At 50.4% G+C, this 213,087-nt stretch overlaps 1 protein-coding gene and 1 long non-coding RNA gene across 18 annotated transcripts; both read left to right on the top strand.

Annotated features, from left to right (window-relative positions):
- The first annotated feature begins 1,470 nt into the window (after window positions 1–1,470).
- On the top strand, window positions 1,471–138,695 carry Rgs3 (regulator of G protein signaling 3). Of its 17 annotated transcripts, none has more exons than XM_040757359.1 (26): window positions 1,471–1,510; window positions 7,514–7,565; window positions 8,583–8,763; window positions 19,182–19,361; window positions 40,795–40,845; window positions 43,597–43,655; window positions 44,581–44,675; window positions 45,606–45,674; window positions 53,489–53,549; window positions 54,585–54,675; window positions 55,180–55,235; window positions 61,991–62,072; window positions 63,736–63,841; window positions 64,358–64,709; window positions 65,051–65,090; window positions 69,155–69,351; window positions 71,498–71,581; window positions 76,617–76,728; window positions 82,421–82,464; window positions 88,473–88,595; window positions 124,023–125,291; window positions 132,594–132,652; window positions 135,676–135,777; window positions 135,980–136,041; window positions 136,661–136,827; window positions 137,742–138,695. In XM_040757359.1, the coding sequence occupies exons 4-26, from the start codon at window positions 19,259–19,261 to the stop codon at window positions 137,925–137,927; spliced, it is 3,570 nt and encodes a 1,189-aa protein (XP_040613293.1). In that variant the 5' UTR covers window positions 1,471–1,510; window positions 7,514–7,565; window positions 8,583–8,763; window positions 19,182–19,258; the 3' UTR covers window positions 137,928–138,695. The 17 variants fall into 17 exon arrangements, with proteins under 17 accessions (XP_040613293.1, XP_040613292.1, XP_040613298.1 ...); XM_040757358.1 differs by lacking the exon at window positions 1,471–1,510 and adding an exon at window positions 1,527–1,754; XM_040757357.1 differs by lacking the exons at window positions 1,471–1,510; window positions 7,514–7,565; window positions 8,583–8,763 and adding an exon at window positions 13,793–13,920 and having other exon boundaries at window positions 124,023–124,119; window positions 124,174–125,291.
- Window positions 138,696–197,310: 58,615 nt separating this feature from the next.
- On the top strand, window positions 197,311–205,381 carry LOC121144136. Its single transcript, XR_005881440.1, has 3 exons — window positions 197,311–197,430; window positions 203,966–204,114; window positions 204,973–205,381. It is a non-coding gene; the product is annotated as an uncharacterized LOC121144136 (long non-coding RNA).
- Window positions 205,382–213,087: the final 7,706 nt, after the last annotated feature.

The following is a 213,087-nucleotide window of genomic DNA, read 5'->3' as shown; positions in this document are numbered from 1 at the left end:
GACTCAGATCATCAGGCTGTACAGCAAGCGCTTTTTATCTGCTGAGCCATGTCCTGGCTCTAGAATGTTCCTTTCGGTCCTGTTGATGAGTGCATCGTGACATTTGAGTGAGGAGAGGCTTACTGGCTGAGCACTGGCCTTCGCCTTTCAGTAGGGCAAACGAGCTTGCAATCCGTTCCTCTCCTTTCATACCAAGTCCTCAAAGCTGGATAATCACAAGATGACCTTGGGAAATACAACCCATGTAGCCTGCTTGCTTTAATGGTGGGTAAACACCCTACACTCTCTCTGTCTGGGTGGTTCTATGGCCAATAGATAGATATGGGTTGTCTTCATTTTATAGACAAGACTCAGACTGCAGGGCTATGGAGAGGTGAAGGAAGCTTAAAATCAAAGGCCAGTAAGAAAAGGAGAGTGGGGTTTAGCTCTGAACTCTGTGTCCCTGTCCTCTATGTCTGGGCCCCTCTTTGACTCCCTCCTTTATAAAAATATATATTTTAAAAGACTTAGTACTTTAATTTTGAGTATGGGTGTTTGCCTGCATGTGTGTATATCACGTGCATGCCTGGCACCTATCGAGGCCTGAAGAACACATCAGATCTCCTGGAACTGGACTTAGACATGGTTGTGAGTCACTATGTGAGTGCTAGGAACTGAGCCCAGGCCCTCTGCAAGAGCAGCCAACGTCCTTAACCACTGAGCCATCTCTCCAGTTCTGGACTCCCTTTTAACTTCGTTCAAAAACTGACAATGTCGTATTTGTGTATAATACATTGTGGCAAACTGGCTTTCTTCCTAACCCCCCACAACTTCCTCTCTTACGAGTGTCACAGCAGAACTCTGGACTAGGCCTAAGAAATCTTTGAAGAGAAACTTTTCCTCATTGATTATTTCCTTATCCTAAGCATAGTTTGATTGGAAGGGCAGATTAAACATGGCCTCAAAACAGACCAAAGTTGAAAGCCAAACCTGACCCCTCCCTTTCTCCTATCAGCATTGCATGACTTGTGTCCCATGCAGGCAGTCACAGGTTTTCACAGCAATGGCCACATCTTACCAAGAAGGCGGTGGCCCCTCACTGTCCCCACAGTCCACTCATCCTCTCTTCCTGATGCTCCCTGGACCTTGGAGGGAGTACTGACAGTCTCTTTTTCTGAGTTTTGGGTGGTTATGAGCCGTACTTTGATCATCACTCACTGCTAAAAGAGGCTCCTCCCACCACGGCTGAGATTTTCACTCGCCTAGGGTATAAACATTTGTATGTGGGAGGCAATCAATTAATGTCTATTCTGCAAGACATCAGTAGTAGATTCCCCCACAGTTCCTGTGACATCTTGCTGGCCCTTTAATGTAAAGCAGACGGGAAGGATAAGGCTATTTATACAGAAACGACAAGGGGGCTGAGCCCTCTCAGACCCTCTGCCTCAGCCTGGCAGTGTTCCGACCGAGGACCACCCAGGTAACTGTCGCTAACTGCCACTTGCCATCACGGGGGCCCTGGGAAGCAGAAGTAAGACTTGGACTTGGAGATTAGCTTTCTATAATTTGACAGGGGAACTTGAAATTTAGTCTGTTGAAATATTGTCGTGGGAGGCTAATATTTCCCAGAAAGTAGTCATCTGTCCTCTTCTTTTGTCCTGTGTCACTTTATGATCCCTGCTGGCAACAGGCCACTGGATTTGGTTCACTTTATTTCTTGAGCATGCTTCCTGGGACACATGGTCCAGGCTTATCTGTGTGTAGAAGCTGTCATTGTAAGTACCTTTGGAATTCTATGTCCACACTGTCCGGGATGGGTGTTGTCCTGGCCACAGGGATCACAGAATCTGTTCTTCATTTTTGGATTATAGAAAAGTCCCTGAGTTTGGTGAGACAGGGTCAGAGTTTCACCAGTAACCCCTAAAAAAGCAGTGTATTCAAATATGCCTAACAAGAATTTCTTGCTAGATTAGGGACAAGAATATCTCTGGCCTTTAGATGGAAATGATTAGAGGCCCATTGGAGCCAAGAGGAATCTGAAAGAATTTGTTTATTTTTCTTTCTGTTGCCATAAAGTACCAGATTATGAAACTAATGTGTCCTTTTGTTATGCATTAAGAAGTGCTGATTTATCTGTTACATGTTAGAGCAGTGGTTCTCAATCTGTGGGGGGGTTCAAAACAGCCCTTTAACAGGGGTTGCCTAAGGCTACTGGAAAACAGACATGTATATTACGATTCATAACAGTAGTGAAATTACAGTTATGAAATAGTAATGAAAATAATTTTATGACTGGCAGTCACTACAACATGAAAGGGTCGCAGCCTTAGCTCCTACATTACCTTTTGTTGCTGTGAAACAGTGTCTTCCTCTGTAGCTTGGGTGGCTTCAAAATCATGACAGTTCTGCTACCTCAGCCTCTCAACTGCTGGGATTACAGACATTTGCAGGTAGCAGTCCCTCACCGAGGGAAGTCGGCAGTACTTTGGAGACTGGAACTGAAGCAGGGGCTGTGCGGGAGTGTAGCAAGTCACTGGCTTGCTTCTCCTGGCTTCCTCAGCTGACTTTCTTATACAACTCAGGACCACTCCTTTGTGGACTGGGCTGGGCCCTTCCACATCAGTCAGTCTGATGAAGGCATTTTCTCAATTGAGATGTGTCTTCCCAAATAACTTTAGCTTATGTCAAGTTGAAAAAAACCAACAAACACAACGACCCAGCTTTCTTACTGTCTAGAAAAAGAAAGGAAGGGTTCACGTGGTAGAAAGTTATTTCCTGGAAAATAGAGCTCTACAGGGAAAATCTCCTGATCAGAGCAATTGGGCTCACTGGTTGGGCCCACTAGGTGGCAGTATTATATTATGAAAACGACACTCTGCAGCCAGTGTCTATACAACAAAGACATCAAAGACATTTCTTTAGGAGCAAACTAAGGAAAATTTACATATGGGGTCTGATTTGACTGCTTGAAGGACTGGTAGCTCATTGAGGCTGTGCCTGTTGTCATGGTTATAACCCCAGATTACCAATGACAAATGGAAGGTAGTGGATAAATGACTGAAAATGGACATGACTCAGTAGTCTAGATATCACTCAGTAGTCTAGATTATCACTCAGTAGTCTAGATTATCACTCAGTAGTCTAGATTATCACTCAGTAGTCTAGATTATCACTCAGTAGTCTAGATTATCACTCAGTAGTCTAGATTATCACTATATATCACTCAATAGTCTAGATTATCACTCAATAGTCTAGATTATCACTCAGTAGTCTAGATTATCACTCAGTAGTCTATATTATCACTCAATAGTCTAGATTATCACTCAGTAGTCTAGATTATCACTCAGTAGTCTAGATTATCACTGAAAGCCCTGGTTCAAGAACTGTGGAATTCTGGAATCCAGAGGCCTTGGGTTTGGGAAAGTTGGGAGCTATTGATGACCTGACATCGTCAGCTTGACAGACTCAGGGAGATGAAAATACCAAAGGCAGCTGAAGGCACTAACCCTGTTTTGTGTTCCCACCCCACTGCAGCCCAGTGGGAGTGTATGGTCCGGGGTTGTTGTTTGCCTAACATTTATGAAGCTCAGGATTAAGTCCTAGCACCACAAGGAAGAAATGAAAAGAAAGAACCAAGTCCACGTGTATGTGTGAAATTCTTGACACTGCTTTGCACATAGCCTAGCCCAGTCTCTAGTTTGACATCCTTCTTGCCTCTGCTTCTCAAGGGCTAGGACTAGAGGTAGGTCTTGTTTAAATATAGGGACTGGGCTGGTCAGGTGGCTCAATGGGTAAAGGCACTTGCCACCCGCTTGATAACTTGAGTTTGATCTCCAGGATATACATGATGGAAGCAGAGAATTTATTTCTGTGGATTATCCTCTGACCTACACACACACACACACACACACACACACACACACACACACTGACAAATGTTTACCTACACAGAGACAAAACAGAAATACAGAGAGAGGGATTGGAGAGATGGCACTGGAGTTCAAAGCATTGGCTGCCCTTCCAGAGAGCCTGGCACCTACATGGTACTCACAACTGCTGTAACTCCAGTATCAGGGGATCTGGCGCTCTCCTCTGATTCCATGCCCCGCATGTACATACACACATGCCCATATGCAGGCCAAACACTCCTACACATAAGATAAAGTATATCTAAAACATAAACACAATGTAGTGTGGTGCACACCTTTAATCCCAGCACCCAGAAGTTGAAGACAGGGCAATAGCTAGCTTGAGGCCAGACTGAGCTACATAACAAGATCCTATCTCAAAACACTCTGATTTTTCTTCATCCGGGCAGTGGTGCCCCACGCCTTCAGTCCCAGCACTTGGGAAGTATTGGCAGGCCGATCTCTGATTTGAGGCCAACCTGGTCTACAGAGTGAGTTCCAGGACAGCCAGGGCTACACAGAGAGACCCCTGCCTCAAAAGCTCAAACAAAACAAAAAACACCCCCAAAACAAAACAATAAACCCCAAACAAACAAACATTCTGACTTCTTTCTTGAGTTTGTGCTGTGTATAAAGTACACAGTACTTGGAGGCGATTGCTAAAAGTTACCTATTAATTTTCTCTGCCTCTCATTCATTGGTTTGTTGTAAAGTCATTTGTGACAGAAATATTGTTTTAAAAGATTTACTGTGTGTGTGTGGGCATGCCTGTGAGTGCATGCACATGGGTGTGCACCATTGCACATGTGGGAGCAGGAAGAGGGTGTTGGGCCCCTCGGAGCTGTGGTTACAGGCGTCTGAGAGATGCCTGGCTTGTTCTGTGGGTGCTGTGAACTCCAGTGTTCACAGCCATGCAGCAATGCTCTCCCAGCCCCCATGGCACAAGCATTCGTTGAGCAGCTGCTATGGTTAGAGCAGTGGTGCAGGCTACGTGAGCATCTCTGATCTCATCATCTTTTTTGTCTTAGCCCGTGTCTCCTGGTTAGTGCCTCAGCCCTTGCTCCATGCTGCTGCCAATATTCTCCATATCACACCTTCCCCTAAAACCCAACCTGCAATTAATGTGGTCTCTTTTACTGGGCTTGCACACAGCACAGGGCAGGCCCATAACCTGGCTTGGCCTTACCCTCTTTGCCTGCTCCCACTTTATTCTGTATGCTCTTACCGTGATTGCTTTTATTTTGAGTTCTTCTAATGAGCCATGTCCTGTGCTATTTTCAGTCTTAAAATTTTTGGTACTTTCCATTCAACCTGGAACATTCTTTTTTTTCCCTTCTTGTTTGGCTATTTTCTATTCATTCTTTGGGGCTCAGCTTACATGTTCCTCAGTTCGGAAACAAGCCCTTTCCCAACCTGTAAAGATGTGGTTCCCCTTTTATTTTTCTTTCCACGGTCTCCGTGGTGTGTGTGTGTGTGTGTGTGTATGTGTGTGTGTGTTGTATGTGTGGTGTGTGTGGTGTATGTGTGTGGTGTGTGTGTGTGGTGTGTATGTGTGTGTGTGGTGTATGTGTGTGGTGTGTGTGTGTGGTGTGTGTGTACGTGTGTGGTATGTGTGTATGTGTGTGGTACGTGTGTGTATGTGTGTGTGTGGTGTATTGTGTGGTATATGTGTGTGTATGGTGTGTGTGTGTGGTGTGTGGTGTATGTGTGTGGTGTGTGTGTGCATGTGTGTGGTGTATGTGGTGTATGTGTGTGGTGTATGTGTGTGTGTGGTGTATGTGTGTGGTGTGTGTGTGGTGTATGTGTGTATGGTGTGTATGTGTGGTGTATGTGTGTGTATGTGTGGTGTATGTGTGTGTATGTGTGTGGTGTGTGTGTATGTGTGTGTATGTGTGGTGTATGTGTGTGTATGTGTGGTGTGTGTGGTGTATGTGTGTGGTGTATGTGTGTGGTGTATGTGTGTGGTGTGTGTGTGTATGTGTGTGGTGTGTGTGTATGTGTGTGGTGTGTGTGTATGTGTGTGGTGTGTGTGTATGTGTGTGTATGTGTGTGGTGTGTGTGTATGTGTGTGGTGTGTGTGTATGTGTGTGGTGTGTGTGTATGTGTGTGGTGTGTGTGTATGTGTGTGTATGTGTGTGGTGTGTGTGTATGTGTGTGTATGTGGTGTATTGTGTGGTGTATGTGTGTGTGTGGTGTATGTGTGTGGTGTGTGTGTGGTGTGTGGTGTATGTGTGTGGTATGTGTGTATGTGTGTGGTGTATGTGTGTGGTGTATGTGTGTGTGTGTGTGTGGTGTGTGTGGTATATGTGTGTGGTGTATGTGTGTGTGTGGTGTATTGTGTGGTGTATGTGTGTGTGTATGGTGTATGTGTGTGGTGTGTGTGTATATGTGTGGTGTGTGTGTGGTGTATGTGTGTGGTGTATGTGTGTGTGTGGTGTATGTGTGTGTATGTGTGTGGTGTATGTGTGTGTGTGGTGTGTGTGTGGTGTGTGTGTGGTGTGTGTGTGTGGTGTATGTGTGTGTGTGGTATATGTGTGTGTATGTGTGGTGTGTGTGCATGTGTGGAGTATGTGTGTGGTGTGTGGTGTGTGTGTGGTGTGTGTGTATGTGTGGTGTGTGTGTGGTGTGTGTATGTGTGGTGTGTGTGTATGTGTGGTGTGTGTGTATGTGTGGTGTGTGTGTATGTGTGGTGTGTGTGTGTATGTGTGGAGTATGTGTGTGTATGTGTGGAGTATGTGTGTGGTGTGTGTGTGGTATGTGTGTGTGTGGTGTGTGTGGTGTGTGTGTGGGGTGTGTGTGTGGTGTGTGTATGTGTGTGTGGTGTGTGTGTATGTGTGTGTGGTGTGTGTGTGTAAGTGTGTGTGTGTGACAGCTTGTTTGTTGACAGCCTCTACTGCCAGGCTGAGTTCTGAGAGTGTCACTGCATGTCTCCACTTTGAGAGCACCCAATAATGCATGCTGAGGGAGTGAATGAATGAAATGCATGTGTAGCATGCCCCCTTCCTTCTATCCTTCCTATTATTATTATTGATTTTTTTGAAGCAGAGTCTCACTATGTAGCTATGGCTGTCCTGGAACTCATTCTATAGAGCAGGCTGGTCTGCTACTCACAGAAATCTGCCTGCCTCTGACTCCCGACTGCTGGGACTAAAGCCGTGTGCCACCATGTCCAGCATTTAATGTAATCGGGCGCTTGCCTGCATGTACATCTGAGCACCACATGCGTTCCTGGTGACCATGGAGGCCAGAAGAAGCACTGGGACGGGAGTGACAAAGTGTGGTTCTGAGTCAGCATGTGGGTGCCGGGGCTCTGGAAGGACAGCAAGTGCTGGTGACCACTGACAGGCTCTTCAGTACACGCATCACCTAGCAGTGTGAGATACATCACTGAAGCATGGAGCCCCGTGGGGAGAAGAAAGGGCCAGTTGTGATGTCATCATTTGAAACTGGGTTTCCAGTTTCGTGGTGGTGGCATTTGAGGTGGAGGGCGGTGATATAAAAGGGACACATTTGGACAATAGGCAAGGAGCAGAATTCTGGGAGGCTGAAGATAGCTTGGGACTAGATTGTACAGAGCCTGGATGGCTCTCGAGGTAGGCAATGACAAAACTAAATTACTGTTTCAGTGTTGATCCGGTGGCCGTGTGAAACATGAATTGCTGAGGACCAGCGAGCCTGGTTAGAAGGTTTTCCTAGCGGCCAAGATGGGAGGTGGTTGGGGCCTGGAGCAGTGGGTGGGGGGCTGGAGGGAGTGCACGGGGAGTGAACAGTGAGCATGGAGAGAGATGTGGAAGAAGGAGAGGCCGCTGGCTTCAGCCTCATCCCACCATGTGCAGAAGGGGGGCAGCCGGCTGAGGGAGAGAGTCCACTCATCTAACCTTTACGTGGTGGTGTAAAGGCTGCGTTTCACGTGTGGAAACTCAATCAATGTGTGGAGTTAAAAAAAAAGCAAAGTGGGAGGAGGAAGCAACAGAGATAAACTAGCTAAGGGAAGCTGTCCCGGCTCTCCCACGCCACACGATACTTCCAAAGGGAGGGGGAAGGGAGTTTCACTATTCCCCCTTTCATTTGTGATTTTATGAGTGACATAAGGGATTATTTGAGGGCAACCTATGTCTTATATGTTGATTACAGAATTGAAATTCCTGGAAAGATGGAGACCCCGCCCCCACCCCGCCCAGTTCCTGGCAGGTGCTAAATGGGCAGTAGGCAGCTATGAGCCATCTCAGTCATCACACTCTGCATGCAAAAATGGGGGAGCAGACAAGCAGGGCTCGGGTGTAGGTGACAGTCAGAAAGCTGGGCACACAGAGGGAGACTGGAGCCAAGCATGTCACGGCCAGGGTGGCCTGGGTGCTGGGATTGGAGAGGAGTGTGGGGTCATCAGGACAGTAGAACAGCAGGGGTGTTCAACCTTGCAGAGGGAGAAGAAGCTGGGAGAGGGTGGGGGAGTGCAGAGTGAGCAGCACATTTTCCCTGGGAAGGTAGAAGAGTCAGTCATAACAGAAAGCAAGTGTTAGAGAAATGGGAAAACTCGGGCAAGGTGGAGACAGCCAAGAACAGACAAGCAGCTCTCACAAGGCAATTGCTGGTGACCGCCAAACCGACAGACGGTGTTAGCTGAAAGGTGGTGGCAGGGGAAGTGGCTGATGAAAATCTGGAGCAAAGGGAATACATGTCACTTCTCTGTTACAGCGCCAGTAAAACCAGCTTCCTTGGAGGATGCGCTCCTTGGGTACCACGGCCTCTTCCCTCTGTGACCTGCTGCCACCCATGGAACTGCACCTCGCCATCTCCTTGCCCTGAGGCGGAAGCAGGCTCTGCTCTACCTCAGTCTTGTGGTCCAGCTTGCGTGGGGCCCAGCTGAGCCACAGATGTAAGCAGTGGTGGTTGTGCTCTCTACTAATCGAATCTGCAGTATTTCCTATCATACATACAGCCAGATTCCCACACGGCTGTAAATACTAACCTGCTAGAGTTTCAGGGGAGCTTGCCTCTTGTGGTGACCTCATCAGAATCTATACAAGGCAGCATCCAACAGCGTGTTCCTGAATGCAGGGAACCCTGGGTGTATTCAGCAAAGGGTTCCTTATCCTGGCTACATTGTTCTTTTAAAAACGACTCAAATAACCTTTAATCCCAGCACTCGGGAGGCAGAGGCAGGCGGATCTCTGTGAGTTTGAGGCCAGGCTGGACCAACAGCCTCCAAAACAATGCAGAGAAACCCTGTCTCGTAAAATCCAAAAAACAAAAAACAAACAAACAAACAAAAAAAAACCCTACTCAGATAATAAGGAACCCCTCTTCTACACATGCCCATTTAGCATTTCCTGTGTTTTCTCTGTTCTTTTGAGCAGATGCAGATGGCAGTATGCCATTTTCTCTTGGCCTGAAGACCCTTAATAGCCCCTTGGTGTGCATGTAGATGTTACCTTTACTCAGCTTTTGCAAATCTGAGAAAATAATTTGTCTTCATTTCTTTGAAAGGTATTTTTGCTGAGTAGAGAATTCTGGTTTACATTTTATTTCTTTCAGGACTTGAAAGTAGTTCTCTCCAGAGCCAAGATGTAGTGGCACAGGCCTCCAATCCCAGCTTTTGGGAGGCAGAAGCAGGTAGATGCTTGTGAGGTCAAGGTCAGCCTGGTCTACATAGTGAGTTCTAGGCCAGCCAGGCCTATATAGTAAGACCCTGTCTCAAAACAGAACAAAAAAACCAAACAAACCCAAAGAACAAAAACAAAACCCAGAAGCTCCTACCCCTTTGGCACACCTGTCTGGTCTGTCTGATGCCATTCTCTTGAGACGACTGCTCTGTGATGCCCCCATCTCACTGACTTTGGCATTCTCATCATGACGCAGTGGTGTGAACCTCTCCATATTTCTTTGTTTAGAGGTTCATTAAGATTCTTGGATTTGTGGTGTCTTACAGTTTCTTCAAATTTGGAAAAATAAGTTCCATTGCCGCCCACTTCCTTCAGGGTTCCAATGACAACTGTGAGGTTGTGTGAAGTCGCCCTAAAGCTGCCTGATGATCCATTCTTTTTTTTAAAAAATCTGTGTGTATGTGTGTATGTTAATGTGTGGTGTATGTATGTGTGTGTATGTGTGGTGTGTGTATGGCGTGTGTGTGCATGGTGTGTGTGATGTGTGTGGTGTGTATGTATGTGTGTATGTGTGTGTGTATGTGCGGGGTATATGTGTGTATGTGTGGTATGTGTGTGTGTGTGCAATGTGTATGTGTGTGTGGGGTGTGTGTGGTGTGTGTATGTGTGGTGTGTGTGTGTGACTGCACATTTGCACATGGAGGCCTTCATGTGGAGGGCAGAGGTCACCTCCAGTGTAGTTTCTCAGGGGCTGACACCTTGGATTTTAAGGCAGGGAATTCACCCAAAAGGCTATAGAGGCTGATGCCCAGGAGCTCCAGCATTCACCAGTCTCCGCATCTCCCATGCGGGATCACAAGTGCACGGTACCACGTCCAGTTTTATGTGGGGTCCTGGGCTGGAACTCAACCCTCAGGCTTACAGCAAGCACATTACGACTGAGCCATTCCCCAGCCCTTGAGTCTATGTTTCAATCCTCAAGTTCACTAGTTTCACTGCCTAATGCTCTAAGCCCATTCTGTGTGATTCTTTTTCATCTCAGACATCATATTTCCCTGAAGTGTTTATCTAATTATTCTTTATCAATAAAAACTCGGAGTCTGATATTGGGATAAGCACCTGAATGATCAGTGAAGCAGCAGAAAAGTAACCAGCGACCTCCTATCTCTTTCGTTCCTCCGTCCAAAAGGGGCTGAGACCCCCTCAAACCCCGCCCTACTACTTCCTGTCTATCTATTCTCAGTCCTCCAAAACCTCTATGGTTAGTTTTGGTCAGTTATTAGCTAGCTCTGTCCTCTGATTCAAAGCAAACATCTTTGTCAAAATTTGATTAAAGTATCACACAACATTTTACCCCTTTAGATAGTCAATATTTCACTTATCTGTGTCTTTTTTTGTTGTTGTTGCTGTTGATGATGACACAAAATACCTGAGGAAATAACTTGTAAGGAATAAAGATTTATTTGGCTCATATATTTAGAGTTTCTGTGTGTGGTTGCTTGGTCTGTGTTTCTGGGCTTGTTTGGTGAGGTAAAGTATGTCTCGGTAGAAGGGAGTGGCAGAGTAAAGGTGGTCATTACATGCACACGCACATGTACACACACACACACAGAGAAGCAAAAGCAAGAGGTAACCTTCAAAGGTGTGCCCTCCATGGCTTACTTCCTCCAAGGCCCCACCTCCCAGTAGCTCGTTTGTCATGCGCTCATCAATGGATCAGCCCACTGATGGAGTTGGAGCCTTCATGATGGAGTCACCTCCAATAGCGCCACTGGCTAGGCACTGTGCCTTCAACACATAAGCCTTTGGGGCCATTACATATCCAAACACAACCTTGTTAAAGGGGTTCTCTAGCAAATCAAATGCAGTCATACAGACTATTTTATTGTCTTTGTCTACAACGTCTATCAGCTGTGTTCTTCCTCAGGTCTGTTGCTGTTGATTGATGCTCCTCCTTATTGTGGGTCATATTTCCTGCTTCCTTGCATGCCTGGAGGCTTTTTACTAGACTTCAGACATGACTTGTACCTTGCTGGGTCCTGGATATTTTTGTATTCCTATAAATAATCTTGAGCCTGTTCTGGGGTGTTGTTAAATGACAAAGAAACAGTTTGATCTTTTTGGGTCTTGCTGTTGAGCATTTTTAGATGGGGACTGAATTGTATTGAATCTAGGGCACAACAAATACAGCAAGACCCTTCTGGGTATGCTACTCAATGCCTCGTGAATGGGGGAGGGGTGGGGGGGTCTTCTCATTCTGCCTGAGGTAAGGAAAGGTTGTTCTTGGCTTCAAAGCCTGTTTTTTCTCTAATCCTTTCAGATAGTTCTTTTTCTTTTCTTTCTATTTTTTTGAGAGAGGGTTTCTCTGTGTAATAGCCCTGGATGTCCCTGAAACTTGCTTTGTAGACCAGTCTGGCCTCAGACTCCCAAAGATCCACCTGCCTTTTCCTCCCAAGTGCTGGGATTAAAGGCGTGTGCCACAATATCCAGATCAAGGTAGTTCTTTGTCATCTTTGGGGTATTTTCTTCACACCCAGGAGTTATTGGTATTAGCAGAGGTTGGGGTAGGACCCTTGGCAGATCTCTCTCTGGTGTTCTCTCTCTGTGTGGCCATCCATCTGTTATTGTCTCATAAACTCTAGCTACTGTGGCCTTCCTAATGTCTTAGCTTAGGGATTATAATTGCCCTTAGCCCTCTCTCCTTTTGGGAAACCTGCTATGGCAGCAGGCTGATCTGATGATCATAGGTCTTACCCTATCCTCTGTCTCTCAGGGCACATAAAAGCCTCTTGTCTTGTATCTTGAAAACTATAGTATTGTGTATCTTTTTTTTTAAAAGATTTTATTTATTATGCATACTGTGTTCTGTCTCCATGTGTCCCTGCAGGCCAGAAGAGGGCACCAGATCTCATTACAGATGTCTGAGCCACCATATGGTTGCTGGGAATTGAATTCATGCCCTCTGGAAGAGCAGTCAGTGCTCTTAACCTCTGAGCCACCTCTCCAGCCCAGTATTGCGTATCTTGAAAACTATTGTTCCATGTATTTTTTTCTGGCCATTTAGTTTCAAATGAAAGGGAAAATCCAGTCCATGATATTCCACTCTGGCTAGAAGCAGACATCTACACTGTTCTTTAAGTTTGGAACACTCAGGAATGCAAGACTATGGCAAGCCAAGTACTCTTTAATCAGGCCAGGAAAAGGGTGCTTCTCCAAGGGCTAAAAGGGCTTCCAACTCAAGTACAAGGATGCAGCAGTTTGAGGAACTAGAGAGTACTGTACTTTCTTCCTGAATCATTCAAGACTTTGACCCATTTTAGCTGCTTCGCTAACTGTTGGTATGGATTTAATCTTTTAATCTTTTTATATTGAAATTGAACCTCTTAGCTTACTCTTGAATCATCTTTTTTTTTTTTTTTTGGTGGTGGTGAGTGGCCTCGGTTTCCACTTAGATGCTGCTTAAGTATTTAGGTCACCAAAAACTTCTCCATTGCACTTACAGTGCCTAGCATCTGCCCCAAAGACACTGTGTTCCACTTTGGAGATGAAGTGCAGACACATTCTTAAAAAGCAGGTCCTCCATTTCAAGGGCAAACAAAACGCTACTTAACCAAGCATTCCGACTGGTTAAATTTAGGACGAGGGGGGAAAGAGTCCAGAATATTCTCTGGCATTGAGCCTGGGGTGTTTTTCCTTTTAGAGTGACTAGGGGACATCTTCGTTGATGTGGACCTGTTGCCTCTCGGCTTTATATTCTGGGTTGGGAGGTCAACAATGACTGCTTTGTTGCTAAGTCCAACGGACACTTCTCAGTTACTAACCTACTTGACCTCTCAACAGCATTTGATGTGGACAGTTCTCTTTAGCACATTCCCTGGCTTTCTCTCTCTCTTCCCTGGGCTTTCTATTTTTGTCCTTTCAGTTGGTATGTTGCCTGGTTAGATTTCTAGCCTTCCTCTCACATGGAACATTATCTTTGGGCTTTCTTATCCATGCCTGTGGCTTTCCTGAGAACTCTTAAACCAACATTTCTAGCCTAAATATTTCCTCTGAGCGTCACCCTGGAATGTCCAGCTGCTCACGTGCCGTCTTCACTTAGATACGACAGAGCTAGCTCACCCTGGGCAGCCTCGTCCTGGACAGTTTTATGTCAGCTTGGCATAAGCTGGAGTCTGAAAGGAGGGATCCTCAGCTGAGAACATGCCTCCCTAAGATCTACAGGGCACTTTCTTAGTTACTGACTGATGGGGTGTGACTCAGCCCACGGTGGGTGGTGCCATCCTGAGGCTGGTGGCCCTGGGTTCTGTAAGAAAGCAGGTTGAGCAAGCTGTGATGAGTGGACCAGTGAGCAGCATCCCTGCTTGGCCTCTGCCTCAGCTTCTGCCTCCAGATTCTGCAGTGATGGACTTTGATGTGGACTCATAAGCCATGTAAGCCAAGTTAACCCTTTCCTTCCCAATTGCTTTGATCATTTGTGTTTATGACAGTAAAAGAAACCCTCACTGGGACAAACCTCGTGGAAACCCATTCCCCTTGGTTCAGGTCTACCTCTCTGTGAAGGATATACCTGCCCATTTTAGTTCTAAAGCCAGAGTTCTTTGCATTCTGTCTTCCTTCTGGTTACCAAGCCCTGCCAGTGATACTCCCTCCACTCTTTTGGGAGCACTGCTGTGTTAGTCTGGTAGAGGCCGCCTTAGAGGTCCCATCCCCCAAGCCATCTCCTCCCATGGCTCCCTTCTGTCAGCTTTAGCCAGAAAGGCCTTTATGAAAAATGAGCAAAAGTTTGCAGGGTCCTGTTCAAATCTTCCAGTGACTACCCTATGCTCTTAGGGTATAAAGTGCTTACTCCTTTTGTTTCATTTCATGGAGCTGGAGAGCAGACCAGGGCTGCAAGTGCTACAGCCCCAGCCCTCTGTGCTCACTGCAGTCAAGTAAGGACCCTTGCGATCCGGTCCCTGCATAGCCTGTTAGGTGTCACCCCTCCTTTCCATCCTGAAGTCCCTTCTAGGCTTCCCGTTGTTTTCTCCCGCAATCTATGACGCTTCTGTTATTTTACGCCCTTTATAAGTCTTGCCCTTTGTCACCACTTTTGCTTGAATTAATCACCTTGCAGGTCACTTCCTTTGGGATTCTTCTCTGATTTCTTTATCAGTGTGGTCTGCCAAGAACAAGTGAGGCATTAGAGTTGGAGAAATGGCTCAGTGGTTAAGAGCACACTGGCTGTTCTCCCAGAGGTCCTGAGTTTAAACCACGCCCCCCCACCCCCACAACCACATGGTGGCTCACAACCATCTATAATGAGATCTGGTGCCCTCTTCTGGCATGCAGGCATATATGCAGACAGAACACTTTATCCATAATAAATAAATCTTTTTTTTTTTTAAAGAATAGGTAAGGTATCATTCTGTTTTCTGTGTAGTGACACCCATCTGCTACCCTATAATTTCTATTTTCCCAGGGTCCAGCTCAGTCCCGAAGATGAGCAGCAAACACCGGTTGCATTAAGTCTTTAAATAATTGTTTTTGTTTGGGTTTTATTTATTTATTTTGAGATATATTTTCACTACGTAGGCCAGGCTGCTTTTGACCTTGCAATCTCCCTGCCTTAGCCTCCAGAGTGCTGGAATTACAGGGTGACAGCTACCACACCCAGCTGCTGCTGCGTTGAAAATTGTTTGTTGAGACAGTCTTCTGTAGCCCAGGTGGGCCTTGAACTGTGTGACTGAGGATGACTTTGAGCTCCTGGTCTTTCTGCTTCTGTCTCCTTGAATTGAATTTGACTGTGCTAGCCGCCGTGTAGGTTGCGAACATACTTGTCTATTCTGGTTGAGCAAGGGAGCTTGGTGTGAAAGGTGGCTTTTGGAGTGGGTCTCTCTCTTGCTGGCAGCTGGCTTATTTCCTCACTGTTTATGTACTCTTTAGCAGCTGACTCAGGGGACAACCCTGCACCTTAGTCACTACACAGCAAGGCAGATGGTTGGACTTCCTAAAGGCAGATAGTGGGGCTAGAGATCTCTTTCCTTCTTTAGAACCTAGTGTTTTGTGTATTAATTATGTTTCTTACAAAATGGCATGTCACATTCTTTGGTGCCCTTGCCTCTTCATCTTTCCTGGTTTTTGTGGTTGCTAATAATCGCCATATATTTCATAATTTGTCATTTGTTTCAGCTTCCCCCTTTCACTCCGGATTGAGCCAGGCGAGCGCTCCGCCACTGACCTGCACCCCTCGTGCTTCCATCACTAATTTTTTTTTCAGTTAGAAGCGTTTATGCCTTTCTCAGTGGCAAGAGAAAAGTATTTGTTGATTCGCTTGAGATATTGTGTCACACTATGTAGCCCCAGCCTGGTCTCAGACACACAGTCCTCCTGCCTCAGCCTCCTGAGGTTGCAGAACCTGGGCTTGTACCACCAACCCAGAAAAGCTATTTATTTGCTTTTATTCTTACCCAGCCATTTGCAAATGTGCAATCCATTCTTAGTTCACCTGTTGTGCACAGGCTGGCTACCAGCCAGATTTGGCTTATTAGCTGTAGTTTGCCAAAGCCTGGATAATACATTCACTAAGTTTGAGCCATCCCTGGATTCCTGGAAGAAATACCATTTGACCATGAATAAACTGTTGGCTTTGGCTTGTGCATATTTAGGATTTTTCATTTACATATTTGTAAATCAGGTTGGTCTGTGCAGAGATTTGAACCAATGGTGTGGCACAGATGCATTCTATTTGGCCTATAGACTCTTTTTTTTTTTTTTTTTGAGAAAGGGTTTCTCTGTGGCTTTGGAGGCTGTCCTGGAACTAGCTCTTGTAGACCAGACTGGTCTCGAACTCACAGAGATCTGCCTGCCTCTGCCTCCTGAGTGCTGGGATTCAAGGGGTCCACCACTACCCGGCCTGCCCTATAGACTCTTTAAATGAGTTGGCAATATTAAGACAATGGGAAAAGAAGAAAAGTGGGAAATAGCACATTAAAATGGACTTTCTTTCTAAGGAATATATCAAAACTGGGAGCATTTTGGTTCGGCTTTACCCCCCTTATATATGTATCTTCTATATGGTATGTTTTCTATTTCATTAACTTCTATCTTTATTTTATTTTTAGCATTATTTATGTTATTTGTGGGTGTTTTCACTGCATGTATGTAAGTGTGCAATGTGCATGCCTGCTGCCAATGGAGGTCAGAAGAAAGCATCAGACCCCTGAGCCTGGAATTATGGCCAGTTGTGAGCCACACGAGGGAGCTGGGAATCAAATCCAGATCCTCTGGAAGAGCAGCCGGTACTCTTAACCACTGAGCCGCTTCTCCAGGCCTTATTCTTATCTTTATATTTTGTTGATAGCTTTCTGTTGCTAAGATTACTTGTCTTTTGTCTTTGTCTAGCCTCTTACTGGATACTGACAAGTCTTCCAGCTTTTTGTTTGTTTGTGGTTTTGTTTTCGGTTTTTGATTCTGAAACAGTTTAAATTACATTAGCATCCTCTGTTTCTTCAAGGTCTTATAAAATGGGCCTCTAAACTTTTTAGGCTTTCTAGAATTTTACAGGTAGAAGTTTGTTTTTGTTTCTCTCTGGCTGGTGACCTAGTGAACACTACAGAGCTGTATGTGAGCAGGGACATTCACTGTCAGAGATGTAGGTAGACACCTAGACTTTTCCCGCAGTCTTCTTTCCTAAAAGCCACCCATTTCCCCAGACTTTTGAATGTACAAATTTATATGCAAAGGTTATACTCAGGGCTGGAGAGATGGTTCAGTGGTTAAGAACACTTGCTGCTCTTAGAGGACCTTGGTTTGGGTGGATCACAACCATCAGTCACACTAGCTCTAGGGGATCCGACACTTTCTTCTGACTACTGTGGGCATGAGGCATATTCACGGTGCATATACACACATACAGGCAAACACATATCCACATAAAATAAAAATGAATAAATCCTTTAAAAAGGGTTTCACTGTCTCGTTTTTAAGAGGTAGGGTCTCATGCCTAGGTTGACCCTGAAATGAATATGTAGCTAGGGAAAGATAGCTTTGAACGTCTCATTGTCTTCAGTCTTCCAGAAGCTAGGATTACAGATTGTCATCATGGCATCCAGGTTCTACAGTGATGAGGGCTGAGCCTGGGCTTTGTACCTGCTAGGTGAGTCTCTGATAACTGAGCTATATCCCTAGACCGACTTTTTTTAAAATAAAAAGTTACTGTCATATCTTAGAATCTTTTTCTTGTTTATTTGTAGTTTTGCAGGGGGTTTCTGCTTTATTGATCTTTTTTAAAAAAACACTTTGGTTTCATTGTTTGAGTCTATTTTTTTCCTTTGAACTTTATCTGTTACTTCCTTTTAAAAATTTCATCTGATTTAGACTTACTCTTCTAATTGTTTGGATGACTCTCCTTTGTTGTTTTCTAAAGCATTTTGCCTTGGAATTCCGGTAATCCATTGGTGATTTGTCTTTTCCTTTTGTTGTTTTCTAAAGCATTTTGCCTTGGAATTCCGGTAATCCATTGGTGATTTGTCTATTCCTTTTGTTGTTTTCTAAAGCATTTTGCCTTGGAATTCCGGTAATCCATTGGTGATTTGTCTTTTCCTTTTGTTGTTTTCTAAAGCATTTTGCCTTGGAATTCCGGTAATCCATTGGTGATTTGTCTTTTCCTTTGTTGTTTTCTAAAGCATTTTGCCTTGGAATTCCGGTAATCCATTGGTGATTTGTCTTTTCCTTTTGTTGTTTTCTAAAGCATTTTGCCTTGGAATTCCGGTAATCCATTGGTGATTTGTCTTTTCCTTTGTTGTTTTCTAAAGCATTTTGCCTTGGAATTCCGGTAATCCATTGGTGATTTGTCTTTCCCTTTTGGCATGGCACTATTAAAATGCTATCTCACGTTTGGTAGTCCCTCTTAGTTTCTTTTCTGCTTACGGTGGTAAAATACTCTGACAAGGTCAAGAGAGGGGAGAAAGGGTTCTTTTCATTCACGGTTCCAGGTGACAGCCCATCACTGCAGGGTGTCTCAGTGTGGCAGAGACAGTGGGCCACATCACTCCTACAGTCACATAGCAGAAACCGACACTCACTGGTGCTTGGTCCCACTCCTGTTGCTCAGTCTAGGACCTGTTCAACAGAACAGCACTGCTCACTGTCAGAGCAGGTCTCCCCACCTCAATGAACCCGGTCAAGAAAACCCCTCACAGGACAGGCCAATCTAGACAGCCCCTCATGGAGACTCCTGTCCCAGGTGATCCCAATATGGTCAAGTTTACAGCTAAAATTAACCATCATGGCGTTATAAGCATCCTATTCTATTATTTTTTTTCAAAAATATTTTGGTATTGGGCAAGAAGATTTGCTACTCTGTAATAGTCAGTGTGAAAATGTTCCTAAATTAGTCTTATTAGCCCCTCCTTTTTAAACTCAAATACTTCTGATTCTTATGAAGCCAGGCTATAATCGATCTGGTATGGTATATGTAGATGGTATATTAAAATGTGTTTTGCATGTACTTGTATGGTATTTATATGTGTTCTTGTGTCTGTACATGAGGAACATGCATAGTGTATGTGTGTATATATGTGTGCATATGTGTTCACACATATGAGTATGTGTATATGTATGACTTATGTGTATACATGATGTAGCTCTCACTGGGACTGAACACCCCTTGCAGGGGGCGCATCTGACTTCTGTTTTGCTCTCGCCCCTTCAGGTCTGCAGCACTTTGGAACCCAGTTCCCTCTTTGCACCCATTATTTGAAGCTAGAGCTGTCCGTTTTCTTTGGCTGGATGGAGTGTCCACAGCGGCACACTTCCCTGTCCAGAAAAGATGCCTGCACCCAGACCTACCCACCTAGGAGGAGGATCCAGCGTGCCCAGGTCCAGGGTGCAGGTAAATGTTTGCCAGTGGGTCAGGACTAGGAGGGTGGACTGTCCCTGCTAAGGATAGTGTTAATGGCTTAGGGGTTGGGGGGAGGTGACCAACAGGACAGAGCTTCAGAAAACACCAGGGATCAAATAACCCACTGGCCTTTATGGCATGTGGCTCGTGTGTTTGCTAATCTCAGGCAGGCTTCTCTAGTTTCTGCTCCTTTTTCCTCACCCCAGCCAACACTCATGGCCACCTGAATTCATGACATCCATTGTCTTGTCATGAATGCAAGTCTGCTGCCCATACCTGCTCTTGGCCGTGCAGCACTGTGGAGGCTATGGAAGAACAAAGAGTAACGGTCTCTGGAGGCAGACAGGCTGGAGTTCAAATTTCAGTTCTGCAAATCTTGGGCAAGCTGCCTTCCCTTTCTGACTGAGGCTCAGATTTCTCCCTGGCAAGTTGGAGCTAATTCTTTTTAGGCTTACTGTGAGGCTCAGCTTGGCTCCTGGCAATACATACATACATACATACATACATACATACATACATACACATATACATACATTCCTTGCATTTCCCTGGTTGTGTCTTGAGTGGCTCACAGAACTACAAATATCCACCAGCAACAAACTCTTAACACTTCCCATTTTTAGGTTTACATGAGACCAACAGCTTTCTTCCCACAGTGGCAGCAGAGATTTGCAGAGCAGATGTCTTGGTGTGAAACTGATCCCTGGAGGTGTCTCATGAATGTTTGCAGACAAATCCATGCAAGGGTTGACCTTCCTTCTATCTGCCCTCCTGTGCCAGGGTGGGAAGATTGAAAGGCCCTACCCTGCACTGTGTCTGCAGATGGCAAGGCTTGCTCTGCTGTCTGATGTCGCCAGGCTGCAGATGGGAAGCCCTGAGGCTGGATGGAGCAAGCTGCTCCTCTCTGGACCTGTGCCATGTTGCTCTCACGCAAAAAGAGGCTCAAGAGAGTGATCCAGGCTGCAGTCTAGTGCAGTTTCATGTTCCCTGATCCCATGCCCTTATGGGCTACTCCGGAGGGCAGGCACTTCTTCCTTTGCTCTAGGTTGGCCTGGCGATTACAGGTCTGAGCTTCAAAGCCGGTTACAAACCTAGCTAATTGCAGCCTGAGGGAGCTGGGCGAGCAGGCCAAGCTTGCTCAAGTGGGCCAGCCGGGCGGAGGGGCCATATTTGGGTTGGCACCCGCAGTTTGAGATACGGGTGCTGGAGCTAGGTTTCCTGCGGGATCACCCGGGAAGGAGCCACCTCTGGTAGCTAGTGGCAGTCTCCCTCCGCCAGGAGCCCACGCCTCCCCCGAGCTGGCCCGCGTCAGCTAGGTCAGGTGGAAATCTCCCCATTCAAACCAGCGCGGGCCAATCAGTGGCTGGCGCGCCCGGCCGTTCCAACGCACGGTGCCGCCGGCCCGGATCCCGCCCGGCCGGGAGACGCCCGCGCGAAGTGGGGCGGCTGAGACTGCTGCCTGGCTTACCTGCAGCCGCACAGCCAGCGCCTGGGGACAGGCCCTCCTGGCCTGGTCGCAGCGGGGACGCCATGGAGCGCTCCCTGCACCGCGTCTCCCTCGGGAGCCGGCGCGCCCGCCCGAACTTGTCCTTCTATCTCTCCACCTTTGGTAAGTGCCTCCGGGCTGGGCTGCCAGTGGACTGGCGTCTTGGCAGTCCAGGCCAGAAAGGCAAGCGCCCACCACGGCAGGGAGGCTAGGAGCAGGTGCTCTTTCCGTTCAGACACCTTCTCTTGCCCTGTCCTCCAGGCTCAGCGAGTCAGTGGATACCACCTGCTGCAGGCCGCCGCTGCCAGCTGCGGTTGGTTCTGCCCCACTTGGCCCGAACAATCACACCGCGGTTGGTCTTTCAGAGGCCTGCCTTGTAACCACGGATCTCCACATTAGCCAGCTCTCAGGTTAAATCAGGGTCTAGTTACTGTGTCAGGTCAGCTCAGTCACCTGCTTCCTTTGGCTCATGGACTAGATGGCAAGAGTTAGGTCCAGGTGGCCTTGCTGTCTTGTGGGGGCTATTCCGGAGGCTGTAATCTAATTTCTCCCCATCGGATATCTAACTCACAGTTGGTGGAGACAGGAGCCATCTCTTCTCCAAGACAGACCTTAGGAGCTCATCAGTGCTAAGGTGAACAGAAAGGGACAGTAGGCCCTACAAGTCCCAAAGTTGAAGACTTTCTGTTCCTCCAGCTGGACAGCAGCTGTGCAAACCTGGACTGCACCCCTTCCATAGGTCACAGGCCTGCCGAGCTCCTCATTTACTCCGTGCTGCAAGGGCTTGTCCTCTGCAAACCGAGAGGAGGGGCTCTCTCTAGTCAGCGGTGGGCTTGAGAACCCGAGTGCAAGCTTTGCCACCGACGCTCATTTAACTTGTATACAGTGTCTTTATGGAGCTGGAGTGGTTACTGCAACAGAAGCAGGCTTTACCCAGCTTTCAAAGGCAGAGCACACAAGGAATTGGGCCCTCAAGGGGGTCCTTGGCTTCCCTGCTCTCCAGCTCATCACAGCACAACACACTTGTTTCTTCCAGTTTGCTGCCTCCCCTCCCCCCCCACGGGAGCAGAGAGGGTAGTGGAAAAGCAGGAGGTTGAATAGAGATGGGCTGCCGTCTGGCTGCCTGCACGCCACTGGTCCTGGTGCTGGAGGAATTTGCTAGCCATGCCTTTGTTGAGTACTCGCTTGGTGCATGACTCGTCCAAGTGGGTCACCTGAATTGCTCCATTTATGTCCCCAAACCCTACAAGCCAATCCTGTTGATCCCAGTGGGACATTTAGCTCTCCAAGACCAGGGAGAGTTCCAGCTCAGAGGGTCAGGGAGCTATAGTCTTTTTCAGGTCCCCATTCAAAAGTTAACATAACCACTTTAGCTTACATTCTCTAGGTATCTCCATCCGTTCCTCCCTAATTTTATCAAAATTGATGTCATTCTGTGTGTACAGTTTTGAAACACAGTCCCTTTCGCAGCTGGTGTGCTGCGACTACTTTTCTGCATTCACTCTGTGTTCTTTTGTTCAACCAATCTCTCTTCCAGACTGGGGCAGGGTGGATCTTCCAGCCTGGTCATGGCTTCCGGGGTAGGAACTTTGATGGCTGTCAAGTAGACAGGCTGCTTGGACCCGTGGCTGTCACCTGAGTGGGCAGGAGGTGGGCGGGAACTGGGGAGAAAGGGGAGCCACCTGCCTGTGTGACGGAGTTTCTTCTCGGGTCTTTTGGACACTTATTTGAATGCTTGGAAAATGTTTCCAGTGATAGTTCTGTTTCCTGGGTGCCATTTGCCACAGTGACCTTATTGTTGGGTTGCTAATTGTCTGGCACTGAATGATCTTTGCTAATGGGTTCATGGTGATTCCTGTTGGCGGTCACCAAACAAGACCAGAAGCATTTTTGTACTTAAGTGTTAAGAGAAGCTTTATCTTGCTAGCTGCTTTGGTATATCACCCGCCAGTCGCCTGGGCTCTGCCACATTATAGTCCCCAAATAACACACAAGATGCTGTATTAATTATGAAGCTGTTGGCCTTGCTTGTTTCTTACTGGCTAGCTCTGACTTAAGTAATTACCCCATAATTGTTAATCTAAGTATTTCTCTTACCGGAGAATAGTTCCGGGCTTCCTACCCCATGGCGGTTACATCTCGAACTCTCCTGTGTTTCTCCTTCCCAGAATCCTCCTGGATTCCTAGTCCCACCTATCTAGATTCCTATTGGCCAGACAGTGCTTTATTGACATATACACAGGACTTCCCCAACATCTCCTCTTTTCTGTTTAAACAAAAAGAAAGGTCTTAACTTTAACATAGTCAAATTGTATATGACAGAACAGTTATCAAGTAAGAACACAGTTACAACATTTTGTCTATTAACATTTAGCAAGATCTAAAGAAAATATCATCCATCCCATCCTTGTGAGTCCAAAGTCCTATATGTAGATTATCTTTTATCATAACTAAGGAAAACTATAATTATAACCATCTGTCTTCAACTCCATCAAAGACCACAGAAGGATAATATATAAACACTAGGATTGACAGAGGTATCTTACTGCCTGGACAGTCACCCGAAGTTCCTCTGTAACGTTGGGGCATCCATCTTCAGCCCATAGGCCACAATGTGTCTGGAACACTTCTCAGCAAAGCAGGAAATTTCAAACTGTCTATCTGCGCTGGCAGTCTGTCAGCCATTTTTCTTTGTCCTGTAGAAAGTCTCTTAGACTCTTTCATGAAGCAGGAACCCTGTAAGACTGAGTTCAGCAGTCACTTTCCTGTGGGTCCTGCATGTCCAGATTATACAACAACAGTCAAGCAGTACAGACAAGAGCAGTTTCTTGCCTAAATGGCTAATCTTGTCATGTTGAAAGCAAACTCCATAACAAGTTTCTTCGATGCCCATCTTCCTTTCAGACATAATTGGTGCTGCCAGGAGCAGACATTTCTCATTGTCAAGAAAAACCCTAAACCATTTTAAATGCCATTTTCTGAAGGTCTTTGAAAGGTTTGAAGACTATCTATCTCAAATACATCTCTATATATCTAGAAAACCTAACTTACCTAACTATAAATTCTATTATAAGTAACTCTCTATAATCTGTATTCAATTATGTATTATGTTTTAAAAGAACAGTATAAGCACAATACTTAATCAAGAGGAGAAATATAAGCATCACAAAATTGACCTTGATTTTGTCTCAATAAATGAAAAACAGTACCCATACCATAATTCCCCTTTTTACCATTAAAAAAGAGATCGGCTGTTATCATTAGCCAATTATAAACAACCCCATTTAAATGAAAACAAAGATTTATAAACAAGATGGGAATTAGGACGTCGCTCATTCCAAACTGCTTCCTGCTGGAAGGGGGCGCTGTTCACACCATGGGGACCATGATAAAACTCAGAAACCTGTATAAGTCCTTATTTTCATGGTCTGTAAAGCTCCATCATCTTAGCTGTCTCAATTGTTGAAACGCCTGGCCCACTGCTTCCGGGGGGTCTTGGTTCATCAAACCACAGAAGCCTGGAAGGAATCCTCAGCTTTTCATTTTCTGTGGAAACATAAACTAAAACTCCTTTTCTGAGTAACATATCCTTATACTTAAATTTTGAAGTCAAGGCATTTTCAAAAGATATAAGTTGAATTAATTCAGCAGCATTTATAATCAAGTGTACTTCAGTAGCTGTTCCTTCCTTAGCAATGAAAAAACTGAAAAACATAATAGCGTACAGTATCCAGACTCTCTGTGTATTTTCCATCTTTACATGGCTTATTTATTTATATATTATTACTTTATTTATTTTAATTTATTTTTCTCTGAGACAGGATTTCTCTTTGGAAATCCGCCTGCCTCTGCCTCTGGAGTAAATCCTACCGGCGTGTGCCACCACAACGCCGGCTTTTGTATTTATTTACCACTTTGCCGTTTCATTTTCTCTCTCAATCTCACGTATATTTTTAAACACACTGTAAACCTTTAGAGGTTTTTTTCATCCAAGTCTGACTTTACTGTAAATCTTTACGTTTTTCTGGCCATGTGTCTTATCTGTTAAAACCGCGGCTGTTTTAAACTGCTGCCTTCCAAGATGGCGGGCGTAAGCGTGATTTCAGCTTACCGCCTCAGTCCATGCTGACATCCAGCAAAAGCTGCCACTTCCAGCTGTACGCACACACCTTTTAATCGTTAGCAGAGTCTCTTAAAACAACCTTGTTTTTTTTTTTTCTTTTTTCTTTTTATGCCGAGTCAGGAAGACTCCGGTAAGCGAGCTGCGTGAGTCTCGGCTTGTGCTAGCAAAACAGAGCCCACCTGAGAAAATGCTGCTACTAAAAATCTGTGCTTCTCTCTGTTCTTCTGTTTCTAAAATTCCTTTAAATCTTTTGTTATTTTGCGTGGAAATTCAATCCCGCTCCTGACAACCATTCTGTTAAGAGAAGCTTTATCTTGCTAGCCACTTTGGTATATCACCCGCCAGTCGCCTGGGCTCTGCCACATTGCAGTTCCCAAATAACACACAAGACTCTGTATTAATTATGAAGCTGTTGGCCTTGCCTGTTTCTTATTGGCTAGCTCTGACTTAAGTAATTACCCCATAATTGTTAATCTAAGTATTTCTCTTACCGGAGAATAGTTCCGGGCTTCCTACCCCATGGCGGTTACATCTCGAGCTCTCCTGTGTTTCTCCTTCCCAGAATCCTCCTGGATTCCTAGCCCCACCTATCTAGATTCCTATTGGCCAGACAGTGCTTTATTGACATATACACAGGACTTCCCCAACACTTAAGGTTGTGGTGGTTCCAACAGTAGGCAAATTTTCTACCCCACCGGGCTCTGTCCCACCCCAGCACACAGACCTCCAGGATCCTCTCCCAAGAGTAGACTTTAATAACAAAGCATGTATCCTGAGAATCTAACCTTTGAAAACCTCAGTGATCCAGACTTGGAAACTATGATGTCAGATCAGTTTTTGTAGCCAATGTGGTAGCAAAGTGTCTTTGCTAAAGTGTCTTAGTTTCTTGGCCTCTCCCCAGCACACGTGGTAGCCGCTGGCCTTCAGCAGTAGGCTTTACCTTGGAGGAACCTGGTGATGTGTCAGCAAACACTTAAAGGAGTTGAGAGCATCTTTGGAAACACAAAGGGAAAAATATTTCAGTCAGAACTCCATACAGGAAGAGTGTCCCGTGTCGTCGCCCCCCCCGCACAGAGTGGGTATCATGAGTACACCGGCTGTCAGGTCAAGTAGCACTCACTGACTGCTTCGTTGCTTCTGAGAATTTAACCGGCTTCAAGGGAAGGTATACACAAGCTGAGGCCAGGAGCCAGCTAGTCCTTCTTTATTGTAATTAGGTGTAGTGTGAAGAAGTCATTGTAGGTAGTTGTGGTTGTGTCTTCCAGGGTCATCCCTCTTATTTTGAATAGCGTATTTGTTAATTCTTTGGCAAGAGTTCTCCTGAGATATAACTCATATGCACACAGTCCACTCTTGGATGTATACAACTTCATGGTTTTTGAGTATATTTGCAGAGTTGTGTAACTATTATTGTGATCAATTTTGAATGTTCCCATCACCCTAAAAAGAATGGGCCCTTTAGCTTATTATTTCCAATCCCTACTCCTTCCTCATCTCCAACCAGGTAGTCACTACTATATTTCAAGCTATGCTGTATTGTAAGCTCCAGTTCAGTGAGAGAGACTCTGTCTCAAGGGAACAAGACAGGAAGTGGTAAGGAGAGGAGCCTACATCCTCCTTTGGCCTTGGCATATACACATACAGGGCACACACATGTATATGCACAGTATGCATATACTCACAACAAACAAACATTTTTAAATGTTTTTTAAAGCAAGATTAGTTTTTTTATTGTTGGTTTTTTGTTTTGTTTTTTTGAAGTGCCACAGCTGTGTGGTTTTAGTTTTGGACCTTCTGACTTGTTTCTTTGGCACCACCCACAGAACACACTGACTTGATTATTGTTGTTTTGTAGTAAGTTTTGAACCTTCAAAGCACAAATCCTTCCATTTTCTTTTCTTTTTTTTTTTTTTTTTTTTTTTTGGTTTTTACGAGACAGGGTTTCTCTGTATTGTTTTGGAGGCTGTCGGTCCAGCCCAGCCTCGAACTCACAGAGATCCGCCTGCCTCTGCCTCCAGAGTGCTGGGATGCGCCACCACCGCCCGGCTCCTTTCATTTTCTTCTTCAGTGTTATTTTTGGTTGTTCTGGGTTCATGGGATTTCTGTATGATTTCTAGGCACAATTATTTTATATAGAAAAATCCAATTCATAAAACTGGTGGAAACTTACAGAAAATCTTCTTGAAAGGATGCTAAGTTTTCAGCTTGCCCAGTAAGCCTCATCACTGCCCTCCCTGGGGTCTCTGGCATCCTGGAAGTGACAAGCAGTCAGGAGAGAGCACAGAGTATCTCTTCTCCAGGGTGTCTGGGCTGGAAGAGGATGGGCAGTCAGGACTGTGTTCTGAGGGCTGAAGGTAGCTGTGGGCATGGATGATACTACCTATGGCTCTTTAGAAATGCCGTTCCCACTGACCCCGAAAGGTGACAGCTGTGAGGACAGCCCTGAGGTGGCTCAGCAGAGGGAAGCATGCTTCTGAAGGCGGAGAGGACTGAGGGATTGCACAATTTGCTGCCAGCTCTCTCTTTTCCCATGTTTGCTGTGGCAGTGGTATTAACTAGGGCCCTGCCTTCCTGTGTTCTGCCTCTTTTTTGAAGCCACAGAGAAAACGAATCTGTTTTTGTTCGGAGAATGATGCTTGGGACAGATGCCCGTCTGCTGCTCCCTGTGTTGGGCAGAGCAAGGTCAGGGCTCTGAACTGGAGGCCATTGACGTGTCCCTGCCAACTGCCATCAGCCCTTGTTTCTAGGCCTGTTGCCCCGAGCTTGGCAGACTCATTACACTTGGCTCAGGAAGCCCATCCGTTTCTCCAGAGCTCATAATTTGCTGGGCAGAGTCCTTAGTGTCTGTTTGTTTCCCTGTCATTTGTAGTCCGTCTGCTTGGGAGCATTGAGAAATTCCTCAGCGTTGCTGTCCATTTCTAGCTCCTTGTTCTTCCTCAGTCCTTCAGTCCGTTTCCAGCCTCCTTTAATATGGCATATGGCACTCATGCAGAAAAGCATCCCTGCATTAATATAAAGTACCTGTACACACGCACACTCACACGCACACGCTCAGGCAAGCATACGGCTTTCACATGGGTGATAGGGATCCAAGCCAAACTGTGGTCCTCACCCAGCACTGCTGCTGTCTTGAGACCTATCCCAGGTCCTGTTTGTATGAAGACAAGCTGCTGTTGCTACATTACATATATCAGGCAGGTCTCAAATTTACAATTCTGTCTCTGCCTTCTGGATGCTGGGATCACAGGCAGGTGCCACTGAGCATAGCTTTGGCAATGTTTTCATTGTTTAGTTTGTGTTCTGGTCAGAGACCATCCTCTGAGCCGTTGAGTTCTTTGCAGTTCACTGAGATTCGCTTGCTGGCCAGCAGACCACCCTATATTATAAGAGCCTGGGTGTCCTGGAAGAGAATCTTGCAGTCGGTGGGTGCAGTACTCTCTTAGTGTGTCAGCTCAGGTCCACTTGCTCGTCGTGTGTTGTCGCGGCATCTTGTTATTTTCTCTCTCTGTTTATTCTGTCAGTTATCAAGAGAAGGATGTTAGCATTCCTACTGTAGCTATAAACATGTCAGTCTCTTGTCACCATCATTGTCAGCCTTTCCTTTATACATCTGAGGTTATCAACATATGGGTTTATAATTATTCCTTTTCTGGGGAGTAGAAACTTTTATTGTGAAGCCTTCGGTTGTTACAAGTCTCCTCTATTTCTAGCAGAGCTACAGCCCTCATTTCCTAGCTCCTGAGGCCCAGCCCTTGCCTGGCCCGCCCATCCTTTGACTTCCCATTCTGTGTCTTCACTCTTTAGGTGTCAAGCCTACTGTAAAAGGTGTTATCTTTCCTCCTCATTCAGAGGTTACAAAAATGTCTCTTCTTTGGCTTGTCAGGTGCTAGACTCACTGGCAGCCCAGGGCTGCCTTTCTTTTTATAGACAGTGTCTCTCTATGTTGCCCACATTGCGTCTCAACTTGTTATACAGCCCAGGCTGAGCTTGAACTTATGACAGGGGCACATCCTTTGGGATCCCAATGAAAAGTTGGGGTTCAAAAGAACCTCATCTTTTATCCAGTGACTTCTGGTCTCCAACCCTATTTCTTGAGCCCTAAGCCCTAAGAAACCCTGTTCACCTCCTCATCACCAGAATCCAGAGACTGTAGAAAATTAGAGCTGTGTACTATGGCATGCAGGCATGCTCGTGCAGGTCAGAGGGTGGCTTGTGGGAGTCAGCTCTCTCCTACCATGAGGGTCTCACATATCTGCCTCTTGTGACTTTTCCTTTCATTTTACTATAATTATTTCTTATTCACACCCAAAAGTCATATCATTTTGGTCTGAAAATGTCTATTCACAAGTTTGTGAACTACTCAGGATCCTTGTCTGTCGCCACACACAACCTTCTTGTCCATAGTTATTCTACAACAACGGATATCTCTTACATACGCACTGACAGTTTATGACACACAAGGGAATTCCACATTCACTTTCATCCAGTGTTACACTCGCAGCATTTTGCAAAAGAGCACGTTCATGGCAGAAAGCAGCAGACAGGGGTGCGGAGCTATGAACAAAGCATGGGCTTTGGGGTCCGGAAGAGGCTCCACCAGTCTACGGTGGGAATTATCATAGTTACACACTTCCAATCCCCTGCAAAGCACCCAGTGTGCAGTGACACTACCACTGAAATGACAAGGGAGAGAGGGAAAAGAAAAAAGACAGGCAACATCTTGGGGGAGAGGACTGGAGGGACAGCTCACAACTTCCTGTAACTTTAGTTCCAAGGGATCCCACATTCGCTGTCTGGCCTCCACAAGCACATGCATGCACATGGTACACGTAACCACATTCAGGCACACACACATGCATAAAATAAATACACAACACTTTTTTTAAATCTCTGAAGCTGGGAAGGTGGCTCCGTGGGTACGGCATTTGCTGCCAAGGCTGAAGTATTGAGCAAATGTGTGGGTTGTTCCAGGTTAGAGTGGACAGTTCTGCATTCTAGTTCAAGCAAGAATAGTTACCATTGATCAACTTTTTTTTTGCATGTGTATAGTGTGTGCATGCGTGTGTGTGTGTGTGTGTGTGTGTGTGTGTGTGTACACCGGTTGTCTTCCTCAGTGGCTCTCCACTTCAGCAAGGTCTTTGGCTCATCTGAATGCTCACACAACTTGGCCAGTCTTGCCAGAGGATCTTCTGTCTTTGCCTCCCAAGTTCTGGGATTACAGGCAGTAACCAAGCCTGCCCGGCATTTCATGTAGGCTCTGGGGATCTGAACTATGGTTTTCATGTTTGGGCAACTGGAGGTTTATCCACAGGGTGTCTCCTCAGCCCCTCTATCAGCACTTTTTATTAAGAAAATCAAAGGCCTTAAAATACAAAAAGTCTTCTGTTCTTAGTTATAATAGTATCTTTTAACACTGTATTTTTTTCTTCAATTCTTAAAATCAAAATATTGCCTCAGAATTGAGATCAGACTTAATTGCCCTAATTGTGGAGGCAATTCATCCCTGTGTTTATTAGCTAAATTGAACAACTTGTATTTCACTGTTTGTAAGAGTCCTGAGTTTGGAAGTAGCTGAGAGGAATGGTTTTTCTCAGGGTTTCTCGAAGGGCTGGAAGCGAAGATGTAAGCCAGGGACTCTGTTATGTGAAGGTATTAAGCAGCTGGAGGTCCCTCCCAGAGAGGGTTTATTCATGTGACTCCTGGCAGGAGGCCTCCGTTCCCTGCTATCCATTGTTAGGAGACCTTTCTTCACTTTGTCCTCTTCACAGGGCTGTTTGGCTTTGCACAGGCTGCTGGCAACTGGCTTCTTCCTGAGCCAGCCATGCAAATGTGAAAGAGAGAACCCCAGAAAGGACAGAGGACCAGTTTAAAATGGACATGGGATTTTTTTGATAGTTTAAATATTAAAAAAATTTTTTTAATTATTATTGTGTGTGCATGTGTGAAATGTGTGTGAGGGGGGGAAGGGAAGAGAGAGAGGGAGGGAGGGAGAGAGAGAGAGGAAGAGAGAGAGAGAGAGAGGAAGAGAGAGAGAGAGAGAGAGAGAGAGAGAGAGAGAGAGAGAGAGAGAGAGAGAACACCTGTTTGCCACAGCGCGACAGTGGAACTCAGGACATTTTCAGGAGCAGGCTCTCTGCTTTCGCTGTGGGTTCTGGGAGCGACAAGCACTGGAACTGACTGAACCATGCTCATGGCCACTGATAGGCACATTTACTGTTTATTTACTTGCTCACTTGTGTCTTTTTCCTAAAGAGCCGCTTTTGAAGACAATGTTGTTTTGTTGGTCCTCTCCCTGCTTCCCTCTCTCCCTGTGTGTCTTTCCATCCCTAGTCACATGCTTTCCATTTCCTGCCGGCCCCCCATCTTTCTCCTTCACGGCTCTTGTTCCTGACCTGCCTCCACACACGTGCTCACATACGCATCCACACACATGCACACGCTCACGTACTCTCACACACACTGGAAGCCAGGGTCTGCACGTGAGGAAGAGCAAAGCTCTCTGAGTTTTAGTCGAAGTGCTCTGTAGAAAGATTGTTCTGAGCCATCCATTTTCTTGAAATTTTCATAAACTCGTTTTTCTTTCTGGTCCAGTACAGTTGTATTGTGTACACATAACATGTCTTCATTATCTATTCCTTTCTTGGTGAACATCTAGGCTGGTTTCATTTCCTTGCTTTGTGAACCAAGCAACAGAAACAGATGTGAGTGTCGGTGTGGTGGGAAGCAGAGTCCTCAGGGTGTACGCCTAGAAGTGGCGTCCTGGGCATGTGGTAGGTGTTTTTAATGTCAGAAACCTCCATGCTGGTCTCCACGGTGGATGCAGTACCCCCACCAGCAGCGAGTGAACGCTCCTCTCTCTTCACATCTCTGTCAGCGTTTGCTGTCCTTTGTTCTCTTTTTCTCTTGGCCAATCTCATCCACGTATATAATGGGTTCTGCTTACTCTCCCATCCCTCCTTTTTGTTTTGTTTGGTTTTTGAGGCAGGGTTTCTCTGTGTAACAGTCCTGGCTGTCCTGGAAGTTGCTTTGTAGATAGGCTGACCTTGAACTCACAGAGATCTGCTTGCCTCTGCCTCCAAGTGCTGGGATTAAAGGCGGGTGGGCCCCACTGCCTCCCAGCTTTTTTTAAATCTCCCTCCCACCTATCAATGCCACTCTACCATGCCTGCTCCTCTCCCGGGAGCATAACGTTTGGGTTTATGACTCATCTAGCCTAACCAGGGCCATCTGTCCGTTGGAACCTGGTGGGATCCCCAGTGGGCACAACTGAAGGCGAAGACTTCCCCTCTCCCTGAATCTGTCAGTAGCAAACAGTTCTTCAGTGAGTAGGGTCCCCTAAGCCTCACTTCCTTGAGGGGCCCATCTGTGTGGATCTGGTGCAGGCATCTGCAGACACTGCAGGTTCAGGACCCTCTGGGGCACACATGATGACCATTAGGGTCCTGAACCTGCAGTGTGCCTGTAGAAACCAGGAAAAGCAGGGGGTCCCCTGGGGTGAGTCCCATGTGACTGTGAGCTGCCCTGGAAACGGAACTCATATCCTCCGTAACAGCAGGGTGTGCTCTCAACCATGCAGCTGTCTCTCCAAACCTAGTCTCCACTTTCAGACAGGGGACCTTGTGAACAAACATTAAACCTGTCACGGCAGATGCCCTGGGTCTGATTGCTCACCTGCCAGCCATACTGCTTGTGTAGCCTAGATGGTCGACTTCTAGCCTTCACTTAAGTCACCTTAGTGAGGATTCAAAGTAGCAACTGTTCCGTGGCGTTTCCATGAGGAATAAAAGCAATGAGAAGTACCCAGTGACGTTCTGAGTACCTGTGAACATCTGGCCGGTGTTGCCTGCAGCTCTGAGCACTGGAGGATGTTGTGGCCTGTGGGATGTTGGATCTGAGCTCCGCAGGACTGATGGCTTTGCTAGTAGTGTGGTTCCGCCAAGTGTGGATGTCGATGGTGGTGGGTTAGAGATTGTAGTGCGCTGGCTTTCCAGGAAGAACTGGGTATCCCTTCTTGACAACTCACAGGAACTGAACTCCTCGGGAGACCTGAAAGCTAATTTATTAGTTTGTGCTGAGTAGGCTGGAAGGCTCCTCTGGTGAGGGCAGTGTTTCCAGAAAGAAAAGCAGCTTGGGACATCACATGAATGCCAGATTTCACAGGAAGCAGAGAGTCACGCAAAGCAGTTTTTATCTCCACTCAGCCCTTCTCAGAGAGGAGCTGGATGAACCTGAAGAAAACTCAAGGTTCTTCCTTTTCAATCCAGCAGACACTAGACTTCTCCAGGGTTAAGGACCAGGAGCTGTGTGGCTCCCAGGCCCCGACACCTGCCTATGGTTTATCAGAAAGTGGAGCTGGTTAACATGCCTCATTCTTTCTGAGTCTGGACCAGGGCTCCTGTGTAGATAAGGTGGCTGACACAGGCACGGAACTGACAACAGGCAAGGCTCCTTCTTACCATCCTCTTGCATGCAAACAGTTCTCACAACTGGAGGACAAATCTGTAAATGTCAGTAGCTGGTTGGGTTCTGTGGTGCCTGCGCCACAAGCAAGTCCAAGGTATCAGGAAAAGAAAGACAAGATGTCTAGCTGTTTGTATTAAGAGAAAGCATATGCTGCCTTTATTGCCAGAAGAGGGTGAGTGTGTGTGTGTGTGTCTTTATTGCAAGTACTGAGAGGTCTGTCTTTTGTAGGAGGGAACAGCCCTACATACAGGCTTACAGCACAGTGAAAAAACTCCAGGTGGAAGAGAGGGCGTTTTCCTCTTGCTAGATGTTGATGTCAGAGGGTCAAGGCCAGGGCAGTAAGCCAGGACTAGAAAACAGGAAGCACTTGGACTGGAAAACAGGTTGCAATTATAGGCTGACCAGCAAATCACAGAGACCCTGTGGGGCTGGGGCCCAACAGGGTTCCATGTACACCCAACCCCTGATGTACACTGAAATCATCCTCCCTGTGACTTTTAACATGTGATAGTTCTCACTCTCTCTCTGTATATGTATGTATGTATGTGATGTGGGATGTCCTTCCTTCATATGCTGCGTATGTGTTGCTTTTATTGGTTGATGAATAAAGCTGTTTTGGCCAGTGGCCAGGCAGAATATAGCTTGGTGGGAAATTCCAAACAGAGTTACGGAGAGAAAGAAGGCAGAGTCAGAAAGACGCCATGTAACTGCTGATGGAGTTAGATGCCAGAATATTACCAGTAAGCCATGGCCACATGGTAATACACAGATTAGTAAAAATGGGTTAATTTAATTGTGAGAGCTACTCAGTAATATGCCTGAGCCATTGGCCAAACAATTATAATTAACATTAAGCCTTAGAGCGGTTACTTGGGAACTGGCAGGAGGGACGATTATTTAATAAGTGGGTGTAGGGGCCAGCAGGCAAGAGAGAAATGTGTCCAGCAGGACCAGACAAACAGGGAAAAACTTCCAACTACATGTGGCTCCCCATGTTAGGCATCATATGGTGGAGAATCCACAAAAGTATAATGCCAGTTTACCAAGGGGTGCAAAGAAAAGACAAACTCACAGGCACAGAGCAAAGTGGGTGCCGCCGCTGATCCTGCTGCCTGCATCCAGCTCTTCTGCCCAGGGGTCAAGAGCTCTAGCCGTACCACGTCTCCACTGGTGGTCTCCAACCACACCTGGTGCACGTGAGAGCAAGAGAGCATCCCCCAGCTTGTCAGCTGTCATGTAGCAGGCAAGACCACGCCTTAGGGCTGCTACCCCAAGGCTATGTGCAGAATGAGCTCCCACGACATCTGTGCGTTACCTACCTATGTCTGTGCACTCGTGTGTGAGAGTGCACGTATGTGGGGAGACCAGTCCACACCAGGCATTGTCCTCTGTTGCCTTCCACATTATTACTATTGTTGCTGTTATTGTAGCTGCTGTTGTTATTTTGATCCTGGGTCTTTTATTAAACCTGAAGCTCAATGATTTGTCTAGGCTGGCCAGCAAGCACCAGGGATTTACCCATCTCTCTCTGGGACTCTGGTTACAGATGCATGCAGCCATGCCCACCTATTTTGTACCCTCTAAATCCTCCCCTCCGCACCCCAGGAGCTGAGTACCGAACCCAGGGCCTGTTGCCTCCTGGGAAAGAGTTAACCCCCCACTCCGGCTTTTTATGTGAGTGCTTGGGATCTAAACTCAGGTCCTCGTGCTTGTGTGACAAACTGACCCACTTCTCCAGTTCTGTATGACAGTTCTTAAGTGAGCAGTGGGCTGGGGGTAAATTTGATGATTTGTAACGGGAAAAAGAAAAAACCCAGAGACTGATGGATATGTGAATTCAAAACAGCCAGGCACTAGCTCTCACTCTGCCTCAGGCTGAAAGGCGATCCAGGCTCCACTAAACCTCAGACTGTTGCCGCTCCTCAGCTTGGCTGGGGAATCCTGGGACTTCCTATTCTCAGTGTGGTTGGAGAATAAATGATACTGACTCCTTGCTCCTGTCTTATACACCTCCCTAATGCTGGGATGAAAGGTGTGATCCCAGGTGCTAAGATCTTTGTGTGAGCCGTTTCTCTTTAGGACTGGATTAGTCTTGTGTAGATCTGGGTGGCCTTGGACTCACAGAGATCCGTCTGCCTCTTCAGTCCTAGGATTAAAGGTGTGTACCACCACCTCCTAGCTTCTGGCTCCTGGATTAAAGGTGTGTGCCTGGCTTCTATGACTTGTGGCTGACTTTGCTTTCTGAATCCTCAGGCAAGCTTTAATAAATCATAAATAATATATCACTATAAGGATTGTTGCTTTATATGAACCTTATAGATATATTCTTGACATACCCCAGAGTGGCATGGGCTTTCTTGCAGACATGTGTCTGCTGACCCTGGAGTCCGGTAAGAGGGTACATCCCACATCTTGCTGTTTTCTGAGCCAGTCTCCCTGAACTGTATCCTGAGTTTGTCTTGCCGTGGTTTTCTGGTGAGCAGTGCCTGCAGGACAGAATTTTTTTGGCTGCTTTCTTTGTGCGTGTACAGTGAGCCTGTGCCCCTCAGTCCTGTGTCTAGCAGAATTGTGTTTTGTTGCTCTCTCCAAACTTTTTAAGCTTGTTCCTTCGGCAGCATCCTTGGCCTGCGGAGGCCCTGTCTGTTTTTGCTTTGGCTCTGGGCTCTGGGTCCCTGGTACATCCTTACAGGCTCTCTGAGCACCCATTGCCAGGATCCTTCGCACACAGAAAAGATGTTCAGCCCTTTCCAACCCCTACCCCTGCATGTGCACACAGCCTGGGGTGAGGATGTCAGGTCCTCAGCCTCCATACTCTAAGGCACTGGCACTCTCCCAGGCCACACTCTTGAGTGTAGGGAGGAGCTAGGATTACTGCAAAGGACAAAATGAAGGTGGGGGCCTTATCTTGCTGGGTTTTTATTCAGATCAGCCAAAGACTTGGGGTTCACCCTGTCTTCTCTTCCCCAGTGGTTCATTTCTTTGGATTAGATGTCTCTTGGAACCTGCCATCTCCTTGGCACTTTTTTGGCTCCCTTTATTTTCGATAGATTTTTATGTATTAATATTGTTGCTGTGTGTGATGTGTGTGTGTGTGTGTGTGAGTGTGGGTGTGTGAATGCCATGGCGTGGGTATGGCAGTCAGAGGTCTACACGTGGGAGTTGATTCTTTCCTTTTACTGCAGGCTCTGGGTACCAGACTCTGGCTGTCATGCTTGTGCAGCCCATGCTTCTGCCTACTGACCCATCTAGCCAGCATTCTCTTGGCGTCTTATTTTTGTTTTGTTTTCTTTTTTTGAGGCAGGGTCTCTATAGGTACCTATGTCTGTCCTGGAACTCACTTTGTAGGCCAGGCTGGCTTCAAACTCAGAGATTCACCTGCCTCTGCCTTCTGAGTGCTGGGATTAAAGGTGTGCTCCACTACTCCTGTTCCCCTTCTCTTGGCTTCTTGAGTGAAGCTGTTGTACCTTGTCCAATGATGGAAGAGGAGGTGCCAGCTGGGGGTTCTAACAGAGTGCTGCACAGGAAGGATGGTGTGTTGGGCCAAGTTTTGGTCTCCAGTCCTGACTCTGGGGATCCTTTGGGTTCAAGTCACTGTCTGCGCCTGGTATATTAGCCACCAGGCAACATGACTTCAGGGTCCCTGAGTGTTGGACATTTGACAGAGGAGGCTAATGGGGAAGACAGAGGAGGCAGGTGTAGTCCATGCTTGATCTAATCCTCATTTATGAGCCTGGGGGGCCTGACCAGGAGCCTGGAGCCTGGCTGCGTGCCTAGGTCTCCCCTACTACATGGGAAAGGGCCCTCAGTCCCTCTTTGAGTAGACACACCCTTGGCAGATCTTATAGACTCATCAGAACTCTGAGCCGATCTTTGACCTAGACAGTGATTTTCAACATGTGGGTCATGACTCCCACAGCAAACCTCTATCTCCAAAAATATTTACCATTCTTAACAGTAGCAAAATTACAGCTATGAAATAGCAATGAAAATAATTTTATGGCTGGGGTCACCGCAACATGAGGAACTGTATTAAAAGGTCACAGCGTTAGGAAGGGTGAGAACCACTGTCCTAGGACCGTTCTCTACTTCAGCGCCACCTGTGGTCTGGCCTTACTTCTGCTACAGACAGAAACCTGTGTATTCAGATCTGCACCCTGTCCCTCACATTTGCCCAATGGAACCACTGGTTATTTGTGTCTGGGGATGTGTCCATTTCTGGGAAGGGCTGTTGTTAGGGATTATATGGTGTAGCAGTTCCAAGGACTTTTCAAACAGAACATGTTTGGGCCAGACCTGACTTTGCACTGGCAGTGGTTTCAAAACAAATAAATAACATTTCATGCTAAACCTAGATGCCACTGGGTTCGTGAGCTCTGACCCATGACTGCTGGCCACATCTGTTTCAAACCTTCCTCTCCCACCCCACCCTGGAGCAGGCAGGCACTGGGTCTGTAGCCGACTTCTCGGCACTAGGGAGCCTGAGAGTAGCAATTTCAAGGACCTTAAGATAATGGTCCTGTGGGTTCCCATGCATCCTTTCATCCCAGGAACTTATCACCCCCCAGTATCATTTGATCACAGCCTGAAGTGTGTTTCAACCCCATCATTAGTTCTGCCTCCCAGCCATGCGCACTGTGGTCCTGGGAGAGAAGTGGGCAGTTGATCATGGAACTAGACTGGACCTCCCGAGCTTCCAAGGCCTGCATCCTGGTCAGGAGAGCAGGAAGAATTCTGATGGGTAGAAGGCTGCAGTCTGAATAGCTTGTAGATTGTACCAGTGTGAGGATCGAGGGGTTCCAGATTACTGTGGTTGGGGACCTCATGCAGAATTTCAAGACACAGGACTCCCTTCTTTTTGTTATCCAAAGCCAAGCCTCAGGCACCAGTCCACACGGAGGACACACACACACACACACACACACACACACACACACACACACACACACACACACACACGAACAACTGGGACAGTGACAGGGTGTCTCACTGTGCCCGAGGAATAGCTGAAGGACTCTGGGCTTCAGATCTGGAAAAGACAGTCCACAGCTGGCAGGACCAAATCAGGCCAATGAAAGTTACCAACAGCCCATTTAGATGGAGCATCAAATAGCTATTCAAAAGAGAAAGTGTTTTCATTCAGGAAGTGAACTTCCCTTACTGGAGGTGACAGAGCCGAGGGAGGGGATTGCTAGGCAATGGCCATTGGCCTTATGTAGGCAAGCACAGGGGCCTGGCCCTGCTCTTCTGGCCTCTCAGCCTGTGTCCCCAGGTAGATGGACTCTTGTGGCTGTCTGAGGCTCCAGGGAGACTCAGAAATTTTGCTGTGTCTGGGAATTGATGGGCATGGCTGTCTTTGAGGATGACTTAAGGGATTTTTGTTTGCTTGGTTGATTTATACACGCCCCCCCCCGTGTGTGTGTGTGTGTGTGTGTGTGTGTGTGTGTGCTCGCGCGCGCGCTTGCTCTTATGTGCACAAATGTGGGAGTAAATGTACCAAGACACACGTGTAGAGGTCTGAAGACAACCTTGGATGTTGGTCCTTGATTGCTGTAGTCATCTGAGAGGAGGGACCCTCGACTGAGAAAATGCCTCCATCAAATTGGGCTGCAGACAAACTTGTAGGGCATTTTCTTAATTAATGATTGATGGGGAGAGACAACCTATTGTGGGAGGGGCCACCCCTGGGCTGGTAGTCCTGAGTTCTATAAGAAAGCAGGCTGAGCAAGTCAGCCTGTGAGCAGCACCCCCAGATTCCTGCCTTGGCTTCCTTCAGTGATGGGCTACAATGTGGAACCATAAGCCCAATGCCCCCTCCCCAAGCTGCCTTCAGTCATGGTGTTTCATCACAGCTAAGACATTTGTTGTCTTCCAATGCATACACCAGCGTAGCTGGCCCTAGGGCTTCTGGAGATTCTGCCTCTACCTCCTGTCTCCCATAGGAGCATGGTGAGTACTATGCACTACTGTGCCAGGTTTATGTGGGTTCTGGGGTTCTGAACTCAGGTTCTAACACTTGCACATAAGTGACTAACCTGAAACCTCATTTTATTTTTCTTTTATTTAAATAAAAAGGAAGAAGTCAGAAACAAGCAACCACCCCACTCAGGTCTGCATTCTTTGCCTGCTTCCCAACCCAGGTCCATTATCATCTTTCTATATTTCCCTCCCTATCTTTGATTTCTTCCTGTCTTCCATTCCTTTTATCTCATCTGTCTGTCTGTCTGTCTTTGTTGTATGGAAATTGGACCCAGGAGCTTGCGTGTGTGCTAGTTGAACACTCTAGCGCTGAGCTGCACAGGCCATTTTGTGTGTGTGACATGACCTTGTTATGTTGCTGTGTCTTGCCTCGAACTGGAGATCCACCTGCCTCTATCTCCTGAGTGTTGTAATTTTAGTTATAAAAATGTTGTTGCTCATGGATGTATTTATATTGTTAAAACAACAAGAGTTGGAAAACAACATAAATTGGAATTCTTAACTACTTCCATCCAGTCCCCATTCTCTTCCCTCCAGGCAATTCTGCTTTTAGTTTGGTGTCCTTTTTAGACATGTATGCACACACACCAGGTGTTTTGTCTCCAATTTTTCTCCTTTAAAAACTGGAGCAATGGTTAAGAGTACTTGTTGTTCTTTCAGAGGACCTAGATTCAGTTCCCAGCACCCACATGGTGTCTCACAATCATCCCCAAATCTAGTTCTAGGAGATCGGATGCTCTTTTTTGACCTTTGGGGCCACCAGACATGAACAAGAAGCACATAAATACTTGCGGGCAAAACACTCACACACATAAAGTAATCTGAAAAACAAAACCAAAAACAATCCTTGCCAATAATATCCCCATGCCAGGCCACATAGAACCAGTCCATGCCATCCCCCAGTACAGCTGTAGATGATTTTATAGGCAAATTTCCTTTTGTTCAGCAGCCCTGTGTGCATATATGGGTAGTTTGTCTCTGGTAGGCAGGCACCTTATTGAGGGGACGCACATATAAATTCCAGTGTATGTTACCAGCAAAGGCAACTGGCCCTCCTTGTGGCAGAGTATTATAACAGTGTCTTGTGTCTTACCCCTTTGCCAATATGTACACTGTCCACTGTCTGCCCGAGCTGCCTCCCTGTGCGAGGGTGAGCTCCCCATCATCAGAATGGCATCCATCAGGCTGGAGCCACTGCAGAAGGGACTCCTGATAAGGAGAGGAGACAGAACCAGGTGGCTTTGGAGGCCCCTTCCAACCAGAGATGACGCGTGCCTTTGGATGGCCTCTCCTGAACGGAAGAGCTCCTTTTCCACCATTGTTCAGTTTCCCCAACAAGGAGCAGAGGTAAAGGTGTTTCTTTTATTGTTTCTTAGGTCAGCTGAAGCTGTTCATCAGTGCCCAGGACCGGGTTCTGCTGCTGCACAGTGAGTATGGCTATGTGCAGGCTCACCAGGGAGGAGAGGGATGGTCCCCTCTTGCCTGGAGCTGGGCAGGGCATGGTGTCACCATGGTGTCTTTTCTGCTCTTATCACATTTTGTCATTTGTCCACTGGCAAAGTGGGTGCTCACTTGGATTGCTTTCTGTAGACCTAGTGTCCTCACTCTGAAGTCTGGCGTTTGTCGTCAAGGCCTGTATTCTCAGCAGGCTGCAGCTGTCTGTGGACATCCCATAGTCACACTTGGGCCCGGCCCAGCAGGGAATGCGAAAAACCCTTCCTAGCTTCCGTGATGCCTTTTTTTTTTAAATCCTCATTGTTTTGTTTATTCACACAATGATGGGCAGCATAATGTTATGGTTAAGGTCTTTGGAGCCAAGCCACTAGAATCTGAGTCCTGACTCTGATGCTTTGCTTACTAAGTAAACCTGAGCAAACTCAGTTTTCCCTTCATACAGTGCTGGAAATAACAACCATCTCACTCATGGGCTGTTTCAAGGGTTAAATGAGTTATAATTGGTAAAGCACCCAGCACACAGTAGAGGTGTCCTGTAAGATAAAATGGAAAGCCATAAACTGCAAAGTTAGTGGCTGAGCATTGCCCCTGCACTAGGTAGGGACTGTGGACACCAAGGAGAAGTATCTCCCTGTGTCTAAGAGGTGCTGTGGGTGCCAGGGAGGACTTGACTCGCCCGCTTAATCCTTTTGTCCTTTCTTCCACTTAGCATATGAGTATTTCTAAGCTTCTGATGTGATCCTTGCTGTCTGAACTCTTCAGCTTAGCTTGGAAGGCCCCACCTGCCTCTCTAGGCTTCCTGGCTCTTGTGCAAGACACTCTCCGTCCCATTCTGTCTACAGTGTGTCTCAGTCCTCAGCATCGCCTTAGCTTGTCAGTGCTCTCTGCCTTGGCACGGGAACTACGGTTCCTTGTGTCTTTTATTGAACTCCCTCCTCAAATAAACCTTTCCTCCCTCCGATTTTGCAAGAACTGTGCCTACTCAGGACACCAGTGAGCCTCAGGAAGGAAGGTTGGATTTGCTCCAACCCCAGGAGTGACCCCTTGTCCTTTCCCAACTCCGGGGCTGTTTGTGGCTCCCTGTTTTGGGTCCTCATCATAGCTTGGTCGTTCTGTGCCACCGTGTGAGTTTGGTCTCTCCTCCATGACAGGAATGCAGTGAGGGTGTGGTCAGGGCTACCTTACTGCCATCGGTAGTCAGGAAGACCCAGGAGGTCACCAGGCCTGGGTCCTGCCCAGGAAAGCCACACCCTAGAGGGGAGGAATATACTCTCGGGAACAGTAGCTAGGATACTAACTAGGATACAGAACAGAGAGCAGCAGGCGCCTGAGGTCCTCTGCTCCTGGCCTTAAGGGGCCCAATGTGAAGTTCCCAAGGACCAAAAGAGGGGTGTTCCGGGCCTGCCAGGGTCTCTCTCCAGCTGTGCAAACAGTTTTTGCGAAGTGCATCTTGGCCCCTGCCACACCATTTGTCCTGTGTAGTTTGCTTTGGCTTTCCCCCAGCCTCAGCTCTTCATCCCTTCCAGCTTCCCAGGCCTGGTGCCCCAGACTGCTGGAGCTCTGTGTGAGCCAAACCCAGGGCCTGACCAAACTAAAGACAAAAGAGAACGAGATGTGATGTGGGTTTTGTTAGACCTATTACCTGATTGCTGTGGACATCAGGCAAGAGAGCCATTCTTACATTTGTGGTGAGCAGTCCTATCTATCATCTGTCTGTCTGTCTGTCTGTCTGTCTATCTATCTATCTATCTGTCTGTCTGTCTGTCTGTCTGTCTGTCTATCATCTGTCTGTCTGTCTATCTATCTGTCTGTCTATCATCTATCTGTCTGTCTATCTATCTATCTATCATCATTACCATTATTACTATTATTTTCTGTTCTGTTGATAGTGCTGGGGATTGAATCAGGGGCCTAATATACATACTAGATAAACACTCTAGGTAAATATTAACTGAGCCATACCTCAGCCCTTATTCATTCTTTTTAGTTAGCAAACATTTTATACAACAGCTTCTTATTGGCCAGGCAGTCTATTGAGCTCTTTAAAAACATTTTAAAAGTACAAGTATCACATGAGTGAATATCATGAATAATTCTTGGAGAAATGGAGCACTCAGTCTGAGAAAGCCGAAATTACTTCCCTAGTGCACATGGTTAGTGAATGGTGCAGCTGGCTCCATGTATGGTCTGCCTGCCTGTGGGTTATGAGCTTGTAACCATTCTGTGACAGTGCCCATAGCATAGCTTGGGCTCCCATTCTTGGCAGCTGTCTTGAAATGGGGAGAGAGCACTGGACTGTGAGTCCAGAGACATAGGTTCTAATCTAACTGTCATTCCATTGCTCTGTGATTCTACACAAGATTCTGTGATTCTTATATCTTTGGGTCCTCCTGGCAACCACGTTTCCCCTGCTCAGTGATGGCTTGGACTGAATATGTTGTAAGTTCCCCTCTGGCTATAAGACATGGGGGATGGAATGCACTCCAGGCTGCAGCATGGTGAGGGAGCTTCCAGAGCACAGAGGTGGGAGAGTGCCAATACACTAGGCAGGGATGGAGCAACAACTGTTAGCAAGCATGTCAACCAAGGGACCAGGACTAAGGGTCAGCGCCCTGCTGCCCACAGATCTGCCTTGGATTTCCATACCCTGCCACTAGTGTGTGTATGCCTGTGCTGTGTATATGTCCCCACTCACTCACCCTAACCTTTCCATTCTCTCTTAGTTATAGAAGGCAAAGGCCTGATGAGCAAAGAGCCTGGCATCTGTGATCCCTATGTGAAGGTATCCGACGGGACGAGAGGCTGGTGTGGGGTCCCCAGGAGCCATGTCCCTGAGTGCAGTCTCAAGGTCCAAGTTCTCTATGGGTCTGGGGCCTGAGGTCGTGGCTAGCACCTCATCCACTGGGCCCCTGGTCCTTTATGAGGCCCGTGCTAGCCTAGATCCTTGCTTTTTGACTGACTTGTTCCCTAGGGCTTTGGGCAAGAGCTAGACTCTTAAAAGAAATCTTGGTGATCCACCATGCTGGTGACTGATACACAAGTTTTCTTGTGGACTGCGGCGTCTTCATCCCTTTCCCCGCCAAACTGAAGTAGAACAGGCCTAGGCAAGAGGGTGGAAGGTGCATCTCTGAAGGCTGGATGCAGAGGACCACATGGGAAAGGATACAGGAAGCCAAAGGCCAGGGACATCCCAGAGTACTGCAGCCAAGATGCCAGCTGCAGGCCTGATGCTCTCTCCCCTTACTTCCTGAAGCCCTTCCTCCAAGAGCTGGAGAAAGGCCTGACAGGAACAGGCTGGATGCCCGGGGCAGGGGAAGAAGAGTCCTGTAGTGAAAGCATGGCCTTGGGGCTTCCTGGGGAGGGAACAGAATGCCCAGGAGCTCCTGGGGACTTAGAAGGGAGGAGGCCTTTGGCTCTGGGGAACCTTCCTAGTTGAAGCCAGAGTAGAGAAGACACAGCTGTCCCCATCTCCAGCAGATGTTTTGCTGCCTTCTTGGTGCCACCACCATGACCCCCGTCCTGGTGTCCATCACACTGGCCCCAGGCTCCTTGCTTGTGATGGGGACTCTGCTCTGTCCTCTGCACAGGCTGCTTTAAAGAACCGTGGGAAGCTTTTAGTTTGGAGCCACACAGCCAGAGCTAGCCACGGGGCTTCTGGGATGGTGTGGCTGTGTGATTGCCTAATGTTTTCACTTTCTCCACTCAAGATTTCGTTGACCCCGGAAGACGACCAGCAGTGCTGTCGGGTGACACAGACCATTCCAGACTGCAGAGACCCAGCTTTCCATGAGCACTTCTTCTTGTAAGAGTCGGGAGAGGCAGGGAGGCTCTGTCTGGGAAGATCTCCGTTTGCCACATCTAGACACAGATCTAAGCAGAAAAACAGTGGCTTCTAAAGGATGCCTTTGTTTTCTCGTCCCCAGTGTGCTTTCCTCCCTGGCCTGGGCCCAGCAGAAAGGCGTGCAGCAGTAATATCACTTGGCTGCTTCTCCTAGCTGAGGTCTCTAGGGCCGGCAGAGCCCCTCTCCCAAGAGTAGCCAGTTTCCCGCTGTGCCTCTGGCCAAGTTTTCATCTTCAAGAGAAGGAATTTTCCGAGCTGAGGGGCGGTATTACCTGCCTATCTACCCTTTTTTATTTAAACTCATTAACCTCCCTGAGCCCCAGCTTCCTCGTTTGTGGAATGGAGTTAATAATAGTTCCCGTCCAGGGAGCTGGGGACGGGACGCTTAAGCAGAACAAGAGGCAGTGCCCATCAGAGTGGGAGCTATTGTTGTTGTTTTACTGTTATTTCTCTCCCCCATCTCTGGGCACTCTGGGGCCAATGGCAAGGTCATAGGCATTTAGTCTTTTCCTGGTAGAATCATAATATTTTGATTTTCTCCCCACTTCATGACATAATTTTGCATATTAGCCAATTTGGACAATGGGGGTGAGCAAGAAAAGAAGAAAGTACTCAGGCCCTCCTACTTACACAGATATGCCTTGTCACAGATCCCTTCGTTCACGTGGGTGTGTGTCTGTGTGTGTTTACAACACAGAATTCTCATACCGGTGTGTCCCAGCCTCCTCCGTGTTCCTAACAACATAACATACACGCTACTATGCACGTGAGAGGCCTCATCTCCCACGCGATGGCACTGTGTTTAGTCACTGTTGTAATCATGGCCAGCTCCGTGAGCCTGGCTTAGATCTGGGCCCTCCTAACTCTCTGATGGTCCGCTTTGCTTCCTAGTCCTGTCCCGGAGCAGGGTGATCAGAAGCGTCTTCTGGTGGCTGTGTGGAACAAGGCCAGTGAGACCAGGTGAGGAGACCTGCCGAGCTGTGCTGAGAGCCTTCTCTGGGTTAGGGGTTCCAGCAAGAGGTAGGGGACAAATGCCTTTGGGATAAATACGTAGCCGTGACTATACGGAGCTGTGGAGGCCGGCACCCTGAGGCCCTACACACAGAAATGATGACGAAGAGAGGCTAAGACACCATGGTCAGTGAACTTTGCTGAGACCCTGGTATCAACACGGCAGGGTTTAAGCTCCCAGGGATGCCAGCTGGCATACACCAGGAGGGGACATTAGGCACTGTGACAGCATGAGCTCATTACCCAGTTCCACAGGACTCTGCGCTGTTTTCACTGTGCCTTGCTCTGACTCACTGGTGGATCCGCTGCATCCATACTTCGTGAATACTAATCTCACAGAATAGAATGGGTGAATAAAAAGAGTGAGTGTGGGAAGGTGACTTGGGAGGGCTTCATGGGAAAAGTGGGATTTCCAACCTGGGCAGCAAGTAAGAGTAAGACAAGGAGAGAAGGAAAGGGCATTCCGGGACAAGCGTGGCGTGAGTAGCAAGGAAGCAGGAGTCGCTGTGGTGGCCTCAGGCCATCATGAGGAGGCCTGGTGTAGGTGTGCAGAAGTGTTGTGGGGGAAATCCAAACAGACTCACCTCGTAGGTGGTGGGAGACAAAGGAGGCAGCTGTGGTTGTGAAAATGAGAGGCAGAGGTTATAGCGTGGGGTAGGGGTGCCGTAGGCAAGTGTGAGGGTCGGCTGCTGAGGAATGTCCGTGCAGACATTTACCTTCTAAGGCCAGCTGGGCAGGAGCAGCATGGGGCTCACGTCACAGTGACAGAATGTGAAGCTGGGAGACCTGATAGCCAGTAACCCTTGTCCAGCAAGGGTAGAATCGAACTGAGTGAACGGAAAAGGGGCCCATGTGGATGAAAGTTAGCTCAGCTCTCCAGCCTAGACCTAGAAAATATTTTGGGGTGGAATTCTTTTTGTGGATGTACCATGCTGGAGACTGAACCTAGGGTCTTGTGCATGCTAGGCAAATATTCTGAAACTGAACTATGTCCCTAACCCCTGAATTCTTCTTGGAGACACAAATCCCATTAACTACTATGCTGTTTTAGAGGTCCCATTTAGCCTTGAGAATGAAGAGTTTTTGTTCCGACGGGACCTACTTTTCATCACAGAGTAAAGCTCAACATTCTAGGTGCTGGGCACTTATTCAGTTCTCTGGAGGGGCAGTGAGAGAGACTTGAGGGTGGGGGTGGGGGAGAGGGTATCACACCGATAACAGGTGCCTTGCTTGTGGGCTGCTGAGCAGAGTCCAGTCAAGAATGCATTATCTCATTTGTATAGTTTGTGCTAAGTTTCCAGAAGAGGTGACCAAGCTTCAGGGAGATTAGCCTTACTCGGGGTCACCCAAACAGTGAATAGTAGAGCTGGGAAGACAGACAGTTGGATCTGAGGTCTGTCTTTATCATTTTATTGCCTTTTGGCCCAAAATGATGGAGTAGAGAGGGCGGGCTTGTGAAGTGAGGCCGTGTCTGAGCACTCACTGGTGTTTTGGGAGGGTCAGGTGCAAAGTAGGCCTCCAACAGAGCTGAGATGTAGCTGGTGGAGGCCCAGCCAGGTGGACCCAGGGGTCCTCTAGAGAAGGGCGTTCCTCTCTCGTGCCGCTTGTCCTCTGTCCTGGTTGGACATCATGGCACACAGGTTCCCAGGCGCCACATCAGATAGTTAAACCCACATGTCCATGAGCAGAACCTAGAGGTCTACACTCACATGAGGCCCCACGGTGAGCTGATGAAGACAGTTTGGTGTTTGGGATGCTGTTTGGCTACTAGGACACACCTGAAGGACACTGGCAAGAGAGTGACAGGCGGTTCGGGACTGTCTTTGGAAGGTGAAAGTAAGAATTGATGGGAACAGCATTTGAACGTGGTACTTGGCTGTGAGAAGAGGGGGAGGGGCAGATACACCTCTCGGACGGTGGGTGGCGCCGCCAACAGCGTGTGAAGGGGAAGGGGAGATGCTGGTGTCTAGAGCACCAGTGAGAGAGTGGTGTCTGCATGGGACGGATGAGACGGACCCGGGATGCACTGAGCACCAGCCCCCCTGTCTTTGAAGGGTCAGTAAATCGCACCCAAAGTCCTAAAGGAGCCTGCAGGAGAGCCAGAGAAGCAGAGGGACACTCTGCAAGCTCCCGGCGGAGGTGAGGGCTGGAGCAGAGCCTTCCTTGGGAAGCAGGCAGGCAGAGCAGCTCACAGTTTTGGAAGAGAAAGTGCGGCTGAGGCCGGGGAGAGTGAGTCAGCCCCAGGCAAGGCCGCCTGATCAGGGCACTGTCTCCACTAGTTGCCTATTTTGGGAAAGTGAGATTCTTTATTAAATAAAACACAGCCAGCCTCATGGTCAGAGTCCCAGCCCTAAGCTCAAGAGGGCTGGGGCAGGCTCAGGCAGGCCTGCCTGTGGAGCAGATGGCTCCATGGAGGCCAAGGCCGTCAGCACCATGCTGGCTGTTCTCAGCCTCCATGCATTCTCAACCGGCTCTTCTTTATCGACCAGAGGAGACCGACCTCTGAGCTGGAGCAGCCAGACGGCACCTGCAGGAAACACAGGCTCTGCCGAACACTCCCAAATCAAATTGCATTTCTCTGAAGGACAGACACACAGCTTATCTCTGTGAAAGACCATTACAGCAGGTGGGAGGCAAGTTTACTGAGCATTTACAAAGCATTTCCCATACATCATCTCATTTAACGCAGGTTTGGAGGGGTAAGAATTATGATTGTCTTTCTCTTCAAAGGCCTACGAAGGTGTAAGACCTTGAGGTTGTATAACAGCTGGTACTTAACGAGCATTTATTCTATGTGAACTTTAAACCCATGGCATGCCTTATCTAATTTAATCCTCACTCTGCTCTTTTATGGGCGAGGAAACAGGCACAGAAAGCTTATGTAACCTGTCCAAAGAAGAAAATCAGCTGCAGATGCAGACAGTCAGAAAGCAAGCTTGTGCTTGTAGCCACATCCCAGTGCACTGGCCTGCCGCCCACAGGTGACAAATGGCTTCAAAGCCATTCTCCTTCCCCGTCAGTGGCTTGATCCACCAACCTCAAGATGTTTCAACAGTGAAGTGTAGCTGTGTATGAAGCTCCCAGTCAAATGTGTAGAAGGCACACTCTGAACCTATCGGCGACAAGAAGGGAAGCACCTCCCAGTGGTGGCTGTAGAGACAGGGTGCACCCAGGAGTCCTGGTGGGGCTGGGGAGATGGCTCCATGGGGAGAGCTCTTGTCGTGCAATAGTGAGAGCCTGAGTTTGAATCCCCAGCACGGATGTAAGAAGTCAAGCATGGCAGCACACAAGCCTGTAATCCCAGCACAGTGGTGGTCGGAGACCTGAGGATGACTGGGGTTTTCTAGTTGCCTGTTTAGCTCTAACTTCACTGAGAGACCTTGTCCTGAGGGGTTAAGGCAGAGATGGACAGAGCAGAGCAGTGCCCCTGACATGATCCTCTGGCCTATGTGCGTGCGTGCACACACACCCACACTCACACCCACCCACCCCCACACACACCCACACACCATATACATACATAGATGCATACATGCATACATACACACATACACACATATACATACACATACACACATATACATACATACACCCCCCCCACATACATACATACATGCATACATACATGTATACACACATATACATACACACAGCACATACATACATGCATGCATACATACACGTACACACACACACACACACACACACACACCTGTGCACATGGACACACCCCATTGATCACAGATGCGCGGCATCCAGGAGGAGGAGCTGTTGACTTTAGCCTAGGCCAGCATCTTGGCAGGAGCTGAGGAGAACCAGTGAGCCTGTGAAGGAGAGCCACACTCATTGACTGTGACACTGTGGGCCAGCCTTTCCCCAGCTCTGTGCCTCAGTTTCTTTGTCTGTAAAATGCGGTCATCTATAAAACTTCTTTTTTCAATTTCAAAGTTCTGTGAGTATTGAAAATTATAACTACTTTCATAAAATAGCTTGGTAAGCTAAAAACAAAACTATAGACCTTTCCAAAGATATGCAAAGCTAGAAGGCAGATGCCAACCCCCAGAAATGCAGAGCCCCAATTCATTTGTTATCAACATGTGATCTTTCTCTCTGCCCGTCCATGGCCCCTCCTCCAGTGGATGGTTTTCAAGCAAACCTCACACATTTTCATGTCTTATCAGTATAATACACACACTCACACACACACACACACACACACACATGTGGGACAATTTCTAAAGAAACAGAACCATAAGGATGTAATCACACTCAGATAATAGTAATCCATTTATTTCCTCAGGCCCTTTGAACATGGAGCTAAACTGTTTGGAAGTCCCACTGGATAATAAGCAGAAAGGCTAAATGAAGCATCTAATAGCATTTAAAGCACTTTCTGAACTTGCAGCAGAGACCAACCTTGGAGAAAAAATGTAATTGTTCCTCTGAAAGACAGACATTTGACTCATCAGTGTGAGAGACTGTTGTAGAAGAATATTAATAGATTTTTTAAAGTTATATAATTAAAGAATGGAATCTTCTATGACAACAGTAGCTGCATATATGGAAGGCATACTTTGCCGTGTGGCAGGCAACACCCTCAGCACTCTGGGGACAGCCTCTCCTCTAGCCCTCTTACAAGCAGGATCTTCGTGCCGAGTATAGTGGCCTAACATCAGAATGCTTATGGCCAGTGATGGGCACTTAACCCAAAGAAAAAGTGAGTAGAAAAACATGTACTCAATTTAAGGCATCAAACTAGAAATAAAGATCAAACTATATAACATGCGATAAAAAATAGTCCAAGGCTCTTGAATGAGCAGATTAATGTGACTTCCCAAAAATGTAATGTGTCTCGTCTTGCAGTAAGCTGAGCACTGTTCTGTCATGGGCTCTGTAAAGTCACCTCTGAACCTCTGTTGGCTCTGTTGGTCTGAAATGCTCTTTCCCTCATGCTCTCTGGCTGTGCTCGCTTCAGTCCCTGCAAACCTCCCAGCCCCAGCTGCTTCCTGCACTTCACGATTTGTTGCCCGCACGGTTCATCTGTCAGTCTCCCGTTCCAGGCCCTGTGTTGCTGTCTTGAACTGCTATTTAAATTCCTGCCTGTTTGTCTTGTTTCCTTAATACTGGGGCTCCATGCCCAGTGCCTGCCAACCATGGGCATGATGGATTCCCCCATTTGTCAAGCCTTCACTGAGTGCAGAAGCCTGGAGCTGAAGCCTTGGCAGTCAGCAGTGACCAAGGCGTGGTTCCAGAGCCTCTTCACAGAGGGAAATTGCCAGCCTCTCCTGCATGGGCTCAAGTTGGTAAGCTGGCTCGTACCTTGCCGTTTGCCCAGGCTGCTTATATAAGCAGTTCTTCCTCCAAAGGGTTTTCAAAAGCAGCCTTCAGAAGTAGCTAATTGAAGAACACTCAGAGAGAGGTTCCTGCCTGTGGACATTAATTGTGACAATTTACTCTGCCTGAATGATCATGAAATCACTGGAGGCCCCTTAGCAGGAAGCAAAGCTCAAGGGAGGCTATTAACCATTTAGCATTCTCTGAGCACGGGGAATAAAAATTCCACTTACAGCAGAGTAGGGAGTGGCAGTGTTTATTACAACTGAAGTCCCAGCCTGGAGATGAGGAAGTCTGCAGTGGTGGCCAGCATGAGTGCAGAGTGTGCATCACCTCACTGCCCGCCAAGGCTCTCCCAAAAGTGCTGAAGAGAAAAGCAAACTTGCTAGGGGCAAGCTGGTAGAGCCCCTGCAGGCTGTCCTTGTGTTGCAGCTGTCCGGGAGATCGCTGCTTTTGGTAGTCTAGCATGCTAGTACCACTCTGGCCCCTTTCGAGGAGGGAAGAATATTTGTTCAAAACAGTGGGGTAGGAAGATGAAGGGATGTTTTCTTAGTGTGACTGGATTACCTTCCTTAAGCAATTTATTAGTGATAGGAAGGCACAGGGAGGAGGAGGAGCCCGTGAACCACAGCTGGAGATGTAGCCAATGGATGCATGGAGAAAGAGAGCTGGATGAACACCGAGCCCCGCCCCCCCCCAGACTGTAGTTTAGAACGTGGACAGGCAGGCAGCGGCCAGTGTTGAGGACCAGTCTGTGGCACTCTGTGTCCTGTCCCTCACTTGACTCGGCTGCCTGAGAGAGGCTAGTTTTGTTGTGCTTATAACTATCAGATGGCAAGCTGCCACCCTTTCTGAAGAATACAAACAATATGTATTTGTGGAGGCTTCTCGACCTCTGCTTGACCATAGGTGGGTGCCTTGCAGACTCCTTGGAGAACTTTCTCCAGGCTCCAGTGCCCAGACCCTGCCTTGAACCAACTGGGTTTGGATCTAGGCAGGAGTTCTAGAGCTCAAATCTCAGGCAGTGTTTTGGGCAGCCCTTTGTATGCTGTGTTGTTTAGAGTTACCTCCCAGGCCTGGCCCCTGTAGACCATCCTCCTGACAGGTACATCCACAGGGAGCTTACTACTTCCCTCTTTGCTTTAACACTGTCCCCTCCAGGACAGACCAAATTCTCCATCTACGTGGGCCCTACAGAGAGTGAAAATTGGACTGCCAATGTGTGATGTTTCTAGATAGTAAATAAACCCATCTACAAAGAAATCATGAGTTGGGAGCTGTAGAAAGAGAAGACTGAAGAAAACCAAAACTCACAAAAGGCTCAAGCAGGAGGGCCAAGTAGAAAGCTGTACAGTAGATGTACCTAAACACACGCTTAGACACTGCACCCCATTGCAGAGAATGTACTTAAACACACGCTTATACACCGCACCCCCATTGCAGAGAATGTACTTAAATACACACTTATACACCGTACCCCATTGCAGTAGATGTACTTAAACACACGCTTATTGCACCGCACCCCCATTGCGGAGAAGGTACTTAAACACATGTTTATACACTGCACCTCGTTGCAGAGAATGTACTTAAACACATGCTTATACACTACACCCCCTTTGCAAAAGCAGCGACTATCCCTCTGAAGATTTGAAAACAAAAATCGCCAACAATCCCACCTACCAGACACAGCCCTTGCTTGTCTTTTGTGGTTCTGTTTCCCATGAAACTGCAGCTTTGTACAGGTTCTTTCTGGTGACAGTAGCAAGCTTTGGCATTTCATTAGCATCGATCGATCGATGCTGTCATTATTAAAAGCTGTTAATACGTTCCTGATAGTTGGACATTTCTCTGGGCACTTTGAATTCCTGTTACCCAAGAAGCCCGGCTTGAACTCTACCCCTAGTGCTGTCTGACAGTGTCTGAGGCCTGACTGGGTTCACACTTGCCTATCCCATTGACAGTTGAGTCAGACAGGTTATTGTGGGTCATTGTGACTCTTGTGTTGCGTTGGGTATGTTTGGAACTTGGTCTCCAGCCATTTGAGAGTCGCAAAGGTCCTTCTTGGATATGAGGCAAAGCTATGTGAACTGAGGTTCCAAAGCTTTCCTCTGTCTGTCCCCAGCTGAGGTGGTGGTTAAGAGTCTCTGACAGGGACAAGCCTCTGCACCTACCCAGCTCCAGGACAGCTAAAACACTCAAGGTGGTCCTGAGCGCCTGCAACATCGGAGAGTACAGCGTCTGCCCAGGCCTAGGACGCCCAGGCTCCCTCAGAACCCACTCCTAACTATTCTGTGACCCTGGGAGGAGGACCAACCTCCTCCACCCACCTCACCAAGTGGAAGGACAAAGGGACAGAAGCAGGTGGAGGAATCCACATGTAGACTGGAACGTTTGACAGACAGCAGGGGACTCACTCTCTGCTCTTCTAGGCAGCGTGCACTCATCGGCTGCATGAGCTTCGGGGTGAGGTCCCTCTTGACTCCGGACAAGGTGAGTTCACAGGAAGCTTCTGGGGCAATAGCCCACCTAGGTTGGCTAGTATAGTCGTACTGACCCTGGGCATGCTTGGGTTGAGCTGTTCTCTGACATTGGTAGCCTAACTTAGAGGCAGCTGCTGTCACTGGGCTGGCTAAGGGTTTGGGTCCCCTTCCAGAGCATAGTTTGGCAGCCCCTCAGCTTCCTGGGAAGTGCCGAGTCTGGTAGATTCCAGGATGCTATGAAATATTTTGGCAAGTCCCATTTTATATAGACACTCCTAGTCTGCTCTGGGTGAGGGGAACAGGCACCCCTGGTGCCCCTCCACCGGATCCTCTTGATCTGTCTTCTGAGTACAGGAGAGGGCAGCACTGGAATTGATGGCATCCCTCTAGGCTGGGTGAGGACATGGGCTGAGAGGACCCCTCCTTTGGGTCACCGTACTCAGCGGCCCTTAGTAGGCACTGCAGCCCCAAACCGGAAGCTCTGAGTGGGGCTGGGTGCACGTCTCCCACATCTTGAAAAGGTCCTTGCAGCCTGTCTTGTATCCCTGCCGCTAAACTCTGTGTCCTGGAATGAAGTGGCGAGATGGTGTGTGGCAGTCCTTTGGACCTCCTGGCTGCAGCCTTGGCTTCATCTTTTCTGAGGACTGAGAGGGGCGCTTCTCTGGAGTATCTGCTTTTGTGGCCTCTGCAGCTTTTCACCCTTTCCTTTTTATTCTGTAAACAAATACTTAACAATTGCCTACTGTTTACCAGGCTCAATGTTAGGTACGTCAAAGAGCCTGGCGGGAGGCGGGAGGCAGGAGGAAGTCCATAGTTCTCTAGAGATAAAGGGCTAAGAGAGGACCATTTCTGTCCAGAGCATCAGGGAAGGCTTCTTAGTGTAGGTGGTAGCCTTGGGGCAGGGAGGCTGGGCCATCTGCTTCTGAGGAATGATGCCCAGCTGCAGTTTTAGTTGTTTGTGTTTTGTTTTTGAGGGGTTAGTGGTGCCTTGACCTGTTCCCTCTGCCTCTCTAATCTAATCATATCATTCCTTCTCTCACAACAGGAGATCAGTGGCTGGTATTATCTGCTAGGGGAAGACCTGGGCCAGACAAAGCACCTCAAGGTGGCTAGGCGGCGGCTCCGGCCCCTGACAGGTGTGTATAAGCCCCTTGAACCTCCTGACCCTTAGTGAGTGAAGCATGGGCCTTTGCCTCCCTGGGACTTATTGCCAGTGCTTATGGGACCGCAGACTACCCCATGCCCAGGACATCATTACCATATGATGGGTTTTCCTCAGAGTTTGTACCACCTGGCTTCACACAAATCAGTCCCCTGCCTCACTCTCAGAAGCGTCATTACTTCCCAAGTGTCCCCTTCCCAGTCTCTATTTCTCATCTGTGATGCCTTGCTGAACTTGGGGTCTCACTGTGCAGGCGTGGTTTTAGGATCTGCCGTGAGCCTGGGCTTCAGGGCTTGGATCTCACCCCCCCTCAGCCTTGCTCTTTCCCTCACAGCCCTGGCTCCCGAGCCTCTGTCTGCTCTGAGCCTTGGCACCCTTCTATCCTGGAAGCCAGGAATGGCTCTGACACCCTGGCCCTGGTTTGCGCATGGGCCCTCACGTCAGCAGGCATCTTCTGACTCGCTCTATCACCTTCCAGATGTGCTGTTGAGAATGCCAGGAGACAGGGGCCCTGAGAGTGGGGAGAAACTCCAGGTAGGTGGAGACGGTTCTGGCTGGGGCTGGTGGAACCGGAGCATGACTCCAGGGTCTCTGGTCCCCTTTTTGCCAGCCTCTTGACCCAAGAAGTGGCTGTGAAAGAGGGCAGCGTTTGGTGTCTGGCACTTGGCAAGTCGTGCATTGATGAGGAGGATGCTTGGCTTTCCTAAGGTGTGTCATTGGAAAGGTGTGTCATTGCCCTGTATGTAATTATTCATGACCTTTGCAAGAGTGGGAGAGAGACAGAAAACACAGGTGACTGTTCTTTCAGAGTTTTTTTGACCTCTAGAAACAGAATCCTCCCTTCCCCCAGATCACCAAATCTCTGTTTCTCCTAGAACCATGGCTGTGTCATCTTCACAGGTTAGGCCTGCCGGGGCTGGGGAGTAGCCGTGACTCTGAATCTGAAAGTCATGGGTTCTTGGCTTCCTACCAGCTTTGAATCTGGAGAAGATAATATAGGAATTTGGAAGAACTGTTCAAAGTTCACTCGATCTCTTTGGAGAACCTGTCATGTTGACTCATGGTTTTCTTTAACTAGAAGAAGGAAAATCAAACTCCCAGGGATCAGTTATCCCCTTGGGTGCTATTGTGATCTAACTCCCATCACCTCCGTGAGGTGGTTTGTCACCACCCTACCTTACAGATAAGGAGACATACAGATCGATAGGTGCCATGTCACGGTGGCCACACAGCCAGCAGGAGGTCAACTGTGCCTCTGGAAAGGGTGTGCACTGTGTTGTACTGTCTCTAGAGTGTGGAGACATCACTGAGAAGGCTTGCGTGGCGTTGGCATGCTCCTCGAGCTCTTACCTATGGATGTGTTGCCATCTAGGAAACCTCTTCACTGACAGCACTCATCCATTCCCTCATGCACCTGTGTGAATCCCAGCCTAGTGCTGGGTTCTGGGCAGCGTCTTGGTTCCGCCCTTGTGGAATGTACTGTGCATCACTGCCCAGCATAGTAGCAGCTTGCTGCCTGTGGCTTGTGAACGCTTGGCTGGCCTGAGGAACCGAATCACAATCCTATTTCACTTTAGGTCACCTTGGTTTGCCTTGTACAAATGTCTAGCTCCCATTATAGATCTAGGGTAACTTGCCAGATGTGTTTTGTATGGCTTTACTAGGAGTTAAAAACCTTCGTCTAGCTTCAGAGATAGTTTTCAAAGATCTTCTCCCCACTCTCTGTGATGGGGTAGTGACTATGTAGCCACTCTGGTAATATGTGGAGCTACTGAGACATCAACATTGTAGGTGGCTTGTTAAAGACCTACTGTGTGCTAGATTCTGTATACTGCCCCATGTCCCTAAGGGCATTGGATTTGTGGGCCTATACACCCTGAAGATGTCCATAGTGCTCAGCAGAGACAATGATTGGCAGAGGCTTGGGAAAACAGGAGGGCACTTATTTAAGTCCTCCATTTGAAAGACTTGGAGATGTAGGTCACCTGCCCATGATCACTTGGCAACCAAGCCAAGCGACTGCCTCTGTTCTAACATGAGTGAGCAGCAGGCGGGCTTTTCCAGGGGCTCCTAGGAAGGCAGAGGGGGCTGGGTTCATTCTGTGCCACTCACAAGACCTGATCCTGGGACTACAAGGTACTGGACTGCAGGGCTTGGGCTCTAACCTGGCATTCAACTGTGACCTCTCTCTCTGCCTCCATTTCTTTGTTCTTTGTTGTTAAGAAGTGGAGGCTGCTGCCCCGCCGCTGGCAGCCCACTTGCATACTCGTGTGCTGCCGGCCCCTCCACACAGCCCACTTCTGTGAGTGAAGAAGCTGACTTTGCAGTAGCTCCTGAGTGCCCACAGTGCTCAGGGCGTCCCAGATTGTCCCCACTGGGTTGGTCCTGAGGACCCTGGGATTTGCAGGGAGGTGTGCTGTTAGAGAGCAGTGCATGCTTTCTGCTTTCCAGCTGGCGGTGAGGGGTGTTTGTGAGAACACTGGACTCACAGAGTGGCCCAGGGCAGAGAATGCAGCCAGAACAAAGGCGCCCTCTCCCCGCCAGGCCCGAGGAATACTAACTAGTTGACAGGAATTTTAATATAAAACTCTCCCTCTTCCTTGTCACTCTGAGGTTTCAGGAAGCCTTCGGGCTTATCTGCAGAGGCACACAGCGCAGACAGGGCCTGGGGAGGTGAGAGGTGATTTCCTGCCATTCTTCTGTGGGACGGGCTTCCCAGGGCGGTCATGCCAGGCTGACGGGCGGGCGGGCTCAGTGCGGGCTCCCGCTGCTGTGGGGGAGAGCTGGGTTTTCATGGGGAGACAGCTGAGGCAGGACCGGCAGCCATGAACCGCTTCAATGGGCTCTGCAAGGTGTGCTCAGAACGCCGCTACCGGCAGGTGGGTGCCTGATTACCCGGGAGTCAGGGATGGGGGCTCATCCATATAGATGCTCTCTCTACAAGGCCTTCCGTGCTTGCTTTTGTCCCCAGCAGGCACATCTGGATGTGGAGGGAAGTTAGAGGCAGGGGCTGGACCCATGGTCCTGCCTGCTACCTGATGCCCCCGTATTACAGGCAGCCAAGGCTAGTTCTGTGTGTCCTAACCATTGACTGGCAGCCTTGATGAAATGATTTAACTGATTTTTTGTTCTGTCATCTGGGGAGGAGGTGATTTTTTGACATTTATTTATTCATTTTTAAAAGGCATTTCAGTTCTAAGATTGCTAATGCTTTTGGGGCTATGGAGTGAGTTGAGTGACTCTGGAGAGCTACAGTGTTGCTGACTTCCCTGTTTCTGTGGGCTGCCATACCCATTTTGTCCCTTGTGTGTGTTGGCGTGTGCTTCTGTGTGAGACAGGATATTCTGTGTATGTGTATGTTTTCCTCCCTGCTGCCTTGAAGTGACTCCATATTCCTGTGGCTAAGAGTCCAACTTCACTGAGCTTCTGGGCTGGGGGGTGGGCAGAGTCGGAGTGATGGTAACGGTCACCCCTAAGACTCTTTTAGAACCAGGCTTTTCTTCCTTTCTTCCTTCCTCCCTTCTTCCCTTCTTTCCTTCTTTCTTTCTTTCTTTCTTTCTTTCTTTCTTTCTTTCTTTCTTTCTTCCTTCCTTCCTTCCTTCCTTCCTTCCTTTCTGTCTTTCTTTCTGAGACAGGGTTTCTCTGTGTAGCCCTGGCTGTCCTTGAACTCAGAGATCTGCCTGCCTCTGTCCCCTTAGTGCTGGGATTTAAGGCGTGAGCCACCACCACCCAGCTAGGACTTTCTCTCTTATAAAATAGGAATGGGCCGGGTATAAAAGTAAAAGATACCCAGATTTGGGTAGTGTCCAAGCTAGGAAGGAGCACACAAATTTTCTGACTGTTAAAACACAGAGAAGGCCCTCGTTAGGATCTAGGTCCTAACTCCTTAGTGTGTAGGTCACAGGGAGATGTCCACAGGGTCCCCTGCATCTGCCTCTGTCACTTCGGTATCCAGATGTTCCTCCCAACCTTCCCCTGCTCTCAGGTCCTGCCCTGCTTGTCCCAACCTATGCTCCCTACTTTGCTGTGGTTGGACAGAGCAGTCCCCGTGGCAAGAGCAGTTAGGTGGTGAGGCAGGGTGAGCACCAGAGGGAAGGTAGTGAAATCCCAGGTGCCCTTGGGCCAAGGGGCCAGAAGACTGGGCTGTGCTGGTCGTCAGAGTGGGACCTGGTGCACATATGAACTGGACCCACAGCTCTGGACTCAGAGTAAGGCGGCCCCTGCATTAGAGGCTGGGGGCAGAGTTGAAAGCACTAAACTTTCTGAGGGACCAGAGCTCTAGGCCGGCTCAGCCCTCTTTAGCTGCCTCTCTTGAGCAGTCCACAGTCCCTTGTCCCACAATAGCAGTAGTGACAGGGACAAGCCTATGAAAGGACAACTCCTATAAAATGCTTGGCTGGTGTCTGCTGCTCACCTCCAGGGAGTGGGCAGTCAATGCCGGCAGCTAGGAACAGGAGTCCAGGTGTGACAGAACTTCAGCAACCAGGCAGTCATGGCTGAGACACAGGAACAGGGACAGTGCTTGCCCTTGACGGGCAAGAGAAAGAATCATCCTGGGAAAGACACCTGTCAGGAGCTGCTGAGGTCCCAGAGTCAGGAGGGGACTGTCTCCCTCCTTGAGCCCAAGGTCAGAGAGGAGGGGTGGGAGAGCATTCCTTCCCTTTGGGCCTTGATTAGCTTCTCTGTAGAAACGGGCTTGCTGACGCTGTATCCTTGGGCTGTAGTGATGGACAGACTCTTTCCATCTTTGGATATCACCGTCTGCGTGCTTAGAGGCCACGACAGCAGAGTACAGTTCTGCCTCCATCACAGTCCGCTCTTCCCACAAAGCCAGGTGTCTCCTTCCTTTATGTCCCCTCCCCTGCCACCCCTTGCTTGCCAACAGGGTGGGACTGTTCTCTGGGGTGGCACTCCGGGAGGTAAAGAGGCTCCTGTCTCCTGTCTCCGCTTGGACCAGAGCGCCAGAATGTGGAAAGGCATTCCTCTTCAGACCAGGCAGCTGGGGCTCACCCTCGAGAAAGGAGAGGTCATCCTCAGTACCCTGTGGTGCAGGCTTGGGGCAGGGCTGGGAGGGTGCCTGTGGGGCGTGGAGGGCGGGGTCGAGTCCCCTGTTATCCCACAGGGCGGTTCTTGCTGTCTTCTCCAGGCCCGGCTGGCTGGGCAACGAGAGATCTCTTTCTACCGTCACTGCACATCCATTCCCGGCTTTGTTAGCTTTCTTCCCACTTTTTCCTTCTCTTCCTGTCTTGGCCGTGTGTTTTCCCAGAATTCTTATGGGAACAGGGTATTTTCCTGCCCCCTCCCTCCCCCTTGTCTGTCAGATTTCCTGTTTTACAAACTTGCTTTGAATCCAGGCCCAGGGCTGGTGGGAAGCAGAGCCTCGGGGACCTTTGGTCACCCTGGGCTCCTGCCTGCTCCCCTTGGCGGTGCCTGGCCTTGGGGTACCTTCAGGCACCCATTCCTAGGGGACAGCAGGCTCTGCACAAGGCTGGCAGCGCCCTTGCCTAGCCCAGGCCTGCTGAACTGTGTTCTTCCTCTCCCCGGCCAGGGTGCCATTTCTTATGCCTTGCTGGGAGCCACGCTGGCCTTGCCCTCCCTCCCTGGGGTGCCTTGGGACTCCCTCTGAGGCTATTCTCTGATCTAATCGTCTGAGTGAGCTGGTGGGCCATGTTGCACCCAGAATCATCCTTTTTGGTTTTTGAAGATTTTGTTTTAAAAATTTTTTTAAGTTATATTTATATGTGTGCGTGTGTGCGTGTGTGTGTGTGTGTGTGTGTGTGTGTGTGTGTGTGTGTGTGCATGAAGGCCAGAAGCTTTGGACCCCACTGGAGCTGGACTTACAGGTGACTCTGAGACGCTGACATGGATACTGGAAATAGAACTCACGTGCTAGTACTGCTAAGCCAGCCGTTCTCAGCCAGCCGGTTGAGACCCCTTTAGAAAGTCCAGTGACCCTTTCACAGGGTCACTTATCAGATAGCCTGCATATCTGATATCCACATTGCAGTTCATAACAGTACCAAAACTACAGTTATTAAGTAGCAATGAAAGTAATTTTGTGATTGGGAGGTCACCATAACATGAGGAACTATATTAAGGGGTTGAATCATTCAGAAGGTTGAGAGCCACTTCACTAAGCCATTTCCAAAGCCACAGAAGTAAACATTCTTTTTTTTTTTTTTTTGGTTTTTCGAGACAGGGTTTCTCTGTGGCTTTGGAGGCTGTCCTGGAACTCGCTTGGTAGTCCAGGCTGGTCTCGAACTCACAGAGATCCGCCTGCCTCTGCCTCCCGAGTGCTGGGATTAAAGGCGTGCGCCACCAATGCCCGTTGAGGTAAACATTCTTTAGGTAAGATGCTTGTCAGCACCCTAACAGACAAAGCTTTTGCTGAACTCCTGCTGTGCACAGGCGTGGTGTCCGGGGTCGCACAGGCCTGATTGCTGTACCGTTCTGTTTTGTCTTCTGTTGCTTGTCGTGGCCTACTTTTCTTTGGGGAGATTAGTGTGGGTTTGTCCTCGCTGGTAGTCAGAGACCAATTGCCACCCCCCCAGGGGCCCCTGTCCCATGGACCTCAGCAGTGATTGGCACACACAGCAGGAGTTGCATTAGAGTGCTGGTCTGCAAAGAGAATCCACATGGAAGGGTCATCTGGTGGAGCTTCCGTGCCCGCCCCCCCATGCACACAGCCCTATGCAGGCAGAATGAAGCCCGTGGCTCGTGCTGGCTTATCCTGCAGACTTTGGCTTTGCCTGTGCCTACCTCCTCTCTTGGAAACTCTCTTACTGGCTGCCGGGAGGCTCTGCTCAAACCTGCCTGTGCCTGTGAACCTCAGCACTCTTCTGACACTCTGCCATAGGCTGAGAGGGTGTCCTGTTTTCCCTCCCTGGTGCTCTGGGAGGATGGCCACCTGCTTGGCCTTGATTATGGGTCCCTAGCACAAGGCACTCCCTGGGCCAAGATCCCAAGACCTCCTTGGGAAAGCAAGCTGGGTGGAAGGTAGGCAGCCGGTCTTTAGCTGGGAGAAGAGGGACAACTCCAGATGGCTCTTGGGTAAAGAGCTGGGCTGTTAGAACCACAGGGGCAAGGTTTACCCTGTTCCCAGATCCCGTCCGCCCTGATGTCTGCTTGAGCTCTCAGCAGCTTGTTAAAAGATGCTGGCCTCAGGAACAGAGAGGCTTCTGGTTCCTTCTCAGGTCTGTGTTCCTGTGGAGAGGAAGGTGGCTCTGGGTAGGGCTTAGAGGTTTCCCAGGTTCAAAACTCTGGAGTAATTGGACAGGACTGTGTCCTAGATCACTATCCGGAGGGGCAAAGACGGCTTTGGTTTCACCATCTGCTGTGACTCTCCGGTCCGAGTCCAGGCCGTGGATTCTGGTAAGTGAATGGCACAGGATGCCAGCCCTCTCCTCCCACCAGGCAGCTGGTCTTTGCAAACAGTTTGGAGCTGGAAGGGCCCTCACACCAAATCAGGGGCTGGGTTTTCAAAAGGAAAAGAATAATATTTTTAAATGACCCACAGATGAATCTGAGGTTTATGAAAATAGACCCATGATTTTGTTTGTTTGTTTTATCAAAATGAAATAGGTGCTATATTTTGATTCCTGGAAGTCTCTGAAGCGGAACTAAACTTGAACTGTGGTGATTAATGAAAGCCATTTATGAATGCTCATCCTATTTGCAAGCCCACTTAACACTTAGAGGTGGACATTCCTATCTGGGTGTGGTAGCTCATACCTGTAGCCCCTGCATGCAGGAGGATTCTGGAATGAGATACTAGAAGTTCAAAACTAGTCTGGCCTATATCACGAGACTCTGCCCCTCACTGAAACAAAACACCTTCAAGCAAAACAAACAAAAAGCAGTAAGAAAATAAGCAGAGGTGAGAAGGTAACTTAGTAGAGTGCTCATCTTGCAGGAGTGAGCACTCTGGAACCCATGCAAAAAACAAACAAACAAACAAAAACCAACAACAGTGGCTTATGTTTGTAATTACACTACTGAGAAGGCAGAGAAAGTTGGGACTTCTGGAGTAGCCTAGTTAATGGGTCCCAGGCCAATGAGAGACTGTCTTAAAAGAGAGACAGAGACCCTGCCTGAGGAAAGACATTTGTTGTCTTCTGGCTTCTGTGTGCATGTGTGCATATGTGCTTTCTCCCTCCATCTCCCCCACCCCCTCCCACAGTCTCAGACACACAGACACATGCACACACAGAGAGACACACACAGATACACACACAGACACACACACACAGATACACACACACATACGCAGACATACACACACAGAGAGACACACAGATACACACACAGATACACACAGACACACACACAGATACACACACAGACACAGGTACACACACACACAGACACAGATACACACACAGATACACACACACAGATACACACACACATACGCAGACATACACACACAGAGAGACACACAGATACACACACAGATACACACAGACACACACACAGATACACACACAGACACAGGTACACACACACACAGCCACACACATACACACAGATACACACACAGCCACACGAACACACACACACACACAGCCACACACATACACACAGATACACACAGCCACACAGACACACACACACAGACACACACACACACAGACATACACAGACACACACACACAGATATACACACAGAGCCACACACACACACAGACATACACACACTACACACACAGACATACACAGACACACACACATAGACACACATACACAGATTCACACACAGTCACACAGAGCCCCCCCCCACTCACCTCCACCACCAAAATAGATATCACTTCCTTACTGTTCTAGGAGACCCTTAGAGAGGGTTAGTGGTAGGGGTGGGGTGCAGCTAGGGTGAGGAGGAGGTGGCAAAGGCGACAGCTACCTAGTTCTCAGAGCGACAGCGAGCAAAGAGGCAATCCTTGCCCACGGTCACTAGAGAAGCAAAGGACTCCTGGCTCTTGGAGGAAGTCTTAGGCCTCTGTGGTCTCTGACTGGCTTTTTGTTTCTGTCCTTGCAGGGGGCCCAGCAGAGAGGGCAGGCCTGCAGCAGCTGGACACAGTGCTACAGCTGAATGAGAGGCCTGTGGAGCACTGGAAATGCGTTCAGCTGGCACACGAGATCCGGTGACGGGGGTGGTGGGCGGCGATGGCCTGTCTTCCCGCCCAGCCCTGGGCACACTGTCTTGCTCTGCTCTGCTCTTTCTGCCCTCTGCCCAGCTGTGAGTGATTTACATGGCTCCTCGGGGATCCGTTTCTTGGCCTGGAAATGAAGGCTCAGATGAATGTTGACCCCACAGCAAACAGCAGGAAAGACTCTGAGCAGACCCCGTGGTTCCTACCATGGTTCCAGGGGCTGGTTCCACGTCAGCTAATTATGCTACTGAATGGCCGAACCCTTTGTCTAAGGGTGTGTAGACAGCACAGATGTTCCAGCTGCACAATTTAAAGTTTATTCTGTAAAATATCTGCTCTCCTTCACTCTGTGGGGTAACACCCCAAAGGTCCCTTTTCATCTGCTTCCACAATGGCTCCATGAGAATTGTGTTTGCTTGGCTTTCTTCGCTTGCTCTGTGCCCGCAGGCTTCCTACCTCCACTGACTCTGGGCTTCCCCAGTCTGAACTCCTCTCTGAAACTTCCAGGAGCTGCCCTACTGAGATCATCCTGCTCGTGTGGCGTGTGGTCCCCCAGATCAAGCCAGGGCCAGATGGTGGAGTTCTGCGACGGGCCTCCTGCAAGTCCACACATGACCTGCTGTCACCCCCTAACAAGAGGGAGAAGAACTGTACCCATGGGGCCCCGTCCCGTCCCGAGCAGCGCCACAGCTGCCACCTGGTGTGTGACAGCTCTGATGGGCTGCTGCTTGGTGGCTGGGAACGCTACACGGAGGTGGGCAAGCGCAGTGGCCAGCACACCCTGCCTGCACTCTCTCGGGCCACCACCCCCACCGACCCCAACTACATCATCCTGGCCCCGCTGAACCCCGGAAGCCAGGTATGGATAGCTGGGTGTGGAAGGGCACTGGGACCCTGTGGTAGACTAAGAATGGCTCCAAAACAGAAAACTGGGTTGTGAAGAGACCTCTCTGGTGTGGTAGTCTCACCTGTGGCCCACGGAATGCACATTGGGACAAGCTGCCGTGAAGGAAGCTGAGGTCTTTCATGGTGCCTGAAGTGTCTCTCAGCTCTACCCCACCTCTGCCCCTTAAGAGAACCGCTGAGTCTCCTCCGTGCCCCATGGCGCTTGCTGCCCCCCAGGACCTGTGCGCAGCCAGCTGCTGGGCTGCTCTGCCCCATTCTTGTGACTGAAGCTGGGCCTCTGTTGTTCCCTTGCAGTTGCTGCGGCCTGTGTATCAGGAGGAGGCCATCCCTGAAGGTGAGATGTCCATTGTGCTACAACGCCCTCTCAGCCTGGGGATTCAGCTGAGGTTGGGGCTCAACTTCCTGCTCTGAGTTCAGAGGCCTTTCTGATGGAATTAGGGTGACCCAGCACATTGACACAGACCCCTTATCCTCCTGGTGCCTTCTTCCCCTCACTGAATGAGTGCGTCTTTCCTTAAAGTCAGAACTGAGGTGGCAGAGGGGGAATCTATGAGAACCATCCAAGAGACAGGTGCTTAGTATCTTGTGGCTGTTATCCAGTGTTGCTAAGCAACTGTACCTGTTAGGGGCTGTAGACACCATGCTTGAACCTGAATGGAAAGCAGTCCTGGAATGTAGAGCTCTGAGGCCTGAGGGCGGAATCTGCACTGTGGGACTGGAGTCTCCTCCCTTCACCTAGAAAATAGCATCAGTGCTCCCTGTACAGGGGCCTGTCTGGAGGATTTCACGGAGAAACAGTTGTGTGTAGTTGCCTGCACCCTGAGAGATGGTACGGAAGAGCCGTCTGAGGCCACAGACATCTCTGCTGTTTAATCTGTGCTTCTCCATCGGCCTGCATGCTCTGGCCAGAAATGGAAGCTGGCGTAAAGCAGGAGCCCGTGGGGGCTGCCCTTAGGTCCTCATGCGCCTGCCACAAAGCCCTAACCCCAAGTCCAACTCTGGAAGGCCGAGGCCAGCCTTGCCACGTGGCCCTCGAGGCCCACCCTGAGTACTGCTGAACCTTTCTTCAGTGCCCGCAGGACACCCTGCACCTTCTTCCTTGAGAGTGGCCTTTCCCATCTTCCCTCAGATTTCTTTCTGTGCTGTTCTCCTCCATTAGTGATAAGATGATTCTTAAAGTGAGTACTTGGGCCTTTGGGGGGAGGGGGCTCCTGTCAGGCTCAGGGCCGCTGATGGAAGGCACCCCTTTCTTCTCCCTACTGGGGCCCGTGGGCAGTTGGGCCTTGCCTGCCAAAAGAGAAGCTGTGCTCCTCCTGGGGAGGATCCCGATCGTGATTCAACAGTAAGTGTCTAAAAGCTTTTAGTGGGCACATTAGGGTAGAGGAAATATGTCGCTGCTAAATGGCGACTTTATTAGGGGCAGGGCTGGGTTTGCTCTATTTCTGTGGGCCCCGTGTCAGATCCAGGGCTGGTCAGGCAACAGAAACTTGATGGAACTTTGGCGGGTGGCTAAGGAGGATGATTCCAGTTGTCTGTATGGTTTTGAAGGCAAATCACTGAGGAAGGGACCTGGAGAGATGTGTCACCTGTGTGGGTGTTGGCACATGAGCTCTTTGACCCTTTCCCACAAAGCTCTAGAGATGCCCATGTGGTCAGTCCCAAACTGTGTCTGTATTTTTACTCCTCTCTGAAAATCAATGCCAACAAGGGCACGGTCACCTGAGGGGAAGGAACGAGTAAGAGAGAGATGGAGATGGTGGTGTTAATAACAATGGCAGTGTTTTGAATTCCTTCTGTCAAGATCTTGTGTGTGTGTGTGTGTGTGTGTGGTATGTGTGTGTGTGTGTGTGTATGTGTGGGGGTGTGGTGGAGGTGTGATGTGTGTGTGGTGTGTATGTGTGTGTGTGGTGTGGAGTGTGTGTGTGTGGTGTGTGCGTGTGTGATGTGTGTGTATGTGTGTGTGTGTGGTGTGGAGTGTGTGTGTATGGTATGTGCGTGTGTGATGTGTGTGTGTGATGTAGGGTGTGTGTGTGTGTGTGTGGTGTGTGTGTGTGTGTGGTGTGGGTGTGCATGCATGTGAAGACCAGTGGTCAAACCCTGGAGCCATCAACCTTGTTTTATGGAGACAGCTCTGTCACAAGGACCCAAGACTGCTAACTGAGCTGGGCTAGCCAGGAGCCCTAGGGGTCCTCACTGCTGGGATTACACGCACATGCCACCATGCCTAACATTTTACCTGGGCATTGGGAATTAGACGCAGGGCCATCTGGGTAATACAGCAAGTACTTTACCAGTTGAGCTGCCTCCCAGCTCCTGCATCATGACCTTGACTTTACTTCATTTCTATTTCAGCAGAGTGATCCTTTTAGTGTCGAAAGATAATCTTTTCCCGTTCCCAGTGCCTTAATTCTTTACAGCCCCCAGTCCTGAGTTCAGAGTTTAGGGCTGTCACCAGGGTGCTGGCCTTTGATTCCTCTGGCCTGCCAGGAGGTGGCCTTTCAGGAGGGAGAGCTCAACCATCCTGCCTGGAAGAGCAGGGACAGGGACAGCTTAGCCATCTTGCATTGCACAGGATCTGAGGCTTTTCCGGAGCCTAGAGGTCTGTCTGGCTGTAGTCAGCATACACCCCACTTCCCTGCTGTCCCATGAAGGCAGAGTGACCTCAGATTCACCACTGCCAGGGCACACCTCGGAAGCTGGGAGCACAGACGTGTAGTTACTGTTTGCTCAGGGAAGCACTGCTGGAGAAAAAGGAGATGACACGGGGTTTAGGCCAGACGTCATCACACTAGGTGACAGGTGGAAGTTTGCCTTCGGGGAGCTCAGCAACTGGGCTGCAGTCTGGATTGTTCTAAAAAAGGGTAACTTGGGAAGTCAGTTCCAGAGAACCACATTCCTCGTCCCATATCTCCAGAGGGGAGTGGCAGTGTAGCTTTAGGGAGTGACTGCCACCTAGATGGGACTCATCCTGCCTGGTGTCATTTACCAGCTGAGTGACCTTGGGCAGCTTGCCCAAGCGCTCTAGGCCTTGGTTTTCTTATCTGGAAAATGGGACTAAGCTGTCCCCTCCTCTCTGGAAGCAGAGAGATGTGTCAGGTGGCTGATTTGTGACTCTTGATGTCTAAGGTGATTCTTTGACAGTGATGGGCAGCTGGGCCCAGAAAAACAAGGAGGCTCAACTTAGAGCCCATCACCTAGATTTCTCTACTGTGGACTGTGTCCTTCCTTCAATTTGGTCTGGCTGGCCTCAGACCCTGCTTCTCTGATCCAGCCTGGCCATGTCTACTGGGCCTGTCTACTTCCAGACTGTTCTGTGACCTCACTCATGGCATGCTTCCAGGCCTGGTGGCCTTCTCTGTCATGCTACCACTGATGGCTGGCTTAGTGTTGGAGATCATCCATCCTGTAATCGCATACCAGCCTGGCCCTCGGAGCCCCATTTCTCATGGGGTCTTTTAGTGAGCTTCTACCTGACTGCCTGGACCAGGAGAGGCAGGAGGTATATGGCCTCTGCTTCAAAACAGAGAACTGTCTCAGATAGAGAAGGAGCCTGCTTTCTCCATGTTGCACAGCTGCACGGCCGGCTTCTGACTTAGGAAGTCACCGCTCACGATCAGGAGTGTCTTGTCCAACTCAAATCCAGTGTAGATGTGGAGACACAGGTTGGATTTTTCCAGTGGAAGGCCAGGCTGCTGCACAAACAACCTCTCAAGCCCCGGGTCCAGGCCGTAGAAGCCGGAGGACTTCTTCCTCGCCTCTGGTCCTCCTGTCCCCATCTGGGTACCTGTTCTTTGCACTATCTAAGCCACCCCTGAATAGGCAGGAAGTGGTTTGAGCACTGCCACCAGACTGTGATCTCTGGTCACTTGTGGGGGTGGGAAGTGGTGACATGTTTTTCTCACCTCTGTGAGAAGAGGGGCATTGCAGCCGGGGGAAGGAAGCAAGTGCGAAACCCTCTAGGCTGTTTCCTCTGTGCTGTGGCCTTGCGTTGGTGGGGAGCTTCCCTGAGATGTTGCTGGGTCACCCAGGGTGCAGCAAGCTAGGGGGAAGCCTGGGCTGGGTACCTCAGTCAGGGAGAATTTGGTGGCTTTCCCCTGGCAGCAGGCACCCTAGGAAGGAGCCTATCTCTCTCTCTCTCTCTCTCTCTCTCTCTCTCTCTCTCTCTCTCTCTCTCTCTCTCTCTCTCTCTCTCTCTCTCTCTCTCTCTCTCTCTCTCTCTCTCTCTCTCTCTCTCTCTCTCTCTCTCTCTCTCTCTCTCTCTCTCTCTCTCTTCCTTAAGGCTAAAGCTGAGACCAGTTGGAGTGGGGTTCACTGACTGGGTCTTGTTCCTTGTTCTTGTGGGGGCATCTTGTGATGGATGATGGAAGTGACACACTGTCCCCCACCTCTGCTCCGCAGAACCAGGGATTACCACTAAAGGGAAATCGTACACCGGCCTGGGCAAGAAGTCCCGGCTGATGAAGACAGTGCAGACCATGAAGGGCCACAGCAACTACCAGGATTGCTCAGCCCTGAGACCACATGTCCCGCATTCAAGCTACGGCACCTATGTCACCCTGGCCCCCAAAGTCCTGGTGTTCCCTGTTTTTGTGCAGGTGAGCCTGTGGCATGTCCCAGGGTTTCCTCGGGAGGAAGTGAGCACAGACCGGGGTCTTGGTTCCAAGACTGAGGATGGAGCCTCATCTAGGATCAGAGCCCTCTTTGGGATAGAAAAATGGCTTCGTATTGTGGAGATTATCAGGGAAGCAGAAGTTTCCAGAGGCTGTGCAGAAAAACACAGAGGCACCAGAGGGTCTTCTCCTCTCCTTCCCAACTTCCTCACCCTCTGGGGCTGGGAAAGGCACGGCACGAAGTCCGGCAATGCTGTCAGCGGCCTCACCCGCCGGAGACGATGTTTGAAACTGACTGAGCGACAGCTTGTGTGGCTGTACTCAGGCACACACGCCCGGCCGGCTGGCATTCACCACGCAGGGGCCGCACACCTCCTCCCTTTCTTCCCTTCTTCATCTCTCTCCTTCCCTCTTCCTGTCAGTGACAGCATACAGAGTCTTAGGTTCCGCTGTGGCATTGTCAAACATAATTGTTTCTCTCTATCCTTTCCAATCCTCCTCTCCCACACTCCTGCCCCCAGAAGCTTTCTCCCCTCGATGTCACACGTGTTCTGTTTCCCCCTCTCTTCAACAACCCCCCCCCCCCCGCTTGTGGTTCCTTTCTGGTCATGTGACCCATACCCGCACCCACGTGTGTACATGCGGTAAAAGCGCTTAAAGTAGACTCTGCATATGAGAAAGCACACACTGTATCCGTCTTCCTCAGTTTGGGTTACCTTGCTTAATGTCTTTCCTAGATCTGCCCATTTTTTCTGCAAACGCTGAATGAAATTCATAGCACATATGTACCACATTTTCAACATGAGGGTTTTAAAAATGAATATGTAATTACAATATGACCTACTCACACTGCTTCTGAATATATGTTCAAAGGACTCTAGACAGAGTACAATTTTTTTTAATTTAAATTTTTTTTGAGAGAGGGTCTCTATATAGCCCTGGATATTCTGGACCTTACTATATAGACCAGGCTGACCTTGAATTCACAAAGGTCCACTTGTCTCTGCCTCCTGAGTTCTGGAATTAAAGGAATGTGCCACCATGCCCAGCTTAAATTAGTTTTTAAAATAATAGAAACTGAAAATTTTTAAATTGTGAAGTATTCAAGTTGGGCAATGGTGGTGCACACCTTTAGTCCTAGCCCTCAGGAGGCAGAGGCAGGCAGAGCTCTGAGTTGGAGGCCAGCCTGGTCTACAGAGTGAGTTCCAGGACAGCCAGAACTACACAGAGAAACTCTGTCTCAAAAAATAAAATAAAATAATCAAGATACAACACTTAATTGTGCAAAACAAAGAATTAGAGGGTAAAGGACAGCCAGCAGCTGTGCACACAGAAGCTGTCCCATCTCTCCTTATTTAAGGCCCTCTTCCCAGCAGAGACCATCGCTACCCACCCCGCCAGTCTGGCGCGGTGACCAGACTTGCTTTGCTCTCTATCAGTTTCCTGTCTGTATACGGATACCTGAGAGGTCTCCAGCCTCCCTTTGGTGCTGGAGCTCATAGTTGATGCTTGTTTCATTATCTTTCTGCCGCCCCTTGCTTGAGGTCAGCGGCTGGGGCCATGTGATAAACACACACTCCCAAGGACAGGTGCTTTTGGGTGGTCAGCCAGAGTTTGGCTGTGCTCCTTGAGCTGGACTGGACAGGGTGGCAGGATGAGGAGCTGGGGTAGGAAATTGGTTGCTGGGGAAACCAATGAGGTGAAGGAGTCAGTTTGCTCAGCCTGGGACCTGAGCAGGGCAGGAACCCACTTGACCTTGAATTGATGTGAGTGGCCAAATCTCTTGGCTTGGGGCCCTCAAGATGCCTCCTGGGCCTGACAGCAGGAGACCTTCCCTGTGAGGCTTACACCCGACAGAGGAGGGCTGGGAGGGCCTAGGAGCTTGTTGGTGTGGGGCGGGTACCAAGGGGAGGACTGCAAAGGCTGAACTTCCTGTAGAGAGAGCAGCTCTTTTGGTCAGGCCTGGCTGCGCAGGGCTGGAGCAGTCTCTCTGTTTCCACTGTGGGTGTGAGGGGTGCTGGGGTCAGGGGTAGGAGGCGGGCGGGCAGTCCTCTCCCTCTGCAAGAGAGTTCTCTGATCTGGCTTTGGCAAGAGGCCCTTTGTGCTCCCACTCAGCCTGACTGGTTTTCAGCCCCTAGATCTCTGCAACCCTGCCCGGACACTCCTGTTGTCAGAAGAGCTGCTGCTGTATGAGGGGAGGAACAAGGCTTCCCAGGTAAGGCGTGCCCGCCCGGCTGACTTCCCTGCTGGGCTTCCTTACCCCTCCCCTGCTCTCTACAACTCCCCCCCAAAGCCTTACCCAGTGGCTACCCAGCCTTTGCTTGTCCTCTTCTTACAATCTCACTGCCTCTGAGAGCTGATCACTGATGTGGCCAAAGCATGTCAGCCTCTAGCTCCTGAGACCCTCACTGTTTGTCCTGAGTGCCTCCAGGGAGGGGAAAGATGGCAGCTCACCCCAGCTGAGAGAAGTACCTCAGAAGTTTTAAGTTGCTGGCCAGAGAGCATTGTTAGAGGGGTGTTGGAGTCTTTCTGTATGAACCCATCCCAGACCCTCTTCTGAGAGCTCGGTACCTCTCATAGCCCACCACACCCCCACCCCCGCCCCCAACCCGGGCTCTAGCCCTGTCAGCAGGGGTCAGGGGGAGGGCTCCTGTCATTCTTCCTGGGAGCCAACCTATCTCTGGCTGGGAGAACCTCCCTCACACACAGTCGGCCAGGTCCCGGCTCAGTCCTAGGATGGAAACCGTTCAAGGGACCTCGGAGGCTTGTGGCTGCTCAGGCTCTGATGCAGAGCCAGCTTTGCTAGGATGTATGGCTCTTTGGGATGTTTCCTGTGGAAACATCAGGAAGCTTGGAGGCAGAAGTCTAAATCCAGCTCTGTTCCTGGCTTCTGGGGACTTCTGCTTTCCGTATCAGTCTTTTCATCTGAGTAATGGGTTTGTGCATGATCTAGACAGAGGGCAGGCCCTGAGGCTGGCCCCTTGCAGCTTCCTTGTCCTGGGCATTCTGTATGACTGGAGCTATCACAAGAAGTTGGCCTGGCTTTTGTTTTGTTCTAAGCAAGCGAATCAGAACACCGGTGTCTCCAGTGAGTACTGTCTGTTTTATGGGAGCTGCCCGGGGAGACCCTGTGCTGATGACGCTGACAACAGGGTCTTTCACAGTCTTGTTGTGCGTGACCCTAGGGCGTAAGTGCTGGAGCAGTCAATCATCAAAGACTGGCCTGGGACAGTAGCTCTGTGTTTGTTGTCTTAGGCCAAAGAAGGTCAGTGGATGCCAGCTCTTCAAAGTATGGAAAGCAGAGTGCAAGCTTTGCCAAGAGAGGCTACAGACAGTGAAAAATTGAGGGAAACCAAGCAAACTCCGAGAGCTCATGTATGCATGTGCATGCATGTGTGTGTGCGCGCGCACACACACACACACACACACACACACACACACACACACACACACACACACACACAGGTGCGCACATGTGTCCCAGGGAGGAGAAGTCCATTGGTTTTCCTTCGTTTATCTTTTATGAAGCAATGGCAGAAACTCAAAGAAAGCTGATGTAGTTTCTGTTGAGGTTGGTTCATTCTCTGGGCTGTCATGGGACAAGCCAATGGAGAGACCACACACTGTATGCCTGTTCTCTTGGTCCGGCCAGGGAGATGGGCCGTGCACGGCCCACGTGTTGCTGCCCAGTGATGGGCGGTTGCAGGCCTGCTCTGTTCATCTCTGACTTCAGCTTTGACCTTGGCTCTCTGAGTTCTTGGTCACTTGACTTGGCCGGCTACCCTCCAACCTTGCAGGCGTCTCAAGGGCTGTTAGCTATGCTAAGCTTCTCTCCTTTACAGGATCAGCTTGAGGCTTTACCATGGCAGAGGGAGTTAACTCTATCCTAGCCACCAAGTGGGGTGGTCCAAAGTGTCTCTTAGGAGGAAGCTTCTTGCTAGAAGCCATCCAGGCTTACAACTTAGTCTGTCACAATCAGCTGCATTAGAATCAAGGATAGATCAAAGAACAATGGTGTCTTGTATATGTTCGGAGGGGCTCCCAGAATCAGGGGCCTGCTGTGACTGGCCCAGAGCCCTGTCTCTCCTCTTATCTGGCCAGCTTCAGTGTCTCATGCCCAACTACAAGCCTGACTGCTAATTTAACTAATTTAACTCTTACCCTCCCTTGCAACCCCAGCCTCTGTGCTTACTGCAGTTCTCTGGCTGGGTAACACTTTCCATGATTCCTGATGCTTTTGGTACATTTGTTAAAGACAAAGGAAGGGAAGCCAAACTACAGGACATTTCACCCCCCCCCCCCCCCCCATGCATCCTTGCCTCCCGTATCTTTGGAGACTGAGAACTAAGATCGAAGGAGGTGGTTTGAGGACAAGAAAATTAAATACATCCCTTCTCCTTGAAGTAGGATAGCAGCCACATAGAAGGACTTTGTTATCATCTCGTGCTCCTCCAACTGAAAACGGAAAGTGGCTGTCATGGGCCTGGGTAGCTTCTGAGAGCTTTAGTATCCTTGAGCCCCCCGGGAGTCACAGATTCTAGTTACTTTTGTGTCCCTTTCCAGGGGATAACTTTTCACAAAGTGGTTTCTGAATGAGCACGGCAGCCTCTCCACTCCACAGCAGTGGGGTCATTAACTGGATAGTGCTCAGCAGTTGGGCACTCTGCATTCCCTGGATGCACCCTGCCTCAATACCTCTTTTCTGAGCAGTCTGATGTTGGGGAGCAGCTCCAGTCCCGCAGCACAAACTGCTCTGCCCCCTCCCATCCAGAAGTCACAAACTTGCTGGTTGCATATCCAGATGAAGCTGGCATTTTGTGGTGGCCTTTTTGTTCGTTTGTTGTTTTTGTTTTTTCAAGACAAGCTTTCTCTGTGTAGCTGTGGCTGTCCCAGAACTTGCTTTGTAGCCGAGGCTGGCCTTGAACTCATTCTTCCTGTCCTGGAATTAAAGGCATATGGTTCAGCCTTGGGTTTGTGGCTGCCTCTTACACACACCCTGACAAGTGCTCTGGTCATTGAGGGTTCAATCAGGCCTTCCCTAGGTTCCCGGAATACCGTGAGGCCCGAGATGCCACACACTCACTCTCAGACTGACTCATCAGGGTTACCATTAGCTAAAGCACCAAGGTGTTGTCTGTCAACACAGCTTCATGGCCTGGTTCCCAGGAGAAGGCTTCGGTTAGGGCCGCTTGGAAGAAGCTACCGTCTGAGTTGTAAGGATTCTGTGACTAAGTCTTGAAACTCTGGGAAATGCATGTGTCCTGGAAGCCCATGAGAGGAAGACTCGGAAGGTCCCAGGGCCAGTGGTGGGCAGCGGGTGAGGGCTGTGCAGATGGGTCTCTATGAGCTCCTGCCCGCAGGATGCTGGGGAGCAGGGTTCACACGCTCTGCTCTGGCACGCCTGTGCCAGCCCTGACCTTTGCCTGACCGACCTTTGGGGGAAATTTTCTCTCATGCCTTAATCACTTCCTGTCTAGACCATATTCTCAGCTCTGGGAACCAGGCTGGGACAGAGGCCTCGCGTTTTTCACACCTTGTTGTGGCCCCTCCCACAGACTTCCTCTACCAACCTTCCTTCTGCCAGCTTGCCTGTGGGTCTGGGGGTAGCAGCCAGACCTTCCTTGATTGGCGGATATGTTTCCATGGGAACATGAGGGTTTGCCTAGAGTTCCTTGACTTTGCAGACCCCTCCTCGGACAATCCGTTACTTCTGACGTTCCTCTGTCGCTTTCCTTCCCCACTGAATGTGTCGTCTCCTCTGCTGCAGGCACAACACCCCCATTCTGTCTAATGTGAACATTAGGAACAGGCAGACCTGAGGAATGACCCCTGGCTGTGTGGCTGTGGGGAAGTCACTTAACCCGTCTGAGCTGTAAAGGCAATGGTATTGTTCAGGGAGGACTTAGTAAGGCCAGCGTGGGTACTCAGCAGCTGGGATGCTGTGTGGAGACGGGGCTGGGGAGGATTCACTATAAGATTCTAGCCAAGAATTCTTGAGATTTTGTGTTTGGGACCTCTTAGAAGGGACATAGCCCTGAGGTAGCCTACTTAAGGACATCCCTGAATTGTCTCTGTGGTCCTAAGTTCTTCCAGCTTCTGTGTTTGCATGATCCTCAAGATGGCAGGTGGGCCATCTCATTATATATGTATCTATATGCATATATAAACACACACATACACACGTATGTTATGTATGTATGTGGAGAGAGAGAGACAAGCTCTCACCACAGGTTAGCTCTGAGCTCATTGTGTACCCTGGGACAGCCTGTAACTCTCAGTTCTCTTGCTCAGCTACCAGACTGTCAGGATTGTACATGTATATAACTATGGCTGGCTTTTATTTTTTTAACTGCAGAGGCGCCTCTGAGAACACCCTTAAACGTTCATGTTTATATACTCTTGTACTTCTGTAGGAGAGCCTCAGAGGTGGGACTGTGGGGTCATCTTTAGCAGCTGGCTAGCTCAATGTCAGCACGCTGGCTTTTTAAGCATGGTTAGCAAACCACACACTCACTGTGCCTTCAGGCTGGTTCTTCTTGCTTTAGAAGATATGGCATGTCAGGTTTGGCCCCTCAAAAAGGAGTTCTCACAATTGGTAATTCTTTATTATTATTATTGTTATTATAAAATCTGAAATAGGAGTGTATGACTTTAAGGAAAGGCTACTACTATAGGGCGGACAAAGGAAAGGACATAGAGAACTAAGTGGGGTTCTTTTTTTTTAGCATAAAAATATGCTGAGCACATCTGTCATTTTACCTATAATGTCTAAAAGTAGCCTTTCCTTTGTTTTTTGGAGCATAGAGGATATTAGTGGTTATGTACAAGCCTGTATCAGAACATAAGTAACCACTGTTTTCTTGAACCAATTTCTCATTGGTACACTTCAAAAAGATCTGCAAGAAATTTGGTAATATTATTCTGTGATGCTTCCCTTCACGTTACAGAGGGCTTGAAAAAAAAATCTTGAAGGAATCATGTGTGGGGTGAGGTCTGGGGATACCCCAGGGCCTGAATAAGGCTCCTGCAGGTGAGATGAGCCAGGGAGAAGTCTAGAAAACTAAGGGACACACTGGCTGCCTCCACTGCAAGGCAGGCTTCTGTCACAGGCAGGGTTGCCCTTGGGAGCTCCTTGTGACTCTGCCTGATGCAGCATGGGTGTGTTTCCTGGGCCTCCGGTGGACCTTGTGGCTCCCTGCCTCCTGGGGGACTGCAAAGCAGACAGTGGTGTTTGTTCTTCCCCTGAACAGGTGACACTGTTTGCCTACTCAGATCTGCTGCTCTTCACTAAGGAGGACGAGCCAGGCCGCTGTGATGTCCTGAGAAATCCCCTCTACCTCCAGAGTGTGAAGCTACAGGAGGGTAAGAAGGCCTGAATACCCCAGGGGCAGCATGCTGGCCAGCTAGGGACTCTGTAGAAACTTGGCTGCCGGTTTCAGTGGGGCCCTTGAGAATATGTGGTCATGTCTGCTTGGGGCTGGTGGATTTTCAGATGTCACGCCCTAGGCTGGCTAGCTTTCCACTATACCTTGATCTCTGCAGGGGGTTTCTATTCTAGGGATTCAAGAAGGGCAGGGAGAGCTTTGAACCCCAAGACCTGTGTCAGGCCCCACGATTCTGGTGTGGCCTTGGGGAAGTTACTTAACTTCTCTGAGCCCATTTCCTCTCTGTGAAGCAGGATGATAATAGCTTCAGAGGCTTGTGTTAAGTTAGGTCATTTATGTAAAGGGCCTTGCTCCAAACAGGTTCCCAATAGAGGCTTCTTGACAGTCATCTGTGGACACTCCTTTTTTAGCTGGCTGTGTGGGCCTCGCCAGAGCCTTAGGAAGCTGGAGCATGCAGCAAGCTGGGAATTTCTAACCCAAAACTTTCCATGGTTCCCTGGCCCACGGGGGACCAGGGAACGGAAAACCAGCTGGGAGTATCTGTCCAGCCACAGGCTTTGGCGCCTGAGGTCTCAGCTGAAAGGGGCTCGGTTTCCTCTCCCAGATTATGCAAACAACAACAGACCTGTGTGAGCTCAGGGCAGCAGGGGCACGGGGAGGAAAATATTAGCCTCGAGAGAATTCTGTTTTGGCGGGTTTTGCTCCAGAACTTCCTGACTACTTGCAAAGCCATCCTGTGTGCTTGGTGCCCTGGCCTCCTGGAGAACTGCCCTCCCCATGGGATGTCCTTCACAGCCCTCCCTCTCTAGCTCCGTCCTAGCAGGACTAGGGTGGCTACTGATGGAGAGCAAGGGAGGCCACTAAGGAGAGAGCAAGACACCCACCCTCGAGGCCAGCCCATGAGGCAGTGGGAACAGCAGGCCTCTCGGCTTCCCAGGCACTGGCTCTGGTGTCCCGGATGGCTCCTCTCCGCCCTCCAGTGAGTTGTACTAGGCTTCTTGCTGCTCTCCCACCTTCCCCTGTGCTCACACACTTACACAGGGTGCTTCCTAGAGTCAGCCTGGCTTCCCTGCCCTGCCCCCAGCTCAGCTGATCGGGGACCTGCTTAAACTGAATGAGCACCCAGCAGAGCAGTGCTCAGTACCATGCACCAGGGCCTGAACCCTGACTGCTGCACACACTGAAGGTCCAGGGCCACAAGCCCAAAACTCTCACTGGCTCGCCCTCTAGGGAGTGGGGGTGCCCTGCTCAAAACCTATATCTGAATGTCCCCAGTTCCCGCGAGCCCCCAGTGGCTTCCTGCCGGTTCCAAGGTGAGAATACTAGAAGCAGCCACAGATGGAACCCACCGGGCTCCTGGGGAAAGTTGGCTGGTCATCATATCACCCTGCTCCCTGCTGGGGTATAGAGTCTGGGGGCTGACTGGGTTTCCCCTCCTGGAGCCCCAGGGCCTGGACTTGAAGTTTGGGAGTGTAGACACACTCTCCTGTGCCAGGCAGTGATGTTCATGGTGGGTGGTAAGAGCCGAGGGGTGCAGAGGAGCTCCCCAGAAACTGAGCTGCATGCAGAAGTGGCCTGGGGCTGAGACCACGTCTGCCTGTAGATGATGGGGCAGCTGTAAAAGCTGAGGTCAACGACGTGAGAGCCCATCTCAGGCAAGGCGATCGTGGACATGAGAGCCTGTGGGGTCGGCACCAGAGTTCCTGGGTTTGAGAGTGACCTCTAGGAAGCCTGGAGCTGCTGGTCTGGAAGGTACATGGTCCAGGGCTTAGATTTCTTTCCAGGCACCAAACAGAGCCTTTGTACACCGCCCCTGCCTGCTTTCCATGTACTACCGAAGTCCAGTACCCCTTCTGCCAGAGTCACAGCTGTGGGTCCCAAACCAAAGTCCCAAGGTTGGTGCCATTTCCTGGCCTTTCCCACACGCCCCAAAGAGGCTCACTACTACAGCAAGCCAGGCTTTCAAGAGGTCATGTGAAGGGTTAGCGGGAGTGTCTGGAGGCAGAATGGTCTAACTAGACTCCCAGGTTTCTTCTCTACTTCAAAGGCAGTATGTATGCAGATTTCAATTTCGGTGGCCAAGAAGTTGTTAAGCGCTGCTCCCTGGTAGGGCGGAATCCAGCCTATCCCTGGGACCAAGGACTCTCTTGTGACTTGTTTGCTAGGGCCTGTCTCTGCTTCTCAACCATATTCCTAGGACTTAGTAGGGAGCATGGCGTACATTAGGTGACCAGTGGATGCTTGCTTTTGTAAACAACGAATGGCTAACAGAAGACCAGAGTGCCGTCTTAGCTTGGCAGCTGGGATGTCTCCTCCCGAAGAGCTCCAGACTCAAGGTCACTCCTCTGGTGACTGCCTCCTTCTGTCAGCTTCTCCCAGGGTTCGTCAGGTTTGAATAGCGATGTGATGGGAACAGGCTGGTACTAACAATTGGATCATCTCCGGTCAGCCGGGGCCCATTGTGGTCTCTTCCTGCCGCTGCTGCCCGCTGGTTTTGCTACTCTTTGTGTTTCTGCCTCCCCAGCAGCCAGCATCACGCCCACTGCGTGTCTTTCTGGCCTTGCCTGTTCTTAGACATGACCTGGAAATGTTTATCTGACTCACGGCTCTCCAGGCACATTGGGGAGCCGGGATCCCAGCTTGGAAACTCAGCTGCCTCAGCCCCAGCTGCTAGAATGCCTGCTTGACATTTTCTAAGCTGTCCTCCATGTCCACCTCGGTTCTGGCCAGTGCAGTGAGAGCTGTGGAAGAGGCCTCTCCACTCTGGAGCTCTGAGCCAGCTGGAATCACAGATGTATGACATAGGGTTAGGAATCCAGGCTTTGTGGGTATCTCTCTGTCCTGGATTCAGATCTCAGCTCCACCACTTAATGTCTATGAAGTTTGCTGTCCCTCCCTGTCCCTGCCTTTGTTTGTGGAGAATGTAGACAAGAGCTCTCTTGGCCAGCCTCCAGCAGTGGAGAAGGTTTTGTGACTCTCAAACCGGTAGTGAGATGTTCTCTGGGTAAATGTTAGATAGCAGGCATGGGCTGGGATGCCTTCTCTGGCCGATACCTAGCCCATGATCAGGGAACCTCCTGCATGGTCTATATATTACATTGTGGGACTAAAGGCCCCTTTGGAACTAAAGGCTCCCCTGATGAATTCCAAAGTGACAGAAGCAGGAAGTGTTGTTCAAGGAGAACCCCCATGTCTGCTGTCCTCGGTGTCCCGGTGTCCCTCTCTTCCAGCAGGACAGAGGCTCTCTCTGCAGACACTCCTCCCAGACGCCCTCAGTCCCCTCCGTTTGTGCTTTTATGAGGCTCTGCTCCCCTGTGGTCCTCTTGTCTGTCACACTGCCGCCAGCACCAGGCCATGATGCGGAACAGATGCCAGGGAGTCTGCAGCATGCAGTGATGCGGGGGGGACACTGGCGTCAAAGCACATGCAGTTGTCACTCACAGGCTTCATGGCACAGGGACTGTCTGACAGTGTGCTTTTCCAGCCTCGGCTCCACCTCCCCAAGTCTCATCTCTTAGCCTTTCTCTGCACTGCTAGAGCCTCCTCTCCCCTTACTGCCTGCTCCCCAAGCCCAGGTTTCTATTACTTTCTTATTTGGATTATAGTGACTCTCCTTTATTCTAGGGTCTGCTAGGAAATGTTTTCATAAGCAAAGGAAACTCCTCCCCTTATCTCCATCTCACCAGCACAAGGAATCCTTTGAGGCATTGGGATCTATTTTCTTAGACACTACAGACTTCTGAGGCAGGGTTCTCTCCCTCTTCAGCCCGTCTCCAGGTGAGGAGAAGTAGAAAGATTTAGTCCAAGTCCAGAGTGGACCTCCATTTACTTATGGGATATTTTGTCCTGGCTCTGCCGGGCAGCTCCTGCCCCTTGGGTGTGCCCACTCTCTTGCTTGAGGAGGTCTAATTTTCCCTGGCTAGATCTCTGCTCCCTGCATTTTTAGAGCTTGGCTTGATATACAGTTTGGTTGTGTATCAAGAACCTTCTAGGCTTCTCTTCATAACAGACCCTGTTTGGTTTGATGGTTCCTTGGCCTTAAGTATTCTTTGGGGGGTCCTCCTGGAGCGTGGCATTCGAGAGGCATGCTCTGCTGTGGTTGAGTGTGAGCCACTGCTTGGTCAAGGAACTTTACCTCTTGGGTCCTCTGTTCTCACACAAGCCTAGGATGCTAGGGGCCCTGTGTCCTGGCTGTCAGGAGTGAATACAAGAGCAAGTACTCTCTCACGGCTACTCTCAGCCCTTGAGCTGACTGGTGAAAGCATTTGGGGCAGCAGTTGGCTCAAACCAAGATGGTACTCCAGGGTCCCTGACACTTCAAGTGTTTGCTGTTACACGTGTTGGGTAGTTGCTTTCTTCAAAAACTGACACCCTGCTTGGTAAGGGCAACATCAGAAATGCAGGGAGTTCCCAAGCCTCCCAGGTCTGTGTCCAGATGAGTGTTTCATGGAGAGTGTAGCCAAGTCCTGAGGAGAGGCTGAAGTGAGCAGGCAGGTGTCCTGGTGGGGCGTGCATGCCTTTCTGTTCTCACCGGCACCTCTCCATCTCCATGCCCATGGCCACACTGTCCCCACCTCACAGAGTTCCCTTCCTTTCCATCTGGGGTTCTCCCACAGTTAGACTTCCCAAGAAGGGAAGGGAACAGCCCACATCCCTCCCTGTTCTTTCCAGTTTTGTAACTGGTTGAGTTTGCATCCCTAGAGCAACAGTGACACCCTTAGAGAATGTGGCCATGTTGAAGAGCTGTCTCCGAGGATGCATAGAGATGGGACTAAAGACTGTCCCTCCTTGACCTGTGCTTCCCTTTGTGAGGAAAAGGCCCACTCAGGAATCAGACGGCTCCCTAATGAATTTCAAAATAGCAAAGGTGGTGGAGTGTTTGAGGCAGAGGCTCGAAACCTGTGGGTCTCAACCCCCTTGGGGTTGAATAGCCTTTTTTTTTGTAGGAATCACATATCAGATACATCAGATGTTTACATTATAATTCCTCGCAGTAGCAAAATTAGTTAAGAAGTAGCAATGAAAATTTACGGTTGAGGGTCACCACAACACAAGAAATTGTGTTAAGGGGTCACAGCATCAGGAAGGTTGAGAACCACTGGTTTAAGAGAAACCCCAGAAGTGTGCTGCCTCTATGGCAGAACTCTTGGGAATTCTGGGAAGGAGTTCTTCTGGGATGCAGATAGCTCCCTGTACCTGGCCATTAGACGTCAGAGGGTTTCCTTCTGGGAAGGGGTCCCAGAATTCCCTGGTCAGGCTGACCTGCAGGCAAAAGCCTTCCAACTGTGCATCACCTGGACAAGTGAGTTAGTGAGCTTTGCTCTAGAGACTGCTCTGCTCTCCACACCTGCCCTTTCCTTCCTCTTGTTCAGGAAGGCACCACACACACAGCCTCCTGGGTGACATAACTGGCTGCACCCAGCGAGGCTTTGACTGTAACTTTTTTTTTTTTTTTTTTTTTTTTTGGTTTTTCAAGACAGGGTTTCTCTGTGGCTTTGGAGGTTTGGAGGTTGTCCTGGAACTCCTTCTTGTAGACCAGGCTAGCCTTGAACTCATAGAGATCTGCCTGCCTCTGCCTCCTGAGTGCTGGGATTAAAGGCGTGTGCCACCATGGCCTGGCCCTGTGTAGCCAATTCTAATGTGAGTCTTCCTTTCTGTTCTCATCAAAGGTTCCTCAGAAGACTTGAAATTCTGTGTGCTGTACCTGGCAGAGGTGAGTCCCTCTCTCCAATTTGGAGAAGAGTAGAGTGTGACCTGATACTCGAGGAAAGAGATGGTACGAGGCTTGAGGTTGGCCTCCTTACAATCTTGCAATGACCCAGGACAAAGTCAGGAATAGTTTCTTGCTCTGTAGAGCACAGCTGACCTGGTTACCTCTGTGTGAAAGGCAACTAAACAGATGGCACCCAGGATGGCCCCTGCAATACCCTGCTTGGGACCTCGAGTGTCCCTGCGCCTGTAGGTGTCCTGAGGGTGTGGCCCAGCAGCTGCGTACTGTCCTGTTTATTTATTTATTCGCTCTTCTCCTGGAGATGGCCCAGCTCACATGCCCGCCCCGTTCACCCTTTTTCCAGGAAGTGCCACCCACCACCCCTCCTACACAGGCTTGTCAGTGTTTCAAAGGCCTCAAGTAATTGTACCTTCATCTGGGCCAGACAGCTCACCTGGGCCAGCGAGCACCACGTGTCCGTGTTTGGCTCTGAGAGATGCCCTCGAGAGGGACTGACACTCTTGGTCTCTGACAAGAAGGGCGTGAAGGCTCTAGACAGCTGTACCTTTTCAGGAGCAAAACCAAGTAAACAGCCTACAGGTGCAGGGACACCCGAGGTCCCAAGCAGGGCTTTAACCAGAGAGGTTCTTGGTTTCAGGGTGCTCCCTGCAGGTAGAGCAGGGGTGGGAGGTGAGTGGAGCGGTCGAGCTGGTCTCTTCCCAACGATGACTCAGACCCTCCCCCCATTAGTTACCAGGGAGAGAAAACACACACTGAGTCGGGAGTCTGTCGAAGCAGGATCTCGATTTATTCCAACAAGCAGGATGGGAATTTTAGGATAGGGTAAGGTGACATGAGGAGTTAAGGGCCAATAGGCAGATAGCCAGGCAGGGGGCAATCTTGCATCAGGTCTGGCTGAGTCACCCCACGTGGAGGTTACAGGTTAGAGACAGATCGCCAAACTCTAGCCAGGCTCAGGAGCTTACATTGGGCCTCTCATCCAAGCCTTTCTTAGGCCCAACACTTGGTGATGAAAACTCTGAGGGCCACCAGGTTATCCAAATTCTCTTGGGTTTCTAGTGTAATTTTCTGTCCCAGCCTTGTTCTGCTGACTGGTGGTGTTTGCCACAGCAAGGCCCATCCGTGCCCTTTACTGCCTTGCCAGCGGTCCCGGGAACCTGTCTACATGGATCGGGGACAGCCGTCTGAGAGGAATACACCTTTCTAAGAAGGAAAGGTGCCGTTTGGGATTGAAAAGCATTCTTTCAGCTCCTGGCCAGGATAAGAGGTGTACAGACCCCGGGGACAACAAAGTTTACTGAGAATTTCACTCGAGAGTTGCTGAGAGTTGCCAAGAGGCAGTGGGAGGCGTCGTAGTGGAACTGGGCACTCAGAACCCTGAAAGCAGAGCTGCGGACAGTGGAGGTTCGCCCTGTGTCAGCCACAGCCCAGCCCAGGCATGGGAGTGGCTGGTAAAATCCCTACAGCACCAGAGAGAGTTCGGATCCACAGAGCCAAGTGAGGCAAGCGTAGACAGGAGATACACTGTGACAGGGCTGTGCTCACTGACCCCTCTGGCTTCCCACATGTTCCATCAGCCTCTAAAATGAGGCTCCAGGTTCTCTAACAGCACGACAGCTCCCTGCCAGACTGGTGTCTTGCTCTCCTAGAGAAAAGCGCTTCTGCCCATTGCATCTGAGATCTCCTTCCTAGTTCTCTAAAGAGTGGCTATTGATCTGAGGCCTTGAATTTCCGGAAGGCACCAGGTGACCCAACCCCGAGGGACCAGGAGGGTGCATCTTTTGGGCATCTGGGAGCTGGGAGCCTCTTACCTTAATGGGCCTGCTACTAATGAGGGCTAGCCTGTGGTGCAGGGAGAATCATATTGTTTGCTGCCTGTGGTGCAGGGAGGACCACACTGCTTGCTTGCTCAAAGCCCTGAGCATTCTTGACACAGGTGGTATTGGTATTGGACCCCATGGAGATCCCAAACAAATCTTAGAATTTCTACTGAATAGTTTATTCTCTGTTGCCTAATATCCAAGTGGCACCCAAAAAAGAAACCTGGAAAGGATTTGAGGTTTTGAGAGGGATTTTTCTCCCTCTGAATTCAGAAAGCCATAACAGCTTGGTCCTGGGTTATCCTAAGAGTCTTTTTTTTTTTCCTCCTCCTTTTTGTGAGACAGACTTTCTCTGTGCAGCCCTGGCTGTCATAGAACTCACTCTGTAGACCAGAGTGGCCTTGAATTTAGAGCTCTGCCTGCCTATGTCTCCCAAATGCTGGGATTGAAATTGTGTGCCACCACTCCCGGTCTGCTCTTAAATAGTCTTAATCCCAAGGACCGGTATCCCCCAGTCCAAGAATCTGGGACAGACACAGCCCACAGCTGGCTTCACAGCATGGGACACATTGTTTGGGAACTGTTTTCTCTCTCCTTTGTAATGTGAAGAAGCTAGTTTGGGGAATGAGGAGGACCTAGATTTGCATCTTGGCCCTGCCATTTCTGGAGTGATCTGGGGCTGGTTACATACTCCTGACATAGGCAATGAGATCATACATGCAGGACTGTCATGTTAAAATGAGATTCAATAAGACAATGCATCTAAAACACTTGGCCCAGAGCCTAGCACTCAGCATCCTCAGCGAGTGGCAGCTAAGTAGTAAGTAGATCAGAGAGGGAGGAGGGGCTTTTCATGTTCCTTTACCCTCCATTAGAGGTTTTACAAACGATTCACCTATCTTTTAAAAGGAGAGCTAGGCGGACTGTCTTTCTTCCCAAGTAACACACCTACACAGTTATTATACAGCCCTGGCAAGATCACAGGTCCTGGAGGTCGTCGGGAGCTTCTTAAGATTTGGCCTCTCAGAGCCTGAGTGTGCCTTGCCTACCTGCCTCCTGGGTCATGAGGAGAGAACGTGACAAAACGAGCTTGTCATGGCAAACAACCAGGCTTCCGTTACTGCTGAAGCTGTTTGGGTTTTTACAAAGATAAAATCAATACAGAGCAAGGAGGTTAGGAAACATGGGGGTTTTAAAGAGGCCAAAAGGGGCTGGGAGTCTGGCTGGATTTGGGGTCCCCTACCTAACGCTGTGGGATAAGGTTTGCGCAGGAAAAGCCTGTGTTTGGTCCTGCAGGGCAGAGAGAAGGCGGTTGGTTGCCCCTGAGGGATCTTTAGGGTGGCTCACGGCCTTGACCTGGGTGTCCGATACTGAAGTCACTGAGTAGGTCAGAACTGAAACCGATTAATTGGGTCATTTGGAGCACACACGGAATTATGACAGATGGTTCACATGTGGGGCCAGCTGGGCAGGCAGTGAGGACTCACAGTTTGGACAGATTTGGGCAGGTAGGGATTTAGCCTCTCTTCAGGGAGCTGGCTCTCTGTCTTGGCTAAGCCAGTCTTCAAAACTCAGGCTCCTTCCAATACCGTTTGTCCATCTAAGACAGCCTGGGGTTGGGTCCTGGGTGCTGGGGAGGGCTTCTAAGTTCTCCAGCATTGTAGCCGGTTTAGTTTCAATCTGTCAGATGCGGTCCTGTCCTTTGCTGCTGAGACTGGCAGTAAGGTCACCGTCCCTAATCCAGGACACCCCTCTTGGAGGTTCTGGATTCGTTTGCTGGCTGTAGTGACCTACTGAATCCTATATAACTGTTACGATTGGCCTGGTGGCTGTCCCAGGGCCTTCCTAAGAAGTTTCTCAAGGATGTCAGTCAAATAGAATGATCATAGCTGTTCCCTCACAGGGTTGTTGGAAGAAATGTCAAGACAAGGCTGGTGAAGTGCTTGGTGCTGTGGAAGTCAGTTCAGGGTTGGGAGCTGGTGGCTCCCAAGAGGCTTTCCTGGGTCTCTGTAGAGAGAGACTTGCCATGCCAGAGTAGTAAGCTGCTGTACAAAAGCGCCAGAGAGCCCCCTGGCCTGCATACAATCCCTTCTGATGGCACTACACTCCTGTGGCCTCCAGGCTGAGACAGAGCAGTCCTGCCAGCAAGGGTGTGGACACCTCACCAGCGTCTTCCAGAGCCTGGAGATGTAATCACAGCAGGTGGTTCTCCCTGGCTTGGTATTTCTCTCTGATTCATTGGCTTTGAGACTCAGAAAACCCTTAGCCATTTGGAACCTTGGTTTTCCTCTTCCGTAAAGGGGAATAACAATTCACACCCTGGCTAGGTGTGGTAGTACATGTCTGTAGTTCAGAGGTAGCAGAAGGATCACATGTTCCCGGGCAGCCTGGACTGTACAGTGAATTCCAGGATAGCCTGAGCTAAAGGATCATGAGATCCTGTCTCAAAAATCAAGGGCTGGGAGTAGAGTGCTTGACTAGTGTACGTGTGAGCTTGGGTTTGATTCCAGCGCCACAAAAATAAAATAAGAATAAAGAATCCATACTTTCTCTGCTTCTTGAAGTTGCCCAGGTGCAAACGAGATCCCAGATGACAGACTGTGGTATAACGTCTGTAAATTAGATGGTGGATAGTCAGAGGCCCACATGGTGTGGTAAGAGCCGGGCTGGGAGGCTCAGGCTGGGCCATCTGTAGAGCCCTGGCCTTTCCAAGCTGGAAAGGACCTTCTCGGTCCCTCCCACAGGGACACCATAAGACTGAAGCAGAGCGCCTGCTGCTCGCTGGGGAATCCGAGGCTTGTTTGGCCTGCCGTAGGTCGGAGTGGCCTGGGGAGTGGAGGGACCTGACTGTAAGTGGAGCCTGGGCTTGCCACAGCTCATCCTCTCAGCTCCCTCTCCCATGCTCTTAGGAAGAAAGCTTCTCTGTACCGTGCAGCATGAGAGGGAGGCAAGCACTCCAGGGACATGGGATGAGAGGTGTCCCTGCCCTGAAGGGTTGGATGCTGAGAAATAACAGTACTGCTCAGGCCTGTGGAAGTCCTTATTGCTTCATAGCTCTGGGGTGGGGACCGTGCCACTATTTTACAGAAAGCTCTGACTTTCTAGAAGTTGGCAGCTGGGAGGTAGCAAAGCTGGCATTCAAACCAGGTGTGAAAAACGGAGAGACTGGGTCCATACATGGTCCTTGTCTCCCAGCTCACGCTCCTGTCTCCTTGGTTGAGAATTATCGCTAGTGGGGTGAAGAAGAACTTGTCATCTTCAGATCCCAGTGTCTAGTGGGGGTGGGGGTGGGGACAACAGGTCTCTGAAGACCCTGTGCCTTGGACCTACCCCACCTTGCGCGCCCCCCCCCAATCAGGGGCTGACTGTCTGGTACTGTATCAAAGCTCCCCTGGGTCTGTTGTCATCATGGAAGTTCTTCCAGGCAGCCAGAGCTTACCAAGGCCAATGCTTACCTGGCACTGTGCTAGACCCAGATGAAGAGAGCCTTCTAGGTGTTTGTCGTCAGCAAGATTCAAATGACAGCCAGATTAACTAACATTGTAGGGCCACTGACGAGAGACCCAGCTCAGGTTCGGGGTAGTGTTAGAGGGTCCCGTGACTGCCCATCCTACACTTTCCCAAGGAACTTCTGTTCTGTTGTTATATCCATCCGACCCAACTGACCTTGGCTTGTGATCTGAAGAAGGTGCTATGAGAGAAGAGTGTGTGTGTGTGTGTGTGTGTGTGTGTGTGTGTGTGTGTGTGTGTGTGTGTGTCGAGTAGGGAAGGGGGCAGTTCTGTATCCATGGAGCACCAGCTCAAGGGCTTGGTCCTTTGGGTCCCCCACGTGATCCCCAGCTGCTGCCTTGTGCTGCCTTCTCCAAGGGTGACCTCACCCTCTGGCCTGGAGCTCTCCACAGGCTTCCACTGTATAGAGAGCCACTCACTGCCTCCCCCATCCCGGTACCCACACGGTTGCCTCGTGGCTCCCAAATGGCTACTGCCCTGGCCCTCTGACCACCTCAGTGTCACCGGGGATTGGTGTGCATTTGCTGTTCTTAGCTGATGCTCCCGTCCCTGATGTAGCCTCGCCCTCTGGAGCCTAGGGGATGGGCTTGGGCCCTGGAGCCCCTGGAGTCAGGGAGCAGCCCTGACCACCCATTCCTCTCTCTTTCTCCCTGACGTCAGAAGGCAGAGTGTTTGTTCACTTTGGAGGCTCACTCACAGGAGCAGAAGAAGAGGGTGTGCTGGTGCCTGTCGGAGAACATCGCCAAGCAGCAACAGCTGTCCTCGTCGCCCCCAGAGAGGAAGGTAAGGACTCCGCTAGTGGCTGCAGCCCTGGCTGCCACCTTTCCCCTCTGCCTTTAAGCCTTGGATCTGAGCTGGAAGTCGTCCTGAGCTTAGCCCCTGACCTGGGGCAGTGAGCTTGGCAAAGGGCTGTGTTTGAGTCCTCGTGGTCCTCTATGGGTCTGTTTCATGGCTTTGACATTGCTTGCAGAAGGAGCAACAGCCAAACTGAGCACGGGCCATCAGTTTGCAACCCTGTTCTTTGGTTTGCTGATGGCAAGGTTTAACTGTCCTTCTGCTGTTGGATAGGCTGTGCCCAGGGGCAGCACACCGCTGGTAACAGACATAACTGAAGGGACGACTGTGATAGAGCTCCATAGTTTGATGCTTGCCAGGGGGCTTTGGGTTGCAGAGGCCCCGGGGCTGACTGGCTGAAACTTCAGGGAGGTTAATGGTGGCCAGTGAAGGCTGAGCTGGACCAGCGCAGCTCTGTGCCTGGGGAGCAGAGGAGCCGGGAGCTGGATCACAGCCTTCTCCTTTGATACTCGGATGTCTGCCACAAGGTCCAGTTGCTTGCCCACTATGAGTTGTTCAGGTGTCTTTCCTTATCATAAGTGCTGGCCGTTCAGAATTTGGGGTGGTGGCTGCAGAAGCTGCTGAGGTGGCAGCTCTGTCAGCTCTGGGCAAGAGGAAATGACAGGGGCCCGGAAGGTTGCCAACCTGTGGGCCCTGTTGGCTATTTGATATGTTCAGGCTACCAAGTCACTTGGCCTGGCTTTCAGAGGGGGCAGTAAGTGTGTGGAGAGATGCCGGCAGCCCCTCCCTGCAGTGGTGGACCGCTGGCTGCTCTCCAGCAAACTGGCAAGCGGGGCGTGAGGATCGGAGAACTGCACCATCCTAGGCTTTGAAAGGTATTTTAAGGGGAGAGGCTGAGTCAGACGCGGCTGCTGGCGGCTGGTGTAACTGTGGTGAGCCCCATGCTTTGCTGGCCCCAATAGGTAGTAGGTGTTCATTCAGCGAATACTAAGTGGAGCACACTGTTCTCCCAACCCCATTTCAGGTGGCACTGGCTGGTCCCCATCACCACACTCCTCCATCTTGTGACGATAAACAGGCTGCCTTACCCCTGAGGATCTGCACTGGCCACAGTCAGAGTGCGGGCCACTTCCCCTGCAGTGGTGCAACTCCCAGGTCACCCAAGGCAGCACTCAGGCTACTGTCTCCTTCCCATAGGCTCCCTTCCTCTCACCTGGGGGAAGGACGCTCTGGGCTTTGGCTCCAGAACTTGCTGGCTCCTGAGAGCCACAGCCTCTCAATACCTTGGAAATTCTCCAATGCAGGCTCACCTGGGAATGCGGGGATGCTAAAGGCAGGCTGTTTCAGAGAGCCTCTGGGCCCTGCGCAGTGATGGGCTTGGTTGGCTGACCCCGAAAATGTTCCAGCCCCCGGTTAGAGGCTGGGGGACAGCAGCTGCAGCAGCTGTTGAGGGAGAGGTGTGCTGTGTGCTGAGACGGGGCGCCGCTCTCCTGGGGAGGCGGTTACTGCAGCCTTGGCTTTAGCGAGGCAGCCCCACCCCCAGGGTGTGCGTTTTGCAGCTCAACCCTACCCAGCCACACCTCCACCTGCTTAAGGAATTTTATCAGTGAGTTCCGTGAGTCACTCACGGAGCACTTCCTGAAAGAGGTTCTGGGAAATCTGATCCTCTCCAGGCCTCTCAGTTCAGGCATGCTTCAGCAACTCTAATGACTGGGCCCACCTCTCTTCCACCTGTACTTAGCCTCAGGGTGACTGCAAACAGCCTTCCCAAAGGATGGTCTTCCCCAGGCTACACTCCTCCAGGGGGAGGAGCAAGAAAGCCAAGCAGGTCTGGGAAGCTGGCTCTTGCTTCCAGGCCTGAAGGCTCTGCTGGGCCAGTGCTGGGCTGCTGGGCTGCTGGGCTGCCGGGCCTTTCCCCTTTCGTTCACTTTGTGAATGCTCTGCCTCCCGTGGAACTGAGGACACTGTGCCTAGGCAACCTGCCCCATTCCAGGGCCTCTACAGGAGAGAGGGGCTCATACAGCAGACACACCCCTACCCCTTCCCACTCCAGCCCCTGCTCCTCTCCATCGCATTGCTCACCCTTTAGAATGTAAGCTCTCCTCCAGTCACAGTGACAGATGCAGTTTGTCCTGAGAAGGACTGGTGATGCTTATTGTGAGGACACGGGGGACGGAGGTGAACGGGAAAGTGTGTGACACAACCCTGTGGCAGCCACTCCCCCGACACTCGGAAGTCACCTGCTTGGTCCCTTCTGCTTGGTGATCCCGAGAGGCCACCTCTCTTAGGAAAACGCACTCTGGAGAGTTCTTTCTCTTTCACAACCTTCTGTGACATATGTGGGAAGGGGTGAGGGAAGGTCTGTGGTGTGGCATTGTAGGGAGTCCTTGTACAGTCTGTCTGTCTGTGTCTTTGTGTGTAGGTCAGAGTCTATGTCCGGTGTCTTCTTCATTCGCTCTTCACCTTAGTTTTAGAGATGGCATCTCTCACTGAAACTGCGGTCCCTGACTGTGCTAGGCTGGCCAGGAGCTCCAAGGACCTCCTTGTTTCAGCCTCTCCTGTGCTGGGATTGCAGGAGCACACCGCCATGCCTGGCTTTTTCTGTGGTTGCTGGGTTCCTAAACTCAGATGCTTGTGCAGCAAGCACATTGCCATCTTCTCCAGCCTCCCTTCAGCCTTTTGAGACAGGGTTATCTGTAGCCTGGACTGGCCTCAAACTCCATGTGTAGCTGAGGATGACCTTGAACTTTGGATCCCTTCTGCTTCAACCTCCCAAGTGCTACGATTACGCACGTGTACCACTAAACCCAATTTATACTGTCCTGGGAATTGAACCCAGGGCTTTGTGCATGACAAGGACGTACTCTGTCAACCGAGTTCCATCCTCAGCCCTCAAGATGTTCTTTCCCTTCCTGGGAATAAATGATCTGCCTCCTGTTGCATCCCTGCCCCCTGTCCTGTCCCAGCTTCTCTCCCCTGCTCAGCACCCATGCTTCGTCATTGGAACCCTACCCCTCCCTTGCGTCTTCCTTTCCTCTGCCTTTGATAGCATGGACCAGGCTCCCTCTGCTACACTCCTAGCACTACTGTGACACTTCTCATTAGATCTGCTCAGAGCTGGTCCATGCTGTGGCCAGGGTCTGGCTGATCTATACAGTTTGGATTATTTGATCAAGTACACACGATGAATGTGTCTTCTGTGCCTGGCATTGCTTCAGATTCTTTGGGGTCACAGAGATGAATGGCACCTCAGCTGAGTCCTTTTATGGACTTGTAATTGGAAAGGGGTGACATGGGCACTGGAGTGATGATGGAAGCGTCAGAGGCCATGCCTGTAGATCTGAGAGTTGTCCGCGGGGGTCCTGACTGTCCATTCATGGTCAGCAGTGGACCTCCCACTGGTCACCCATGCAGGTGCTTCTGGGCTGGGCTCCATAACCTTCTGAACAGAGTAGGCTTCTTTCAGTCTTCAGGGCCTGAGAGAAAGAAGGGTACATGGACCAACCCTGTTCTCAGGTGCATCCTGGGCTCTATGGAGGGATTTATCGTAGTCTCTCCTTAGCAGTCACAGGCTGGTGGTAGAGACAGACATGGCAACAGATAGTTCAAAATGACTGCATAGACATGTGAGTTTGGGAGAACCACTTATCCCCCCTGAGAAGATTTCTCCTCAGCAAAGTAGATGGGGTAGCCAGGGTTATTGTGGGGATCAATCTGGGGCTGTGTAGGGCTCTGCAGCACGCAGAAGGTCCCCAGTGAACCTGTGATACTTATCATCGTCTGTCAGTGTGACTGCATAGGGCAGTTTATTGTTATCCTTGCTTACTGAGGTTGACGCTGGTCCTCAAGCTCATGTGACAACTGTTTTTTGACATGCCCTGGTAGCTACCTGCCAGATTCTAGAGCCCTGGCAGGGAAACTGATGCCTCCTGGGCTTTCCCTGACTGTCTGACTTCCAGATGTGACACTGAGGTGTGTGTCTCCTCTGGGATGGCTAGAGATGGGTCTCAGAGATGCCAGAGACTGTCTGAGTACCTTAGAAAGAGGCCCAGGCAGGCAGGTTGTGGAGTCAGGCAGTCCTCATCAGAGTGGACAGCGAGCTAATTCCAGTTCTGTCTGGTTCCACAGAAACTTCACCCTTACGGCTCTCTCCAGCAGGAGATGGGGCCAGTCACCTCCATCAATGCCACCCAGGATAGAAGCTTTGCCTCATCAGGACAGACTCTGATTGGCTGAGCAAGCCCAAGGGCGGGACTATGCTTCTGGCAACTTAACCCTTTTGGGGCTTCCCCTACCACACAGTAACCTCATCTCAACTGGACCCAAACCGGAAGACCAAGATGGTGGGCCTAGGGGCGTCTGGAGGGAGTGGTCCCAAGGGTATGTGTGGACTGGCAGCAGGAGGAGCAGTGGTGTGAGAGACCCTGTGGGCTTGTGCAGAGTGGTACCCAGAAATCCTGGATGGAGAAGATTCTGAAGCAAGCTCCCTTCAAGCAGAAGGAAGCTGAATGTCACCTGGGCACAGCAGGAAAGAGGGAGAGGTCACTCTAATGGAGGACAATGCCTGTGACCCATTCCTGTCAGAAGATGTCTCACGTTCCCATTCCTGTTTTATCTGGACACATTTACTTCTTCAGTGGATACTGGGGGCATCTCCTTTGTGCATGTCTCTGCTAAGGGAGTCTGTGCTCCCATCAAGATTACAGTCTTCCCAGTCCTGATAGGGAGAGAACATTAAATAAATTGACACCAGTCGGTGATCATACACTGGCAGAGTCTGTATAGAACCATCACAGATGTGTTCAGAGAGCGCATCGTGTCTAGTTGTTATGTGTGAGGGTGATGCGCAAGGGTGTAGCTTATAAGCCGTGTGCGCCGAGGCCTATGGGATGGGAAGGAGCCAGCCAGCCCAAGACCTTAGAGAGAGCATTCCAGGCAGTGGACACAGCCCGGGAAGGGATGAGAAGGAGGGACCATGATGTGCTGAGGACTAGAGGGGGTTAGTATGGCTGCAGCTTTGTGAGGAGGAAGATGGAGCCAGGCCAGGCCACACTACTTGGGACATAAATGGTGATTGTTTGTTGATTCCTACATGCAGTAGGGAGCCATGGAAGGCTTTTGGGGAAGGTTGTCATAGACCCCTCAAGTGTGTGTCTACAAGATAAGATTGCAGCTAAGAAGGGCCCAGTGGGTGTGAGGCTGGTTAGGGCTCCCCTTCAGGCCTCCAGGTCAGGGATGATGGTGACTTGTTCTAGAGGGTGCTGGGATAGTGGTATCGGAATGTGGGGTAAGGAGGGGTGACTTGCTTAACCCCACCTGCCCTCACACTCCACTGAGTCTTGCTGTCTCAGTGATGTGTTGTTTAAGGCCTCCCTCATAAAAAATACCCTTCTGGTCAGTCCAGAGCTAGGGCTAGTGCTGAGCTTTTGGGAATGTCCATGCCAGTGTAACAATGAAGCTTCGTTTTTTTCCCAAGGTGGGAAAGTTCATACTTGCCCTGCCCTGAGGCTCCATAGAGATCATCTGTGTTAGTACTAACTCTCATGCAGAGGGGTATAGAAGAAAGCCTGGGCTTACACTCAGAGAACTGCCCCTTCCTCCCTCTCTCCCTCCCTCCCTCCCTCCCTCTCCTCCTCCTCCTTCCTCCCCACTCTTTCCTCTTCCTCCTTCCTCCCTCTCCCTCCTCCTCCTCCTCCTTTGCTTTCTATGGGACTTCTAAGGGCCAGGGTCCAGGGACCAGGGCTAGATGTTGCTCAGCAACCTTCACAGAGACAGAGCAAAAGGTAGCCTGTCCAGGGCCAGTGATGGGAGCTAGGCCTACTCCCTGTCCACCTACCTGGGGCTCTGGGCTGGACAGCTCGCACAGCCATCCCTAACTGCAAAGATCTAGCAGGACAGAATCCTAAGCTGTAGATTAGAGAGGCATAGGCTACATGCTAGGGGGTATTTGCATGTCTAGGTACTGGGGCTCAGAGACAGAAAACTGCAGTGATGGCCAGGGCCAGAGATGCCTCCGACCTTAGTCATTTAGCTTCTTAAGGAAGATCCTTGTGCTCTTATGAGTTTGCTAAACTGCCAGGGTCACCTGAACCCCTAGACGGTGACCCCTTATTTTCTCTTCCTTCTAACATAGGAAGAATGGGACCCTGTTGAATTATCAGTCTAATGGGAAATGGGGTGAATCTGCAGTGTGGAAAGATGCTGCTTGGCCTGGTACAGGGATATGTAGCACCATGCTGCCAGCAATGATGGGCCTGCAGGTCTGTGCAGACAGCAAATGACACTCTCTTCATTTGATTCTCTTACCTAATGACCTTAAGGGGACCATGAGGCACAGGAGAATCGCCAGTCTGGGAAATCAACAATCTTGTCTCTCCTGGGTCTGAGGACCTCCCTCCATCCATCAGCTAGGTACAGAAGACAAGATCTCTTGGCTGAAAAACGGAGAATCTGAACGTAACACCCATCCCCAGGGAAGGGCTGTTCTCCCTGATAAGCCCCTGAGTAGGGCAGATTCTCTCATCCAGTTCCCAGGCCTGCTGGCTGATGAAGAAGAGAGCAGGCACTCCTTGCAGGTTCTGGGCGAGCGTGCTCAGTGGCAAGCTCACCATAGTCCTGAGCCACAGTGCCATGACTATCTTGCCTCATGAATCAATGCGACAGTTAATTTGGTGTCACTGGCCCTGAGAAGATGAAATATGACCTGATGGCCACTACTCTTCAGTCCATCCCAGCTGTTCAAGAGAATGAACAAGCTCTCGACACTGCCGACACTGCCTCGGAGAGTCCTAATCACGGGAAACATGGCTGGGCTCCTCCCTGCCACATAAATCACACTAAGAAGCACACAATGACCTCTTTCCTGATGGGCCAATTGTCTTGGGTGGTGTCTTTGGTCCCAGAGCTGGGAGGATGGGAGCACAACTGCTTTATTGTAGTAAGGCCATCTGTGAGATTTGAATACAAAGCGCCCCTTTCAGTCTCCTGTGTGTTCTTGGATCCCACTTCTGTGTCTTGGGCTCTGAGCCTTTTGAAGCTCATCCCTCGTAAAGGCTGTCATGCCTGAGTCTATTGGCCATTTAGGAGCTGTAACCACATGGACTTTTGGGGGATGGTGATACTTATTTGTACATGTATTATATTATTGTTGTTGTTACTATTATAATATTTATTTCCCCTCTAACATTTGCCATCAAAGCCCTTACAAATTGTAATAAATTCTGAGGCACCAAAAAGGTTCTCCAAAGTAGAGGTATAGGCAGTATTGCCATGTAGATGCATACCGACAGCGAGAACCCCACAGTGAGCATGTGCTTTGGAGATGGCAGTGGGATTCCTAGCTTTGTCTCCCCTAAACAGACTCATTTTGTGAATGGAAGGGTTCTGAGAAGTTAAATGACTTAATCTGTGGGATGCAGCTGGTGAGAGATCTAAAGATTTGTCCTTTGAGGAGGCAAAGGTGTTTGAGGGACAGAATAAGAAAGGCCATTCATGAGCTTCCAGGAGAGGCAGGAGGCAGTCATGGGTGTCTCAGACATCTTGGCCCACTCCGCTGAGGAAGAGTGCTTCTGGGGCCGACATTATTTGCCACCCAGTAGAGCGTTAGTTTCCCTAAATGGTGGCCCAGGCTGAAAACCAAACCTGTTTCCACAGGGCTTGGCAAAGGCAGAACTAAACTCCTGAGACAGGCCGTCAGGAGGCTCTGGAGTGCTGGTGATGCCCCTTTCCCTTCCAAGTCTGGCTTTCACAGGATCATTGGTCACCATCTTGGGGCTTGACGGTAGAGGAATGAGGCAGAGGCAGGGAGGGGTAGCTTAGGCTCCAGCCAGCTAGTGTGAGCATCGGTGCTGAGGATAGGAGTCTTTAGCCCAGGCCCAGTGGAGGGCAGGAGAGGGCCTCCCGCTGCCAGAATCTGTGCCTGGGTTTTGCTAATCCTGCTGGTTTAAGATGTCAGCCCTAAGTAGCTGGGAATCAAAGGGATCACATTTCAGCCTCCCCGTTCCTCTTCCCTTCCCTCAGTGCTGTTTTCCAGGCTGCCTCCAGCCTTCCCTCCCACTGCTGGGCTGGCCGAAGGCAGGCTGCCTTGTTCTCCAAGTAGCCATCTTTCTTTCCTTCTTCAGCTCTTAAGGCACAGAGAAGGCCCCTCCTCTGTGCCCTGTCTTACCTTTCTTTTTCTTCTAATCTAGTCTCTGAAGAGGGTCACCTGCCATGCACCCAGGTCGAAAGTCTTTGGTTCATGATAGTACTAGATGACCTGCGGAGCACTCATTGTGAGCCTGACCTTCCTTGTCTCCTTTGAGACTCACTAGATCCTGCTGTGGTCTGTTACCCCCTGAGAACTGACTCCCTGCTCTACTCAGTTTACAGATGGAGATGCTGGGTCTTGGAAAAGTTAAGGCTACCTGGTATCACACAGCAAACGTGGGCAGCCCTGCTCAGAGGATCCGCCACAGTTACTTGCCTCTACTGTCTTCTTGCAACCACAGACCCACAGTTGGGAAGGACTGGCAGGGCTGGGCAGTCACAGTCTTGTCTAAAGGCCATCCCGTCATCCGCAGCGGATAGCCTGGGTCACAGCTTGGCTCTCCAGGTTCTCCTGGCTACGTGGGTGGGAACGTCCTTTCCTCCCAAAAGACCTTGTGCCTTTCCATGGGCAGTCTGTTCCTGGACGGATGGCTGCAGTCCCCGGGAGACAATCATGGCTTAGCATCTCTTTTAAGACGTATGCCTCGGAGGCCATCTCCCGCCCATGCTGTGCTAGCCAGAGGAGTGTGTTCACCCTTAGTATGGTGTGGTGTGCTAGCTCTGCCTCACTTGCAAGCCTGCAAGCTCCTTGGGAGCAATGGAGGCCATAGCTTAGTTCATCTTCTGTTGTTGGCTGGTTCCTAGGAGATGCTCATTAGATGGCAGAGAACTGAGTTTAGCTGTTCAGTGGGACCCTCCTTCTATTCTAGAATGGAGACGAGGGCACTCAGGGAAGTGACCTCTGTGCGCAGGGTCACGAGCCAACCAGAGTTAGGGCCCTGTGGCCAGAGCTGAGGCTCTGGCTCGGGTTCGTGTTCCAGCCCCACAGCTTAGCAGATACCCGCAGCCCACATCCCCACTGCGTCCATGAGGCAAGCTGACCGGTTTGCATCAGAGAGGAGGGTTAAACCCTATCCCCATGCTCACACAGGCATCCCCAGAGGAAAGAAAGCTTGATCAGAACTGCTTCTGGGAAAAAAACCAAAGTAGGATTCAGACGTCCTGGACCTGAATAACGACTTATCTAGTACCTACTGTGTGACCTTGGACAAATCACTTTATATCTCCGATCAGCAGTTTCCTTACTTACGGAAACAAAACAAAACAAAACAAAAAAACCGAGGAAGCTGAATACAGGTGATCTCCAAGGTCCACCAGAATGCAGACTCACCATAATGACTGTCGTAGAGTAGTTAGGCCCTTCAAAAAAGCAGGAACCAATTCAGTTTCCTTATCACAGTCACTGTTCCTGTGACACTAAGTTTACAGAGGGAAGGATGGGCAGTAGTCAGCACCTCAGGACTCTGGGAACAGGTTAAAGGAAGAAGGAAGGCAGCTATCTCAGGCATGGCCTTGAACTAGGAGAGCATGGGTGTGGTGATATGCGAGCTATGGGCATGGTCCATAGTCTTCACTCCCTCATGGCACAGACAGTGCTATACAGCTCGTACCAGGAGAGGTTCTAATTACAGACACCTCTGTGAGAAGGCCTTGCCTGCTTCCTCTCCATCCCAAGGTTCCTCTGCCAGGCCGCCCTGGATGGCAGTTCCCTTTGTCTCCCAACCAGTTTCCTCTCTGTCCTTCACCGTGCTCAGCATTCCCCGGACTCTGGCTGGCCCTCACATGTGTCTGTGTGTGCACATGCCTTCAGCCAGCCCTCCTGCCGTGAGCCTCATGTTCCCTTTCCGGGAGAGCTGCTGGTGATCAGTCTGCCCCTCTCAGTTTCCGGTGCCTTCCGCATACCTTTTCACACGCGTCTTTCCACTGCAGTTAATATCGGCCATTCAGACAAGGCAACCCAAGACACATTTTCTATAGAGGGCTCTTATTGCCATTATTGCAAGGAAGCAGTATTCTAGTGGTCTGCCTGGTTGGGACATTAAGGGTTGTCTACGATAGCCTAGGAGGTGGACCGCCACTTATGGCAATCGCCTATGGGAAAATGCATTCTGAGACTCACATTCAACTCCCAGAAGTCTTTGGGAATATAATCCAACACATGTATCTTAAAGTGGAGACTATAGTATGTACACTGAGTAACTGAGAGTTTGGTCAAACTGTAGAATGTGGAGCTGAAAGCCTCCCTTGTCCCCCAGGGAGATCAACAGTTTAAGGAGCCGGTTTGTAGGGAACAGGACCAGGATAGAGGCTATGAGTTGGTGGCTTGAAGGTCTGCCAGAGGGGTACAGATGGTCTTAGAAAGCAGTGCTCTTCTCACTGAGCAGCTACGCTCTCATTAGGAAGCCCCCAACCTGGGATACGATGGAAACTGAGTAACGAGCCCTCACGGTGACGGGCTGACGACAGCATGGGGCATTATCAGGTCAGCAGGCATGTCCACAAATTCTGGGCACGTTCTGGCTGGAAGGGAATGAATGGGCTGCTGTGTTTTACCTGGAGCTGGGCCTTGTGGAGTACGGGGATTGAGGGGAGTGGCTGACGGAGACACTCTGCTTCCTGTGGCCTGTTCTAAAAATAGCAGTTACTGAGGGGAAGAGGAGGGGGCTCCTGGGGAGCTGGGTGGGGATGCCTCGCCCCTTCCTCTTCCTGTCAGGCCCTCTGTGAGGACATCCTACAGGTTCACAGAATTTGGATCTAGGAAGGTCCTGGAGGCCTGGAGCTGAAAAAGGACTGCTCTGCAGTCATCAGGTCTGGGACAAGGTTCCAGAAAGTGGCTCGTTTCCTTCCTGCTCTTTCACAGGGCCACTTCAGGTCTCCAGAGGCCTCTCTTGCGGCCTTGGGTGCTCCGGGCCTGGGAGCTCCTGGGACCGGATGCGGTCTGCCTTCCTGAGCGCTGCCTGCCAGGCGAGGAGTCCCTTGGCTGGTACGCCCTGGTCCCTGACCTCAGCTGGCTGGCCCTGAGCGCCTTGCCGTCCCCTCATTGGTGTGTGTCCCTTCCTTACTGTCCCCTCTTGTCACTTCCTGCACCGTCTTCAGACAGACAGCCTGGAGGAGAGAGAGCCTCACGGCCCTCGCACCTTCTCTGCCCTTCCAGGGACAGTCAGGGCAGCTGAGGGACCTGTAGGACTGCAAAATGAGGCAAGATCCTGCGTAGCCTGCATCCACTCTGTCCTGTGGTGATGGGAGGGCATGCAGGACATCCCTTACAGCACCTGACAAGAAGCAGGTTCCCAGTAAGAAAAGCAAACATGGAGAAGATTAGTAGTGATGGACTCTCCATGACCCTCTACCACAGCAGAATAGCAAGGTTATTATTTGGTGCAGTTGATTTTGTTGTCGTGAAGAATTGTAATTCCTGTGATTGATGTTTTTTGTGGAGAAGACATTTAATACAGATGAACCAGGAAAAAACAAGGATCACCCTTTGTTGTGCCCACTGTCAACTGTTATTAACATTCTGTTTCCCACACAAGTTTCTTGTTTGAAAGTTAGGGTTACTTCCGGGTACAGTTTTTAAATCTGCTTTTTCCCATTTAACAGTGTAGCGTAGCCACTTTTCTTGCTAATACTTGATGTTCTACAACACCACTTTTAGAATTTTTCATTTTGTAGGTGAAACCTGAAATATTTGAACCATCTTTGAGAGTTAGGTGCTCGGGTCATTTTGAGTCTGTACTGGCTACAAAACCCTGTGATAAAATCCTTAGGAATAAATCTTGGAATCCTCCAGGACCCATTTCATGCCTTAGTATATTGTTTGACTCTCAATAAATATTTATTGACAAAGATTTTGTTGGAATTAATTTGGGGCAGTAGGATTTCTGGGTCAATGGGTGTGTGTCTGTATGCTGAGTTCTTGCTCCAGTAGCTGGGTCACTTTTCATGGTGGCCGTGCCCATTTCTAATGCTGTCTTAGTTGGAACAGCTCGTCTTGTATGGCCTCAGTTACAGTCTCTGTCTCTGTCTTTGTCTCTGTCTCTGTCTGTCTATCTGTCTCTTTCTCTCTTTCTCTTTCTCTCTCTCTCTCTCTCTCTCTCTCTCTCTCTCTCTCTCTATCTATCTCTCTCTCAGTGTTAAGGGCCTATGCACACTAGGTACATTCCAGTGTAAGATATCTCATTTTTAATACTGGAAGTCCTACTTCCCAGGAAGCAGACATCTTAGGAAGAGAACTACTATTTCCCCGTACCTTCAGTGGCATTATATATTGTTACATTAAAAATTGTTTTTAGATTTATTTATTTTATGTGTGTGTTGCTTAGGTATATGAATATGCACCTACATGCATGCCCTGTGTTTGCAGAGGGCAGAAGAGGATGTCGGGTCCTTTGGGACTAGAGTTACGGGTGGCTGTGAGCTGCCATGTAGGGACTAGGAAACAAAAGCGACTCCTCTGTAATCGCAACAAGCGCTCTGAACTCCAGAGCCATCTCTTCAGCCCCTATGGTTCCATTAAAAAATAAAAATAATAGGCTCCCTCTGACTGCTGGAGTCCTTGGGCAAGTATTTACACGCCCTTCGGTCACTTAATCTCTCATTGGGCTGTAGTCTCTTCAAGTCTTTTGTCCATCTTCCCCCCCCCCCCCCCCGTTGAGCTGTTTAAAGTTGAATTGTTCATTCACAAAGAGATCTTTATATAATAAGGATATTTGTATAGTAGCCTTCCCTTTGACATTCCACACCTTGACTTTAATTGGCTAATATTTTTGTCTCACTGCTTTCATTCTCCTACTTCTGCACCAGGCACCACACCAGTCCTGTAAGAATGTGTCCTCTCCTTCTCCAACCCTCCCTAAGCCTGTCAGCCAGGGCGTAGCTCCCTTTGATTTTCTCTGTAGTTCCTAGATGCTGTTGAAGTTGTTTGCAGCCATAGCTTCTGATTGTCACTGTTTTAAAACACTACTTCTATTGAGTTTTAAGTCCCCTCTAACTCTTGATTATGCCATCAATCAGGAAATCTCCAAGCATCCTTGACACTTTCTAATCCTTGACTTCCAAGCTTTCAGTCACTGTGCAGAGAGCTTCCTTGAAGCATTTTACTAGAAGCTTCTATGGGTATTCCACTTTCTTGCTTCTTTTATGTCTGGAAATGTTTGGTCCTATGCTAGAGTCAGAGCTTGCTTGAATAAAGGACTCTAGATCAACGTAGTCCTTTTTTCTAAGAATGTGCTCCTTGCTCTTGTGTCTTTACTATTGCACAAAGAGCACTGTTGACATGCTTTCTCAAATACTCTCATGAAAACAACCAGGATTTCTCTTCTCCATCTTTGGAATTGAGAAATGTCCCCAGAATCCACTCGCTAGTTCTCTTGACAATGGTTCTTCATATTAATTCCCTAAGTCATTTCAGTTTAGATACCCATCTTCTCCCTCAGCTCAAAGACATTTATATTAAATGTCTTTGGAATTGTGTTCCATGTTCAATTTCTACTTCCCAAAATCTCTGCTGCAAACAATAATTAATAATAATGATTCCAAGTACGCAGTGTGCCTTCCTTCTGCCGTAATATGTAATCTGCCCAATGCTCTTGCTTTTATTCCCACTTTATTACATTTTTGTTCACTCAAAGAAGTTTTATTGATAGTAACCCAAACTTGGGACCAGCTCAGATGCCCTTCATTGGGTGAAAGGTTAAGGTAACTGTGCTGTACCTACACCACAGAATGCCACTGGGCTAGGATTTTTGTTGCTGCTCAGATACCTGAGAGAAACAATTTAAGGGACCAAAGATTTGTTTTGCTCACAATTTCAAGGGGTCCAGTCCATCACAGTGGGGAGGATATGGTAGAGAGAAAGGGGGCCAGAGACAGGGAGGGGGACAGAAGATGGGGAGAAACAAAGAGACATGGAGGTTACCATACTCTGATCCCTGTCCGTCAAGTCCAATCCCCAGAACCAAGACTGTGAAGTGCTGACTCTGCAAAGGAAACACTTGGGAGCCCAGAAAGATGGACTGAGTTCCTGAGGGATACTGAGGCCCAGAGAGAGAGGCACACATCTATCAAAGGTTCTCCGGTGAATTTAGAGTTAGGACCATCCATTCTTTTTGTGTCAGCCTCTGTTCTTACACACCAGCTCTGTCCCTGGGGCTCTGGTCTTCCAGCAAATCTCCCACTGTGGACTCCTGCACCTTTTGACACCCAAGATGACTCTTTCAATTGAACAAATCTGGTCCCTTTCTTGCTGCTGAATGTTTGTTGAGTGACTGCACAAATAACCAAACATTTTCAGAGTGCCTCATATGCTAAGGACCAGTGACATGTCAGTCAGGAATTCACCTGCTGCAAGTGACCCAAACCCACTCCAGTGAGCTACAGTTTGCAGATATGGAGAGTAGCTTTTTTGTACAGGTGGTTGGATTCAGGACCTTGACCAGCGTCACCAACAGCCAGTTTCACTGCCTCCATTGCTTGATTCTACCTGCTTATGTGTTGTTGGCTTACTGCCTCAGTGGTGGTGGTAGTTCCCAGGAGAGCCAGGTTATGAACTTATGGTTTGACTCCCTCATTTCAGCAATTGTAATGGGCCCAAGTCCCATTACATGGAGGATTATATGCTCATCCAGTCACTGAAGAATGTCGGGAGGTTGAACGGACTGGCTGAGGCCTGGGTCACAGGCCCATCTCTGGAGTCATGCGACTCACCGGAGTTGAGTATGAAGGAAGGCGGGGGTGGAGGCCCTCTGACGGCAGAGAAAGGTGAATGGAAGCTGGTCAGGCAGACTCTCGGCCATCCTCAGGCTGTCAGTCCCGTGTGGTGCGAGGACAGTTGGGGGACACAGACGGCAGCCAATTCTGAGCAGCATACGAGGGATCAGCTTTGGTCGGGACAGAGGGCCCTGCAGGAGTGTCTGGCTGGCCTGGTCAATGATGTTAGGAGAGGGGGCAGGGGCTTGGGGTATGAGAAGACTTATTCTAGATGAGGACCTTAAAACAGGCCAGAGTTGGTGCAGGAGTGAGGAGGAAGAAGGGGGCATTAGATAAAGCTGGAGGAGGGTTGGGGTGAGGCCATGGTGCCACCCCACAGCCCTGTGACAAGGACTTTGAACTCGGTTCCAAGGGCAGAGGCAGCTGCAGGGGCTGGGTTTGTGTGGTAGAGAGCTCACAGTGGCCTCCCGAGGAGGGAACAGGGAACTTCTTGGAGCTATTGCCCTTCCACACTGCTAAGGAGAGATGATGGTGGCTTAGACCAGAGTGGAGGCGCTGTCTCAGATGGATAGGAGGTGAGACCTGCATGCTTTGATGATTGGTGGGTGGAGGGGCTTGGGAGCAGGCTAAAGCTCCAAAGACTGCCTCAGGCATATCGCTCAATGTTGGTCATACACTGACTGAGCCCAGGCCACAGTGGTGAAGGGAGAGCTTCAGTGACCATTACCAGACCCACTGTAGAAGGTAGTGTGAATCCCAGGTGGTGAGTTCTCACAGAGCAAGGCTCTAACCAGAACCTCTAACCAGAGGAGGCAGGGCCCTTTGCAGAATGCTCAGTGGGTGTGATTTGTCACTACTGACCTGCCCTGGACTCCATTCAGTTGGATGTGTCCTTTGAGCCCGTGCTGTGGCAATGGAAGGTGGTTGTGGGAGTTTTCAAACCCTGTCATTTCACTACTTACCACATTGCAAGCCTGTGATAGCTTAGGTCCCTGTGCCTTTCTACAGACTAAGTGTTGAGGGGACTGATCTAGATCAAGCCCAGTGCTCTCATCTAGGAGACGGGACCACTGAGGCTCAGAGATGGGGCAGCAAAGTTACGGTGTCACTGCAGTCTCCTCTGCTGACATTCTGCTTTGATGGCCTGAGCTCAAGCCCAACTGTTCAAGCAGAGTGCAGGCCCGGGAGAGTGCAGGAATGACCTACTCCTGGCAGTCACCATCACAGGCCTGGGCCCATAGTTCAGCCTGCAGTGTACACTTCCCAGGAACTCAGGCTGTCAGGACACAATCCAGCCCCTGAGCTGGAAGAAGCATAGTGGGTCAAGGATTACTCCCAAAATTTTGAACTCTTGGGCCAGCATGTGGACAGTTCGGGTGGAGCCAGGGACAGCGACCCAAGGTCAGGCTAGCACGGTGTGTGTGACAGCAAAGCGAGTCCAGGCAGGATGTGGCAGTGTGCAGGGCTGCTGGCAGCTCTCTGGGGGTGGCTCTGGGGGTGGCCTTTGGCTTCCTACTTACAGCCTATGGGCTTGTTTGTGGCTGGGAGTGGTGTCATTGTGAGTAGGGCAGAATCTGGTATGCTGCTCCAGGATGTTGAGGAAGGACGGATGGTAAAGCAGACATTGAGGAGGCATCAGATGGAGGCATCATATGCAGTTGGGGGCCTGGGCCTCAGAACCACTCCTCCCAGACTCAAGGCAAAATCAGCTTTCAAATCCCAAGGAGTACGAGATAGTTGATTCTGGAGCCGCGTGTGAATGACCAGGGTCTCAGAAAGCAGATTTAGATTGCCCCAACTACAGTTTAATGAGGTTTTATTGTTGTTGTTTCCTCCAATAAAAGAACAGAGAAAGTCATTGATCAATGCTCTTTTCAAATTGATGGGTAGAATTGTGAGGTAGGTAGGTTATTGTACAGCGGGGAAGTCCCTGCCGTATGTCTCAGTTGTGGGTGCCCCTATCCTTGGGGTTGGTGGGAGCCAGTAATCTGTTGATTCTGAGAGGCTTCACCTGATAGAAGGGGACAATGGATGGCTGTTAAGGGGAGGAGCTTCAGCATTCCAAATCTCCACACCTATGGAGGTTCTGTTGGTTGTCAGCCTTGCCGAATCTGTAACAAAAGTAAGGGTCTCTCTCTCAGGGAGCTTCAGTTCATACCTTGTCGCTTTTTGTGCCTTACTGTCTGGACCCATCAGAAGTGCAAGCTGCTTCACAGCCTGCTGTCCATAAGTGCTAGTGATGGCCAGCTGTCAGCCCACTCTGGCTACTGTTAGACCCTCCCATTACCCCTCAACAGATAGGATCACAATGAACTTCCTGTTGACACCAGCCCTCCCAAGGAGCAGGCACAGAGACAACCTGTTCCATGTAGTCCTGAGCTGTGGGTGTGACAACTATGAGCACTGGTGCTCCAGGCAGGGGCTGGCCTGCCGTGTGCTTGCCTCCAGGGCCCTAACAGCAGGGCAGGTCACATCCTCTCCTACTGCTTACAGAGCAGGTACTTGCTCTTCCTGGTAGCACATGCCGTGTTTGGAGGGCGCACGCCACAGCACAAGCGTGGAAGAAGACAGAGCGTGTGTGCCCAGGCTCCTGTTACAGGCCCTGGAACAGAGCAGGGTCTCTGCAGGACTTGAAACGATGCGTTAAAGTTTCTTGGCTGACCCCATGGTAGAAAGGGCCTTTCTGCACCGAGTCAGTAGACCCCCAACCATGAGCCCCAGTGAGTTACAGCTCAGAACTCCCTAAGTGGGCCAGCACACACCGAGCCGCACTTGGCGTGGGCATGTTCAAATGTCATTATGGAAATCCTTCTCCCCCAGGTGGAATCTGAAGGATCGAGGGTTTCTGTCTTTACCTGGCTCTTGGGAACACAGCTGAGTAAGCTGGGCATAGCACAGAGGGCCGGAAGGGAAGGTGTACACAGCCTTGTGACGGTGGGGGCGGCCTGTGAGTGGCAGTGCTCTATATCCTCAGGGTCCTGCCAGACCCTGCCGTATTTCCCTAAGGGCCTTTCTGGAGCTTAGGCCCTGCCTTTCATAAGTGGGAGGTGGGCCCTTGCTGAGCCTCCCTGGTTCTCCCCCTGGGAGCTGCTGCCTTTGCTTCCCTCTGTACTTGTGAATGCGGCTGTCCTCAGGCTCTGAATGTGCCTGTGGGATGTGGTGGAAGAGTGAGCTGGGCTTGATCATTGCTCTGTTCCTGCTATCAGGTCCCCTTGGTAGACTTCTGAGTTCCTCTTATTCATCTGTGAAACGGGGTTATTAGAAATCATATCCGAGAAGATCCTGAGGATTTAATGAGTCAATCAGAGGGGCTCACACCAGTGACAGTGCTGACACAGAATGTCAACGAATATTTGTTATATGAAATATATGGATCAGCAAATGGGCTGGGCCATGAGTGTCTAGACACTGACCCGTGCCCATGGAGCACCTAAATGTCGCTGCTCCCTGTGTCCGTTCCTCCCACCGTGAGCAGAGCCGTGACTGATGTTAGGCCTGTGAGCACTGGGCGCAGTGGACGGAGCACTGGGCAGTCAGAGACCCTGGTCCTATTCCAGCCTCGGAGATGCCCTGTTTCCTTGGGAAGTCACCCTCTCTGTCATCTCCTTTCACTGGCTGTAAGTGGGAAAGTGGTGGTGAAGGGTCCCTAAAGGCTGGCTCTCCAGAAAAAGTAGCTTGGCTGAGGTGACTCCCTGGTCCTGTAGTAGGCCATACTTTGAGAAGGGCGTTGGCTTTGCTGTTGGTGTTGGGGTAGTAGAGAGGCAGTGGCTTCCTTGGGCTCCCCAGGTTCTAGCTACTCCCCACTCTGTCTTGGCTGGCTCCTAAAGACTCCAGTCCTTCCTCTGTATGCCGCAGTTCAGCACACCAATGAATGAGTCCTGGCCCTGGTGTCCTGGGTTGGCAGAGCGGTTTTGTCCCTTGTAGCATGATGTCTAATTATGGCCTCATTCATCTGATGGCTGCCATCCATCTCATGCATTGGACGCCCAGCCTACGCTGTCTGTAAGAATGGCCTTGGCTCCTTTTATTCCGCATAAGATGAGTGCTGAGTACAGCTTTTAAGTAAGCGGTCCCCACAAGGGTGTTGTGCCTCATCAACCCTGCTAAGGACCCTCTCGTAACCACATGCTTACAGATGGGTGGGCAGGGTCACAATCAGAGGTACCTTCAGGGAGAGGAAGAGGTCAAGATACCATACTGTGCTTTGTTCTTGTGCCTAGAAGCCAGGAGGGCAGGGCTCCTCTGCCCAGTTCTTTGTGGGCTGCCACCTTAGGAGCTTTCTTGCTAAAACGGGAGCAGCATGGACTGGGCTGTCAGCCTTCCTCTGGGAACACTGTTCACACAAGAGCACAGCCGGGCTTCAGGGTCCAGCTCGGTGAGGACATAGCTGTTACTTGCAGTTGTGGGGAAGCACTGTGGTGAAGAGAAGGTAACTCAGTGTCTTCAAGCCTGGTCCCCATTGTCACAGTGGATCAGCTCTGAAGCAGGGTTCTCCCTGTGTGAGGAGTGTAAGAGACCCTACCATCCCAGATGCAGGTGACGGTTAAATGACCAAATGCAGGCAATGCTCCAAGCACAGGGCTTGGGCACAGAGTCTGTGTTCAGAAGAGTGGAACCTAGAGTCAGCTCTTGGAACACTCTGGACTCTGAAGATGGGCAGCTTTCAGCCCCATTCTACAGATGAGGGAACCAAGGCTCAGAAAGAGGCAGGGACTTACTCAGGGAAACCTAACTGACCTGGACTGGAACTAGAATTGGCCAACTTTGTCTCTTGTTGAGATCACATTGTCTCCTCTCTTGGTTGCTGTAATGGGCACTTCTTGACCATTACACTGTGGGAAGGAAGCTTAAGTCCTCTGTCTGTCTCAGATTTCTCAGAGTTTCATGCACCGGGTGTCCAATACAAACATGTGTCCAGCACAGCTGGACAAAGATGCCAGAAAGACTGAGGCCACTACTCCCTGACCCTGAGGCAGCTTCGTTCTCAGTCAGCTGTGGTGGCTGGAAGACCCTGAGTTCAACTGCAGCTGTCCCCTGGGACAGAGCAGCATAGGGGTGGGGTGTGTGACAGGGGAGCCTTGATGATTGGCTGGGTCTTCCTAGGGAGTGGCAGTCTCAGCTTTTCACTGCTCCAACCCTGGGAGACGTCAGGATGTGTGTGTGGCTCAGTGTGGAATCCACTGAGGATCCCAGAGTCATGGGTGCTGCTGGGAAGGATGGGCACCCCTCCCTCCAGAGCAGTACTTTTGGGGACCAGCTGGGGACCTGGGGAATGGGTGGGTGGCAAGGGACTTGGGGATGGCAATTTTAATTGAGAACAAGCCAGATTACAACTAGCGCACACTTTCTGCTAAAGGATTGGCTCGCGGAGGACTCTTTTTTCAGACATCCTTAGGGGAAAGTGGTTTAGGAAAATCACAGACTTTTCTAGTTGATGGAAGCAAGAGAGCCAAGCCTCTCTTTTGAGTGGCGGTGGCTTGCTGAACCGGGTATGTGTTTGGGAAGGGCGCTTGCAGAAGGAGGAGGAGGAAGAGGAGGAGGACAAGTAGGAGGAGGAAGAGGAGGAGGGACGGGTGATGCAAGGATTTTGAAAAAAAAAGAGAAAGAAAAAAGCGCTACCTCCATGTGGGAGGTGGAACCTGGTCATTTGGTTCTGCTTTTCCCAGCAGGTACCGCTCCCCTGGGGAACTTGGGTAAGTCCATAAATAGCTCTACTGACACAAAGGAGCTCTGTCTGGGGAAGGCAGCCGCTTGACACGCCGCCGGCCGGCTGCCCGCCCGCCCGCCCGCCCTCGGGAGGAGCCGGGTGGAGACCCGGGCGGGTGGCCGGCAGCAGCAGCTAGGAGTTGCCTGGGTCCTTGTCGGAGTGTGCTGGGTAGGTGCCTTGATAACAAAGGTGTGTGTGCAGTGGTGGTGGGCAGTCTTGTTCGAGACACCCCATATCCCTGTTTCTATTGTTTCTTCCCCAGGGCAGCCATTGAGAGACATCTTGCAGCCAAACAGGCTCTATTCTGTTCTGGTGTGTGTGTGTCTGTCTGTCTGTCTGGGGGGGGGGGTAGCCCCACAGGGGTAGGGGGCAGGTTTCTACTGCGTGCTGTTTCTCCTTTTCCACGCTAGCCAGCTAGCCTTTCTTTCTTGGAGAGACAAGGAATGCTTGGTGACCAGTTGGGACAGTGCACGGGGAAGGAGCGCTTAGCCAGCAGGGTTGGCTATTGTGTCAGGGATGCTGGCCACACACCAGGAGGCTCTGGGATCAGTTCTTATGTAGATTCTCTGTCCGGGGAGGAGGTGGACTCCTCAGCCTGTCTTGGGGAATGAATGCTAGTCTCTGAGGTCTGCCTTTGGAAACACAAGCAGGCTCGCTGTGTGCCCCATGAGCTCACAGCCACCTCCCTACTCTGCCAAGCGAAGAGCCTGCACCTGCTTCCTTGGCTCCAGCTGAGACCCACTGGCTCTCAGAGCCAGCTCCTGTAGGTGAGTAGCAGAGACCAATTCTGTTCTCAACTTGGAGAGTCCATATCTTTATTCTTGTCCCAAAAGAACCCTAAGTCTTGGGCTAGAATGGGACCCTGAGCCCAGAGAGGGGAAAAACCTTGGCTAAGTTCAAGTAGCAGGTCTATGACTGAGACACACCAGGTCGAAGGACCTCTGTCTCCCAGACAGTGAGTGCAGGTCAGGACGCCTGGGAAACCACTACCCAGCCCCAAGCTGCAGGGTCCCTCTTGAGTGGCATTATTGCTCAAGACTCCTGACTTAATGCATAGCCATCAGGCCCCTCAGCAACCCTGGAGAACTGTTTCCCATCCAGATGGTCTCTGGCTTTGTACTGTGGGCACTTTGCTTCCTGTTAGGGTGTCTGGAGTGGTTGCATACCACCAGTGCAAGAGTTGCAGCAACTTGCTCCTGTGGCGCTGGCAGGATCTCAGCCAGAGTCCAAGTTTCCACCCAGGCCCTCTGAGTCCTCTGTGCCCAGCCAAGGGCCACCTCCCTGCTTCCTCAGCTCTAGCATGTGGCTTAGCTTAGCCCAGGGCGGGGAGCCTCTAGGGAGCCAAGCACACTCAGACCCAGCCTGGCATCCGAGAAACGGGCATAGTGAGGCTGGAGGCCGTTGAGACAGTGGCGACCTGTCGGGAAGTCTCAGGGCTCTGAGCCAGGGTGGTGCATTAGGCTCTTGATTGTAGGTCCTAGTTATCAGTGCAAGTGCCGCACTTCCCAGCTTGCCTGCCTTTCTTCCTGGTTTTTGTTCAGGGCCAAGCAAGCCCCTCTTTTCTATTCTCTAGATCTTAATCTCACCCAACTTCCATACCTGGAGTTAATACATCTGTCTGCTGGTGGTGGCATCCCTGGCGTCTGCTTGTGTCCTATTTATGCAGGATGTGGGTTTTATTCATCCCTTAGTTACCCACGAGCCCAGCATTCTCTCAGGGCGTGGTTGGAGAGGGGTGTTGAGATGCCCTGTTGAGCTAGGATTTTTTGTTTTGTTTTGTTTGTTTGTTTTTGCCTGAAGGTCATGCTCTGATGTCCAAGTCAATTCAGACTGTCCATCCTATCTCTGTGACTGGCAAGACAGTGGGCACTGCCAGAGAGGACCTGGCTAGGAACTCCTTAGGAGGAGCTGTAGTCTCTACACATCAGTGTGATATAGGAGGGTCAAGGAGTTGAAGCTGGGTCTGGTTGGAAGGAAGGCAGGGAGAAATTTGACTTAAGCCTGAAGCCATAGAAAGAGCCTATTCAGGGGTCATACTATGCTGGACCACAGTCTGGCCCTTGATGGTAGAGGGCACAGCCTGGATGAACCCACTGCAACATCCATGCACTGCCCTTTGCACAGACTGTAGGGGTGCAAGTCTCAGTCTCCTGGAGCACTTTGGACTGGTCCTTGCTTGGGCTAGCTCTTGAAGACTAGTTCTCTGCCAGGGGTCTGCCTGGCTCTCTCAGAAGAGGCACAGCTGGGGAGGGGGACATGCTCACCTGAGGTGACATGGAACTCAGGACTCTGGTGTCTCCCCAGTACATCGCATCTCAGGTAATGAGCTCCATCTTGGAGCTCTCTCTCTGTCTCTCTCTTTTAGACTTCCCTGTGACACACTCCTTTTGGACTCTTGGGCTTACTGATTGAGCTTGATAATCTCTAGAAAAGCAGTGTGTGTGGTAGAGAAAGTTCAGGAGATGCAGCTGTTTTTCATATCTACCTGCTCAGTGACTCTTAGGCAGATTTACCTGTTTTTGTAGCTCAGGTTCCCCCTTGGAGCAACCAGGGACTGGATCTGATATTGGTAGGCATGTTCCGGCCACTGGATTCTCTGGTTCTCTGTAGACCTAGGTCCAAGAATCAGGGTCAAGACAAGGCTCAGTTTAGAAGCAGCCTCTGACCTCACTGTGTCTTACTCAGGCGCCTCTGGGTAGAGTCTTCTCGTGCAAGCTGCAGCCCCGGTCCTGGCTGGGAGGTTTGTTGTTGTTTGTGGAGCCTGTCTGTTTCCAAGATGTCACTGCTCAGGGAAAACCATCATTCCTCCCAGGGATAAACAAGGCTGCTTATGGTTCAGCCCCCTAAGTCCAGAGAGGCTGGAACCACTCACAGCAGGCCAGCTGGCCTTAGTCCCAGGGAGCTGATGCCCATCTGCCCCCCTCCCGCTGCAGAGTGGGGTGGAGGGGGAATGCACCACCAGCCACTTGGGAAATCAGAGGGTCAGGCACTGAGGAATGGAGAGAAAGTCCCTGGTGCCCCTTCTTCCCTCTGATGGTATCTGGGTCATCACAGTAGATGTGCAGAGAGCTGCCAGGGTACCCGCTACCCCAGATGGCCCAGGGTTTCTCCCTTCTGGGCATGGTGGCCAAAGCCGCTGTCAGAGAACTACCCAGGCCCCCAACTTAGGGAAATGGGCTGTGTGGTGAGTTACAGGAGATTGGACGGAGCATTCACCATCTGCCTGGTCACTTGTTGGTAGGTTAGCCTTGGTCTGATAGCAGAACCTAGAGACAGGTGGCAGAGGGTGAGGAGTCATGAAAGGGGACAGAGAAAGGTCTGTGCAGAGCCTCTGAGGGCCAAATGGCTGGCAGGAACTTTGAGACAAGACTGGAGGAGGTTAGGGAAGGACCATAGAGTAGAAGCTGCCATGGATGGTAACTGGTGTCTAGTCAGGACATGAAAACTTCACTCAGGAGACTATAACTGATCAAGTTCCCAGGTGGTGTGGTAGAGAAAGCAGCAACTCAGTTCTGCCTTTGCCTCTCTCCTGTCCTCCCCTTCTCTACCTCCTCTTCTCTCTTTTCTCTCATTCCCCTGTCCTTTCCTGTCAGACCTTTCTGGGTCTTGGAAGTGTCAACACAAAAGGCTCAATCTGTGATCTCAGACCCAGGCTGCATAAGTAAGGGACAGTGAGATGGATGTGTTGGTGGCCCACTGTCAATGTGCAGCCTTGGAGCCTCAGTGAAGCTTCCTGCAGGAGTGAGGCTGTCTGCTCATGCATACGTACACCTCTCCAAGGAGCAAGAATCCGCCCAAGTTTCTGCACTTCTTCCTATGGAGATGTGAATTTTGCCCCGGTGTACAAATTCCCCTCCAGGCCCAGCCGCGTGCTCCTCCTTGTCTCCAGAGGCTGTCTAGTTTGTCTTGCAGGGGTGTAGACTCTGGACTTCATAGTATGTATCTTTCCTGCCTGTGGTTCCTCTGGCAGTTGTCAACCTCACTGGTCAAATGAGATGCAAATGCAACCCTCTCAGATGAGGAGGAATCATGCCTGTGGATCCCAGGTCATCTCACGGAGGACCAGATGTCTTGTTTCATAGGTGGCTGTTGAAAAACGCAGCCGTATAGGTTAGGTGCTTAGGATGGGGGCGGGGACTAACACAGGTCATGGAGGTGGCGCAGGCAACAGCCTTTTGGAGCAGGATAGTTGGAATGCATTAGAGAGACATAAGAGGAGGCGCGCTCACAGTGGAAAGATCTGCTGTCTCCAGCAGAGAAGACACCAGTGAGGGCTTTTCTTTTATTTAAAGTGAACTTTTAAATCAAAGTTTAGTGTACTAGAGAAAGATGACAAGAATGCAGCTGGTGACTTTTCACCAAATGAACACACCCATGCGGGTCCAGAAAGAAACCATCCCATCCAGTACACTGGGAATGTTCCGGTGATGTTCCAGTGTGCCCTCGGTCTCTATGGTCCTGGTTTCTCTCACGGATTGCTTGCTTGCCACGCACTTTGTGTAAATGGGGCCCTTGAATAGATGTTCTTTCACGCTGGCTTCTTCCCTCCAGCGTTTTCACGGTGATTCATCAACGTGTGGTTTCAAATTTTATTTTGTTTATTCTATTACTATCTAGCATGCTTCTCTAGATGTGTGCCTCAGTTTACCTTCCACCTTTGGCTAATGTTCTTGGGCATTTCTAGTTCCAGGGTGCGGTGAAGTGTTGCAAGGCCTTTCTTGAACATGTCTTTTGATGCACATCCATCTTTCTTGGGTTTACCTAGTTTGCAATAACTGACTCACAGAGCTGTATATAATTAGCTGGGTAGATGCCATCACAATTTCCCAAAGCGTGACGCCAGTACACCGGCTTTCAAGCCATGTATGACAGCGCCTGTTGTCCCTTGTGCTCAGCAGCACTGTTGCTATAAGATATGGTAATATCTGATTGTGTTTTTAATTTACATTTCCTTGATGACTCATTAGGTTGTGGGCCTGTACATATGCTAATTGCTCATTTGGATAACCACTGGCAAAGTGCCTGTTCAGGCATCTTCCTCACTTTCCTATTGGATCATGTCTTCCTCCTCCCCCTCCCCCACAGGTTTGTGAGAACGTAAAAAATATCCTGGATGTGTGTTCCTTATTGGCTAAATGTACTGAGAATATGTTTCCGAGTCTGGGGCTTATCTTTTTATTCTTGTCAGGGAATATTTGAAGAAAAGAGGTTCTTGATTTTAATACAGTCCAATCTGTTAACTTTTTTTTTAAATGGGCTCCAAGTTCAGAAAGAGACCCTGCCTTGATAAATAAGGTGGGGAGCAATTGAGGAGGCAATACCTATGTCAACTTTGGTCCTGTACACATGAATGCTCACCCAGACTCATGTGTGTCTACACACATGCACACGCTCATGCCATACATGTGTATACATTCAAAGTAAAAAATACGAATAAATAAAACCCAGTTCAATGTGACTTCTAGACTGCATCAGTTACCCCATCTGTGTGGACATCAGTGAGTTCAGTTACAAGAATTATTGTTGTGTGATATCGTTCTGGGGATAATGATGGAGAAGAAAGGTCTATACATTTTTCAATACAGATGAAATTAAAAAAATTTTTTTGACCTGTGGTTGACTAACTCTGCAGACATGAGACCCACAGATATGGTGGGCCTTCTGAAGTCTTAAGTCACACATTTAGACCTGAAACCCATCTGGAATAGATTTTTCTACACAGTGTGATACAGAAGTTCAGATTCGCCTTCCCGGTGGGGATACTTGACCTATCAAAAAGACAGTCCTTTCTCACTGTGGGACATTGCGATTCCTGTCAGAGGTCAGAAGGGCCAGACGCAGACATGTGGCTGCCTGGACTGCGCTTGGGAAGGATGGATGCCATGAGGTGCTTTGGCGTGAGCGGCAGTGCGAGCACAGGTGCGGAGTGTAGAGAGCGTGTGCGCTTGCGCAACAGTGAATAGGTTGGGCTGGCTGGGGAAGAGGAGAGGTGTCAGTGTGATGTCTGGGAGAGAGCACCCTGTCTCCTACAGGGCACTTCAGCATCAGGAGATTTAGCCACCTCTAGGGGTGAGAGGGTCCGTAGCAGGGGAACGATTCGCTCTGGTTTGTGTGAGACTAAGAGGGTGAGAGTCTCACAATGGGGACAGCTGAAAGATGGCTTTGGAGCAGACCCAGCCAAACCCCTCCCAGAGATGGGGCATCTGTTGGGACTCAGTGGCCTGAGGCAGGTGTGTGCCGGAGGGCCCGTCAAGGTGACCTTCAGCTGCAGGGCTGCAGCTGAGTCTAGGGTTGGGTTGTGCACTCCAGGCCTTCTACCAATGACCTCCAGTATTGCTCACCAAGGCCCCCAGCGCTGCAGGCCCTGAAGGTGGAGGAGCAATGCAGACAGATAAGGCAGATGTCCAGGAAAGAGGATGGATCTGCTTCTCCATCTTCCAGCCCTCACAGAGGCCTGGCCATGCCTCTGGTCAAGATCTAACTCCCCTGAGCAGGCAGACATCCTGAGAGAGTGATCGCCAGCAGAGGAGGGAGCCCAAAGGACTGACTGAACCTAGGAGAAGGCTGGGGGTATAGACTGCCCCCCTTCCTGTGATTCTGAGACCTTTGGTACAGGCCTCAGTTTTCTGCCTTGAGCTAAGAAGTTGCAAATACTCCCATTCTAGGCTGCTATAAGGACAGAACGTGTTAAGTGCTCTGTCCCAGAACTGAATGCTGGGGTATGAGCTGACAGTGTCCGTGATGGTGGCGCTGATAGGTCTCAGGATGTCACTGCAGGGTGAGCACCTGTGGCGAGTCAGGCCCGTGTCTTGTGCTGTGTGTGGATTGTCTCCAGGCCCTGCCAGGATATGGGGACTTGGAGTTTGAGTCACTGTGTGTCACATGAGGCAGCCCCAGCCTTGAAAGAAGTCAAGTAGGCTGCACACGTGCACTGATCTTAGAGGTGACAGAGCTGGGGTTTGAACCCCGATTTGTCCCACTTCTTCATCACAATGAGCTTCTGTCCCTTCATTTCTGCTTTCGGAGTGCGTCCCCCCCTTCACTAAACTATTGCCTAGTGAGGTGTAGTTTGGGGCTGGCGCAGGTGCCACCTGTGGGCAGAGGGCACCACCGCATGCTGCACACTGTGTGCACCAGGCCCTGCCTCCACCCCACCGTGGCACACTGACTTCGGCACGTGATGGGCATCGACCCCAACTTCCCGACCTAGTCCCAGTGGCCAGCCTTGTGACCACAGTGTGACCACAGTGTGACCACAGTGTGACCACAGTGTTATTTGTGCCCTTCCCGGGGGTCTTCTTGGGCTGGCAAGCTTTGTTGTTCCTGGGTGATGAACCTAGAATAGAGTGGTTCAGGAAAGCCTCATTGGGAGTGGACTCTGGGAAGAAGTTGGTTTGGGGGCGTCTCTAGGTATGTGGTATTGTAAATCACACTCCCGCAGCACACACATCTGTCTCAGATTGGACCAGTCACTTGGAGCAAGGGCAGGTGCTGCCTGTGGCACCGCTCACTACTGCCCAGCACCGTGCCTGCCCCATGGGCACTCAGGAGGAGTCAAAGACGGCAGGCAAGACCATGATGGGATAACAGAAAGAGAAGGCTTTGAAGGGTGTGTGTGCACGTGTGTGTGTGTTTGCGTGTGTGCATGCGTGTATGCATGGTGTGTGTGTGTGCATGTGCGTGTGTGTGAGTGCATGCTAGCAACTCTACTGTCTCAGGTCCTCCTCCTGTGTGTTCTTGTGAGCCCCAGCTGGCTGCTCCCTCAGATGCCCTGGCTGAAGGACTCTAGGCAACTCTAGGCTCCCTTGCCAGGGCCGCCTCTGTGCTGTCTTTGTGGTCCAGGCAGGCCCTGCTTTGGCTCATGAGGATTGGATCCCTGGCTCACTTCCTACCCTAACCCTCAGAGTTACTCAGCAAATGCCTACAGAGCCCAGCCACATGCCAAGGCCTGTGCCAGGTGCCAGTGCCAAAGACCAGCAAGACCCATCCCTGCCCTGAAGGGACTGGGTCTCTGTGCGGGGGAGGGGGCACGGGTGAAGGACCAGGTCAGTCTCTCCCTACCCTTCCCTGCCTCAGGGGCCGTGGAAACTCAGAGGTAGGTGAGAGAGGTGGGCGGCGCTCTCGCTCTTGGGAGGAAATGAAATGCAATGGCATGGGACAGGAAGCAGTACTGCTGCTGGAGCCTTCTCAGAGCACTGGTGGTGGCACCACAGAGCAGGGCCTGGGGATGTGTGGGAACCAGAGCCGTCCCCGAAAGCGGCCCGCTCAGCACTGGAGCTATCAGGGAGGCTGGTGCAGAGATCGTAGGACTGGGAATTGTTCACTGGGCGCTGCTGCGTGCCTACCACCGTGACCCTCCTTTGCTGATTCACTCACTTGCAGCAACCCTAGGGGGTCAGCATCATTGGCCCCTTCTGAAAATAAGCAGACTCAGAGGTCAACTGACTTGCCAAAGACCAAAAGGCAAATAAGTAGAGGGGAACTCCGAGGGAAGAGGGGTGAGTAGGCTCGGACATGGCCCCATGGACTCTGAGGGAAGAGGGGTGAGTAGGCTCGGACATGGCCCCATGGACTCTGAGGGAAGAGGGGTGAGTAGGCTCGGACATGGCCCCATGAGCTGGATGCTGCTTTCAGAGTGAGGCTGGGACTCCCCAGCACACCCAAACCCCGCCCCATCAAGCACAGGACCTTCTCCATCAGTCTACACTGCCTCCAACTGCATCTTGGGATCCATTTCCTCCTCCATAAGCCTCACCTACCTTTCCTGCTGCCTCAGCTCCCACAGCAAGGCTGGGGTGGAGAGAGGTTGGCCTGGCTTTTCATCCCCGTCTCTCCCCCGCAGACCTGGCACCCCTGAGGCAGGGTTGTATTTTACTGCCGTTTGGCACATGACTGGGTTGTGTAAGCATTTTCTGAGTTACTCTGGGGGCATAGGGAGTGAGCCACGGCTCCATCGTGACAAGTGAAGGAAGAGTCTGGCATGGAAGCCTAGAGCCTTCTATCGGGGATCTTCGGGTGGAGATCTAAGGAGGCTCTTAGGGTCTTGAGGGCTATAGAGTGTGGACTCAGAGAGTGTCACATGAGAGTTCTAACTTCCACAAGACAGCCCCCCCCATAGCACAGAGAATGGCCAGGGGCATCGGGGCTGCCACTGGGAGTGCCATACCATTTGGATGGGGTTAACAACGTGTGGGTGCAGAGGTAGTGGAGAGAGTCTTTAAAAAACCAGTAAGCTTTATTTTCTAGCACAGGTTTGGGGATTAAGCAGAAAGTATATCATGTTCTGCTTTGCCCTCTGTCCCTGGGTTCAGCCTACACTTGCCTGAGGGTTGATGAGGGAACACCCTGAGGGTGTGGTACCTGGCCCCGGGGTGAGGTGTCCGTGAAAGACCCAGATGAGAGAAGGACACAGGACTCTGAGCAACTGGTGGTGACGTCACACAGGGGCCCAGAGAGGGAATGAACTCGGAATGCACTCAGCCTGGGGCACAGGTGGACGGAATGGATGTCCAGAAAATGGTGTCCATGTCTATCCCTAAGCTGCATGCTTTGTGCCCTCCTGAAGCTTTTTGAATAAATTGCTTGGTTCTCCTCCTCTAAGGAGCCTCCCAACACCGGACTCCTTCCCACAGCAGGATGTAGCTCTCCTTTACATTGCTGTGGCTGGTGGTGTTGATGTAGTGCTTTTTTTCAGTGACAACATGGCTGATGACTCTTCTCCCCTCCCAGCCTGAAAGCACAGTTGTATCCATGGAGCCTGGGACAGTGTTTGGCTGCAGAGTTCTTCTGAGAGCCTTGAGTAAAAGCCACCTGTGGACTCTGGCCTCTGGAGAGGGTGTGGCCTGAAGACACAGAGGGCGTTCTGGACTGGAGGTGGTGGTCCCTGAGGGAGGTGCAGGGCTAAGGTGAGGGACCTGGAGTGGATCCTGATGGACAGGCAGGGTATCCTGTGATGGAGCAGAGCAGGCTATGGACCATTCATGGGGAACCTTCAGGCAAGTGCCAAGGCCAGCAGTGTAGGAGGTGGCCATGGCTATCATGGCTGCTTACATGGCCACACAATGTTGAACTCTGGACACATGATAGCTCATTTATTTTTCTTAGCAGCGACTTGAGTAAGTTGTTCTTAATCCCGTATTGTAGCTGAGGAAACAGAGGCACAGGAACCCTAAGCCTGAGGTCCCTCAGCTGGAAAGAATGAGGCAGGTTCAGTATCCAAAGCTGTCACCACTGTGAGGGCTTGTCATTGTCCTCCCAGACTTTGATGAGGCTGATGAATTGGGGGCTGGAAGACAGTAGTGTGGAGGGCTAAGCTAGGTGTAAATCCTAGAGGAGCTGGGTGTGGGTCAAATGTCTAAGGTTTGTGGAAGTCGGTGTGGAGCCAGAGACACAGAAGCTGGAGGCCCATGGACCCAAAGCCCTTGAAGGCTCAAACCAGTACAACAGTCCAAAGCCCCGCAGGAGTTCTGAGGGCCTCCCCGACTCTTAGACAGCTTCCTGGCTCCAGGAGCACTGTGGCTTCTCTGCACTGTAACTAGTGCACTGTGGTGGAGAAACAAAGGTAACTAGAGACCCCAGGGTTAACAAACGCAGGAGAGAGGACTACAGCCCCAGTCTCCTGGCTTCTGACCAGTGCTCGTTCTGGAACATTCTGACTTTTGTGAGACCCACCCTGAGACAGGCAAACACCAGCATCCCCACTCCCAGAGCAGGAAGTGGTTTTTGAGGGCATCTGCTGTGCCTGGCATCTGATGGTGGCAATGAATCATCAGAATGAGAACCCCAGGTTGCCTGTGGGGTCAGCAGGGACCAGCAGCAGCAGCAGCAGCATCTGTGTGGTGCCGGGCAGGTCCCCTCCAGCAGCCCACGGCTGCCCCTAGTCACTGGTGGGGGTCTGAGGTCAGAGCCACGGCTCATATGAACAAGAACTCCTTGGGCATCTTCAATGCCACCCTTCCTCAGCCTGCTACAAGCTCTGGATCACATTTGGGAGAGGATTTGATTAGGCCCTGGGCAATGGCTCCATTTAGAGGTCCTGGCTCATTTCCTGTGGCTGCTTGCAGGCAAGGCAAAGGCAGAATTAACCCTGCTCCGGCCTAGCCAAAGAAATGATGGCTGGAAGGAAGGATAGAGACTAGGAGGGGTACGGACCCTCCCAGGGGGTGGGGGCAGCCGCCTGTGGTGCTTGGGACCTAATGCCCTGACAGACCAGGCTAGTCTCCGGGGTACCCTGGCTGGACTCTTGTCACCCCAGCCTGTCACAGTAGCTTCCATATTGGATGTCTGACCTGCATCTCCTTGTACTGAAGCGCTCAGCACAGCCCTTGTCTAGCCTTTAGCTTTTCCTTGAGGTCTATATGACTTGTTCCCTGCTGCTCTCCAGTGCCTGTGGATAAACGCATCCGTGTGTCCTGCCCTGTGTCGTCCTAACACACACACAGCTCTGCCCACGCCACACTCTCTGACAGGACAATGCACACCTGCAGTCTATTCTGAGACCTCTCTCTTTTGTCCTCTTTGTACCCCTCCTGTCATTTCACACTTATGGGGTCCTCAGGTCTTCTGTAAGCGTCTCTAGAGTACATCCTCAAGCCATGGCCACCCCAGCTAGCTCTCCCAGGAATGCTGGCCTGGCCAAGCCTGCCCACGGTGGTCACAGTACACCCAGATCCTGCCTAGGAGCTCGGCACAGGACGAAGAGTTCTGGGCCCTGTATGCAAAGCACTGGCTCTGTGTAGACCTTGGACACGCTCCACAGCCTGCTCCCTCTTTCTAGACCCCACCTTGCATGTGAGAGGCCCACTAGGACAGGAGACGGTTCTAGTCCTGTACAAACCTCCACCTTCCTAGGTGATTCTCTTACTGCCCCTACTCCCTGTCTCTAACGTGAGACCATCAGTAGTGCCTTTGTGTCCGAGTGTCTCCTGGGCTAGATACGGTGAAGGAACGGACGAGGCCATTGAAGCACATAACTGCCAGGCTCCCTGCAACTCTGGGTCACTTCCTGACTGATCCCTCAGAGTAGGGCCTCTGGGGACAGGCACCCCTGCTGCTGAGGCACTTCCCCTCCTGGTTTTGTTTGGTTTGGCCTCAGCCTAGGCCTGAGTTGACAGAGGCAGGCTGACTTGCATTTCTGGTTTGGGGCTTGTTGCCGCACTTTCCCTAAGGGGATAGGGCGGGCTCTGCCGACAGGCACCTGTGGGACAGGCCCAGGCCCTTCCCCTAGGCTCCTGGGAAAGGGGAAATTCACTTGACTCCTCTGTTAGTGTCTTTCTGTGCCAGGCCCTGAAGGCACCCAGCAGCCGTTTCCTCCGTCTTTCCCCAGGACTGAAGAGGCGGGTGGAGGTCGGGTTATGGTGGAAGTTGGGACGGGGTAAGTGTGGGGGACCATGGTCTTCCTGTAGGAGAATTTGCTTTTTCTGATGTAGCTACTGCCTGGCAGACAGGTGATGGGTTTGGGACCAGGCTGTGATTGGAAGCAGATAATGAGAAGTGCAGACCCAGATTTGGGTCCTGGCCCCGCTCGAGTGTTCGAACTGTACACGGTAGCTTTGGGCCAATCATTGAGGCACACTGTTCAGGACCCTCAGATGTCCTGTCTATCCCTGGATGGTCTCTCCTACTTGGGAGCAGCCCGGAGAGGTTGAGGCTTAGCCCCTGAGTTTTCTGGCATTCTGGAGTAGAAGGCCTGGTACCCACTGGAGGCAAACTTTGATTCCGGATGTTTGGTTGTGTTTGCTTCTACAGTTTTGTGGGGAAGACATGCTTTGAATTCAGAATTTCCCTCTAAATCCGTCGTTAACACTGTATCCACCGTTACCATGCTCCTACTCTATAGTTCTCTGCAGTGTTTTCTCCTGGTGTGTGACTTGTGTGTGGCGGACATTCCATTTCAAAAGTGGATACCTGGAGCCCAGTGACTGGCTCTGGTCATCTCTGCCCCTATCTGGACTGAGCCTTTTTGTCTAAGCCAGTGGTCCTCAACTTTCCCAATGCCACAGCTCTTTAATACAATTCCAGGGGCGGGCGGACCCTCCTGGAGGTGGACAGAGGAGTGGTTCCTAAGAGCATATGTGTTTTCCAATGGTCTTAGGTGACCCCTGTGGAAGGGTCGTTCGACCCACCACTGGTCCAAGCTGTGGGAATTTAGAATAACTGATGCTTTAGACTGCATAGCCACCTCCCGGCCAGCTCCAGGATTCTCCAGGGAAGCTCCACAGAGTCACTGGTGCCCCTCTTTGGCCTGGGAACCACAGCCTTGAGGTGACTCCCTGACCGGGGCCAGGCCATCCCATGGTCCTTTGAGGCTTCTGTTTCCCCTGCCTGGCAGGACACTTTCATTTCCGTGCACCTGGATGCAGGTTCATCCCACCGTGTCCGTTGGCAGTCACTCTGATGCTCCCCCGTGTCCTTGGGGTCCCTGTCCCGCATGTGCAGCACCCCGAAGCTGTCTGGAGCCACAGATGGCTCACTTAACTCCTAGCGGAGAGGCTACCTGTGACTTCCCCATGCTCGCCATCTTCACCCATGGAAGCTGGACGAGAGTGGTCAGGTCATTGCTCTGGGGGCTTAGCTTCCTTGTCTGTCAAATGGCCATCATGACCTCTATAGCAAGAGGTCAGAACTCATATGCCGGGGTACCTTCTGTTGGGGCTCTGTATCAATGTGTACCAACACATTCCCATGTGCTAAGGCTTCCCAGGGTGTGTTGTGTGTGTGTGTGTATGTGTGTGTGTGTGTGTGTGTGGTTTCCTCTTCCATTAGTTTTGTGCAGATATGGCTGTTTGATAAATGAAAACTGGGCTCTAAGTAGGTCTAGTTGCTGCATTCCAAGTCTTTGAGTACAGCCAGGCCTCACCCAGGCCTGAGGCCTGCTTCCTGCTATGTGTGCCTGCAGCCCTGGGGTCAATAAGACAGAGCATCTCTGTGTTGTATGGACACTACTTCCTCTGAGACAGCTGCATCTGACACTCTTCTTAGGAGGCAGTGTCTTTCTTTGCGAATGTAATCTCCTGTCAGAGCCCAGTAGGGATTCCCAGGGCTCCTCCCACTGTGTATGAGCCAGGAAAAGATGCCTTTCTTGTCTTTTTCATTCATTCATTCATTCATTCATTCATTCATTCATGCATTCATTCATTCATTCATTCATGCTTTACATTTCTGAGGTTATCCTCAGAGTCCCTCAGTGAGGCCCCATGCATCTGAGACATCTGATCATTCCAGGTGTTGGGCAACAATTGAAAACCCTGATTTTCATCCAGTTGACTGGTTTCAAACATATACGTAACATTCTGAGCAAATTTGTGTTTGGACGATTCACTTAGATTCTTGTTTTAGTTGTTGTTGGTTCTGGTGTAGTGAGTGACCCTCTGGTGAGAGTCAAGATTGTTCCCCATGCTGCCGGGCGTTGGTGATGCATGCCTTTAATCCCAGCACTTGGGAGGCAGAGGCAGTTGAATCTCTGTGAGTTCAAGACCAGCTTGGTCTACCGAGTGAGTTCCAGGACAGGCTCCAAAACAATACAGAGAAACCCTGCCTTGAAAAAAAAAAAAAAGAAAAAAGATTGTTCCCTATGCTGATAGTTCCTGAAGGCAGAGACTGCCTGCTGTCTCCTTCACACACAGACAGATAAGGACAGTGATGCTTCCCATGGAGAAAGAGGGTGTCTGGGCTGGCGTGGTCCCCATATACCAGCCGAACTAGACAGGGTCCTCTTCCCTCAGTCGCCAGTGTGCCGAACACAGAACAAGTTTCAAGCCAGAGGATCTTACAGCCCAGCCCTGGGAGTCTTGGGTTTCCATGTGGCTCTCAGACTGACTGTGGGGTTCTGGTGTTGGTATCGGCCTGTGAGACGCGGCTCACACATAGAGGCTGGCATCTCTGAGATTCTTGCTTCCTTCCTTTCTGTGCTGCAGATGTTTGAGACAGAGGCAGATGAGAAGGAGATGCCCCTGGACGAGGGGAAGGGGCCAGGTGCTGAGGAACCCACACCCGTCAAAGACCCCTCTCCAGGCCAGGAGCTTCCTCCGGGACAAGACCTCCCACCCAGGAAGGACCCCTCTCCAGGCCAGGAGCTTCCTCCGGGACAAGACCTCCCACCCAGGAAGGACCCCTCTCCAGGCCAGGAGCTTCCTCCGGGACAAGACCTCCCACCCAGGAAGGACCCCTCTCCAGGCCAGGAGCTTCCTCCGGGACAAGACCTCCCACCCAGGAAGGACCCCTCTCCAGGCCAGGAGCTTCCTCCGGGACAAGACCTCCCACCCAGGAAGGACCCCTCTCCAGGCCAGGAGCTTCCTCCGGGACAAGACCTCCCACCCAGGAAGGACCCCTCTCCAGGCCAGGAGCTTCCTCCGGGACAAGACCTTACATCCAGAAAGGACTCCTCTTCGGGGCAAGAAGCAGCTCCTGGCCCAGAGTCACTACCCAGTGAAGACACAGCGACCTGCCAAGAGCCCCCTCAAAGCCCAGAAACCTCAACAAGCAAGGACTCCCCACCATGCCAGAGCTCTCCTCCAGCCATAGAGCTCCTATCCTGCCAGGACTTTCCTGCTGGTCAAGCGTCCACTCCTAGCCAGGACCTGCTCAGTCAAGAGCCCTCTGTCCAGAACCTCCCACCCTCTCAGGAGCCACCTCCCAGCCGGGGCTCCCCACCAGAGAAAGCCCTTGATGAACAGACCATCAGCTCCCGGGAGCTACCAGCGGCCACTGCAGCAACGCCTCCAGCCTCCTGGCCTAACTTTGTGATCCCTGAGGTCCGGCTGGATAGCGCCTACAGCCAACAGGATGGGGCCCATGGGGGCAGCTCTGGTGAGGAGGAGGAAGCAGAAGAGGGAGAGGAGGGGGAAGACGGGGAGGAAGATGACGATGAGGACACCAGCGATGACAACTACGGGGACCGTAGTGAGGCCAAGCGCAGCAGCCTGATTGAGACTGGCCAAGGTGCTGAGGGCGGCCTCTCGCTGCGCGTGCAGAACTCGCTGCGGCGCCGGACGCACAGCGAGGGCAGCCTGCTGCAGGAGGCCCGTGGGCCCTGCTTCGCCTCTGACACCACCTTGCACTGCTCTGACGGCGAGGGCGCCACATCCACCTGGGCCATCCCTTCACCCCGCACCCTCAAAAAAGAACTGGGTCGTAATGGGGGCTCCATGCACCATCTTTCCCTGTTCTTCACTGGACACAGGAAGGTAAGATGAGGAACTGGGGGAGGACAGGTACATGGGATGGGAGGGCAATCCCGACAGTTGTGAGAAGGAATCACCAGTGTCCCCCTCCCCCCGCGCGCACGCTCCTTGGCTTCCCAGTGAACCTTCTGCCCATTTGATAGAAGACAAAACTGAGGCCTCAAGGTACCAAGGAGAGCCCATATGTTCAGATATTCTGTTCTTCCAGCTCTGTTGTCCAGTGCTCCCCAATGAAGACAGATGTGGTTTGGCCCAGATCATTGTGCATCTGGATTAGAAGGCCTGAGATTGTAGCTGGCAAAACAGAGCATTGCGGGGCCAAGGAGACTGCTCAGTGGGTAAAGCACTGGACTGAGTCCCCAGAACCCACGTAAAGCTAGACAAGCTAACACACCTCTGCAATCCCAGTGCTCCTAAGGCGCGATGGGGAGCAGACGGGAGAATCCCTGGATTGTCTAGTCTGGCACCTGCAGCAGCAGACAATGAAAAGGCCCCTTATCTCAGACAAGGTAGAACGTGAGGACTGACACCCAGGGTTATCCCCTCACCTCTACACCTGCACCCCTTCTCACACACACACACACACACACACACACACACACACACACACACACACAAATAAATACTGCGATTCAGATCTGACCCAGGCCTAGCTAGAATCGAAATCTATTAGCTAACAACAAAGACTGCATAGGTTTATTCTAAGCAGTGCTCACTTGCTCTGTGCACTAGAGAGTACTTTGTACCCATTTCACAGATGAAAAACCTGAGTCCCAGAGAGGTTCTCTAACTTGACCCAGATCAAGTTTACAAGTGTCTGAGCCAGAAGCAGAGCCCGGTTCCAAGAGCTCTGCTATTGCCTTGTGTTTATAAACAGGCAAACCGGTGTTTATGGTTTTCTGTTTGTGCCTTGCTCAGTGCCACAGCAGAGGCTGCATAAGCGGCGGGGCTGATGTCAGCCAGGGGCTAAAGAAAGAGGTCTCCGCGTGGGCTAGAGGCTTGGCCTAACAGAACAAACCGCACTGTGGCCTTTAAGCCCAGCAGTCAGTGTAAGTTCTACCTATGGTGTAGCCTTGAGTGAGTCACCAGCTCCTCTGAGACTTGCTTTCCTTCTCTGAGAAGTAGGGCCTAATACCTCTCTGTGTTCCCAGTGGGTGAGGATGAACTGGAAGAGCCTGGGGCCTGAGGACATGATTGACGTCACACTTTGGAAGAAGCCCTCGGGGAGCTCTGCTCTGCTCCTTTACTTGAAGGGCATCTGCAGTGCTAAAGGGTTGTTGTTATGACAACTGTATGAGGCTAAGTGGGAGCACGGTTGATGCTTGGAGATCTGAAAATCCAGGAGAGACCCCAGGACCTGGGACTGTCAAGAAAACCTAGAGAAAGATGCCCCAGTAGGGCCTGGAAGGCCAACCACATTTAGGATAAATTGAGGCTAGAACAAGGTATTCCTGAAGCACAGACACATGACATACTTACTGCCATTCCGTAGCCAAATCCATGGCAGACATCACTAATGGATTCCAATTTACTTTGACACCAAGCTGGGACGTGGCCTCCAAAGCCTTCTTATCCAGACATGATGGTGCATGCCTTTGGTGTAATCCCAGCACTCAGGAGGCAGAGGCAAGTGGATCTCTGTGAGTTCCAGGCCAGCCTAGTGTACGTGAATTCTAGGATAGCTGGAGCTGTTACACAGAGAAATCCTATCTTTAAAAACAAAACAAAAAACCCGAACAAACAAAATTACTAAAGCCAAAACCTTTTCATCTTTGTAACCACCTGCGTTACTACAGATCTGGCATTTTAAAAACCACTGTCTACAGGACCATGAGGACCCGGGCGTTGGGCCTGGACACTAGGACTGAACCCCCAGAGCGTGGGGTGGCTTGTTTCCTCATCTGTAGGTTCCGGGAGAGGGTGTCACCCTGTGACTTTTCATCTCCAGCCCGGCTCTCTGGTATTGGAATTTCCAGGGCTGGTACCCAGACCCTGCACTAAAGGAATGCTCAGGGGACTGTGGTGCTTGTCTAAGCTTGGTGGCCACTGTCACCATCGCCTTAGGCCAGTCCTTGGGAGAGAGCCTGGAGCTCTGTTTCACTGCGCTAAGATCTCAAGCGCACACAGGTCCTGGCTGCCCTCCTCTAGAGGACAGCTGAGGACCAAGGGCCCAGCCACCTACCTCGGGCTTCCCTAGCCTGTCTCCCACTAACCCCGCCCTTTTATTCTGTTCTTCCACCATCCTTGTTCCAACCCAAATATTTATATTCAGAGAAGTTAGTACACACTCATGCACGTGTTCCAACTTGCCCCCACCATGGAGTCTGGTGGGTCTGTACCAGGTCCCTCCTGCCTCAATTTAGTCATGCACAAGGTTCCCACTGGCATCTTCCCATCTCTAGCCCTCCCCTATCTATGTCACTTCCTTCCTCAGGCTTGAGTGACTGAGCTGCTCGGGCCCTCAGAGGCTGTGCCTCGCCTGAGCAGACTACTCTACCACGTGGCTTCCATTCTCTCGGTTCTGAGTAATTCGTCATTCCTGTCCCTTCAGCCTCCAGCTTCAGTCAGAAACCCATCCAGGGCAGGGAGATGTGAAGCCCAGACTAAGTAAGTCCCTGGTGGAACAGCCTTCCTCAATGGCAGAGGGTCTTGGGCTGACTCTGAGCCTGTGTCCTCGTGGTGTCGGTACGGTAGTGGTACCCCAAGGGCTGCTGGGAGGCTCGAGCAGCACCCTGCTCCTGGTGGGCCTCTCGGAGTGGTTGTCATGCTGCTAAGGTGGTGTAAGCACGGCAACCCATTTTTTGGTGGTAGTGGTGGTGTTGGTTTTATTTTAGAAACACTCTTATCTACATATCCATCCCCCATTCCCTCACCCTCCCGTCCTCCCATGCTTCCCACCGACACCCCAACCCACTCCCCACCCACTCCCCAGGGACAGTGAGACCCTCCACGGGCATCATCAAAGTCCATCACAACATTTGGGGAGGACCCAGGCCCTCCTTTCTGTATCTGGGCTGCAATAGTATCCCTCCATAGGGAATGAGCTCCCAAAGTCCATTTGTGACCTAGACATAAACCCTGGCTCCACCGTTAGAGGTCCCATAGACTGCCTTGGCCTCCTAGCTGACACCCACATTCACAGGGCTTGGTTCAGTCCAATGTTGGTTCCCCAGCTTTATGAGTAGGGTCTGCGTGCTCTCATTAGGTCAGGGCAACTGTTTCTGCGGATGTCTCCAGCACCGTCTTGGCTCCTTTGCTCATCACTCCTCCCTCTCTACAACTGGATTCCAGGAGTACAGTTCAGTGTTTAGCTGTGGGTGTCTGTTTCTGCTTCGATCAGCTGCTGGGTCAAGGCTGTTGTTTGTTTTTTTGAGATGGGGTTTCTTTGTGTAGCTCTAGCTATCCTAGAACTCATTCTGTAGACGAGGCTGGCCTTGAACTCACAGAGATCCGCCTGCCTCTGCTTCCCGAGTGCTGGGATTAAAGGCACGCGCTGCCACCAGGCTCAACAGTTTTATCCTTAAATGCAAAGCACATACCCACATGAGCCTTTCTGACCTCCATAACGTCACAGCATAGCTACTTCTTTTTCTGAGGTGGGATCTCATCCTGCATAACTCCCTGTGTAACCCAAGCTGACTTTGTACTGGTGACAATTCTCCTGCCTCAGCCTCTTAGGTGCAAGGGTTACGGGGGGGGAGCTTGAGCTACTGCACCTCCTGCTACTAGAGCTCTTCTTAGTGGGAGGGCCTGAAACTCTTGTTCCAAACTGCAGTGAGTCCCGTGGCTCTGCCCCTGGACCCTGCATGTCTCATGCTGATAGGCCCACAGAGGGAGAGGGGGTGTGTCCTCCAGGGCCTCTACCCTCCTAGCCTGGGCCTGGCTCTCTGGAGCGAAGTCGGCTGTTGTGTGGACAGGTAGACGCTTTCCAGTCTCAGTTCTGTTTTCTCCCTGACTTCGAAACCTTGGGCAAGTCACTTCTTGGAATGCCAGCTTCCTGCTGTCTTCCCTGGATGCAGACAGTTTGCAAGCCTGAGCATGGCACAGTCATCTTGTGACCATGTGACAGCCGGGAAGGCCAGGCAGAGCTGCTGTGATCCTAGGTTGGTCACACCTGCCGTTGTGTGGCTGTGAGCACAGGCTACCCAGGATGGCAGTCACATTGTGGTCTCCACCCACAGCTGCCATCCTGCCCATGTGTCCTACGCAAATTCTACTGTAAGTTCATGCCTTAGAACCACACACACCTTACAGGCGGGCACGCGCGAGCTCTCTCTCTCTCTCTCTCTCTCTCTCTCTCTCTCTCTCTCTCTCTCTCTCTCTCTCTCTCTCTCTCTCTCACACACACACACACACACACACACACACACACACACACACACACACACACACACACACACACACACACACACACGAGGCTTTCTCATTCACTGGGCTTGGCCCCTGTGTGGAGCCGGGCTGGTTTATGGTGCCCCCTGCTGCCGAACCCCTGGAGGCCCAGCACAGGGATGCAGCAGCTGGCCTCTGGTGGGTGCTGTTTCCTGCTCTCCAGAGGGACCCTCCAGGTAATTCTGTGTGCGAGCCCAGGAGCGACCCTGACTCAGACACTCGGTCTTGTCTGGCCATTCTTTGACTTTGAGAAAAGCACAGGTGGTGGCCCTCCCCTGGCTATGCTTCCTTCGTGCCTTCTTGCAGGGGCTGTGGTGGCTCCGATCGAGGTCACAGTCCAGAGCCTAAAATGCTCTTCATCCCCAGTATGGGACAACACTTTCTAGGCTTCTATTTTCAAAAAGTCTAAAGATGTTTCCTATGTCTAAATTCCCCACATCTAAATAAGCTTAACGTAGAGGCTGCTGTTGCTTCATGGTCACACAGGACCCAGGACCCCAGGAGTCAGACCAGGGCCGGGGGGGGGGGGGGTGTCAGCTGGCTGGCTTTGATGCCAGCCCCAAATTCTCTGCATGTTGCCCGTTCAAAGAGCCCAGGCAAGTTATGCTGCTCCGGGCCTCTGTTTCCTCAGCTGCAAGCTGGGAAAACTAGTAGTAAATGGTACTTGGAACCCTGAGGACGAAGTTAGGTCATACGCGTCGACAGACCCTAGCACAGGGCCCGGCACAGAGTACTTGCGATGGTGGACGCGCATCGACCACCCTCCTCCCCACCCTACCCCTGTGCCCTCGGGGACCACGGCAGTCCTGTGAGGTAGGTCCAGTTGCAACCCTCGTTTTGCCAATAGAGGAAGCAGACAGTGGATGGAGCACAGCTAAGGCCAATTAGCTAATAGGTGATTGAACTAAGCCTGAAATCCAGGCTGTTTAGAAGCTACATTCTTAATCATGACTGTAATTATAGTGGTAATGACAACAAGAATTATAGTTATTATTGCAAGAGACTATGAGCTCTAGGTCCCAGAGGTGGCAGGGTGAGGCCAGGCAGGCCCCAGGGATCCCTGCCAGAGTGCAGTAAGGGCCAGTGACTCTGGGCTCCCTTTTGTCACCTTTCAGCAGGGCAGGGTCACGGAGGAGGGGTTGGGACAGGTGGGAGGAGTGGCCCTTTGGCAAGTTGAGCCCTGAGTGGCTTTGCTACAGCTGGAGGAAGAGGATCTTGGGGGCCATGCTCCAAAGACCCACTGTCCGCCTCCCTACTGGCCCCTACTGAAGGTGACCCCACCCCAACTCCAGTAGTGGAAGGAAGAGCCCATTTCCCAGCAGCACAGAGGCTGGGGGTGGCGGCTGGCGGGAGTGGTCCCCAGGCCCATTGTGTGGGGCTGATAAAGTGCGGAAGCTGAGGTTAGAATGGGAGGAAACCCTGGTTCTTTCCCACGGGTGGGGGCTCCAAGCCCAGCTGAGCCAGGCTACGCAGGCACAACCATGGCTGGTGTCTCTGTGGGCTGCTGAGCTGTTGAGGGCACCATGGGTGCCAATCCTGCCCATGGTTGGGGACCCAGACTTCATCCTGGTAAATCTTTTGCCTGTTTTGGCAGGTAGCTGACCCTAGGTCTCTGCTGTCATCAAAACAGCCAAAACAATTTTTTTTTCAAGTCGGTGGAAGCAGCAAATGTGCTGGGGACTGGTTCCACACAACGTGGTGGGTGCCCGCAGTGCACGTACACACGAGTTTATCCCTCTGGTGTGGCCAAACTCGACTCGGGAAGGAGGCAGCCTTTCCTGAGTCTTTCCTTGGAAACATTCGCCTTGTGCCATCTTGGCACGTGAGTGAATGCGCCCTCTGGTGGACAGGCCTTGACTTGCATGGGCTCAGTCTGTTACTTAAGGGCTCAGAGTTCTTTGGGTAAGTGACAGGAAGCCTCACTTATGGACTTACTAGGAAGATGAGTGACACGGAAGCTAGAGGAAGGGCATGAGGCAAGGAGGAGATGGAGGGTACAAGGAGAGAGGGCCTCTCATGCAGGTGCAGTCCAGGCGAGGACAGAGAGCTGGGGCTGTAGAATCTGCAGGCTGCAATGGGACGTGGGGATGAAACTTGCTGCCCTGGATCCAGCAGCAGGGACTCCCAGATGCATTGTCACTAGTATGCATCCCCTTCCCAGACGCATTTATCTGACTAGCTTGACTCTGTGCTCCTACCACGCTGGCCGTGCCAAGGCAACCAGTGTGACTTAGGCTCCCCCTGGGAAACTTGGGGTCCAAGCTGAGAAGGGTTTGGACAATCCGTTTTGGGTGTGATGGGGACACAACAGACTTCCTGGGGACAGTGGCCTCTGAGCTGCTTGGCTGAGGTCTCTCAATCTAGGTCTTAGCCTAAGCTGGATCTCAGAGGAAGGAGAGACGGGAGATGGCCGAGCAGCTCCACTGGGCTGGGGCAGCGGGCGGGGCCTCTAGGACAGGCGCTGCACTGGAGAGGACAGTGAGGCAGCTGGTGTGAACATGAAACTTGTGCCAGGTTCTGTGATGAGTGCTCTGCTACGTGATGGAATTTAGATGTTATCCCAAGAGCACTAGGGAGCCCTGGAATGCTTTAAGGCAAGGGGATGCTCCCCTCTGGCTGGTTGAGTGTCCCGGGCTAGCTGTCGGGGTCTTGGTTGTAGAAATGAGGAATGGAGGACGAGAAAGGGTCAGTGGGCAGCCGGATCACATAGCAACAGCAGAAGCCTGTCTGGATCCCGCTTACCTGCCAGCCAGGCTGCCTGAAGTGATGCTCTGTTCCCAGCAACGATTGTCACCCTGCCAGGGATGGCGCCCTGGGGCCCCGCAGGCGGCTTACATGCTGCTGGAGCCCTGTGCCTGGGCTTGAGCAGCAGCCCCTGGACACCCAGACAGCGTCGTATCTCTGTTTTCTCTGCAGATGAGTGGGGCTGACCTCGGCGATGATGATGCCTCCCGGAAGAGAAAAAGCAAAAACATGTAGGTTGTGAAGATCCTGATCGCCATCCCCTTGCCCAGGGAGTCTCCTGGCATCCCTCTTCACTGCTCTCCTGGGTGGGGGGGTGGCTGGGGAAAAGGAAGGGTTGCACCCCAGCCCCACCCACTCCCCCAGACAGATACTAAGAAGCTGTGAGATATTGAAGACCCAGGGTGAATCATCAGGATCTCGAACATATATTTTCCCAGAGATAGATGGGAACCCAGTAGCCCCGGCCCAGCCTAGCCTCTGAGCCAAGCACTGACTTGAAAAGTCCTTGGCACACAAGAGTTGAACTGACAGTTCTCAGCAGTCCCTGAATGCTAACAATCTCATGCCTGGCCAGGAGGGGGCACTGTTGGCCCAACTACACTGTGCCATCCTCTGTAAGCCTTTCTGGTCAGGCCAGGCTAGGCTCCCTACACCCTCCAGTTGTGGAGGTTTATTTCTGGTGTCAGTTAACAAGGTTCTGGGTTGTGAGGGATGGTGTATGTGGGTGGTACGTGCTTGTATGTGTGTGCGCATACGTGTGTGTGTGTGTGTGTGTGTGTGTGTGTGTATGTGTATGTGTGTGTGTTGCTCCCATTAGGTTTCCTCAAACCTTCAGGCTTGAGGCCCTGGGGACTGGAGGAGCAGAGTTACAGGGCATAGTCTGTGTTGGGTGTGGCCCCCAGAAGGAGGCCTCCTTCCCTCCAGGTTCAGAGGAACTGGAACCGGGGGAAGCGGACAGGAGTCTTCCGAGGCAGCATGCCTCAAGTGACCCTCAGCCCTACTACAAACCGTGGCTGGCACCCACTGTCTGTGAGCCCGCTTTCTTCAGCTCCCATGCCCTCTCCTGTTTTTACCAACAACAGTGGCTTCTCTCAGCCTGCAGCCAGAGAGGGTGAAGTGTACCAACAGCGATCCTCTCCACAGACACTCCCCATTTAGCTGCTGTTTGTGGGGGTGCACGTGGAGGAGGGCAACACCCATTCACTACCAGAACTGCTGTGGGGGTGTCTCGGTGGTGTAGGGTGGAAATCCCCCCCTCCTGTCAAAGTAGGCCTGGTCTTTTGAATGTCTGGAGTTCACATTCCTCCAAGCTTAGACAGTACTCTCAGCGTCCGATATGAAGACAATAGCTGGAGTATTCTTTGTGCCAGGTTCTGGGTTCTATACACAAGACGTAGGTGATCCTTTTTAAGTTCCGCCATTACTTTGCATGTCCGTTTTACCTGCTTTGCCCTCATTTTACAAAAGGAAGCAGACTTGAGAAGAGTTAGTTACTTGTCCAACCCCGTACCAAGAGAACAGGAACCGGGATAGGAAAGCAGGTTGCTTTGGAGCTCCCGTCTTTACCCAGAAAGCTGCTGGCCTCTGGACTCCTCGGTGTTATCTCACTGGCTTGAAACCTACTGTATCAGGAACCCATCTGTGGGCAGCTGTTCCTGAATCCCAGGACAGGTGTTACTGCAGCCTTTTAGGTCCCAGCACCTTGTTCCAGGCACATAGGCTGACTTATCTGTAACACACACACACACACTCACACACACACACACTTACAGGCGTTCACACTCACACACAGACACACACATACAGAGGCCTGAACACTCCAGCAGATGGCAGGAGTATCATCCTTGTTAGATAAGCAGGGAATTTGACCATCGGAACAGTTAGGGGGCTGCACACAGCAGGCTGGGGGAGCTTGGGCTTGACCTCAAGGCTGTCGGTCTCCATAGCCGAGCTCCTGGCCTCCACCAGGTATAGTGCCACACATGATCCCAGAGGTCCTGGAGCATTTAGGATGCGTTAGCTGCACAAGGAGAAATTCCACAAACTATCTAGAAAATTAATTATTTAAGCTTCTTGGTTTTGTGATTTTGATAATGTAATCTTTACTTGAATCTTAGATTTTAGTCAACATTTCACATCTTCAGAATTAGGGAGAACAAAAGCCACAATGAAAAAAGATTATTCAATCACAAAACTAAATATGCATAGAAATTAAGTAAACCACCAAATGATTCTCCCCCAAAGTATACAGTATTTATCATACAAGCTTAGCACTGCCAAGTGATAAGAGGCCTCTTGAGGGTGACCCTCTTTGATGCCAGTGAGGAGCTTGCAGGAGCTGGTAGGGGACCACAGACTCTACTGTGAAGTAGAACAAGGGGCCTTTAACCCTTTTTTCATCAGCAACTTCCTGAAAGCTAAAATCTGCCTCTGGGAGGAGCAGCCTGGCTAAAAATGGTTTTGGGCTAAAAATAGTCAATCCTGCCACCCTGGTGGGCAGAGTCTCCTTCCCTCCCTCCTTCCTGCCCAGCAATTTGCTGACTTGCCCCCCCCCGTTGTTGCTATGGTAACAAGGGAGGTGGGTCACAAATAACTGGGTCTGGCTTTCTGCCTGGGGCTGGCCCCAGGGGCTGTCCTTTGCAAACACATGCCCCTTTCACAGCCTCTCAGGGTTGGCCAGGAGGGCTGTTTTTCTCTGCTCCCCTCTCTCTGGCCCCGCCCATTTCCTGGCTCCGCCTGTCTGAGTCCCAGCCCGGCTTGTGCCTGGAGTCCAGTCATCCTGGCTAGGATTGCAGAGAGATAGAGAGAGAGAAAGAGAGTCAGAGAGAGACAGAGACAGAGACGAGTCAAAGAGAGAGTCAGAGACAGAGTCAGAGAGAGAGGGACAGAGAGTCAGAGAGAGAGGGACAGAGAGTCAGAGAGAGAGAGAGAGAGTAAGAGAGACAGAGAGTCAGAGAGAGAGAGAGAGAGACAGAGAGTGAGAGCACAATCCAGCCCTCTGCGGTCTGCACGTTTGCCTGGAACCCTGTGGCAGGCAGGAGCCTGAGGTGCTCAGTTTGTCCTGAGTCGCAAGGTGGGGGACTCTTGGGAGATGCTCCGAGGCATGTACCTCACGCGCAATGGGAACCTACAGAGGCGGCACACCATGAAGGAGTAGGTGCCCCTTGCTCCAGTTTGCAGACTCCGGCACCCCAAGTTTGCAGGGGTTCTATAGGCCCAGCTGACCAACCCTCTGCTGTGCTTCTGCCCCCAGAGCCAAGGACATGAAGAATAAGCTGGCTATCTTCAGGCGGCGGAACGAATCTCCAGGGGCCCAGCCAGCCAGCAAGACTGACAAGACAACCAAGTCCTTCAAGTAGGTACCTTCTGCCATCCCGAGACTCTGGTGGTCATTGGCTTTTAAAGAGAAGGACTGGGGAGTGGGGCCGGGGAAGAGGCCTTGTCCACTGGATCCTACTACAAGGCGAGGGAAACTTCCAGGAGGCCAGGCGGGGTGGTGGGAGCTGCATTAGCTTTCCAGGCAAAGGTCCTTATGCATTCCTGCCCTCACCCCTCAGGCCTACCTCGGAGGAAGCCCTCAAATGGAGCGAGTCCCTGGAGAAGCTGCTGCTTCACAAATGTGAGTAGGGGCCAGCCACTCTGTTTCCTTCCTGCCTTCTCACCATCCTCTTCCCATACCTCAACCTGGAGAGTGTCCACCAGAAGTGCCTTCACTGTTTCCTGGTCCCAGTCGGGTGTTGCTGCCTTGAGAACAGAATGGTATACTAGGGCCCTTAGTTTGGTCTTTGGGTTGGCTCCTGCCAGCCCCTCCCTGCCTGTGGGAGCGAGCGCTGCCTGCCAGAGGCCTTTGGGACCTGTGTGCTCAGACTGTATCCTCAGAATAAGGGCAAGCATTTCCATGTACTGAGGGCTCACACCGGGCCAAGTGTGCCTGGCACCTCTGGGCAGGGTCCCTCTCAGCTCCCATGGCTCCAGGAGAAGATGGGCTGGACAATCCTTGTTTTACAGAGGAAGACACTGAGGCATAGATGGGAGGAACACCAGTCAAAGCCCCAAACAAGACACTCACAGGGCTAGGGCCATGCCCAAGTGTTCCATCGGTCTTTGGGAGCAGGGGCTGTTACTAAGTTCCCAGCCGTTCCCTCTCAAGGCTCTTGGAGGGGTACAGTGTGGGGGGGGTGCTAAGGGCCGGTAAGGCTGGCTGTGTCTCTCACCTTGGCCTGGTCTTCCCCTCACAGATGGCTTAGAAGTGTTCCAAGCCTTCCTTCGCACTGAGTTCAGTGAGGAGAACCTGGAGTTCTGGCTAGCTTGCGAGGACTTCAAGAAGGTCAAATCACAGTCCAAGATGGCAGCCAAGGCCAAGAAGATCTTCGCCGAATTCATTGCGATCCAGGCTTGCAAGGAGGTAAGGCTTTAGCTAGGCCCTTGGGTCCTCAGCCCCCTGGCCCAAGAAGCTTTCTGTGGCTAGGACACAGCCAACAGCTCAGGGAGGGAAGAGGCACCGGCGACTCTTAGTGTCTAGTCTGCAGGGTAGACCAGAGAACAGGATGGTAGCTCATAGCAGAAACGGCCTACCTCGGCACTGCCACGTGCCAGGCGCGTGCTGAGCTCCCGTGTTTAGTTTTATCACGACCTCTCAAACAACTCTGAATGTCATCCTCATTGTTCTAGTGCTTGCCTTGCAAGCGTAAAAGCCCAGACTGGATCTCCAGAGCCCACGAAACACACCAACCAGGTACCGTGGTGCGCGCTTGTAATTCCCTCTCAGGAGTCAGACAGGATGGTTCGCTGGCCAGCCAGGGTAGTTCAGTCTGTGAACCCCGGGTCAGTGAGAGATCCTGTCTCCCCAAGGAAAGGTGGACTGCATCTGAGGAGTGACGGCCGAAGTTGTCTTTGGCTGCCACATGCAAGCATGCACGTGGGCACGCACAGTTACACACAAAACAGAGTGTCTCAGAGAGCCTGATCAGAGACTTCATTCCCACCAAGTGCCCTCTGTGTGTGGGCACGCCGGCCGGCATGGTTCTCACAGCTCCACGGAGACATAGCACCATCTAGCCCACATATAGAAAAACTGAAGGACAGTGTCCCCGAGTGATTATCTCAAGGCTGCTGGCCCATGAATCTCAGCAGCCTGGCCCTAGGAGTGGCGTTTTCAGGTATCCTGAATTTTGCCACCAGCAGCACGTGACTGAACCAGGTCTTGGGGCCCTTTGTAATGTCACACGGTACAGAAGAGGCTACAGTGGCCCCATGGCTTCCCTGGTACTTGGCCTGCAGACAAGCAGCCCTTGACCATGTCCCTCTGTGACTCCTCAGGTAAACCTGGACTCATACACACGAGAACACACCAAGGACAACCTGCAGAGTGTCACACGAGGCTGCTTTGACCTGGCACAAAAACGTATCTTTGGGCTCATGGAAAAAGACTCATACCCTCGCTTCCTCCGCTCTGACCTCTACCTGGACCTCATTAACCAGAAGAAGATGAGTCCCCCGCTCTAGGGACCACCAGTATCCAGCTCAGCATTCACACCAAGCGGAGAGGGCTCCCTGCCCACCCACCTCCCTCCCCTGTGACGGAGGGGGCAAGCGAGCCCCCAGAGGCTGTGTCTCCGGACAGACAGATGGACATTTGGATTCGAGGCCTGGACTGAGAGAGACCCAGGCCACTACAGGAGTAGGAGGACAGGCTGCATCAGGTTCTCAACGCCCCGGTACGAGGGGACCAAGGGCCCCGGCAGGTCAGGGGCCCCGGTGGAGCCAGACCAGGAGCTGTGACCCCATGCTTTGGAGATTCGGTTGGAGACTTCATGCTGACCAAGTTCCTTAGAGAACTGGCTGGGGTGGGGGAGGTCAGGAGGCCCAGGCCTGGGCTCTGGGGCTGTCCTGGGGGCTGTTGGGGCTCACAGCTCAGATTCCCCCCCCCATTGAATTTTATTTATTTAAACAGTAGGTGGATGCTTGGCACATGAACTGTAATAGGAAACCCTGGCCCTGTCAGTTTTCTTAACTTACAAGTGCAATATCTTAACCAATGCCTTGTTAAAGCCACCTGTGGGGGTGACCACCATCCTACAGTTTCAGGGCATGTTCTGGTCCCAGGAACCAGTGGTGGCAGCTGGGACTTCTAGACTGACAAGGCTGTGGGGGGATGCTGCAGAAATCTGACACCCCCTGGTAGGTGTCCCCCAAGAGACCTGGGAAGGCATAGTGCCCCCCGGCCACACCGTAATGAGTGCTGGAACAAATAAAAGGCCTGTGTTATTCTCATTCTTGGTCTTCTCTGTGTGTCCCTTGTCTCTAGCCTTCACGGGTAACTGGGCTGGGAGGCCTGGGAGGCACCTGTCCCACCGAGGGAGGCTACTTCTCTCTTGCTGCCACCTATTGAGCACCCTGAGGCTGGAGACACTGTCACACTGGGGAGGGCTGCTTCCTCTGCTGGCCACAGGTTTCCTCATTTGTTCAGATAGGGACAGTGAAGCAAGCCAGGTGACCTGGGCGAGGTCCTTCGGCAGCGGGTGACAGACACGGTCTAACTGAATGAAGCCTGATTGGGTAAAGCTTGTGCTCCTGGCCCTGGGGTGGCAGCTCAGCGGGCTGGCTAGCTGTCTGTGATCAAGTCAGTCCCCCCTTTTACCCGGCTACACTCTGCGCTGTTACTGGGATGGGTGAAAGAGGGGTGAACGGGGCCGGTGTCTCAGGCAGGGTGGCAGTCGGCTCACAGGCCTCTCTAACAGAAGGAGAGCTGAGGAGGTACAGGAGGCAGGACTCCAGAGTTCCTGAGGCCTGGGTCCGTCTCTCCTTTGTGTTCCGTTTCCTCTCCCATGCAGCAAAGGGTGCACATGTAGAAGTCTGCAAAGGCATACTTGAGGGTAGTATACTCTTGCGTAGACAGGGAAGAGGAGGGCCCCAAACCAGAGCGAAAATGATACCCAGGCAGGCCCTGAAGCCCACACATTCAACCTTGTGAGGCATGGTCCAGAGTGAGAGCTCTTCTGAGAGGCTGAGACAGTCTCGACAGAGCTGGTCCACGAGAGTCTAGATGGCATCCCCATCCCCTAGGTCCCTTTTCTTGCCTGGAGACCAGGGCTCAGGTCTGTCCACCAGGAAGCTGGAGAAGCAGGGGACATGGGCCTGGGCAGTCACTCTCTTCTCTGCCACGCTATGTCTGTCCCCTGCACAGGGAGAGGATCAGAGCTGCTAATATCCATCATGGTGTTTGGGGGCTGAGCCATGCAGGATGCTTGGGTGCGGCATGAGTTTGAGAGGGTCCATGGTCGTACTGATTCCAGGTTTTCACTGGGCAGGAGCGTGTGAGCCTACACTTGACTTCTGGCCCTCTGCAAAGGCTATGCCTCGGGCCTGTCTTGGGAAGACCGTCTGGACACTAGGCTAATCTCCCCCTTTATAAGACAAGCACCGTCATAGTCAGGTGTGATTATTCTGTCTCCCAAGGCTGCATGGGCGCTAGAATGATATAGTCCTGGGTTGAACATTGTTGTTACTGGCTTCACTTTGGCTGGCCTGTTGCTGTGGGGCTCCGATACAAGTAGGTAAGGTGCCATGGATGACTTCGCTCCAGGACAGAGGCCCAGTGAGCCAATGCATATGAGGGTTTGCCTGGGACCAGGCATGGAGCAGGGACTCCATATATGTTGGTGGTCATTTTACTCCCCCAGGAGAGTGCTGGGTCTCCCTTCCCCAGGCCCTGGAGACCTAGCAGTAGGCCTAGTCAGTGAGCCTGTTTGGCTTTATACACAGTGAAGGCCTTTCCTACCACGCAGCCTCATTAAGGATGAACATTTGGGAAGCAGAGCTGTGTTCCTAGTTGAGAGCCCGAGTTGGAGGACCTGATGACGGCAAAGCCACTCCTTGTCCTCCAAACAGTTGAGAGCAGCGCCAGACCAGAGCTTAGGACCCCGATGCCCTGCTTGGCCCGGCTCCTCTGTGGCTTGGAAAAGCCCCTGGATACACACAGAGATTCAGCGTCCTCTTTCGTGGGGTTCCAGGGATGCAGCCATGAGCCAGACCCTCCACCTTCCAAACCCAGGTTGCCATGGAAACCAAAGTCCAGGAGAACAAAGTCAGGCAGATGGAATTCCCATTTCGGAAGGCCCCATTGCCTGCTTTCCATGACTCATGCACACCCTGGCTCCTTTGGCTGCAGAATGTCTTTGGCAGTGTGCTGAGCAGCTGGTGGCCGGGCTGGAAAGGCTGGGTTCTCCTGTCCTGGCCCCAGCTGGACTCCGTGTGCGTTTGGGCACACCATCCTATCCTGTTAGGCTCTAGTGCCCTCCCTGTAGTGTGTTGTTTAGGACCAGCAGTCCGGGGTGGGTGACGTGGGTCCCACGCTGGGAAGACCTTTTTTCTCACACAGGGAGAACGGGCAAGCCAAGGCCCTAGCTCAGTGAGGGTGTGGAACCAACCTCTCTCAGCCCCTAGCTCTGCTTCCTCCTAGTCCTGACCTGGAAATCAGTCTCTTTGCCTTTCTGCCTCCGGTTGTGCCCTGAGAGTTGGGACTCTAAGCGAAGCGGTACATGGGGTCACTGGTGGGTAGTCCTGGCATGGGTATGTGTCCTAACATAAGCTGTTATTGGCGATCGTATTTAGGGTCTGACTAGAGAATGGAAACTTTTCTTCTCGGGCCCCTGATCCTTGTGTCACTGGAAGACACAACCAGCATGTTTTCAGGAGTCAGTCAGACAGACTGTCCCTTGCAGTGCTGCACAGCCTTGGCCTGGCTGGGAGCAACTGGGGTCAACTAGAGGGGTAAGTGGGGAGGGCTCAGCAGTCGCCACTCTGCTGGATGCCAACTCTGTTGGGCTCCATGTGGCTGAGTCGAAGTCCTCTCCCTCAGACTGGTATGTAAGCACATACTTTCCTGTCCTATCCTGGCCTGGGACATCCACTGTCCCTAAGCTCCCCCAGCCTGCAAGAAACCAGCTGGTCCAAGCTGCCACCAGTGCTGTGGACTTTCCTGGGTTTCTGCTTGCATCCCTTCCCTGACAGGGACTTCATTATTTCCTGAGGGTGTGCAGGAGGGCCTGGGACCGTCTTGAGGGCTCTGGACTTCTGTCCACCTGTCATCAGGATCCTGAAGCAGGTCATTGGTAGCCCGTGAGGGATTCTGCTCATAGACTCTCTGATTCTAAGCCTCTCTGATGAACTTCTCTGTCCCCTAACGCCCCAGCCCCAGGCCTGTTTCTGCTTTAGAGTCTGGACCCTCACTTAAGGCACAGACTCTGAGCTCAGAGACACACCTTGTTTGCCATTGTTTTGCTTACAGTTGGCAACATCTGCAGAACATCTGGCTTTGCCTGTCTTCTCCATGACTGAGCTAGGCAGGAAGAAGAGGTACCCCAGCCTCCTGCCATGTTGGTGCCCTGAGCTGACAGACTTCCTGAAGAAAAGCTGTGGGGCTGTTTCAGGCCAGTTCAAAGACAGGATGTAGTTAGTGAGGGATGGTAGGCCAGCTTGCAGATGAGAAAAGTTCCCTATACTCAAGGCACACTCTGAACGTGGTGTGGTCCCTGCCCTGTCCCCACCCATCCTCACAGCAGCCTGAGGCAGGAGCTAAGGATTGTTTTCATCCCAAAAACGAGAAAGTGATGGTCCTGGGGAATGTGGGTGAGCATCTTGCTGATGGCAGTACTGGGACCCCAGTCTCCAATCCCCAAACCCTACCTCACACAGAGCAGGAGGCAGAGAAGTCTGTTGGGAGGCAGCTTGGTCTGCAGCCCAAACAAAACCTGAGGTACAGAGTCCATCCTGCCCTTGGGGACACGGAAAGAGTTGTTGGTTGTGATGGCTCCAGTACCTGTGCTCTTGAGTTTAAGGCTGTACTCTATCCCTCAAACCCTATTTCTGAAGCTTGTTTTAGCTCTTCAGGAAGCTTGCCCAGACAGTAATACTAACTACAAGAGGCCTTTCTGTCTATTCAGAGTTCCTGGTATCTTTCCCTCCTCACCTGTCACAGGCTGTAACTGCCTGTTCTATGGGTTCATTTTGTCACTGTCTCTTCCTTTCAACAGTGAAATTCTCAGGGATGGCTTCTGTCTCACCCTTCATTGCATCCCCAGTCTTATCACAGGCTTTGACATGTAACCAGTGCTTAGTTGGTGCCTATTTACTGTGGCTCCGTGTGTGGGCCGAGGACGGGCTCAAGCTAAAAAACTACCACGGGAGATAGCTTGTCTTGAAACTTAGGAACCGGACTTTAGAACTCATGTAAAACGTCAAATGGTGCATGCATGCTTGTCACCCCAGCGCTGGGGAGGCTGAAGCAGGCAGCTCCCTGGGGCTTGCTGGCCAGTTCCAGATCAGTGAGACACTCAAAAGACAAGTTAGTGCACAGCTAGGGAATGACACCTGAGGTTGACCATGGCCTCCACTTGCCCACACTCTGCAAATAGAGCTTGAGTTCTGCTTGAGTTACAGGAACACAAGGCAGAAAGCAAATGGAGATGCCCACAGCCCAGGGCTGGCTTGGCGTTTGCTGCTTTATCTTCTAAAAATGCAGCGTCTGCCCCACAGCCAAAATGTCTGCTCCTCAGTGAGGTGAGGGCTAAGGAAGACGGGAGAAAGGTTAATGCCAGTTATTTCTTATTGGGCCCCAGATTGTCACATGATACTCCTGATCTTAGTCACATGGCCACACTGAGTTATAAGGGACACTAGAAACGTTGACTTAGTTTAGAAAGTGATATGGCCAGTTTAAGACAACAACGAAACAAACAAATTGAAAAAGAGCTCGTACTACTCTGGGAGTCTGGAGTAACCCAAGGGTAGACCAGATATTGAAGGACTGGCAGCTGTCCGCTCTCTAACGGCAGCCCCCTATCCATTTCAGACTGGAAGGTGAGTGACGTTTATCAGTCGGCCACTGCAGCACCACAGGAGAGCTGCCCCAGCTCAGTGGTTTAACAACACAACTCACTTCTCTGACACGCTCTGCATGTAGCTGTGGTCAGCGGATCCCAAAGGAGCTGGGTAGCCGGCTTCTCACCATGGCTGGATACCACGATCCTGCTCTCTACCATAAGAGCCGGGATCCATCGTCCTGGGAAAGTTCCTACTGCAATGAAAGCAAGGTTTTATTTTAAATTTCGAGGTTCTAAAATAATTACATGTTCATAGGAAATTACAAAATAGTATAGAGAAGTCACATGTATGCTTGCTGCTTCACCTAGTACCCCCATAACTACATCCTCCACGATTATAGACCAGTATCAAAAATGGAAACTGACATTGTACAGTATGTGTGTAGAGTTTGATGTCAGCTTGTCACAAGTGTAGATTTGTGTAGCCACTACCACGATGAAGATACAATGACACAATGACAAAACGATTCTGTCACCACAAAGAGCTCCCTCAATGCCTTTTATAGCCATACACACCCCCACCATCTCACCAGCAACCGCTAATTTGTGTTCTGTCTGTATAACTTTGTCATTTCAGAAGGTTGCATAAGTGGAACCACACAGTGTGTCATATTTAAGGTCCCTTTTTTCATTCAGTTTAACATCTTTGAGATGTAGTTAAGCTGTTGCCTGTGTCAACTAATTAGGTCTTTTTATCGCTGAATAGTAGTTCCCAGCGTGGATGATTGTTACTCACATTCTGAAGGACTCTTCGACCGTTCCCAGTGTTTAGCTGTCCCACTTAAAGCCACTACAAGAAGTCATGTGGTTGTCACTTCCCATTTCTCTGGGCAGATGACCAGAAATGCCATTTTTTGGGTCCTGTGGTCAGTGCAGTTTTAGATTTTAAAAGACTGACAAACTGCTTTCCACAGTAGCAGCCCCGTGCCATGTGAGATCATTTCTGTGCCCGTGGCAGCAGGTGATGCTGCCCTGCATCTCTGTTTTGTCTCTGCTGTTTTGGCAGATGTACAGTAATACGGCACTAGTCTCAGTTCACGTTTTCCTAAGGACCGATCAGTGATGCCGTGCTCTGCTTCAGACACCTCCGTCTGCACACCCTCGCCGGGGAGATGCCTTTTGCCCGTTTCTAATTAGATTGTTTACTCTGGGGCTGTTGACTTTTGACTGTGCTTTATCATCTTAGTCTTGTGTTTTAGAGTCAGAGTAAAAATAATGAGTTTCCTTATGACATCTTCGTAAATATGTGCTGTGTTTTGTTCACACCCCACGCTTGTCTCGTGCCCCACGTGTGAGTACTTCCCTTGTGCTATGCATGGTCTTTGTTGAATATATCACTGACAGATAATTTCAGTTTATAGCTTGCTGGTTCATTCTCCTAAGCCTGTCTTTTGCAAAAGCTGTTAGTTTTGATGGGTGCCAATTTATCATTTTTTAAAAAGCGGATTGTGATCCTGGTGTTAGATATATCTAAGAACTTTCCCCTGAGATGCACAGCTGCAAAATTTTCTCTGATGTTTTCTTCTGAAAAGTTTTATAGTTCAATAAAATAATTATTTTTTGATGTGTGTGTGTGTCCATATGAGCATATACACAAATTTATGCAGATGCCTGCAGAGGCCAGAAGAGGGCATTGGCTCCCCTGGAACTGGGGTTACAGGTGGTTGTGAGCCTCCTACTGTCATTTCTGAGAACCTAAGTCTGGAAGAGCAGCATGAGGTCTTAACCACTGAGCCATCCTTCCAGTCCCCTAAAAGTTTCATAGTTTTGTGTCAAAATCTATGATCTATTTTGAGCTAACCCCGGATGCTATATGTTATATTGAGCTTAAATTTTTATGCAATCTCTCCAATACTGTTGGTTGAAAAGATTCCATCCTGTTGAGTTGCTTAAGGAAACAAAGCCAGCTTTATGTGGTTATCCACCTACAACGGACAATTCAATGATTTTGAGGTGGGGCATTTGCTTCAGTTTTGGGATTTTCAGAGTTGTATAGGCACTGTTAATAATTAACTTTAGAACACTTTCATCATTTCCCCCCAAAATGCCTTCCTACCCATTAGAAGCCATTTCCTTCCCTGAGTCTACCCCTAACCTGTCTGTCTCTGCAATTTGCCTATGCTGGACGTTTAACGAGGATGGGATCACCCTCTCTGTGGCCTCCTCCACATACCCTGATGGTTTAAGGCTTAGTGTGTTGTGACGTGTCAGCCCTGGGTTTCTTTTAATTACTTAGTAGTCTCCCATTGTCTACAGTCACACTTTATACACCACACTGGATTTCTGTGTTCCTTCATGGATGCCTGGGTTGTTTGGATTTTATTTATTTATTTACTTATTTTTCCAGTTGAGAACAAGGCCATGATAAATATTCATATGCAACTGTCTTGCGTGGCTTCCATCCTCTCCAGGACACGCTTAGCTGTGGAATGGCTGAGAGAACTGTGTATGTCATCTCCCGGGGCACCATTAAACCTCAGCATGTGGGTTTTCAGTTTCTCTCCCTCTTCACCGACACGTTTCTTTCACCTTCCTGCAGTGCGTAGCAGGCTGCGGGGCTGCTTTTGTCCTCTGGCAGGAATTCATGGCTCTCCTCACACTGGTCTCCTTCTGAATTCTCTGTTTTGTGGATCTGGGTTTCCACCTTCTACCAACACCACACAGCCTTGATTGATGGACCACACTCAGGAAGCCTGGGGTAGTGATTCCTTTTTATTTTTTCTTTCTTTAGTGTGTAATATGTGTGTGTTCCTGTGTCAGTACTCAGGTGAACAACTGCATGTTTCTGAGGCAAAAATTTTCACTAAACCTGGAGCTCACTAATTCAGCTAGACTGACTGGCCAGCAAGTCTCAGGGCTCTGCTGTCTCCACACTGTTGAGGTTACAGGCACATGCTGCTATGCCTGATTTATTATAGAGGCGCTGGTGATCACACTCACATCCTCTGGCTTGTGTGGCAATAAATGAGCCATTTCCTTAACTATTTTTTTGTTTATTTGTTTGTTTGTTTAGAGACAAGGTCTCATGTAGCTCAGGCTGGCCTCATTACATAGCTTGAACTTCTGATTTTTGTGCCTCTGTCTCCTGAGTGCTGAGTTTACAGGAATGTACCCAGGACTAGTTTATGCAGTTCTGAGGATCAAGCTCAGGGTTTTGTGCATGCTAGATAATTATTCTTTTCTTTTGTAAAACAATTTTAGTTACTTTAGTTGCCTTAGCAATCTGTTAATTGGGGGATACTCTAGAATACAAAACCCTCTAGAGATCTTGATAGCAATCACTTGGGAACCGTATTCTGGTCCGTGTGCTGTGATGGACCTCCCAATCTATGAATGTGGAATGTCTATCAGGTTATACTCCTTCTGTTTTTGTCAGCATTTGAGAGTTTTCTGCGCTTGAATCCTGTATATATTTGATTATGTTTGTATGCGTCTCAGTTTTCTTTCTGTTGCTGTGAATAAATACCATGACTTAGGGAGGAAAGAGTTTATTTCATCCCACAGCTTCTAGTCCAGCATCCAAGGAAGTCAGGGTGGGAACTCAGGGCAGGAACCTGGAAGCAGGAACTGAAGCAAAGACCATGGAGGATGCTGCGTAAGATGGGCTTTCTAGATCAGTTTCAGCCCAGGCTCACCTGCCTAGGGATGGCACCACCCACAGCAGGCTAGACCCTCCCTGCTTAGCAATTAGCAATAAAAAAATGCTCCACAGACCAGTCTGACCAAGGCAACACCCAATCTAGACTTCCACAGATAACTGGGCTGTGTCAAGTTCAGCTGAAGCTAGCTAGGATACATCCACTCCAAGAAAAATCCCGCAAAGATGTCTTAGAAGTCCCCAACCTCAAGATACTTTGAGTTTTTCCAAATATTCATGCAAATAGAGACAATTTGTTTATTCCTTTCTGCTCTGGCTGTTCTTGTTGACACAGGTTCTACCTAGTCTTTCACTACTAAATAGTGCAACCGTAGCTTTTGTAGATGATCTTTATTTATACAGGAGATTATTTTGTCCATGTGTTCAGTGTGTGTGTGTGTGAGTGCAGGATCACATGGAAGTCGAAGGACTGTCTTAGTCTTCCACCTTGGCTGAGGCAAGCTCTCTTGTTTGTTACTATGTTTCAGGCTAGCTGGTCTTGACTTTTCATGGATTCTGTCCCCACCTCGAGTCTCAACACAGAAGCACCAAGATGTTAGATAAACAACTCTGTATCTGGCCTCTACTTGAATTCTGGGGTTTCAAACTTGGGTTCTCACACTGTGTGGCAAGTGCTTTATCCTCGGAGCAATCACCCTGATTTTTATTTTTTTAACTTTATTTTAGGTGTGTCTACTATTTCTATTGCTATGAAGAGACACTGTAACCAAGGTGACTTATAAAAGAAGATATTTATTGATTAGAGCTTGTGTTTCCAAAGCACTAGAGTTCATGACCATTATGGTGAGGAGTGAGGCATCAGGCAGGCAGACATGGTGTGGGAGCAACAGCTGAGAGCTCACATCCTGATCCACAGGCACAAAGCAGAGAGCTGGCTGGGAAGGGTGTGGGCTTCTGAAATCTTAAAGCATACCTCTCCCAACAAGGCCACACCTCCTCACCCTTCCCAAGCAGTTCCATTGGTGACCTAGTGTTCAAACTTGTGAGCCTATAGAGACCATTCTCATTCATGTCACTGCAAGATGTATGGGTGTTTGCTTGCACGTATGTCTGTATGTCTGTGCATGTTTGTCTGAAGGCTATTTTTTCTTATGCTGCTGCCTTTGGCATTCCCACCCCACGAGTGAACTTTAGCTCCTCCTCAGGCCTGGAAGGGTATGTTGTGGGCCCTCTCCATCCTTCCCAGCTTCACCTTCTACACTGAGGATTGGGAGTGCTGACTGGAGAGGAGCGGGAGGGACGGTGCCCATGGTGATGTCTACAAACCCAGGAGAACCTGGTTTGGTATTCAGGGTCCTCTAAAGGAGCCTGAGCTGTTCCCCAGTCCCTTCTTCCTCTCAGTGCTGCAGCTGGCCCCACGCCCCATTCTGCCCTGTGAGGTGCCTTCTTTCCCTAGCTGTATCAGCTTGTTTGTGCAGGCCCTTCCTCCCAAGTCTTGGCAGGTTGACCTAGTTCACCTCTGAACCCTGAACTCCACCAGGCTCTATGCCTCAGGAATCAGAGCCAACTTTGGATTTTCCGTTGAGCACTCTGTGATGTACATTTGGGCTCCAGGGTCAGGCTGACCTGGAAGCTGGCCAAGCTGGGCTTCACCAGAGTGGCGGACAGGAAGAGCACAGGCACCTCTTGACCCCAGCAGCCAGACAAGCTGCTGAACCCAAACACTCTTGGGCTATTTTTATCTCACTGGTTCCCAGCAGGGCAGGCCTGGCCTGTTCAGGGTCTGCAGGGAGAACAATGAACCTTTGAGGCCTAACTGGGCAGAGTGAGGCCTGAGAGGAAGGCAGCAACTGTGAGAGCAGGGTCAGGGCTGGACAAGCCCTGCAGGGGGTGCTGACCACTGAGTGATACAGAAGGCGGGGCTGCAGCAACAGCCATCACTGCTGCCGCCGCAATTCTCAGAGCCCCTTCTAGGGTCTGAACTACAAGTCTTCAGGTGTCTATCAACAGATGTGGACCCCGAGATCCCAGGGCAGAGAGATCAGCAACATGAGCTACACAACGAGAGTAGGAGTCAGGATTTGAACCCATGCCTTCCCTACTCCTGTGAACACGTAAGGGTCTCAGGCTTCCCTGGGACCCATGGACCACAGTTGCTCCATAAAGGTTCTGACTCCGTGAGTGACCTCAGACAAGCTGCTTGCTTTTCCTTCGGCTGCAGTATACTGTCCTGTGGAATGGGCAGAGCTTTCTGGTAAGGCTATGTATGTGTAGCTAGCTGCAGGTGAGATGGGTTATTGCTCACCAGCTGGAGAGAGGCCACGAAGGGGCAGCACCATGCCCATCATCTCGCCTCTGCCTGTGTCTGCCCTTTAAATTCTCTGTGCAGGAGAGCAGCAGGAACCTTCTCACCTGAGGGGGGTGCACACAGGGGGCTCCCGAGTTCTCAGCAGACTGGGAACCCAGCACGAGACAGGAGAGGAGGGTGTTAGGATTCAGGCATCTGTACTGGCCTGCCCTTGGGGGCCTGACAAGACACAACACGCCCTCAGCCGAGCAGCTAAGAGCACCCCCTGTGCACATTTGCTGCATTCCTTATAAAAGATGTCTCTTTCTCTCCCACCGCTCGTGTCCCCAGGAAACAGTCTTTCTCTCTCCCTGCCCCATCTCTGTCCCCTTTTCTGCCCCCCCCCCCTCCAGTAAGCCTCCCATGTGAGCCCTGTTACATGGGGCGACTTTCCTTCTTCATGTTTTCTTTTTAAAATTATAACAGGGGGAGCTTCCAGAACTTTTCTCCAGACCAGGTTCTCCTTCTCAGCTGCTGAGGGATGGTGTGTGTGTGAGAGTGACCATGCCTGACTTTGGGATGTCAGTGGTCAGGGTTGGGACACTCTGTACTATCTCACAAACCTCAGGAAACTTGGTCACCCAGGTTAAACCTGTGCTAATGCCTTTGGGGGTGGTGTGGGATGTGGGGTGCCTCTGGAGAACAGCTGTTGGCACTGCGTGCAAGGGGGGCTGAAGGATGGGCGCTGGGGGGGCACAGAAACTGGGGTGGAGGGGAGACCATGTCAGGACACACGTGGCAGACAGAACTGCAGACACTAGGCAGTTCCTATGGCAAGAAGGTGTCCACACTGTCCTGGAGAGTCAAGCATCTGGGAAGGCTTCCTGTAGGAGATGCCAACTAGGGAGGTCTTGAAGGGTGATCACAGATTGCTGGGGCTGGCATTCCAGAGACCCTGTGGGAGCAAAAGCCTGATGTTTCTGAAGGCCTCAGGTGACATCATGCTGAGTGTTCGCCTCCTGCAGGTGCCAGACATGTGTAGCAGGCATGTGCTCTCGTGGGGTGGTGAAGACATGTGCTGGCCACGTGGAGATGGGATTGGGGCATCCAACTGAAGACCAACCTGAGGAGCCTGAGAGGAACCTGAGGCTCTGAGAGGAGAGGGCCAGGTGACACCGTTCCAGGGAAGGAGGCCAAATAGCTGGTGTTTGGTGATTTCTCAGGGCAGGGGTCTACATGCCACTGCGGGCTGGATCACAGTGCCAAGCCTCCTGTGAGAGGGTAAGGAAGGTCTCCACAGCACTGGTCAGGTCTGACATCGTGTGGCCCTGGCCTCATGGCCTCCTGTTTGCAGAAGCATTGGATAGTGACTTTCCAAGAACCGCTGTTTGTCTCTCTAAGCCTTTGCTGGCACATGGAGAAGCTTAACCTTTGGATCAGTCATGCCTAGCTTACAGCTCGTGGCTACCCAGGGCAGCAGGGGACAGGAACATGACACACATCAATCAAGTGCTTCTCTCCTGCCAGGCCCATGTGGCAGATACTCCTCATGCTCACCCCAAATCCTTATCCCTCCCTAGAGGGAGCCATTGATATCCCCACTTTACAGAGGAGGAAAACGAGGCTCTGGGTGAGAGGAGGGCTGAGGCAGCCTCAGATCTGGATCTTTCTTTCCACCCCAAAGCCTAGCTCCCACAAAGCCCTGGCAGTCTCCAGCTGGGCTGCGGCAGTTTCCAAGAGGTTGGGGGTGAATCTGGAAGGAGAGCACGGGAAGCAGGTGTCTGGCCTGCCAGCTGCCTGGGAAAGATGGAGAGATGGGGAGGAGTCCCACAGTCCCGTGTGCTCTGTGACATCACTTCCCTCCTCACCCTGTGCTCCAAAGAAAGCCAGTGCCCTCAAGGGAGCCACACCACCGCACCCCTGCAGACGGCCCCAATGTCTTTGCTGGATCTCAAAATGAAGAGACACCTGTCTTGGCTGCGGGTTGTCCTGGTGGCCTGAGTCCTCTGGAGTCCTGGTGGCTTCCAGGGATCTGCGCTCTTTTCTTTCCTCTGAGTCTCTTCCCCCCTCCAACAAAGGAGAGCATTGCTAGCCCCTTGCGGGACCAGTGGGAGGGGGAACTAGGCTGTGTTCATAGACAGGCCTTCAGAGGCAGCTCTGGGAGCCTTTGCAGGGCTACAAAGGTGGCTGCTGGACCTGGCATGTGTCTCTGTGGTGGCAGCATTTCTTGCTGTCTGGCTCTTTGGCACCCAGTGCTTTGAAGGCCAGACCAACCACAGGGAGGAGATGACACCGGGTTTTTCCTGTGGAGACACTGGACTTCTCTGAGCAGGATCTGTGTTGCCTGCTGCTGTTTGGACTGGGGAGGGGGTGGGCCGAGGTGTCACCAGAGGCCAAGAGCCTTCTGACTTGGGGCAGGGCAGATGGGGAGCAGGTTTTTGAAATGCTACTCCCCTTTCCACAGTCACTACCTGTCATGCTATTCATCTAAGAAAGATATAGAAAAGGTGGGCCGGGGAGAGGTGAGGCTTCAGTTCCAACTGAGCTCTGGTACCCAGAATGGACCCTGGTTGCATCATCCATGTGGACATGAGCATCTGACCCACGTGATCCAACTGAAGACATAACACTGCAAAACACCATACATCTATAACACCATCCAGGCTACACACAGGACCCACAGCAACAAGTGCATGCACCGTGTGCTCATGCATGTGAAAGTGCACACGTACCCATGTGCACACACACACACACACACACACACACACACACAATTAGCTCCTTTCAATTGAGCAATTACACTTCAGTAAAAACAGAGTTCAGTGAAGCTTGTAAGGAGCTGGGATTCCATCTACGCTGCAGCATCTTTGGGTGACTGAGAACCAGCTGTGCACTCTTGGGATGATGGTGAGCCAGCTGTGCGTCTTTGATTCCCATCCCAACTTGTGTGGATCTGATGGATTCAAGCACCCAGTGGGAGCGTGGCATCACCAGGGTCCTGGGGCCAGACCTGGGGTGGGGGAACCTGTGATGGCTAAAGTTAATTGTCACTTAGGCCTCTGGGCACCATTGTGGCGGATGATCCTGATTGTGTTAAATGAGTTGGAAAGATCTATTTGGGGGCTGGAGAGATGGCGCGGTGGTTCAGAGGGCATGCTGCTCTTGCAGAGGACCCAAGCTGGGTTCACAGCCCTCACCCATGGCTGGTGGTTCACGTCTGTGACTCCAGGCTCAGGAGATCTGACACCTTTTGGCTTCTACAGGCACCTCTGCCCACATGCACACCAGACCCTACACATACTTTAATGAAATAGAAGTCTTAAAAGGGAAAGGCCCACTTTAATTGCGGATGGGACACTTAGTGTGGAGGCCAGGGATCCGGGACCGTATAAAATGCAGAAGTGAGCTGTGTACTAGCGGGCATTCCACTCCCTCCGCTTCCCGATTCTGGGCGTGGCCAGCTCCCTCCTGTTGCCCTGCCTTGACTTCCCTGTCGTGGCCCGAGGTAAAACAAACAAGCAATAAACTTTTCTCTCTGAAGTTGCTTTTGCCAGGGTGTTCTACCATGGCAACAGGAAAAGAAGCCAGCACACCCCTATTCAGTCACACTTTCTGGTGGCACTGGGGGCCCCTATGGCCCCCAGTCCGTGCAGCTCCTCCACCTTTAATCCAGCACACGCCCCCTTGCCTCCACTGGCCATGTGCGCGCGTGCATCTGCGTGTGGGGGAGGCAGGCATGGTGCCCACATCCCAGCTCAGCCTGCCCATGAGCTCATCCACTTGGTCCTCTCCTGGAGTAGTTCCCTTTGGAGACTTCCCTGCCAGCTCCGCCCAGCAGGGCAAGCAGATGGGTAATTGGAGCAAGTCCTCCTCTTGGGTCAGGAAAGAAAACATTCCTTTTCTCCCCTTCTCTCTAAAAATATGCTCAGGGCTTTTTTGAGTCTCCATGCAATAAAAAACAGCTGTGGCTCCAAACACCCCCGCAGCCTTCGTCTGGGGAGACGGAAAACAAAAACAGGCTCTGAAGGCGATCGGCGCGTGTCCCGGCGCTGGCTCAGCCGAGGTGCCTCTGGCCTGGAGTGGCTCCCCAGGGACTCCCAATTGTCCTTGTTTGCTTGTCCTGGTACGGACACTGGGCACAGAAGCCACGCATTCCTTCCTCTCCTAACTCCTTTATTGATGATGAGGCTGGCATAACCTGAACGCTACTTCCCAGCTGTACTGGGAGTCCACCTGAGAGGGCTTCCAGGAGCAAGTGACATTGGAACGGCCTTTAAGGGAGGAGGCCCAGAGATGGGGGCAGAAAGTACTACGAGGTGACCAGACAGATGGCAAATCAGGGAACGCAGAGCTCATCTGGGACGATAGAGTGAGACCTTGCGTGTCGGGTGAGGTGATGCTCATTCGGTAGGTGATGGGAGCCACGGAAAGTGCTTGAGCAGCAGAGTGATTTGTGTAGAAGCAGACTCCTTGGAGAAGGGTGCTTGGTCATTAGCGGCCCAGGCTTGGTTGATGAGTTCCTCACAGGACCCATGTCTTCTCGAAGGCTTTGGTGTGTTGTCAACAGGGTCTTTCTACTGGCCTGGGGCCCCCAAGAAATAACATTAACAACGATAATGACGGTAGTATTTGCAGCGCATTTACATTGACGTTTGACAAGAAACAGCAGACCCAGATGAGGCTTTCATTTTATGGGGACCAGATTCACACATGCATCCTGGATCACCTCCCCTGGCCTGTGCCCTGCCTCCACTTAGTGGTTTAATGGGTGTGCCTTGGGTTTGGGGATTTTTAAAAAATAAGATTCCCAGAAAATTTGTTTGGGAACTACCAGTTTTCTGAAGAATTTTTTTAAAGGCCTCCCAAAACCAAAACAAAAGCTTTTATTGAGATTTAATTAACATACCATAAGTTGCACACACTCAAAAGATAAAATTTGATAAATTTGTAAAAAGCTGCCTTAACCGTTTTAATACTGAGTTCATTAGTTCCAAGTATATAGCCACACTGTTGTGCAACTAGTTTCTAGAACTTTCTCATCTTGCAACACTGGGACTCTAGGCCCCTTAGTGAGGCTCAGACTCCTGGGAGCACTGCTGTTCTTTCCATGATGGATGCCCTGCTTTTGGTACTGAGAGTAAGTCCACTGAGCTAAATCCCACTCCCGCATTTCGTTGTGAGACAGGATCTCACACTATTGAATAAGCTGTCCTTGTCTGAACTTCGACTGTAGTCCAAGCTGGCCTTGGGTCTGCAGCTGGGTTTACAGTCCTCCAACCTCAGCCTCTTGAGTAGCTGAGATGACAGATTTGTGTTACCGGAGCCTGTCCTTCTTATTTTCATTTTCTGCCTTTTTTTTTTTTTTTTTTTGAGAAAGTGTTTCTCTGTGGCTTTGGAGACTGTCCTGGAACTAGCTCTGGTAGACCAGGCTGGCCTTGAACTCAGAGAAGCGCCTGCCTCTGCCTCCTGAGTGCCAGGATTAAAGGCGTGCGCCACTGCTGAGCAGCTTCTCTCTCTTTTTCCTTTTTCTTTCATTTCCTTTTCTCTCTCTTCCTCTCTTTTTTATTTTTTGAGGCTAGGTCTCACTACCCTGGAACCTTACATAGGCCAGACTGGCCTCAGACTCACAGAGATCTGCCTGGCTCTGCCTCCTGAGTGTGCTTTTCCATGACTGAATATACCGCATACATCTTCAGGTGGAACGGGCACGGCATGTGCCGCCATGTTTGTCCTGGGATTCCCTTCCCCTTTAAGCCTGAATAAGCTTTTGTGTGAGTGCTGGCACTTTCTCTACTCACTCCTGCAGATGTTGCTGACGTCCACCTGGGTTATTGCGTGCTCTGATGAACACCAGAGCTCTAGTCTCTCTTCCAGACTGAGCTCCCAGTGCTTTTGTCTAGACTGGGAAGTGGCTTGTGAGATGACACCCTGCTTTCCCTAAGGGAAGCACCTGCATAGTCCCACCCATGAGCAGTCCAGTTTCCCTACTTCTTTACAGCTTTCGGTTTCGGGGGTGGTAGCCCTCCAGGTAAGGGTAAAGAGCTTTCTCTCTGATTTGGTTTGCATCTCTCTAATGATTGGCATTGTTTAGTTTATGTCTTTGTGTTTGCCTTTTCTTTGGAGACATGAAGGGACTTTGACCTAGGTGTAGCTTTGTGGTTCAAAGCTTTTCCAGGGTGAAGCACAGACTTTCAACAGCAAGAATCTGTGTTCCCCTTAGACCTGAAGGAACAAAGGGATGTTAAGTCTGGTCTCCTGCTGGGTAAGATCAGCTGGGCAGAGGGCTGGGATGAATGTAGGGGACAGAGAGGGGCAACTAGCAGAACTCACAAGAGAAGGTTGTGCTGCTTGTGTGTGTGTGTGTGTGTGTGTGTGTGTGTATGTATGTATGTATGTGGGGGAGGTGCCTGAGTGTGTGTATGGGGCCAGCTGTTGACTTTGGGTGTCTTCCTCAATTACTCTCCACATTGTTTTTTGAGACAGTGTCTCTCATGGAAATTGAAGCTTTCCACCTAGGGCTAGATCCCCTATTTCTGCCTCCCTACAGTAAGATAGCAGACACCTGCCCCCACCCTGGGCTTTTCACTTGTGTGCTGACTGTTCAAACTCAAACTTACACAATAGGTACTTTGCCCACCCCTCAGGAAATGGAGAATGACGCTTGGCTCTGTGGGGCGGTGTCTGTGAGGTAGGAATTAAGGGGGCATGAGAAGGGAAAAGGGCTGTTCTCATTTGACTGTTCTGACTTCTGTCTCTGAGTGGTGTACACCCCCAAGTATTTGCTGCAACTGACCAGGCAGACTGCGGGGGGGGGGGGGGGTGAGGCGTGACAGGAAGATCTAGCCAAGTTGGCAAGCTCCAGGTTCCATGGGAGACCCTGCCTCAAAAAATAAGACAGAGATGGCCAGTGAACAATGCCTTCCGCTCCACTGTCTTGTGACTAAGTCGGAGCCCACTGGTGAATGCTCCCTTTCTCCCAGCATCCTCTTCTGCAGTGGCAGCCAGCACAGCTTAGCTCTAAAGTCTCCTCAAAGCCAGGGTTCTGTTGGTAAGAAAAAGCTCACCAGCCCATTCGTCCCTGATACCTGAACCTAGCTGCAGACTGAAGCTCCTAAACTATGTCTGTCTGTGTGTCTACGGAGGTGCTTCTATTGTTCTGTTCCCGATACTCTCTGGGAGTCTCTTCAAATGGGACTGGCCTTTCTGTTTCATCAATAAACTCATGACTTTGCTTCCCTCTGACTTGTCCTGAAATTCTTCTCTTTGATATTAAGTCAGGAACCTGGACCTCAGCCGAGCACCCCAAATCTTCAATAAAGCTCATCGGGTTACCCTGCCAGCAGTAAGATACATTTCCTGCTTACGAGTGCCAGTTAGGCCAAGACGAGGCTCTGATTTAGGAGCTGCCAGCCCAGGGCTCCAACCATGAGGTAACCTGGGACAAGCAGATAGAATGTCATTGGTGGAGGAATAAAGTGCTTTAGCAGTGACTTCAGTTGGAGCGAGGAACTCGGGGACCCAGCCAAGAGCCTGAAGGCAGATAATTCTTAGGAGCAGTACCCAGTCCCAGTTCCAACAGCATCTACCCTTTTGCCCTGGTGAGAAAGGGGTACTGCAGGGCTGCCGAGAGCTCACACCTGACACTATGGGAATGCATCTGAAGCCCTCAGACTCTCACACCCTCAAAGTTCAGACCCAACAAGGTCACTCAGGAACTTTCAAGAGGTATGGGAGAGCGAACATGGCTCTGAGATGTACTTGGGACCCACAGATGCCCCCCCATTTATCCCAACCCCCACTTCACAGATGGGGAAACCAAGGCACGGAGAGGAGCAGAGCCATGGCTCATAGTCGCCAGGCAAGTCAGACGTTGAGTTGGCCCCTGACTCACTGGCTTCCTTCCCCCTGCATTCTGCCTGCCTCCTTGAGTATTCCAAGGCACCATGTAACAGGACAGGAAGTGTTAGCAGGCCCAGCTCACCACACACGGGCCTCATGCTCTCAGCCAAACTCCATGAGCCTGCTTTTTCCAGATCAGGATGCGGACCAAAACCAGCATTTACTTTTATTTCCCGAGACTCCAGTCAGCAGTTCTGCTCTGAGCAAAGTGCCCAGAGGCCCTGGATGTCCCTCAAAGTCCCCTCCAGGGCTGCCTCAGCATCTGGAGGTGCAGGCCATGGGGCCTGAGTCCCATACAGCACCTTCCTCAGTCACCCCCTCTCCTTCAACTTCTAAAGCTGAGGGCAGGCCAGGAAGCGGTTCTACCTACAATGCATGGTGCAAAACCTCTCTGCCCCAGGCATCCTGAGTATTGAGTTGTGGGCATATTGTCCAGGATGTTAGAAGTTCAGACGTGCATCAAGATTTTGCCTGTAAAATGCTGTGTGAGCTTCAGTACAGACCTCCGTTTCTGAGCCTCCCCTGTTCTCTGTACCAAGAGAAAGCAGGAGCAGCTGTTTCTCTGGGACCTTTGCAGTCAAGGAAGCCCGAGACAAGCCTGTGTCTTGAAGTGGCTGTTACAGGACTGAGATCCACTCTCTCCTGTGCCTAAAGGGTGGGCAATCAGCTCTCTTGGGTTCCTCCCCCAAGCACAGTATCCTGACTCCTGCTCTACCAGGAATGGAAAAACCTATATCTGCCAATGACCTCACTCTGGAAAACTGCAGGGGGTGGGCCCAAGCTTCACTCCAGGGAAGTGGCTGAGAGAAAGATTCCCAGCTGCTAGCAGGGCTCCAGTGCCTCACCAATCTCAGGGAGACCCCAGGCCACGGGGAAGTTCACATCTCTGAACATGGGTCCTCCCTACTCCACAAGAAATGTGCTTGAGAATGAATAGGACCTTCTCACTGGATACCCTAACACCCTTGTGGCTCTGTCTGTGGAATTTCAGAGGCCTCTGAGTTCCAGGTCTATCCCAGGAGGCTCCCCAGGCCCTGGGAGCCACAGGTGGGGACTGAGAAAAGAGGAAAGGGGTCACCCTGACTGACACAGAGGACATTGGACACATGACAGCCCAGAATCTTCTAGGTCTAGAGTTGGGGAGAGTGCCCTACCCCATGCAGTGGGCAATGATGACAGATAGCATCATACTACTTACTGTAATGTGTGTGCGCGCGCGTGTGTGTGTGTGTGTGTGTGTGTGTGTGTGTGTGTGTGAAGAACCCAGGACGATGCCCACGTCTCAGCTTCTCAACCCACAAAATGAGAGGACTGTAAAGATTGGCTTCAGGCTGCTGAGCTGGTCCAGTGGAAAAGCCTTTACCACCATGCCTGATGGTCTGTGTTTGATCCCCAGGAGCGACATAAAGGCAGGAGAAGACTGATTCCTGAAAGGGATCCTCTAATGTGTGTGTGTGTGTGTGTGTGTGTGTGTGTGTGTGTGTGTGCATGCCTCTGTGCACACACATGTGTATGTGCACATGTGCAAAAAAGGAAATGTAAAAGAAAAAACATTTTAAGACCAGATCCAATGAGCAGAGGGAGCCTGGAAGGACAGGAGGCTTTGGTTCTAGTGTTCTCTGAGGCCTGGGGGAGGGGCACTTTTCAGCTATAGCTCAGAGAAGCCCCACAAGCAGAAAACAGGGAGAGGGAGTTATCGTCCTGGGACAGAGCACAGAAAGGACAGCACAGTGGTCTTCTCCTGGGACTCTGAGAACAGAATCACCTGATGGGCTATTAGTGACAGAGGACAGGGTGACCAACCACAGTCACAGGCTGCCACCATGGTCTGAAAATCACGGCGACAGGAGCTGTGTCACCTACTCTTTCTGCTGGGTGACTCTCTCACACAGCCCTATGTGGAATAGTGAGTTATTACAGACATGCCTTTCCGGTGAACTCCAGGCCACTGCAATGCATAAAGTCTTCCTTGTATAAATACGGGGTCTCTCATGACAAACCAGTGTGCGTGTGTGTGTGTGTGTGTGTGTGTGTGTGTGTGTGTGTGTGTGTGTGTTGCTAGGGATGGGACCCAGGGCCTTTGCACATGCTAGACAAGTGCTGTACATACGAGCAACATCCTCCCCCGGCCCTATGTACTCCAAGTAGACGTTAGAGTGCATACTTAGCTGTGGGGCTGTCACTGTGAGCTCTAACTGCTGGGTATGAAGAAAAACTTGAACAATTCTTTACCTTTGCAGGTCATTTGTTAGGACCCTGAGTGTCTCTGAAGTGACTAGATCCCTGTGTCTGCTTATTCTGTGTTTGTTTTGCTTTTATTTTTCCATTTTTAAAGATTTCTTACTCACAAAGTATCTGCAGCTACCTATGTGCATATACAGTGTACATGAGTGCCTGTTTTTGTGTGTGTGTGTGTGTGTGTGTGTGTGTGTGTGTGTATGGTGCATTATATAAGAGTGCAACTCTGCATGTGGAGGCCAAGGGTTTCTCGGTGCTTGTGGCTTGGCAGATTGGCTAGGCTGGCTGGATGGCAAGCCCCAGGGATTCTCTTATCTCTGTCTCCCTAGTGCTGGAATAGCAGGAGGCACACCTGGATTCTTACACAGTTGCTGAGCCATTTCTGAGGCCCCCACAGTTAATTCCCATGGTGTTATCAAGACTCCTGGGAGAAACCAATGAGCATCCCCTTGGTAACTATGTATTTGTAAGCATTAATAAGTAGCAAATGAGAAGATTCTTTGGGTCAAAGGCAAACTTGTTTGTGCTGCTGGGCATTGGCTTTTTGTTGGAGGATATTTGATCACACTGTGAACCCTGAGTTAGCATTTGTGTTAATTAAATAATATCAACCTTGGGTCATGAGGCTGAGTTAGCAGCAAGTTGACAGAAAGTGATCAGAGAGCATCAGAGGGCGTCTGGAAGAGACACATAGCAGAAGTAGTCTTAGAGGGTGTCTGGAAGAGAGACGTAGTAGACTCAGTAGGGAGGGATTTAGGGTGGTGCAGCAGTTTTTGTTTTGGAGGAGTGGAAGGATGGGCTTTGGGAGACTCCGGCAAGGAGAGAAGGTTAACTAGCTGTTATTAAACCTCTGTGAGCTAGCAGCTTTTCACCACAGCCTTTGAATTTCAAGTCTTACTTATAAATAGAATGATTGAGATTTAGTTAAAGCTACCTTTAGTAGCAGTGACAGAACCAGTGCCTGCAGGAACAGAATTCCTGCCAGGCTGCAGCCTAAGTGGCCACATCGCTGCCAGAGAAGCAGACCAGTAGCTGTGGAGTTGCAATTTGTAGCTGAAATAGCAGTAGATTTAGGAGCAGCCACTGTCACAAAGATAAAACAACATTTGGTGCACAACATGGGCATGACCACACAGGCAGAGAAGTCACACTAGCCGGCTGCTGCAGTGTCCACCTGGGCATCTCTGCACAAGGACTCACAACAGTTAGCTGCCCAGAGCAGCTAAATGACTTAATGCCTGTTGTTAAAGACCACACTGCCCTGGATGACAGAAGAGCTTGAATAGATAAAACAAAATTCTCAGGAGAGACCATAAAACAAGTAGTTTGGCAAACTTCTATAAGTAATCAAAGACCAAAACTAAACATACAAATAAATGACATTTAAATTGAAGTTTGATAGACATAGGAGAAGATGTAACAATAATTTCACCAAAATCTTGGCATCCAAATTGGCCTCTTCAGGAAGTAAATGTTCAGCTTTTAGGAATTGAAATTTTATCTCAGGTAAAACAAAGTGCAAGATGGGTTAGGAGCATAGGATAGGGCCAGAAAAACAGATAGGAAAATTAGAACCATATGTGGCAAACATAACCTTGAATTTATGAGGATGTGATTTGATACAGCAATGGAAAACAGATTAAGATTCCTCTAATCTAGGAAACAAACCATAAACCAATGTGTGCTTCTATGAAAATATTAAAAGATATTATCAAGAACAGTCCCCAAACGCTCAGGTTGTGTATAGCAGGGCATAATAGCTGCTGATCTCTCAAAGGTACCAACAGCCCTACCTTTAGAATGGTCAATTGAGAAACTTGTATGGGTGGAACAATGGCCTTTGACATCAGAAAAATTACAGGCATTAAAACGACTGGTACAGGAGCAGTTAAATGCTCAGCATATTGAAGATTCCACCAGTCCTTGGAATTCTTATATTATTTTTTATTTAAAAGTATTAAAAATAGAGAATGTTAGCAGATTTAAGTGCCATAAATAAGGTGATTCAGCCAATGAGCCCTTTACAGCCTGGAATTCCCTAGCCTTTCTTATTACCTAAGGAATGGTCTGTTATAATGATTGGTTTAAAAGATGACCTTTTGACTATGCAAGAACAGGATAGATAAAAATTTGCCTTCACAGTGCCTACTTACAATAATTCCCAGCCTGTTAAAAGATACCACTGGCAGATTCTTCCACAAGAAATGTTAAACAGCCCCACCTCATGTCAATATTTTGTACAACAGTCATTAACTAATTTATAAACAGTTTCCTCAATCTATAACTTACCATTATATGGATGGTATCTTATTGGCTGATTTGTACATAGACATTTTAGAAAAAAAATGATTGATGAAGTAAAGAGAATTTTAACTTGTTGGGGATTACAAATTGCTCCTGAAAAAAAATACAAAGATGGGATTCTATTAATTGCCTAAGCTATAAGATAAGTTTACAAAAGATTCAACTAAAAACTACAAATCAGGAGAGATAAATTACAAACTCTTAATGATTTTCAATAATTGCTATGAGATATTAACTGGCTACAGCCTACAATTGGATTAACAACTCAAGAGCTGAGTAATTTATTTTAAATATTATGAGGTGGTGAGGACTTAAATAGTTCAAGAAAACTATCCTCTAAGACTGAGAGAGAATTGAGTCTGGTAGAAAAGAAATTGTGGGAGTCACATATGGGTCACTTAGATCCAGAGTTTGATTTTATTCTGATTATTTTACCCTTTCTGCATTCTCCTACAGGGATTCTTGTGCAGATAGAAGATAGTATCCTAGAATGAATATTTTTGCCACACAAACAGTAATTAACAAAATTTGGAAAACCTATATAGAAAAACAGAACTAATGACTAGTATAGAAAAGATTTCTGTTCTAAAAGGAAACTTGAAACTTCATCAATTAACAGGAATATACCCAGAAGAAATTGTGGTACCTTTTACTAATGCTGAAATTGTCCTCATTATAGGCAGAAAATGAACATTTGCAAAGAGCTTGCAAAAATTTCTTGGGAGAGGTTAGCAACAACTATCCCAAAAGCAAGAGACTTTGGTTTATAAAAAGAACTAATTGGATTCTCCACCATATAATAAAGTGAACACCAATTTCTGGAGCCCCTACATTCTATACTGATGCAAATAAATCAGGAAAGTCAGGTTATAAGTCAGGAAATTTAAGTAAAGTGGCTTAAAGTTCTTATGATTCAGTTTACAAATCAGAATTATATGTTGTTCTCATGATACTATTAGATTTTTCAGAACCTCTTAATATGGTTACTGATTCTCAATAGGCAGAAAGAGTTGTTTTACATATTGAAGCTGCTGAACTTATTCCAGATAATTCAGAGTTAACTTTGTTACTTATTCAATTACAACAAGCAATCAGAAATAGAGATCATCCTTTGTATATAACACATATCAGATTCCATACAGGTCTACCAGGCTCTCTAGCACAAGGTGATGATGAAATGAGTCACCTGTTGGTAGGAAACATGCTAGAACCCTCAGAATTTCATAAGAAACATCATGTTAACCGCAAATGTTTGGAGAAAGATTATTCTATCACCCGGCAACAAGACAAAGAAGTTACAAGGAAATATCCTACTTGTTCCTTTTATAACCAGACTCCATTACCTGCAGGAAATAACCCAAAAGGTTTTAAAAAAGAGAAATTTGTCAAATGGATGTGTTTCATTTTGCAGAGTTGGGAAAATTAAATTATCATAGCATATATACATATTGAGGATTTCAATGGGCAACTGGTTTGAGTTCTGAAAGAGCTGATTCTGTAATCACATAGTTGTTAGAAGTTATGGCCATCATAGGATACCTGTACAAATTAAGGCTGACAATGCTCCAGCATATGTCTCTAGTAAAATGAAGCAGTTTTTTGCATATTGCAACATAAAGCATATTACAGGTATACCACACAATCCTACAGGACAAGCAGTTATAGAAAGATCTAATTGCACTTTAAAAGAGATGCTTAATAAACAGGAATGGGTAATAAAGACTCCCAGAGATAGATTACACAGTGCTTTATTGAATTTAAAAGTTTAAAATGCTAATAAACAAGGAACAATGTCTGTGGAAAGACATTCGATAATAGAAAAAAAACTGCTGAATTAAATCAGCCTGTATACTTCAAAGATGTATTATCCTCAGAATGGAAACCAGGATATGTATTATGTTTGGGAAGAGGTTTTGCTTTTGTTTCCATAGGAGAAAAAAATCTATTGATATCATCAAGATAATAAAGATTAGACTTAAAAAGAGAGACCTGTTGATTAGGAGAGGTGATAGTTCATCAAACAGTTTGGTAATTCAATCCAAACTGACTTCTAAGACTAACTAATGCCTTTCATTTGATCAAGTATGAAAATAAATAATAAATAATTTTTTATTAAAAGTTAAACTTTTCAGCCCAGCGTTGGTGGTGCACTCCTTTAATCCCAGCACTCGGGAGGCAGAGGCCGGTGGATCTCTGTGAGTTCGAGGCCAGCCTGGTCTACAGAGCAAGTTCCAGGACAGTCTCCAAAGCAATACAGAGAAACCCTGTCCCGAAAAGCCAAATGAATGAATGAATGAATGAATGAATAAATAAATAAATAAATAACCTTTTCTGTTTGCCCCCCAATTTTTTTTCTTAACAAAAAAGGAACTTCCCAAAGTTAGGGTTGGGGAAGGGTTCTGTTTTCTCTTTCCAGGAGAATAAAAGCATCCAAATAAGGAATCTGAAGACAACCAGACAAATGAGACAGCTGGAGAAGGACAAATCATCCAGAGAAAAATGTCCCAAGAAAAAATTAAAATTTGGCTGGCCTAACGGTATAGGACATTTCCAACAGGATAAAATTTCACAGATCTTTCCAAATATTTGTTTCTGTTGCTCACTACAGAAATAGAAGGCAAATGGTCTTAATTCAATTAAAAATCAAAGCTTGCTTTGCAGTTCAAGTATGGCTCTCTCCTTCTCTAAACTCAAGCACACTTGTTAGAGGAAAATCCAAAATCTCTGTCTCATGTCAAAAGATCCACCTGATACAGGACAGAATAAAACCAAAATTAAGGGACTATTCAATTGTCATTAATATAATAATCCTTTGGTTTTATTTTGACCATTTAAAACTTTTCTTAAGGTATAAATATTATCTCTGGATTTATAAGATATATATATGTATATATAAATTATCGATTTTCTGTCATGATATTAATAGCCATATAAAGTACTAATTCTAGAAATAGGCTTTTTATATTTTTGGTTGTGAATCTAGCCTTTAATGGCTGACCCATCTCTCCAGTCCCTAGAAATAGGCTTTATCTAGCTTCCTGTACATGACTTTGGGTTTTAATCTGAAGCAGGTAACTAGGAATTATGTTTGCATAGCCTGGTTATGCTTAATAGATTGTGGTCCTTTAAACTCTAAGAGATCTGCTGCATAAGTTATTTAAAACGTTTAAGTTGTCTGCAGTGAACGGTGGCCATTCCTAACAGCGATGTTTGAAGTCTCCGAAAGGATGATGGGGCCCTAGAACAGCAATTCCACCTGGTTTGTAGTAATGCCGTTAAGCTGAAAAACACCACCCACAGATTAGCTTTGAACTAGAAACTGCTCAGGAAAGTTTTGAGGCAGCTGGCTGAGGTGGTTCAGCCTCACAAGCTACTCCAGCCAGGGCTTCAGATGAACCCTGCACTTTCCCATCACAGACTAGACAACCAATGTCACAGCTAGTTTTCCCAGGACTTGACGGTTACCTCAATTTTCTCAGGGTCCCTTAAAGATGCAGCCACCCCAGAAAACAGGAAGTAATTTTAAGAATATGGTGCTCACATTCCCAAGAGGTGGAGTGAGTGGTTTTTGGTCATTTGGTGGGTTATAAATGTTTGTCATCATTTAGTGGGGTTGGTTGCAAATTGTTAGTGGTCATGGTAAGGGAGGAAACTAAGCAAGGGAGACTGGCTTCAGGGATCTCTTTCTGAAAAGAAAAAGGAGGGAGGATATGGAAAGGATAGGAAAAAAGGATAGATTATCGAATTTTACTTTAAATTAAGAAGCATCTATTAATCTCCAATACTTTACATTTCTATGGAACTTTGTATATTGACACAAATTTAAGATTATTTTTGTTAGAACATACTCTCTATATGGTTCTACTCTTGTTTCGGATATTTTATATTGATGCAAACTTAAGGATTTTTATACTGTTTATATGTTTATACTCTTTTTAAGTTATATCTATGCAGCTCATTTAAAATGTATAATTAAGAAATATAGATTAGTAGTTAGCCATATATAATCACCAAACTTGTAGTCATGTTAAGTATATTTTCAAGGTTAGATAATAGTCTTCAAACACTTCAGAGACCTACAGAATATTAAGATATTTTAATATCATAAGGCTTTTCATGACAGTGAAACATGTCTGCTCCTGGCAGCACCAATTTACTTCAAAAAGAGATGATGGGCATCAAGGAACATCCTAATGGAGTTTGTTTTTATTGTATAAAAGTTAGCCTCAGGGCAAGGAACTGCTCTTGCCTTGGCTACTGGCAGTATATTGCCCAAACTGGATAAATGGTTCACAAAAGAAAACAACTACTAAGCTTTATCAAGACAAGGTAGTTCTTCAAAATTCCTGCTTCACGGAAAAGTGTGTCAGATATTCTAGACCTGTAGGCCCAAGGAAAATGCTCCAGTGTTACAGAGGAACCTTGGGTGACTGTCCAGGCACCCAGCTACTTCTGTCATTCCTATAATTTTGGAAAATGTTTGCTTGCTCTGTACTTCCTGTTTACTCAGGTGATGTGGGATAATGCTCTTGTTCAGTGTAAAGATTTGTGACTCATATTGGTTAAATAAAATGCTGATGGCCAGTAGCCAGGCAGGAAGTATAGGCGGGGCTACTAGACTAGGAGAATTCTGGGAAGAGGAAAGGCAGAGATGGAGTCACCAGCCAGATGCAGAATGAGAATGCCTTACTAAGAAAAGGTACCAATCCACATGACCAAACATAAATAAGAATTATGGATTAATTTAAGTTGTAAGAACTTGTTAGTAATAAGCCTGAGCAATAGGTCAGTTTACAATTAATATAAGTCTCTGTGTGTTTATTTGGGACTGAATGGCTGTGGGACTGGACAGGACAGAAATTTCCATCTATACTCAGATAATATTATATCCTTCTTGGGTCTCTGATGGAATTGAAGATGTAGTTATAATTACAGTTTTCTTTGTTATCAAATTCAGAAAAGAAACTCACAAAAGAGGTGTAAAGTATATAAGGTTGAAAGACATAAAAAATTAAATTGCTTATCTAAGAAAATGTTTTGGAAGTCTAAAAAGATGGTTTGGATTGGTAATACAAGTTATGACAGAAAGTCAATTAGGTACCAAACTCTGGACCCACCAAGATAGTATATATAATAGAGTAGGTTCTCTGAATTTGCCAAATACAAATGGACTGAACATTGTGAATATAATCATTATTTAATAATTGTTCTTATTGCATATAATTTTACTGTGCTACCTTTCCTTTTTATTTAGGTAAAAAGAGGGAAACATTTACGTTAATTAAATAAAATTATCCTTGGGTCAGGAGGCTGAGTTAGCAACTAGTTGACAGAAAGTAATCATAGAGCATTGGAGGGCATCTGGAAAGGATAGAGAGACACAGGAAGTAGCAGGGAGGGGTTCGGCAGAGTGGAAGGATGGGCTTTTGGGAGATGCCAGGAGGAGAGGTTAGCTAGTTACTACGCAACCTCTCTGAGCTATCAGGTGTTCATTCCAGCCTCTGAATACCAAGTCTTATTTATAGATAGAATGATTGAGGTTTAGTTTAAGCTGCATATAGCAGCAGCAACAGAGCCAGTGCCTGCAGGAACAGAATCCCTGCCAGTCAGGGAAGCAGGACGGTGACTTCGGAGTTTCAGTTGCCGCCTGAGAAAGCAGTCAATTAAGGCACAGTCACTGAAGAGAAAACAGTGGCTTTTCTCGTAAATTCTCCTCCCACTCCAGAAGCCTCCCGGTAGCTCCCTGAGCAAATGAAGAACTAACACAGACACATTTTCCCTTGTAATTAACGATACCCTGGGAGGACTGGTTTGTTTCTGATGTAGTGAGGCCTTTATGTCCTCTTCATCTACAATCTTTGTTATCATCCAGGCACATCTGGCCACGCCCCCTTGGGGACCAGGCAGAGTGCACACATGGCAAGCAGTACCCCGATTCTTTTTGCCGGTGCAAAAGGTCCCTTCAAGAGACAAGCCCCGCCCACTCCTTCTCTTCTCTTCCATATCCATCTGTGTTCCTCTGAAGAGGCGGGCAGGTCTTTTCCTCTCTCTTTCTCTCTCTGTCTCTTTTTCTTTCTCTCTCCCTTCATTTCCCCAACAAAACTTCCCATGTGAGTTCTGTCTATGTGCTGTGGTTTGTCCCTCACCCACGGTCAAGGTCCCTAGCCCATGACATGTGACATGTGATCCAGTGGCAGGCCTCCCCTGGGCCAATTGGGTGTTCTGGTCAGGAAACTTGTAACTGGGATTCAGAACAGGGGAGATCCACTTGTGGGGAGCAGAGTTGCAGGCCAGGTGAGTCTGGGGCTGAGTTCTCATAGGAACTGTCCTCCTGGGCCCTGGCTAGGCAGCCGGGAGTCAGGCCACGTGACCTCTGAGGCAGATTGCACAAACTCCATGTTGGTGAGAATTCTACCGCCCGGAGGAGGGACTGCCCCTGTGAATTCCCACTGAGAGTGAGACCTGGAATGGGATGTGGTTAAGACCCATCCAAGGTCACGCTAACGACAGGGCTGAGCGAGCCTCAACTCTGCATGCCTGTTCTGTTTTCCTGGCAGCTGTGACAAGGGTGAAGATGTCAGGCCTGTCCCCTCCCTCTGCCATTCCACCTTAGCTCTCTTGTTTGTCGGCAGCTCTGGGGGATACACACCGTGGTTGGCGTTCTCAGTAGGGGTTCACTAAAGGATGCAGAACCTGAAACAAAGAAGCCGTATTTATGGAATCTCTAGGCAATTTGTAACTACAACACCGCTTTACCATGCTAGCCTAGTTGTCTTGGTTTTAGAGAAGAGAAAATGGGCTCAGAGAAAGACAGGTGACAGCAGTCCGAAGCAGAGCTTCTTGTCACCAGTCTCTTCTTTACAGCAAGCTCAACAGGGAGGCCAGCATAGGCCAGGAGACAGGGCAGGCAGCAAGATGGGCTTGTTCCAGGGAACCGTGCAGTGAGAAGGCCTTGGGCCTCAAGCTGAGGGCACTGTCCTGTCAAGTCCCTTCTGGGCCGCGCCTCTCTCACCTGCTCACCTGGGCTTGTCCTGGTGCCTACTGTGGCCTCTAGGCAGTCTCTGGGCTGGGAGGGCCAGGTCCAGAGGCCTGAGGCAGGAGAGCTTTTTGTCACTGGAGGATTGTTGCCATTGCTCCAGAGCCCCCAGCTCTGCTCAAGCCGCATAAACTGCATGCCATCTTTGCTTTCCACATCTGTAAAGCTGGCACAGTTCTAGATGCTTCTCCATGCACACTAATGTATTAAATACTGCCACCCGCTGTCCCTGCACCTTGCAGCCCCCAGGGCTGGTGAGTGGCTGCAGCCTCCTGTCCCACTAAACGTCTTCCTCTCCCCAACTGCATAGCAGCTCTGGCCCCTGTGTGCGCATTTCCTGGGCAGAGCGAGTCCATGAGCTCTGAGACATGACACATTGCCTGGCCTCCTCACTGACCGCAGGCAGTCAGGCTCTGTGCTAAAAATATCCAGTTCATGAATGGAGCCAGGGAGACTATCCTGACCCCACATTTAGCCCCAGTCGTAAACCTACTCTCTGCCCCCCCATAGGGGCTCAGTCCAGCTGGGCCACTCTGCTCAGCTGTGCTGGGTTGGAAGGCTGGGGATGCTCAGAACAAGCGGGGGGGTAATCAGTCCTTTGATAGGTGAGCAAAGGGGGTGATGCGAGTGAGTATAAACAGATTAAATTTCCCTTCATGGTAGAAACAGACCCCTGTTTGCAGAGCTCTCAGCCAGGGTAGAGAAGTGAACTCGGGACTGAGTTTCTCATCCCGTCACTTGCTACCATGGAGAGTGTTTTCTTTAGCTTCAAATGCTGGAAGGGGGTCCTGCGTGGGAGACCACGGCAGATTCCATGGCAGGCGAGGGTGACTGTGGTGGGTGACAAAACACACCAGGCAGACAGAGCTTAGTGAGAAGTTTTATTAGAGAGGGAGGGAGGGGAAGGAAAGAGGTAGAGACACGGGGACAGAGGGAGGACAGAAGAGAAGAGGGAGACAGGAGCACAAAGAGGAGAGCAGAGAGAGAGAGAGAGCAGAGAGAGAGAGAGAGACAGAGAGAGACAGAGACAGAGAGAGAGGAGAGAGAGAGAGAGGAGAGAGAGACAGAGACAGAGAGAGGAGAGAGAGAGAGAGAGAGGAGAGAGAGAGAAAGAGGAGAGAGAGACAGGGGAGAGAGAGAGGGGGAGAGAGGGGGAGAGAGAGAGAAAGAGAGAGAGAGGAGAGAGAGAGAGAGAGAGAGAGAGAGAGGAGAAAGAGAGAGAGAGAGAGGAGAGAGAGAGGAGAGAGAGAGAGAGAGGAGAAAGAGAGAGAGAGAGAGGAGAGAGAGAGAGGGGAGAGAGGGGGGAGAGAGAGAGAGAGAGAGAAAGAGAGAGAGAAAGAGAGAGAGAAAGAGAGCCTAAGTGGGCGGAGTCTGTCTCCTAAAGGGTCCTTTGCACCTGGGTGCAGACGAGTACGCGGGGAACCCTGGGCTGACCAGGGTACTGCCTGAGTGCATTCCGCCAGGTGACCGGGACAGGCCAGCATGGCGCCTGAACGCTTACAGAGAGGGCTTCTGGGTTGGTGCGGCGGTGGGTGATGAGCCTCAGATATTTTTCCTCTCTCGCTGGGAACAAGCTGTGACTACCTCAGAGATGGGAAGTGGGGGCCAAGCTCTCAGAACAGCAGATGCAGAGCTGAAACCCAACTGGGGACGGCTAAGGTGATGGGCCAAGCCCGGGGTGGAAATAGCCTTGGAGAAACTCCTAGACTCACTGCAAGCCACAGACTCCTGGGTTCTTCCTCTAGTGGTGGGGGTTAATGGCTGGTGTCCTTGACGTACCATAAGCAGGGGAAGACCACCTTCTCAACGGGGGTCCAATTTAATTAGGCCATTGTTGCTAAGATCTGTACCAGGGTCCCTCTCCTGGAAAACTTGTCCATTAGAGCCTAGGCTCTCTGAGGACAGAGTTCTGAAGAGTGGGAATACATGAACAGGTGAGCTTAGGAATCGAGATAGGAAAAGACTTGGGAACTCAGGGGCATGGAGAGTAGTGGGGATCCAAGGGACCACAGAAAAAGGTTAAGATACAATTGACTCCCTCAGGGATCCTGTCTTAGAGACCAGAACTGGGGAATGACTGCCCCTCAAGGCTCTTAGGGACAGCCATTCCTACAGGCGTCAGCCAGTGGCTTACTGCCTTTTATACCGTTCTTATTGGCTTCGTGTGGGGCTGTTGGGATCTGGAAGGCCGAGGCCTGTGGTGGTGGGAGAGTCGGGTATTGGAGCTTCAGAAACTCTAATGTCCTGGGAAGTTTGGAACCCCAGCGTCTTGGACTCCTTCAACATTTTGGAGTATTGGGGGATTTAAGCTTGGGGCTCCTGAGTCTGAGAGTGATGTGTGTCCCCTTGGTAGGCATTTGTCAGTACCTTTGACTGCAAGATTTTAAGAAGATTTTATGTTGGATTTAAGAAATAAAATCGTACTGCTTAGTGCAAGTGTTGAATGTTTCAGGTGACAATATTTGTTGGCCTATGGGACTTCTTTCTTAAATTTAAAAAAGTGTAGTTTATTTGTGTACATTCCATGCTGTTTATGTGGAGGTCAGAGGGCAACTTGAGGGTGCTGAGGATGGACACAAGCTGTTAGTCTTGGCAGGAAGTGGTGTTTTTGTTGTTGTTTGTTTGTTTTGTTTTTAAAACCCAGGGAACCAACTTCCTGATTCTTGTTTGTTTTATGACAGATTCATCAAATATTAATATTCACTTGAGCATAGGACTTGGAAATTGCCTACTTTTGCAGGTGGGGGAATGGAGGCCCAGGGAGGGACCATCATTGACTTAGAGTGAGATCGATCGGGGTTGGATCCAGGCTTCTTGCCCCTGCATCTGAGGGCTGACCGCAGCCCTGCCTTCCTAGAGTCTCCTTTTGCTTCCGGGCTGCAGCCCTTTGCAGTGGGGCAGTGGGACCCTGAGACAGGCCTGGCCACTTGCCTGGAACTGCTGCATGATTGCGGAACGGGGTGCTGCAGAGTCCCTTCCAGTCAGTGGTCATGGTCATAAGGGACTGAAGTCTCCTCTTGCCTCACCAGGGCTCCCATCCAGAGGGTGGCATCCTCCATAGATCCTCTCCATGCTCCCTGTAGGTGCCCCCACTCCTCAGCTGCTGTCTCCCTTCATCTAACAGTCTGTCTCCAGCTTCCTGTGGCCCAGCCTGTGTTTCCTGTGAGCCCACAGCTTCTGCAGCCCATCTCTCTGCTTCCCTTTCAGAGTCTCAGTCTGACTGTAGTAACCAGTTAACACATTCCACATCCCTCAAAAGTAGGACTTGGGTGGCTGGGAACTCTCGCCAAAATAGAACCTGAGTTAAATGTGATCTCACCCTGAATCCTAATTCTGTGACACCAGTCAGGATCCCCCACAGTCCTACTTAAGGCTGATGCCATCTCCTGGAGTTAACTCAGACCCCACAGGTTGGTGGCTCAGCCCCACAGGCCTGTTTCCTCTGCATCCTGCACAAGGCAGGGTCCACCTGTAGACTCCAGAGAATGACCATGGGTTGGGGTTTCCACAAGCCCCTTGCCTACAGACTGTGCTCTTTCTTATACCCGCCTTTCTGAGGACACACTTGGTCTGCAAGGTTGTCTAACTCAGGGGCAGGCCACACGCTCCTGGGGTGGGTGGGCTCCTGTCTACTTCCTTTGCTTAGCACTGAGCAGGGCACCTTGGATAGGCCTGGCCAGGCTGGCAGCGACCCGATATGGTGCTCTGGAATCACAAATGGTCACACCACACAAGGGCAGTGAGTTAAACCAGGGATGGTGGCTCATATCTGTAGCCCGCTATTCATGTGACAGAGGCTGGAGGAGTGCCTGAGCCTAGGAGTTTGGGCTAGCCTGGGCAATATAGCAAGACTGTGTTGAGAGGGAGGGAGACAGAGAGAGACAGATAAAGAGAAAGACAGGGAAACAGAAGAGGCAAGAAAGGGAAGGGAGGGGAGATGAGAAAAACAGCAATAATTTGAATATTTAGAACTAGCTGATTGAAAATGCATGGTTGTAATCTAGAATGGAGTTTCCTGGTCCTTCAGTCAACCTGAAAACACACAGGAGCTCAACAGCCAAGTTAGTCACCAGCAGGGAAGCAGAAATCAACTCTACAGCGAAATACCTTTTCACTCTCTCTGGGATGGCTATGAGGGTTTTTTTAAGAGAGAAAAGAAAATGAGCAGTGTTGGTGAGGATGTGGAGAAGTAGGAGCCCTTAAACAAGGCTGGTGGGAATGTAAAACTGTGCAGCCTCTGTGGCAAAGAACCTGGTCGCCTCTCGGAAAGCTAAACATAGAATTACCCTAACCCAGCAATTCCACTTGGAGGTATGTATTAAAGAAAAGAAAAACGCCACACAGAACCTTCCACAAGTGATGAGTGGACAAAATGTGGCCATCTATGTAATGTAATGGAATATTACTCAGCCCTCAAGAGGAACGGGCCAGTGATTCACCGTAACAAGACGAACCCTGTCAACACCACACTCTGTGAAAGCAGCCATGCTGCTGGTGAGGACTCCATTTATGTGGCTTACCCAGGAAGGCAAATCCCAGGAGACAGGAAATGGGTTAGGGTTTCTAGGACACTGGGGGGCTCCAAAATGAACGGTTGGTAATAAACAATGCGTCTTTGGAGAATGGCAGTGCCCTGGAACCAGGCAGCAGTGGCAGTCAGGCACACAATGAGCACATGAAAGGCTCCTGGCTGTGTGCTTCAGAGGGTGACTTTCAAGTCTTGGGGGCAGGTGTCACATCCCCGTCCTGCTTTGAGGAAGGGGTAGAGGCAATCTTTATAAGCCACCATGTCATGTCCTTGTAACAGAAATAAAGATGGTAACTGCTTACAGATTTGTCTCTGGGTGGAATTATATGCTATTTTCTTTATTTTGCCTTCATGCTGTTTTGACTTGTGTTTTCTTTTTTCTTTCTTTTTTATTCCTTTATTAATAAAATATGATTTAGAATGTATCTTAGTCACTGTTCTATTGTTATGAAGAGAATCCATGACCAAGGCAACTCTTACAAGAGAAAGCATTTAATTGAGAGCTGGTTCATAGCTTGCTTACATCATGGCAGGTGCTGGAGCAGCAGTTGCTAGCATTACATCCTGATCCTCAGGCAGAAGGCAGAGAGAGAGAGAGAGAGAGAGAGAGAGAGAGAGACAGAGAGACAGAGAGAGAGAGAGAGACAGAGAGAGAGACAGAGAGAGAGAGAGGGAGAGACAGAGACAGAGAGAGAGAGAGAGACAGAGAGAGAGAGAGAGAGAGAGACAGAGAGACAGAGAGAGAGAGAGAGAGACAGAGAGACAGAGAGACAGAGAGAGAGAGAGAGAGAGAGGGACAGAGAGAGAGAGAGAGAGAGAGAGAGAGACAGAGAGAGAGAGAGACAGAGAGAGAGAGACAGAGACAGAGACAGAGAGAGAGAGAGAGACAGAGAGACAGAGAGACAGAGAGGGACAGAGAGACAGAGACAGAGAGATAGAGAGGGAGACAGAAAGGCAGAGAGAGAGAGAGAGAGAGACAGAGAGAGAGAGAGAGAGAGAGAGAGAGAGAGACATAGAGACAGAGAGAGAGAGAGACAGAGAGACAGACAGAGAGAGAAAGAGAGAGGTCCTGCATGGGATTTTGAAACCCCAAAACTCACTCCCAGAGACATACCTCCTCCAACCTTCTAATCCTTCCCAACTATTCTATTCCCTGGTGACCAAGCATTCAAATATATGAGCCTATGAAGGCCATTCTTCAAACCACTACAAAGGTGAGAACAGAAATATACCTGCAATCCCAGCACTCCGAAAGCTGAGGCAGGAGCGCTGTGAGTTTGAAGCCAGCCGGGGCTACATAGTGATAACTAGTCTAATTAGGGCAACATAGCAAGATTCTGCCTCAAAACCATCGATCAATCCATCAATAATAAATAGAACAAAATAGGATACAGGGGCTGGGGTTGTATCTCAGTGGCAAAGTGTGCTTAGCAGACTCAAAGCCCTTGGTTAATGGGCTTATGTCTTCTGCATAAGTTGAATAAATAGCTTTTAAACCTACTATTATTATTCTGTAAGAAGGACCATAGCTGTAAAAATGACTCCTAATGACATAACGCTGTACTCATAGATCAGGACCTCTCTCAGCACATGTAAGAGAAGCTTCCTTTTGCAGAATATGACAATTAACACAAAGACCACACAATGCAGACAGTGGGGGAACTGAAAAAAACTCAGTCCTTAATGGGATGACGTCATCAAATGCTTCCCCTCAGGTCTCAGGGGTCTATGTGGAAGGGGAGACAGGAAGATTCTAAGAGTCAGAGGGAAAGGATGGCCCCAAGGAAACAGTGTCTTCAGACACAAGGGGACTGATGTACATATGCACTTGAAGACCCCATGACAGGACATACACAGGTTCAAACTGGACGACCTCCCCCCACCCCACCCCCACCCACTCCCGCAATGAGAAGGAAAGTGGACACAAGTCCTATCCATAACAAAGACGCTATCTGCCATTGGTGCCTGCTGGAAAATGAGCCTCTCCAGCGGGGTCCCGTGAGAACGTCAACGGCAACCCATGATAGGCCCGGAGCTCAAGTACTTGGCCAACACAAAGGATTCCGTGGTTTTTGTTTTTATTTTTTGTTTGGATATAGTATGTCTTATTTTTTTGTTTTGTTTTTGTTAGACACAGACAGACAAAGAGAGACAGATGGGGGACAAGAAGTGGTGTGGGGGGATTTGAGAGAATTGGGGGAGGAGAAAAACATGATAATAATATATGGCATGAAACGTCTTTAATTTAAAAATCTCATTTAAACCCCTATTTCTTGCTACCTGTTTTTTGCTTTCCAAGGTCCTGCCCTCCTCAGACCCCACGGGGTCTCCCCAGCCCCAGTTAAGGAGGCGTGCTGAACTATGCAGCTGCTGTCTAGACAGTGGGGACTATGGACAATGGGTCCCAGTCTCCACGTGGAACTAGCTCAGAGGTGCAGACTTTGCAGAGGAAATGCCAGAGAATGCCTTGGGCTTGGAACCAGGAAATAGTGGAGAGGCAGAAGGTTGGTGAGAAACCCCTTGAAGAGAGGCTCAGGAGGCTAGGGCCCCTTTCTGTGAAGGAGTTGCAGCCTCTGTTCCCTGGGGTTGGGGCTGGGTTTGCTCAAATATTCTGGGGAAGGGAGGACTGGGCACTCTGGCTGAATTCTGGGAGGACCACCAACTTTGGCCCACAGCTTGTTTCCTGGTGTGACCCCACAGACCTGCCAATATATCCCTGAGAGAATCTCTGGAAAGGCCTAGATCTATGTGGGGCAGAATATTCATGCAGTCAGGGATTCAAGGGGCAGAGAGGTAGGGCTGAAAGGTGGACCCAGAGAGCAGCCTCATGAGGTGACAAACACCCCTTTCTGTGTTCCACCTCAAGTCTGAGGAACCCCACATCTTCGAAGAGACAGTCTTGGTGACTCCGGGAAGAAGCTAAAAGGCTTGTCTTATTAGATGAATCAAGGATCCAAGATGGTGCGGCAGGGGTGCCTGGGTGATTTTTGGCTACAGCAACCAGGGCAGAGCAGAGAGGGAGGAGTGCCTGACAGAGCACTGCCCCATGGTGGGTTTGCTGGGCTCTGTCCAGCTGCACTTGGGCCCAGCAGGTGACACCGGGGTGTCACAGTCCCTTCTCCACTGCTCAGGCCAGTTCCTGAAGGCGGACTTCTCACCCCACAATAGTGCAGGCAGAGACTCGCAGGCCCCAAAGGGATAGATCTCGCTGGGTCTCTGACCATCTTTCTGTGGCCCACTGTAGCCTCTGGTTCCTTTCAACAGTACAGGAGATGCAGGACATGTAGTGAGGTCCCCATCATCAGGCGAGTAAAAGAACTTCTGGTCTGGGTCAGATCTGGAACTCATTGTGGGCCTTGGGGGAAGGCCTGTGGAAATTGCTGGTTTGCTTCCAGGCCCCAGGTCATGAAGTTAAGGGTCAAGCCTTGCCAAGAAAACCAGCAGATCTGTGTGGTCTTATCGGCTGTGCACCCAGCTCACAATGCTTTCCTTCCCTCAAGGCTGTCCCGGTGAGGCCACCTACAAGGGACACTGCGCCCGCCCTGGAGGTCACAGACTGTGACACAGAACAGGACCACAGAATTCCAGGAGAGAGTTGCTGGGGGAAGGGTCCTGACATGTTTCCTGCAGAGAGCCTGGTCCTTCTGCCCTGCAGGGCTGGCTGGGGGTGTGTGGGGTGCCTCAGGAGGGTGCTCCCAGGGGGCAGGGGTCCTGGTACCACACACCGGAAGTCAGGAGTGTCCTGCCCAGCCCTCTAGATGACCTCCCCATGCTCCACCTGCCCTCGTGTCTCTGTAGGGAGGGTGGAGGTCAGGAGAATCTGACCACCAGGTTCCTTGGAATTCCCCTGGCCAGGAAGGCCCTGAGCATTCCCCTAAAAGGCCTGGCAGGCACAACTGGGCTCAAAGAGTCCAGATGACATCAAAGAGGACGGAAGCAATCTGGCCAGCGCTTCCTGATGGAAGGTACCAGCGACATTCCTAGCTGAGGGTGGCTCAGAAGAGAAGGCGCAGCCAGCCCCATGGAGCCCCAGCGTGGGAAAACAGCTGGAGACAGCAGGGGTTAGGAATCCGTCGTGCCTGGCTCACCCAGGAGGGTTTGATCTGGGCTGTAAACAGGTTTAAGGAGGTTTCCAGAAGCCTCTGAGCTAGGGGAAGGGTAAGGTTTCAGATCAACACTGGAGTTCTGAGCCGCCTGCCTTCCTGGTACTGTTCTTGCATCTTGGCAGTGGGTGTGGAGTTTCTGTTTTCTGTTTTGTGGTACATGCTGAGAGAAAGAATCTGTCAAAAAAAAAGTCAAAGTTCAAATCCAACAGTAACTACTGAACACTGTGTGTGTGTGAGTGTGTGAGTGTGATATCATGGGTGCATGAAGGAAACATGACACAGTCCATGACTGTGTGGCATGGGCTGTGGGATCGGAGAGGTTGTTACTTGCCCAGAACCACACAGCTATCAGTGGGCGACTTGGCTTCACCCTGTGGAATGGAGACTGAGGCAGGCTGCCTAATCTCTCATTCTTCCTCTATGCAAGGGGCCGAGCCTGGGTGGTGGGCCGAGGGAAAGAGATGAGATCCTGTTTTCACAGTTACACACTCCCTATTGCTGCTCTGAAGGAGTCTCCTCTAGGAGCTCAATGTCCAGAAACCCGGTCCAGGGATAGGACCATGATGCTCAGACGGTGCTGCAGAGGTCGGAGGGAGGCTGAAGGGAATGTCAGCTGCAGCTCTCTGCGGGAAGGTGGTTGGACTAATGAGGACATCTATCCCAGCTCCAGTCACAGGAGGGTTTCACAGTGTCTGGAGGGCCCTCAGAGTCAGGGCAAGGAGATAGTTAGGGACACTGGTGCTGCAACCAGACAGATCTAGACTCCAACCCAGCTCTGGCTCTCTGTGACTTTGAGCAAACTACTTGCCCTTTCTGAGCCTCAGTTTCCCCAACTGATCAAGAAGAGTGATACCGCTTTCCTTGCAGGGAGGTCAAATGCGAAGTGTTTGGTCCCATGGTCAGAGCAGCAGACATATTCCCAGAGGGAGCTGCTGGTCTACCCAATGCCTGGGCACAGCCTTCTCTGTGTGCTCCTGGTCTTGGTTCTCCCAGATAACTCTAGGGATGCTCTAACAGGTCAGGGCTTTCTTGGGTAGGGACCCAGGCCAGGTCCCCACAGAGATCAAGTTCCCAGCTACACCATGGAGCCAGATAAACACAGGGGAGACAGCACGGCTCCTTAGGCCGCCCACTAACTACCAGATTCCAAAGCTACACAGCTGCGGCTGCCCGCTGTGATTGTGCCTGGCTCCAGTGTCCCTGGCTTGCTCCTGCCACCCTCCTGGGACCCTGAGGCCTGGGCTGGGGGGTGGAGGGGAGGGTGGGACTAACCTTGGCAGCTGTTTCCCAGGCAAAAGCCTGGTCTTCTGGAGTTGCCCTGCCCAGCTGCCTCTCTCCTCTGGTGGTGACATCACTAGATCTGTGCAATTGACCCCGGGACTCTAAGGACACCCCACACGTGTGCATCTTAGCTTTCTACTGTCGAGGCCAGTGGCCGCCACTTTATAAGGTCTACATTCTTCTCTTCTTTGATTTTACTTTGCCTGTACTTATTGGCCATGACTGTGTTTTCAGCATAGATGAGCAAGACATGGAATTCTAAATCCTTAATGCGTTTATAATTTGTGCCTGGTGAGCTCTTAGCAATTCTCCAAAGTCCAGCTCAAATACCCTTTCTTCCCTTTCTGTGACTTGCCTCAGACCACTCGCTCAAGAGTTCTCAGAAGTGACCTTTCAACAGTGGCGTTTGGAAGTAGACTGGGAAGTTCCTTCAGGGGTGGGGGCTTCAGCTGTGTCTCTGTTCCAAGCATCTTATACCTTTGAGACCCAGATGCAGGTGGGCTCCCCCAACAGGCAGAGCAGAAGGGATTAGACCACCCCCAGGGCCAGGACTACAGACTCTAATTGGTGTTTATTTGATGCCTGCTGGTCTCCCTTCCTGGAATGTAAATTCTGTGGGGACCTCGGGAGTCTGGTGGGCCCAGAACACTAGTGTGTCTACCAGGGCCAGTGTGCCTTGTTAAAATAAGCACCCATTCTACACCCTGCCTCAGTTTCCCCAGGCTTATCTGCTTTCTCTCACTCACACACCTCCCAGCAGTATCTTTCTTCTTTTCTGATGCCTGTTAACATAGATTTCTTAAAAAATGTTTATGTAGAGAGAAAAAGAATCCAATTCGCCCATTGTTCAACAGATGTAAATCAAGTGTCCCTTATCTACTAGAGTGGGGGTTCCCAGCAGCTGCAACTCCTGCATGCCTTCCCCTCCCTACAAGGAGGTGGGACCTTGATTCTGCTCCTCTTGTTTACCCAGTAGTGTTCTGGAAATGCAGGGCTGGGCTGGGCTTACTTCTGGAACTCTCTGCAGGGCGCTACACCTCCCAGCTTCCATGGTTTGACGTCTGCACCCTGATGCCCCTCACACTCCTCTCCCCGCATGTCATCCAGGCAAGCATGTCCTGCGTTCATCTAACCCACTACCCACACACGCTGCCCTCTGCTCTCCCGGGACCCTTGTGTACTCTAGTTATACTGAATGTCCTTGGTCTTGGGATACACATTTCATCACTTAGGATAACTAAGGCCAAACTAGTTTGTGAAGTGTTTGTACCGATTTTTCACTCCCTCCGCTTCCAAGGAGAGTCTCATCGCTCCCCAGTCAACATTAAACGGAGGACATTGGCTTTGGGACAAAGGGGATTCCAGGGGACAGGACAATGCTTTCTAAGAATGACTCTCTCAGTGTCCTGATGGCATAGGTAACAAACCTGACCCTTGCCCCACACCACAAAACAAAACAAAATAAACTCCCACGGTCTGCACCATCTGGCGTCTTCGTCTGTGTTGGCTTTGCACACGTGTTATTTCTTTCATTGCAGCTTTACTTTGAGTTTCTGTGACTGGTACCGGTGAGCACCTGTTCACCTTTCAGTGGCGGTCTGAATTTCCTGTTGTGGGGAAATAATTTGTCTCCTTTCTCCTGATGAGTTCTCTTTGTCTGATGCATTTTGGGAAATCCCCTCTAATCCTGCGGTTTGTTTCTTCATGACTTCAGGGATGATGAGACATCTAACACATTTTTAAATGTGTCATTATTCTCCTAGAGGCTTAGTGCTAGTGTGTGTGTATGGTGTAGTGTATGTGTGATCTAGAATACTCCCCTTCCAAGGCCTGGCACCCAGCACGATGCTACTGGGGCCCTTGCCCTTTAAGAGGTGGAACTAGCAGGAGGGCTAAGTCCTTGAAGGAGAAGGGCTGGTTTTCCCTTTCTCTCTTTCTCTCCAGGGTGCACTGCCTCCCTACAAGCAACTGGGCTAGTTGATCACAAATGGAAACTTCCAGAAGTATGAATGTGCACAAACCTTAAGTTAAGTTATTATCTCCAACAGTTGTTAGTTTGGGACAACATGCTTACCTGCTAAGCAGCCCCACACTGTCACAGTCAACGCTGACCAGCCTTCCTCCACAGCTGACTGCAATGAGCATGATGGCACCAGGCACTGGTTACTGCCTGTGTGTGTGTGTGTGTGTGTGTGTGTGTGTGTGTGTGTGTGTGTGTGTGTGTGTGTGTGTGTGTTATCTTCTTCGAGGCCCACTCAATGAGTCTCAGTGGTTTCTTGCTATGACTGCAGAGCCATAACCCTCTTGGGAAAATCTATCTCAGTCTGACCAGTCCTCCTGATTGGCATCCCAGCTTGGAAGTCTTACGAATAAATCAGCTAGAGATACTTATATCCAAGTCTTTCCATGTGTTTCAGCTGCTCTAGGAAATCACTGAGGAGGGCTCAGCTGCCACACAACTGTCAGCTTTATCCTTAGCTGTCAATCCATCTTCAGAGCATCGACTTACGGTCTCTCCTCCTGCTGTTGTGTATCCTTGTCTGCCCTTGTTTTCCCCTTAATCTTAAGTTTACCCATTCTTACACACGTGCCCTTGAGTCTCATTCCCGTCTTTATTTGCATGTCTCTAGCAAGATGTCTAGCATCTTATGTATTTGCTGGCTGACAACCGATGTATATCTTAAGATATATATATGTATTTAAAAATTTCCGATCTTCTTACCATTGAATTGAAAACGCTTTTGTATAGTCTGGATATAAACTCTGTGGGATATAGCATTTTTAATATGTCTTAAAAATGCCTTTAAAAAACAGAAATGTCAATTGTGATGAAGTTCCTCTTAAATTTTTTTCCCCACATAAAATTTTCGGCTAGGAAGATGACTTGGTGATTAAAGTGCATGAAGGCTGGAGTTTGGATCCCCAGGGCCCACATAAAAGCATTTGATACCAGACATATAGGTGAGCTCTGGGCGTGACTGAGAGACCCTGCCTCACTGAGTAAGAATGATGGAGGGTGATTCCTGAGGTAAAAAACCTTTGGCCGCTGCAGATACATGCACTCATGTGTACATGTACACATACGCGTGCGCGCGCACACACGTGCACATACACGTGCACACATGCACATACACAATAATGCGGGGATGTTGCTCAATCGAAACTAAAAAGGATTTTCCCCTTCCTGTGTTTTCTTCTATAAGCTTTATAATTTCAATATTATTTCTTTCTTTGAGACAGAGTCTGGTAGCTTAGGCTGGCCTCAGACTCACTGTGAGGCTCTGGCGGGCCTGGAACTCCTGATCTTTCTGCCTCTACTTCCTGACTGCAGGGATGACAGGCGTGTGCCGTCTGCAAGTTCACTTTTCTGTCTAGGCCTACTGTCTACTTGCTTTGACTTTTGCGCGTGAACAGGTGAGGTGCGAACTCTACTCCTCACACACGACAAGTGTTCCGGCCCCATTGCTGAAGTCTGTCTTGCCCTGCCCAACTCTCTTGGTGCTTTTAGACAGGCCCCGTATCAGTTTAGCACATCTGCCTGTGTGGATTTCAGGGTTCTAGCTTGTTCCGTTTCTCTTGCCATGCAACCTTTTGCCAGACACACATCTGAATTACTGTAGCTTTACTGTTGTCTAGAAATTAGGTAGTTTAAATCCCTAAAATTTGTTATTATTTTTGAAGTGATTTTAATTAGTGTATGATCCTTCCTTTCCAAATGTGTTTTTATAATCGCATGATCTTTTTTTTAAATCCTGCTTGGATTTTAACTAGGGTAGCATTGGGCAGGCAGGAAAATTCTAGTGATATTGAGACTTTCCATCACAGAACCTGGTTTGCCTCTCCATTTCTTTGCAGTGTCTTTGATGTTTCTTAGTCATACTTACAGCTTTTTCTCATACTAGTATGACAAGTTCTGTGTTAAATATATCCCCCAGTGTTTAATGTTCTGATACTAATGTGCTTTTTTAATCAATTCTGTTCCCACATGATACATAGAAACACAATTTAAAAATTTTTTTCTTGGAGCTGGGCATTGGTGGTGCATGTATGGAAAAGGGACCAGTCAAAGAAACACCCTGAGCAGAGCCAAAGAAACACAATTTGGTCCTGCAACCAGAGCCAAAGAAATGTACCCTGACCCTGAAACCAGTGCCAAAGGAACACACTTTGTCCCTGGAATCAGAGTCAGTGGAAGAAATGCACCCTGGCCCTAAAATTGGAGCCAAAAGGCTAAAAAGGACCAGAAAAAGAAACACACTTTGGCCCTGAAACCAGAGCCAAATCTGACCCTAATCCTGTGCAGAAAACTAGCCAATCCTGGAGCAGAGCTCTAGCCAATCTGAGCTCAGCAATAAAATTTGACAATCCCCATCCTGGAAGCCCTATACAAACCTTGTGTCTGTTCAGCTTGTTGCTGTTCCGGGCTACCAGGCTGTCCTCTGCCACTCTCCTGAATTCTTCCCTCCCAATAAACCCTTTGGATGAGCTTTGGGTGAAGATCTTTTGCAGTGGCAATGGAGCAGAGGCCACCCTAGGCAGAGCAGAGCGAGCAGACAGTGCAGAGCTGTAACACTTTTGTAGGGGAAACCTTCCCCTGGCAGAGCAGAATTGTTACACTCCGCTCTCCACTCTGGGAGCAGAGATGAACTGTTGCTACTTCGCCCAGGAAACCCCCTCCTGTGGAGGAGCAAAACTGCTACAACTGGCAAACATCCCCAGCTGAAGACCCTGTCCTGCCTGGACAGAGTGGACACACTGGGGAATACTTTCTCTGAGGCAAGGATGTAAGCTGCTATGCTTACTACAGCCTGTGGTAGTCCTTGGCTCTCGAGCCCCAGGATACCTTTCCACCTGAGCTGTGCAACACTCAGTATTCTTTGGCTCCTGAGCTCCAGGATACCTTTCCACCTGAGCTGTGTAACACTCAGTATTCTGTGCCAAATACCTGGCCCACCCTATCTGCCCAAAATACCAACAGCTCACGCCTTGAATCCCAGCACTCAGGAGGCAGAGGCAGGCAGATCTTTGAGTTGGAGGCCAGCCTGGTCTACAAAGGGACAACCTCCAAAGCAATACAGAGAAACCCTGTCTCGAAACCTCCCCCCCCCACCAAAAAAATTTACCTTGGATCATGTGACCCTGATGAATTCATCATTCTTCTTTGTCCTAGTAGCTCTTCATTTTTTCCCCCTTTTAAAATTTAAATTAGAAACAAGCTTGTTTTACATGTCAATCTCAGCTCCCTCTTCCTCCCCTTCTCCCCTGTCCCCCACCGACCCCCAATCCCATCTGCTTTCTGCTCCCCAGGGAGGGTGAGGCCTTCCATGGGGATCTTCAAAGTCTGTCATATCATCTGGAGCAGGGCCTAGGCTCCCCAATCCCCCTCCCCAATGTGTCTAGGCTGAGAGAGTATCCCTCTGTGTGCAGTGGGCTCCCAGAGTCCATTCGTGTACTACGGATAAATACTGATGCAACACCAGAGACCCCATAGACCACGCAGGCCTGCCCACTGACACCACGATCAGGGAGGGGGTCTGGGTGCGTCCTGTGCTGGTGCCCAGCTGTCAGTCTGGGGTTCATGAATAGTTCTTTCTTGATGCATCGTACTTTCTATGTTTGTGACTATTGGTTTGGGAGAGTTTTTAACAAATCAAGATCATTTTGTTTTTTTATTTCCATTTCCTGCCTTATTGCTGCAGCCTATGCCTCTCATACACTCTTGCATCACAGAAGGGATGTCAAGCAATTTGTCCCAGTCCCAGTGAGAAGGCAGTAAATGTTCACCATTAAATATGGAGACTAATGTTTTCTCAGATCACTTTTTATCAAACTGATGTATTTTTCTTTTTTCTTTGAGGCAGGGCCTCACTATGAAGCTCTGGCCATCCTGAACTCACTATCTAAAACAGGCTGGCTTCAAATTCACAGAGATCCACCTGGCTCTGCCTCCTGAGTGCTGGGATTAAATGTGTGCGCCACCACCATCCGGCTTGATTTTTGACTTTATTGTCATCAGAGAGCTGCCTAGCAGGATGGCTGGCTTCTGAAATTTGCTTAATCTTTTTGTGGCCCAGCACATGGTCTGTCTTAGTGGATGCTGCATGTGCAGGCCGGGCATGAGCTGCCATTGGGGAGCTCCCTTTGAATGTCATTTTAGCTCAGTGACTGTAGCATTGCTTGAGTCCTAAGCATCTGTTCTGGCTTTCCAATCATCTTCATAGTTATTGTGCAGACAGCGTGTGATAAGGACAGCCAAAGGGGCCAGGCTTCATAGGATATTTGAGAAGGGAGATCTTCGTCAGCTGTTGGGATTGGGTTGTTTTGCTATTGTTTTACTATGCTGTTTTTGTTTTGTGTGCGTGTGTGTCTGTGCGTGTGCGTGTGTGTCTGTGCGTGTGCGTGCGTGTGCGTGTGCGTGTGTGTGTGTGTGTGTGTGTGTGTGTGTGTGTGAGTGCTGAAGTTGGCAATAGGCATCTTCCTCAATTGCTTCCCACCTCATGCTTTTAGGCAAGGTCTCTCACTGAACCTAGAGCTCCCTAGTTGCCTCGACTGACTGACCAGTGAGCCCTACGGATCCTCCTGGGAACTGGAATTCTACAAGCGCAATGCCTTCCTTCCCCAGCCCCTTTGTGCTTCGTTGGTGTTCTTTTCTCAGGGTTGGGGTTATGTTTGGGCTTAGAGGTTAGGATTAAGGTTTGGGATGAGGGTTAGTGGTTAGGGACTAGGGTTAGGTTAGGGTTAGAGTTTGGGGTGAGGGTTAGGTTAGGATTAGTGATTGGAGTTAGGTGTTAGGGTTGGTGTTAGTTTGGTGTTAAGGTTAGGGTTAGCGTTAGGGATAGTTTTAGTGTTAGGGTTTTTAGTTATGGCTAGGGTTAGTCATTAGAGGTTAGGGTAAGGGGTTTGTGTTAGAGGTTAGGAGTGAGAGTTATGGCTTAGGGTCAGTTTAATGTGCCGCTGTGCTCTTGAGATAGGGTCTTTCTATGTAGACTGGGCTGGTCTTGAACCTGTGGTCATCCTGTCTCAGCCTCCTGAGTGTTTCCGTTGCAGACCTTCCTCCTCCTCCTCTGTGTCCTCATCCTCTTCTGCCTCCTTTTCTCCTTTAAATCAAGAGACATGGCAGCCACTGCTCCAAAGGGCAGGGCATGGTGACAGCAGGTAGCAGACACCTTAGTTAGCTGAGAAGCTCCAAAGCCTCTGTGTTGTCAGGCTGCTCATCAGAAGCCGTTCTGTCTGAAGCTGAGCAGCTGTGAGCAGAGGTCTCTGCCTGGGTCCAGACCTATGCTGTTGAGCCTGCAGAGGAGACTACCGCAAGGACTTGCTGCCAGCCAGGGCACCAGCCTCCACTGCAGAGGGCAAAAGGAGGCTCCGTAGCCAAGGACCATGAGGCCATGGAGTAAAATGACACCTCCTCCCCGATGGAAAGGCACCTGGGCGGGTGCTCTTGGAGGCCCTGAGACAGGGTGGGTGAACAGGTCACATCCTCACTAGATATGGGTCAGGCCACTTGTAGGTCACCGTATGTGAAGCCGTAAGATCCTAACTGCATGACGCATGAACCTGGGAAGTCTGGGTTTCCTGTCTTAGAGGGAGGAATTCCTGTCCTCGCTGTCTGTGAGGTGTTCATAGCTACAAAGGGTGCTCCGACGGCCCAGCGTCTCCTTAGAGGAGTGATGGGGACCTGGGCACGGAACAGGCTGCTGACACGTGGCGTAGAGTACCTCTCCACTCCCTGCCTTGCACAGGAACACGGCCTGTGGGGAGGGGGCATCGAAAGGAAAGCCACTCCTTGAGGCCTGGTCCCATGCCTGGCCAGGCAAGGTAGTAGTCAGTTGTCACCAGTGAGCTGAGGTGTGTCCTTTCACACCACTTATGTTAATAAGCGTCGAGTGGAGCTTCAGAGAGTAAAAGAGTCGCCCTATATCCTGTGGTCAGCAAACGCACGGGACCTGAATCCCAGCCCCTCCCTCTCTGGGCACCAGTGGGTCAGAACCACCTGTTCTGGCTCCTGTTTGGGTCAAGCCTCCCATACCCCAAGGGCAAGTTCAAGGTGGGTGGGGTGGGGTGGGGTGGGGGTGCTGCAAGGTCACTGGGTCAAAGGATGCAGGGCGAGGGAAAGAAGGGGCTGTCTCCCTTCTCTCTCGCTGGGCCTCCTTGATCGTCCAGAGAACGGTTTCCTCACATCCTGGGACAACCGGCCACCACTGGATTTTCTCTGTCACAGTCCTTGTTTGCTTCCTTGGAGCAGATCTGTGCGCATGTCTGTCGCGTGTGGACAGGCATGCAGGGGCAAATGCTCGTGTAACAGGTGGCTAGCCTCTTTGGGTTGCTGTCTTGTAGAGAACGGCTCCCACACTAAGCTGCATCCTAGCTTGCTCTCTGTTGCAGTGATAGAGACCACGACCAGCAGTAACCGGAGGAGGGGCCGGCTCACTGGGCTTAAATGTCTCAAGGTGCAGTGGGCCAGCAAGGGAACTCAAACAAGAGCAGGCGCAGGAACTTCAGAGAGAGCAGCTCACCGATCGCTGTGGGGGTGGCACCGTCCACAGCGATCTGGTCCCTCCCACATCCATTATAAATCAAGAAAATGGGCCAATCTGATGGAGGCAATACCTCAGGCTCCTTTTCCTCAGATGACACTAATTTGTGTCAAGATGACAAAAAAAAAAACAACAAAAAACAAAAAACAATAACAACCCCAACCAACCCCACAAATAAAAAATTCCAAGTTAACTAGCACAGCCTAGCACCCTCAGGCTACCGTCACTGTTAGAATGGGGTTCATAAGGCTGGCTGAGAACCTGCTAACCTAGCAGCCACAGCTGGGTAGTCACGCTGCCCTGCGAGAGGGGCTGGGCCACCCTGACCTCCCCTCACTGTCCTTCTCTACTTAAACAGATTCCCAGATGGCCCCTAGAGAAATGGCTGCTAGAGTCACGGAACACGTGTCCCAGCCTGTGGGGTCCTGAGGCTGGCAGAGCGGGCCACACGCCCCCACCCATCCCCCAGTTTGTCTCTGCCTGCTCAGTCCCCCTGGGGCTTCCAGCTCACGCTGCACTGTGGCTGCAGGGACACTTCAAAACCTGCTTCCTGGCTGTAGAGCGAACGTTTGAGTGACTGACCGGGGACCGCCTTTCTTCTCTCCAACGCCGAAGTCCACAAGAGGAATAGTAACAGCACCTACTGTGTGCTGGGATGTAACAGTGCATAAGGAATTTGGTATATGCTGGCTTGTGATTCTCACGACAGCTTCAGACTTGTCAAACTCCCAGGGCAGATGAGGAGTCAGGATTCAGGAGGGCTGTGGCTAGGTTATACCACGAGGAGGTGGTAAAGTAGCATCTTAACGTCTTCCCTGCCTCCAGACTCCAACGAGGGTGGGCCACACCTCTGGGTTCCTATCTTCCATGTCTATGTCTGGTCCTTTCTGCACACCCATCACCCCCATGAAGCCCTGGGTGGCCTGATGGGGTCCGGGCTGAGAGGAAACCTGGCTTCTGGGGAGCTGGGCAAAGCCCGCATGGGAGGACCAAGCGCTGCTCTCCAGGGGCCTCGGTCTCTTTGGTGACTGGCACCCTGCAGCCCCCTCCAGGCCTCTGGCAGCGGTCGGGGCCGTGGGCCAAGTCCTTGAGTCCTTGGCAGATGACCCACAGAGGATGCTGAGTAGAAGCAGATGTGTGGGCGTGTCTGGCTGTGGGCCCAGGAGAGCTCCACATCTGGAGTCCTGGGGCTTGGAGTGGGGGATACTCAGCTGGTGAGAGGGACTCGGGGTGGGCGGGACTCAGACACGCTCCCTCACTCAGATTGCACTGTTTCAGTGCTCTTGGCTTCAGAAAGAAACACTTCATTTTTCTCTTGGGTACACTGAAACTGGTTCTAAGCCAACAGTGCTTAGAGATCTGCATTTTTCACATGGGGAAACTGAGGCCTAGGGAGGAGCAGGGATGAGGACACGCTTTGGCAGGTGGGGTAACTGGAAGCCTTCAGCTTGACGTGACTGTGGCCATCTTGGTTACAGCCACCATTCTCTCTGCCAGGCGACCCTGAACCACACCCGGAACTCCGGGGGTCAGAAAAGATTGACATGACAGTCAGGCGGGCGAGCCGGGTGCCTGGACTGTCTCTCAGCTGAGGATGACTTGTTCGTGGCTTTAGTTTTAGGCAGGGCTGAGGGGCATCCTATTGACTGCTGCTTGTTTTTGTTCAGCTTCAAATGGAAACCTGTTTGTCCCACCGGGGTGTCCTTAGGGTCCTCCAGTCTTGCCGTTGCCAGCAGACCCCTCCATTCTAAGCGCTGGGCAGACAGCACGTCATGCAGCCTTGGGCCACCTTTCTTGTGCGCTCTCTCTCTCTCTCTCTCTCTCTCTCTCTCTCTCTCTCTCTCTCTCTCTCTCTCTCTCTCTGTGTGTGTGTGTGTAACGTGCGCTCATGTATATGCTTGCATATAGAGGCCAGAGGTCAACAGTTAATGCCTTCTTCAATATCTCCCCACACTAATCTTTGGGACAGTCTCTCACTGGATCTGGAGCACACAGATTGGCTAGACTGCCTGGCTAGCGAGCCCCAGGATCCTCCCTTCTCCTCCTCCCCCACACTGGGATTCCAGGTATACACCTCAGTGCCTGACTTTTACGTGGGTGTTGAGTGTGGCACTCAGGTCCTTGAGCTTGCATCCATACTTTGCTGGGCTCTCTCCTCTGTGCGTCTCCTCCAGCTGTCTATTTCCCTCACAGTGTGTACAGCCAGCCCTCTGAGGTAGGAAGGATGATGCTCTCTTTGGCTGAAGGGAATGAACAGCTCAGAGATGTCAAGTGACTTTCACAGAATGCACCGAGTCCACGAAGATATGCTGTGCACTGTAGTTTCCCGATCCTTAGTTCAGTGGTCACCTCCTCTGGAGACCTACTGCCCCCTGCCAACCCACATGGGGATTGCGGGCACGGCCTCCAACCCTGGGCCCTCTCCCATGTCTCTTGGGAGGACTAGAAAGGGAGACAAGGGCCAAAAGCTTTGCATTTGTCTCTGCTTCCTGTTAGGAGGGGCTGTTGACAGCTGGCGTCGCAGACCTCATCAGAGATCTGGAGTCTGCTGGCCTCTGTCTGGGTGCCTCACTGATGGGAGGCCCATCGCCTCCTCAGCTTCGCCCTCCCCAGACAGCAGTCACCTGAGAACACACCACGTCCACTGAGCCACTGAGATGGGGCCCCGAGCCCTGGTCAAGGCCCCTCCACATCTCAGGCTGTGTCCAGGCTTCTCCTCGGCTGGAAGGGCAGAGCAAACTCCAGGAATCACCCAGTCCCATCCTCTTACCTGGTCCCTGAGGCCCAAGAGTGTTGCCAGCAGGGGCTGTGAAATACCTGCAGCGGGCACCCCCTCCTCTCTGTCCCAGATGATGTGGTGGTTTTGAAAGACAACGGCCCCCAAAGGGAGTGGCAGGATTAGGAGCTGTGGCCATGTTGGAGTAGGTGTGGTCTTGTTGGAGGAAGTGTGTCGCTGTGGAGGCCGGCTTTGAGGTCTCATATATGCTCAAGCCATGCACAGTGAGACAACTACTTCCTGTTGCCCACAGGTCATGATGTAGGACTCTCAGCTCCTTCTCCAGCACCATGTCTGCCCGCATGCTGCCATGTCCCACCGTCTTGGCCTGCCTAGGAGCAGAGAGTAAGCCGAGAACAGGCAGGTAAACATTTATTCCCTGTGTGTGCTTGGATGGGACGTCACTGGCTTCTTTGAGTCCTTGCTGACTTTCCCACAGGAATGAGCTGTAACACCCCCCTCCCAGCTCCTTTGTTAGGGCATTTTATCCCATCAAAGAAAGACACAGAGCCACTCAAAACTAACTTTAAAAGCTGCCATAAGACCAAAGGATAAGTTGGCATGAATCTTGAAGAGAAAAACACAAGGCTGGGGGACTTCCGGTCAGTGGCAGGCCCCAGTCTCCTCCAACTCTGCCCCCTGCCCTGTCTTCCTTCTTCTGGCTTCAGGACCAGCCCCTGTTAGCTGAGGTCTCTCTCTCTTGTTCAGGGACTGAGGGAAGTGACTGTGTGGCCGTGTGGTGGACAAACCAAACTTCCTGTGATGCCCAGGCCTTCTGCACCAAACTGCACCCTTCTCACTGACCGGTGAGACTCAGAAAACGGGGTCCCAGCTCACTCTGCTGCCCCAGACTCCGCGGCTGGTAGTTAGCGCTGTTACCATGGCCCTCACCTTCTCACACCAGCAAGTATCAGAATCTACTTTTGTGAAGAATGTAGGTGAAGCCTGTGTGACCCACACTCTCAGGCAGCACGCTCACACTCTGTAGGGTCGGGGAGCTCTCAAGCAAACCCTGGGCAGGTACCCAAGGACACAAGAGCCCCAGGCTTGGGCGGGGACACTAGTTGCAACTTCCCAGGTGGATTCTGGGATCGTACTTGGCTCCCACAGGCAGTGAGTGTTGGAGCATGGCTGGCACAACCCTCTTCCACCTGTGACCACTATGGTTTGGAAGGCAGCAGGCAACCTGAGACAGTCTTCTAAGGGGCATAGCTGGCAAAAGCAGACTTCCTCCTGCTCCGCCTGAGAAAGCTAACATTAGCCTTTGGGGCTCGCTGCACTCGGGAAGAACATATCTGCAAGGTCCGTAGGGAGGCCAGTGTTGGTGAACAGGGTATTCATTAATTTGGAAATAACCACAAGGATTTCTCACTCACTACAAGGGCAATGCAGTCTGGGCAGCCAGCGTCTTCCCAAGCCTCAGGCTGGGCCTTGTTGGAAGGACAGACTGACTGCCTATGCTGCCTTTGCTGGAAATGTGGGCTTGAAACTGATCCAGGAGCCTGTCCCATGGGGTGTTCTGCAGGCTGTCTGCCTGGATTCTTCAAGGGATTTGATTCCCTCAGGAGCAGAGTTGGGGAGATACGACATGCAGCATGTTCGATCAGACACAAGGTACGTGCAGAGGCAGGTGGGGGGCGTGAACATGGATCCTCTGTGGAAGGACACTGGCTCTCTTCTCGGCACTCCTGTGGGGTTGGGCAGGAGGATGTCGTCCCTGCTCATGGATGCTCGAGCTTGAGGGGCTGGCCAAGGATTTGGGCCATCGTGGTACAGAAGGCATGGATGGCAGCAGGAGCTTGAGCATCGGGTCACGACACCTCCAAGTCAGGAAGAAGAGTTGCAGATGCTGGTGGTCAGGCACTCCAGTCCAGGAAGAGTGCTGTCCACATTTAGGATGTTTCCCCACCTCTGGTAGCCTAGCTGAGGTGATCTGTGATAGTCCTGCTGGGGGCTAAGCTAATTTAGATAACCCCTCTTGGGTGTGCCTGGAGGCTTGCCTCCAGGGTGAGTCCAGATTTTGTTAAAGTGACAATCAACATTAACTGTATGGCAGGAAAAAGTGTTTCCAGCAGCCTCCTCCAGCCTCCATCTCTGAGTCTTGGTAGTCGTAACCCCCCACCCCACCCCGGGCTTGGCGCAGAATTGCAGCTCTCACACCCTGCCCATGCCCTGGCTTACTGCCTCTGCCTGGGCGTCTCTGTATCATCAGTGGCTAATCCCCTTCATCACACTCCGCTAGGGGAAACAGGTTCGCAGGCTAGGTACCCGAGAGACATGTCATTAACATTTAGGAAGTGTGTCAGAGGGGCTTAGCCCCTTCTATGCCTCGGTTTCCTTACGTGTAAAGTAGGGAGAGCAGTAGTATGTACTTCACAGTGCTGTCTTGGGGATGGAATGCAATTTGGACCATCTGGGCAGAGAGTGAGTACGCGTTCAACAAGTGCTAACCACTTGTTTTGTTTCAGGGTTAGTCGCTTTGGGACACTCGGCTGTGCAAGAGCCAGCCCCAAGTGCAGCCTCTGAGGCGTCTCTGAGAGGCCACGTCACGGTGGTAGACGGCCATCGCTATTCCGTCCTTCTCCCAGGTGTCCTCCTCTGGTGCATGAATGATCATACCAAGAAACTACCAAGAGCTCGGACATGGCTGCCAGGTGTGTAACTGCCGGGGCTCAGCGCTTCAGGCTGTCCCCTGCCCTGGCCTGCAGGGTAGCATGTAGGCTCTCCCCAGCCCCTTGGGGCTCTGCACTAAGTGAGAGTTTGACCTTCTCCATGAACAATCTTGTGGACATAGGAGCTAGCATGTTTCTAGTGTTCACAGAGGTAAGGCAGGGCTGCCCTGGTCCAGGGAAACATCTCTGTGGAATGTTTGTTTACATGAAGGTTAGTACTTTCTGAGTGTCTCTGGCCTCCAGCCAATGGATGCCCTCTGCTCCTCTCCTCAAAGGCTGCTGAAATGCCTCCTCATTTCTCTAAAGAGATGGTCTTGTCATCGCCATCTGCCCCACGACGCCCAGTCGTTGTCTTAGTCCATACACCGAACTGAAACCGTCTTATTGGATCCTATCCTGGGGAAGTTGGGTCCGGGCTTTACCACAGCCAACATTGCTCGGCCTCCAGCCCCAGTTTCTGGGACATCTGACAGGCAGCTTGTTTGAAAGGGAGCCAGGTATGAAGGACAGCGCCGGCAAGGGCCTGAAAGCTGAAGCTGCAGCCCAGCATTGCTTCCCGGGTTCTCCTGGGCTGAAGCGCTAACAGCTTTGTATTCCCCTGCCTCGGGCCTTGGCACAAGTTCATGCCCCTGTCTTCACCTGGAAACTCTTGTACAGCCACGACACCTCAGTCTAAACACAGAATCATCATGTTCAATGCACTGTATGTCTCCCTAGGAGCGAATGCCTTCCTTAATTACCTACTGTCGGGGCTCTGAGTGCCGTGAAGGAATCTGGCTGGCTTGGTGAAGGAATGGGTGGGTGACCCGAGCAGATCTGCCTAGCATAGAGTCCAGCTCCCTGGTTCTGGGAGAGGGTGGCTTTGTCCAGCCCACTCCTACCAGGAGCTGCAGAGGGCCCCTCTTTCTTCTGAGGGGTTAGGCTCCTTGGCAGGGTTAAGCAGCCTTGACTCGGCCCTGTGCTGTCCCCTGGTGTCCAGTTGTGAAACGACATGTGATGGAGTAGCCTTCCTAAGAGGAAGAATGGTCCTAGGGATTGACAAATAAAGTTTAAATGTGTTGTCTTGGTGGATAATTAGCACATACTGAATTTTGAAGCACTGTGCAAGGGTCTAGAACTTCTTTAATAAGCAGCCCTCATGGAGCCAACATTCAGGCTGTTCTGGATGGGGGTGGGGGAGGGGAGACAGCAAGCGATTGAACAGACACACACACGATTGCAGGCTGCCAGGGTAACACCAGCTGGTGCTTTGGCAGGTCAGTTGCTAATTTACATCTCTGTGATCAAAGATGTGTGGCCTGACTTGGACCCAGTGGTGACGATTATGGCTAACACCTATCTCAGAGCCAGGCTCTGTTTTTACCCTCATGACCACTGTTCCTACATTTCTCAGATAGAAAGCAAATGCAGAGAGGCCAGGACACTCTTTAATATCACTCAGACACATGGCCTGTCTTCTGAAGATGCTAAGTTTGAACCCCCACAGCTGCAGGCACGGCGGCCACAGACCCCGTGTCCCCCTCTCCTGTCCCACAGACCCCATGTCCCCCTCTCCTGTCCCAGCAGGCTCAGAGGAGCCATTCATGATGTCCTTTTTCCCTGTTGCTGTGATTGGATGCTCTGAGAGAAGCAACTTTAAGGAGGAAAGACTAGTTCTGGCTCAAAGCTCCAGGTAGAGTCCAGTGTGCCTGGGGACGTCAAGGAAGCAGGGGCTTGACGTGGCTGGTCACATCCTGCCCTTGGTCAGGGACAGAGAGCAGCATCCTGCTGGGCTCCCATCCTCACATGCACAGTTTGGATCCCAGTCGGGGAGTGGTGCTACCAATGGTAGGTGGTCTTCCGACCTCGGTAGCACACGCAGAGGCCTCTCCCAGACGATTCTAGATTCTCCCAGGTTGACAGTTTGACAGTCAGTATCATCCTCTTTCTAATCCAAGAGACTTGAACTAGGGAGAACAAAGGAGAAGGCGTTGTGGAAGGCCCGTGTCCTCGGAAAGCCCGATGGACTGGCTGTGAGAGCGTCAGCCTTGCGGGCTCTGAGGCAGTGGGATCCCTGGACGGGAGGTGTTCAGAGGAGGACAGACTGAAGGGGGCATAGGGGTTTAGTGGGACCCGAAGCTGCAGCTTGGTGGCCCTGACTGATTCCTCCAGCCGCCATCCACGTCCTCACAGCCCTCGAAGGGTGGCCAGGCCATGCTTCTGCCTCCAACCTTCGTCTTCCTCCTGCTCAAAGGTCACCAGAAGGCCTGGGTAGCCCCCGATCATCGTGCAAAGCAGGCGGCCCACACCCCTCTGTGCACCGGGCTTCTCTGCACATATCCTTGTGGGTGGCTCAGTGGGGCTGAGTGCTCAAGGTCACCAGAGGGTAGGGATGGAGTGAGCACCTGCAGACCATATCCTACCCAGTTTTGAGTGACAGCTCCTGAGACAAATGTCAAGAAGGCAGAGTGTTGGGCAGAGACAGCAGTGTACACACACAGCAATATACACACAAATGTAGTACATGTTCACACACCTGTAAACACAGGTGTGAACATACAGCACACACACTCATATGCACAACATGTTTGTGTGTACACACTTACAGACATGCTTGAAGTGCACCTGATCAAACTATGTTCATGCATCCATGACCCCACATGAACGTGTACACACAGAGAGAGTACATACATATACTACATGAAAACATACTAACACATATATGTCCACATACATATGAGTCATGCTTCATACAGCCTAAGCTGACCTCAAGCTTGCCACGTAGTGGAGGATAACTGTGACCTTCTGATTCTCCTGCTTTCTCCTTCTGGGTGCTGGAATTAAGGCATGCATCACACCCTGCCCCCCTGGCTTACACAGTTCTGGAGATGAAACCCAGGGCCTCGTGCATGTTGGGCAAACTCTCTCCCTGCTGAGGTATAGGTCCAGCCTGCATGTATACGTACTTCTAAAACATGACTCCCAGCCCCTCCCTTGCTGGGGTGATGACCTAGCTGCTCAGGCCTGGTGTAGGAACTGGCTGGACTGTGACCGTGGACAGCCGGGGTCCAGATTGCCTGTGGAGGAACAGCTGCACAGGAGACTCCATTGAGCCTCTGCTGACACCTTGTGGCCATGTTCCAGATGGCACTAGTCTCTGTCACTGAGCTCCTGAGAAAGTTGTAGCTTCTCTTGAACCTGCACAGTCCTGGGACAGGCCTCATGGGGGTTTTGTCAAACACCATGGGAGCAAGTTCACACTCCTACACCCACAAACCCTTTTCCTCCGTCAAACTGCCACCGGGTCTCTGTTTCATTGCCTGCTGACTGGCGAGCTCCTGTGGCAGACTTGACTGTGGCCATCCGGGCGTCTGGAACTACCCTGATCTTTGGTGTAGATGGGTGTTCTGAGAATGTGGAGTGGGCAGGTGAATTGGTGGCAGGCAGAGAAAATGGGTTTCCTTGTCTCAGGAAACCCTTCCGGCCTGAGAACCTCGTACACTGGGGATAAAGTAACACCAAGGACGTGGAGGACTTTGTGGGAGGTGGTGACTAAGGTCTTGTGTGTGTGGCTACACTGGAAGCTGCTGCCAATTGGACGGTGTTGCCAGGCCTGAGGGGACAGCCTCCTGGGGGTGGTGCACTACCCAGGCTCGTCCAAAGCAGGGAAAAGGTTCCTTCTCTACAATGCCAGGCCACATGGAGCCAGTCTTGAGTGCCACCTTTATTAAGAGATGCCCAGAGCACACAACAAACTAAAATCTTAGGCATTTCCAGAGATGATTAACCCACCCATGCCTTCATTGCAGGATGGTATTATCGGGGATGGGTGAAGAGCCGGAGATAAGGCCTTAGGGGCCGCCATCATGGTGGGCTGTCTCTTTCTTGCCCTGGTCCCTTCCTGTCTCCCCCACATTCTCTGCCTCCTGGCAGCCATGATGTGAGTTCTGCTACACCCTCCTTGCTGTGAGGTACTGAACCCCCAAAACCATGAGCCCAAATGAACAATCCCTCCCTTAATCCCTCTCTATTGTGTGGGAATCAAGATTCACTAGACTCAGCACAGACTAAGTGAAGTTTATTCCGAGAGAATGCACTCACCCAAGAGGTGCGAGGCTGCCTCAGGATCCTCCCAGGCTGTTCCCTGTGACCCCACCAGCAGCAAGAGGCACACACTCTGGGGTCCTCGCCCCAGATCTAGCTAGGCCTGTCTTCTGTCATGACCTCCGGCCTGAGCCGCTGCCCCTTGAACTTTATTTGGTTTCCTGAGCATCCAATAATCGCCACTGACCTCTCCACCTTGCTGCAGCTGCTCGTCGGGTGACGTCGCTTTCCCTTCCTCACCGGGAAGAGACGACTGATGCCAGGTTCAGGTGCACAGCTTCTGCGAGCATTCCCTGATGTCCCCTAGATGTATGAGAGCCCCCTTCTCCTGTGCTCACCTCCCCACTCATCTGACACGTGTCGCACAAACCTTTAGGGCCCGACTGCCTTCCAGACAGCCCTCGTGAGGACAGGTCTGCGGAGGGTGACTTTATCACTCCGCAGTAGGCACACAATCCTACCAGCAAGTCTCCAAGCAGTAGTCACCAAGCCTTGGTGTAGTTCTGGTGACAGGGGTGATGCACATGGGTGATCTGGGGAAAACTTGGACCTGACCTTGGGAGGACGGGCTGAGAAATGTGTGGGTAGGGTTGCTGGTGCGCATGTGACCCAACTGAGCCTTTCTGGGCTCTTCTTTTCTGTTGGTTGCTTTCCAAGCTGCCTTCCTAAGTCTGCTTTAGAAATTCACAAAACCGTCTGCAGAACCCATCCTTCTAAAGCCAGACCCCTCTGCTCATGGGACTGGATGCAAAAATCATCACCTACTCTAGCGCCTGAAAGGTACCTGGTCAAGGAGGAGGCAGGTGAGGGGTGGGGATGAGGGGGAGCAAGTGAGCAGGGAGGAGCAGCACCAGGTTAAAAACAAAACAAAACACAAACCTGTTTCTCAGCCAGCCTGCTCTGGGCCCCCAGGTTGATGTGGAAGCCGCCGAATGTGTGTATTTGTGGCGTCTTAAGTAGGTCAGATATTTCTGTCGCTAATTATTACTGGGAAAAGCTACGTCGGGAGCTTGCCGCAGGGGGAGAGTATTGGAGCAGCATGGATCTTCAGAACCTCAGGCCCGTCCTCCACGAAGGCCTGGTGACAGCAAGGACAGAGCCAGGGGAATGCCGTGCAAGTCCCAAGGGGTGTGGGACAGGAAAGTCTGGAAGGAAATAGGGAGCCCCCCACAGGGTCCTGTCCCTTGTCTGCCTTACTTTCTCACTGGGCTCTATCTTCAGTTTGTGTGTAAATTCTGGCTCCTGAGCTCCTGAGTGGAAGATGATCTTTTGGGGACCAGGGACCCTTGTGACACAGGGTCACTCCCTGTGGAAGGTAAATACCCACCAGAATCAGCTGGGGAGTGGGAGAAACATTTCTGACGTTAATGTCAGGCAGCTTGTGAGACAGCTCAGTGAGTACAGGTGCTTGCTGCAGAGGTCAGTGAAGATTGACTCCCTTGACCCACACGGTGGAACCGGAGGACCGATTCCCATAATGTGTCCTCTGACCTCTACATAGTTCACAGGACACCTGAGCACCCGTACCCACAGCCACACTTGAACACATACGCAAAATAAATAAAAAATGCAATAAAAAATCAGGTGGAAAATTTCGCTGTCCATGGATCAGAGTCACTCAGTGCCTAAATATTTACAGAGGACTGAGTGTGCGTTGGTCATTGTGCCAAGAGGTTGGACAGATGGACCCACTCAACGTGGCTTATTCTCCTCTCTTCCTTTCTTTATTGAGGGGGAGGGGTCTCACTATGCTGCCAGGTTGAGTTTGAATTTATACCCTATTCCACCTTGGTCTCCCCTGTGCTGGAATTTTAAGCAGGCACCACTGAGGAGCTGTCAATAATTCCTTAAATGTCCCTCTTGGTGAAGCTCAGAAGGCGAAATCTCTGGCCCAAAGTTATACAGACAGTCAGCAGCAGACTTGGATGAGACTTCATCTTGGGTCTAGGGATGCAACTCAGTTGGTAGAGACTGAGGGCTCCGTCCTCAGCCCCTCACAAACCCTACTGGTGGCACAACCTGTCGTCCCAGCACTTGGATGGTAGAGGTAGGAGGACAAGAAGCTCAAGGTTACCCTTCATTATATAGCAAGTCCAAGGCCAGCTGCTGATCCAACAGAATCCAGTCAGACTCCAAGCCAGCCTCTTAATAATGCTGGGTTAGGCCCCACAGCTGTACTGAGCGAGCAGCTAAGAATGCAAACACACCCACTCCCCTCCTAAGACAAGGCATTCCTCTAATTAGTTTTCTTGTACAGGCTCTGAGACTTGTCAATTCTTTATGCAAAGTTATGCAGAATATGTAAATCCGAGGAGGCTCTGGTTGTTTGTCACCAGTGGGGCCACAGAGAGTCTCAGATCTGAGGGGCAAAGCTTCCAGGTGGCCTGGGCATAGGGTGGGTGTCAGGTTCCTATCCACAGTGTCACTGGCTTTAAAGTCCCTGTGAGAACTGTGCCCCAGAGCTGGAGTGCAAAGGCTCCTGGGAAGTGGACAGAGCTGACTTCAGATGCCTGCACAGGCATGGATCTATTTGTTTGGAAGTTCTTGGCTTTGATTCTCAGGAACATGAACTCTCAAATGCAGAGTAGGTGAGCTGGTCTCATGAGTGTTAAGTTCCTGCGATAACCACAGTGTTCAGATTTTTGTTTGTGTGCAGGCTTCTGGAAAGTACTGCCCTCTCGTTTTCTCCACTGTTTCTTTTGTGGCTTTGCTTGTTTTCTTGAGCTCACTGTGTTGCCAAGGCTGTCTTCAAGCTCCTAAGTGCTGGCAGCCTGGCTGCTGTCCCAGTGACTGGGACCGCATCTGCACGACACTGCACTGGACTGGCCCTTCAGTGACCTCTGTCCCACACACCTCTTACAGTCAGAACCCCGACACTCCATGTTGGTTCTCTAGGGAGTGTTCTGGCCTTCTAGAACCTGCCATGCCTTCTCCTGACTCCTGTGTCTTCTACCTGCTACTCCTACAATCTAGCCCTCCCTTCAGCTCTGACCCTCTTCTTCCCTCAAGGGTTAATTCTTCGTTCATCGGCTCCACCGCCTACTCCAGGCCAGCTGGGGCTTCCTTCATCCTGAACGTTCCTGACTATGCCTATCAGCTGGCTACTTGCCTGCTTTCCACAGGAAGAGTGAGGATGTCCCCCAGGGACTGGGACCTGTCTTCTCCATGTTCTCCAAAGCTTGTAGCACTGGGCCGCCATGGTTCAACCATTCCTAATTAACAGTGAGGAATGAATAAGTGAGAATGAGTGTTCCCACCCTCAGTCAGAAATGACCCCCAAAGCAGCTGAGTTCCCCACTCAGTTTGTGACTTTAGACTAAAAATAGGTACAAGGACACCAAGCTCCTCACGCGCCCTAATATACATTTTAATTTTTAATAACTTGAGAAATCAGTGACTATACCTGTGGGAAAATGATGAGGAGTCAGCCACATAAATTAATGGAAAGTATGTGTTCACAGTATCTAACTGTATTAAGTGTGAATAATAATTAATTATAGATTCTGCACGCAGCCGTGGCCTAGAGAATTCTCTAAGCCGATGGGAAAGAATTTAAAAAGTCATCCATCACCCCTGTGCTCCACCCCAGGCCATAACATAACAAGCAATAGCCAAAGAATTTTCCATAATTTATGAAAACCAGTATCTTGCAGAAAAAAGAGCTGGTATTAGGAGCATAATTGCTTGGAAAAAAGAGCTAGGGCCAACTGTGGTTTAAGTATTTGAATCATCTGCTTACCCTCCTTATTTCCCTTGCATTCACTTATCCGTCCATCCATCCATCCATCCATCCATCCATCCATCCATCCGTCCATCCATTTCCATCTGTCCATCCATCTCCACCCGTCCATCCATCCATCCATCCGTCCATCCATTTCCATCTGTCCATCCATCTCCACCCGTCCATCCATCCATCCATCCGTCCATCCATTTCCATCTGTCCATCCATCTCCACACGTCCATCCATCTCCCTCTGTCCATCCATCTTCATCTGTCCATCCATCCATCTGTCCATCTCCATCCATCCATCCATCTGTCCATCCATCTCCATCTGTCCATCCATCTCCATCCATCCATCTGTCCATCTCCATCCATCCATCCGTCTGTCCGTCTATCTATCTGTCCATCCATTCCCTCACTCACCACATGCCCTGGGGTGTGTGGAGAGGTGAATAGTGAGAAGCACATGGCCGCACGAACTCTAAGTGCATCAGTACCTATTTGGATTTAAATCAAAGTTTATCAGAAGCCTGTGGGGTATTAATCAAGTTGTTTAACCTTTCCGCGCCCCACTTTTCTGAATGGTGATAACCTTACCCTGAGTGGTAGGTTTCATGTGGAGGGTGAATACAGCACTCTTGAAGTGCTTATCATGGCTGTCTAAACACTCAGCAGATGCTACCCTTAGCTGTGGCTGAGTGCTGTGTGGGTGTTACTTAAGACAGACCAAATTCCTGCCCTTGAAAGAGCTGTTGACTATTACAGGGCAGACAGCAAGCATAGCCAATGCCACAAACAACCCGTGCCACTCATGCAGAGGACCGCAGCACTGTCCTAGGGAATAGGTCAGGCAGCTCCAGGCAGAGGACCGCAGCACTGTCCTAGGGAATAGGTCAGGCAGCTCCAGGCAGCTGAAGGTCCACAGAGCTGCTCAGGTGACAAGTTGGTGGAAGAAGCTTTCAGATCCTGGCTCCGTGGTCTGCATTCTACCCAGACGCCCTTCGCATGTGTATGTGTGTTCGAGGATGTGGAGGCCAGAGGCCAGCCTTAGTGCTGTTCCTTGGGGTCTACTCACTTTGTTTTTTGGAGGCAGGGCCTCTCAGTGGGACCTGATTAGCTCAGGCTGACTGGCCAATGAGTTTCAGGGATGTGGTACTAGGAGTCTGCACAAACACTCCAGTTTCTCTCTCTCTCTCTCTCTCTCTCTCTCTCTCTCTCTCTCTCTCTCTCTCTCTCGCTGTGATTCCTGAGAACATGTTACCAGCAAAGCTGTCTCTCTAGGCCCTGCTTTGACTTTCTAAAGGAAGGACCCATCACACCAGATGTTAAGACACCCACAGAGCCCACACACTAAGCACGTGATGGGACACAGAAGGGAGCTGGAAGGGAACCTCAGGAGGAGGTCCATAGAGACTCTGAGCTGGGCGGACGAACCATAGCAAGAGTGGAGGTCAGGGCCCTGGTCAGGGAAGATGAAGGGAGGGAAGAAAACCCCTCTCTGCCTCCCTCTCACCAGCTGGATCAACTCAGAACGCAGCAGCACTAGAGTCCTACAGAGAACCAAGGGAGGCGGGGAGGTCGCCTGACTCAGGAGTGATGGGTAGGGCTGAGAAAACAGAGGCAAGAGGGAGGGCTCTCCCGCAGAGGAAAACAGAAAGCAGGCGAGCAAGGGTGAAGTCAGGAAGAGGAGCAGCAAACGGTTAGCGTGCACATTCTGCAAAGAACTCCCACAAAGCAGCAGTGATGCTCTGTGCAAACTGGTGGAGGAAGACGTCCAAGAACCCGGAAGCACACGAGATGTGTGGGCGTGTCAGAGAGTCGAGGCTCGGGCTAGGGAGGCTCACTGGACTGAGTGTTGGATCCTGGCACCCAAGTGAAAGCTGGGTGTGGTGGTGTGTGCCTATAACCCAGTGCCAATGGGGCAGAGACAGGGTGGGTGGGGGGGTCCAGACGTTGCCGACCAGTGAGTTTATCCTAAATGAGGAGATTGTCTCAAAAATAATGTGGCAAACCTTAGAGGAAGACGTCTAACATCTACCTCTGGCTTCTCCATGTGAGTGAAGATGTACCCCACATATCACACACATACAAGCACACGCACATACACACGCATGCACACATGCAGGCAAGCCAATGCGTGCAAAAGAAACCCTGCTACTCCTTCCCAGTCTGGATGGCAGCAGCCAGAAAGACAAGTGAACCCAAGGATGCAGGGAAAGGGCCGCTCTGACCGCGCCCTGCACGCGGGGGCTAATCTCTAGAATGCCTAGTGTGGGCACCACAGCCTCAAACTCTGCCTGTGGCATACGCCAGGGCATGTAAAAGGAAGGTTCTCCCTCAAGACCCTGGCCAGCTACCTACTGCCTGCAGAACGAGCTGACGGGTGGGACAGCTCCCACCTGGAAGGGGCACTCTTGCTTGCCTGTAGGGTGCTGGCCTTTCAAAAGCTGTCTGAGAAAGGAATTTGGCATTTCTTCCCAACTGTCCTAACACTGTTGCTGTGATAAACAACATGACCAAAAACAGCTTGGGGAGGAAAGTGCTTATCTCACAGTTTACAGTCCGTGGTGGTTGAGGGAAGTTGGGGCAGGAACTCAATCAAGGCAGGAAGTTGTAGCAGAAATCATGGAGGAATATTCACTGCTTACTGGCTTGATCCCAAGCTCACATTCAGTTACATTTCTTGTGTAGAATGCCTAAGAATGCCACTGTCCAAAGTAGGCTGGGCTCTCCTACCTCAATCATCAGTCAATAAACGTCCCACAGACATCCCTACGGATCACTATAATGGAGGCAATTCTTCAACTGAGTTCCTCTTTCTAAGTGTGTCAAGTTGATAGTGAAGATTAGCCATCACAGCGACTCAGCGAGGCCCGTCCTGGACACTCATCCCAAGCCACCTCACACAGGGTGAAAAGGAGTCTGCTAGAACTATTATGGCAGTGTTTGTGGGTACCAGAGGTTTGGAGGCCACTTAGATGTCCTTCACTGGGGAGATGCAGGAGCAAGCGTGGGGCGTTCTGGTGAATTCCGTACAGTTAGAGGCAGCTATGACATACCACCGCATACTCCTGGTACTGATCAATATAATAAAAAGTGGAAGACAGGGCTACTTCCTAGAATTAATCCACATTAATTAAAACACACAGAAGCAGAATAACACAGCATGTTTTGTAAGGATTCATACATATTTAAGGACATGCAGTAAATCCGTTAGTGTGGATGATTGTGGGGAAGAAGTGGGGTAAGGAATAAAGGGGGAAATCAGGAAAGAAGGAAGGGAGTCTGTGGAGAGCATCTTGCACAGTGTGGGGGCAGGACACTATGGGGAGGTGTGGGCCTTGCTTTGCCTTAGTCTGATAGAAACAAAAAGACAACAAAGCCAAGAAAGAAAGAAAAAATTTACCCAACATTGGAAGTCATTCTGGTTAGAATCTAAAATGGGCCCCCATCCTAGAGTGACATTTTGAACACTCGGTCCCCATTTGATGCCATTTTGGGAACTCTAAGAAGCATTGGGAAGTAGGGCCTGGCTAGTGTCAGGAGATCCTCTGGCATGGGCCTTTACGTTTATATACAACCTCTCTGCCTCTAGATCCACCATAACATGGAGAGCATCTGCCACAGCCTGCTGCAGCCTGAGCTACTCTGCTGTGCCCTCCTTGTTAGGAAGGCCTGGTGGCCAGTCAATCTGTGCTCCCTCAGGTGTTTCTGACAGGTTCCTGTGGTCCTAGTGCCGCAAAGGTAAGCTGTGGAGGTCATCTTTCCTCCTCCCAGCTGGGACGATGGTTCTCTGCCTGGGAAATGAGGGCTGGGGGGCAGCTGCACAGACTTCGAGTGCCTGCCGCCTGCTTTTTCTCCACTTACAAACAGCTGGACAAGCCGAGCATCTGCTGGACTGACTTTCTATTTTCCTGCACACACGGTGTCATTGGCCAGGTGGGAGGGAAGACAGTCTATGAGGCACCCTGGCCCTCCTCCTTTGACCATGACTTCAGAAACAGTGCTCCCCAAGGAGTTAGACTCTCAAGGGAAGGGAGAGAGCTCATACCTGCCAGAGAAGGAGTGTGGCTTCTGGGAATACATTTTACACAGCTCTGACACATTGTTAGCTCAACTAACAAGAGAGACTGGAGCTGGGACAATGGCTCAAGGATGGGTGGATCACACCTTGACCGTGTCCAATTAATTATGCACATCTCTTGTCCCCTGTTTGCACTTGGACCTCATATCAGAGCCCTGAAGATGGACATTGGGGAGGGGGGTCATCAGGATTGTTTGTTTCTCTTCCTGATATGGCCGCAAGGAACACATATCCTTTCTGTGTTGTCTGTTTAGTTGGCCTGTTCAGAAGGGGCTGCCGTGGCACCTGCTCTGACCATAGTGACTGGTTAAAGACAACAGTGTGACCCCCATCAGCCTGGGAGGGGACAATAATGAGATCCAAGAAAGCAAGCACTAGGAGTATGGCCTCTTTTTGTCAAGAAGTTGAGTGATCTTGGCCAATGACTTTTCCTTCCTGGGCCACAGTTTCCCACTGGGTGCTTTTTAATGGAAGACACTGGCTTCGTTTCTCTTCCCAGCTTCTCTGGTTCCTTCCAGGTGCACAGTCAGCCTCAACGCCCGTCCCGTGATAAGGGTTATGAAGCCCAGAGTTTCAGGCGACAGAACGTGCTTGAGGAGGCAGTCAAGTGCTGGGGTGACTGGTGGTTCAGCTGAGAACAGCTGTCTCCAGCATCCTAGCTTCCCATGTGCTCAGCCCACATGTGCTCCCATTCCTGCCTCCTCAGCTTTGGAGCTGGACTCACACGCCACTTCCTTGAAGATGCTGGTCACTCTGAGCTCCCCATCCGGCCTGGGTGGAAATGCTCAGCTGCTCCTGCTTCTTCAATGTATGTCTTTTCACAGCCTCGTAGTGACCAGAGGCAAGGACTACCCATGACTCCCTTCTCCCTGGCCCTGCCCAGTGGGTAGTGGCGGTTGAACACATTGAAGAATGGGAGATGAGCAAGTGACTGAGTGAATTTGCATCCTTGGTGGGGGTCACACATCCTGTGTCATTCTGGGATGACAAATGAGCTTCTTGGAAGGCATGGTGCCCTTTCAGGGGCAGTGAGTGCAGTGAGTGCAGTGATTGAGTGCAGTGAGTGCAGTGAGTGCAGTAAGTGCAGTGAACACCATAAGTGTAGAGTGTGCAGTGAGCGCAGTGAGTGCAGTGAGTGAGTGCAGTGAATGAGTGCAGTGAATGAGTGCAGTGAATGAGTGCAGTGAACACCATAAGTGTAGAGTGTGCAGTGAGTGCAGTGAGTGCAGTGAGTGCAGTGATTGAGTGCAGTGAGTGCAGTAAGTGCAGTGAACACCATAAGTGTAGAGTGTGCAGTGAGTGCAGTGAGTGCAGTGAGTGCAGTGAATGAGTGCAGTGAATGAGTGCAGTGAACACCATAAGTGTAGAGTGTGCAGTGAGCGCAGTGAGTGCAGTGAGTGCAGTGAATGAGTGCAGTGAATGAGTGCAGTGAACACCATAAGTGTAGAGTGTGCAGTGAGTGCAGTGAGTGCAGTGAATGAGTGCAGTGAACACAATAAGTATAGAGAGTGCAGTGAGTGCAGTAAACACCATAAGTGTAGAGAGTGCAGTGAGTGAGTGCAGTGAGTGCGGGTGAGTGTTGTGAAGGTGTTCCCTGCTTGAAACTCAGAGTAGGGAGGCTGAAGTGTCCTCCCTTCTGAAGTGTTTCTCAGAATGGGACGAAGGGTGACCAGTTGACCGCATTATGTCCTGGATCCTAGGAACTCTCGCTGAGGAACACTCATGCACTGCTGTTGCAGGAAATGGACTGACTTACTGGGGCAATTAAGGCCATGTTTGAAGTCACCAGTCACTGCACAGCACTGATGCTACCCCCCACCTTCTCTCAGGCTGTCACGACCCCAGATGCATTTGCTAAACAGCTACAAACTCCTACAATCTCTGCCAGCTGCTGAGACGTCACACCCTTGGCCACTTGGCCCATGTTCCATGACCTCTCCCCACCCTATTGCTGGGATCAGCACCTGTCCCTTGGGGCATGAGGCAAACGGGGAAATGGCAAGAGGTGTGGAATTTCAAGGGGAAGGGTGATTTATAGGCATACAGCTGGCATCCTGGCACAGGGGAAGCCACCGGTTGGGTTGGTTAGCCACTCTGGGGCGTTTGTGTCCCCCCCAGAGGACCTCCATGGGTACTCTAAAGTCCCCTGCCGTTTCTCAAGCAGGAGGGCTGTGAGAAGAGCTCCAGCATGCAGGGGTGAGGCTTTGGCATGCAGAGTGAGGACTGAAGCAGACAGACATAGCAGCGTTGGTCTGTGTCCATTAGCTGGTGACATCAGCAGGTGGGGGTGGGCTTAGAGTATGGATTTCACTGTCACCCCATGTGCCTCATTCTTTGTGTATAATGTCCCTCAATGATGGACTGTCCCCTGAACTTGTAGGCAGAAGAAACCCTGTCCTCTCCAGGTTGCTTTTGGTCATGGTGTCTGATGACAGCAATAGAGAGCCTGACTACCACTTTGCTGGCGGTGGAATGCAGGCTTCTGCTATCACCATCTCCACAAAGGATATCACATTTTTTTCTGAAAAGGAAAACCAGGCTCAGGGAGGGGAGAGAGCTCATTGGAAGTCCTGTTGAAACTGAGTGTATCTGAGCTGGGCTGAGCTCAGCTGAGAGCCAAGTCCTTGCCTCTGTCCCCATGACTGTCACTCAGTCTCCTTATCAAGCTATGAGCGAATTCTGTAGTTGAAGACAGTCTGTTAATCAATCATCACAGAATAGGGACCACTTATGGCCTCTGCAAGGGTCTGGCATATTTCCCTTTCTGGAATTTTCCACTTCCCCTTCCCATTTGAGCTTGCTTCCTAAAACCCGAAACCTTATAACCAAAATCTGACTGGCTCACTGCATGCCCACCCCAGCAGCCAGCCTCTTTATTTCTAAAGATTTCTTTGAATTTTCTCAGTACCGTGTCTTTGATTTTTATGACATTTCCACAATGCCCTAAGTGATCTTAGCATTTTCCCTAAACGGGAAAAATAAAAAAGTAAAATGCTCTCCTGGGGAGAAAGGGCAAATTGTATGTTCTTTTGTTTACACATGTGTACAGAAAACCATTATTCTCCTTGGTGATTTTCCATGTGATATCAAAAGAGAAATGGAGAAACTAGGACTTTGTAATGGCTCCTGAGGGACTCTTTCCTACTTGGTGACCCCAGAAAGGCCCCAAGCGTCCAGCTATTTTTGAAGGGAAAGAGGAAATGTGGATGATGGCCTACACCAGCCACAGGTCAACGAGTGGCTAACTTATTCTTATGATCGCTTATTTTTATTTTTATTTAATCTGATGTTTTGATGCAGTCGTTGGCATTTTGTGTTTGACCTTAGACTAGCAACATTCATCTGGGCAGTCAGTGGACTGCATTTGAGGGAGGAGAAGTCACCTGTTTCCTTAAAACATGGCCACTCTGCTCATGCAGCTGATGGAGGTCAAGGTTCACCCGGCCGTTATCTCCTTGCTCTTCTTTAGGCAAGCAAGCAACAGACAAACAACATTTACTCTTTTGCCACCTGGAGCAGGAGCCTGCTTCCTCTGACCCAAGGTTTTTACCAAGGTGTCTGCACATCCAGGGATGAACTTGAGCCCAGTCCTGACCCAGGAGGAGGGCAACACAGCTCTATAAAGGACTGCCTTCCCTAGAGTCTGAGCTCCATAAACTTCAGCTAAGGTACTAGGGGTCATGGTAGGAAGGAGGGTGCAGTTGTGCCCCCTTCACAAACACCCAGAGCCGTGAAGTGTTGACCTCAGTTCAGTGCTGAGACCTTGGTTCAAGCACAGGAGAGCGCTGTCTAGAGTCCCTGCAAAGCCTGGGTGACCCGGGTCAGTCCCTTTCCTTCCCTGCCCCTCCCTTCTCCTTTAAAATAAGATGTGCTGTTGAATGACTTCTAAGACTCTTCCACCGTGGACTGCTTATAAAATGTGGTCTTCTCGAAGCTCCAGCCCACACCCAGATCTTTGCAGAGTCACGGCTACGTTCAGTCAAGATCTGAAGAGAATTTAACAGGGCTGGAGAAACGAGCCACTATCCTGTCTTAAACAGTCTCCATGTGGTGCTCACCACTATTTGGTGAAGACTGTCCCATCACCACCCGCATTTCACAGGTGGGGGCATGGAGGCCACGTGCCTGCCGAGTGGTGAAGCCATGATTAAACCGCAAGGTCCTTTCCCGTCCCGTGTGCTTGGTGTTGGCTCTCTATCCACGTCCAGTGCAGACCATGAGCCAGGGCAGGGACAGCATCTTGGTCTTTTCTGAATCTACAGGAGCCAGGGTCTGGCCCAGATAGATGCCAATTGGCACTGTGGCATGGACGGGTGCCCAGGCCTTGGTGCTAACTGTGCTCCGCCCACTTTTGATTGAAAGGGAGGTCGGACCTGTCGAGATTGGAGGGGAAAGAGCCTGGGGCTCAGGATTAACCCTGCAGCTGAGTGGGTACTCAGTCCTCATGACTGCCCAGTCAGACAGCCAGCTGGGAACTGAGCTCCAGAAGACCAAGTGCTTTGCAGAAATACTGATATCGTCTAAACCAGTGCCTGGTGGGCCAAGAAGACTGTAACCCCATGCCCTTGTTGACTGAGTATAGAGAGAGGGCCACTGTTAGCTCGCGAGTCTTTCTTTTAAAATATTTATTTCTAAGCATGTGTGTACATATATGTGTGGGTGGATGCCTGAAGAAGCCAGAGGTATCGTTTCCCATGGAGCTGGGGTTCCAGTGAGCCCCCTGATGTGGGTTCTGGGAATTGAACTCAGGTTTTCTGGAAGAATAATCCACAGCCTCTTAAACTATCTTGTTTGTGCTTTTCGTCATTTTCAAATTTTTGTGTAATGATTTTTTAAAAAGCAGAATAACAGCCCCATGTTTACAGGTGGGACCAGTCACAAGACTACGTCTTCATTTCCACGCTTTGGGGAATACTGAAGTGGTTGTTTGGCGGCAGAACCACATCGCAAAGAACTAAGGCTACCTGTCTCTTTAAAAACCATAAGGCGAGGAAAGCCGAGAAGCCCCGCCATTACCACAAGAGGGCGTCTCAGGGTCACTGAGAAGCAAACCTAAGCCCAGGACCCTTGCAGCTCAGCAGAGAATGACCAAGGAGTAGTGACCCCACCTTCCCAGCGCTGCGAGGAGCCTCTTTCTCTTCTATGTCGCTGGAGCCATTCCGGCTCTCTTCAACCCCGAGGGCGTCCGGGTGGGGGTGGGGTGTGTGTGTGCAGAAATGGAGATGGCTGTACTGCCCTCTACATCCCTGCCCTGCCAACAACACCCCCTCTTGGGGACTGAGGTCTGGAGCAGCCATATTAAAGACATCTATCTGTCCCCAACCTTGTCAAAATCTACCCGAGGGAGCACCACATCTTTTCTCTGAGACGCTGCAAAGGGTGCTACCTCGGTGGAAACCCATGCAGGACACCGCACGCATCATCTCATTTGGGGCCGGCGAGCCCAACAGAGAAGTGCTGCCGGCCCATTTTAACATGGGAAGACTGAGACTCAGGGAGGGTCAATCATGTGTTCGATGCCTCTCAGCCTTTCTGGAACACGGAGAATCAGGACGGCAATCCCAGAAGGGTCCAGGCTTTCCTGAGTCCCCACCTCCTGTGTCAGGAAGAGACTGGCCTTGGGGTGGGAGGGTCCTTGCCCGAGACGGTGGGCAGCAGGGTGGGCAGGGCGCAGGGAGGCCAAGCTTTGCTTCCAGTGACCTGCGAGCCTGCGCAGGGGACCGCCCTCTCCCCATTAATGCACGCTTTACTTACACTTCTTGCTACAATTACTCCGCGGTAATTAACAAGGGAAATAACACATCTGGGGCTAACTGCGGCTCCAAACAGATGTGCGAGATGCAGAGGCGTGCGGAAGCCCTCATCTGCACTGAGCACCTACGCAGAGGGAATGAGCCCCGGGAACAAGGCCCCTGCCGGCCGCCAGGGGAGGCTGCCAGGGAGGGGCTGAGGGGCAGGTAGCACGCAGACGGTGGGTGCAGGAATGAGGCAACTTCGTTGTCAGTGCTGTGAAGGCAACGAAATCGAGTGATGTGGCAGGGACAGTCCTTTCTCGCCCTCCCCAGAGGTGGCGCGCATGAGCTGAGGGCTGTGGGGAACCAGGGAGAAGTGTGGCAGGTTGGGAAAGGGCAATGTCAAAGTCCTGGGGCAGAATGAGCTTCTTTGAGAAGATGGGCAAGCCAGCGTGGAGCCGAGGGAGGATATAAGGGGTAAGGGACGGCTGGAAAGAGGGCTCAGCTGAGCTCCTGCCTGGTTGGGAGCCACAGACGAGCAGTCAGATGTAAACACAAAAAGGGAACCCTTGCAGGGACTTTTAGCGAAGTCACAGAATAGTCTGATTCTGCCTTGCTCCCAAGGGTCTTCGACTTTCCTCTGGGCAGTGGGTCCAGGGGCTTTGCATAAGCTGGAAGTGACAGGCCAGCCTGAGCCACACACCGTTCCCATCTGCTCTTTTCTACCCCACCTTGCAACGGTACCCCAAGGCCCTGCGCGTGCGCCTGGGTTGTCTGGGAGAAGAGAGGCAATCCTGGCTCTCTGGACTTCCTGTGCCCCAGAGAAACCTGGGTCCTGCTCTGAGGGGCTTCTCTGCCTCCCGGTGACAACTCCACCATTCTAGGACCTATGGGTCACCTTCAACGCCGTTCCTTCAGCTTGCAACTATTTCTGGGGAACACAAGAAGGAAGAGGGCACAGGCAGACAGCTAACCTGGGAGGGGTGGAACCGTGGATGGAGGGTGTGGGTGAGCAAGACAGAGGGATGGGCTCTGCAGAGGGCAAGGGCCCACGCGGAGCAGAGGCAGAAGCCAGGCATCCTGAGGGAGGAAGAGCCGCAGGCCACCCCACCAAGGAGGTCTGCACCCTTCCTCCCTAGCCTGGGGAGGGGCACTCACAGAAGCTTCTAAGGCCATTGCTCTCTGTCTAGAAACTACACGGAGGTAGGGACAGAGTAGGGGCAGTGAGAACCAAGCCCTTTAGAGGCATAGTTTCTCTGGAGCCTTTGAAAGGTTGCAGAGTGTGAGGGAAATGATGGAGTGAAGGGGACTCTGGGTGTGGCGAGACCCCCCCCCCCCAGGGTTGATGTGCTCGGGACCTCATTCCTCCTTCAGAGCAGGTGGCCTTGTGGAAGGGCTCTGGAACTTCCTCCTTGTCTCCTGCCTCTCAGTTTGGGACACTTGTAGCTTACCGGGAGGCCAAGGGAGGAAACTACTATAAACCCAAGTGGGTCCCAGGAGAACTGCTGTGCTCAGCAGCCACCCACACAAGGCAGGTCCTTGTCACCGTGTTTTCTCACAGCTCTGTGTCCCTCTATGCCCACAGCCTGCTTTCCTAGGTCCCTGGGGACCTTCTACAAGGGTCTCCCGATTGCTCCTGCTCCTCCCCACCTGTGAATGCACCCCAGGGGCCTGCCCTGTCCCCGTTGGGTGTTCCTGAAGCTGTTTGCAGGCTGTGTGCACGCGTGTATGCAGGAATTGGCAAGTGACTTCAGTGTGGCGGTGGGAACTGTGCATTGTGGAGGCCTCTGGAGGGCAGTGGGTAGGGGACACTGAGGGAGGCAGGGGACACTTCCACCCCAGAGTTCTTCTCTCCTGTGCTTGGCTTGATTTTGATCCCTCTTCTTTGATCTATTTCCTTTTTAGGAAACTGGAGGCCTTGCCCAGAGAATGAGTGGGTGATTGTCAAGTCCACTTTCCCAGCAAGGAGTATGGGTTTACGTGGGAGGAGAAGGGGGCAGACTTTGAAGTCCAGGCACCTGCATTCCAGTGCTAGTGCTGAATCCCCTTTAAGGAGTCAAGAGTTTCGTGCCTCAGTTTCCTCTTATGTGTAGTGGTACTTCCTATGGCTAGTCTGAGAATTCAAAGTGCTCGTACACGTGAAGTCACTGCCAGGGTGGCTGGTACAAGAAGCTCCCACTAAGTGTCGGCTGATGTCACTGTCACCTATATGCAGGCGGGTAAAGCGAGATCCTGGGTGCTTTCTCTGCAGGAAAGTCCATCTCTGAGAGTCTCCTGCTCCTCCCCTGTGGGGTCTCAGCCCCCCCAGCACCTTTTCAGTCTGTTCCTCTGTGTAGAGGTGCCCAGCAGGGCTAGCTCTGAGCTCCCAGGTTAAAATGGTTTGCTAGGAGGAGGCTGCTAACCCAGAGAACACTCCGGGTCCTGACTATGCAGGGCTGTGGGTGGAACCCCGAGTTCTGAGCCTTCCCTGGAGATGTCTGCTAGGCGGATGTGTCCTTGAAAAGACACCAGGTTATAGAGTCTGACAAGCATGGCTCTGCCTCTGTCACTTTACGCTTGGTGTTCCTGACCTGTGCCTCGCCTCTCAGAGTCTATTTCTCTTAGCTACATCAGCTCTGGAGGAATGGCAAGACTCGGAGACACCTCCTTGTGGGAGCACCTGTTTGCAGTGGCATCCGTGCACGCTGGGAACCGTGTATGCATCACTTGCCTTCTTCGCTAAGCTAAGCCTCATTTTCCACAGCCTGGCAAGGAGGTAACTCTGTAGCGCGGCATTGGTGGGAACGTCCCTGTACACAAGGCTTTTTCTGGCTGTAGCATCACCAGTGAGCTGCCTGTGGGGTGAGCCGGGGAGTTAGTGCCCCTAGAGCAGCCCTCAGCCACTGATAGGTGGACGGAGCT

This window comes from Mesocricetus auratus, unplaced genomic scaffold (assembly GCF_017639785.1).
Source record: "Mesocricetus auratus isolate SY011 unplaced genomic scaffold, BCM_Maur_2.0 Super-Scaffold_100014, whole genome shotgun sequence".
Lineage (NCBI taxonomy): Eukaryota > Metazoa > Chordata > Mammalia > Rodentia > Cricetidae > Mesocricetus > Mesocricetus auratus.
The sequence above is the reverse complement of the archived record's forward strand: the minus strand, read 5'-3'. Positions and strand labels throughout refer to the sequence as shown.

Excerpts from the sequence above, each read along its gene's own strand:
- Rgs3 (XM_040757356.1), top strand. Across the intron at positions 55,236-61,990 it reads AGAGTGGGGAGAAACTCCAG|ATCACTATCCGGAGGGGCAA; the intron begins GTAGGTGGAGAC and ends ACTGTGTCCTAG. Across the intron at positions 125,292-132,593 it reads TCTTCACTGGACACAGGAAG|ATGAGTGGGGCTGACCTCGG; the intron begins GTAAGATGAGGA and ends TTTTCTCTGCAG.